The sequence below is a fragment of the Pelophylax lessonae genome (genome assembly GCF_965119305.1).
Source record: "Pelophylax lessonae genome assembly, chromosome: 2".
Classification (NCBI taxonomy): domain Eukaryota; kingdom Metazoa; phylum Chordata; class Amphibia; order Anura; family Ranidae; genus Pelophylax; species Pelophylax lessonae.
This window is the reverse complement of record NC_138769.1, coordinates 260969487-261257844: the sequence shown is the minus strand read 5'-3', so window position 1 is coordinate 261257844 and position 288358 is coordinate 260969487. Positions and strand designations below refer to the sequence as shown.

The following is a 288358-nucleotide window of genomic DNA, read 5'->3' as shown; positions in this document are numbered from 1 at the left end:
TATGTAAATACACTATATATACTCATGGTAAGGAAAATCATATTATATAGTGACCATGTTAGCAATTATAATTTTTTTAAATTCTTTTTTCCCTTTTCTCTTTTGTACCTGACTTTCACTTAGCCACAGAGGAACCTTTAGTGAAATCACACACTCTAGTTTTAGAAAATCTAACAATGACATAAAATTAAAATTGATATAGAGGTACAGCATGCCTTAGTATTTAAAAATGAAGAGTTAAAAGATTTATTGGAACAAGAAACCAGACAGGTATTTAACAGAGCAGCCAAAGATAGATATAAATGGGGAAATCAGCCAGGAAAATACTTAGCAAGAATATTTTAAAAAAGAAAAGCTACAAATGTTATTGGGAAAGTCAAAAATGAAAAAGGGGAGTTAGTTCACACAACTGAAATAGCTAAGGTTTTTCATGGTTACTATTGTACAATACATGCAGTAAGACAAAAAGGTATGCAGGAAGAGGAGCTATGCAGAATACAAAAAATACGAGAGTTTTTTAAAAGAAGCAAACTTGCCCAAAATATCAGGAGACAGACTACAATTTCTAGCAGAACCAATAACAGATAAAGAGATTATTGCAGCACTTAAAAATACAGCTATATGTAAGAGTCCAGGACCAGATGGGTTCACAACATATTGTTATAAAAGATTTAAATAACAACTAGTACCAAAATTATGTAAATATTTAAATAGTCTTGGAGAGGGAAAATAAATGAGGAAGGAATCTTTGCAGGCACATGTTTCAATAATACCCAAAGTAGGAAAGGATGCAACATTGTACTCCAACTACAGACCAATTGAACTACTGAATGCAGATACAAAACTATACGTGAAAATACTAGTGACGAGACTAAAAGAACTGATGCCTGAATGGATCCATGCAAACCGGATGGGATTTATCCCTGGGAGGGAAGGTAAAGACATAGGGACAAGAACTATTTTGCTGCTGAATAAATTGAGAGATAGAGGGTCCCCAGTGCTACTTCTATCAATAGATGCTGAAAAAGCATTTGATAGAGTAGACTGGGGTTTTATGATGAGTACAATAGAGAATATGGGAGTTGGACCCAAGATGTTGAGTTGGATTAAAGTACTTTACAACCAGTGGCAGCTGGTGCTCCATGGGCCAAGGGGGGGGGGGGGGGGCGGCAGACGGACTGCACCATAAAACCCCCCCCCCCCGGCCCCCACCAGGTTGCACACCAGGACCACGGACCCCCCTACAGCCCACTCACCATTAGCAGCAGCTGCGGCAGAAGCAGCTTCGGCTTCTTCCCCCTCAGTAGAAGTGTCTCCTCTCCCATGCCCAATGACATGGCTTCTACTTTCGGCCAATCAGGAAACAAGTCTCAGGACCTGCTTCCTGATTGGCCAGGAGGAGGATCCTTGTGACAATAGCGAATATTCATTCGCTATCGTCACACAAATGGGTGGGCTCGGGGCGCACTGCTCTGCGCCCCGAGCCCACCCGTTTTTTTAGCCTGTGAGAGCCTCTGGCTCTAGTCACATGGCTAAAAAAAATAGCCTCATTGAGCTCCATGTGTCCGGTGCCCCGCATGTAGATTAGGGGGCCGGATGCATGGATGGGGGGCGGCGCCCCTGCTCCCCCAATACACCAGCCGCCACTGTTTACAATCTTCCAACTGTGTCAGTGAAAGTTAATGGAAGCCTATCGCCTTCATTTGAAATGTTGAATTGGACAAGAAAAGGGTGCCTACTCTCTCCCCTACTGTTTGTACTGTCACTGGAACCATTGTTGACAAAGGTGCAAAACAGTCCAGACATAGGAGGGGTGAAGATTGGAGAGGAGGATCATAAAATAGCGGCATAACAAACTACAGAATAACTTTACCTAACTTGATAAGAGAGTTAAAAAGAAATAGAAAGTTATCTAACTTGAAGATCAACCCAATAAAGTCTGAAATTTTGAATATTAGTCTGAATACAAAAAGAAGAACAACATTTGCAGAGAGAGTTTCCTTTCTCATGGGCAAAATCGTAGTTAAATTACTTGGGGATAAAATTAACACCCTCTGTAGGGAGGTTGTACCAATCTAACTATATCCCATTATTAAACAAAATTAAGTCCGAATCTAAAAAATATAGCAACAAGGCCACTCTCTTGGCTAGGTTGGCTAAATAGAGTAAAGATGGCAATTTTACCGAAAATTATATATAAATTCCAAATATTGCCAATAGAACTACCTCAATCATACCTTAATACATTAAAAACAATGATTTCAAAGTTCATTTGGCAGAATAGGAAACCAAGAATATAGCTCTCAGTATTGTGTAAAGACAACGTACATGGGGGGTTAGGTATGCCAGACATTAAAAGATATTACGATGCCGTAGTCTTAGCATGAATGATAGACTAATAGAAAGAGTGAAAAAAGATAGGTCGGGATTAAAAATATTTTGAGTAAAACACAATTAAATAAGATTATTTGGATTCCACTGAGGCTACATTCACACCTGAGCGTAGCGTTTTTCGCGCGTTTTTTACCGCGATTTTTGCGGCATTTTTTACCGCGATTTTAACCGCGATTTTTGTGCAGGCGTTTTTAGATTGAATAGAGATCAATGGAAAACGCCTGTAATCTGCCCAAAAAGAAGCTCATGTACTTTTTTGAGCGTTGGGCGTTTTGTATACAGCGTCAAAACGCTCAGATGTGAACAGGGGCCATTGAAATGAATAGGATTTGTGTTGTTGGGCGTTTTGAGAGCTGATCCTAGAGCAGAAAAACGCCCCAAAAACGCCCCAAAACGCCTAGATGTGAACGGAGCCTGAAGTACAGAATGTTGGGTATAAATAAACATGAAATACCTAGAAATGCACTAAGGGATGGAATAAAACACATAGGCTAGCAAAGTGGTAATATAACTTACCTTTAATTTCATTATCGGACACAATTTTTTTTTTACCGGGCAAGGGAGCACCATTTGGCGACTGGATTAAAATTTTCCACTAAAAAATATTATAAAGAACGGAAAGATACGTTCATTTCAAGAATTAACCACTTGACGACCGCTCACATTGAGGGTACTGAGGCAAAGTGGTTTGATATCGTCCAGCGGCGTAGACCTACGTCGCTGGACAACGCCCCCTCTTGGCAGCGCGCGCGCGCGCCGCCAGGAGGCTCGCTCCCGCGTGCCGCCGGAGGCTCACTCCCGCTGTGTCTGAATAGTCGGGTCAGGGGAGGAGAGGCGGTGATCACCGCCGCTCTTCTCCGATCGTCTGGGATCGAGTGTGGAAATCCGCCCACTTTGTTTACAAAAGTGACGAAGTCGGAAATGACGAAGCGCGTCGGGCGTGGCTATACGGCGTCCACTTTCTGTAATACAAGCAAGGGAGAGGATTATCTGGAGACCGCTCGGTCCAGCGTTCAGCATTGATCGTGTATACAGGTTACCAGCACCTTCACCCTTATGCTTTGAGCAATGCTATGTACTTTATGTGAAAATGTGAGTGTGATACTTTATGTTTCTTTAATAAATGTTGATTTCTAAACGGTATCACGCTATGGAGGTTTCTCTGCTTTTGTCTTCCACACACAATATCTAAGAGGAGTCTTTGCAGCACAAATCAGAGATCTGTAGGAAACTTGATTTATTATATGCTGTTGTTGCCTAGTCCATGAGAGTGGTTAGGCATGGGCGTCTGGTGAGTCTGAATTTCAGTTACTTCTCCCGGCACTTTGTGGTGGTGGCAAACAAGGGTGGTCCCCATAAGTCGCACCTGTGATCCTTCATTAATGCACTTCATATTGCTCTATGCACTTTATACCAATGGACTTTTATGGACTCCTATTGATGTGATTTTATGCCTTTATGATTTTATGCATATATTTATTATATCTGATTCATTTATTTGTTATATTTGTATCATTTTATTTATATGGTAAGATGTTATCATCATCCCTGCGCTACTAAAATTCTAGGGAAGCAGTAAAGACAGAAAATTTCTTTAAAACTTGGAACAGGGGGCGTGGTCTGGACATGGCCGACTGAAGTTGTGTTCTCCCCGAGCTCCGTGCCTGTCCGCCCTTTACCCAGCCAAGGATCGCTGCAGAAGCCTGGAATGAGGTCAGCGAAATGCAGGAAGACAAGGGGAGCAGCTGGAACCTCGACTACCCCCCGTCGGACTCCGGTATGTGGCGAGATTCAACAGTTCTTCTCGCCCTCCTCGGCTCCCGCCACTGCAGCCAAGATGACGGCCGTATGTCCTCCCTCGCTTCAGGGAGCGAGCCCTCACCCGGCATCTCCGGTCTCCTCTGCAGCTTCGGAGTCGTTGTCGGACACACCTGCTGCTTTCTGTGTGCCCGGACCTAGCCCTTCCCTGCTTCTCACTAGGGTGGAGGTGGATGCCAAGCTCCGCGCCCTGCTGTGTGCCCTGCCGACCAAAGCCAACATCAAGGCGATTGTGGGCCGCCTAGAGGAGACTCACCGCCGTGAGGTTACTGAGGTTCAGGCGGAGGTGCAGCGGGTGGCTGACCGAGTGTCGGCGGGGGAGGGAGCGGTGCAAAATATGGACAGACGCCTGGCGGCGGTGGAGGCCGCACAGAAATCCCAGGAGGAGGTGACTGTGGCCATGCAGATCCACATGGAGGACCTTGAAGACCGCAGCAGACGAAGCAATGTCCGGATCAAGGGGCTGCCTGAGGCCAGGGGTGCTGAGGACCTCCCGGCAACGGTGTCTGCTATTTTCGCCCAACTCCTGGGGGACGCCCTGCCCCGCACCTTGAATTTGACCGTCTACATAGGGCCTTGGGCCCCCGCTCCCCGGATCCAGGCAGACCGAGAGACGTGCTCTGCCGCTTACACAGATTCGCCCACCGTGAACTCATCATTCGGAAGGCATGGGATGTGGGCACGCTGGACTTTGACGGGGCTACCCTTAAAATTCTTCTGGACCTATCCAGGGCCACACTGTACCGTCGGGCTCTGCTCCGACCCCTCCTGGATTTGGCTCGCCGCAGCGGAGTTACCTATAGGTGGGGATACCCACTCTCCCTCACCTTCCGCAAACCAAACTCGTCCTTTACACTTCGATCCCAAGCTGAGTTGCCTGCCCTCTTCGCCTTTTTGGATGTAGAGCCCGTTCAAGTACCGAACTGGCTCCTTTTGCTGCCGAGACCATCGGACCGCAGGATGCCCACGTTGGGGGGCTTTGTCGGATCTCCTCGCCCGCAGCGGGCCCGACGCGGTTCCAGACCCCGGGCGCCGGAAGCACACAGGGGACTCTAACTGTCTACTCCTGTTTTTGTTTTTTGCTCTCTGCAGCTCAAGGAATGCACCCACCTGGACTGACGGGCCCCCAGTGTCTTCACTGCTCCCCTTGGACAACCCCGCGGATCAGGTTTGCATATTGGGTACCCCCCCCTCCCCCCTACTGACCGGGCCGCAGACTTGAATACATACACTCGTGTGTTGAGCCGCTAGACTGCTCCAGAGTGGCCGGGTGTCCCTATTGTCCCCAGTGTGCAGTCCATACTATCGGTTGCCTAGCCTTCACTGCCTATTAATACAGCATCTGCTGTACACCCGCTCGGGATTGTAACCGGAATATGACTGCAGGCATGCGAGGTGACCGATCCCCCCCCACCCCTTCAGACATTGAGGACCTTTGTACTTCTGAGCTCCTGCTTCACTGGGTGGCGCTGGGAGGGGTGCTCTTGGGCTTACTACCTGTCTACCTGGTGGGGGGGAGGTGTGGGAGGGTCCAGTGTGGGTGATGCTGGGATGTGTCTAACGGGGTGCAGTTTAATTCACCATTGTTTATTTCTGAGTGACCCAAACTACCTGGAGCCGGGATGTTATTTCCCTTTGCGGTGGGAAGAGGCTTCCTCCTCATCCCCCCTACCCCCCTTTTTTGTTGTTGGGGGGGTTTTTCTGTGCCTCACCACAGTTGATTCCCCGGTGCTCCGGGTGGTCCGGCCTCACTGGACCGTGCCTATACTTTTGAGTGGGGTGGTGCTCCCCTGTGGGCTGCTAGACGCCCATGGGTGAGCTGGGGCTGGGGGGAGGCTACTCCGGACTCACCTGAACTCTCATTGGTTGCTTGCGAGGTGACCAGAAAGGTTTATTTGCACTAACTATGTTTTTTATTGAGGTTATTGCCTGTTGAATGTTTGCCTTAGGAGGTTTTTGGCTGTTCTCTTTATGCCCCTGTACTCTCTCCATGTACCCCTCTACCAGTTCCCTTTCCCGCTTTGTTACTGTTGATATCATGTTGTAAGGTTCTGGCACTCTCAGTGCCTCCTATCACATCATTTCCGGGTGCTTTCCATCTACCTAGATAGATGAAGCACATATAGGTGTGTTTCCCTTTAAGAGTGCTGACATCATCACTGAGCGCCGGACTGAACAGCTATTTAAATCACCAGCTCTCACTCACATGTGTTCGTTCAACCTGCTGTGTGCCTGCTTTGTGCCTTGATGCTAACCTGTCTTGAAGCTCTCATGCTTGCAAGCATACCTCGCTGTCGGAACCACGCTGCGCTGATCCCTGTATCCCGCTACCGGATCATCGCTCTTGCCGAACCTCTCCTCTGCTACATTGCTACTAGTGATAAGTACCCCACAGGGGAAACCTCTATAACCTTCATACTAAAGCTTACACTATCTAGCTCTGCATACTAAGGACTATTATTATATCTGCATTATCTATGATTGCTAACCTATCTGCATCCCATCTGCTACTATCTTACTTTCAAGAACATTTCCTTTCAAGTGTCTGTCATCTACCATCTCTACCCAACCTGTCTCTTCAGCCTATCATCACTGTGTTACTATATACATAAGTCACTCTAGGAACATCTTATTGAGTGTATGTATTTACTTGCTGAATTGAGATCATCCACACATGATGAGTCTTTGGGAGTTGGGATTGGTGTCTCAGCGTTTCTCTACATGACTACTGAAGTGGAATATTTCTGCAGCTGTAAATCCACATCATACATAAAACGCAGGAGCGTTACAGATTGAACGAACCAGATAAAATGGATTCAGCAGAAATGACCACTCAGGTGACACAGTTAACACAACAAGTAACTGCGTTAATACACGCACTTACTGAATTAAAAGAAGACAATCAGGCTCTGACGCAGCAGGTGGCCAGACTGACACAGCCTACTGCTGCTCAACCCCCAGAACCTCTTGTCCTTCTACCAGACAGGTTTGATGGTTCCCGTTCCTCTTTTCTTTTTTTTCGTATGGATTGTGAGCTCCTATTTATCCTTAAGCCTAGGACCTATCATAATGACTTTATTAAAGTGCATGCTGCCATTAATTTGCTTTCTGGCAAAATTAAAACGTGGGCATACGAGAAACTGCAAGAAAAAAGTCCGATCCTAGACAATTGGGAATCATTTGCAATTGCGATGCACTCCCAGTGTCTCCCCTCCCAAAAATCTATTCCTAAACCTGCTCCAGGTAACCGCAGACCCCGGCTACCTAGGGAAAAAAGGAAACCAAATGAATATGGTGATCCTGCCTGGTCATGGTCCAAGCCTGCCTTAAACAGTCAGCCTTGTCACTCTGACACATCTCATTTGAACCCTGATCCTACAGAGATGGATGAGGAGCCTATGGAGATTGGTGCCGTACATACTAAGTTGTCCTTACAAAAAAAAAAAGATCACAGGAGAATCTGTGGCCTTTGTTTTTATTGTGGAGAAGGGGGACATTTCATTACATCCTGCCCAACCAGACCCCATAGGCCTAAGGCTCTCCCAATGGAGGCCAGGCGAATCCGAACTGTCTTCCCTGAAAAACAGCCTGGAAATTACCAAGGCTGTTGCCAGCCCTGTCACCGTCCTATATCAAAAAAGGGCACCCAGACTTTAACAAATATTGGAATAGACATTCCTTCAACTCCAGTGAACTCGATACCACGTTCTAAAAAACCTCCTGTACCACCTCCTGAGGATACTCTTATTTTTGCAAGCACATTTTTAGCTTCCAATGAAAACATTGAGATTCTTGCACCTGACTGCGTACGCGCTTCTAATGGCACGGTGGTATGTAGGAAGGATCTGAGGATGTTTGAAGAAGCATTGGTTGCTAGGACTACTAGGATTACTTCGGATGGTTATGCGTCCGATTCTAGTGAGGGGTTCATGTAGCAGATACCCTAACAACAAGTCCGATCCGATTCTCACATCGGTTACCAACCTGACCCGATTCTCGTATCGGCAACAAGTGATCCGATTCTCACATTGGTTACCAACCTGACCCGATTCTCGTATCGGCAACAAGTGATCCGATTCTCACATCTGTTACCAACCTGATCCGATTCTCGTATCGGCAACAAGTGATCCGATTCTCACATCGGTTACCAACCTGATCCGATTCTCATATCGGCAACAAGTGATCCGATTCTCACATCGGTTACCAACCTGATCCGATTCTCGTATCAGCAACAAGTGATCCGATTCTCACATCGGTTACCAACCTGATCCGATTTTCATATCGGCAACAAGTGATCCGATTCTCACATCGGTTACCAACCTGATCCGATTCTCATATCGGCAACAAGTGATCCGATTCTCACATCGGTTACCAACCTGATCCGATTCTCACATCGGCAACAAGTTTTTTTTTTTTTTTCCGATTTTCACATCGGCAACCAGTCTTATCCGATTCTCGTATCGGCAACCAGTCTTATCCGATTCTCGTATCGGCAACCAGTCTTATCCGATTCTCGTATCGGCAACCAGTCTTATCCGATTCTCGTATCGGCAACCAGCCTTATCCGATTCTCGTATCGGCAACCAGCCTTATCCGATTCTCGTATCGGCAACCAGTCTTATCCGATTCTCGTATCGGCAACCAGTATTATCCGATTCTCGTATCGGCAACCAGTGTTATCCGATTCTCGTATCGGCAACCAGTCTTTTCCGATTCTTATATCGACAACCAGCCTTAGAGGCCTTCCGGAGCCGGCCTTACGGGGGGGGGGGGGGTACTGTAAGGTTCTGGCACTCTCAGTGCCTCCTATCACATCATTTCCGGGTGCTTTCCATCTACCTAGATAGATGAAGCACATATAGGTGTGTTTCCCTTTAAGAGTGCTGACATCATCACTGAGCGCCGGACTGAACAGCTATTTAAATCACCAGCTCTCACTCACATGTGTTCGTTCAACCTGCTGTGTGCCTGCTTTGTGCCTTGATGCTAACCTGTCTTGAAGCTCTCATGCTTGCAAGCATACCTCGCTGTCGGAACCACGCTGCGCTGATCCCTGTATCCCGCTACCGGATCATCGCTCTTGCCGAACCTCTCCTCTGCTACATTGCTACTAGTGATAAGTACCCCACAGGGGAAACCTCTATAACCTTCATACTAAAGCTTACACTATCTAGCTCTGCATACTAAGGACTATTATTATATCTGCATTATCTATGATTGCTAACCTATCTGCATCCCATCTGCTACTATCTTACTTTCAAGAACATTTCCTTTCAAGTGTCTGTCATCTACCATCTCTACCCAACCTGTCTCTTCAGCCTATCATCACTGTGTTACTATATACATAAGTCACTCTAGGAACATCTTATTGAGTGTATGTATTTACTTGCTGAATTGAGATCATCCACACATGATGAGTCTTTGGGAGTTGGGATTGGTGTCTCAGCGTTTCTCTACATGACTACTGAAGTGGAATATTTCTGCAGCTGTAAATCCACATCATACATAAAACGCAGGAGCGTTACACATGTCTGGTCCCTTGTCTTCCAGCTATACTCTAAGATATGTACACTACTCTCATGTGCTCCTCTATCTCCCCCCTTTTTTTACACAACATGCTGGGCGGGTCGGACAGCCAGACTCGGGCTTTCTCTTATTGCTTGGGCTGTACCATTCCAACTCTCGACCCCCAATAGGTTGACGTGCGGTGGACTCATTGTCTACCGGCGTTTGTGCAGTTTTTTCTGCTCTTTAGGTCTCTTACATCTTTAATTCCTCCTCACATCCTCTCTTCCCCCCCTCGCTTTTCACTCTACCGTCCTTCTTTGTCCCTTCTTCCTTACCGCCCTCTCCCCACTGTCCTCTCCACCCATCTACCCTTCTTCCCTCCCCCTCCCCTGTGTGTCTTACGCTCCGTGCTGGGCCATGGACACTATTCGCGTGGTTTCTCTGAACGCCAAGGGGCTCAATGTCCCCGAAAAGCGGAAGGTCCTCCTCAATGAGTTACACCGCAACAGACATGACGTGGCATTCATTCAGGAGACCCACTTTCGAGGCGATCGCCTTCCACTCCTCAAAAACCGTTTCTATCCATTCACGTATCATGCTACCAATGCTGTAGCGAAATCTAAGGGAGTAAAAACAAAAACAAAAAAAAACTTGGAACAGCTGGACGGTTTTTGAAAAAAACAAGTACAGTAAATATGCAGAGATCTGTAAGGTATAGGCAACCAGGTGGGAGAGGTGGAGTAGAGAGAGGGGAGTTCTAGGCAAAGGAGAGGGGGGTGGGAGGGAGAGAGGGGAAGAAATGGAAATATATTCATTTTGGACGAGGTGGGAAATGTTTGTGTGTTATTGGTTTCTTTTTCTGATTTTATAAATTTGTATATGGAAATTTAATAAAATATAAATAAAAAAATAAATAAAAAAAGACATACCAGATATCACAACACAATAAAAAATGGTTATTAGGTTAAAAAAAAAAATAAAAAAAATAAAGGAACTTCATAATGACATAGGGCATACACACTGTCACTTGCAGGCATATGCATTACACATTTTCCCCAAATACAAAGAAAATGTGTTCACACTTTATTCATTAATACACATTCGACAAAAAACTTTAAAGCGCCAAGCTCTGCAGTGGAGGCTCTTAGTTAAACATCTGTTTCTCATTTGTTATCCAGTCCATTATGTGTGTCTCTTCTTCCTGCTGGGAGAAGTGAGAAAGAATACAGAAAATACATAGGCTCTAGCAGATGGACAAGGGCCAAACAGTGCATATGATAGCAAGGAATACAGTGACATCCAGGTGACAAGCTGAGGTAAGGGTGGGTAGCAAAAAAAGCATAGACGGTAAAAGAAGCCGGGATTGGTACATGGGCAGTTTAAACAGGATACACAAGAGACAAGCAAACAGGAGTTCACAGAACTGTGAAGTTGCTCAGGCAAGGAGCATTGCACTGCGCATGTGTATATATAGGAAAGCAAAAAAGAAGGTGACCCAGGAAGTAATAGAAGGGAAAAGGATAAAAACCCACAGTGGAGCAGGCGACGACTATAGGTGAACAGGGAAGCCAAACACCACATGCAAAATGGAGTCACAGATCTGCAGCAGAGAGGTAAGAATTTCACAACAGAAATCTGCAGGCTAGACCATGACACTAGGCCTATGGGACAAATTCTGCAAATTGTACAGTGATAGGGTGATGAAGAAGAAGCTGTGGACAGAGGCAAACTAGGCAACCTCTACTAAAAGACAGCAGGAGAATCATGGTAAATTTGCTACATTTGCACTTATGTTTCTTGTGCTTATTATGTTATCTGTATTCTTGTACGTTGCAAGGAAAAACAGCAAGCTAAGATCTGGTTGGTTGCATTTGGCTACTGGGACAGTTCAGTTGTAAATGCTAATACTTAAATATTCCCAGTTACTGGTGGAGGTCTCTACTCTTGCCCCTTTCCCAAGAGCATGGAGTTTTTTGGCAGGTGACTGCAAACATGATTTTTCTAAAACTCTATAATCTATCACTGTTCAATCAATATATACTGTATATACATTGTGTGAGAACTAGCATCAAATGGTAGAGCTTTACAGGACACCGCCACTCACTCTGGCCTAACTTTTAGGCCCTCTTACAGTCTTCCTCCAAAACTCTATGCACAAGACATGCAGCTCTGGCTCCCACCTCTCTCCTAGGTGGAGTTCTCCTGACTTGTGGAAAATGACCTGTCTGCTGGGGTGAAGCTCATAACCATGGTCAGGTCTCTGCAAAAAGACCTGCACACACCTGTGCAATCAGTGTGCTGGCTGTACACAAACTCTGGACCCAGGACTGGAGATTTCTTCCCACCCGGATCTCTTAGAAATCTCCACGCTCCAGGTCCCAAAACGGATTTTAAAAAACAATGAGGAAACTGAAAAGCCAGTTTCCTCTGCATTAGGCAAACCCCCTGGAGCCTCTCAACCTGTCTGGTTGAGAATTCTGAGTCATAACCTCTATTCACACCATGGGAGGGTACAGAACTGCCACAATTGTTATAAAGAAATATGAGAGAATGGCCCTAAAACTGTTGTCATGATATTGGTAATATACAGCTTGATTTACTAAAACCGGAGAGTGCAAAATCTGGTGCAGCTCTACATAGAAAGCAAACAGCTTCCAGGTTTTTATGTCCAAGCTTAATTGAACAGGCTGAAGTAAGAAGCTGATTGGCTACTATGTAAAGCTGCACCAGATTTTGCACTCTCCAGTTTTAGTAAATCAACTACATACTGTCTATATAGACAGAATATTGATTGCGAATTGTGTTGCAAATGTTTGGTACAATATGAATGTTGTATTTGTAATATTAAAAGATATGACCACGTATATGGTGTGCATTTTACAACATATTTGAAAATTCAGCTTTGGTGCTCCTTGATGTCAAGACCTAAAGGGCAGAAAGTCCCTATGAGCATACTATGTACATATAGAAACGATCTGATTCAAATATTGCCTCTGTTGTGCACTGTGCTACTCGCTATTTTAGATCAGTCCATGCCCTTTTAAGGGCAAGGCTTCTAAGCTTGCAGTCTAATGTTCCTAACTTGCAGACTTAGGGCTTACTTACGCAAGCACTATTCAAATTTTTTTTAACATTATTGGAATGTCACAAAATGTCATTCCATTCATGCCTATTTACCGCGGTGTGTTGCAATGCAATGTGGTGCATCATGATATGCTAAGGTAAAAAAAAAAAAGTAGTGCATGTCCTATTTTTTCAGCACACGCCACTGCAGCACAGTGATGTGTTCTAAACAAATAGGACATAAGACTATATGCCTTGTTTATGCATAGGGACTAAGTCTAAGGGCCCGTTCACACCAGATACATTGGACTGCACTGGGTAGCCTTTGGGGCCATAAGACTTATAAGCACCAACACATAGAAATTCATGACACACCATTCTGAAGTGCTAATCACTGAGCATGGTTCACAAATGTAGGATTTTGATACTGCAGAATGTCCCAATTATTAATTCATAATTTTTCTTCCATAGGTTCAAAGACCGATGCTTTCTTCTCCAAGTATGACACAAACAAAGGAGGAGAGGACAAAGAAACATGGAAATGTGGTCCTTCAAGACAGACATGCAGACATTTGAGAGAGAATTTCTTATGGGTGATCCACCTCATCAGGGGTCTTTAAACTTTCAAAACAAAGGGCCAGCTTACTGCCCTTCTAACTTTAGGGGTGGCCAGTGGGAGTAGAAAATGCCCTAACATCGGTAGGAGTAAACAATGCCATAAACTTGGTGGTCAGTGAAAGTAACAAATTCCATAACTGGTGTCAGTGGGAAGAATAGTGCCCCATCATTGGTGTCAGTGGGAGGAATAGTGCCCCATCATTGGTGTCAGTGGGAGGAATAGTGCCCCATAATTGGTGTCAGTGGGACGAATAGTGCCCCATCATTGGTGTCAGTGGGAGGAATAGTGCTCCATCATTGGTGTCAGTGGTAGGAATAGTACCCCATCATTGGTGTCAGTGGGAGGAATATTATTCCATCATTGGTGTCAGTGGGAAGAAAATTGCCCCATCATTGGTACCAGTGGGAGGAATAGTACCCCTTTCTTGATGTCAGTGGGTGGAATAGTACTCTGTCTTTGGTGTCAGGGAAAGGAATAGTGCCTCATATCAGTGTAAGAAATAGTGCCCCAAGGGCCCAATAAAGGCAAGATAAGGGCCACATCTGGCCAGCAGGACGCAGTTTGGAGACCCCTGCTCTACATGAACCTTCTGCTCATTTTACCCCTGAGCCTCCTATTACTTCCTTTTTTCCACATCCCTATGCCCAGCACCAGTATCCTCCTCAAGGTCCCTACCATGCAAACTCCTTCATATACTTCCCAGTCCTACTATTCCAGTTCCTCTCAACTTTCTTCCAAATACACATCCTGCTCTATTACTCCTCCTTTTTTATCAAAATGCATAAATCAAAAATGATTTTATTTTGGCTTACAAAGTTCATTTTGTGATTTCTTGACTGAAACAAAATACAGTATACTACACATTGTCTTTGTAGAACTATAACTTTATAAAAAAACAAAGTATATTTATAGCTAAATTTAAAAATATAAAATAATAATCATTTCCATATTGTATTTCAATTATTTTTAGCTTACTTTATTAATATGAATGATCTTGAAGTTTGTAAGTTTACCTTGTGAAGATAGTATAACAAAATAACACACAAATCTGATTTTACAGATGGTCATACTGCCACTACAAATCTCCTACTGGTGACTTAATTAGTAAACAAATCATGTATTCTGTCTGGAAATGGTTGAGCTGACGCCGGGAAAAAGCAGCTGTCAAACGTGCTTTCAGTAGCTTTTTCCATTGGCGTTATTGCACGTTTGGCCACGTTGCTTTTAGCAGCGTTTTTTCTGCCTCCATTCAAAATCAATGGTTCCCTATGGGAGCCTATTGATTTGAATGGAAGTCGCACCGCAAGTCGGATCAGGATGATCCGACTTGCGGCGCGACTTGCGCTGTGAGAATCTTAAGGGGGAACTCCACGCCAAAAATGGGAAAAAAACGGGGGGGGGGCCCCCCCCCCAGGTTCCAAACCAGGCCCTTCGAGTCCGGAATGGAATTTGAGGATAGCCCCACGTGAAAAAATGGTGTGGGGTCCCCCCCAAAATCCATACCAGACCCTTATCCGAGCATGCAGCCCGGTAGTGCAGGAAGGGAGAGGGGACGAGCGAGCGCCCCCACCCCCCCCTGGACCATACCAGGCCACATGCCCTCAACATGGGGGGGTGTTGGTGCTTTGGGGCAGGGGGAGCTCTGCACCCCCCACCTCAAAGCACCTTGCCCCCATGTTGATGAGGACAAGGGCCTCTTCCCCACAACCCTGGCCGGTGGTTGTGGGGGTCTGCGGGCAGGGGGCTCATTGGAATCTGGAAGCCCCCTTTAACAAGGGGGCCCCCCAGATCCCGGACCCCCTCCCTATGTGAATGGGTATGGGGTACACTGTACCCCTACCCATTCACCCCATAAAAGGCAGTGTGTGTAAATAACGACAGGAGACGTTTTGGAAAGTTTATAAAAAATCTTCATCTGGTCTTCTCCGCTCCGGTCTTCTCCTCTCTTCTGGTCTTCTCCTCTCTTCTGGTCTTCTGCTCTTTTGCTGTCCGCTCTTCTGCTGTCCAATCTTCGGCTCTTTTGCCTCCTCTGGTCTTCTTCTTCTTCCTCCGGTTCTCCTCCGACGATGTCTCCGGTGATTATGCCGGTCTCCGGTCTCTGCAGCTTGTTATATAGCCATTGTGGGCGTGGCCTCCCGGTGACGTCACCGGGAGGCCCCGCCCCCTTATGTCACAGATGACGTCATCTGTGACATAAGGGGGCGGGGTCCGTTTTTTTCCCCATTTTTGGCGTGGAGTTCCCCCTTAAGATTCTCACAGCGCAAGTAACGCCGCAAGTCGGATCATCCTGATCTGACTTGCGGTGCGACTTCCATTCAAATCAATAGGCTCCCATAGGGAACCATTGATTTTGAATGGAGGCAGAAAAAACGTATAACGTGGCTGAACGTATGTTCATCACGTTTGGTCACGTTTGGTCATGTTCAGCCGCGTTTCTGCGTTTGAAACGCCGGGAAACACACGTACGAACGCAAATAATTGCGTTCCAAAAAACTTCCCTGAACTCAACTGCCTGCAAATGACTGTAAACGACCCTGTGTACATGGACAGATAAGATAAAATGTAGATGGGTTCAGAGGCTTCTAAAAAAAACGCCCAACTGCTCCTAAACGGCCATTTACAACGTCCCGTGTACATGGAGCCTAAGCTGCATGAAATCAAAGAAAGCTAGATTATGATTGGAACAGTTTAGTTTAATCACTTCAATACTGGATACTTTCTCCCTTCCTGGTCAGGCCAATTTTCAGCTTTCAACAGTCATGTCATGATTACTCATTAATGCAATTTTTATCATTTTGTTCACACAAATAGAGCTCAGTGTTAAATCACCACTGGGATTTTTCATTTTTGGCTAAAAAACAAAATGAAAAAAGTTATTTTAGAAAAATTTAAAAAAAAATTGTTTTTCTTTGTTTCTGTTATACAATTTTGCAAATAAATAATACTTCATACATTTAGCTTAAAATGTATACCGCTACATTTCTTTCTGATTTACAAATCAGTGTAGGAAAGTTATAGAGTCCACAATCTATGGTATATATATATATATATATATATATTTAAAAATCTCAAAAATGCCAAGACAGTACAAATATCCCACAGATGACCCCTTTGTTGAAAGCGGACAGTACAAGGTATCTAGTGATTGACCACAGCTATCACATGGTGCACTGTGATTGGCCCTGTCTGTGCCATGTGATTATTGTGACCAATCACAGAGATAAATACAATAGTACTCAATGAATCGCTAAGAATGGAAGCTATTGATTGTGTACAATTTCCATGTGATCTGCTGTGATTGGTCACAGCATTTACATGGTTCCGGCAGATGTCTGGTATACTGATCTGTCATTTGGGTGACAGATAGTGCTGCAGCGTGGTCAGATCCAGGGAGGAGTTTATATAATGTCCACCCAGGATAGCAGTGCTCCGGCTCAGCTGTCATATTAATATAGGTTGGGCACCAAGCAGTTAAAGTATTCCCCACCAAAACACAGTAGAGTCATTCTAAGATCAGCTACATTTCCAATGTACCACTAGGTGCACAGGCTGTAAGCCATTACAACTTCATGTAATGTCTATGCCCTCAAAATCTTTATTAGAAATAGGGAAGAGCTCAGGTGTAGTGGATACTAGTCCAAAGCCATCCAAGAGGCATTTCCCACCAGCCACACATATACAGGGGACATGTAACCCATCTTCCTACCTGATAATCCTGACTTAACTGTCAGAACTATTGGGGCTAAAAGGAATCATATGAGGCCCATACATATTATTTTATACATATTGTTATATTGGGCAGCCTGGCAGCCATTTTGTCATGAGGTGAATGTAAGTTCATTGTCCTTGGTTAAAGATTCTTACAGAAAATCTCAGCAAAGACCTTCTCAAGCCAATAAATTAAAGGGGCCCAGACAACACGCCAAGATAAGGACTAGCCATGGTGCCGGGCTGGGTTATAATGAGAGTGATGTCATTCTTGTTTGGATTTCAGCAATGAACAAGAGATTAGAATGTTTCATATTTTTTTAAGGGCTCATTTAAAAATCTGCTTGAGGAAACATTATTATTATTTGTAGTAATTGTATTAGCAACAATATTATTATGTCATTGTATTATATGAAGCATATATATATATAGGCCTACTTAATTGAATAAATTCTAGGAACGTTTTTATATATTTACTTTTATAATATTCAACCGATATTCATCATATATTGGGGAGGAGGTACTCCTTGAATTATATGTGTATTATCATTGATATAGTAGGTATACGTTTTAAATATATAGAATAGGGTGATATGTATACCATTGTTTTTTTTTTGTGTGTAAAGTTTGAGTGGTATATGGATTTTTTTTTTTTTAAGTTGCTTCACTTACAAGGAATTTTAATTGCAGTGGTTGCAAATCCTATACAGGTAATATATATCTTGGGAGAGTCTGTATTCTTGACAGTAAAGTGACATGGGGGGTAAACATCCCTAAGATTTACATTTTTCTCCAAGGCTTAGGTCATAAGGTTATCATTGAGAAAATAGTTGAATTAAACCATTTTCCCCAAATTGTTATACAGACGAACAGTGCCCCTTATTGATAATGGCAAGGTAGAGCCATATAGAGGATGAGCCCCTATCTGATGTATTTTCATGTGGAAAACAAAATCCATGCCCACATTCCCAAAGGATAAAAGTTTAAAATAAGGTTATCATTGAGAAAATAGTTGAATTAAACCATTTTCCCCAAATTGTTATACAGACGAACAGTGCCCCTTATTGATAATGGCAAGGTAGAGCCATATAGAGGATGAGCCCCTATCTGATGTATTTTCATGTGGAAAACAAAATCCATGCCCACATTCCCAAAGGATAAAAGTTTAAAATAAGAGAGAGAGAGGGAGAACTTAAAGCGGTTGTATCCCGCTTTTTGACACTTTTACCTACAGGTAAGCCTATAATAAGGCTTACCTGTAGGTACAAATAATATCTCCTAAACCGGCATGGTTTAGGAGATATTTACAGTGCATGCAGCCGCTCGCGCGAGCGGCGCATGCGCTCTGAAGGTCCGGGGGGACCTTCAATTAACTTGCCGGGAGCTTGCCGAAAAAATCACTCCCGCGCGCATGCGCGGGAGTGACGTCATCGCGGCTCCGGCCAATCAGCGCGCTGGAGCCGTCTCTTCCGGCCAATCAGCGCGCCGGAGCCGCCGAACCCGGAACAGACGACGAGGGATCATGGCAGCGCCCGCATCGATGTCCGGGGGTCCGTGTCGGGGCTTCGTTTTAAGGTAAGTTAAACATAATGGGCTAGTATGCGATGCATACTAGCTCATTATGCCTTTGTCTTGCAGGTTTTTATTTTTTATTTTTTTTTTTATAGGGGTTTACAACCGCTTTAAAAAAGATCAGGTAGGAAGTAGGATGGTCGGATGAGGACACACTGATGGGAGACATTTGAAGCTGAGGCAGGCTATTCAATAGTGAAATCCCAGACAGCAGACATAGAAGTCTTTGGTAAAGTATACGATTCTATATTTTCTATAGACAATTTGCTTGCCATATACATCTGACTGAACCATTATTATCCTTATAGCATCAAGATTTGAATTTAAATCATTCTAACTGCGGTATGACTGGTCTATTTTTTTTTTAATCTTGGAAATTTATACATATGTGTGTATTATATCCCCCTTGAGGCTGATTTCAGTCCATAGTAAATGGTGCAGTTGTGATGCATTATTAAAATAAGTGAATTAAATAGAAGTTTATTTTACCAAAGACAATTTTGACTTCTAGCAAGTCTTGGTGCATGGTGTAACCGTTTTTGTCCATACGTTTTTTTTAAACATTGAGGTGTGAACATCTGTTGGCTGAGAGAGGTCACGTTATAAATCTGTCAAATTTTGTTTCCATATTTTGTGAGCTCATGAGAAGCTATTGATCTCATTCCAGAAGTTATGGGTTTTGGTTATTTTGATATTCTGTAATAATAATATCCTTTGATTGCATTTCTCACATTGCCTGTGTGATACATATCACACAGGTAATATTAATATTTAATATATTAAAATTGAATTTTGTTCTGCATTTTGTGTTTATTATTAGTTATTTTTGACATTATTCTGCACTGATTTTATTTAATATATATATATATATATATATATATATATATATATATATATATATATATATATATATGTATATATAAAACTATCACGAGTTTTTATTGATTTATGGAAATAAGTTGAGAATCTCCTTACTTATAGATCCTTGCTTATTTGCATAAATAGACACTGTTTATCAGAGCAGTATAAACCTTCTGACATAACCCTCCACCCTCCCCATTACCCCACTAGCCACCTGCTCAGCGGGCAGAGAACCCGTTTCAAGGTTGTCAGTTCTGCCCAGTTTTGCAATTTGCTCCTCTAGATCTCTAATATGAGCTTCTAGAAGGGCAAACCGCTCAGATCTGTCGCAGCGGTATTCATCCTGCAGTTGTTGCTCTGTTATTGTATACATGCAGCACACTGTGCACTGCACAAAACCTGCAATCTTGCACATATTTTCCCAGTTACAACAATAATAGAACTAATAAAAATTTTGGATGTTACTTACTGGTCTGAAGACTCCTGTTATAAACTCTGGTTTTTACTTGAAAAGAGCTCCAATAAATATTTTACACGTAAATCAATCAAGAAACAATACCAGTTCCGGTAACAATGAAATGGACAGGAAAGAGATGCCAGAAACAACCGTGTCTTTCAGGATACTAACTAAATTCTCATGTACCATACTCCATGTAATTTTTCTCTTTGCCTGAGCCAGAGATATGGTAGATTGTTTCCAGGATTTAGCTACAGTCATCCTAGCCCCCAGGAAGATAAAGAAAATCAAGTGCTGTAAGTATTTAGGTAGACCAGGAACCTGGGCATTAAGGAAAGCTATTTGCGGAGTCCAGGGCACCGATTGCCCCGTCACTCTATCGATCAGAGTGAAAATGCCATTCCAAAAGCTACGGATCCTAGGGCACTCCCACCAAATATGGAATATCGTCCCCATCATCTGGCAACCTCGAAAACACAAAGGCGACACCGAAGGGTACATTTTAGCTAGCTGAGTTGGCACCAAGTACCAACGGGTGAGCACCTTTAAATTTGCCACTATCAGCGCTACATTTATTATGCCCCTATATGATCTCAAGAAACATGTGTGCCATGATTCAGTGGCCCTATCCTCACCCAGGTGCGCATCCCAGTCCATCATATAGGGGAACTTAGGAGGGGGACCCGGTAGCAGCCCATAAATGAGAGAGAACCCCCCCCGCCGATCTGCATCCTGCGTAAACCACTTTTTGTAAGGGGTCACTTGATAGTATACCGTTTTAACCGGCCAAAGAGAATGAAGGAAATGTGAAATTTGTAAAAAAGTCGGGCATTTCAAGAACTTCCCTACAATGAGTGAGGTTAAAGGATCCTCTATGGGTAAAGAACTGTCCAATTCTGTATAGTCCCTTGTCTAACCACCACTTAAATGCAACAATATCTAACCCTAGAGAAAAATCCAGGTTATTAAACAGATGAGCTAGCGGTTTAAATGGGGAGACAAGGTGACTGTTAGAGCGTAATTTGTCCCACAGCCCCACTGATAAAGACAAAGTGGGTGCCAAGATAGGAGGTCTAAGTTTTGGATGGCACCACAAAAGGTAGTCCAAGGTATAGCCCGGGTTCGCCAGTCTCTCCATGTGCACCCAGTCTGACTTAACATATTGTGAATAAACTACTGATAATTGATATGGGCCGATTGATAGTATCTGAATAGGTCAGGCAACCCCAAACCCCCTTGAGTCTTTGGGTAGAGTAAAATTTTCATTGGGAACCGGTGTCCCCTATTGCCCAAACATATTTTATTATCTTTGCCTGAAATCGGTGAAGCACTGAACGGGGTACTGGGAAAGGCAGGGACCAAAAAAAATAGAGAATTCTTGGTAGAAGCGTCATTTTAACTGTGTGAAGTCTGCCCAGCCAAGACAAATTATGAAGGGACCACCGTTGAAGGTCTGCTTGCAACTTTTGGAGGAGGGGGGGATAATTATGTTTGTATATTGAGTCACAATGGGCCGTCAACTGAATCCCCAGATACGGGATACATGTAGGGTGCCAAGAAAAAGAAAAGTGGTCTCTAAGGTGCTCAATCACATCCTCAGGCACTGAAATATTCAGTGCCACAGATTTTCCACATTAACCTCCAGCCCTGAAATGATACTAAAGTCCTTTTGCAATCTGAACACCTTAGGGGTTGTAGTTGTAGGGCAGGTTAAGAATAACAAAAGATCATCCGCAAACAAAGCAAATTTAAGTTCTTGGTCCCCAGAACACACCCTCCGGATGTCTGGGTCAGATCTAATAGCTAGAGTTTTGATGGGGATCGCAAAAATTAAAGGGGATAATGGGCAACCCCGCCTTGTACACCGCAAAATGGAGATAGGGGTAGAAAATTGGCCCTACAGATGAACCTGGGCCTGTGGAGAGTATAAAGCCCTTAGGATAGTAAGAAACCGTGGTCCAAACCCCCAAACCTCCAAGACCCGGCACATGTAGGACCAGGAAACCGTGTCGAAGGCCTTCTGTAAATCTATGGACAACAGGAACCCCTATAGAGTCGGTCCCGTTTGGATCTCAGCAGGGATATGACGTTGATGGCCTGATGAATCTGGTGAGGTCCCTGTTGCCCTGGGATGAACCCCACCTGATCCTTATGTACATATGATACAATAAAAGACGACAAACGGTTAGCCAAAATTTTAGTCAGAAGCTTTAGGGCTCTTTCACACGGCCGCTCCGCTTGTCCGCAAATCATCCTATTTTTTTGCGGATGATTTGCGGACATAATGTAAGTCAATGGCACTGCGGATGTCAGCGGAATACCATCCGCTGACATCCGATTTTCCTCCTTTCAGTTCTGTTCGTTTTTTGGAATGGAACAGAACCCTATTTTTTCATCCGTTAAAAAAACGGAAAGGAAGGAAAATCGGATGTCAGCGGTGTCATCCGCTGACATCCGCAATGCCATAGACTTACATTATGTCCGCATATCATCCGCTAACGGATGGGATGATATGCGGGCATACGGAGCGGATGACACAAATGTCATCCGCTCCGTGAAAAAAAAAAAAAAAGTCCCGCAGCGGAGAAGAAATGCGGAGCGGACGTGTGAAAGAAGCCTTAGGTCATTATTATTTAGGGAGATGGGCCCAAAATTGCCAACCTCACCACAGTCCCTACTGGGCTTGGGGATAACAGTAATATAAGCTGTATTCAAATCCGAATCCAGGGAGCTCCCTTTTCGTAAAAAAATAAAAAAGCGTGTTAGTTACGGGTAGGCTTGTGACGGTATCAGATTTTCATGCTGCGATTAATTGATTAAGGTTTTGCCACGGTATACGGTATTATCACGGTATTCTATTATTAAATTTAAATTATTAAATTTCCACCTCACTTCAATTTCATTGCTGAATTTAGGGGCTTTGGTTCACTTATGCACATTATTATATAGTCAGTCAGTACAGACTCTGTGAACCAGGCCTAAAATAGGTCATCAAGCAGTGTCTGGCCTAACTGGTGATAACTGGTCCTGGCGCTCGGCTCCGATCCGATGGCCTGGTCATTAAGAGGGCAAATCCTTGTGGTCAAGAAGTGGTTAAACCTGAAGGAGGTGTTGTTTATAAATTACTATCGCTTTAGGCCTGGTTCACATGTATGCGGGTTGGCGGTTCACATGTATGCGGGTTGGCGGCCCACATTTGCACAGGCATAGCAGCCCATTGATTTGAACGGGCTGCTATGCCCTCATTTTCCGCAGAAAAAAGGTGCATGCAGCATTTTTTTAAAATTCAGTGGTCTTGAAATCCATCCTGCTTTTGCACCATGCGACTAACCTGCAGTTCCTGCTCTGGCAAGCTTTCTGCATTTTTTGTATACGTGGGCACGGCATTTAAAAACAGTTTGCGTGTGCAGCAACGGCAGGTAAGTCGCATGGTGCAAAAGAAGGATGGATTTCATGGCCACTGCATTTTTTTAAATTCTGCATGCACCTTTTTTCAGCTGAAAACGCAGGCATAGCAGCTCAAGCCCATTCACATCAATGGGCTGCTATGCCTGTGCAAATGTGGGCCCCCAACCCGCATACATGTGAACCAGGCCTAAAGCAATAGTAAAGTCATTAATTGGTTAAACCTGCAGGAGGACCGGTGTTTTTATCTATTAATGACTTGTTCATTCCCTCTCCCCCTTTCCCGACCTGCTGGGCTGCATGCTTGGATAAGGGTCTGGTATGTATTTGGCGAGGGCTTTCCCCTTTAGGGATTCATACCAGACCCAAAAAGCCTGGTATTTACGGATCAAAGTCAGATCCAGTTCATTGAAGTCGCATAGAAGTCGGACATGAAGTCGCAGGGCAAAGTCGGATCGGAAGTCCTACGACTTTTGTGTCGGATCAGTGTAAACAAAGTCTTATCGCTATGGAATCGCTCTGAGGCAGCAATTTGTCACTCCCATTGTAGCAATAGAGATTCAGCAGCGTTTGGCCGGTGATGGAGCAAGAGGCAACCTCTTAGCGGTCCCAACACTGGCAATTTTGTAGCTTTTGGCAGAATCACTTGCGCATCATTAGCCTACAGACAACCACACACTATACAATCTGATTGTACAGTTTGCTTTATGGTGGCCATGCATGCTTTCATAAATTATCGCTTTCTTTTCCAATTGATCTCACACAGTAGTCGACAACCCATTCAATTGATTTGACACATGGAATAGTAGATTTAGAGCAACAGTTGGAAGATACAATCATAAGTTATCAATCATATATCTGTCTTTACCATATCATCTCCTAAATTGGTCGATCACATTCATGCACCATGTATCAAAGGACTGCTGACCAATGTGATGCGATTGATAATTTTCTGCACTGGTCAATCAACCCAGTTTAATAGATTGGAATGAAAATTAAGGCTATTTGATTGCTGTTTCGATAATTTTGACCAAATAACATATCGATCGGATAATAAAATCGAAGCATGTATTGTCTCCATTAGATCCACCAGCAACTAGGCCTGCCTAAATTGATACTAATTAAATTGATTGTTTACATTTTTTTCTCATATTGCAAAGTTTTGGAAAAGGTAATGGTGGCCTTACACACTTCAATAAAAAAAATGTATTTTTTGATTGATCTCTTCCAATAGAAATAATTGATCTATAGTTGATCTACAGACAACCTATATGATCAATATTCCACAAAGGGCGAAGTGTATTTCAATTTATGGTTAAAGTGGAATCAAACCTCCCCTATCCTTTACAGCCAAGGAGGCTGCCATCTTATCCTATGTTTAATCTGCAGTTGCCATGGTGCTGTACATGTGATGACACCAGCCATCTGTTGGCTGGAGAGTTTGGTTAAGTGCTAACATGAGCAAACTAGCAACTGTGACCTTTATCATTCAAGGAATGCCTTGCATGTACAGTATCTCACAAAAGTGAGTACACCCCTTACATTTTTGTAAATATCTTATTACTGTATATCTTTTCATGTGACAACACTGAAGAAATTACACTTTGCTACAATGTAAAGTAGTGAGTGTACAGCTTGTATAACAGTGTAAATTTACTGCCCCCTAAAAATAACTCAACACACAGCCATTAATGTCTAAACCGCTGGCAACAAAAGTGAGTACACCCCTAAGTGAAAATGTCCAAATTGGGCCCAAAGTGTCAATAGTTTGTGTGGCGACCATTATTTTCCAGCACTGCCTTAACCCTCTTGGGCATGGAGTTCACCAGAGTTTCACAGGTTGCCACTGGAGTCCTCTTCCACTTCTCTATGATGACATCACGGAGATGGTGGATGTTAGAAACCTTGTGCTCCTCCACTTTCTGTTTAAGGATGCCCCACCGATGCTCAATAGGGTTTAGGTCAGGAGACATGCTTGGCCAGTCCATCACCTTTACCCTCAGCTTCTTTAGCAAGGCAGTGGTCGTCTTGGAGGTGTGTTTGGGGTCGTTATCATATTGAAATCCTGCCCTGTGGCCCAATCTCCAAAGGGAGGGGATCATGCTCTGCTTCAGTATGTCACAGTACATGTTGGCATTCATGGTTCCCTCAATTACCTGTAGCTCCTCAATGACGGCTGCACTCATGCAGCCCCAGACCATGACACTCCCACCACCATGCTTGACTGTAGGCAAGACACACTTGTCTTTGTACTCCTCACCTGGTTGCCACCACACGTTTGGCACCATCTGAACCAAATATGTTTATCTTGGTCCCATCAGACCACAGGACCTGGTTCCAGTTATCCTTTCTCTTAGTCTGCCTGTCTTCAGCAAACTGTTTGCGGGCTTTATTGTGCATCATCTTTAGAAGAGGCTTCCTTCTGGGAAGACAGCCATGTAGACCAATTTAATGCAGTGTGCGGCGTATGGTCTGAGTACTGACAGGCTGACCCCCCACCCCTTCAACCTCTGCAGCAGTGATGGTAGCACTCATACGTCTATTTCCCAAAGACAACCCCTGGATAGGCACTCAACTTCTTTGGTCGACCATGGCGAGGCCTGTTCTGAGTGGAACCTGTCCCGTTAAACCGCTGTATGGTTTTGGCCACCGTGCTGCAGCTCAGTTTCAGGGTCTTGGCAATCTACTTATAGCCTAGGCCATTTTATGTAGAGCAACAATTCTTTTTCTCAGATCCTCAGAGAGTTCTTTGCCATGAGGTGCCATGTTGAACTTCCAGTGACCAGTATGAGAGAGTGAGAGCGATAACACCAAATTTTCCACACCTGCTCCCCATTCACACCTAAAACCTTGTAACACTAACGAGTCACATGACACCGGGGAGGGTAAATGGCTAATTGGGCCCAATTTGGACATTTTTGTTTAGGGGTGTCCTCATTTTTGTTGCCAGCGGTTTAGACATTAATGGCTGTGTGTGGAGTTATTTAAGGGGACAGCATTTGCAGAAAAAGCGCTGCGTACAGCAGATAGTTCTGTATGCATCTAAATGCAGCGCTATGGTATTTAACAAGCCCATACACACAGCTGTGTCTACATATGAAAATTTGCACTGCGTTTATTCACGCACAAAAAAGTAGGACACAGCTGTAGATTTTATGTGTGTAGATCAAAGCAGTGCAGGAACCTTTTCAAAGTTGCTGTGACTTTAAATTGCATAGATTGGAATGGGTGCCATTGAAATCTATAGGCTGTGATTTGTCAACTTTATGTGTCCAAAGTCGTATGACAAGTCGCACTAGTGTGAACAGAGCCTCGGGTTTCAGAATTTAACGACCCTGCACACCTATGTACTCAGACAGGCTGCAGGCACCTGGTAAAAGCCGGACACAGGATTGAAGGTTCCAATCCAAAGCTACAGAATCCAGAGAAAAATAAAAACACAGCTTTCTCGGCTCAGAAACAATAGTCTGCAACCTTGCATTATCCCTTCAAGCAGTAGTAAACCATCATAAACATAAAAAACAATGTACCCCCCCTGCAGGTTTAAGTCGTATTGTACTAGTGTACACCTCATACTATCACATTATGACAGACTTACCTGTACACAAAGTCCTCCATTGGTATGCTGTCCCTTCAGAGTGCATGCCCTGGTGACGTCACTGGCTGCATGCTGTGTGAATATCTCCTAAACAGTCCAAGTTTAGGAGATATTCCTTGTATCTTACAGGTAAGCACTAGCACTGCAGCTACAAGTTCAAAAGTGGAGTTTACACTTTAATGCAAATTCTGTGTCATATTCCCCTCCATTTTCACAGTGACAGGGTCTCACTCTGTCACAATGTGTACAAAAATGGGGGCGTGGTTTGTCTATGGAGCAGTGAGGACGTGCCTGGTGTGACCCTATTATTCAACATTAGCAGCCCGCAATACATTTCCACTCACCCCACCGAAGATGGATAAGTGCTCAGGCAGATCTCTGTCCTCAAAAAATGCGGCCTTGGGCACAATTAAGAAGTTCCTGGCCGCGGAGATGGATGGCCTCATGGAGGAGGAAGGCCTGGCTTGCTCTCTGCATGGAGGTGGCTCCTCCCAACACAGGCCTGTATGCCGCCGCAGCTCTCCAGCTTCATCAGGCGGCTCGGAGTGAGACAGATCACCCCCTCGCAGATCCGAGGTAGCGGCCCTAATCAGCGGATTACCAACAAAGATCGAACTGGCATCGATGCTGCACAGTCTGGAAAAGGTAATAAAGAAAGAGGTCTCTATGGTCCGTTCAGATTTAGCACAGGTCCTGGTACGTGTGGAGGAGTCGGAGCAGAGGCTAGACATCCGCGCTGCAGTCATTAAAAACATGCAAGACAGAACAAGAAGCCTGATCATAGCCCACAGAATAGCTTTATATAAAACTGAGGTCCAGGAAAATCGGAACCGGAGGAATGATATCTGGATCCGAGGCCTCCATGAAGCAACCAGGGATTCTTCCCGCCACTATCAGGAGGATCTTAAATGGCCTCCTTGGTAATTCTGCAGACTTCCCATTAAAGCCGGACCATGTACATAAAGCACTGCGCCCACGCAATCTCTCTGCTGAGACACCGAGAGATGTCATCTGTCACCTGCATTATTTTGAGGAGAAAGAAGCGATCATGAAGAGAGCAAGAGATGTCGGCAATATTGACTTTGACGGTGCCTCCATATCCCTCTTCCCGGACCTGGCCAAAGAGACACTGGATAGGCGCCGGGCTCTGAGGCCTCTCACTGAAAAACTCCACTCCAACGCAATCACCTACAGATGGGGCTTCCCGTCTTGCTTAATTGCAAACAGGGATGGCAAGGTTGCTACGCTACGTTTTCCTGAAGATCTGGAAAAGTTCTGTCTAGACCTGAACATCACCCCGCCTGAGCTACCCGGATGGCAGGAAGACATACCTTCTCTGGCCCCTCCACCTGATGTTCAATGGCAGAAAGTTACCAAAAAGTTCTGCCACGCTAGGATCCTCCCCTACCTATGGATGACTGTGCATCATTTCCAGGTGCCTAGGTTACAGCTTTGGATAATGTTTTTGATACATCTATCGTTCCAGTGCCCAGACTGGAAACTTTCTTGTCCTACGAATTACAGTTAGATGCATTGTTTTGTTCTGTTACCCACTGCGCACTTTTATCGAATATGTTAGCAGACCTACTGTCCTACTGCCGACTGTGGAGCAACCGGATGGCCTTCACCTCTTGTTATGGTGGTCATTCTTGCTCTCTTGCTGCTTCGCCCCCCCCCCTTTTGGGACCCAGTCCTGCTTTTCCTGCAGGGGTCTACCTTGTTGATGGAGGTTCCCCCCCTGCGGGATCCGGGTAGGACCGCCTCCCTACTCTTGCACCGGAGAATTTTGCGTGCACATTACAAGTTTTTGTACAAATGGCTTTCTCCCTACTATTCTGTACTTCCTTTTCACTTCTTTTTTCTTCCCAGGTCTTCTTTCTCCTCCTTCCCCTCTTTCTCCCCCCCCTAGTGGGGAGTTTGTGGATAAGTTTGAATGTTGATGTGCTCCTGTGTAAGGTCAATGGCGACCATTAATTTAGGGTCCCTGAATGTCAGGGGTCTTCACGCGCCCGAGAAATGCCACCATTTATTCCGAGAGCTTAAACGGCTTAGTGGTGATATCATTTTCCTGCAGGAAACCCACCTTATTCACACTACCAAAGTCAAATTATTCTCCCCACTTTTCCGACCTGGAACTATGGTCTCTCAGATGTCCGCAAAGGGAGTCGCCATTGGCTTTCACAGAGATACGGCCTATAAATTGGATTTTTCTATGGTAAATAAATATGGCAGGTTTCTCTTCTTGAAGGGCGCTCTAGGTAATTTTCCATGCACACTTGCTAATATCTATGCACCCAACAATGACCAGGCTGGCTTTCTTACTTCGGCCCTGTCCAGGCTAAGGGAGTATGCGGTGGGCTGCGTTATTTTAGCGGGGAACCTGAACGCCCCTTTGGAACCTAAAATAGACACATCCAGGGGCACATCTCATATTCCCATCAAACGCCTAACATATATACGTAAATGCCTCTTAGACACTCAGCTTATGGAAACATGGCGAATTGTACACCCGGGGGAACGGGACTACTCTCACTTCTCTCATGTTCATAATTCCTACTCTAGAATTGATTACATATTTCTAGATCACCACCACCTAGATTTGATTCAACACTCCAAAATTGATGTAGCCACTTTTTCAGACCACGCCCAGTCTGCTTAATGGGCCATACTCACAATAGGATTTTCTGAAGACTTTTTCCTTTAGACTTACCAAAACCATATAATATGAGGTCAAACCTAAACATTTTCAATTTGTATGCAATCTGACAGGCCCTTGCACTACATAGAAAAGGTAAATCTGAAGAAAAAAGTATTCAGAAAATCTTATAGTGTGTATGGCCCTTAAGTCTTAATATCCCTTCGCTCCCTCTCAAAGCCACTAACTGGAAGCTTAATGACATTCTTCTAGCAGACCGTGTCGACAGGGATCAAATTGGTGAAGAGTTGTCTTTCTTTTTTGCTTCCAACGAGGATCCAGATATATCTCCAGGTGTTATCTGGGAAGGCCATAAGGCTCATATTCGAGGTAAATTGATAGAGTTGGGCACTAGAAGGAAAAGGGAACGGTGTAAGTGTCAGGCCTCCCTGGTCAGGGCTATCTCCGCCTTTGAGACGAGTCACAAGGCTTTAGGCTCCCTTCCTCTTCTCCACTCCCTTACACAAAAACGGGAAGAATTAAAGTCTCCCCTTCTTGCGGATCAAAAACAGAAGTTTTGTTTGATCACCCATCGCATTTACAAATACGGTGATAAGCCCAGTCGCCTCTTAGCAAGATCACTGCAAAAAAAAAAGAATGCGGCATTTATCTCTAGAATAGAAACGATGACTGATTTGCTTATGTAAGTCGATTGCAAAAGAATTCCGCTTATTCTACCAGCAACTCTACCATGTACATACAACAATGACCGACATAAATTGCAGGCGCCGTAAAATACAGGAAAACTTAGAACAAGTCCACTTGCCCACTCTTCCTCGCTCATCCCTTGATGCTTCCAAAGGGGAGATCACAGACTTCGAACTCCATCTGGCCCTCACATCCATGGCTAGTGGCAAAGCACCAGGGCCGGATGGTTTTACGATGAAATATTATTGCTTATTTCAGGATCAGTTGTTACCTATAGCACTACTCCCTTGGGAGCTGCTGGTTATTGGTTCCCCTGGGTTACCATTAGCAACAACATGACAGTTTAACATTTTCCCAAGTGTTTTTAGCTTAGTCAGGAAACAATCCAGTAGCTTTGGTCTTTTGTGCTTTTATTGAGAACTTGGATGGGAGAAGGGAATGAGTGGGAAACTCCAACTTGTATAACTATGCACAATTAGCTGGGACGACTGATTAATGCTGATTAACGCTGAGTAGCACTGTATAACGCTAGTCACGGCTAGGCCGCTGCTTCACCTTGTCATAAGTAGTGAAATAGAATTGAGTGAACTTTCTGAGGTAAACTATACTGTACTGCAGAAAAAAACTTCAGGGCCCTTCCTGGCACCCCCTTTGTTCCTATTCTTCAGGGTCAACTACACGGCACCTCCTTTACTGTCAAACTTCCTGTGTGAGCTAGCCCCTTGATCCCCTGACTTTTCTGGAGTGGGCCCCTCTCCTAGGCAGACCCTGTGGCAAATCCCTGAGTACTCATGACACTGTTTTTCCTGAGAGACTCTGCCACCAGCTCCACTGTCAGCACTCTGGATCCTCTGCAGCTCAGCTCCACACCCGTTTCACTAGGACGACTGCCTGAACCACTTTTCTCACACCAGCAGGAGACGAGACCAGTCGTCTGCCTCCTCCTGGGACTCTGCTTCCCGCCAAAGATGCCCTGTCACATGCCCCCTCCACTTTTGTGAGCAATCCCAGGATGCATTGCAAGAATGCCCTCCCGCTGGGACTCTCACAAAAGCTGATGCGTCACTGGCTGGGTTTCCTCCACTGTCCAACAAGCTCCCTCATTGGATACAGTAGGGACACTCCCTCAGACCCAGTGAATCACACCTGGAAATATGTGATAGGCAAACTAATAGATCAGGTTCCACTGTTAAGCAGCAGGAGCAATAGATGCTTTTACCTAGCACCTACCTAACTAGGAGGGTGCTACACCTAAGCTGTTGACTTATGCGAATACGCCCTCAAAAGGTGGCTCCCTGAGACCTGAAACTCTACATGCTCATATTACGGTCCTCCCTAAACCTGGGAAGGACCCTAGCGTGTGTGGTAGCTACAGACCAGTCTCTCTCCTAAATATCGATGCCAAATTGTATGCCAAGGCCCTGGCGAACAGACTTTTGCCACTAATCCCAAAATGGATATCGTGGGATCAAACGGGTTTTATCCCAGGCAGGGAGGCTCGTGATTATGCCTTCTGCACCCTATCCCTTTTATCTCACGTACGAGGAGTTTCCCAGCCCACCCTGTATACTCTCTACGGATGTTGAAAAAGCCTCTGACCGGGTGGACTGGGTATACTTAATGGAGACCCTGTCCTCTTTTGGTCTGGGACCACAAATGTTGGATAGAATTAACGCGCTTTACACCTCCCCGACGGCACAGCTTCGGATAAATGGGACTTTAAGCGAGCCATTCACCCTTTATAACGGAACCAGGCAGGGCTGTCCCCTTTCACCGATCTTGTTCGCCCTTTCTTTAGAGCCTTTTTAGCCACCATTAGACACAACCCAAACATACACAGCATCAAGGTAGGGTCACACGAGCACAAATACGCAGCCTACGCAGACGACATATTGTTCTATGTCCAACAGCCTAATATCACCTTACCCAACCTCATGTCGGCCTTTGAATCTTTTAGTGTCATATCTAACTTTAAAACAAATCTCTCGACATCGGAAATTTTGAATATAACCGTCCCACCTAAAATATTTGCATTATTAAAACCAGCCTTCCCCTTTTCATGGCAAAAACACCACCTGGAATACTTGGGCATTTACCTCACCGCAAACTCCACGCAATTATTTCGGGAAAATTTCATACCCTTGCTGAATTCGATTCATGGTTGGGTAGGATTAATGTCATTAAGATTAATATTTTACCTAGAATTCTGTTCTTGTTTCAAATGATTCCCTTCACCGTTCCCCCAGGATTTTTTTACAATTTTTGCCTCTTTGATAAGCAAATGCGTCTGGCACCACAAACACCCACGGATCTCCAGATCACAACTCAGTAAACCTAAATCTGAAGGTGGGCTTGCTGTCCCGGATTTTAAAAAGTACTACACAGCCTCCATCTTGCAGAGGATCCTGGACTGGAAACACCATGGGGATTCCAAACTGTGGGTCCAACTAGAATCTGAACTCAGCCATACGGACTTGTACTCTCAAATCTGGATACCCAGGTGGTATCGTTCTATATCAGCCACCTCTTCCCCTTTGACGATATCTACTTTTTCTGTGTGGGACTTATTGCATAAATCCAACCATTGGAGTTATAACTCTCCTCTGATGCAGCTAACTGGCCACTCCTTTTTCCCCACGGGGGAACTGACCCCTCCTTTGATAAATGGCTTCCTTTCTCACCTGCATTGCTCCACCAGGTTACATCATCAACTGGACTTCTACCTCTGAACCTCATCTGCCACACCTCTAGTCCAATGGAAGTACCAACAGCTTGCCATGTTAATTAAATCTCTGCCTAAACCTCTGCGCTCCGTGTCCGGTCTCACTCCAGTGGAAACTATATTATCTACAGCACAACCTCCTCAAGCTGGAATGTCCCTTTTCTATAAAGCTTTAGCCTCACTAGGAACCAACTCTAGTTCCGCTTTCATATCACAATGGGAAAAGACTTGGGCATATCCTAAGGGACCACCAACGCACAATGGTTATTGAGCTGACCCACACATCGTCCATTTCATCAAGGATCTCTGAAACCAACTACAAACTGCTATCCAGATGGCACTACTCCCCAGTAGTACTCCATTCCATTTTTCCAAACTACTCAGACTGCTGTTGGAGAGGTTGCGGTGAGCTTGCCTCACAAGCACATCTTTGGTGGTTCTGTCCGTTAATTTGCCCGTACTGGACTTCAGTCTTATACTGGATTAATATCGTACAAGGTTTTGTGGTCCCAAATGACCCCTGGGCTGTATTATTCCATTGTACGGGCGAGCCAGTAGGCCAATATTAGAAATTAATTACTGCACATTTACTAAATGTAGCAAAATCCCGAATTTCTGAATTCTGGAAGCAAACTATCGTCCCCACTGTGTGCCTTTGGTTGCAAACGGTTGAGCATATAGCCCGTATGGAAGATCTCACGTATGATCTCAGGGTTCAAGCCCACAGTTTTCTGGGCCTGCTGGCTCGCCTTTACCCTTTCCCCAGAGTATGTGGAGGTTGTGGCTCTTCCCACCTAATATCTCTAGTATAAGGGTCATTTAACCACTTTACGACCGCCCGCTGCAGGTATGAAAAATATTGGTTTTTTTTTCAGAATTGTCACTCTTTTTTTTGTTTATATTGCAAAAAAATAAAAATCGCACAGGTGATCAAATACCGCCAAAAGAAAGCTCTATTTGTGGGAAAAAAAGACATCAATTTTATTTAGGTACAGCGTCGCACTACCATACAATTTTCCGTTAAAGTAACGCAGTGCTGAATCGCAAAATATGACCTGGTCATTAAGGGGGCAAATCCTTCTGGTCTAGAAGTGGTTAAGTCACTGATGAATTATCTTGACTCTTACTCACTACCTTGAGGCAGGTCCCCCCCTCCTTTTTTTCCTCTCTCTCTTTTCTTTACTTTGATTTCTCTCTCCTTTTGGAAATATGGGACATACGACTATGATGTAGTATACCCAAAGGTCATATATGGTTATTTGGTACAGTCTATGCTAATTTACTGCTTTATTGGTTAGCCTTAAATATTTGTTCAATTTGCTAAACTATTTCTTATTCTTGAATTTTGCTGATGCCTGTACTGACATATGTTCTCAATAAACATTTATTAAACAAAAAAAAAAAACAATGTGTACAAAAATAACTTGATTGGTGTGGCTAGTACTTTTATATTTTAGTATTTTACAGCTTTTCTGTAATATACCATGCCTTGAAAAAGTATTCACACCCCTTGAAATTTCCCACATTTTGTCATGTTATAACCAAAAACGAAAATGTATTTTATTAAGATTTTATATGATAGACCAACACAAAGTGCCACATAATTGTGGAGTGGGAGAAAATTATATATACAAATATTTTACAAATAAATACTGTATCTGAAAAGCGTGGTGTGCATTTGTTTTCAGCCCCCTTTACTCTGATACCCCTAACTAAAATTTAGTGGAACCAATTGCCTTCAGAAGTCACCTAATTAATAAACAGAGTCCACCTGTGTGTAATTTAATCTAAGTATAAATACAGCTGTTCTGTGAAGTCCTTTTGTTAGAAAACCTTAGTGAACAAACAGCATCGTGAAGGCCAAGGAACACACCATACAGGTCAAGGACACATTTGTGGAGACGGTTAATGCAAGCTTAGGTTATATAAAAATATCCCAAGCTTTGAACATCTCATGGAGCACTGTTCAATTCATCATCCGAAAATAGAAAGAGTATGGCACAACTGCAAACCTGTCAAGACATGGCCGTTCACCTAAACTGGCACCCGGGCAAGAAAGAAAGAAAGAAAGAAAGAAAGAAAGAAAGAAAGAAAGAAAGAAAGAAAGAAAGAAAGAAAGAAAGAAAGAAAGAAAGAAAGCCATTGTTGAAAATAAGCCATAAGAAGTCCTGTTTGCAGTTTGTGAGAAGCCATGTGGGGGACACAGCAAATACTATATATGGAAGAAGGTGTTCTGGTCAAATAAGAACAAAATTGATCTTTTTGGCCTAAAAGTAAAATGCTATGCGTGGTGGAAAACGAACACTGCACATCATCCTGAACACACCATCCCCACCATGAAACATGGTGGTGGCAGCATCATGTTGTGGGGATGCTTTTCTTCAGCAGGGACAGGGAAGCTGGTCAGAGATGATGGGAAGATGGATGGAGCCAAATACAGGAAAATCTTGTTAGAGTCTGCAAAACCTGTTAGAGTATGCAAAAGACTTGAGACTGGATCGGAGGTTCACCTTTCAGCAGGACAACGACCCTAAACATATAGCCAGAGCTACAATGGAATGTTTTTTATGAAGCATATTTATGTGTTAGAATGGCCCAGTCAAAGTCCAGACCTAAATTCAATTGAGAATCTGTGGCAAGATTTGAAATCTGCTGTTCACAGACGCTCTCCATCCAATCTGGCAGAGCTTGAGCCATTTTGCAAAGAAGAATGGGCAAAAATTTCACTCTCTAGATGTGCAAAGCTGGAAGAGACATACCCAAAAAGACTTGCAGCTGTAATTGCAGCAAAAGGTGGTTCTACAAAGTATTGACTCAGGGAGGCTGAATACAAATGCACGCCACACTTTTAACATATTCATTTGTAAAAAATTTGGAAAACCATTTATCATTTTCCTTTCACTTCACAATTATGTGCAATTTTGTACAAAAATGTGGAAAATTTCAAGGGGTATGAATACTTTTTCAAGGTACTGTACATACCTTTTCCTGTTTATTTTTTTCTCTCCTTAGTTAGCAATGTTCATATTTGAATTTTTCTTCAAAATATGACTGCTGGCTATTTGTATACGTTAAACATTACAACAACACTGTATACTGAAAATTCTTTATTGTCATCCAATAAAGCTACATTGTGTGGATTCTGTATGTCAGCAAGTTGACTGTGCTTATTACAATCAATACCAACTAAAAAATAAAAACTATTGAAATATACAAAAAAAACCCCATACATACTCCTCTTTATGAGAAAAAAGCTAAAAGAATCCGCGCTTAGGATAAAAAGCTAAAAGTACCAACTATGGCTGCAGCCCACTTCAAAAATGCAACCCTAAAAGGGATGCATTAAATATGTATAAAAAAGGGGAAGTGATTGGCGCTGCCAAAAATAAAATATAGGAAAGGATTTTGTAAATGTACCTCCTAGTGGTGATAGGTCACTCTTCTGATGTGGGACACGTATTAGATTTGAAAATATAAAATGTACAGAATAAAAAAATTATATATGAATAATAATATAAAACATACGTGCTACCAATGTACACGCTATATATTTGGGTGCATCTGCCTCTGTGTGGCAAAAAGGTGTAGCCAAAATACAAAAAGTGCTAGGTGTCGCAAGTATGAACGCTCTCAATGGATAGGTAAAATATTAAACCTAAAAGATTTATTATATGTGCATCCGTGTTGTGTATAAAAATTGATAAAACTAAAAATTGTTAATCAGTGGTAAGTATATATTGCACTAATATATACTGTGCAGTAATAAATAATTAGTGGGATGTGAATGTGTGCATATGAATCCCAAGTCTCAAATAATATATAGAGATATAGAGATAAAGGCGTCATCTGGAGTAGGCTACTCCAGATGACGTCAGTGTGACGAAACGCGTAGAGAGCGTAACCACATCACTTCCGTCTATCTACCTGAAGGCTTGGAACGCTGTTGATGTCAGTGTCAGTTCCCCCCCCAGTGTCAGTTAGTGTCAGATTGTCCGCCGCACAGTCCCACTATAAGTCATTGATCACCACCATTACTAGTATAAAAAATAAACAAATAAAAATTCCAGTATATATACCATAGTTTGTAGATGCTATAACTTTCACACAAACCAATCACTGTACACTTATTGAGATTTTCTTTTTTTTTAACCAGACGCATAGCAAAATACATTTTGGCTAAAATTTATGAAGAAATGTCTTTATTGGATATGTTTTATAGCAGAAAGTAAAATTTTTTTTTTTTTTATTGTAAACTTTTGGTCCATTTTAATTTATATAATAAAACATAAAAAAAAACAGTGGTGATCAACTACCACCAAAAGAAAGCTCTATTTGTGTGAAAAAAATTATATAAAATTAATTTGCATACAGTGTTGCATGACCACGCAATTACCAGTTAAAGTAGAGCATTACCGAATAACAAAAAATGCCCTGGTCATGAAAGGGGTAAAACCTTCTGGAGCGTAAGTGGTTAAGGCTTCATTCAAATACCGCATTGCGAGAATGATCGTTCTTGGTTGAGATTTAAAAAGCGTGATTTACATGGTTTTCTACGTGTCGCACATAGGGCACAGTCCATTCACTTCAATAGCCTGCCCTATGCAATCTTGTCGCCCAAAAGAAGCTTGTGCTCCATTTTGGGTGACAAGCTTACCAAGATTTTTAAACCCGTGTTTCACTGTAGGAATCTGTTGCAGGACAATTGTGTCAGAATCGCAGCGCATTTAGGGGGGTGTTGTTAAGAATAATGGCAGCCAAACATGTGCTGTGCGTTTTACCTCAACTTCGAATCACAGGCAGAATTTGGGCAATTCTGCCCGCATTCTCAAATTGCCTACTGTGGATGATGCCTAAGGCTGCATTCACATCAGTGTGTTCTAGGAATTAATTGTTAACGGCCCTCCAAAGACCCAAAAAGAGAAGCTCTGCCTGTTTGCAACCGGGTACTCGCTCCTGGGGGGAGCAGGTACCTGGTTTTGACAGGTAATCGCTCCCACTTCTGGGTAAGATCGCTGCTCGGCGATCTACAACATTTCTAGCCCCTCCTCCTTCTCCTTGCTGCCTTCTGGGACACACAAAGGTCCCAGAAGACAGCGGGACCATTCAGAAAGCGCAGCACAACTTGCGCACGTGCAGTAGGAAACAGGCTATTAAGCCACAAGGCTTCACTTCTGGTTTCTCTTACTACAGAGGTGCCGGCGCCTGCACCAAACCCGATTGAGAAATTGGCTAGGGATGCCGACATCGCAGGATCCCTGGACAGGTAAGTGTTCTTATATTAAAAGTCAGCAGCTACTGTATTTGTAGCTGCTGACTTTTAATTTTTTATTTTTTTTTTACAGACTGGAACTTCGCTTTTTTTTTTTACCACTATTTCTTTAGCCCTCATTCACATTGGAGCGACTTGTCAGGTTTCATCCTATTATCAGCAATGGCATTGTTCAAATCAGCGCAACGCAGACTTTGCGCTGCCGCATCGATTTGAAAAAGTAGTTCCTGCATTACTTTTGGTGATTTTGGGTGTGACTTGCATAGACACCTGTGCATGAACCTGTACGGATGTCTTCCAAGTTGTACTGACATGCGGCTTTGAAATCGTGTGTTTTCAGATGAAGTTGCGCCATTTCAAAGCCACATATAAGTGGTAGTAAACTTTGTTACACCACTTGTACCTATATTAAGGCTTACCTGAAGGTACTGTGAATATCTCCTAAACTATTCAGATTGCATGCAGCCGGGGACATCACCAGCGCATGCGTCTGAAGGCCTGGACCTTCAGAGCCCGTGACATAAATGGCGGCTCCCCCGTGCATGCGCAGGAGTGACATCATCGCACCCCTGGCCACTTATGTAGCCGAACCCTGCAAACCCGCAGGGAAGACTGGGGGAAGCTGTCAGCGGTGACATCATGGTGCTGGAGGGCTTCATTCTAAGGTAAATTTCTCAATGTGCTAGTATGCGATGCAATTTTTTTTCCCCAGCAGCGGAGGATTTACTACTGCTTTAAATGTGAATGCAGGTTTTAGAAATATACAAATGCAGCAATTTAGAAATTGTATGAAAGGTTTAGCACTGGGAAACACTTTTTGAAAGATAAATAGTGCATTTTATATACAGCTATATAGATCAGACCAAAATGAGGGACAAATGAGGAGGAAAGAGGGACTTTGTTACAAATCAGGGAAAGTCCCTCGAAATCAGGGACCGTTGGAAGCTATTATATTGGTATAACTTATAGCGGTTGTAATCTGCTGCCATTTTTTTTTTTTACCTGCAAGGCAAAGACATAGTGTGCTAGTATGCTTCCCATACTAGCACATTATGTGTAACTTACCTCAAAAGAAGCATTGCAGCAATGCGATGTCATCGCTGGAGACAGCATCCATCTTCACCTAGTCATCCTTTCGGGTTCACGGACTCCGGCTCTGTTACTGGCCTGGAGCTGCGATTAAGCCACCTCAGGTCACAGCACAGGGCTTTGAAGAAACAGCATGGGCGGCCGTTCCTTTAGACCACATGCTGTCACTGGCTGTATGTACAGTAAAGATCTCCTAAACAGTGCATGTTTAGGAGATATTTACGCTACCGATAGGTAGCCTTATTATTGGCTTACCTAAAACTTAACCACTTAAGCCCCGGAATATTTTACCCCCTTCCTGACCAGGGCCTATTTTGCGATTAGGCACTGCGTGACTTTAACGGACAATTGCGCAGTTGTGCGACGCTGTACCCAAATGAAATTGACGTCCTTTTTTTCCCACAAACAGAGCTTTCTTTTGGTGGTACTTGATCACCTGTGCGATTTTTTGATCATGCGCTATAAACAAAAAAAGAGCGACAATTTTGCAAAAATAACAATATTTTTCACAATTTTTATATGAAATTCCCCCCAAAAAATGTAAAAATCAAATTTTTTAACATTTCAGGCCAATTTGTTTTCTGCTACATATGTTTGGTAAAAAAAATCGCAAAAATCGCCAATATTTTGATTGGTTTGCGCAAAAGTTATTGCGTTTACTAACTAAGGGAAAGATTTCTTTCATTTTTATTGTTTTTTTTTTTTAACGAGTAATGGCGGCGATCTGCGTTTTTTTTTTGCTGAACTGCGACATTGCGGCAGACAGATCGGACCCTTGACTGACATTTTTGACACTTTTGGGGTTACCAGTGACATTACTACAGTAATCAGTGCTATACATACAGTGGCGTAGCGTGGGGGCTGCAGGGGGGGGCGGCCGCACCGGGCGCAACATCTGGGGGGGGGGGGGTGCATCTGCAGTGTCACTCTGTCTGTCTGACTCTGACATACACAGTTCACACACTGTCTGCGGCTGCCTCCATCTTTAGGCTGGGAGATGTCCAGCGCGGCCGCCCTATGGCTGAAAATGTCGGGTCGGTGGCGGGGCTGGACTGTGCCTCACCTGTCCATTGGTGTAGAGTGGGGTGGCGTTGCAAGCCAAGCCCCGCCTATGCTGCCTCTCCTCACTGCTCGGTCAATTTCGCAGCAAGTAAGTCAGCAGCCTGGCGCTGTCACAGAGTGGGTTTTTTTTTTTTTAATCACCTGATTAGAGCCAGAGGCTCTAATAGGCTTCAAAAAAGGGTGGACCCATTGTGTGACAATAGCGAATTAAAATTTGCTATTGTCACACGGATCCTCCTGGCCAATCAGGAAGCGGGTCCCAGACCCGCTGCCTGATTGGTCAAAAGGCGAACGCATGCCATTGGCCGAGGAGGAGGCGGGAGGACTCGAGGAGACACGGGGAACTGAGGAGAAGCCGCCGCTGCAGGTAAGTCTCTCTGCATTGAAGGGGGAACGCTGGTCTGTCTGCATTGAAGGGGGGCACGCTGGTCATTCTGCATTTAAAGGGGGCACGCTGGTCTCTCTGCATTGAAAGGGGGCACGCTGGTCATTCTGCATTGAAAGGGGGCACTCTGGTCATTCTGCATTGAAAGGGGGCACGCTGGTCTGTCTGCATTGAAAGGGGGCATGCTGATCTCTCTGCATTGAAAGGGGGCACGCTGGTCATTCTTCATTTAAAAGGGGGCACACTGGTCTCTCTGCAATGAAAGGGGGCACGCTGGTCATTCTGCATTGAAAGGGGGCACGCTGGTCATTCTGCATTGAAAGGGGGCACGTTGGTCTCTCTGCAATGAAAGGGGGCAAGCTGGTCATTCTGCATTGAAAGGGGGAATGCTGGTCTCTCTGCAATGAAAGGGGGCATGCTGGTCATTCTGCATTGAAAGGGGGCACGCTGGTCATTCTGCATTGAAAGGGGGCATGCTGGTCTCTCTGCAATGAAAGGGGGCATGCTGGTCATTCTGCATTGAAAGGGGGCACGCTGGTCATTCTGCATTGAAAGGGGGCATGCTGGTCTCTCTGCAATGAAAGGGGGCATGCTGGTCTCTCTGCATTGAAAGGGGGCACGCTGGTCATTCTGCATGGAAAGGGGGCATGCTGGTCATTCTGTATTGAATGGGGGCACGCTGATCTTTCTGCATTGAATGGGGGCACACTGGTCATTCTGCATTGAATGGGGGCACGCTGGTCATTCTGCATTGAAAGGGGGCACGCTGGTCTCTCTGTATTGAAAGGGGGCACGCTGGTCATTCTGTATTGAAAGGGGGCACGCTGGTCATTCTGCATTGAAAGGGGGCATGCTGGTCACTCTGCATTGAAAGGGGGCACGCTGGTCTCTCTGCATTGAATGGGGGCACGCTGGTCTCTCTGCATTGAATGGGGGCACGCTGGTCTCTCTGCATTGAAAGGGGGCACGCTGGTCATTCTGCATTGAAAGGGGGCATGCTGGTCTCTCTGCATTGAAAGGGGGCACGCTGGTCTTTTTGCATTGAAAGGGGGCACGCTGGTCATTCTGCATTGAAAGGGGGCACGCTGGTCTCTCTGCATTGAAAGGGGGCGCGCTGGTCATTCAAACTTGTATTTAGATGCATTTTACTTTAATTAGTAATTACATCAGTATTTTCATAACAAACAATACATGTGCTTAGGGGGTAAGGGTTTCTTTAACTAATCTAGTGGAAGAAACTCGAGTGCTAAAATTCTGCGGGTTAGGGGGCGCAAATTACTTGCCTTGCCCCGGGTGCTGACAACCCACGCTACGCCACTGTATACATATGCACTGTTACTGTAAAAATGACACTGGCAGTGAAGGGGATAACTTTATTTGAGAGGTAGGGGTTATGTGTGTCCCTAGGGGCATGTTTCTTACTGTGATTGGATGTGGCTAGTGGTGTAACAGCACAGATCAACGGTCCTACATAGCAGGACCGTATGATCTGTGCTGTTACACAGGGGAGAATGACAGGCGGCTTTGTTTACATTAGCCGCCTGCCTTTCTCCCTCTGTAACCGACGATCGCGAGTGACCGGCGGACATCGGGTCCACCGGTCACTCGAGCGGGGGGGTCCGTGACCGAGCGGGAGCGCGCCTCCAGCGGCGCACGCTCGCTCCCTAGACCCTCACAGGCTAGCGACGTAGACCTACATTGCTTTGCCTGTGAGGGGCTGACTGCCGACGTAAATCGTCCTTAGGCAGTCGGCAAGTGGTTAAAGAGGAAGTAAACTCCCCTTGTTTGTTTGTACCTATAGGTAAGCTTATAACAAAAAAAAAATGATATGTATAATGACAATATGTGTAAATAATAAGCAAACTCAATGACCTTAAATCATAAGTGCTTCCCGATATCACACAAAAAAATCTGAAAATAAATAAGTGTCAATAAATCAATATGTGCATACACTCAAAATCATGAAATTAAATGTCCATAAATAGGTGCATTCCAATCCTCAAAGTAATGGCCACCACAGACGTGATTAATATATGATATTGTGCTTCACTCCACCGCCACCAGAGATCAAAGCCTCTCACCTTAAGATTTGACCCAGAACACTGAGTCAAAAACAGCTTTTTTACCCCTCTGGGGTCACAGGCAGATGTCACCAAATGGTAAGGAGGTCTCAGACGGATGCACAGGGACAAGGTTACAGCGATGGTGCCTCTTTCACACAGGGCACATAGAGATCACCACATAAGCAAAGAAGCAAAAAGAAATCTAACGCTCTCCGTGCGGATAAGCTGGTAACAGCCGTTTATTAAAATCAATATACTCACAAACAGTCATGCTTGTAAAAATTAGATCGCACAGCTGAGAGGATACACCGAGCAGCAGGGAAGGCTCCGCCCCTTATACGCGTTACGTCTGATGCCTCGTACACACGCATCGATAGTTGGCCGTGAATTTTCAGCCAACGTCCGATCGGCCGATTTTCGGCTTGTTAGTATGATGCTTTCGACAACCGACTCCGACTTTTCGGCCGAATAAAATCTGGTGTGCAGGCTATAAAATTTTTGTTGGCCGTCAACACAACGGCCGATTTTCCGTCAGTCAGTACAGATTTCGGCAGACAAAAATCTACTAATCGGAACACGCATGATCGGAACCAAATAACGACCCGGAAGAATATTCTCAAGGAAACTAGCCATTTTATCAAGAAAGAACTTTCGTCTTGCGGCAGTCAAAAAAAGATATGAAATGCGGAGCACATGCTCAGCTTGGTTAATGTGAGAAGAAGGAAGATGCTGCTCATAATTCTATACTTTACAATTAAAAGGCATGTGTTCTGTTATGATGATGATAATGATTTGGCTATTCTATATGGTGCATGTATTTTTAAAATTAAATATTTTAAACTCTTCACCATTCTCTTTGTATTTTGACTGCAAAGATCTAACTATTGATGTGTCCCTTTATTTATTTTGGAATTAATGTATACAACATATATTGCTGGTTACTCCCAATATCCTACATTTTAAAAAGTAAAGATAGGCAAGTAGTTTTTTTATATCATCATATTTATTTGATAAAAGAAGAAAATCCAACATAAATATATAAATACTCCGTATTTAAACTATTAAAATAAAAAAGGACATTTCCGCCTCATATAAACCATAAATAAATAAAAAGGGGTAACACAAATAACAGGTTCAAAATTAGGGGTAATTACAATTGGGTATACCGGTAATCATGGGGCCATGAGGGGATGTGGGGATCAGGAGGGGCATATTGCCACTGACTGTCATGTGGCAGTTGTGGCTGTGTTGGAGGTGGTGGCTGGGGTTGCTGTGGTGGAGGTGGAGTGGATGGGTGTGAATTGGAGAGGTGGGTGTGAATTGGAGAGGTGGGTGTGTTCCTCTAGTTCCTCCAATTCAGCTCTATGCAGCACCTGCATGATGAGGAGCTCTGCCCTTTGGCGCTGCGGCACCTTAAATTTTCTAAGCTTATTTGCCGTCAGAAGGCCAAATGCTTCCTGGTCGTCCGGCTTTCTCTTCAGGACTATGGAGGCCTAGCTGAGAAACTCAGTTGTTATCTGGTCCACATTTTTAACCTTCTGGCGCCGTTTTGCCGGAGGTTGGGTGGATCCAGATGCCTCCACAGCCTCCTGGCTGACACCTGCCTCTTCCTCAGTGACACTTTCCTGTTGATGAAATGAACAATTTATTAGAATGTTATAGTGTATATAAAAAGTCATGTTTGTTGTATTTTTTTAACCAAATAGCAGACTTTACATAAAGGGTCAATTATTGTCTTGCAAATTATTTTTTTTCCATCATTATGTTTATTGCAGACAATATATTGTGAAATGCCATACCTGTGTCAAGTTGGGCTCCAGGATATCTTCCTCCTGGCTGGCATCACATGACGCCTCTGCCGATGTGGAAGGGAGTGTGGAGAGGGATGGCCTGAATTCCTCATGTTCCGTCAGGAACCGCAGGCTCTCAAAGTACCATAGCCTGGGTACATAGATCTCCTCGGCAGCAGCTCCAGACCTCTCAGTTGTTTTTATTTTATTTAGCTCCCTTTTATAAGCTGTGCGGATGTTGGCAATTTTTTGTTTGACATAGGTTATGTCGGCCTTTGGATAAATTGTTTGGCACATCTCCACTAATTTCAAATAGGCATCGTTTTTTTCTTGTCTATTCTTTGCTTTTAACCCTCCACAAACAGGGCAGTTTCCTGTACTCATCTATAAAAGATTGTAAAAATTCAGGAGTGGTGAATTTATCCACCATGATGCTGATGTACAGTATATGCCTGCAAGACACAACACAACACAAAACATAGTAAAAGAGCATGTATTTTGTCACATAATAAAGATAGGCCCAATATAAGCTGTATAGGGCCAAAAACACCCGCTTTTGAATCAAAAGTCGTACCTTTGTTTGTGGTGAAGAATCGTGGTTCGCCGATCGATCGTGCTCCTCCAAACGATTTGTCCGATAGGGAATCATCGACCAAAAGATCTGGCGTCCTTTAAAGACAGCGCATGCGTCAACTCCGCCTCCAGTGGCGCGCTGACGCAGGGGCGTGTACGTGCCGAATATTAGGTTGCATGCGACACACACACACGTGAGTTCGGCGGAAGAATCGTTGCGAAGATGGCAGAATCTCAGAGTTCTACAAGTGAAGGCTGAAGTGGTTGGGTCAAAAAAAATCTAAAGCAACACCTATGAGCAAGGGTGAAATGGTGGAGATGGTTGCCATAATGTAGAAACATGACTATGATGGCAGGTTAGATAACTATGAAAGGCCCAACTCAAGAAAAGACCGGATTCTGGACAAGGTGGTGGCATGTTTAAATAAAATGTATGGTGTTGAGCGTTCAAAAGACCAAATCCAAAAAAGATGGTCTGATTTGAAGCATCGGGAGCAAGAACTGCTTGGTCACATACATCATATTCTTAAAAAAAGTAAGTTTATTTATTTTATCAAGCAATATGTTTTGGGTCGATTTGGTGTATGTTGTATAGAAATGTATAGATTATAATGTATATGAAAACTTTCCATTTTGTTATTTTATTGGTCATGTCTTGATTTGATAGATCTATTGATGATTTATTTGTATTTTACATTAAAAGACAGGAATCCACAGTAAACTATATATGCATTTGATTGCAACAAATTTTCTATACAAAAAATCATATTATTCCCATATTCTTTTTGTAACCTTTAAATAGGGCAAAAACGAAAATTAAAACAAAAAGAATTGGAAAAGAGGAGGAGAGGTGCATCGACTGTGTCAGCTCCTTCCACATTGGATGAAGAACCAGAGAACATGGGCCCAGATGCTGTCACACATTCCTAAAAAGGTAATTGTTTCCTATGCTGAGTCAAACATTAATGTCCCAACTTTTTAGGAGATAACCATGTACATGTCTGAATATTTTATAAGAAAATAGCTGTCAAGCAGTGCACCATGTCCTATCAAATTTACCTCCTGTGAATTTTATTACATGCCACATTTTTATTATTATGTAGATAAAGACAGTAGTCCAGAGTGCAGCATGGTGGAGCCAACAAGTGTGCAGCCACCACAGCAACAGGAAGGTTGGTAGGCACAGATTTTTTTGTAGTGGGATACTAAAAATATTTGTATTTGCGTTGATTGTTTAACCTTATATTATTGTATTTCATAAAAAATGTACATTGCAGAGGTTCCCTCATTTGATCTAGGGGATGTGTCACCTCCAGCTGTATCGGATGTTGAAATTTCTGATGCAAGATCTCCTGCCAGCATTCCCACCAGACTTGCAAGCTCTTCTGCAAATGATGCCGATCAGGAAACAAGTGTTGGGGAGCCAGTTTTGTGCCCAAGTAAGTATTTTTTTTAATGTGTTTTCAAGTGTATTTCTCATTTGGTGTATTTGATATAATGCTTCAAAGGAACTACCTGTTTGTTAAATAATGTGAATCAGGTGCGCAAAACTTATAAATTATGTGTCAATTATATAATCATATAGTGTCAAATCTTCTCAAGTTTTCTCCATTTGTGTAGATTTGTCACTATATTATTATATATTTGACACATGATTTCATTTATTGGCGCACCTGATTCACATTTTTGACCTAACATATGTTTTCGACGTTTGCAGGTTTTTAGGCCCCATGCACAAGGGGCATTAGAAAAAACGTGCATCAAAGCTAGTTCTGACACCGGAAAAAGCAGCTGTAAAAACGTGCTTTCAGTAGTTTTTTCCATTTGCGTTATTGCACGTTTTGCCACGTTGCTTTTAGCAGCGTTTTTTCAGCCTCCATTCAAAATCAATTGTTCCCTATGGGAGCCTATTGATTTGAATGGAAGTCGCACCGCAAGTCGGATCAGGATGTTCCGACTTGCGGGGCCACTTGCGCTGTGAGAATCTTGAGGGGGAACTCCACGCCAAAATGGGAAAAACCGACGTGGGGGTCCCCCCCCCCCCCCCCCCAGGTTCCAAAGCAGGCCCTTTGGGTCTTGTATGGAATTTGAGGGTAGCCCCACACCAAAAAACCGGCCTGGGGTCCCCCACAAAATCCATACCAGACCCTTATCCATGCATGCAGCCCGGCAGGCCAGGAAAGGGGACGAGCGAGCGGCCCCACCCCCCTTGGACCACACCAGGCCACACGCCCTCAACATGGGGGGGTGTTGGTGCTTTGGGGCAGGGGGGGCTCTGGACCCCCCACCCCAAAGCACCTTGCCCCCATGTTGATGAGGACAAGGGCCTCATCCCCACAACCCTGGCCGGTGGTTGTGGTTGTCTGCGGGCAGGGGGCTCATAGGAAACTGGAAGCCCCCTTTAACAAGGGGTGTCCCCCAGATCCCCCTCCCTATGTGAATGGGTATGGGGTACATAGTACCCCTACCCATTCACCCCATAAAAGGAAGTGTATGTGAATAATGACAGGAGACGTTTATGAAATTTTATTAAAATTCTTCATCCGGTCTTCTCCACTCTGCTCTTCGGATCTTCTCCTCTACGCTCTTCTGCTGTCCAATCTTCTGCTCCCTGCTCTTCTGCCCTAGGCTCTTCTTCTTCCTCCTGTCCTCCTTCGATGCTGTTCCCGATGATTATGCCGGTCTCTGCAGCTTAATATATATCCATTAGGGGCGTGGCCTCTCCATGACATCATCGGGCGGTCACGCCCCTAATGGATATATAATAAGCTGCAGAGACTGGAGACCGGCATAATCAATGGGGACAACATCGGAGGAGGACAGGAGGAAGAAGAAGAGCCTAGGGCAAAAGAGCAGAAGAGCGGACAACAGAAGAGCGGAGAGGAGAAGATCCGAAGAGCAGGGTAGGTATTAACTCTTCATTAGTTTAAGATTAACTTGACCCCAAATGTTTAGATATTATGACCTCATCTAGTTGCTTGGCATGTACTTAATATATGATTTTTTATTAACAGGTCATGTTATTCCTAGTTGCACTATAGCCAGGATGACAGCCTTACAAAAAAAAAATGCGTGACTTTGTTGACATGCTTGCCAAATTTTAAGCTTCTTTTTTTATATATTTTATTGGTTTTAATTGGGATGTTTTTTTTTTCCCGATGTTCGTTTTAAATTTTATGGCCTATTTTTTGGCCAATACATGCATCGTCATCTGTAAAAGGTGTCCCCAAGTTTGTTACAGTTTTAGACAGGGCTCCTATGCATATGAAGCACTTTACAACACCCTAACCCTAAGAATGTGTTTTAATAAAAAAAAAAATTACATTCAACAATGTGTGTTCGATTCTTTCTTTGACTTTTGGTGGGGGGGGGGGGGGGGGCAGGTCTAAAGCTGGGTAAAGTAGCACAAAATGTATGATGGCTGTCCTATTCACATATTTGCATGTTAATTAAAGCAGTTTTGATTGTGTGTATAATTATCAGCCGGCCAGAATGTTTGTGCCTTCAGGACCAGTGGACATCTAATAAGTGATATTCACTAGTACACTGAATGCACAATGATATCTGTGAACTGAGTGGCAATCAGTCTACCAAAATACAGAATCTATTTAGTGCCGGTTCACACTATAGCGTGTGGGGCGATCGCATGTAATATCGGAGCGCACTGCTCCTTCATCACATGCGAGCGGATGTGCAGTGCGAATTCAGCCATACACTTTGTATGGCTAAAATCGCACTGAACCCGCACAAAAGTCACACATGACCCTTTTTTCAGCCGCATCAGGGTCGGATCGCACAGTGGTTCACACTTGTGCGATCAGATCCTGTGCGAACTGTCAGATCGCACTGCGATATGCGATCAAACTGGGGGTGTCGTTAACATTTCATTGACACCCCCTGCGTATTGCATATGGCAGTGTGAACTGCCAGATGTGCGTTTGCCATGCAAGAACAGGCTGTATTAGAATACAAAATACAGAATCATTGCAATTTTTTTTTATTGCAGAAATATTATTAGATCTCTCAAAATTATCTTGTGTCTGGCAGTAATTCCTGCCATGAAACAGCTCCTCTCCCCACAAAATATTCTAGATATTGCTGACTGATCTCACGGGCTCTTTGGGATGCCAATCCAGAACGGCCAACTTCCATTGAGGTCATGGACTCCACTTGCTCACGTGGTTGTGCCTCTCCACTTGGCTCTGGCATGGCAGGGTCAGTATCCAGTTGCTGCAAAGTTAGATAGTTCTCAGCATTCCTGCGTAAAAAGTTGTGTAAAATGCAGCAACAGAGGACCACGTGATCTATTTTGTAGAGTGCCAGGTGTATGGAAGTCAGGAATATATGGAAACGGTTGGCCATTATCCCGAAGGCATTCTCCACCACTCTGCGAGCTCTGGACAACCGGTAATTGAAGATCCTTTGCCCGGGGTGAGGTTCCTCTGAGGGAAGGGCTTCATTAGATGCTCCCCAAGCGCAAAAGCATCATCTGCCACAAATACAAAGCTCAGCCCCTCAATGGTTTGATCCCTGGATGGCATGTTCAGAGTGCCGTTATGAAGGCGACGAGCGAACTCCATCTGCTCAATAACTCCCCCATCCGAATTGCGGCTATTTTTGCCAATATCCAAAAACAGGAACTCATAGTTAGCATTAACTATGGCTAGCATTACTATACTAAAAAAAAAACTTTATAATTATATAAAAATGAGCCGGAATTCGGAGGGGGGGACAATGTGGACGTGCTTCCCATCTATAGCACCCCCACAATTGGGAAAATTCCACTTTTCCTGAAATTGAGCAGCAATCTCCAGCCATTGCTCTGCGTTTGAAGGAAATTGTGGGGAAAAAAAGAAAATACAATAAGTGCTTGAGCACATCACATTATTACACACACAGTTGTCTGTTAAATGCTTATGCAACTTTAAGATAAAAACAACAGGAAGACAATCGTTAGCATTTTGGGAACTAACATCTACATACATTTATTTTGCACCTCCTAATGTGATTATATTGTAATTCACCTAGAATTCAGCTAGAGCTTTGGTATATGCTGACTTTTACATTTAGCATGGGTGGGTGGGTGGGTGGGTAAGTTAAACAATGCATTTGTACATCAATAAGGGCTTGTGGCAACTGAACGTTTTTACATCATTATTTAAACATACACAATCATAGGTTGGAATGGATGGACTGATGTCTTTAAGAAAAATCATAAACTAGGTACTAAAACATTTGCAAAGGAATAATTGGTTCAGGGAAAGTCAGAAAATGACACAGATTCAATATACTGTTAACAGGCAATGCGTTTAGGGCACATAGGAGAGAATGCTGGGGTGGTTACTGGGTAATTTTACAAATGGTTAAGATAATATAAAGCTTTACTACTATGTGCATGCGGACAGAGGGTAGTTACAAAATAATGACATCTGTAAATTGATGTACATCCAAAAACAGCAAAATTCAAGTGAGATGACTAATACATGTAATGTAATGTAAAAAATAAAACATACCTTGATATAGTCCTTCTGCAAGACTTTGATGATAGCAGAGCAGGTCTCAGGGATGATGACTCCAAGAGCTTGGGGGGGAGATGCCTGTGGTGAACTTGAGATCCTGCAGGCTTCTCCCTGTTACAAGATATCTCAAAATTGCAATTAACCTTTGCTCAGGAGCAATTGCAACCCGCATACATGTATCCTGCTTGATAATATAGGGGGACACCAGGGCAAGAAGACGGTGAAAGATGGGATCCGTCATCCTCAAATAATTCCTGAAGTCATCAGGATTATTTTCCTGGAGCTCCCTCAGCAAGGACATGTGGGAAAATTGATCACGGTTAAGCAACCAATTTTTCGTCCAGGAGGTCCACTTCTTCTTCCTCTTGCCCATAACTCGCCTCAGAGCCATAACTCCAAGCCCAACTACAGCAAGAGTCGAATCCTCGGTCTCCATAATAAATTCTCGAACGATGTCTCGGAAAATAGCGAAATGTCGTCAACCAAACAAATGCTACCGAAATCAGCGCGAGATGCCCAGAAGGGTCACGCCCAAAAACTCACTTCCTCTTTTGTAGCGTCGGACGTGCGTCGAACGTAGTGAAGTCATTTTCTGTCGGCCAACAAAAGTCCAGTGCAAGTCTAGAGCACATTTCAACCAACACAACAACACTGGACAAAAGTCGACTGATCGGTCGGCCGATAATCGCTGCGTGTGTACGAGGCATAAGCCTATTGGGCGCTGACTTCAACAGTAGAGGTGGAGCCCACACACTAACAGCAGTCTTTTAAAGCTGGCCCGATGGACAGCTGGTATTCATCATTGGAGGAAAGATGAGTATCCCCGCCTATCCAGGAAGTATCAAAGAGCAGTGTCTGCATTAAGTAAACATCATTAGAGGAAAGACGACTCGTACAGGAAGCAGCGGCTCTGCTCTCTACTGCAGCTGCATGCTTTCTCCAGCAGTACCTGACGTCATGGCCAGCATTACCCACCAGCAGTACCCACCAGCATTACTTGCCAGCAGTAACCACCAGCATTACCCGCCAGCAGTAACTGCCAGCATTACTCGCCAGCAGAAACCGCCAGCATTACCCACCAGCAGTATCCACCAGCATTACCCGCCAGCATTACCCGCCAGCATTACTTGCCAGCATTACCCGCCAGCAGTAACCGCCAGCATTACTCGCCAGCAGTAACCGTCAGCATTACTCGCCAGCAGAAACCGCCAGCATTACCCGCCAGCAGTAACCACCAGCATTACCCACCAGCAGTAACCGCCAGCATTACTCGCCAGCAGAAACCGCCAGCATTACTCGCCAGCAGAAACCGCCAGCAGTAACCACCAGCATTACCCGCCAGCAGTAACCACTAGCACTATCCGCCAGAATAACCCACCAACACTACCGGCCAGCAGTAACTGCCAGCATTACTCGCCAGCAGTAATTGCCAGCATTACCCACCAACACTACCTGCCAGCATTACCCACCAACACTACCCGCCAGCATTACCCACCAACACTACCTGCCAGCATTACCCACCAACACTACCTGCCAGCATTACCCACCAACACAACCTGCCAGCATTACCCACCAACACTACCCGCCAGCATTACCCACCAACACTACCCGCCAGCATTACCCACCAACACTACCCGCCAGCATTACCCACCAGCACTACCCGCCAGCATTACCCACCACTACCTGCCAGCATTACCCACCAACACTACCCGCCAGCATTACCTACCAACACTACCCGCCAGCATTACCCCCCAACACTACCCGCCAGCATTACCCACCAGCAGTATCCGCCAGCATTACCTACCAACACTACCCGCCAGCAGTAACTGCCAGCATTACCCACCAACACTACCCGCCAGCATTACCTACCAACACTACCTGCCAGCATTACCCACCAGCAGTAACCGCCAGCATTACCTACCAACACTACCCGCCAGCAGTAACTGCCAGCATTACCCACCAACACTACCCGCCAGCAGTAACTGATAGCATTACCCACTAACACTACCCGCCAGCAGTAACTGCCAGCATTACCAACCAACACTACCAGTAACCGCCAGCATTACCCACCAGCACTACCCGCCAGCAGTACCCAGGGGGGGTGCGGAGTGCCACCTCCCTGAAACGAGTTTTGCAGGTTGGGATGCCTGTCACTATCCCCCAATCTGTGCAAGTTTAGGAGACATTCCCATTATCTACAGGTAAGCTTTATTATAGGCTCACCTGTAGGTACAATTACTTCCTATTTAATGCTGGAAGTTTACTTCCTCTTGCAGTGAGCCCAGCCGCAGGTGGGGCCCACCTTCTCCCCCGTGTCTTTGTTGAGCGCCTTAAGAAGGCATTGGCCCTTTTAAGAGCGGCGGCTGGACTCCAGTACGAGGCTGTGACGTCAATGGTGGAAGTGATCCGGCCGGCGCTGGAACATTTTGTAGTCCTCGCCGTTCTACTGTGGAAGGTCGGCCTGGACCCGAACGGGGACCCGGCGGCTCGTCAATCCATTTCTACTCCCCCCGAAGCCGCCAACTTGTTGTTCGGAGTTATCGATTACTTTCGTCTTCCACAGCCAAGCCGGAGGTTCAGGGGCCCCTCCCCCCCACACTTCCCTATAGGATCCCAGGAATCGGTGAGCTCAGGGGCCCTTCGAGCTGTGGACCCCGGACTGTTTATTGTGGTAGATTCCGAGGATAGGGGTGAACGGAGCAGATACCCCCTCCCCTCCCTCCACCTGCTGACTTGTGGTCACCATGATGAACCCTGGGCTGCCTTTCCTTAACCCTCCGGCAATAAGCCAACCCCCCGGCCAACAGCAGCCCCCCCCACAGCAGGTACAGTTCAAATCTATAGTGCCCGTCAAGAAGAACGCCATCACAGATGACTACAAGGTGACCAACCAGGTCCTGGGGCTGGGCATCAATGGCAAGGTGCTGGAGATCTTCAGCAAGAAGACCGGCGACAAGTTTGCCTTGAAGGTAAGAGGGAAGTGGGGGGATGGGACTGGACAGATGTCATCAGATCACCCTTCACATACATGGACTCATCTTATTAACCCATCTCTAGCTAAAACTTTGATTTTTTATAAAAAGGTTTGGAACCACCGTCAGTTTTATATTAGGGATCGTTCACACAGGCGGTGCTAGGAATAGATCCTATCAACCTATCGGTGCACTGTCCCTTTAACCACTTCAATACTGCCACTCTTACCCCCTTCCTGCCAGGCCAGCTTTCAGCGCTTTTACGCTTTGACAATTGCGCGGTCATGCAGCACTGTACACATGTTTTATCTTTTTTTGTTTTCCTTGACAAAGCTTTCTTTTGGTGATCTTCCCAAATGCTAAACACAAAAACATTTGAAAAAAAGCACATTTTTGTTTTGCCTCTGTTTACAAAATTACGCAAATAAGTAATCTTTTTCAGGGATAGGCTGCACTGATGATCTGTGTTAGGCCTATTAAACCCGGGTGTTGGGCGACAGTTAAATAAAAACCGTCTGACATTTCAGCCCATCTGACATTTCGGCCCATCTGACATTTCGGCCCGTGTGTATGGCAGCCGGGACGGCAGAAGCCGGTGTTCTATCAGAATGCCGCTACCCATCAGATTGTGCAACGGAAGTGGACATTCGGATGGGCAGGGATAGGCTGCACTGATGATCTGTGTTAGGCCTATTAAACCCGGGTGTTGGGCGATAGTTCAATAAAAACTATCTGACATTTCGGCCCCTCTGACACTCGGCCCGTGTGTATGGCAGCCGGGACGACAGAAGCCGGTGTTCTATCAGAATGCCGCTACCCATCAGATTGTGCAACAGAAGTGGACATTCAGACCAAAAAAACCCCTTAAACCCGGTTCACATATATGCGATGTGGGAACCCTGCGCATCCACTGCAGGTTACCGCATTGCATTCAACTTGCAGGCAGTTTACACTGCCATATGCGAATCGCTTGGGGCGTCAATACAAAGTTAACAACACCCCCAGATAAGTCGCAGTGCGAACTGTCAGTTCAGACAGGAATCAGATCGCATGGGTGTGGTCCCAAAAAGGGGTTACATAGTTACATAGTTAGTGAGACTGAAAAAAGACACAAGTCCATCCATTTCAACCTATGATGTGTGTGTGTGTTTGCTTTTAACCGTACATTGTATACCCCTGTATGTTGTGGTCTTTAAGGTGTCCATCCAATAGTTTTTTGAAACTATCAATGCTCCCTGCTGATACGACTGCTTGTGGAAGAGAATTCCACATCCTTACCGCTCTTACAGTGAAGAACCCCTTAAGCACTTTAAGGTTAAACCGCCTTTCCTCAAGTTTTTTAGTGAGTGGCCACGTGTCTTATTGTATTTCCTTACTCTGAATAGTTTGTTCCTTATGCTAGGGTCACTAGTACAGTATTTGTACATTGATATCATATCCCCCCTCAATCGTCTTTTCTCCAGAGAGAATAGGTTCAGTGCTTGTAGTCTTTCCTCATAGCTGATGTCCTCCATTCCCCTAATTATTTTTGTTGCCCTTCTCTGGACTTTCTCCAGTTCCAGCACATCCTTCCTGAGGACCGGTGCCCAGAACTGGACAGCATACTCCAGATGTGGCCGGACCAGAGTCTTGTAGAGAGGGAGAATAATCTCTTTATTTCTGGAGTGAATCCCCTTTTTTATACATCCCAGTATTCAGTTGGCTTTGCTTGCGACGGCTTGGCATTGCATGCCACTGACAAGCCTGTTGTCTACCAGTACCCCCAAGTCCTTTTCCATCCTAGACTCACCCAGAGGTTCCCCCCCCTAGTGAGTAGCTTGCTTTCTGGTTTCTGGCCCCCAAGTGCATTACTTTACATTTTTCTACATTAAATCTCATCTGCCATGTAGTTGCCCACCCTGTTATTTTGTTCAGGTCTGCTTGCAAGGTTTCCACATCCTGCATAGAAGATATTGGCATGCCTAGTTTAGTATCATCTGCAAATACTGAGATTGTACTCGATATCCCCTCCTCTAGATCAGTGGTTCTCAAATCCGGTCCTCGGGACCCACTAACAGGCCAGATTTTAAGTATTACCTTGGGGGATGCAGACTAGAATACTGCAATCACTGAGAAGCAAATGAGATCACCTGTGATGTAATTTGGTTATCTTGCAAACCTGGCCTGTTGGTGGGTCCCGAGGACCGGATTTGAGAACCACTGCTCTAGATCATTTATGAATAAATTAAACAGGATTGGTCCCAGGACAGAACCCTGGTGGACCCCACTTTCCACACCCGCCCAATCCGAGTACTCCCCATTAATCACCACCCTCTGGACTCTCCCCTGGAGCCCGTTCTCTATCCAGGTACTCACCTTATGGTCCATACCTATCTTCCTTAGTTTGTACAGTAAGTGTTTGTGGGGAACAGTGTCAAAGGCCTTTGCAAAGTCCAGATACACCACATCCACAGGCTTACCTTTATCTAGGTGGCAGCTCACTTCATCGTAGAAGGTTAATAGATTGGTTTGGCATGAACGATTTTTCATGAATCCATGCTGATTACTACTTATAATACCGTTTTCATTACTAAAGTCTTGTATGTGGTCCCTTATCATCCCCTCCAAAATTTTGCAGACTACTGATGTTAGGCTGACCGGCCTATAGTTACCGGGGATATATCTTGGCCCCTTTTTAAATATTGGTACCACGTTGGCTTTTTTCCAATCAGCTGGCACCATACCCGCCTGTAAACTATCCTTAAAGATCAAGAATAATGGTCTATCAATCACCTGGCTGAGCTCATTAAGAACCCTTGGGTGCAAGCCATCCGGTCCCGGGGATTTATTTATGTTAAGTTTCTCTAGTTTAGCTCTAAGTCTGTCTTCTGTTAGCCATGGCGGCACTTCCTGAGGTGTATTATTTAGTTCGGCCTAACAAGCGGGGTTCGTGTAGCCCCCCGATTCCTTTGTGAAGACTGAAGAAAAGAAATTATTTAACACTTCCGCCTTTTCTCTGTCCTCTGTGGCCATTTTTCCTTTATCATCTTTTATGGGGCCAATGTGTTCTGGCCTCGCTTTCCTACTGTTTATATACTTAAAGAACTTCTTGGGGTTCTTTTTACTCTCCTCCGCTATATGTCTCTCGTGTTCTATTTTAGCCGCCCTGATTTCGTCTTTACATTTCTTATTACACTCTTTGTAGTGCTTAAATGCTGCCAATGACCCCTCAGTCTTGTATTTTTTGAAGGCCTTTTCTTTAGCTCTAATATACATTTTTATGTTGGAGTTTAGCCACCCAGGGTTTAGTTTTGCTCTTTTAAATTTATTTCCCTGTGGAATGCACTGGCCCACCCCCTTGTTAAGTATGCTCTTGAAGCACTCCCATTTTTCCTACGTGTTCTTTGTTCCCAGGGTTCTATCCCATTTGATATTTTCTAGCAGTGAGCACAGTTTAGGGAAATTGGCTCTTTTGAAATTCAGTGTCCTTATATTACCCTTGTGTTTCCTATAACTGTAATTAATACTGAAACCAATTGACCTATGGTCACTGTTCCCTAAGTTGTCCCGTATTTCTATATCCGTGAGCAGGTCTGTATTGTTGGTAATCAGTAGGTCAAGTACCGCATTGTTTCTTGTCGGTGCATTCACCATCTGACCCATGAAATTGTCCTGCAAAACATTTAGGAACTGCCGAGCCTTGGCTGAGTGCGCGGTTCCTTCTGCCCAGTCTATATCAGGATAATTAAAGTCCCCCATTATAATGACATTTCCCATCCTTGCTGCCAATCCTATCTGTAACATGAGGTCCTTATTAATATCATCCCTCATATTTACCTGTATACTGTTCTTAATACTGTTCTTAATATACAAACATACCCCTCCCCCTGTGCAAGTTGTGTCCGAATGCGATGCAAATTCAGCCATACAATCTGTATGGCTGAATTCGCATCGCACAGACATGGCATGTGATTTGCAGAGAAGCGTGCTCCGAATCGCATGCAATGTCTGTCATCGCACATATGTGAACCGGCGCTTACTGTGCATGCGCAATGACGGGTAGTGGTAATTTTGATAGAACAACCATGCTGACCTCTTACTACATCCAGCTATGTCTTTCATTTCAGAGTATTTTTATCAATAAAGTGAGCGGATGTAAATATATATTGAGATCTGTGATTCTGTTTGGATGTTTCGTCTTGAAAGCATAAAGTGTTAGCGCTGAGCAGTGTGGGGTGTACCAACATGGCCTCCGCCACCTTCCTACTGCTGCCCTCCAGCTTCTTTAAAAAAATAAACATCAAAACCGCATCACAGACATCAACATTCTATTTTATTTATATACACTCACTTTATTGCTAAAATTACTCTGGAATTCAAGACGTAGCTGAGTGTAGTAAGATGTCCGCATGAGTGTTCTCACATTACTGCTACATATCAGATCATGAAGTGTTTGAAACTATCGGGCCATGGAACGCATTGCACATGTGCAGGAAGTGTTTTTGGTCCGTTCCCTTCCGTTGCACAATCTGATGGGTAGCGGCATTCTGACAGAACACCGGCTGAGCATGCTGGAAAACTAGCAGCCGACCAGCTCCCAATCAGCGATGTCAGCCAATGGCTGAGAGCGCTGACCGGAGGGGGGCCACCCCCCTGTCAGAACACAATAGAACAGCAGGGGAGATCACTGTGCTAACATTGGATTGTTAGTACAGTGGCTCTGACCAAAGCTGTCAGTTTTTTTTTTTTTTTTTGTATGAATAAAAAAACTAGCGGTGTGTACAAGGCTTAAATGTCGCCTGTCACACTCGCCGATTACCGGCTCATCTCCCCCCACATTGAGACAGCGTCTGAGGAAAGAAATGCTGATAACTGCCAAGTTTGTTTACATGTGAGAAACTATGACTGGACACTCTGATCACATGGTAAAGGACTGTTGTGATTGGCCCTTTACCCCGATCTGTGATCAATCAGACTCCGCCGGATGCACAACCTGGGGTAGCATTGGGTTCTGAGAGAACGTCCATAGAAGCCCTCCCAGAATGAGAGCCACGCTGTAGTTGTCCTTCATCTATAATGCAGGCGTGAAGTGGTTCAATCAGGGCTTGACAAAACCCAGGCGCCAGGTCCCAATGGCGACTGGAAATCGCGTCCTGGCACCTGGTTTATACCACAGCAAAGGTCGGGATCCTCCCATGTGGCCTCCCCGCTCGGGCTAGCGTCGGGCTGGCTAATAATTGAGGTTGCAGGTTTGTGGCCTTCTGGTGTGGGATACAAGCTCCTATGTGTGAACTGGCACCTTCTGGTGAAGAGCGCTGAGATGAGCGCAGCTTGCTGCCACTGCCCGCCCACCTCCGACATCTTCCCAGGTTTGACAGCTAGGCTTGATCGGTCGCCTTTTCCTTACTGCCGCTGAGTGGACAGGGAGTGCCGTCTATCAGTGCCCATCAGTACCACTTTTTTTTTTTTTCAGTCTTTTTTAACTTGGCATCGGGCATGAACAATTCTTATTACCTGACACCCCGGACAAGCAGTTCGGGGAGCTGTGCAGCAAATTTAACCACTTAACGACCAGAAGGTTTTACCCCTTTAATGCCCAGGTCATTCTTTGCAATGCGGCACTGCGTTGCTTTACTTGACAATTGCGCGGTCATGTGACGCTGTACCCAAATAAAATTGATGCCCCCCCCCCCCACAAATGGCTTTCTTTTGGTGACCTCTGCAGTTTTTATTTTTTGTGCTATAAACAAAAAAAAAAGCGACAATTCTGAAAAAAAAAAAAACACAATATTTTTAACTTCCTGCTATAAAACAAGAATCCGTAGGATTCTTGCAGCTGGAATGACAGGTGCATGCGCGTAGCGGTGGCCGCTCAGTATTGGCAGGTTGAAATTAGCCATTGTTGTTCACAAGTAGCCACACCCCAATCGGTTACCTGCAGATAGGGATAGGTGTCCAAGCCTGGACACATCTGACTCAGACACCCATCCCTAGCTGCAGGTGACCATTTGGTGTGCGGCTGTATGAGAACAGTGACTGCTGCTTGCTATCGGACTCTTAGTACTTTGTACAGCCTGAGTGGTCGCCACTATTCACGTGCATCTTTCATTGCAGCTGCAAGAGTCCGCTGATTCTTGCAGCTGGAATTCAGCTTATGCAGCTAAATGGCCAAGTAAAGAAGGCCTAACGCATATCTGTTAAAAAAAAAAAAAAACCTGCATACGAGAATATTGGGTCCAGTACTCTTTCTTGAAGCAGAAGTTCTTCTTTGCCTGTCTTCTCTAGTGCTGCCATCTTTAATGAAGACTTGTGCATAATACATGCTGTGAGTCCCTTCCAGGACCTGGCAAAGACTCCTGTGGCATGTCTCTTAATGCTCCATATTCCCCATGCATGGGCATACATGGGGTCTCTGCAAGTTCCCAGGTAGAGACCCCACAGAGGATCGGTGTATGCATGACATCTTGCAAATGGCTGCTGGGATGGCTATGTCACACGTACCAGGAGGCAGCTTACCAGATGTTGCGCATGCACAAAAAGGCTCTACCAGAATGCCAACGTTTTTGCACATGCAGGATGAGGGGAGTCAAGTGATGTCTGGCCTATGAAGGAACTTGGCAATAAAAATAAAACATTTTTTTAACATATATATATATATATATATATATATATATATATATATATATATATATATATATATATATATATATATATATATATATATATATATATATATAAATATACATTTTTTTTTTTTTTTTTTGTTGCTAACATGTAAGGCTCCGTTCACATCCTGGCGTCCCCTGGGCAGAATCACGACAAATCGTGGGACGCCTGTGCGATCTCTGTTACTTCCATTGACTTTGGGCAACAGGCGCCCCACAATTTCTGTTTGTGCAATTTTTCTGTGATTCGTTGGGTGACAATGGAACCCCAAACTTGGAGCATTGTGGTGCCATTGGAATTGACGAGGATCGCACAGGCGTCCCGAGATTTGCCATGATTCAGGATTGTGTCCAGAATCACGGCATCTCTGCCCGCGATCCCAGATGCCAAGATGTGATCCGTGCCAAAGAGGGAGGAAGAGAAGGTAAGGGCTTTAACTTCCGAGTCTGGCCAGGTCTGGGGAAAAAATGGGAAAAAGTTTGTGTCCTTTTTTTTTTTTTTTTGTTTTTTTTTTTCTCTGAGCTAATCAGGACCAATCTGGTGAAGCCTAGAGGAAGTGGACGCAAGCTTGGCTCGCGTTCCTAGTGACATATTCCCATTAAAAAAAAGGGCATTTCAGGAAGCAGCAGTTACTCCTGCAATGCTGTGAACATGGGTCATGTCCAATGCGATCTGCAGGAGAACTGAGAGCAGAACAGGTGTCATTTTTGTGATATCCATGTCTGTTAGTTTTTTGCTGCAGGAGCTTTCTGGACCCATATTGGATCTTTGGGCAGCTGGATGTAAACGGATTTGCTTCTATTTACAGCAATTACCTCTGATTCATCACATTTAACACTGAAAAAAATGCAATACCTTTTTCAATTCTTTATTTATTTTTCCTCCCTGACCGGAACTGACTTGGAGGTAATTGGATGTAAACAGAGGCAAGTCTGTGTACATCCTCCTGCCATAGACTTGCAGAGAGCTTCCAACAGGTCTGCCTGAAAAACTGACATGGTGACTTGTTTGGGATCGCTGTGAAAAAGGGGTCTTATTGTTGTCATTAAATCAGGTGGCAGGAGGGAACCCCTCAATGGGGACTTTTTTTTTTTTTTTTTCTGATGACCACTAAGAGGGGATTTCTTCACTTCTCAATCGGTCTCTGGAAAAGCCAAGTGAAGGGAAATCTCCTCCTTTTTAAAACAAAGAGTGTGTGTGTGTGTGTGTAATCTAGTCTAGTGGAATGAAAATATATTTCACAAAAAGCGAGTAAAATAAGTATTGAACATGTCACCATTTTTCTAGGTAAATATATTTATAAAGGTGCTATTGACATTATTTCACCACATTTCTGTAACAACCCATGCAATTCATACATACAAAGAAACCAAAACACATAAGTTCAGAAATTTAAGTTATGTGCAATAAATAGGATAATACTGGGAAAAAGTATTAAACACTCGGGAGGTGCAAAAAGGCATGGAACGCAAAGACACCAGCTGAAATCGTTCAGTAATTGGTAAGCAATCCTGTCTCTTTTCAGTGCGAATAAATATCAGCTGGTTCAGTCTCAACTGATGTCCTATAAAAAGGTGTCTCATTACTAAGGTGTCAAACAAGAAACATCTCATGATGGGTAAAAGCAAAGAGCTCTCAAAACCTTCACAACCTTATTGTTGCAAAACATACTGATTGCATTGGTTACAGAAGGCTTTCTAAACTTCTGAATGTTCCAGTGAGCACTGTTGGGGCCATAATCCAGGAAAGTGGGAAGAACATCATTTCACCATCAACCAGCCAATAGGTGCTCCTCGCAAGATTTCTTACAGAGGAGTGAAAAGAATTATCACAAGAGTTGTCCAAGAACCAAGGACCGCTTGTGGATAGCTTCAGAAAGACCTGGAATTAGCAGGTACATTTTTTTTTTAAAGAAAACCATAAGTAATGCACTCAACACCATGGCCTGTATGCACACTCGCCACGCAAGAATCCATTGCTGAAGAAAAATCATGTTGAAGCTTGTTTAAAGTCTGCTGCACAACATTAAGATGCCTGTGAAATACTGGGAGAATATAGTCTAGTCGGATGAGACTAAAACGGAACTCTTTGGATGCCATAATACACACCATGTTTGGAGGTCAAATGGCACTGCACATCACCCCAAAACACCATATCAACAGTAAAGTTTGGAAGTGGGAACGTTGTGGTGTTGGGCTGTTTTTCGGCATAAGGTACTGGCAAATTTCTTATTCCCAAAGGAAGGATGAATGGAAAAATGTTTTAGAACATTCTTGAAAAAATCTGCTGCTGTCTACCAGGATGATGAGGATGAAACGAGGGTGGACCTTTCAGCAAGACATTGATCCCAAATGCAAAGCCAAGGAAACTCTCAATTGGTTTCAAAGAAAGAAAATAAAGCTGCTAGAATGGCCCAACCAATCACCTGACTTGAATCCAATAAAAAAATCTATGGAAAGAAATACAGATAAGAATTCATATAAGAGGTCCACGGAATCTTCAAGATTTGAAGACTGTGTGGGGCGAATGGGCCAAAATCGAAATAACCAGCTATATGGTTACAGAACAAAATATCGAATCCACTCTGAGAATAATGGAATATATATATATATATAATATATATATGTGTATGTATGTGTATATAAATATATACATACACACGCAAATAATTATTTGATCCCCTGCAAATTTTGGAAGTTTGCCCACTTACAAGGAAATCTTTGTGTATAGTTTTTATCATTTTAAATGATCGAGACAGAATATCAACTCTTTTCCCCTTTCCCCCTATCCTCCTCCCTTTTTTTTTTTTTTTTTTTTTTTTTTTTTTTTTCCTTTCGTTCGTTTTGGTCAAACTGATGTTTGTTTTTCCACCACAGTCATGGGAAAATTTGAAGAGGCAGAATAGAACTTTTGATCAAATGAAGTTTCGAAGTAGATGTGGTTTTCATTCAGAACTTACATTCAGTTTAAAATTGAATGTTAAAACATTACTAAACCCACAACAGTAAAACCAGTCTGTATTTGCAGTAAAGCAGGGGTCTCAAACTGGCGGCCCTCCAGCTGTTGTGGAACTACAAGGCCCATCATGCCTATGGGAGTCATGCTTGTAACGGTCAGTCTTGCAATGCCTCATGGGAATTGTAGTTCTGCAACAGCCAGAGGGCCACCAGTTTGAGACCCCTGCAGTAAGGTGTTAATCCTTTGCATTGTGTATAAAGGCTGATTGATCTGTCTGATCCTCCTTCTTTTACTGTCTCTAAAAAATAACAAGTGTTGGGGTACCACTCATCCACGTATGTTTCTTGGATATTCCACTTTTCGCTCTACATGTTTCACGACCATAAAGTAGCTTCTTCAGGAGCTTTAACAGATCTGTTCAAATAAAATTTATTAAGGTACATAAAAGGTAAAAAAGACAAAACTTTTGCTAATACATTGCCGTACACAGGTTGAACACTCACTCGCACTGTGGATGGGGCAAGTACAGCACTCACCCCCCTGGCCGGATGGGGATCCCTTGAAGTGGCCGCAGTTGGCTCATATGTCAGAGTGTAAGGGGACACAGAATTGCTAAGGGAATTTTAAAAGTAGATCTTGGTAAATGTTTTATTAAGTGTATGAAAACATAGTCTTCGCTGTATGATACTTACATATTTGATATTGGAACCCTATGTCTCTGCCTGTATTGAGACTTGTGCTTCCCTGGAATCTAAAGGACCCTAGTGCAAGATAGGTGTACAGGTGTTGAGAAGCTTTGGAAAGGATAAAGTCCAAGGACAAATTGTTCCTCTACAAATTGGTACCTGACACACTGATCTGTATGATAGAACCCTAAGATTTTAATAGTGGTATTGGCTTTCTAGCACTAAAGGCCGGGAGCATGTATAAGGGTAAAAGGATGGAGAAAGCAGGAGAAGACTCGGGGGGGGGGGGGGGGGGGAGTATACATGCTGGCAGAGAGGAGACTCAGGGGAAAAAAGTATACATGCTGGCAGAGAGGAGACTCAGGGGAAAAAAAGTATACATGCTGGCAGAGAGGAGACTCAGGGGAAAAAAGTATACATGCTGGCAGAGAGGAGACTCAGGGGAAAAAAGTATACATGCTGGCAGAGAGGAGACTCAGGGGAAAAAAGTATACATGCTGGCAGAGAGGAGACTCAGGGGAAAAAAGTATACATGCTGGCAGAGAGGAGACTCAGGGGAAAAAAAGTATACATGCTGGCAGAGAGGAGACTCAGGGGAAAAAAGTATACATGCTGGCAGAGAGGAGACTCAGGGGATAAAAGTATACATGCTGGCAGAGAGGAGACTCAGGGGAAAAAAGTATACATGCTGGCAGAGAGGAGACTCAGGGGAAAAAAGTATACATGCTGGCAGAGAGGAGACTCAGGGGGAAAAAAAGTATACATGCTGGCAGAGAGGAGACTCAGGGGAAAAAAAGTATACATGCTGGCAGAGAGGAGACTCAGGGGAAAAAAGTATACATGCTGGCAGAGAGGAAGAGGCCTAAGATAAGGCAATATGTAGGTTCCCAAGTGGTTACACTAACCTGTGCTCTGTGTGTCAGCAGACACATTCCTTGGTATCTGATGTTGTGGAAGGTGAGAGAAATTGGAGGGGACAGCCATCTTCCTTAAAGCACCTGTGGATGTGGCGCTTCTCTCTCCTCTATTTGTGTATCCCGACTGGAGATCATGCGCCAGACGAGCGTCCGACGCCGCCTGGCCACTATCTCACTGCACGTGCGCCTCAGGGCTTGAGACCGGCTGGGCCCGCTGGGTGAGGGCGGTTGCGAAGAGATACAGGGACAAAGGGGGACCCCAAATGTCCCTGCGCTTGCCATGGACAGTCGTGCACCCCCCCCCCCCCCGAGGATGGGAGTAAACCCCAGCCATGGTGGGGGCGACATGCGGCCTGGGCGGCTGCACTTGGTGACTGAGCCCAGCATAGCCACATAAAGAAAATAGCCCCAACAGCCAGGGGAGGTGCTGCAGCAGTACCCCAACATATAGGTGTGTCCCGTGAGTGCAAGTGAATTTATGGAGCAATATAAAATAAAACTATAGATACAGTCATAAGATGTTGCACTAGGATCCTTTAGACTCCTGGGAAGCACAAATCTCAAAACAGGCAGAGACCTATAGTTCCTATATCAAATATACTGTATGTAAGTATCATACAGCTAAGATTTTGCTTCAAAACACTTTAATGGAACATCTACCAATATCTACTTTAAAAATTTATTAGCAATTCTGTGTGTCCCCACATTCTGACATATGAGCCAACTGTGGCAGCTTCAGAGGATCCCCATCTGGTCACCGGGGTGAGCGCTGTACTTGCGGCATCCACAGTGCGAGTGAGTGTTCGATCTGTGTAGGGAAATGTATGTGCAAATATTTTGTCTTCTAATCGTTTTTGACCTTTTTTTATGTACCTTTTTTTTTTTTTTAATGTATGTTCTTGAATGATCTGTTTAGAAGAAGAAACCTAATGGTTGCAAAACATGTAGAGTGAAGTATGAGTGGAATATCCAAGAAACATATGAGGACCTTTATCCTCCAGGGGATCCATATGTAGTCCAAAAACAATTTTGGGCTTATTTTTTATTTTTTTACTATTGTTTGTACCGTGTATTAAATCTTTTAATGTAGATCAATAAATTGTTACATTTTATGTTGCGTGCCTTTTTAAAGTCCATCGCTCTCCTTGAATTTCAACACGTTTAGTTAAATGCCAACTTAAAGCATTTTGGGTTTGGGGGATGGGCCTGCCAGTAAAGCATACCTTAAATTTTTAGAAGGTCGCTTGTAGCTCAGGAATATGATCAGCCGCTTGAAGCCTATGCAGTTGATTAGTGTAGTTGCAGCACTGCACTTAACTGCCTGATACAGAAGTGACCTATTTATAGCAGAAAGCTGATATCACTATCTGCTCTCCCCTGGACAATGCTATGTTTACTTCACACCATGCCTGCCATTTATAAAACTCAAACCAACACTACATGCTTAAGGCTGAATCTCCGCCAGTTCAGCAGACAATTGCTCGCCAGAAGGGGTTCCCCTGTCAGTACTATCTCTGATGGGGGGAATCGTGCAAATTTCTTTCCTGCAACTCATGGTTGCAGGAAAGAACTTTTGCACCGTTTTGGGCCTACCTAAGGCCCCTTTCACACGGCTCCGTTCCATCGACTGAGCTGTGCTGCTCAGCGGGGGATCGATCTGCCGATCCTTCGCTGAGCAGGCAGATGACAGCTCCGTCTCTGCTCTGTGTGCGGAGACTGAGGTGTCAGATCCCTGCCGCTCTCCTCTATGGGGGAATTGAATGAGAATTGACTGCCTGTCCGTTCTCGTCCGATCCGCCAGATGGATAGAAAATAGGGTTTCCATCCGGTCCGGATTTGACGGACAGGATCAGATGTCAGTGGACATGTCTCCGCTGACATCCGATGCCCCATAGGGATGCATGGGGTATCCGTTCAGATCCGCCTGAAAACTGAACGGTCCGCAAGTGTAAAAAGGGCCTAACACTGCTAAGAGCACTCTAAGGCTAAGTTCACATCTATGCGTTTTGGGGCGTTTTTCTGCTCTAGGATCAGCTCAAAAAACGCCCAACAAGACAAATCCTATTCATTTCAATGGCCCCTGTTCACAACTGAGTGTTTTGACATTTTAAGCAAAACGGCCAATGCTCAAAAAAGTACATGAGCTTCTTTTTGGGCAGATTACAGGCATTTTTATTTTTTCCCATTGGTCACTAGTCAACCTAAAAATGCCTGTAAATAGCAACGCCATGATGTGAACGTAGCCTAAATGGAGGAGAGGTTGGTCACATGAGCAGGCTCTCCTCCTTTTTTTTGTTTTCTTTATTTGACTTTAGCTTCAAGTCCAAAAGCAAGTAAAGTGCTAAACCCGTTATGTAAATCTGTATTTGAACATCACTTTGCTTCAAAAATGTGTGTTTTTGACAGTTGTAAGGATCTGCTGCGGCTTAATAAATGGGACCCCCTATTGTTGGGGAGGGCTTTAAAATGTATGCCAAGCAAAAACTTTTTTTGTTTTGGATAAAGTGCGATTTAGAGCTCCTGTTTTTTTTCTGCTTCATGGAGTTTTGCTATAAAGATTTACCCTGAATTCCTGTCCTGTTCTCAATGGTTTCATCAGAGAGGAAGTGAGGGAATATCTCCAACAGGGACACAAATTAACCACTTGCCGACTGCCGCACGACTATTTTACGTCGGCAGTCTGCCCCTCACAGGCTAGCAACGTAGTACTACGTCGCTAGCCTGTGAGGGTCTAGGGAGTGAGCGCGCGTGTGACCGGCGGACCCGATGTCCGTCGGTGCAGAGGGAGAAAGGCAGGCGGCTGATGTGAACAAGCAGCCTGTCATTCTCCCCTATGTAGAAACAATGATCATATGGTTCTACTATGTAGGACCGTTGATCACTGTTCCTGCACCTCAAGCCACAGCCAATCACAGTTAGAATCCTGCCCCTAGGGACACACATAACCCCTCCCTCTCAAAGTTAACCCCTTCACTGCCAGTGTAATTTTACAGTAACAGTGCATATGTATAGCACTGATTACTGTAGAAATGTCACTGGTAACCCCAAAAGTGTCAAAAATGTCAGTCAAGGGTCTGATCTGTCCGCCGCAATGTCGCAGTACCGCAAAAAAAATTGCAGATCGCCGCCATTACGCGTTAAAAAAAAAGCAACAAAAATGACAAATCTTTCCCTTTGTTAGTAAACGCGATAACTTTTGCGCAAAGCAATCAAAATACGCTTTTTGCGATTTTACCAAGCATATGTAGCATAAAACAAATTGGCCGAAAATGTTAAATTTTGATTTTCACATTTTTTGGGGGGGGAATTTCATATATAAAAAATGTAAAAAATATTATTTTTGCAAAATTGTCCCAGTTTTTTGTTTATAGCACATGAACAAAAAATCGCACAGGTGATCAAATACCGCCGAAAGAAAGGTCTGTTTGTGGGGAAAAAAAGGAATTCAATTTCGTTTGGGTACAGTGTCGCATGACCGCGCATATGTCCGTTAAAGTCACGCAGTGCCGAATCGCAAAATAGGCCCTGGTCAGGAAGGGGGTAAAATCTTCCGGGGCTTAAGTGGTTAAACAAAAAAAAAAATCTGACAGGGTTTATGCCATCCCCTGTTCTGCTACAAAAAAAAAAAATAAATTACACTTTTTTTTTTTTTCTATTAAACGGTTGTCACTTGGCAAGAGTTGTAATCCCTCCCTAAAACTAAAAGTAATCTTAGCTGGACACTTTTTAAAGTTTTTTTTTTTTTTTTTTAAAGGATAAGTTAACCTCTTGGAAAAAAAAAAAAATTGCACTTCTTCTTTTTTTTTTTTTTTTTTTTTTGCAGGTAAAGTTAATTTGTGTGTGTGTATGTATATATAATCTCATGGTAGACAAGTGGGGTAAATCAAGCTCATGGCTGCCAAGCTTTTTATTGGCTTTAAGAGCCGACAAAGGGCTTTTCAAAAAAGCAAAGCTTAGGGCAAGCACGTACATGTACAGTAATTTCTAGCACAAAATACAGATATTAACTTATGCAAACAAAGCTCCCCCCCCCCCCCCACTTGTTATTGGGGTGTAATGCAGAAGGCAATACAAATCGGTGGCCAGGCACCGCCTGAACAGTGCTTTGGAAATTCTGTCAGACCGTGTCATTGGTGGCATTAGTTGAATGGTCATCGCATGCCTTCAAGATTCTGAACATTTGTTTTTTGTTTTGTGAAAATTTATGCAGCATTTTTTATTTTTATTGAAATTCATTATTTTCGTGTATTACCTAAGAGGATTTCACTTCCTATCCTTACTTGGCAAAGGCTACAAGTATGCTTGATTGTCAGCTGTGTAAGCAAATCATTGCTGTGTATACATGGAAGCACTGCGATAGACATCTGTCACAAATATCAGAGCTGTTGAATTCTACAGCAGCTGGTTAATGGCTTCCTTTTATAGATTGTATAGATATTTTATAGAAAATATATAGAAAATATAGATTTTATAGAAGGAAATGATCTTTAAATATTCCACTGAGGACATTCTATAAAGCACTGTTATCTATCTTTTTTAAATTTCTGTGACCGCTTGCTTGATTTATCTTCTTCCCTTCTAATGCGTTAGACTTGTGAGATCGCCTTATGACTTGTCTTCCTAATAACGTAGTTAAGGCAAATACAAGTAGCATAAAGGATTCAAAATGTGGTAATAACCATGGTTAAGCTGGCCATAGATGGATAAAAATTTGTCTGGTTCAGCATGGATCCGATGAATTTCAGTCCATGTATGGCTGTTCTCACTCAACAGAAGTCAATCGTTATGGGTATGTTGGAAAACTTTTGTCCATCGGCTTCAGTTAATCTGCGGCAGCCACTGATCAGTGTAGTCTGGCAGCAGGAGTATGGACCTTTTTTAAAAAAAACTACTTGTCCAAGGGACTAAATTGGGGTCCCAATCTACTTGTACTGATTTAAAAATAAAAATTACCAGGATGGAGAATATTAAGGGCGTGTGTGTGTGTGTGTGTGTGTGTGTGTGTGTGTGTGTGTGTGTGTGTGTTTGTGTTTTTTTTTTTTCTTCAATTACTTACCTTGTTATTGATAAAAATATACTTACCTTTCTTCCACTTCCTCCCTCTGTGGCTGCGGCCCGCGTTGTTTCTTCCTGCTTGCATTGACTCCTGAACGTCAATGCGCCTACACTGGCCCCGCTCGCCACTTCCGCTGCAGATGCGTCATTCCCTGCGAAGCTTCTGGGCATGCCCAGAAGCTGTGCAGAGCATTCTGGGACCGAAGAGGACGCCCTGGCTTCAGCTGCCCACACCTGAGATGGCAGCGCTGGACAAACATTTTTCAAGGTAAGTATTTCTTCTAAAATCAAGGGGGGAATCCTGCGCTTAATGGTAGATGAGTTCAATATAGTGAAATGACATAAGCAAATAGCAGCTAGAACACTGGAATCATAGCAATCCCATTCAGTATATATATCTAGTGCAGCGCTATGAACAACAAAATAAATTGTGCTTAAAAAAAAGATAAACAAATGCAATATGGTGACATAATATGCATCAAAAACGTGAGTCCATTCAGCACATGGAGATATAAAGAGTCCACTTAAAGAATGAAGATCCCAAGATGTGGAAAACAGAATGGAAAACAGGCACCCGTGCAGATAGACAAGGTGGCAGCTTACCACAATGCGTGGGCCTCCAAATTAATGGAAAGGCCACTGAAAGTATAAGATGTTAGCTCTTATGGGCTGGACTCTCTCCTCTGCACGAACAGACCAGGTTTGCACTTCAGTTATCCTCTGCCTATTCATAGATCCAGGAATGACTCCGGAGTATATGGCAATTTTAAATATTTTGCATATTCAGGATCCTTCCAAGAGAGCAGGTATTAGTGCCGGTTCACACTTATGCGCTTGCGCTTGCAATGCGAATTTGCAGTGCGAGTTTCCCTTGTGTTTTTCAATAGTACCAGCGCGATTGTAATGAAAATTTTATTGCGTTGATTATGTTAATTAAGCTCAGGAGGGGTGGAGCTGAGGGGAAAATCAAACAAAAAATAAAAATTTGCACATAAGAATTCGCACATATCTGAACTGATAATGCGAGTCCAGACCGATTTACATTGATGTCTATGGAGACTAAATTCGCAACGCAACTCTGTAAACTCGCACAAGACCCTTTTTATCATCGCATCACATTCGCATCTGGATCGCAACGCATAGATGTGAACGAGTGTCACGAATTCAATGAATTTTGTAAATGCATGCGATTGGAGACTATTTAGAACGCATAGCATTCGCAGTACAAGCGCATAAGTGTGAACCGGCACTTACAGATAATTAACAAATGACTTGTCCTTGAACAATCCCCTTTGTGCTAGAAAGTTAAGGTAATTAGGATTTGCCAGGCACTAAACAAACTCCAATTCCAACTGGAACCGATATCAGGCTTGTTCATCTTCCTGAACTCTTCTGCACATGCGCACCGGGGAAATCGGAAGTGGTGTATGGTGCTCATCACTTCCGGTTTCCTATATCAAAGAGGTGGACAAAGCGATTCCTGTATGGTTGATCAGGTGTGTCGGTAGGACGGGACAGCCCGTGGAAGGCAGTGGCTAGTTAGCTGCTCGGGTTGCTTTTACAAGAGACTATCGTCGGCTCTAAACCCTGCTGCTTGCCCACAGCAGGACTTTATGTTAAAAAAAAAAATCCCTTTCATGAGTAAAAACAAAACCATAAAGTCAGCCAAGTTTTTTTTTTTTTTTTTTTTTTTATGTGAAAGATGTTACACCGAGTTAATACCTAACATGTCATGCAGTGCCAGCAAACGGTGCTTAAAATTCTGCATAGGCACCTCTTTAATCGCCGTTACAGGTTACCAGAGTTGCACAGGAGGTCTGGTGCTAGAATTATTGCTCTCACCCTGACATTCATGACAATATCTAACGTATATGGTGCGATTACCATTTACATATGCATGTGGGAGTGATGTATGCGTTTGCATTTGGGATGAGGGCGCTTATTTTGTAAAAAAAAAAAAAAAAAAAAAAAAGTTTTTATTTTTGTAATAACTATTGCTATCACAAGGGATTAACAACATCCCTTGTGACCACATAGGCAGTGGCAGGTCCTCTTTATGGAGAGATTTGGGGTCTATTAGTCCTCTGGCCCCTTATGCAGCCGATCAGATAGAGATCGGTCCGATCGGCTGCTTCTCTGACCGCTGGTGGCCAGGTAAAAGGTGTGGAACCAGAAGTGACGAATACTTGTCGCTCCCGATTTCCAGGGTTACAGAGAGGGGAATGATGTCCGTTCCTCTCTCTCTGTACTAGGCAGCTATCGCCGCCAGACGCATCGATCCTGGCCTCTGCAATGGTATCGGAGAGGCGGCATGAGGGGGATGGGACCCCCTTCCGCCTTCTGCAATTAGCCACTCAGCTCACTTCTGCCTTGAACGGAATCGCTGGCTCCAAAAAAATACCAGGATGATGCCTGTAGGTGCAGGAATCATCCTGGTATTGCCACTGAACCCCAGGGACGTACGGGTATGTCCATTTGGGCAAAGTGGTTAAAGAGATTGTAAAGGTAAAAATGGGGGGGGGGGGGGACATATATACAAAACAAGCATGGTGTGCTTACCTGCTTTGTACAGGGGAATTGGAATCGCACAGGGTGGCCGTGATTAGGGAAGCTTTGAAAACTGCCAGGCCCCTCCTCTCTGTCCAGTGTGCGTGCTTGCACCCGAACCCCCCCCCCCCCCCCACTCCCTCATCGCTGGCTTTGATTGACAGCACTGGTAGTTAGTGGCTCCCAGTGCCCCAGCAAAGCAGTAGGCCACGGAAGTAAGAGAAGAGTTGCAGTCGTGCACAGTGCTGGATCGAATGATGACTCGGGTAAGTAAAAGGGGGGGGGCGGAAGGGGCATGCTAATGCTTAAACATTTTTTTTCCCTTAATGCAAGGAGTGCATGAAGGTAAAAAATGTTTAGGCTTTAGAACCACTTTATTTGTGGTCATTGCCATTTGGTGAAGTGCATGGAATACCTGGTGCACAAGTAGAGGGGAGAGTAATAAATAAGCCCTTGTCATGCGATTTGACAGGTCAAAATCGCATTATAGGTAGAACCCTATTTGTGCCTATGGAACTGTTCAAGTCGGGGAGCCTCCAACTTGCGCCAATTTGAAAAATGTTCCTGCATTTTTTTTTTTTGGAGATTTTCATTTGCGTCTTGCATTGACATCAGTGTATGAAATCGCACAGATGTCAGCAAGCCGCACATGGAATTGCACTGACCAGCGGATTTAAAATCGCGCTAAAGTAGCCCGATTTTCACAGCTGCGTTCAGTGTGTACGGGAACTTAAGAGACATGGCTGTCGCAATGATCCTTTTTGCTGTAATTTATCTATGTACTTATACATATGCCCGTAATTCGTACCAAAATTCTTCAAGTAACTTGCCTCTCCATTCTCATCCTAAATTGAAACTAGCCACTCTACAAAGATCTACAGAAGAAGCCAGTATGTCCCTGCCGGATATGTTTTCTATTATTTGGCAGGACAACTAAACCCCTTAAACCCCGTACACATGTATCGATCGTCGGCCGAACGATCGGCCGTCTTTTGTCCAGGGCTGTCGTGTCTGTTGAAAACTGCAAAAGACTGCACACGAATTTTGTCGGCCAACAACAGCCGACTGCAGAAGTGATGTCATGTGATGGTTAACTTTCCTTGTCTTTTTTTTTCTTTTCTGAGCATGCCCAGTCTTGCTAATCTGCTGTCTGTCGGCCGAAATCTGTACTGACTGGCGAACAATCGGCCGTTCTGGTGACGGCCAACAAATATTTTAAAGTCTGCACGACAGATTCTGTTCGGCCGAAAATGCGCTGTCGGAAGCATCATACTAACAAGCATACAATCGGCCGATCGGTCAGTGGCCGAATATTTACGGCCGACAATCGGTACGTGTGTACGGGGCTTTAGTCGCATAGATCGTCCCTGTGGTACCCCATTACTCTGAAGCACACCCTTCGAACTAAACAGTTGAAATTGTTGGAGGCTGCTAAGTTATCCCCCCTGCAAACCCCACTTAACCATCCTGAAACTGGTCAGATCGTTATGGGTTCAGGTTAAAGTCCTAATTTCATATCAAAACCTCTCAGATAACTTCTGTAGAGGAACACCCTACTTTTGCACAACTTGGCGTGATTCTTTATAATGCATTATGGAAAATCCATGGTATTGTAACATTTACCAGGCAGGAACAATGTACTCATTCCATTACTCATTACAGGAGAGACCATTTACCCCATGGTTTAATAGTAAGTTCACCTATTAGTTACATGTTACACCCATATTTAAGCACTCTGTGCTTTAAAAAACATCAGTTCTTATGGCAGAAAAAAATGCTCGTATAGAGTGTTTGTTTTTTTTTGTATGTGCTTTTAGGAGCATTTAGCTTTTTTTTTTTTTTTTTTTTTTTTTCTGCCAGAAAACTTCCTCCTGGTTTGCGTTTTTTAGGGAAGTTTTCTGGCAGAAAAAAAAAACCCTCCTGGTTTGTTTTTTTAGGGTTTTATTTTTATTTTTTTCTGCCTCTACTAAATGATGAGCCTTAACCACTTCCATACAGGGCCATTTCCTGGCACTCTGCTCCTACATGTAAAAATCTATTTTTCTCTTACGTCCTCCGACAGTCGCCGCCTCTTCATATTCGTCACAATGGGGTAATTGACCTTTCTCCGTAGGAGTAGCTAGGCAACAGAATATGTCAATATTAAAGCTTTTTGACATATCCCACCCCCAGGGGGTGGTCCCCTCAGTCAATACCCTCCTACTTCCTGTATCCATACCTCAGTTTCATTGACTAGCTGTTAGGAGTTAGCTGGCTGTTTCTGTGCTGGGGCATTTTTGTCTCAGCCTTTATCTTCTTTTTGATTTTATTTGAGTGTTTTTCTCTCTCTTTACTTAGCTGTTACTTTTGTCAGCATTAGTTAGTTCTTCTGATGAAGAGGATCGTGCGGGCTGGGTCTCGGGCTGGCCCCCCTGGTCGCAGGTTGTGGGCCAGTGGCTTCCCAGCCTGCCATCGAGCGTTCAGTCAGGTATTTTTCCTGGCATATGTGAACGACCCATCCCTGTTCGCTGCAGGGAGGCTGTGGTGAGGTGGCTACCTCACTGGACGCCATGCGGTTTCGCACCGCAGTTCTACTGCGTCCTGGCTGCGACTCTCCCTGTCCCATGTGCAGTGGCTTGATCGCTTGTGCGGGTTCCCCACGCCATTTAGAAGGTAAGTGTACTGTGTGGGGACCTGTCTGTTTAGTGGGTGTCAGTCTGGGACTGTGTAACCCTGCATGTCTGTTTCACACTGTTGGGCTCCCTGTCTGTTTTCATGCTGCTGTGGGCTGCAAGGAGGGGGGCTGTTGTACACTGTTCAGTGTTAAAACTGTGTGATTATCTGTGTGACATGCTGTATGCTTGTAGGGCATGATTTTATACATGTTGGTGCATACATGCGGCCGCTGCTGCGGTCCGCCATTTTATTAATAGCTGCAGGCATATGCTGGCCATTTCTGTGCTAGGAGCGGCGTTTTTGGCGCCAAGCGCCGCCATTTTGGCGGCGATCGCTCGGGCCACATGTCAGCGCTGCATGCTCTGCCTTTGCTAGTCCCTCACCGGCGGCCATGTTTGTGGAGCCTTCCATAGGCTTTATAGGAGCGGTCTGTGTTACATCACTTCCTTTACCCTGAGAACAGCGATCGGTGCAGCAGCCTGAGTGGTCTCTCCAGGTTTATCTTCCTTATTCCTGTATTCCTTGCCTAAGTTTTGTGTTTCTCCCTGTGGGGGTCGGTGTGTGCTGTGTGTGCGGTGGGCTGCGCTCGCCGCGATATTAAAGGGACAGTACTCCTTTTTTTCCTACACACTTTTGGGGGCATGGATTCTCAGGAAAGCAAATTTCCTCCCACCTTAGTGGGGGGCCAGGGGACTGCTGCTGCTTCCCCCGCGGGGGGTGATTTGGCTACTGTCGTGGCTAACCTTGCTGCTCAGGTGCAGATGCTTGTGGCTGCTCAATCCACAAAACGGCCCAGGGTTTCAATTTCCTCTGCTTCAGAGGGCGATGGTGATGGGGCTGCTATGGCTGGGGTCACCTTATCGGGGTCCCGCTCGTCCCTGGACCTTGTGGGGTCTGAAGGGGAGGCAGAAGTTGAAGGGGTTAATTCCCCCCCTGGCTCGTCTGAAGAGCTTGCACTCATGGATGAATTGGTTGCTTCTCTCAAACAAACACTGCATTTGCAGGATGAACCATGTCCTCCTGCCGTCCTGGCCTCTTATGGGACGCAGCGAAGACTCAAATCATCGCAGATTTTTCCTTGCACTGAGGATTTTCAGCGCGCTGTTAGTGAACAATGGCGCAATATACGGAAGCCTTCTGCTGTGCCGAGTAGGTTCAAGCTGCGTTTATCCTTTCACGACCGCTACTGATGAACGTTGGTGTGTGCCACCTCCGGTGGATCACGCGGTGGCAGTTTTGAATAAATCCACTGTGATTCCTGCTGAGGATACCCCGGTGTTCCGGGATGTCACGGACAGGAGGCTGGAGTCTCTTGCCCGCCATACTTACTCGGTTACCGGTTCCATGCTGAAAGCTATTTTTGCTTCACTTATGGCAGCTCAGGCTGTCGCGGATTGGACGCAGGTGCTCAGGTGCGTCCTGGTGGCTGACTCTGCCCCTCCGGCGACGTTGGCTATGGTGGATCAAATCCATCAGGGTGTCATGTATTTGTGTGATGCGGACTTGGATATAGTCCCGTTGGCTGCACGTGTGCACAGCGTGGCGGTGTTGTCGCGCCGCCTGATTTGACCAGTGTTGGTCTGTGGACCAATCTTCTTGCAAAACCTTGGCTAATCTACCCTATACGGGATCTCGCTTTTTTGGCGAACCCTTGGATACGCTGATGAAAGGGATCACGGGTGGTAAGAGCACGCTCTTGCCCCAATCCCACAAGGCTAAGGTTGCTCATGGTAAGAAGCATGCTTCTTTTAGACCCTCTCAGGGGTCCTTTCGTGCCTTTCGGTCGCACTATAAGGGCAAACCATTCAGAGGTCAAGGCTCCCAAAAGAAGCCGTGGACAGGTAAGCAGAAGTCCGGCCAGTCCGGGTCCACTGCCCATAACAATGCGGCCTGAAGGGGCGCCCTCACCCAGTTCTGGGGTGGGGGGACGTTTGCTCGGTTTTCTTCAACCCTGGCTGGCCCGCGTTCGGGACAGGTGGGTTCAGGAAATCGTTCGATCTGGCTACAAGATCGAGTTTCTCTCTTGGCCGGCGAGCAGATTTTTTCCCTCAAATCTTCAGGGGGTTCTATTCCAATCTGTTCACTGTGCCCAGGAAGGAGGGCAAGGTACGTCCAATTCTGGACTTAAAAGCTCTGAACCGCTTTGTGCGGGTTCGCAAGTTCCGCATGGAATCCCTGCAGTCGGTGGTGGCTGCCCTGGTTCCGGGGGAATTCATGGCCTCCATCAACTTGAAGGATGCGTACCTTCACATTCCGATGTTCGAGGGTCATCAGAGGTACCTTCGATTCGCCATTGCGGAGGTTCATTACCAATTCGTGGCGCTACCCTTTGGTCTCGCTTCGGCTCCACGGGTGTTCACCAAGGTGCTTGCACCGGTTCTAGCTTTGTTGAGAGCCCAGGGCATCTCTGTCCTGGGGTATCTGGACGACATTCTGGTTCGGTCTGCGACCAGCCAGGGTCTGGTGAACGACCTGTCCATCACGATGCAAACTCTACAGGAGTTTGGTTGGACGATGAACTTTCCAAAATCGACGCTGTGCCCGTCGGTTCGTCTTCCCTACCTGGGAATGATCCTGGACTCGGTCGAGGCGAAGGTCTTCCTTCCGGACGACCAGCTCAGGACACTTCAGGAAGAAGTCACGTCCCTCAGGGACGTTCCGTGCTCGTCACTCCGGACGTGCATGCGATGTTTGGGATTGATGGTCTCGGCTTTCGAGGCGATTCCCTTCGCCCAGTTTCACATGCGGGGTCTCCAAGCGGAGATCCTGTCCAGGTGGGACGGGCAACCGCAATCTCTGGATCTTCAGATTTCATTGCGTCTTCGTACCAGAAGGGATCTTCTGTGGTGGCTACAGTCCCCGGCGGTGTCCGGGGGCAAGTCTTTTCGTCCTTTCTCATGGACGGTGATCACCACGGATGCCAGCCTGTCGTGCTGGGGTGGTGTTCTGGGCGTTCTGTCCGCCCAGGGCACTTGGTCGGAGGAGGAATCCTCCCTTCCGATCAACATTCTGGAATTGCGAGCGATAAATCTCTGCCTTCGACGTTGGATGGACAGGCTGCAGGGCTGTCCGGTTCGGGTGCAGACGGACAATGCCACGGCGGTGGCCTACATCAACCACCAAGGGGGCACCAGGAGTGCCTGAGCGGCTCGGGAAATGGCCGACATTCTGTCTTGGGCCGAGACACACATCCCGGCGATAACAGCGGTTCACACTCCGGGGGTGGAGAACGGGCAGGCGGATTATCTGAGTCGCCAGACCCTGGACCAGGGAGACTGGTCCCTCCACCCGGATGTCTTCCAGATGTTGTGCGCGAGGTGGGGTCTTCCGGAGGTAGACCTGTTCGCGTCTCGTCTGAACAACGAGGTGGAAAGGTTCGTGGCAAGGACGCGCGATCCTCGGGCAGACGCGTCGGTAGCTCCGTGGCATCAGTATCGACTGATGTATGCATTTCCACCGATTCAACTGCTGTCCAGGTTCCTTCGCAGGTTGACCTCGGAAGCGCACACGGTGATTCTAATGGCACCGGACTGGCCTCGCCGGTCTTGGTACGCAGACCTCGTGAATCTGGCGGTCGACGCTCCGTGGCGTCTGCCACTCCGAGAAGATCTCCTGTCTCAAGGACCGATATTCCATCCTGCTTTACAGTCGCTGGCTTTGACGGCCTGGCTGTTGAAACCGAGGTCCTGAAGGATAGGGGTCTCTCCCCTGAGGTCATTCACACTTTGGTCAACGCGAGGAAGTCTTCCTCGGGGAAAGTCTACTACCGTACTTGGAAGGCCTATTTTGCCTGGTGTGAGTCCAGGGGGTATCCCCCTCGCTCATACTCGGTGTCTAGGGTGTTGTCTTTCCTTCAAACGGGTGTGGACCAGCGTTTGGCGTTGGCTACGATCAAGGGCCAGGTTTCTGCGCTGGCCGTTCTTTTTCAACGCCCTGTGGCGTCTAACCCCTTGGTTGGCACTTTTGTTCAAGGGGTGCGACATCTGGCCCCTCCTAGGAGGGAACCTTTGCCTCCATGGGACTTGAACCTTGTTCTGTCCGTATTGCAACACGCTCCTTTTGAACAGATCAGGAAGATCTCGTTGTCTATGTTGTCCAAGAAGGTCGCGTTTTTGGTGGCAATCACTTCAGCTCGCAGGGTGTCGGAGCTGGCAGCTTTGTCCTGCAGATCTCCGTATTTGGTCATTCACTTGGATAAGGTGGTCTTGCGACCTAACCCTTCTTTTCTTCCGAAGAGGATCTCGGAATTTCACCTCGATGAGGACATTGTCTTGCCTTCGCTCTGCGCGAAGCCTAAACATCCGAAGGAGGTGGATTTGCACTCCCTGGATGTTGTTCGGGCGATCGGGGTTTACCTGAAATCGACGGAATCTTTTTGCAAGTCGGATTCTTTATTTGTCCTTCCAGAGGGACCTCGGAAGGGCATGGCGGCGTCGGCTTCTACCATCGCCAAATGGATCAGACAGACCATTGAACAGGCCTATGCTCTGAAGGGGAAAGTTTCCCCTATGCCTGTGAAGGCGCACTCTACCAGATCTCTGAGTACGTTTTGGGCCTGTCATCATTGGGCTTCTGTGGCCCAGGTGTAAGGCGGCGACTTGGTCGTCCGTTCACACCTTCTCAAAATTCTACAAAGTGGATGTTCAGGCATCGGCAGATGCTTTCTTTGGCCGCAAGGTTCCTAGTGCGGCAGTACCTTAGGGTCCCTTGTTTTTGGGCCCTTGGCTGTTTGGGATGTCGTTTATCCCTAGGTTATTTGTTTTTTCCTGGGTTGTTGCTCCTGTTGAGCAAGGTTTTTTTTTTTTTTTTTTCATGCTACCCAGCTGGTTTCTTTCCTTTGGTAAGGTTCCTTTGTTTCTGCTGGGGAGACTGCGTGCCTTAGGCGCGGCTGCGTTTTCCCACCCCTCATGTTTGCACTGCTTTGGGACGTCCCCATTGTGACGAATATGAAGAGGCGGCGACTGTCGGAGGACGTAAGAGAAAACGGAATTTTTGTAAAATCTTACCTGTAAAATTCCTTTCTCTGAGTCCTCCGACAGTCGCTGCCCCTGCCCCTCTTTTGGGGTTTGGTTATATACTCTACTGCTATTCTACTGAAACTGAGGTATGGATACAGGAAGTAGGAGGGTATTGACTGAGGGGACCACCCCCTGGGGGTTGGATATGTTAAAGGCTTTAATATTGACATATTCTGTTGCCTAGCTACTCCTATGGAGAAAGGTCAATTACCCCATTGTGACGAATATGAAGAGGCGGCGACTGTCGGAGGACTCAGAGAAAGGAATTTTACAGGTAAGATTTTACAAAAATTCCGTTTTCTCTTACGTCCTCCGACAGTCGCCGCCTCTTCATATTCGTCACAATGGGGACGTCCCAAAGCAGTGCAAACATGAGGGGTGGGAAAACGCAGCCGCGCCTAAGGCACGCAGTCTCCCCAGCAGAAACAAAGGAACCTTACCAAAGGAAGGAAACCAGCTGGGTTCTCCTATGGAGAAAGGTCAATTACCCCATTGTGACGAATATGAAGAGGCGGCGACTGTCGGAGGACTCAGAGAAAGGAATTTTACAGGTAAGATTTTACAAAAATTCAGTTTTTTTTTTGCTAGAGAATTACTCTGAACCTCCAAATATATAAATATATATATATATATATATATATAAATAAATTTATTTTCAGCAGATACCCAAGGGAATAAAGTGGAAGTCATTGCAACTTTTAATGTCACATGGTATTTGCGCAGACATTTTTCAAACTCGTTTTCTTTAGGGGGGAAAAAACCTGTTTTATGAATTAAAAAAGAAACAAAACGCTGAAGTTAGCCCAATTTTTGTAAAATGTGAAAGATAATGTTACGCCAAGAAAATGGATACCTAACATGTCATGCTTTAAAATTGTGCACACTTGTGGAATGTCGCCAAACTTCGGTACTTAAAAATCTCTACAGGCGACGCTTTAAATTTTTTTTACAGGTAACCTGTTTAGAGTTACAGTGGAGGTCTTGCGTTTGCTTCTGCGTGCGAGCACGCGGGGACGCTTTACATTGTATTTTATTTTTGCACTTTTCCTTTAAAAAAAACAAAAAGCAATCTCCGCTATTCAGCCGAGATTAGGGAAGTATTGAAAACTACCAGGCCTCCGAGAGTCATAGACTGCCGGGGACCATCTGGTCATTGGCAGTCTTTATGGTGTACTTCTGCCGGCAGCCGATCGCACGGGCAAGCCGGTAGAAGCAACGGAGGGCAGCGGAGGGGGGAGGAGGGGTATGTCCCCTCTCGCTGCCTGCAAGAACAATTAAGTGACTGAACAGCCGCAATGATTGTTCTTATGGCAAATGGAATAGCTGGCTGAAGAAAATGATATCTGAATGATGCCTTCAGCTGCAGGCATCATTCAGATATCCCCATTAAAAGCCCAGGATGTCATATGATGTCCAGCAGTAAGGAAGTGGTTAAACAGTTAATCCCCGGAAGATTTTACCCCCTTCCTGACCAGGGCCTATTTTGCGATTCGGCACTGCGTGACTTCAACGGACAATTGCACGGTCGTGCAACGCTGGTGATATTTAATCACCTTTGCGTTTTTTTTTTTTTTTTTTTTTTTTTTTTTTTTTTTTTTTTTTTTTTTTACTCTATAAACAAAAAGACCGACAATTTTGAAAAAATAATATATTTTTCACATTTTTATATGAAATTCCCCCCCAAAAAAATGTAAAAATCAAAGTTTCTTAACATTTTAGGCCAATTTGTTTTCTGTTACATATGTTTGGTAAAAAAAATCGCAATAAGCGTATTTCGATTGGTTTGAGCAAAAGTTATTGCGTTTACTAACTAAGGGAAAGATTTCTGTAATTTTTGGTGTTTTTTTTTCTTTAAAGAGTAATGGGGGCGATCTGCGTTTTTTTTTTTTTTTCTTTTTTTTTTTTTGTGGGACTGCGACATTGCGGCGGACAGATCGGACCCCTGACTGACATTTTTGACACTTGTGGGGGTACCAGTGACATTACTACAGTAATCAGTGCTATACATATGCACTGTTACTGTAAAAATTACACTGGCAGGGATGGGGTTAAGTGTGTCCCTAGGGGCGTGCTTCTAACTGTAAAGGGGTGTGGCTAGTGATGTAATCACAGAGACCTACGATCCTACATAGGATCGTATGATCTCTGAAGTTAGATCAGGGAGAATGACAGGCGGCTTTGTTTAAATCAGCCGCCTGCCTTTCTCCCCCTCCACGGGGAGATTGCGAGTGACCGGCAGACATGGGGTCTGCCGGTCACACGCGCGGACTTGTTAGGGAACAAGCGGGGGCGGGAGTGCGACTCCGGCGGGCCACGCTCTCCCCCTAGAGGCTCTCAGGCTAGCGACGTAGTACTACGTCACTTTGCCTGTACGGGGCTGACCGCCGCACTAAATAGTCGTGCGGCGCTCGTCAAGTGGTTAAAATGATACTAAAGTCTTGTGTTTTTAAAAAAATAAATAACAAAACAGATTATACTTGCTTGAGACAGAGCAGCTCGATCCTCCTCGGGTCCCTTTTCGGCTCTCCTGGCCCCTCCCTCCTGTTGAGTGCCCCCACAGCAAGCAGCTTGCTATGGGGGCACCTGAGCCAAGCCACAGCTCCCTGTATCCATCCAGATTCTGTGCCGTGGCCCGGCCCTGCCTTTTTTCTCTCCTCATTGGCTGACTGACTTTGACAACAGCGGAAGCCAATGGTGCCACAGCCAATGAGGAGGGGAGCCGAGACACTCCTGCAACATCGCTACATCTAGATGGACCTCAGGTAAGTATGAGGGGGGCTGCTGCACACAGAAGGCTTTTATCTTCATGTATAGAAAAAAAAAAAAAAAATAACCTTCTGCCTTTATAACCAGAAGGTGATTTAGTAAAACCGGAGAGTGCAAGATCTGGTGCAGCTCTGCATAGAAAACAATCCGCTTCCAGGTTTTATTGTCAAAGCTTAATTCAACAAGCTGAAGATAGAAAGTTAGAAGCTGATTTTCTACCACGCACAGCTGCACCAGATATAGCACTCTCCCGCTTTAGTAAATCAACCCCTTAAAGCGGTAGTATCCCGCTTTTTGACACTTTTACCTACAGGTAAGCCTATAATAAGGCTTACCTGTAGGTACAAATAATATCTCCTAAACCGGCACGGTTTAGGAGATATTTACAGTGCATGCAGCCGCTCGCGCGAGCGCTCTGAAGGTCCGGGGGACCTTCAATTAAGTTGCCGGGAGCTTGCCGGAAAAATCACTCCCGCGCGCATGCGCGGGAGTGACATCAACGTGGCTCCGGCCAATCATCGCGCCGGAGCCGTCTCTTCCGGCCAATCAGCGCGCCAGAGCCGCCGAACCCGGAAGAGACGACGAGGGACCATGGCAGCGCCCGCAGCGATGTCCGGGGGTTCGTGTCGGGGCTTCGTTTTAAGGTAAGTTACACATAATGGGCTTTAACATCCTAATGTTGCTGTAGAAGCAGCGTTTTTTTTTTTTTTTTTTTTATTAAGCCCATTGTGCATGGACCCTTGGGTGTAACCGGTTACTATGCAGCACTCCCTTCTCACCCCCACACCCTCCCTATGTGAAAGCAAGCAGGAATTCTTCTCCCCTAAAGCCAATGTCACATTTTGAAATTGCCTTGGCTGTGCATGTCTCTGCCCGCACAGTCACCTCATTCATTCACAGGAAGCTGTGAATGAATAAACTACAAGACCCTTCATTCACTGTGGCAGACTGCTTTTAGTTCTCAATGAATTAGGAAGGTATTGATGAGCACGCTTTGATCAGCACAGGACCAATCAGCACTATCCGTACAGAAGGTCAGAGGTCATGCTGCCTCATAGGACAGTCAGAGGATAATGAAAACCCCTCCTACAAGCTTTAACCACACACTGATAGAAGTCACTACTATATACAGGCGGTCCTTGGGTTACAAACATCCGACTTACTAACGACTCCCAACAGGAAGTGAGGTGAAATCTAGCCTTGGGAAGGTAAATTTACTCCTGTAAGAGTTGTCATGGGAAAAATGTGTCTCCACTGGTGCTTTATCACCAATCCTTGTCTCCACAACAACCCAAAATTTTCAAAATCAAGTTGTCATAGGGACAGAAAGTGAGGTGACATTTTCTGAATAGGGGCACAGACAGCAAAACAAATGGTACAGGGGTGTTAACCCTTCCCTATGCTATCCAAAAAATGTAGAAATTATTATTTTGGCTGGAGCTAAACTTAAAGTCCCCCGACTTTTGAGAAGATTTTCCTGGCTTAAAAAGTCGTCTTATACGCCGGAAAATACGGTAAGAACAAACCTACAGTCCCTATCTTGTTTGTAACCCGGGGACTGCCTGTATTGATGATGAGAAAAGGTACTTGGAAGTTTATATTTACTAAAATATTTGCGTTTCCATGTTCTGAATGTTGTGGAAGACCAGATATAGTGAATGCAGGCTCCTGTGTTTTAGTAACACTCATTTCTAGATTCCTGCAACTCTACCACTGCTTGAATGCACAACTCGGGAACCACGATAACACCACTTCTGAATACCCAATAATCCTAAGGTCCTCAGTAGGTTAATCACTCTTTTCCCACTTGCTACAGACTAAACTGGGCAAACTCTCTAGGCTAATAAGAGCTCATCCATACATTTTGTGACTTAAGTTTTTCTGCACTGGATAAATGTCAGGGCACACAGAAAACAATTGCTGAACTGGTAAGGGTGACCTTTGTAGTGGGGCTTTTTCTGCATTGCATGGGCTAAATGCTTGTTTTTGTTTAGGGAGAACAGAAAAAAATGTATACTTATTTCTTGCTCAACTCCACCCACCCCCCACCAGCTGGCAATCCTCTCCACTCTTGGACGCTTCGGGTTGTGGGCGGTGGGCGGACACCCTGCATCCTTATTTTACATTGCATCTGGAAAGTATTCACAGCACTTCACTTTTTCCACATTTTGCTATGTTGGAGCCTTATTCCAAAATAGATTAAATTCATTATTTTCTTCAAAATTCTACAAACAATACCCCATAATTAACAACGTGAAAGAAGTTTTTGTTTGAAATCTTTGCAAATCTATTAAAAATAAAAAAATCAAAAAAAAAATCACATGTACATAAGTATTCACAGCCGTTGCTCAATACTTTTGTTGTTGAAGCTCCTTTGGGGCCAATTACAGCTTTGTCTTTTGAGTATGATGCTACAAGCTTGGCAGACCTATTTTTGGGCAGTTTCACCCATTCTTCTTTGCAGGACCTCTCAAGCTGCATTAGATTGGATGGTGAACGTCGGTGCACAGGCATTTTCAGATTTCTCCAGAGATGTTCAATCAGGTTCAAGTCTGGGCTTTGGCTGGGCCACTTAAGGATAGTCACATTCCTTTGTTATCTTGGCTGTGTGCTTAGGGTTGTTGGCCTGTTAGAAGATGAACCTTCACCCCAGTCTGAGGTCCAGAGCGCTCTGGAGCAGGTTTTCATCAAGGATGTCTCTGTACATTGCTGCATTCATCTTTCCCTCAATCCTGACTAGTCTCCCAGTTTCTGCTGCTGAAAAACATCCCCACAGCATGATGCTGCCACAACCATGCTTCACTTTAGGTATAGTATTGGCTATGTGATGAGCAGTGCCTGGTTTCCCCCAGACACGATGCTTGCCATTCAGGCCAGAGAGTTCAATCTTTGTTTCATCAGACCAGAGAATTTTGTTTCTCAGAGTCTGAGTCCTTCAGGTGCCTTTTGTGAAACTCCAGGTGGGCTGTCGTGCTTTTTACTGGGGAGTGGCTTCCGTCTGGCCACTCTACACAGGCCTGATTGGTGGAGTGCTGCAGACATGTTTTGTTTTTTTTTTTTCTGGAAGGTTCTGCGCTTTCCACAGACAAATGCTGGAGCTCTGCCAGAGTGACCATCGGGTTCTTGGTCACCTCCTCGACTAAGGCGTCTCTTCCCGATCGCTCAGTTTGGCCGGGCAGCCCGGTCTAGGAAGAGTCCTGGTGGTTCCAAACTTTTTCCATTTACGGATGATGGAGTCCACTGTGCTCATTGAGATCTTCAATGCTGCAGACATTTTTCTGTACCTTTCCCCAGATCTGTGCCCTGATATGATCCTGTCTCTGAGGTCTACAGACAATTCCTTGGACTTCATGGCTTTGTTTGTGCTCTGACATGCACTGTAAACTCTTGGACCTTATAAACAGGTGTGTGCCTTTCCAAATCATGTCCTATCAACTGAATTGACCACAGGTGGACTCCAATCAGGTTGTAGAAACAGGATGCACCTGAGTTTAATTTTGAGTGTCATGGCAAAGGCTGTGAATACTTATGTACATGTGATTTTTTTTTTTTTTTTTTTTATTTTATTTTTTTTTTTTCATTGTTTTGCAAATTTTATTAAAAATAAAACCAAGATTTCAAACAAACTTCTTTCACGTTGTGATTATGGGGTATTGTTTGTAGAATTTTTAGAGGAAACCAATGATTTTAGTCCATTTTTGGAATAAGGCTGTAACATAACAAAATTGTGGAAAAAGTGAAGCGCTGTGAATACTTTCCAGATGCACTGTACAATGGAGGACTGTTGGTCCTGTGTTGTAGATGTCAGTTGTGGCTGCAAGGGACCCATTGTACAGCTGAAAGAAGGCCTGCGCAAGCGAGGAATAAGGCCCCTTTCACACTTGCCGCTACGTCTGCGGACTCCGTTTTTCTCAGCGGGGGCTCAATCTGCTGATCCTACGCTGAGCAGGCGGATGGCAGCTCTGTCTCCACGCTGTGTGCGGAGACAGAGCTGTCAGGTCCCCGCTCTTCTCTATGTGGGATTTGGATAAGAACGGACCACCTGTCTGTTCTCATTTGATCCGATCTGCCAGACGGATGGAAAATAGGGTTTCCATCCGTTTGGATTTGAAGGGACAGGATTGGATCGCATGTCAGCGGACATGTCTCCGCTAACATCCGATGCCCCATAGAGATGCATGTGGCATCTGTCCAGATCCGCCTGAAAAACTGACAGGCGGATCTGAACGGTCCAAATGTGAAAGGGGCCTTAGGCCCTTTTCAGACAGTGGACTAAGTCAAGAAGATCCACCTGCTCAGTGGGGATTCTGCAACCGGATGGAAATGGATCGCCTGTCCATTTCAGATGGATGCCGGTGGAACGTTAAAAAAACCCTACCTCGTGAAAATTCCCTACCCTCGTCACTTCCTGTTCACATGCGTCATGGAACAGCTGAGCAGCTTACCACTGCACATGCTCACAGCTCCGGAGGGTAGGGAATTTTCACGGGGTAGTGTTTTGTAACGTTACACCGCATTAGCTGTTGCCACTGGTACATTAAATCATCTCCGCGGCAACAGCTAATGCGGTGTAACGTTACAAAACACTACCCCGTGTAAATTCCCCACCCTCCGGAGCTGTGAGCATGCGCAGTGGTAAGCTCCTCAGCTGTTCCATGATGTAGGTGCACCGGAAGTGACGAGGGTAGGGAATTTTCATGGAACACCGGCAGATGTCAGCGGACGCATGTCGCTGACATTGGCCTCTCCATACAGAGCTATGGATGGTCCGATCTGGTCCCCTGAAAAACTGACAGGTGGACCCGATCGATCCTTCAGTGTGAAAGGGGACTAAGGGTAAGTATAATTATAACTGCTATTTTTAGTTCCCCATTTGAATGAGTACAAGGCTTCCTCTGATTGGCTTAGGCAGGTGGATGACATCATGATTCATTCAGAAAATAAAAAGCTCTCTGTGAATGGCTAAGCATTGCTCAGCCTGATTTGATATTGTGGGAAGTTCCTGTCCCACTGCTGAAGCACAGTGCTGCTAATTGTGTGTAGCTGAAGTTGGAGACAGTTTATACAGCGCTGACAGCTGCTGTATGTGATCGTGAAGGAAAATACCTTGTAAAGTACACTGGAGTTAGGCTTTATTTTACTTCTAAGAAACTTCTCTAAAAGTGCATCATCATTGTGCATAATGAGTTTGTTTAGAAATATATGAAACTTGCTTTTCTAAGCTTTCAGTTTTGCTAATCTCATGGAAAACCCATCAGTCATATTTTGATATTTTTGCTTGTTGTAGCCACATCTTTAACACTTCCTTGACTTGGAATGGTGAGCAGCTCCCTAAGCTACATGTGAAATTTGTACTATGTTGCTGCCTCCCCTACTAATGTCCTTTATGGATCTCGGCACCTGTTGTCAAGACACCATTGCTGACATCACCTTCTAAAAATACTAGATGCCTGGTTTTCATGTTATCTATTGGCTGCATTTTTGCCTAAATACAGAACACTTTCTCCTCTCTTCATCTTCATATTTAAAGGTGTTCTGCGGTCTTTAATACACTCCCTGATAATAGTACATAAAATAACAATAGAAAGCACTGGCTTTCAAGCAGAATAAAAAGGGTTTTTTTTTTTTTCTTTTGTCCGAACAGACATAGCAAAAGGGTGTACTATAACTCAAATAAAAACTTTTTTGTTAGTTTTGAATCGAGTGGAGAGGGATTAGAACACGTCAGTTTTTATTGCTGTCTTTGCCCCTATTGAGGAGATTCACTCTTTTTGTCCTGTAAAAAAATGAATGAAGAATAGAATACAAGGCTATTTATTTATGTATGGGTTATTTTTGAGAAATAAGGAAATTGCTCAGTGACTTTGTCTCTTATAATCCATCTTGTATAATTCCATGTTCATGTTTTGTTCTCGGTGTTTACTTACACCTGCTTAGTGCCCATGGTGTCCATTCTTTGATTCTGCTGGTTCAACAGCGAGGTGCTGAATTCTTTCCACATCAGCTCATAGACAGTAAAGATGTTTGCATGTAATTTCTCAATGTAAGGAGAATCTTGATATACTTGTTACTCAATTTTTCACTTTGGTAGGATCTGAGAAAATGGCAAGAAATCTGGCAAAGCTTCAGGACAGTTTTAAAATGTTATGCATAATTGTAATACCTGTAATAACACAGACGTAGCAACCGTAATCTCCATAGAAAAAACTGATGATTATAACCAGAAATAAAAAACAAAAACTATGCTTTATATTAAAAACTAAAAAATGAAACCTCAAAACCTAGTTTCTTGAAAGACCAAAATTTTACCTCCTCTAGTTTAATGGCTGGATATGGCTATTCTAGTAAAAGCTATTGATTTTAGGTGGCACAACCTCCAACCCTTTCCTTCCTCCAAGGATCAAAGCAATTGTCCTCTTACAAAAGAAAGTGAATATTTAAGTGCAAAAACAAAGAAGAAAACTGAAAAAATTGATACGTTTTTAACGGCCATTTTAAATGTCCCCAGGGCTGTCCCATTGTCCTGTTACAAAGTCTACACTTCCCTTTGAATGGTTTAGGAGCATTGAATTTGTTTATTAATGTGTGCAAATACTTAAGTGTGACACTGTCAATTTGGAAACTGTGCAATATACACAGGTATGCACATGAATTAATGGGTCGTAAACAACACAAAGATGGTGTCTCCCACCTAGACGGTACTTAATGCGGACCTTCAATGAAACAGGATCTCTGAATTGAGGACAGGGGAATGACTGATAATGCCACCCCCTCCATTAATAGATTCTGTTCCATTAATCAAATCTGTAGTATGGTTGCTATGAATGGCACCACGTAGGCAGAAAGATCTTTAGTTTGGACTTTTTTTTTTTTTTTTTTTTTTTTTTTCCTTTTTGTCTGGCACTTACATTGGTGCATTATTTATTTAATTTTAAGTTTACTGCAAAATAGGGCTGAGCGATAGTCGATGTGATATCGACTATTGTTCTGCGGGCGTGGGCAATATTCATATTGCCGAAGACACGATATTTACCATTAGGCAGGGAGAAGTCGGGACTGGGGGGGGGGGGGAGTTGGAGGACTTACAGTGCTGGCAGCCGTCCCACACGTTCAGCGGTGAACAGCGCGCCGTGAGCAGCTGCACAGCTAACCAATCACGCGTGCCTGCACACCTGATTGGTTCCCTGTGCCGCTACTCACGTGATTGGTTCGCTGTGCTGCGCTCACCGCTCGGTCAAGAGAACTAGCTCCAGGGCGGCAGAGGGAACGTGTGGGACAGATGTCATGTCGGGCTGTGTTCTTCTACCTCCTACCACAACTGTGAGTCCCGACTCTGCCTAATCCGTCTTCTGCATTCCACCCAGAGAAATATTGCGATATATATCGTTGAAAACGAAATATCGCAATGTTCTTTTTTTCCCCAATATCGTGCAGCCCTAGTTACATAGTTACATAGTAGGTGAGGTTGAATAAAGACAATAGTCCATCCAGTTCAACCTGTGTAGGTGTGTGTGGCTGTAATCATCTCACATACCCCTGAATGTTCTGTTCTTTGAGATGTACGTCTAATAGTCTTTTGAAAGCCACCATACTTCCCGCAGAAACCACTTCTTGTGCAAAATGAGTAGTTTGAAAATAATGAAGAAGTTGGTGAAACTGAAAAAAATGTGCAGCAGACTAGTTCATTTTGCTGAAATTTAATTTTGAGCAACTCGGAATGGTCCTCAGTAGTTTGCATGCCTCCCACGTGCTTGTTTGCATGCCTGACGACATCAGGGCATGTTCCTAATGAGATGATGGATGGCGTCCCTGGGTTATTTCCTCCCAGATCTGGACCCGGAGATAACTGAGCTCCTAAAGAGACTAAGGTGCAACCTGGCAGCGTCAGATGGACCGAAACATAATGTCCCAGAAGTGTTCTATTGGATTTTCAATTGGTCCAAGGATTTCATCCCGATTCCTAATGGCCGTCTTGGTGCCATTGTTTAGCCTGTAGAGGTCTGTGCGTCCCTCCATGGATATGCCTTCGCAGACCATCACTGACCCACTAACAAACTGGTCGTGTTGAGCAATTTTTACAGGCAGCAGAACGATCTGTGCGGCTTCCTTAGACCCTTTCAAATCTGTCACATGTGCTCAGGATGAACCTGCTCTGATCTATGAAAACACAGGCCTCCAGTGGCGGACCTGCGAATTCTGGTATTCAATGGCAAATGCCAATCAAGCTCCACGGTACCAGGCATTGAGCACAGGACTCACTAGAGGACGTTGGGCCCTCAGGCCACCCTCATGAAGTCTGTTTCCGATTGTTTGATCAGAGACATTCACACCAGTGGCCTGCTGGAGGTCATTTTGTAGGGCTCTGGCAGTGCTCATCCTGTTCCTCTGTGCACAAAGGAACAAATACCAGTCCTGCTGATTGGGTTAAGGACCTTCTACGGCCCCGCCCAGCTCTACTAGAGTACCTGCTTGACTCCTGGAATCTCCTCCATGCTCTTGAGACTGTGCTGGGAGACAGAGCAAGCCTTCTGGCAATGGCAAGTATTGATGTGCCATCCTGGAGCAGTTCAACAGCCTGTGCAACCTCTATAGGGTCCAGTTAGCGCCTCATGCTATCAGTAGTGACACTGACCCTAGCCAATTGCAAAACTAGTGAAAAAAGTAAGAAGAGTAGGTGAAAAAATTTCAGTGGCCTCCCACCTGTAAAACCATTCCTGTTTTAGGGGTTGTCTCATTGTTGCCCATCTAGTGCACCTGGTAATTTTAACACCAAAGTAGCTGAAACTGATTAACAACCTGCTTTGCTACTTAACTGACCAGATCAATATCCCAGGAGTTTGGCTTGATGCTGTACTCTGATTAAAAAAGTGTGTTCATTTAATATTTTTTTTTTTTTTTTTGAGGTGTGTGTGTGTGTGTGTGTGTGTGTGTGTGTGTGTGTGTGTGTGTGTGTACACGCTCTTTTAGTTTGGGGAAAAGACTTGCTTGTAGGGGCTGGGAGAGATGGAAAGTACACTTTACAGAAACCTGTTGGTACAGTCATCCACATGTGATTGAATGTTTATTAAAAAGTTCTGTGTTAACGTAGTTTATGATTTAAGGCCTTGTAGGCTGAAACGAGTCAACTCGTTTTTATCTGTGTTTTGTACACTTTTTTTCAATAAACCTGAAGATTTTTAAGATCAACAACTGGTTGTGCTTATCATCCTATTAGATTACTTTTTACAAACAACTGTGGATCAACCACCCGTGAGCTCTGCTGACATTTTTGTGTATGGGTAGTAGCGCTGCTTCTCTTGTGTGTTACTGGCAGCAGGCTGGTACTGCAGAAATGGGGGGGGGGGGGGGGATCCAACGTAAGGTCACCTTACAGATGTTATATGGCTATGGGCAGTCCCAGGTGGTATAACCCCCCCCCCTCAACCCCCCCTGGAGGTGTCGCGGGCTGGCTTTCCACATGCCCTGTGTCCCCCATGGCCTGTGTATCTAGCGGGCCCTCGAGATTTGGTTGTGCTGGGGGGGGGGGGGGTCTCCCCTCGGGCTCATCTATTCTGCTGTTATGTCTGGGGAGCAGGTGACCGGGCTTCCTGCTTTTCTGTTTCAGACATATGTCCTCCCCTCCGCTCCCTTGATCGGTCCAGGACCCCTCAGTTTCACGCACTTGCGGCCGGGCGCCCAGAAATTTAGGCCATGGCCTACTAGGCTGTTCCCCCTCCTAGAGGGGTGGGGCTGTGGGGATGGTCCGGGTCACTGTTGACTGTAGCCGCTATTATGCTGTAGGGTGCCCTTGCCTGTAAGTGTTATGGGGCTCTAGGGGAGATTCTACCTGCAGGACTACCCGCATCAGAGAGGCACTGGCGGCAGGCGGCCCCCCTTTGGGGAGGGGGGGCTCTTCTTTTTGCGGACTCCACTGTGGACGATGGTGAGGATGATTCCCTTTGGAAGGGCGTTGGCGATCGGCGCCCCTTGTACGGGGTCTCAGTCGGCAGCCCCCTCTGAGTTTTTGTTTATTTTCTGGCGTGCCCTCCCCTGCCTCATCTGTCGCCAGATGCTGAATCTGGCTCTGTTGCTGCAGATGTGCCCACCCTGCATGGTTGGTGGCCATGTTCCCTGACCTGTCTTATAGTGAGGATGACTCCTCCACAGCTGTAGCTGCGCCCAGGAGGCGCTGGTTAACACACTGATTGCATCCATGTGGGAGACTTTGTAGATAGAGGGTACAGCTGAGGTGGCTGTGTAGGTGACCACCCCCCCCCCCTTTTTTTTTTTTTTTTTGGCACTTACTAGCCGTCTTGCACAGCAAAAAGTGTCTACTTATCCTTCCTATTTTGACATACTATATTACATGGGAGCATCCAGAATGCCCCCTTGTGGTTCCTACACACCTTGCTGTGAGGTGCCCTTTTGCAGAGTCACTACTCCAGAAGAGGACTGTTCCGCCAGTGGTGGACCCACCCCCCTGTCTGCAGGTTGAACAGGCAACCATGATTCCGGTAGAGGAATCTTTGGTTTTTAACGATCCGGCTGACAGGAAGGTGAAGGCTGTGGCTGCAATATGTTCTCTATTGCCGTCTCTGCATTTAGGCCAGTCCTGGCCATTTCCCTAGTGTCACAAACACTGAGTGGGCTGTGCTTTTGCGCTGTGACCTAAAGGGTGAGCAGGTTCCTCCTGCCCTGGCTGAGTTGGGGACCAGTTGGTCCAGGGGCTGCAGTTTGGTCTGCGATGCTTCTTTGGACAAGGCCCCCCCTGATTTCTAAGGGATTTCTTTTGGCAATGGGCTAAGGCATGTATTGTAGCTTGTGTTGGTCTGTGGACCAGACCTCTAAAGAATCTGACTGCCTTATCCCTTCAAGGCGATTGCTTGTTTGGGACTACCCTGGATGACATTGTTTAGAGTTTCAGAGGAAGAATACCTTTTTTCCACAGTCCTGGGAAGGAAAGAGAACCTAGTCGCAGACATGGCCTGTCTTTCTCAGCCCACAAGAGGTTTTAAATCCTTCTCAAGAGGTTCTAAGCGGCCCTAGCCTAGCAGACCGAGAGCAGGATTTTTTTCTAGACCCATAGACAAGGTTCCTTCAGCTTGAAGATGTGCCCATACCTAGGGGTGGGGCGTGTTTTTTTTCTGGTTTCCAGGCCAGTGGACCTCCTTGGTAAATAAACCTATGGGTCCACGAAGTGATACTGTTCAGTTACAAGTTTCAGTTTCCTTCTTGCCCTCCGGAAAGGTTCTTCCTTTCGATGTGTGTCCCAGACCGTTTGCAAGGTCTCCTTGGGGCGATGCATGACCTGTTGTTGCTTCAGGCATCTGAATGGTTTCTGTTTTTTTTTTTTTTTTATTCAAGCCTGCTCGCGGTCCCAAAGAAAGGAGGGCTAGGTTCGTCCAATTCTGGCCTTTAGGGCACTGATCGGCTTGTGCAGGTACAGATGTTCAGAATGGAGTCCGTTCGCACGGTGCTGGCATCCCTTCATCAGGGACTTTCTGCCTCTATCGGCATTGAGGATGCTTCCCTGCACATTCTAATGTGTCCCCGATACTAGCTCTTCCTGTTTTTTGCTATGGGAGAGGAACATTGCCAGTTTATGGCGTTACCCTTGGGTTGCGCCTCCGCTCCTCGGGTCTTCACAAAGTGTTGGCCACGTCTCTGACGTTGCTACGTCTCTGACGTTGCTACGTCAGTAGGGGATTGCAGTACTGGGCTTCCTGGACGACCTCTTGTGAGCGGAGCCCTCTGCTGTCCTCATAGGTGATGGTAGGGATCACTATACAGACCCTGAAAGGGTTCGGTTGGCCTTTAAATTTACTGACGTCTGCTCCTGATTCCATCCAGAAAATTGGATTATTTAGGTATGATTGGATTCAGCTCTAGCCAGAGAGTTTCTTCCTCTGGACAATCTCCAGAAGCTGCATTCTGTGATTCGTCTACTGCTGTCCAGTTGGTGGTCCTCCCTCCAAACTTGCATGTAGGTGCTGGGCCTGATGATATCTACCTTCCAGGTGCTTCCATTTTGCACCGTTCATACTATTTCCCTTCCAAGGGAGATCTTGGTTAAAATGGGATGGGTGTCCGCGGTCCTTGGACATTCGGCTGCGCTGGGAAACCAGGTGGTCCCTGGTTACATAGTTACATAGTTACATAGTAGGTGAGGTTGAATAAAGACAATAGTCCATCTAGTTCAACCTGTGTAGGTGTGTGTGGCTGTAATCATCTCACATACCCCTGAATGTTCTGATCCTTGAGATGGTTGGTGGATTAGTTCCCCAGCTCTTCGGCAGGGTAAGTCCTTTCTCCCCTTGTATTAGACAGTGGTCACCACAGATGCCAGTCTGTCTGGGTGGGGAAGTTTGGATTGAGCTCTGCTCAGGGTTGTTGGACGCTGGAAGAGTCCAGATTACTGGTCAATGTCTTGGAACTTCGTGCGATCAGGCTGGGCCTGGATCACTGGACGAATCGTCTCCAGGGGCCACTGATACGGTTCCAGTTGAACAATCCCACGTTGGTTGCGCGCTCTGTTCTAGCCCTCCCCGCTGTACATATGCCAGGAGTGGAAAACTGGCAGGTGGACTATCTCAATCGGCAGGCTTTGGACCAAGGGGTGTGGTCCCTTCATCCGGACGTGTTTCTTCAGATATGTCTTCCGTGGATCACCCCCAAGATGGATCTGTTGGCATCCTGGCTCAACAGAAGGGTACCGAGATTTGTGGCAAGGTCACAGGATCCTCTGGTGGCCACATGGGGCCAGTATCATCTGATCTACGCTTTTCCTCCTCTCAAGCTTCTTCCGCTGCTTTTACACAGGATTGAGGCCAAAGGGATTCGCTGGTCTTGGTTTGCCAACCTGGTGTGATGGGTCGTAAACATCCCTTGCAGGCTGCCTTTCGGAGAGGATCTGCTATCCCAAGGGCCGATCTTCCATCCTACTTTGCAGTCACTGGCTTTGACGGCCTGGCCATTGAAAGCCAGGTGCTGAGGGATAGAGGTTTGCCTGGGTCGGTGTTTCCGACACTACTGAAGGATAGGAAGTATACCTCTAGGAAGATCTACCATCTTACGTGGAAAGTGTATATTTTGTGGTGAGTCAATTGGAGTTCACCCTCGCTCTTTCAGTGACTCTGATTTTGACCTTTATTCGACGAGGTGTTGGGCAGAAATTGGCTTTAATTACCATGAGCCTATAGCAGAGAGGGGGAGTAAACCATCTGGGGCTGCCCATAGGCGTAGCAAAGTCATTTTCTGCCCAGTGTCCTACTCCTCTAGGGAGCAATATAACCCTATGGTTCTGAATAATAGAGAGCTGTGTCCGTCAATGAACAAGAAATGGATTTGACGTAAGTACAAAAATTCCATTTTTTTTTTTCCGCCAAAAACTCTTTTCTATGGTCTTTTTTTAACTTCTTAAAGTGGAAGTCCAGCCTAACCCTAAAATCGCTACATCTATAGACATCCACAATCTAACACTAACCTATCTAGCCCTGTAGAGAAGAAAAATAAATCAGTGTACATACCTTTTTACTGAAGCCGCTCTGGTCCCATGCTGAGCTGTCAGCGGAGGCTTCACTGTGGAGGCGGGTGCAGAGGAGGAAGCCGACAACAGAAGCCCCATAGTAACTCTGAGTGACATCACTTCCCGCTCATTTCACAGCCGTTGTCGGCTGTGTCCTCTGCAGAGCTTCCACCGATGGAGACTGGACCATACCGGAGCAGCTTCAAAAAAGGTATGTATACTGATTTCTACTTTACAGGGCTAAATAGGTTAGTGTGAGATTGTGGATGTCTATTTAGGGGTGTTGAAAATAATCGGCGCATCGCGATGCAGCCTTTTCTGATTCGGTTTACGATGTGGGAACCCAGAATAATCGATTCCCCCCTTCCTCCACAGAAGTGTCATTGCTAGATTAACATGCACCGGTGGTCTGGCTACATCCGGCACTGTTCCCTGTCATTGGATGGTATGGCCTCAGGAGGCGAGCACTGCAGCACATCAACGTGCCACCCCCACCCATGCTCTTCCCCCCTTCCTCGGGATTTGTAGCTGTCACCTTCCCCATGGGCGGGTGTAGTGCTGCTCAGTGCTGACAGACATCGCTGCAGCTATCATCACATCCCTCGGATGACACAGTCTGCTTCAGAAAATAAGCTGATAGGTGAGGAGGTGGGGTGCTAGGAGTCCTCGGAAGATGAGACCAGCCTGTCATGCTTAATGTAAGTGAGGAGTGAATGAGTGCATAGAAGTGGCACATCCCCCCCACCTCTGCTGTACCTCCAGTCTGTGTACTGGTGTGCCACTGTGCCTATCACATTGGGGCTTTTTTCTGTCTAGTTCTTCCTGAGATTTCCCTATAAACTTTCCCATCTGGAAACATCCCTATCCGCACTTAGTAATACTTGTTGATGGAATGCCTTCCTTTTTTTTTTTTTCTTCTTTTTTTCTCATTGATGTTGACCTACTATCTATCTATCTACCAAAAGACTCACCAATGGTTTGTTAAAGTAATACGAAGGGGTATTATTATTTTTTTTCTATAAAATAAAAGATATCATGCTTACCTGCTGGCCGTCTCCTGTACCGCGTCTGCAGTCTCTGACCGTCTCCTGTACCGCGTCTGCAATTTCTGACCGTCTCCTGTACCACGTCTGCAATTTCTGACCGTCTCCTGTACCGCGTCTGCAATTTCTGACCGTCTCCTGTACCGCGTCTGCAATTTCTGACCGTCTCCTGTACCGCGTCTGCAATTTCTGACCGTCTCCTGTACCACGTCTGCAATTTCTGACCGTCTCCTGTAGTGTGTCTGCGGTCTCTGACCCTCTCCTTTTTAAAGTTGTTGTCTGCTGTGTTTAGACTTTGCTACAGATAAAATAAAAAAAATGGAGTTCTTATGGCTGCTTGAATTTTTTTAAATAAAACCATGGGCGGTAATCGTGATGCACCGCGGAATCGAATTGTTGATGTAATCGAATCGTGAGGCCAGTAAAGATGCGCACCTCTAATGTCTATAGATGTAGCTATTTTTTTTTTTTTTTGGTTAGGCTGGTCTTCCACTTTAGTTTTAAATTCTTTAGCCAGGGAAATACTTATACTTAACCAACTTCTAGCTACTTCTTAAGAATTTGGTATTTCAGCTGTCTAAAATTCAGCCACTGTTCATAATTTGGAGTCGAATTGCCAAAATTCAGTGTATGTTCCTGCTGGCACCACTCCTCCACATTTGACAACAATCACCTATTTTTGAAATCACTTTTAGGGCCCTTTTCACACCGAACACAGTTGCCTGCAGTTGGATGCATTTTAAACTGAACTCCAACTGCATAGACAGCCCAAAATCAAGGTAAACCTATGCGCATATTTCACATCATTGCAGTGCAGTTCAGCATAGCTAAAAATAAAGAGCATGCTGCATTTTTATGCACAGCAAATGTAGGGAACGTGCTACAAACAAGTTTCATACGCACCCCATCCGCACTGCGCTCCTTTTTAACCAAAGAAAACCAAGCCTAAAAACGTGGTAGGGGGACTCCATTATTAGAAGGGCAGATAAGGAAATCTGTCACACAGACTGTGATCGCCGAACAGTAGATTTATTGGCCAATCAGATGGACAGATTATTGGGTGGGGCTGGGAAGGACCCAGCTGTCATGTTACACAATGGTACCAGCGACAAAGAGGAAGGTGGAGCGTCCTAAAAAATTATATCAGGGACTTAAGGTATAGATTTAAGAAAAGGACCACCAAGGTGCTTTTATCAGAAATACTACCTGTGCCTCGAGCCACACCAGAGAGGCAGCACAAGCTTAGGGAACTGAACAAGTGGCTGAGGAACTGGTGTAGGAAGGAGGGTTTTTGGGTTTCTGGAGAACTGGGCTGACTTCTCAGTCGGTTATTGGCTCTTTAGTAGGGATGGGCTGCACTTTAATGGTGAGGGTACAAGCTGTGTTGGAAAAAAAGATGGCCAGGAAGTTGGAGGGACTTTTAAACTAGGTGTTGGGGGGGAGGGCACCTGAGAAAATGATAGCTGGTAGTAAGCAGAGGGTACTAGCGGAGGCAATACTGATAATCTACAGTATCCATAACATCTAATCCAGGGGGTAAATGATTACAAATCAAAAACTAGGCCTGGAAAAAGAGAAAATATACACTCCTACAAAACTGAGAGGTGTATACACAAATGCCAGGGCCCAACAAAATGGAGGAACTGCAGTTGCTGTTATACTAGGATGACTTAGACTTTGTGGGAATAACAGAAACTTGGTTTGACAGCTCGCACGAATGGCTGGCAAGGGGTATTAGTTGTATCTGAAGACGGAGGGTAGGAGAGGGGGAGGGGTGTGTCTGTATATCAATATATAATATAATGATTTACGAGTGAGAGAGAGGAGTGACATTGTAAACGGGGCAAGGGGGAGTTGGAATCCATGTGGGTGGAACTTCAAAGTGAAGAAGCAAGTGGGAAATTAAAAATGGGGGGGGGGGGATGTTACAGGCCCGCTAACCTGAAGGAGGAGTTGAACCTCTTATCACAGTTAGAAATAGTAGCGGGGTGGGGAAATGTCATCATGATGGGGGACTTCAACTATCCCGATTATTGACTGGGCAGAGTGGACAGTGCATTCATTAATGGCCCCTAATTTCTTAAATGTCTTACAGGACAACTTCATGTCACAATTGGTGGATTCCCCAACTAGGAAGAATGGATTACTAGACCTATTTAATTATGAATGATCCAAATCTTATCACAGATGTGGAAATATGGGACAAGTTGGGATCTAGTGATCACAGGATGATCACATTTAGAGTACACCATTGAAAATGGAGGCATGTGGCACGCGATCAGGGAGGTTAAAAAAAACGGAGACCTAGCAAAGGAGAGTTGGATAAAAAAAAAAAATTTTTTTTTTATTAACAGTAAAAAAGAGGGGTCATAGCACATTGGCCACATAAAACAATGAAGGGAGGATGGTTACAGATGACACAAAGGCAATTATACTAAAGGTATTCTTCTTGGTTTTTACACAAGAAAAGGAGGGGTATACTGACCACAACTGTATTGTTGGGAACATGTTGCAGGATGTACCCTTGTGGCTAACAGAAGTGGTTGTCCTGAAAAGGTTAGAAAAGCTTAACACAAATCACTAGGACCAGATTGCTTACACCCGAGAGTCCTCAAAACACTCAGGTTATAGCCAGGCCATTGTTTCTAATATTTTTGGACAGCATTATAACAGAAATGGTACCAGCTGATTAGAGAAAAGCCCACAGGGTACCAATATTCAAAAAAGGGCAGAGACCTATACCGGAAAACTACAGGCCAGCCTAACCTCAATAGCATGTAAACTGTTGGAGGGGATAAGGAACTATATCCAATAATTTGTTGATGAAAACAGCATAATCAGCATGGATTTACGAAGGGTCGTTCCTGCCAGACCAATCTGTTTACAGCTCACTTTGTCAAAGAAATGTTATCTAGATAAGGGAAGGCCGGTGGATGTGGCGTATCTGGATTTTGCAAAAACATTCAATACAGTTCCCTATAAACTCTTTATCTACAAACTGAGGTCTGTAGGCATAGGCCATAGTTTTTTCATGGATAGAAAATGGGTTACAGGGATGTGTCCAGATTGTAGTGATAAAAAAAGCGCATACTCAGACTGGTCTGGAGTCCTAAGTGGGATACACCAAGGTTCCTTCCTTGGACCAATTCTGTTTATAAATGATATAGAGGTCTGTATAGATAGCTCAATCTCAGTTTTAGTGGATGACACGAAAAAGGCCCGGCAATGACGTCACACCAGGATATAGAAGTTTCACAGAAAGACCTAAATAAAATGGCAAATGACGTTTAATGTTGAAAAATGTAAAGTGATGCGCTTGGGGTCTAAGAATATAAATGCAAACTATTCACTAGGAGGAGAATCAAGGATGGAGAATGATCTGGGGGTCCTGGTAGAACTTGGCAATAGCAGGCAATGTCAAGCTGTAGCAGACTATTCGCTTTATACAAAAAGGGAATTTACTCCAGGGATAAAACGATTAACCTGCCACATCTGGATTGTTCCTTCCAGTTCTGGTCACCAGTCCTCAGGAGGGAAGTAGTGGAGCTGGAGAGAGACCAGAGAAGGGCAACTAAATTTAATAGGCGGATTAGAGGACCTCAATTATGAGGAATGACTGCAAGCGCTGAATTTGTTCTCCCTGGTGAAGATGCTTGAGAGATATGGCAGTATACAAATGCCTCTGTAGGTCAAGACTGGAACTGGGAGGCGCCAGACTAAGTGCAGCATTAAAATCAGTAATTGAATGTAATAGGCAGTCACAAGTGGCAACTCACAAATAGCTGGTTGATACAGGCAACGTGTATGTAAAAGCGCCCTTCTCCAAGCATCCTGATGCTGTGACAGCAGTAAAGGCAGGCCGTATTTCCTGTATGGAAGCTGAAAGTGGGCAAACGTCACAGGAACCAGCGTGGAATGCAAATAGCGCCGGGCCTAATATGATGTCACACAGAGGGCATGGTGGACGTGCTGACAGTGTGGGCAGTAATGCGTTTCAAAGCGAAAGCTTCTTCAGACCGGATTGGTGAGCAAGCCTGTCGGCCTTTTATATAGGAAGGAAAATACAAGGAAACAGATGCTATTGGCTGGTGGAACATATTGCTTAAAGGGAAGTAGATGGAGGGATAAGCTAAAAAAACATGGAAATCTATCTAATGGAACAAAACCCTCATGTTAATATGGGGCTATATTTAAAGCACGAGCAATGACTAATTTGTTAGCTAGGATATATACATCTATACACCTTTCTGCATTTTCTTTTCACCCTCCGCACAGACACACCCATATCTGCGTGCACGTATGTGCGTGCATGATAATAAAAGATAAAATAAGATAAAAATGCAGAACGTACAGTTTGTGTATTGTCTGGATAAATGATTTATATAGATGTATAGAAATTAGAAAAAGCTAATATAAGCACACATGCAGCGCCCACAGAGAAGACACACCGAAAACAGAAGGAAGAGACCGGAATAAATGCATCCTCTGTGAACAACTGGAAAATCACTCCGTCTAGGTGAGACAAATCTTTTGAGCATGTCACGTGGTCCCTACCTTTTTTATAGTTATGGTTGGAATTATTCTCTTTATTTTTATCAAATGGCACATAGGCCAAAAGAGAATTCAACTATGTACCAATAAATAAAATAAAAGGAATAAAAATAATTGTTTAATAATGCCCGCATGAACTGTTAGTCATGTGGCATGTTTAATAACACTATACTATAGTACACAGTAACCCTAATCGGGGAACTCTAAATCGGGAAGGAGTTGACCGATTTTAATATTTTTAATGAGGGTCATGAGCGATTTTTATGACCATGACCAATTATTGGGATGATAATGGAAAAAATTAAATACAAAAAAATTAGATGACAGTACTGACTTCTATTTCTTCGTTAATACCCTTAAGTGCCAGGGTACGAGGGTAAAAATCCATTACGTTTCCTGCCAGAACAACCATTGAAACCGTTCTGCTGGGGGAAAATGTATCTGGAATTGACTCAAACCTACACTTTTTGAGCTCCTTAGAAGATTTTTTGTAGTACACTAGGAAATGGCGGGGAACGCTATAATTGGGGAGAACCGCCTCTCTAAATCTACGGTGCTTTCCAAACCTAGCACGCAGGGTTCTAATTGTGTGGCCCACATAGAACATACCACATGGGCAAGATAGGAAATAGACCACAAACCTAGAAGAACAACTGTAAAAAGAGTTAAAGTGGAAAAATCTACCTCCTGTGGCTTAATGATTTTGGTCCCTCCTTGACATGCACATGTCAAACACACATTTTTTTCACATTTTAAACATACCAGGTATAGGGATCTGTGTCAACCACAATTTTCAATAGATCTAGTGGGCTTAATCTTACTCGGAGCAACTTTCCCTTTTAGGTTTGGTGCCTTCTGTATGCAAATTGAGGAATCGCTGAAATAGTAGTTTTGCGGTGAGGGTCCTGCTGTAATCTGGACCAGTGTTTTTTGAGCACCTTCCGTTGTTTGGTATGATACTGTGTAATTAACCCAAGGCCTACATTTTCTTGCACTCCTGGTTTTGGATTCGGGAGGTCTTCAGGGTTTTAAAAGAGGTAACCCTGATCAATCAGGTCTGGGGGATAACATTTTTTGTCTGCAAAATGATAATGATATCATCTATATAAGCGCCCATAGAAGACCAGGTGCGCCACAAACAGGATGTGATTCCAGATGCACCTGGTCTCCCATAGACCCATAGTCAAGTTTGTATAACTGGGGGCAACATTTTCCCCCATTACCGTGCCAGTTTTATGGAGGTAATCCTCATCCTTAAATTTTGAAATGATTGATCCACACAAAATCTGGTTGCAGCCATAATCAATTGAGGCTGTCTGGAGTTGATGTCAAGAAATGTAAAACTGTTTATAGATCTACTTGAGGTATAGACGTATATAGAAAGCATACATCTAGGGATACCCACAGGTAGGTGGGCTCCCAGGTGTATGGACGCAACAGTTCCAACAGATGAGTGCCATCTCGAATGTAGGAAGGGAAGGCTTGAGCTAAGGGTTGAAGGAAATAATCAACATATAGAGAATAACTTGAAGCAATACTTTCCATTGTCGCCATTATGGGACGCCCTGGAGTATTGTCTAGGCTCTTGTGTACCTTTTTGGGAGATGAAAAAAGGTACATTTCCTTCAACCCTCGATTTTTACCCTGGCACCTAAGGGTATGAATAAAGAAATAGAAGTCAGTACTGTCATCTAATCATTTTTTTGTATTTCATTTTTTGCATTATCATCCCAATAAGACTTCCGTATATTAATTGGTCACTGTTCTAAAATCACTCATGACCCTCATTAAAAATATTAATCGGCCATTTCCTTCCCGATTTAGAGTGCCCCGATTAGGGTTACTGTGTACTGTCGTTTTACTAAAACACGCCACATGACTAACAGTTCATGTGGGCATTAATAATAATAATTTTTATTTTATTTATTTTTCCTTATTATTGGCACTTAGATTAATTCTCTTTAGGCCTTTGTGCCATTTGATAAAAATAAAGATAATAATTCCAACCATATCTATAAAGGTAGGGACCACGTGACTTAGTGCCATTAGGTACTCCTTTACATACTTGAAAGATTTGTCTCCTCTAGACTCATTTGACTCAAATGACTAGTCATTTTCCAGTTGTTCAGAGGATATATTTTTTTTCTGTCTCTTCCTTCAGTGTTTTGTGTGTGTAATTTTAGTTATTATGTAAAGTTTAAAAAAAACAATTTTATTCTTAAATATCTCTATGCAGTGGTAAATGCAAAAAAAAACCCCAGCTTTATGAGGAGAAAAGATATACCTGTGCTCAAATCCCAGTAGCTTGTACATGTATTTAAATATCAGGTGCTAAATGGGTGTGACCACATATTACCACTACAAATTCTGGATGGGCCCTCTGCACACTGCTATACACCCTTTCCAGGAAACTATGCAATGAAAAACAAGGATTTCTAGTTCACACATCTTGTAATACATGTTTAGGCTGGCCAACTGTGTCAAAGTAATCCCTCTTATGTCCAGTCCTACACTGCTTTGCCACTGCAAATGCTAAGGTGGACATCATGTCAACCTGGGGTATAAAGACACAAGGTGTGGGAGAGCTACTATGTTCAGGTCTGGTCACTGACCTGCGTTACAACAGAGAAAAGATATACCTGTGCTCAAATCCCTATAGCTTGTACATGTATTTAAACTATAAGATGCTAAAGGGGTATGATCACATATTAACATTACAAATTCTGGATGGACTATATGTGAACTAAATATCCCTGTTTTTTATTGCATAGTTTGCTGGAAAGGGTGTAGCAGTGTGCAGAGGGTCCAGAATTTGATAGATATAATATACACGTGCAAATGCTCTGATACTCAAACTGATACCTGTCACAACATTAAAAATGGGTATCTGTAATTGATATCGGGGAGTACTTTGGGAAAAAGTACCAGTACTTGTACTTCCTCTTCTTGGGTGCCGTCAGTGTTTCTTGCTCCTCTTGTTTTAGGAGTGCCCCTATAGCAATCTGTGAAGTATGATATAGAGTTCCCCTATACAGCAAGGTAAAGGAAAAAAAAACCTGCCTTCCTTTTTCTTTGCCAGGACTACATGTCCCATGAGACACTGCTCCTCACACATTCACAAGCTTACTGACATATATGGAGGGTGTACTGAGCTGTATGTGTGCTGCACTGTGTATAATGACATGTATGGACGGTAGGAATGGGATCAGGCGTGTTAAGGATCACTGAGATAGATCTGATCCGCGCCTGCACAGATCAGAAAATGTCCCACTGCCTGTGATTAGCCATGTGCAGTGTCAACTTCCTGGCTGCATCGTGCAGCTGGGATCCCGAACACGCCCAAACCCATCTCTAATGGAGGGTCTACTGACCTGTATGTGTGCTGCACTGTGTATATTGACATGTATGGAGGGTGCACTGAGCTGTATGTGTGCTGCACTGTAGTGTATGTATGTATGTATGTATGTATGTATGTATGTATGTATGTGTGTGTATGTATGTATGTATGTATGTATATATATATATATATATATATATATATATATATATATATATATATATATATATATATATATATATATTAGTGGTGCACCGAAATTTTCGGCCGAAAATGGGCTTATTCCATTTTGGCCGAAAATGGGTTAAAAATGCCGATACTAAAGATGGCCACCGCGGGCGCAGCGAAGGTTTCAAAAGACCCGCCTCCCGGTGATGTCACTACTACTATGATCTGTGCATGAATGAACTAACAGACCCGGCGGGCGGGCGAGCGGCCGCTAATAGCTGTAACTAAGTGAGCGCTTCACTTCCCTATCAGGCGGGTATCTCCGCTGACAGGGAAGTGAAGCGCTCACTCAATTATAGCTATTAGCAGCCGCTCACCCGCCCGCCGGGTCTGTTAGTTCATTCATGCACAGATCGTAGTAGTAGTGACATCACCGGGAGGTGGGCCGCCGGCCAGAGGCGCGTCTTTTGAAAGGAAGAACACAGGAAAGCAGAGAGTAAGGAGACTGCATCATTGGGATGGGGAGGGACGCTGAGGCGGGGGGGGGGGCTGAGGCAGGGGGGAGGGACGCTGAGGTGAGGTTACCAATGGTATTAGTATTATGCAGCATGAGGGGGTTAATGTATTGCCACTGCTGGTCATTGATGCATTAGTGACCGACTAGTGGCAGTTAATTAACCCTTTGTGCTGCATTAGTGCAACCAGTATCAGTGCAACCAGTGTTAATTAACACTGATACTGGTTGCACTAATGCAGCACAAAGGGGTTAATTAACTGCCACTGGTCAGTCACTAATGCATCAGTGACCAGCAATGGTAATTAAATTAACCACTTAAAATTATAAATAGAACCGGCGATCAATCACCCCCCAATATGTTATAAAAATCACAGGAATAAATAAGAACATCTAAAAACAAGCAAATCAATGTAAATAAGTGAACAGTAATGTGCACAGTGACAATAAGTGCAAGTATACCATAATAAAAATAAGCAGCAATATTCGTACTCTACCTTACATAGTTAGTGAGGTTGAAAAAAGACATCAGTCCATCCAGTTCAACCTATGATGTGTGTGTGTGTTTGCTTTTAACCGTACATTGTATACTCCTGTATGTTGTGGTCTTTAAGGTGCCCATCTAATCGTTTTTTGAAACTATCAATGCTCCCTGCTGATACGACTGCTTGCGGAAGAGAATTCCACATCCTTACCGTTCTTACAGTGAAGAACCCCCTACGCACTTTAAGGTTGAACCGCCTTTCCTCTAGTTTTAGTGAGTGGCCACGTGTCTTATTGTATCTCCTCTCTCTGAATAGTTTGTTCCTTATGCTAGGGTCGCCAGTACAGTATTTGAACATTGATATATCATATCCCCCCTCAATCGTCTCTTCTCCAGAGAGAATAGGTTCAGTGCTTGTAGTCTTTCCTCATAGCTGATGTCCTTCATTCCCCTAATTATTTTTGTTGCCCTTCTCTGGACTTTATCCAGTTCCAGCACATCCTTCCTGAGGACCGGTGCCCAGAACTGGACAGCATACTCCAGATGTGGCCGGACCAGAGTCTTGTAGAGTGGGAGAATAATCTCTTTATTTCTGGAGTGAATCCCCTTTTTTATACAACCCAGTATTCTGTTGGCTTTGCTTGCAGCGGCTTGGCATTGCATGCCACTGCCAAGCCTGTTGTCTACCAGTACCCCCAAGTCCTTTTCCATCCTAGACTCCCCCAGAGGTTCCCCCCCTAGTGAGTAGCTTGCTTTCTGGTTTCTGGCCCCCAAGTGCATTACTTTACATTTTTCAACATTAAACCTCATCTGCCATGTAGTTGCCCACCCAATTTCTTTTATCCTTTTACTACATCTGGTTGATGGTCAGCGCATAGGCTTATCCTACCTTTTTAAATTAACCACTTGCCAACCTGTGTATGCCCCTGTTCTATCTATTTTAAAATCATTTGGGGGGGAAAAAGTCGTTTTCGGCCCAGAGTTTTCATTTCGGTGCATCCCTAATGTGTGTGTGTGTGTGTGTGTGTGTGTGTGTGTGTGTGTGTGTATATAAAGTGGGTACGGAAAGTATTAAGACCCCCTTAAATTTTTCACTCTTTGTTATATTGCAGCCATTTGCTAAAATCATTTCAGTTCGTTCTTCTTCCTCATGAATGTACACATAGCACCCCATACTGACAGAAAAACACAGAATTGTTGACATTGTTGCAGATTTATTAAAAAAGAAAAACTGAAATATCACATGGTCCTCAGTATTTAGTAGAAGCCCACTTTTGATCTAATACAGCCAGGAGTCTTTTTGGGAAAGATGCAACAAGTCTTTCACACCTGGATTTGGGGATCCTCTGCCATTCCTCCTTGCAGATCCTCTCCAGTTCTGTCAGGTTGGATGGTAAACATTGGTGGACAGCCATTTTTTAGGTCTCTCCAGAGATGCTCAATTGGGTTTAAGTCAGGGCTCTGGCTGGGCCATTCAAGAACAGTCACGGAGTTGTTGTGAAGCCACTCCTTCGTTATTTTAGCTGTGTGCTTAGGGTCATTGTCTTGTTGAAAGGTAAACCTTCGGCCCAGTCTGAGGTCCAGAGCACTCTGGAGAAGGTTTTTGTCCAAGATATCCCTGTACTTGGCCGCATTCATCTTTCCCTCGATTACAACCAGTCGTCCTGTCCCTGCAGCTGAAAAACACCCCCACAGCATGATGCTGCCACCACCATGCTTCACTGTTGGGACTGTATTGGACAGGTGATGAGCAGTGCCTGGTTTTCTCCACACATACCGCTTAGAATTAAGGCCAAAAAGTTTGGTCTCATCAGACCAGAGAATCTTATTTCTCACCATCTTGGAGTCCTTCAGGTGTTTTTTTAGCAAACTCCATGCGGGCTTTCATGTGTCTTACACTGAGGAGAGGCTTCCGTCGGGCCACTCTGCCATAAAGCCCCGACTGTTGGAGGGCTGCAGTGATGGTTGACTTTCTACAACTTTCTTCCATCTCCTGACTGCATCTCTGGAGCTCAGCCACAGTGATCTTTGGGTTCTTCTTTACCTCTCTCACCAAGGCTCTTCTCCCCCGATAGCTCAGTTTGGCCGGACAGCCAGCTCTAGGAAGGGTTCTGGTCATCCCAAACGTCTTCCATTTGAGGATTATGGAGGCCACTGTGCTCTTAGGAACCTTAAGTGCAGCAGAAATCTTTTTGTAACCTTGGCCAAATCTGTGCCTTGCCACAATTCTGTCTCTGAGCTCTTCAGGCAGTTCCTTTGACCTCATGATTCTCATTTGCTCTGACATGCATTGTGATCTGGAAGGTCTTATATAGACAGGTGTGTGGCTTTCCTAATCAAGTCCAATCAGTATAATCAAACACAGCTGGACTCAAATGAAGGTGTAGAACCATCTCAAGGATGATCAGAAGAAATGGAAAGCACCCGAGTTAAATATGAGTATCACAGCAAAGGGTCTGAATACTTAGGACCATGTGATATTTCAGTTTTTCTTTTTTAATAAATCTGCAACAATGTCAACAATTCTGTGTTTTTCTGTCAGTATGGGGTGCTATGTGTACATTCATGAGGAAGAAGAATGAACTTAAATGATTTTAGCAAATGGCTGCAATATAACGAGAGTAATATAACTATATATATATATATATATATATATATATATATATATATATATATATATATATATATATATATATATATATATATATATATATATATATAATAAAGAGTGAAAAATCTAAGGGGGTCTGAATGTGTGTGTGTGTATATGTGTGTGTATATATATATATATATATATATATATATATATATATATATATATATATATATATATATATATATATATATATATATATATATATATATATATATATATATATAAATATAAATTTTTTTTTTTTTTTTTTTATCCAGACGTATTTTTTTATCTTTTAGCATACACGCACACACGTGTATTCTATCTATTCTTAATCTATTCTTATTCTAATCTATCCATCTATAAAATTTTATAACCGAAACAAAGAAAGATGTGTTAAAAACCAACAAAAGTCTATTTGTGTGAAAAAAATGATACAAATTTAATTTGGGTGTTGCATGATTGAAAATGTTTTCCTTTTGCTTAAGCTGGCCATAGATTGTTATTTTTTATTATTCTTTCAGCCAAAGGAGGAGAGCAAAAAAGTGGATCCACGATATGTGGATGAAGAAATATTACCTCCCCCCCCCCCCCCCCCCAACCTTTTGAGTTGCCTGTCTCATGTCACCACTTCTTCCCCCTCCCCCTATCTGTGTATGTCTTGTATAACATAGGTGAAGAACAAAGGGTTTTATCTATACCAAGATGTATTTGATGCTATGCCAGGAGAATTTCATCATCTTTATTGGAATTCTGCAGGTTATGTTAGTGTTTTTTTTTTTTTTTTTGTATTTCACTTAGTGCTTGTATTGAGATGGTATTTTCTGCACTTTATTTACTCAGATGAAGGGCACTGGAAGCATTTGAAGGCTAGCTGAGCTGGTCTTTTCAAACTGATTCTGCCACCATCCAAAACTGTGTGTAGACCTTTTTGCTTAAAGCCCTTTTCACACAGGCGATCCAACCTGCATGTCAGTTTTTCAGGCGGACCTGATCGGATGCTCCATGCATCCCTATGGGGCAGCGGATGTCAGCGGAGAAATCTCCGCTGACACCCGCTGCTATGCGTTCCGGTCCGTGAAATCTGGACAGATGGAAATCCTAATTTCCATCTGTCTGGAGGATCGGATGAGAATGGATAGACGGTCTGTTGTCATCCGATCTCCCCATAGAGGACAGCGGGGATTGGACAGCTCCATTTCGGCACACAAAGCGGAGACGGAGCTTTCATCCGCCTGCTCAGCGGTGATCAGTGGATTGATCCCCCGCTGAGCAGAACGGACTCCGTCAGGCGCACCGCCCGTGTGAAAGGAGCCTAAAGGTGTATTTTAAAATAAAAATGAAATGCTTTTCTAGCAAACTAATATTTTATTTTTTTTCCTTTTATACTAGATGCTGCAGGACTGTGCAAAAGCACGTAGGGAGGTCGAGTTGCATTGGAGAGCGTCGCAATGCTCACACATTGTAAAGATAATTGATGTTTATGAAAATCTCTACCAGTCTCGAAAGTGCCTGCTTATTATTATGGAGTGGTGAGTCTGCTTTTATCAAAGTACAAATAATGCTAACCTATTTAGAAAACCCTATGACCTTGCTTAATATTTGGTCTGAAGATTAAAAGGTGCTTCCTGCGTATTTAAGCAATCTTACTTGTCCTATTACATTTGCTTCTGATTTGCACTTTTCCTAACTAGCTCAGCTTGAAGAATCTGCAGCATCTGACACACTTCTGGGTGTGTCATATGATTGGTTCAGTGCTGCATGCTGTGTTTCCTTTCACTGGCTTCTATTTCCCTACATTGTCCTTTAGTAATGTTGGGCCCAGCAGAAGTCTCAAATGTTGACATGTTATGTGTTTATACTTCTTTGTCAAGTTGCCTTTGGTGGGTGGAATGAGCTCCTGAGTTGGACTGCGTCCCTCTAAGAGCCGGTTCACATTAGAGCGATCCGACTTGCCGGGGCGACCTCACAAGTCGCGGTGCGCTGCTCGCACCGCGACCTCGGAGCGGCCAGCATGGACTTCATAACATTGAAGTCAATGCAGGTCACTCCGGGTCGCCCCAAAGAAGCTCCGGACCCTTTTTCTAAGTCGGAGCGACTTGTGTCGCTCCTATTAGAACGGATCCACAGCTTCTCTATGGCAGGCGACCTGTCAGGTGACCAGTGTGAACGGGGTCTTAGAGTGTGGAGCAATTTGCCGGCATGGAGCGTTATGCTTTGTTGTTTTGGCAAGTCTGGGCACCATGAAGATATTAAAAGATATGTTACCCCAACATTACGTATTACTGATGTGCCATTTGTACCATGTACTTGTGTTAAAAGGTATCCTGGTGATCTTGCTTGTCCCCCTGCATTCCTATAACTGACCACAAAGCATGAGAGCTCATCCATTCCAGCGTGGTCCATTTTCTGGTTGTGCTGAGAGAACAGCCTGCCTGTCCTCCAATGGGCAAGACTTCACATTCACTGGGAAGAGCAGTGTACTGCCCCTCCCGCTAAGCCCCTTATGCAGCTAGGAACAGAGGTTATGTGATCACTCTTAAAAAGAAAAAAGTATTTATTATGAGAGGTACGTATACACTGAAAAAAATGATAAAACGCAACACTTTTTTTTGTTTTTGCCCCGATTTTTCATGAGCTGAACTCAAAGATCTAAGAATTTTTGTATGTACACAAAAGGCCTATTTCTCTCAAATATTCACAAATCTGACTTAATCTGTGTTAGTGAGCACTTGTCCTTTGCCGAGATAATTCATCCACCTCACAGGTGTGGCATATCAAGATGCTGACGCATGCATGAATATTGCACAGGTGTGCCTTAAGCTGGATACACACAATCCAACTTTTGTGGTTAGATTTCCTTCAGATTTACCTTTTTCTATGTAGTGCAAGGGCCTGCCAGATTGCAGACAAATTGAAAGGGTTTAGGTTTGACCTCATATTATGTGGTTTTGGTAAGTCTAAAGGAAAAAGTCTTCAGAAAATCTTATAGTGCGAATGGCCCATTAGGCTGGCCACAATAAAAGGCCTCTCCAAAATGTGCAGTTTTATCACACAGCACAATTCCACAGATGTCGCAAGTTTTGAGGGAGCGTGCAATTGGCATGCTGACTGCAGGAATGTCCACCAGAGCTGTTGCCCGTGAATTGAATGTTCATTTCTCTACCATAAGCCGTCTCCAAAGGCGTTTCAGATAATTTGGCAGTACATCCAACCGGTCTCACAACCGCAGACCACGTGTAACCACACCAGCCCAGGACTTCCACATGCAGCATCTTTACCTCCAAGATCGTCTGAGACCAGCCACATGAACAGCTGCTGCAACAATCGGTTTGCATAACCAAAGAATTTCTTCACAAACTGTCAAACAGTTTTAGGGAAGTTCCTCTGCACGCTCGTCGTCCTCATCTGGGCCCCGACCTGACTGCAGTTCGTTGTCGTAACCGACTTGAGTTGGGCAAAAGCTCTCATTCGATGGCGAATGGCACTTTGGAGAGGTGTTCTCTACACCAGATGAATTCCGGTTTTCACTGTACAGGACAGATGGCAAAAAGCGTGTATGGTGTTGTGTTGGTGAGCGGTTTGCTGATGTCAACGTTGGGGATCGAGTGGCCATGGTGACGCTGGGGTTATGGTATGGGCAGGCGTATGTTATGGACAATGAGGACAAAATGCATTTTATTGATGGCTTTTTGAATGCACAGAAATGTGACGATATCCTGAGGCCCATTGTTGTGCCATTCGTCCACGACTATTACCTCATATTGCTGCATGATCATGCACGGCCCCATGTTGCAAGGATCTGTACACAATTCCTGAAAGCTGAAAACCTCCCACTTCTTGCATGGCCAGCATACTTACCGGACATGTCACCTATTGAGCATAGTTAGTCAGGTTGAAAAAAGACACAAGTCCATCTGGCTCAACCAATAAACAAAAAACAGTAAAGAAAACTCAACCATACAATCCCATGTACACAATCCTATACCCGCAGTTGATCCAGAGGAAGGCGAAAAACCCCAGCAAATCATGATCGGATTGGCTACAGCAGGGGAAAAAAATTCCTGTAAACCCAGGAAAGAATCCAGGTCTTTGCTTTAAAAAAAAAAAAAAAAAAATCTAGTAAGGTAGCCAGAACCTCCTCTGGAGGGAGTCCATTCCACATTTTTACAGCTCATACGGTGAATAAACCTTTCCGTATTTGGAGACGAAATCTGTTTTCCTCTAGACGTAAAGAGTGCCCCCTTGTCCTCTGTTAACCTTAAAGTGAATAACTCCCAAGTTCACTATATGGACCCCTTTATGTATTTATACATGTTGATCATATCATGTTGATCATATCCCCTCTTAATCTCCTCTTCCCAAGAGAGAATAAATTCAGTTCCTCTAATCTTTTCTCATAGCTGAGCTCCTCCATGCCTCTTATCAGTTTGGTTTACCTTCTCTGCACTTTCTCCAGTTCCCTGATATCCTTTTTAAGAACTGGTGCCCAAAACTAAACTGCATATTCCAGATGAAGTCTTACTAATGATTTGTTCAGGGGCAAAATAATATCTCGCTCTCTGGAGTTCATGCTTCTGTTAATGCAAGAAAGGACTTTGCTTGCTTTGGAAACCGCAGCTTGGCATTGCATGCTATCATATCATTAAGCTTAGGATCTACCAGAACACCCAGATCCTTCTCCGCTATGGATTCCTCAAGTATGTATGATGCATGCATATTCTTAGTCCCCAAGTGCATAACTTTACATTTATCAACATTAAACCTCATTTGCCACATAGTTGACAAATGAAACGGAGCATTGAGGTCATTTTGTAAGTTGGAGACATCCTGTTAGGAAGTTATTCAACTGCAAAGTTTTTAGTGTCATCTGAAATGCTACTTTTAATCCCAGACCCTATATCCTTTATAAGGATATTAAAAAGTAAGGGTCCCAACACTGAACCTTGGGGTACACCACTGATATCCTTAGACCATTCAGAGTAAGAATCATTAACCACTACTCTCTGAATTCTATTGTTTTAGCCAATTTTCTATGCATTTACAAACTGATCTTTCCAACCCCGTAGACTTTACCTTACACATTAGCCGTGTGTGGGGAACGGTGTCAAGTGCTTTTGCAAAATCCAAGTATACTACATCCACAGCCATCCCTCTGTCCAAGGTTTTACTTACCACCTCATAAAAAGAAATCTGGTTTGTTTGTCAACTTCTCTTTCATGAATTCATGCTGTCTGTTGCTTAAAATATTTTTTCTCTATCGCTCATTGACAGACGTAGTCCTCGGTGATACAGCACCTTCGGGTTATGTTGCCTCCACAGGAGCAGGACTAGACAGGAAATTAAAATGCTCTGGCCACACCCTAGGGGCAGTCCCAGAGGGTATATCCTCTCTCTCTCTGCCTCAGCAAATCAGTTATTTTCTGTCTAGTTAGGAGTAAGGACCTAGATACCTTGCTGGGATCTTCGGTCCTGGCAAGATTTTTTTCTTAAAAAGATTTTTTTAGACAGCTTTTTTCTCCAGTGTTCCCGTGAGATCTTCAAGCAAGAAAGCTGAACTGGGCGACGGGCTGGATGTTGAGATCCGGTGGTCACCCCAGTTCAGCCTACGAGCGCGTGCAGGCCATAGCTCCGCGCTGGGTCGGCCGCGACAAAGTCCCATTAAGGGACTGACCCCGCGAGTTAAACGTCTCGCTGAAACGCCAAAGACCATGAGTCACGGCGTCCGTATTGGTCGACAGCCCTCCCGCCCCGGTGGAGAGGGGTACTGTCAGGAGTTGGTGCCCGCCTGGTTCCGGTATGGTGAGTAGTATGTTCCCCCTTTTCCCCCTGACGGGTCTTGTGGTGAACGCGTATGTATGGTAAGATAGAGTCCCCCTCTATCCTATAACATGGCACACATCCCCCTACTTTGAGTGTGATTTTATGTGCAAAAAGCCAGGAGGCTTGGTTTGGGAGCTAACAATCTAATTGTATACATGTTTAAAAGATTGTAATCAGTGGCAGTCTGGGAATCTTACTGTGATAAGAATAAGGTACCTACCAGTCAGAAGCCACGGACATGTAGACTGCCTTCCTAGTCAAATCTCCAGCTATAGCAGGCCTTCCGAACGGCCATGAGGTCCGCCAGGGCCGGTACCGCCAACCACGCCAAAAATCCCCATGCAGAGATAGTGTTGTGTGCCCTGCAGCACACCGCTATTCGGTACAGGCCGCCGCCATTTTTTTTGCTGGATTGCACGAGCCGCCATTTTGGCATAGCCTCGTGTCTCCAGCATGGGGGCGGCCATGTTTGAGGTGATCCAAACACCTCGTGGAGCTAGGGGAGGCGCCGGAAGGCGTGCAGAGGGGCGGAGCCGCCTCCTTTCTTCCTGGGCAGCCAGCCAAAAGACTTCCTGTTTTGTCAAGACAGCGCTGTAACCTGTTGCAGTTAAACTCTGAGCATCAAGTGGTGAGCCTGGGGGTCTACTCTCTCTCTCTCTCTCTCTCTCTCTCTCTCTCTCTCTCGATCAATAGGGATCCCTAGCAGGTAACACTAAGGGGTTTTTGTGGCGCTGGGGGTCTGTGAAAAAAAAAAAAAAAAAGTTTTTTATTTTTGAATTATATTATCCGGGAAGTTACTGGAATAATCATGGACCCTGCCACACAAATTCCCCCACCTGTTTCCCTCGAGGGGGCCACGGGACATGGGCATTTACAGCAATTTTGGAGTCTATGGTGGCTCGGGTGGAGGCGGCCTGTCAGGGACGAGGGTCAAGGAAGCGACCCCCGCCTACCCCTATATTATCTGACACCTCTGACTCAGATTCAGAGATGGTCACTGCAGTTGCAGGTCCCTCTGCAAGGGCTGTTACCTCAGGTAAAGCTCCCTCAGACAGTGAGGAGGACGTTTCTTCTCCCGCTATAATTCAGGAAGAAGCATTGGTGGACGCACTAGTTGTGGCAGTGCAGGAAACCTTAAAACTTGAGGTTTTACCGGCAGAAGCAACTGATGCAGAGATTCCTTTTGGTACTAACAAGCCCATCAAAACGGTGAAGGTTTTTCCTGTACCCAAGTGTTTTGGTAATAAGATTAAAGGAGAATGGGAGCATTCTAAACGTACCTTTACTATTTCCAAGCGTATTGCTAGACGCTATCCGTTTGAGGAATCCATCATTAAGAAATGGACGGTACCACCAGTGGTGGATCCACCTATTTCCAGGCTGAATAAAGCCACGGTTATCCCAGTGGAGGACACTTCGTCCTTTAAGGATCCGGTGGATCGAAAGATGGAAGCAGAGTCCCGCACCATCTTCTCTCTGATAGGGTCAGCATTTAGACCAGTAATTGTTATTGGTCTAGTTTCCCAGACACTTACGGAATGGGCGAGATTGGTACGCCAAGACCTTAGGGGAAAAGATATTCCCCAGGAAACATCTGATTTGATGGAACAGATTATACAAGGGCTACAGTTTATCTGTGACGCAGCCTTCGACACTACTCCCCTATTAGGGCATGCATCTATGTCAGCGGTAATCCTCAGACGTGTGCTGTGGTTAAAATGCTGGTCAGCTGACCTAGGTTCCAAAAAGACCTTGACGAATCTCCCCTTTCAGGGGAATCGTCTATTTGGGGCCACCCTAGATGAAATCATTAAGGATGCCACTGGGGGCAAGAGCACTTTTTTGCCACAGGCTGCTAAAGCTAAGGGACCTCGCAACAAGCGAGGACCTTTCTTTACCGCCCATAAAGGGTTCGCACGCCCGGCTGGAACAAGCGGGAAAGGCAAGACTCCTCCAGGAGGGTTCAAGAAAGGCTGGTCGGACAAACAGAGGACCAACTCAGCCAAACCCGAAGCAAAGGAGTACACAGCCTGAAGGTGCGCCCCCACCCGGTTTGAGGGTGGGGGGACGTTTTCACCGGTATTCAGGACATTAGATCGAGCATCAACTACTACTACCGGTGCGATTCTTCCCTTCCAACATTTAAGTACTACAGGGAGCGGTAGTCACCGTTCCCTGAATAGATCTTTTCCTTTACCTTTTCCTAAGATTAGTCTCTATTCTCCACAGGAATCGGATCTGGTTGACCAGACAGGCCAAGAAGCCTCTAGCCGGGTGACTTTGGTCCCTGAGGTTCAACCAGAAAAGATCACCCTTCCTGATAGCAATCAGGTATCGGATAAATGTGTGGGAACAGAAAACGACCAGACTTTCTCGGATGGCCGGGGCCAGATAGCTCTAGGGACGCCTGGTTCAGATCCAGTCAGCACCAGTGGTCCTAGAAATTCTAGGCTGGCCTCGTCAAGCCGGCCTGGCCGACTTGGACAGGCTAGTCGCAGACGTTCCGTGGGAACTTCGTCTCAGGGAGTGTCTGTGGTCTCAAGGACCAATTTACCATCGTGCTTTACAGTCGCTGGTTTTAATGGCCTGGCCATTGAGACCCAAGTACTGAAGGACAGAGGTTTGTCAGCTTCAGTCATTCCTACCCTTATTAAAGCAAGGAAAGCGACTTCCAGCAAGGTCTATTATCACACATGGAAGACTTATATTGCGTGGTGCGAATCTTTAGGATTTCCTCCACGTACCTATTCGGTGACTCGAATATTGGCTTTTTTGCAACAAGGGGTTGAGCAGAAGCTAGCCTTGAGCACCATCAAGGGTCAAGTTTCAGCATTAGCAATCTTCTTTCAGAAACCTTTAGCTACCAAGTCCTTGGTGCGGAATTTCATCCAGGGGGTGCGGCACCTGGCTCCACCAGTCCGCGCGCCCTTACCGCCCTGGGATCTTAATTTAGTTTTGTCGGTTCTACAGAAACCTCCCTTTGAAAACATCAGGGAGATTCCCTTGTTTACTTTATACCAGAAGGTGGCCTTCTTGGTGGCTATCACTTCTGCTCGCAGGGTGTCAGAACTGGCTGCATTATCATGCCAGTCCCCATACCTAGTGATTCATAGGGATAAGGTAGTACTTCATCCTAAGCCATCCTTTCTTCCTAAGGTGGTTTCAGATTTTCATCTGAATGAAGATATTGTACTACCTTCCTTGTGTCCTCAGCCCAAGCATCATCGGGAACATGCGTTGCATTCCTTGGATGTGGTTCGGGCAATCAGAGTATACCTGAAAGCTACGGAATCATTCCGTAAGACGGATTCACTTTTTGTGATCACGGATGGCCCCAGAAAGGGTTTGCCTGCATCTGCCGCGACCATTGCCAAATGGATTAGACAGACGGTGGTACAGGCTTATTCTATTAAGGGTCAGAGTCCTCCATTCCCTGTTAGGGCGCACTCCACTCGAGCGCTCAGTACTTCCTGGGCCTTTCGCCATCAGGCGTCAGTAGTCCAGGTATGTAAGGCGGCCACCTGGTCGTCGGTACATACCTTTACAAAATTCTATAAAATTGATGTGACGGCATCGGCGGATGCCTCATTTGGCCGCAAGGTTTTGCAGGCCGCAATTTGAGGAGACTGGTGGTCCACCTCGAGAGTTTTTTTCTGTTTGAAAAATGTATTTTTTGTTGAGTCTCATCATTAAGGATGAGCATTGTAAACTTCTAGTTGGCACCGGTTGGGCCTTCTAGATTGGGATTTGATTTCCATTTTCCCACCCCTCATTTGTGATACTGCTCTGGGACGTCCCGAAGGTGCTGTATCACCGAGGACTACGTCTGTCAATGAGCGATAGAGAAAAATGGATTTTTGTAAAATCTTACCGTAAAATCCTTTTCTCTTAGCTCATTGACAGACGTAGTCCCCGCCCCTCTGTTTTGGAGTTGGGTTGGGTTAAAATTTCTAAAGACTGCTTTTTGACATAACTGATTTGCTGAGGCAGAGAGAGAGAGGATATACCCTCTGGGACTGCCCCTAGGGTGTGGCCAGAGCATTTTAATTTCCTGTCTAGTCCTGCTCCTGTGGAGGCAACATAACCCGAAGGTGCTGTATCACCGAGGACTACGTCTGTCAATGAGCTAAGAGAAAAGGATTTTACGGTAAGATTTTACAAAAATCCATTTTTTTTTCCAGCAAGAACTCATCTATGTGGTCTTTTATTAAACTCTCCAGTATCTTCCCGACTTTAGAAGTTAAACTAACAGGTCTATAGTTACTTGGCAAAGAATTTGATCCATTTTTAAATATAGTCACGAAATTGGCCCTACGCCAATCCAGTGGTACTATTCCAGTCCTTAACGAGTCCCTAAAAATTAGAAAAAGACATTGAAATTGCAGCGCTCAGTTCTTTTAGGATGCGTGGGTGGATGCCATCTGGTCCAGGTGCTTTATCCACCCTTATTCTGTCTAAATATTTCTGGACCATATTACTTTTGAGCCATTGTGGATCATTTGGGGCTGTGTCAATACCATCCTCATGATGGTCATGGGCCCCCCTTGCTACGTTGTATACACAGAGCTGAAGAAAGTATTTTATAAATTTGCCTTCTCTTTGTCCCCAGTCACCCACTCCTGAATACTTTGTAAAGGGCCTACATGCTCAGGGGCTACAACCTTTTTACTGTTAATATATATAAATCATTTTTTAGAAATCATTTTTTAGGGTTTGTTCTATCTTTTGCAATCTGTCCATTTTGAATTGTTGCATCCTGATCTCCTTTTTACGCATTCTGTTATATTCTTTATAACAATTCAACAATGATAGTGCACCTTCATTTTTATATTTTTTAAAAGCGTTTTTCTTATTTATAGCTTTTTTAACTTTGGTCGTAACCCACATAGGTTTTATTTTTAGCCTTTTAAACTTATTGCCCATGGGAAAATACTTTGCAGTGAGTTTGCATACAGTCTTTTTAAAAAATTCCCATTTCTGTTCTCATCAATGCCAAAATTCCCTCCCAGTCTAAATCCTGGAGAGCAGCCCTCACCCTTGGAAAATTTGCTCTCTTAAAATGAAGTGTTTTTAATATATTTCCTGTGTGCGTTTTTTTTTTACTTTCAGCCAACATTACAGCAGTAGTATACTCTGCTTTTTAACTTTTTTTCCTACAGGTAAGCCTATAATAAGGCTTACCTGGAGGTACAAAAATTATCGCCTAAACCTTGCATTGTTTAGGAGATATTCGCCCTGCATGCAGCCGCTGACACCTGCGGCGCATGTACTCTGAAGGTCCGGCGGACCTTTATAGCTCCCTGCCAGAAAGTGAACTCCCGCGCGCATGCGCGGGATTGACGTCATCGTGGCTCTGGCCACTCACGGCGCCAGAGAGTCACCGAACCCGGAAGAGACACAGAGGGAAGATACCAGCTGCCTCAGCAGTGTCTGGCGACCATGTCGGGGCGTCGTTCTAAGGTAAGTATTTCATAATGAGCTAGTATGTGATTCATACTAGCTCATTATGCCTTTGTCCTGCAGGGTTGTTTTTTTTTTTTTTTTTTTTTTTTTTTTTTTAATTATTCAACCGCTTTAAATGAAATATTATGGTCCCTGCTACCCAGATGTTCTTTTATATGAACAATAATAATAAGCTGTGCATGGTTTGAGATTACCAGGTCCAACAGAACATAATTTCTAGTGGAGGCCTCAATAAACTGTACCATAAAATTGTCTTGGAATAGGTTTATAAATGTGTGCCCTTTAACTGTTTCAGCAGTGCCATTACTCCAGTCAATGTCTGGGTAGTTAAAATCCCCCATTATCACTGTCACAGTCCTTTCTATCTGTGCCAGGAGCCGAGTCTCCACCTCCTCATTAATACTAGGAGGTCTATAACAAACTCCAATGATAATCTTTGTATTATACACACCCATGTCCATTTCCACCCATACTGCTTCAGACTTATCACACTCTCCATCAACTAGGTCCTCTTTCACACTCACTTTGAGATGACTTCTCACATAAAGACAGACACCACCACCCCTCCGTTTTAACCCTGTCTTTCCGAAAGAGAGCATAGCCAGGAATATTAATAGCCCAGTCATGTGAAGAATGAAGCCAAGATTCAGCAATACCAATTAAATCACTGTTCTCCTTGTGCACCAGAGCTTCCAACTCCCCTATTTTGCTTGGCAGACTTCTGGCATTGGTGAACAAACACTTTAATTCATTGTCACATTTTGCACACCTATTTTGCATTTTTTTTTTATTTTGCTACAAATAGTACAATTTCCAATGGTTGTTTGTAACATGGGAACCTTCTTATCCTTCTTCTTGCCATAACTCTCCCCCCATCTTTCCCCATTCCACCCACCAATAGAAGCTGACCCTTTTCTGACCTGTCTGCCCCATTATAATTTAATTCACCCTCCCCACTCAATCCTAGTTTAAAAACTCCTCCAGCCTTCCCATAAACTTCTCACCCAGCACAACAGACCCCCTTCCATTTAGGTTCAAACCATCTTTAGCATATAGGTTGCACCCCAATCAAAAGTGAGCCCAGTGCTCTAAAAATCCAAATCCTTCCTTCTTACGCTAGGTCTTTAGCCATGCATTCAGCTCTCTATCTCCCCCTATCTTTCCTGTGTTGCACATGCACAGGCAATATTTCAGAGAATATCATCACCTTGAAGGTCCTTCCCTTCAACTTGCAGCCCAGTTCATTAAATTGGTTCTTAAGGAGCCTCCACCTTCCATATATTCTGTCATTTGTTCCAATGTGAACCAAGACAGCTGGGTCATGCCCAGCCCCTCCCAGTAATTTATCAACCCGGTCCACCACATGCTGAACCCTGGCACCAGGGAGACAGCAAACCATTTGCTTGAGGTGGTCCTGGTGAAAAATCATTAGATCAGTCCTTCTGATTATAGAATCTCCAATTACCACCAACTGTCTAGGCCTACCTACAGTCACCTCACCATCTCTACTAGCCTGACTGTTCTCTCGGCTGTTAGGGATAGCAATGACATCTAGGGCTGCCACCTCTGAGCTTGCCACCCCCACATCTTCACCCAACATGGCAAATCTGTTAGGGTGCTCAAACCCAGGGCTCGCCTTCCTTTTCTGTGTGCCCAGGGCTTGCCTTCCTTTTCTGTGTGCCCCTACCACTCCCTCTGACTGTATTACCCATCTTTCTACCTGATAATCTCCTGACTTACCCCTCCACCCTCCCCATTAACCCCACTAGCGGACCTCTTTCAAGGCTGTCAGTTCTGCCTAGTGTTGCAATTTGCTCCTCCAGATCTCTAATGTGAGCTTCCAGAAGGGCAACCCGCTCTGTCGCAGCGGTTTCCATCCTGGAGCGGTTGCTCCGTTATTGTATACATGCGGCACACTGTGCACTGCACAAAACCTTCAAGCTTGCTAGCACACATTTTCCTGGTTACAACAATAATACAACTAATAGAACATTTCAGATGTTACTTTCAGGTCAGAAGACTCCTGTTTTTATAATGTCCTGTTTTCAACTCTGGTTTTTAACTCACCACTTAGTCAAGGTCCACGTGGTCGGAGAACCAGCAAGCAAAAAGGTGGCAAGCTCAAGAAAGAGCAAGCTCAGAAAAGAGTCCTGCAGAAATTTAAATAGGACCTGAAGCACCTGTGACCAATTATCCACTCCCCATAGTAGTCTGAAGGAAAGAAAGAAAAGAAAAAAAAAGGCTATTTAAAAAGTGACAGAAAAAAAGAGTAAAAAAAGGAACAAAGAAACTGCAATGAAAGAGCCCCTAAAGATGCAAACAGTCACCATCAGTCAAAAGCAAAACTGTTTATCACTCTCCACTCAAATTTCCCACTCTTCAGCCTCCAAATAGCAAATCTGGCAAACAAGCAACTTTGGGATGCTCTGGATCGGCGTATATGACGGCGTGTTCCAGGTCCTGCCATTATCCAGTAACTTCGCACAGCCATTGAAGAGGAGTAGACCAACATTCCACAGGCCACAATCAACAACCTGCGAAGGAGATGGGTTGCACTGCGTGAGGCAAATAGTGGTCACACCAGATACTGACTGGTTTTCAGACCCCCCCCCCCCAATACAGTAAGGGTCCTGTCACATGGTGTGCCGTCTGACGAGGTCCGTTCTGCTCAGTAGGGGGCCGATCCCCGATGAGCAGGCGAAGGACGGCTCCAGCTCCGCTCTGTGTGCGGAGACGGAGCTGTCAGATCCCCGCTGTCCTCTATGGGGAGATCGGATGAGAATGGACTGCCTGTCCGTTCACATCCGATCTGATCCACCAGATGGATGGAAAATAGGGTTTCCATCCGTCTGGATTTCACGGACAGGATCAGGGAGCAGCGGGTGTCAGCGGACATGTCACCGCTGACATCCGCTGCCCCATAGGGATGCATGGAGCATCCGATCAGGTCCGCCTGAAAAACTGACAGGCGGATCAGATCGGATTGCCCGTGTGAAAGGACCCAAAAACTGCACATTTTAGAGTGGCCTTTATTGTGGCCAGCCTAGGGTACACCTGTGCAATAATCATGCTGTCTAATCAGCATCTTGATATGCCACACCTTTGAGATGGATGGATTATCTCAGCAAAGGAGAAGTGATCACTAACACAGATTTAGACAGATTTGTGAACAATATTTGAGAGAGAAAGTCTTGGATCTTTGAGTTCAGTTCATGAAAAATGGGGGCAAAAACAAAAGTGGTGTGTGTGTGTGTGTGTGTGTGTGTGTGTGTGTGTGTGTGTGTGTGTGTGTGTGTGTGTGTATGTGTGTATATATATATATATATATTTTAATAGATAGATTTTTTTTTTTTTTTATATATCTTTCTCTTGGACTGCAAGTGGTCAAAACAAGCTCATGACCCCAAATTCACAGTTAAAAAAATGGTCAGGATGGAGAGCAGATGAAGATTGGGAAACCTCTTTTTACTTGATTGTGCTCTGTGATCACTGAACCCAAAAGTGCTAATATCTGAACGACACTGGTTTAAGTCCTGGCTGAAGTTTTGGAAGCAATGGGGATCAGCAACCGTTCTGTGCTTGATTGGCTGCATTGGGTAAAACATGGGAGACATTAGGGGTCTAATAAACCTCTGATGTCTCCATAAAGTGAACCTGTCATCTGCCAATGCTGTCATGGTGAGTTGTTAGCCTGCTTGTGATAACAATAAAGATAAATGGGGGAAGGAAAAATCGTTGCATTTAATTATAACCACTTGCTGACCGCCCAATATCAGATTTACTACTACTGTACTGTGCAGAATCACTTATATATACATGATTCTGCACTTTAGGTAGGGTTGTGAGTTCCACTTCTGTTGTGATTTATCACAGCAGAAGCTGATCAGCGGTCGCGGTACCCGCTGATTGCTGAGGAGAGACACAGGATGGAGCTTTGCCTATGTAAACAAGGCAGAGCTACGTTTTGACGGGGGGGGGGGGGTGATAGATTTTTCAGGGAAAGAAAATCCATCACTTCCCTTAGTAAAAGCAGCACACCTAGTACATACACACGCACGCACGCACTAGGCACACAGTTGACCCTTTGATTTCCCTAGTGACAGTGCAAATTTTTAGCACTGATCACTGTATTCGTGTCACTGGTTCCCACAAAGTGTCAATGTCTGCCACAATGTCGCAGTTCCGCTATAAGTCACTGATCGCCGCAATTACTAGTATAAAAATAAACAAAAATTCCAGTAACAGTCGGGTCCATAAATATTGGGACATTGACACAATTCGAAAATTTTGGGCTCTCTATACCACCACAATGGATTTGAAATGAAACAAACAAGTTGTGCTTTAACCGCAGACTTTAAGCTTTAATTTGAGGGTATTTACATCCAAATCAGGTGAACGGTGTAGGAATTACAACCGTTAGTATATGTGCCTCCCTCTTTTTAAGGGACCAAAAGTAATGGGACAGATTAACAATCATAAATCAAAACTTTCACTTTTTAATACTTGGTTGCAAATCCTATGCAGTCAATTACAGTCTGAAGTCTGGAACGCATAGACATCACCAGATGCTGGGTTTCATCCCTGGTAATGCTCTGCCAGGTCTCTACTGCAACTGTCTTCAGTTCCTGCTTGTTCTTGGGCCATTTTCCCTTCAGTTTTGTCTTCAGGAAGTGAAATGCATGCTCAATCGGATTCAGGTCAGGTGATTGACTTGGCCATTGCATAACATTCCACTTCTTTCCTTTAAACTCTTTGGTTGCTCTCGCAGTATGCTTCAGGGCATTGTACATCTGCACTGTGAAGCGCCGTCCAATGAGTTCTGAAGCATTTGGCTGAATATGAGCAGATAATATTGCCCGAAAGACTTCAGAATTCATATTTCTGCTTTTATCAGCAGTCACATCATCAATGAATACAAGAGAACCAGTTCCATTGGCAGCCATACATGCCCACGCCATGACACTACCACCACCATGCTTCACTGATGAGGTGGTATGCTTTGGATCATGAGCAGTTCCTTTCCTTCTCCATACTCTTCTCTTCCCATCACTCTGGTACAAGTTGATCTTGGTCTCATCTGTCCATAGGATGTTGTTCCAAAACTGTGAATGCTTTTTAAGGTGTTGTTTGGCAAACTCTAATCTGGCCTTCCTGTTTTTGAGGCTCATCAATGGTTTACATCTTGTGGTGAACACTCTGTATTCACTCTGGTGAAGTCTTCTCTTGATTGTTGACTTTGACACACATACACCTACCTCCTGGAGAGTGTTCTTGATCTGGCCAACTGTTGTTCACCAGGGAAAGAATTCTTTGGTTATCCACCACAGTTGTTTTCCATGGTCTTCCGATTCTTTTGGTGTTGCTGAGCTCACCGGTGCGTTCTTTCTTTTTAAGGATGTTCCAAACAGTTGATTTGGCCACACCTAATGTTTTTGCTATCTCTCTGTTGGGTTTGTTTTTCTTTTTTCAGCCTAACGATGGCTTGCTTCACTGATAGTGACAGCTCTTTTGATCTCATATTGAGAGTTGACAGCAACAGATTCCAAATGCAAATAGCACACTTGAAATGAACTCTGGACCTTTTATCTGCTCCTTGTAAATGGGATAATGAGGGAATTACAGGAACACACACCTGGCCATGCAACAGCTGAGCAGCCAATTGTCCCATTACTTTTGGTCCCTTAAAAGTGGGAGGCACATATACAAACTGTTGTAATTCCTACCTACAACTTTCACCTGATTTGGATGTAAATACACAAAAATTAAAGCTGAAAGTCTGCAGTTAAAGCACATCTTGTTTGTTTCATTTCAAATCCATTGTGGTGTATAGAGCCAAAAAGATTAGCATTGTATCGATGTCCCAATATTTATAGACCTGACTGTATATATCCCATAGTTTGTAGACTAACTTTTGCACAAACTAATCAATATACGCTTTTTTTTTTTTTTTTTTTTTTACCAAAAATATGTAGCAGAATACTTACTGGCCTAATTTTTGAAGAAATTTGTTTTTTCTCTTTCTTTCACTGACGGACACTGCTCCATGTCTTCTAGACCATGGGCTTATGCTACGCTCTTTTCAGGAGTAGGAGTAGGCGGAAACCTTTTTGGTTGCGCCCCTGAGGCAGTTCCAGAGGGTCCCATTCTTTTCATCCATCCTTTAAGGATCACTTTGACAAGAGAACTGAGGCTCTTGTCCGGTATCTTTTCACCGTGGCTGGTTCAATGTTGAGGCCGGTGTTTACAATCACCTTGGTATACCAGACCTTAACGGAATGGACAAAAGTTTTATGCCAGGATCTAGAAGAGAGTCAACACCCTCTGGAGCTGGTGGATCAGTTTATCCAGGGTTACAGTACATCTTTGGATGCGGCCCCCTTGGCCAGCAGGGTATTGGTGACGGCGGTGATTCTTTGCAGCATGATATGGTTGAAGTACTGGTCGGCCCAGGCTTCTAAAAAGGTGCTGAGTGATCTACCTTTTGTAGGTGACTGTTTGTTTGGTGCAAGAGATCATTAAGGGCCTTACAGCGGTAAGAGTACATTACTTCCGCAGGTTGCTAAGGGCAAAGAACCTCGTCGTAAACGTGGTCCTTTCTTCTCGGCGCACAAGTGGCCCTTTTTTCTCCATCTGGATTGCAGGAAAAGGGTATGAGATCCACTATGCGGGAGGCTCCAAGAGACCCTGGAATGGTAAGTCAAAAGTGGGCACTTCTGGTTCCGCAGACAAGCCTTCCCCAGTATGAAGGGGCGCCCTCATCCGCATCTGGGGTGGGGGGCGTCTTCGCCTTTTCCGGATCCCTGGACCTTGCTCATTCAGGACAGATGGGGCCACGATTTGGTTCGGTTTCAAGATCGAGGCTTCGGTCCTTGCCTGAGGCAAGGTTCTTTCCTTCCAACTTGCGCCTGTCTCACGATACGGGGCAGTGCAGGACTTGTTAGCACAAGGAGTCATTGTGTCAATTCCAGGGTCGGAGAGGTTTTCAAGGTTTTTATTCAAATCTGTTTACAGTTCCCGGGAATGAAGGCCAGGTTCATCTGATCTTGGATCTCAAGGCTATGAACCACCTTGTGCGGGTTCAGAAACTTTGGATGGAGTCCATCTGCACAGTAAGTTGCTTTACTTCATCAAGGGGATCTTCTGGCTTCTATCAATCTCAAGGATGCCTACCTTTCATATTCTAAAATATGTCGGGTATCAGCGTTTTTTTAGTTTTGCCGTGGGCGAGGAGCACTATCAATTTGTTACCTTTTGGTCTCGTCTCAGCTCCCTGGTGTTCACAAGGGTTTTGGCCCCAAGTTCTGGCCTTGCTACGGCAGAAAGGGATTGCGGTACTGGGTTACCTGGACGATCTGCTTCTGCATGCAGAGTCTCTCTTGGCTCTAGAAGCCGACTTGGACATTACTGTGCGATCTCTACGGGAGTTCGGATGGACACTAAATTTGTCATAAATCTGCGTTGGCTCCATCCATCAAGCTGGACTACTTGGGTCTGATGCTGGACACCGTGTTGGCCCAGTAGTTTCTTCCTCGGGTAATACTTTTGAAGCCACGGGATGCGGTTCGGCTCCTGTTGTCCATCCATCGGTCTTCGCTCAGGACTTGCGCGCAAGTGCTTGGCCTGATGGTTTCCACCTTCAAGGCCGTTCCGTTTGCTCAGTTCCATATCAGACCTCTACAAAGAGAGTCTGTCCAAATGAAACAAGGATCCCCTGTCACTGGACAATCTGATCCTATTGAGTCGGGGTTCGAGAGAGTCTGTTAATGGTGGCTCCGCTCCCCGGCGCTTCGTCTGGAAATTTTTTTTTCTTCCCATGTATTGGACTGTAATCACCACGGATGCCAGTCTGTCTGGGTGGGGAGGTGTCTTGGGAGTGTACTCAGCTCAAGGTGTTTGGACTCGAGAGGAGTCCAGTCTGTTGATCAACATCCTGAAGATTCAGGCGATCAGGCTTTGTCTGTCCCTATGGACGGATTATCTACGGGTTGCCCTGTGAGGATACAATCGGACAATGCTACGGCTGTGGCATATGTCAATCATCAAGGGGACACAAGGAGTGCCCTGGAAGCCTGGGAAGTGGCCAGTATCTTGAGGTGGGCAGACCGGTATGTTCCAGCCCTCCCTGCTGTGCACATTCCGGGGGGTAGAGATTGGCAAGCGGACTATCTCAGTTGGCAGATGTTGGATCCGGGAGAACAGTCTCTTCACCCGGAGGCCGGAGGTTTTTCATCAACTGTGCCTTCGGTGGGGGTCCCCGGATGTGGACCTCTTGTCTCAATAGGAAGGTGCAGAGGTTCGTGTCAAGGTCTCAGGATCTTCTGGTTGACGCCGCAGATGCCCTGGTGGCCCTTTGGGGTCAGTATTGTCTGATTTACGCCCCTCCTTCTATACAAATTCTGTCGAAGTTGCCTTTCCTCCACTAAAACCTCTCCCGGGCTTCTGCGCAGAATCGAGGTAGAAGGGATTCCAGTCATTCTGGTGGCACCAGACTGACCTTGCCGGTTTTGGTACACAGGCTTGGAAAGGCTGGTAGCCGACGTCCTTTGGAAACTTCCCTTTTCAGGGAAAATCTTCTGTCTCTGGGACCAATCTTCTATCCTGCTTTATAGTCACTGGCTTTAACAGCTTGGCTATTGAAAGCTAGGTGCCTTTAGGACAGTCTGTGATCCCTATGCTGTTTAAAAGCAAGGAAATCAGAGTTTGGAAGGCGTACATAACTTGGTGTGAGTCTCGCGGGGGGGGGGGGGGGGGGTTAGAGAAACGCAGTGCCATATCACAAAAAAGGGGGACAAATCTCCCGGAGGTTAATAACATACATGTGTATGGGTATGAGCACCAAGAGTGATTTTTCTCTGCTGTCTCGTTCCTCTGATATCAGTAGGAGTCGCTTCTAGCAAGTTTTCCTGACACCAAGAAGTAAAAAAGATGGCAGGGGAGGGAGCTCCAGCACACAACCTATAATTGATAGCCTCAGCTCTGTTCCTGTGTGCTGTGTGAAGGGGGCTGTGTCCCTTCCCTCCAATCAGCTCTTTGAGCTCTACAAAGGAGCTTCAGCTCCCTCTCCCCTGCTTTCTGAAAGCACATACAAGCTGTATAAATTCTGGACTTTGAACGGCTGTAGAGAAAAGAAGACTGCAGATAAACGGGTACAACTTATGTAGGAGGATTGATTTTACGTCATTGTTTTACCTGTCACAAAAAATGGCGATTTGAGAAGGGTTAAAGGGTGTTTTTGTACAAATTGATTTAATTGTAGGAAATTTTTAGCCACTAGCATATTTTGTTTCTTATAAAAATTTAGAGAAGTTTTGGTCTCAATGTGAGAGGATAAATAGAGTATTTGGATCAGGTTAGCTGGTTAGCACCATTTAAAGCATTGTGGAGATTATCAGCTGAGGTTGAACATTGGGTTACCTGAAACGTAGATGGGATGCGTGCGGGGGAGAGGAATGTTTCTAATTGGGTTGGGGATATTTTTCTATACTTTTTAGGGGAGTAGGATACTAATGTTGGTTAGTGATGGCACCCATGGTTCGAGACTTGCACATAATGGTATGTCGAATTGACCTTGGAGGAGTGTTAGGGTGATTTAAATGGTGTAGTAATAGCTGGAGAGGTGATGGGACGGCCAGTCCTCCCTGTCTCTCTGTTTAATATTCCTCTGTATAGGTCTTCATTCAGATTGATCTTAAATCAACTGGTACTCCCTTTCATGGAATGAAGAGTATTGTTACTTAGTTCTGTACCATTCACCATTACCCTTAATTTAGATTGTTTATTCTACGCAGTGCTTTGGTGTTGGGACACTTCCTTGGGCGTGAACAATTTTTAGTTATTATATGTGCAGCTTGTGATTACATCTGTGGGTAGAGCTGAGGTCATTTAGCTTGTCATTATTTCTAGTGTAAAATTACTTACAGTCAACCTTTTTAGCTCCTGTCCTGGGCTGTATGGGGTGATTTAAAAAAGATACACATACACACACACACACACACAAACACACACACACACACACACTGCTCAGTATAATTGAAAAGTAAGATTTTAATCAATAAAAACCAGAACCATTTCCAAAATTTTGAAAAAACGTAGTTTTATAGAACATTTTGTTTAGCTCATTACATGAAAGTAAGGTTTATATAACTTGGATTACAAAATCTTCAGTTTTACTCAAATTAGTTAATGCAAAAATGAATACACCCCACAATAAAAACTACTACATCTCATATTTTGTATGACCTCCATGATTTGTAGGGACAGCACCAAGTTAGCGACATAGTGCAACATCTATATTTTACCAATTTTCAAACACAACCTCTTTTAGAGCCTGGATAATGGATGGAGAGTGATGCTCAATTTGTCGCTTCAGAATTCCCTGTTGGGGTTTGATTCCTTTAAGATCAGTAGACATACTTGGCCAGTAAATCACTTTTGCACTGTTCTTCAGAAATGCAACAGTGGCCTTAGATGTGTGTTTTGGATCATTGTCATGTTGAAAAAGTGCATGACGTCCAAGGGCACAGAGTAATAGTAGCATGTACTCTTTCAATATAGAGCAGTACATCTGTGAATTCATGATGCCATCAAAGACCTAGGCTCCTTGCTGGGATCTTTTGGTCCTAGCAATTTTTTTTTTTATCCTTCCTTGTATCTTTTTGCTTTTTCTCCTGGGATATCTACAATCAACTGCCGTGCTGGGCGACGGGCCGGAAAATCTAGATCCAGTTATCTCCCCAGCCAGGCCAGAGAGCGTGTGCAGCCTGCAGCTATGTGCTAGGTTGGCCGGGAAATTGCCTCAACAGACGGAGACTGGCCCACGATTTAAATGTCTCGCAGGGTCGCATATGCCTGGACTATGGTCTGAGTGGCAGCATGTCCCTGGCCGAGAGCCCCCCACTTCGGTGGCGAGAGGCGCTGTCTAGAGCGATACCTGCATCCACGGAGAGGTAGGTACTTCCCCCCCCTCTCCTCCTTTTGGGTGGGGTGGACACGGGTAACCTCAAGGGATGGTCAGGCCTGCCTGCAGATTACATCTGTGGAATACAGGAGGGGGGCAGAGGATAACCAACTGCAGCACCAGGGACACTTCATATTAAATGTAGGTAACCTAGTTTGTGCTGATTTAAAAAACAGGGGTCCCAGTGCAGAGGGTGCAGCAGAAACTCCTGTGTGGTTTTCCAGCCAGCATTTAGAAGCGTTCAGAGGTTCGGCCTTATTTGTGTGGTCCGAGATGTCACAGCAGCCATTTTCCTTCGGCTTTGTTAGTCCTCGGCCGGCGGCCATGTTTGTGTGGTCTGTGATGTCACTGTTGCCATTTTCCCTTGGTCCGTCGTGACGTCACGATGGCCATTTTCCTTTGGTCCGTCGTGACGTCACAACGGCCATTTTCCTTTGGTCCGTCCGTGACGTCACTACGGCCATTTTCCCTTGGTCCGTCCGTGTTAAATTACCTTTTCAGTTCTTACATTTAGGAATTTGTGGTGTATTTTGTAAACCCTTTTAGCTGCTCCTTAAGAAAATCTCCTACGATATAGTAACTTTTTTTTCTTAATACATTTAGTAACTTTTTTTAATTTATTATTTGATATTTTTTTACTGACAATCTGTATGTTGCTAATTATTTACTCATTTTTGTTCAGTCTTGATGGTGGAGAGCTTTTCAGTCGTATTCAAGACAGAGGAGACCAGGCATTTACAGAAAGGGGTATGTATACTTTTTGATAGTGATCTTTATGTGCAGTTAGTGAATATTTGTTGTACTACAATTTAACTTTTTGAAGTGCTAAAGTGTATGTCTAAGGTCTAGATAAAACCTATTTTTGTTTTTTGTTTTTTTTTTTTTTTTTCTTTGTTTTGGATAGAGTGGGGAAGCATTGAGAACCTTGTTGGGATTTTACTACTCCCTTGATTTCCCTTCAATTACTGTCACAGTGACAGCAGTTTCACTATACAGTGAGTAAAAAAAAAAAAAAAAAAAAAAAGAAAACCCAACAGAATATATACAGAATAGGGGGAGCTGTGAATTCCTGACGGCTTATTGCAGCCTGTATCTCTGTTTTTTATATTTTTCACTTAATGTCACAGTGACATCAGTTTTACCAGACAGGAAGTGAATGGAAAGGTCTATAATGGAGCCTCAGATAGCAGTAAAAATCCAACACAGGTTCAAATCCTACACCAATTCTATACAGTGCTTTAAAGGTTTTGGCTGGACATACACTTTAAATCTTGCAGAGTCATTGGGGGCTGGGGAGGTCAGGCTACCCATTTGAGGTATGAAGTGATTGTGAAAAACATCTGCAGTTCGTGTTATTAACCAGTTGCCGACCGCCCGCCGCAGACATACTGCGGCAAGGTGGCTTGGCTACGCGAATCGCTGTACCCATACGTTGGTCCCGCGCACCCCCGCAATGTTCTGATTTGGTTCAGAACCGGTCAGTCATCAGGTCCAGGCGGAGAAGAACGTCCTGTGCCCATGTAATGTAAACGCAGGCACAGGAAATTATGCAATCTTCTCTCCTGGAGTCCTTTTTCGATTCCAGCGTGAGAAGAGAGAACATCTACTGTGAGTACAGAAGCACTTCACTGACACCAGTACACACAGGCACACATTTAACCCCCTAATCACCCACCAGTTAACTCTTACACTCCCTGTCGCAGTGCAGACTATATACAGTATGCAGATAAATTTTACTGATCACTGTATTATTGTCACTTGTGATTCAGTTAGTGTAAGAGACAGTTAGTGATAGTCCCAGATAGGTTTAGGGTACCCACCATATATCCCCTAATAAAGACTTAACCACCTGATCACCCCCAGTTAACCCCTTCATTGCCCTGTCAGTGTCACTATTTTATAGTGTACAGATCTTTTTTCTGATCACCGTTTGTGTCTCAGGTGACAGCATCAGATTGCCCGCCACATTTTTAGTAATACATTTTAACCCTTTGATTGCCAGTGACACACAAACACACCCTAAACACCTCCATTACTAGTATAGTGTCTGAACAGATCAGTATGTTCTGATCAGAATTATACTAGCATCCCCAATAATTGAGTGTTCCCAAAACACAGCATTAGCAGGATCAGCCCCAGCACCTGCGTTTAGCCCCTCGGCCCCCTTCCAAGAAGTGCAGAATCAGCAGATTACTGTCACTTAGAATACACATCACACTAAACTGCATGGGGTTTAGGTACATGGGGAGCAGTGGCAAGTTTGTTTGGGACTTGGTGTCACCCTTATTCGGAAAGGGGTACCATTTATACGTGGACACTTATTACACAAGCGTGACACTTTTTGATTTTGGAATTGTGCATGTGGCACTGTGCGACCTAATCGTCGGGGCTTCCCCCAATGGCGTGTAGATTCCCAATTTAGACGGAGGGGGGGGGGGGGAGGAGAGAGCCTGCTTGAAGTGTAATAAATTGCTTGCAGTGAAGTGGAGGGACACACAGAATGTTTTTGTTCTGTACTCCATTCACGCAGATAGGGTGACTGGTGTTGTTGAGAAGCCCCTTGCGGATATTGGCGTGACACCTGCTATTTTTGTCCCTCCTGGCCAACCTTGTCTCTGCATCGGGGACTGTTTCCGTCGCTACCACACACTAGTAGAGTATTAGTATAGGGTACAGCACGGCACAGTCTAGGGCACGCTTTTTCACACAGGGTCTCAAAAGATGTTGGCTGTCGTGTTTTGACAGACCCCAGCCTGGAACAGTTTTTTTTTTCAGTTACAAAAAAGTGTAAAAAAAGTTGGAAACAAAATAATAAAAAAAAAAAATTTGAAATAAGAGAGCCAAAAACGGTTATCTTTTTATTGAGTTAATTTTCTGTTCTTACTCTTTCTACTTTTACTGTACTTTACTGAATATTATAATGTTTTATTGTTAACCATTGTTTGCTTTGCAGGTACACCCATCAGCTGCATCACTGATTTGTTGTTTCTGAAAGGGACAGCGTTTTCTCTCACCATATATGTAATAAATTATTGCAGTGCTGTAGGAGGTAATTTCACCACTGCAGTTAAAAAAAGAACTTATAGGGCGAAGCATAGGGGATGGGGTGGACACAGAGGGTGGATCTCCCCTATGCTTCACCATATATTTTTTTATACTTTTCTTGGCAGAGATGTATTCATCCATATCGATCGATGCAAATGGAGGGATCTGCTATGTTCTTTTTTTTGTTTTCTTCAGCCCATGGACTGAACGAAAAAAAGGGACATTAAATGTATGCCCATCTTTAGAAGTGGGTGGATGCTTAGAGGTCTAATGGTGGGCATACCACACACTTTCTGGTATCGTTGTTTTTTTACAGCCAGCGGTCAGCATTCATGTAAAAGGAATCCCAAGTCACTAAGGCGGGGAGTGATTCTTGGTGCGTTACCGCAAGTGCTCAGAGTGGGGGCATGCCTGTGCTCGGAAGTTATCCTATGTGTCTCTAGCCCCAGCCCTATTCAGCTCCCAGCTGGGACATGCCTCAACCTAAAACTGAATTGAATCAAACATGGCGAAGATACTAGTGATGTCAGTACCCAAGTATGGAAATGCTAATGTCTGGGAATATGACAAGTTCATAGCGTTTTGCATTTGATTGACAGTGGATGGCAGTGTTTACAAAAGTCGCAATTGGGCTGAATAGTACTTATGACCCTTAAGGCCATCTAAATCTAGCCTTTCGGCTGCAGGTTCACCCAGTCAGGAGGATGTGGCTAGGTGGTGCTGATGAGTGGTGACTTTTGGAATCTCTGATGTGGAAGAAAAAGCAGCCCAAAAGTTAGCGGCTTGCATGGCCAAACCATGCCCCAAAAAATAAATAGTAAACCCTGTTGCTTTCCTGTAGCAGGGCTAGATGTAAGAAACCCCATCTGCCCAGCACCTGAAACTGCATGTCCTGGGCAATGGGCGATAGGATTTGCGCATCCCTGTTGCTATTTTATTTTCTATTTTTATATCGATTTCAGAGGCTTCCGACATCATGAAAAGCATCGGAGAGGCCATACAATATTTACATGCAATCAATATTGCCCACAGAGATGTAAAGGTATGTTGGTACTTGGGTCGCTTTTGTATCTTACTAAAAATGTAAGGGATATGTTGAAATTTTGTCTTTTTAATCTTGGGGTTTTAAAATTAACTTTATGTCCTAAATTTGAACTTTTTAGATAGAATTGTATTTGTCAATGCACCATACTTTGGTAACTTTTTTTTTTTTTTAAATGATATTGCCTTTTAGCCTAGTGTGGGGTAGGGGAGTTCCTGTCATGTGCAAATGTATGCAAATTCAGTAAGCATGAAAATATTTGTATTCTCAATGGCTCCTGCTGCTGGAGTCCTGTGTGAAGAGGAAGAAAGGGGAGAAGAGATGCAGCAGTGCACAGCTAAAGCCTAATCCTACTTCTGGAGGGGGCAAAATAACCCCCTAGTTCTGATTTATGGAGCATTGTTTCTGTCGATGAACAAAAGAAAAATGGATTTTACGGCAAGTACAAAAATCCCATTTTCTCTTTCGTTCATTGACGGGCACAGCTCCATATCTTATTTGACCCTTGGGTTATGCTGCCCCCTACAGGAGTAGACACTAGGCGGAAAATAATTGACTACGCCTAAAGGGCAGTCTTGGGGCAGTATACTCCCACTTCCTGCTATAGGACTTCAGTTTTTTTCTGCCTAGTCAGGAGTAAGGACCTAGTTCCTGGATGGGGTCTGGGGTCCTAGCATTTTTTTTTCTTTTTTAAACAGAATTGTTTTCTCTTAATACTTTCTGTTACTGTGTGAACTGCAATCAAGTCGGTTAGTGAGAACTACAATCAACTGCTGGACTGGGCGACGCACTGGGAATCCTAGATCCTTATGGTCTTCCCAGTATGGCCAGCGAGTTTATCGTCTCATGAGGATGCATAGCCCTGGTCATGACCCTGATCTCAACCTGAGTCGCAGCGTACCTCTGGCCCCCAGCACCCCCGTTCCAAGATGGTGCGGTGGTCTGCTTGCAGTGGTGCCCGCTCAGTTCCAAGGTGTGGTGAATAGTGTCCCTTCCCTCTGGTGATTTCTCGGGGTGGATGTGGGCCCCTCCCTGGGTTGGTAGGTCCCCCATGTGTCCTTCCTTCCTGAATAGCGACCCCCCTCACTATTGGGGTTCTTCTGCAAAATACCTCCCATTCACCCCTCACCTAGCCCCCCCTCAGTCCCCCCCCCCCCCCCTGTAGGGGTCCCTGGCGCTCTGTGTCCCTCCACAGTTGGTGCTGGTGAGTTCCCTCTGGGTGTACAAAGCTCCCTCTATCTGAATTAGCAGTGTGTTTGGTGTGCTGGGACCTGTGGTGCCACTGATACCAGCGGTGGGGGAATTTTCACAGCGATTTTATTTATTTTTTTTTATTTCTTTCTTTCTCTACATTTTGCTGGCGGTTTTTAGGTTTACCATGACGTCCCTGCAGCACGCGTCACCACCTGACCCACTCTCAAAGGCTGCGGGAGCCTCTGGGTCTCAGTCTGCCTTGGTGGCCCTTCAGTCCCTGGTGTCCAAAGTTGATATGGCCCTTCAAAATAGGCCTTGCAAAAAGCGTCCCCCGCCTTCACCTGCATCCTCTGTCTCTTCAGATTCTGAGGATGATTTGGCCGCTGCGGACGTGAGTCACCCTACTGGGTCTGTATCCACGCACCCTGAGTGTTTTGATAGTAAAGATGATTCCTCTTCCACTATGGCCGCGCATGAAAATGCGCTAGTGGATGCACTGATTGTATCATTGCGGGAAACTTTCAAATTGGAGGACACCGGTACAGTTTGGTACCCGCAGACCAGCCAAGGCAACTAAGGTATTCCCCTTTCCCGCCTATTTTGACTATATTGTCGCTAGTCAGTGGGGTTCCCTAAAACGCATGGTCGGGGTACCTAAGTGTTTCCCTAGGAGGTATTCTTTTGAAAAGTCCATTGTAAAGAAACTGACCGTGCCGCCGGTGGTGTATTTACAGGTTAAATAAAGCCACATTGCTACCGGTGAAGGACTCTCTGTCCTTTTAAGGACCCTGTTGATAAGAGAGCGGATTCCCTTGTCCGATACCTTTTTTACCGTGGCTGGTTCAATTATGAGGCCAGTGTTTGCCATAACCTTGGTCTCTCAGACCTTAACGGAATGGGCAAAGATTCTGCTCCAGGATTTGGAAGGGGTCAGCATCCTCCTGAGCTGTCAGAACTGGCGGACCAGTTAGTACAGGGCTTGCAGTATAATTGTGATGCCTCTCTGGACGCTGCCCCCTTAGCCTGCAGGGTGTCTATGACGGCAGTGACTCTTCGCTGCATGATTTGGCTGAAATGCTTGTCTGCGGTCCAGGCTTTCAAAAGGGTGTGGACCGATCTCCCCTTTTGTAGGAAAACTCCTGTTCAGAGCTTCCATGGAAGAGATCATTAAAAGTCTTACAGGGGAGGTAAGAGTAGTCTGCTTTCATAGGTTACCAAGGGCAAACCGCCTCATTGCATGCGTGGTCCTTTCTTCTTGGCCCACAAACGGCCCTTTCTGCTGGTAACTTTGTGGGAGGTTCCAAGAGACCCAGTCTTAATAAGCCAAAAGTGGGTTCCGCTGGTCCCACAGACAAGTCCACTTCTGCATGAAGGGGTGCCCTCACCTGTCCCTGGGGTGGGGGGGATGTCTTTGCTTCTTTCCCCCACCCGTGGACCTCCTTGATTCAAGACAAGTGGGTCCACAAGTTGATTCGGTCAGGTTACAAGATCGAGTTTCGGTCCTTGCCTCCAGCAAGGTTCTTCCCTTCCAACTTGCTTCTGTCTGCAAGGCCTTCTCAAGGCAGTACAGGATCTGCCCTCACAAGGAATCATTTTAACCAGTTCCAGAGTCAGAACGTTTTCAGGGGTTTTATTCAAACCTATTTACTAGGGCTGCACGATATTGGAAAAAAAGTACATTGCAATATTTTTTTTCCCAAAGATATATATTGCGATATTGAGAGAGCCATCAATCCAGGCTAAATACAGGGTTAATGTTACTGTAGGGATTCAGTGCAGCAGCCTTCTTCTGATTGTACTACAGGGCCAGCCAGGGTTGATGTTACTGTAGTAGGATTTGGGAAGTAGTGCAGCAGCAGCCTTCTTCTAAATGTCATTGCAGTTGCACCATACAGGGCAGGCCAGGGTTAATGGTAATGTAGGGAACTGCAGGTTAATAAGATGATCACGATGATCTAAAATTGTGTAGTTTTGGTGAAGCCAGCAAAATCCAGTATGTAGACACACATGCCCGTATATTTCAAAACGGTATTGGAGATATATATAATCATATGACTTCCTGCAGTTGTCAGGTTGAATCAAGGAGAAGTCTCTAATTGAGGAGCGAGACACCAGTACCGCCTTGTTAAGTAGTTTTAAAAGCTATTGGATCACGGGAATTAGATGTTGTTCCAACAAATATGAATATTAATCTATATGGATCCCCACAGATCATTTCATGGCAGCATAGAATAGGACAACGAAGTCTCAGGACAGTCTATAGTTTTGAATAGGTCACCGAGACCAATGAATATAGGAGTAAAATTTCATCAGTAATTTCTGACAGGATGCCTGATGATCCGGGGTGGACGGTGGGGGAGGGAGAGAACCAGCAGGGAAGAGGATTTGACAGGGAGGTACACCCTAGAATCCACAGTGCTATGATGGGGAGAGACGCTGTGAATTATAACAGCGAGGGCTCACATCAAGTAAGTCTCTATAATGTAAGAAATCCAGGCAGCGGTCAGGTAGTGATGGTGGATGTGTCTTAACATGTAGACTTAAGCAGATTGCTTACCGCATCATAGATACCTTATGGTCATGGCCCTTTCTCCATTCCTTCACTAATTCAGAGTTTCCTCTCCCGGCAGTCTAACTTTTGGGTCTGTTTCCGAGTAGGTATTCATCCGTTCCCGCGGTCTCCAAATCTCCCCTATTGGTGCCGTGAGTCCGGTTCGTCACTTCCTGACCGAGCGGTGAGTAGCGGCACAGCGAACCAATCACGTCGTGAGTAGCGGCACAGCGAACCAATCACGTCGTGAGTAGCGGCACAGCGAACCAATCAGGTGTGCAGGCACGCGTGATTGGTTCCCTGTGCCGCTGCTCACCGCTCAGTCAGGAGAGCTGCAGGACGGACTTAACTGTGCGGGACGGTCGGGCTGTATTCTTCTCTCTCTACCTTCCTTCACTGTGAGTCCCCAATATCGGCTGATCCGGCGATGTAACTATCGCCCACTCCCGCAGCACGATATTCGATGTTACATCGAATATCGTTCAGCCCTACTATTTACTGTTCCCAGGAAGGAAGGAAGGCAGGCAAGGTCTGGTCAATCCTGGATCCTCAAGGCCTTGAACAGCTTTGTACGGGTTCAGAAATTTCGGATGAAGTTTATTTGCACGGTGGTAGCATATCTTCATCAAGGGGATTTTCTGGCCTCTATCGATATCAAGGATGCTTACCTTCATATCCCAATATATGTCGAGCATCAGCGTTTTCTTCGCTTTGCCATGGGCGAGGAGCACTATCAATTCGTGGCGTTTCCCTTTGGTCTCGCCTCAGCTCCTCAGGTCTTGACAAAATTGTTGGCCCCGGTGTTAGCGTTACTAAGGCAGCGGGGGACTTGCACTACTGGGGTACCTCGACGACCTTCTTCTATGAGCAGAATCTCCGACTGCCTTTAAAAGACAATCTGGATATCACTGTGCAAACTTTGTAAGAGTTCGGCAGGAAATTTAATTTTCAAAAATCGGCTCTGATTCCGTCCAACAAACTGGACTATCTCGGTCTGACTCTAGCTTCAGCCTTAGCCCGGGTGAAAATCTCCAGAAGTTGCAGAATGCAATTCGGCTCCTGTTATCCAATCGGCGGTCCTCTCTCAGGACCTCCATGCAAGTGCTGGGCTTGATGGTCTCCACCTTTTTAAGGCGGTTCTGTTTTTTCATTTCCTTACCAGACCTCTGCAAAAGGAGATTCTTGCCAAATGGAACAAGAATCCACAGTCCCTAGACAATCTGATCCTTTTGAGCCGTGGTACGAGGTGATCCTTGTTATGGTGGCTCCGCTCCCCAGCGCTTCAACAGGCAAAATCCCCTCTCCCCTTGTACTGGACGGTGGTCACCACGGATGCCAGCCTGTCTGGGTGGGGAGGTGCCTTGGGCACAGTTCCAGTTTAGGGGGTTTGGGCTCTGAAGGAGTCCAGTCTGCTAATCAATATTCTGAAGATTCACGCGATCAGGCTCTGCCTGTCCCTGTGAATGGATCGTCTGCAGAGGCGCCCAGTAAGGATTCAATTGGACAAGGCCACGGCTGTGGCGTATGTGTCAATCTTCAAGGGGGCACCAAAAGTGCCCTAGTGGCCAGAGAAGTGGCCGGCATTCTAAGGTGTGCAGTTCCATCCCTCTCTGCTCTGCATATTCCAGGAGTGGAAAATTGGCAGGCAGTCTACCTCAGTTGGCAGGCGCTGGATCAGGGAGAATGGTCTCCTCACCCGGAGGTGTTTCAACAACTGTGTCTCCTGTGGGGGACTTCTGTTGTGCAATTGTTGGCCTAATTGTTGGCCTCTTGTCTCAACCGTTCATAGGTTTGTGGCAAGGTCTGGGGATCCTCTTGCCAATGCCACAAAGTCTCTGGTTGCCCCTTGGGGCCAGTATTGTCTAATGTATGCCTTTCCTCCACTAAAACCTCTGCCTGGCTTCTGCGCAGAATCGAGGCAGAAGGGATTCCAGTCATTCTGGTGACTCCAGGATGGCTTCACCGGTCTTGGTACGCAGATCTAGTAAAACTGGTTGCCGATGTCTCTGGAGACTCTCTCAGAGATGATCTTTTGGCTCAAAGACCGATCTTCCATTCTGCTTTACGGTCGCTGACTTTAACAGCTTGGCTATTGAAAGTCAGGTGCTGAAGGACAGAGGGTTGTCCGAATCGGTAATTCCTATACTGTTAAAAAATAGAAAAATCTACTTCTAGGAAGATTTATTATCGAGTCTGGCGGGCGTACATTACTTGGTGTGTGTGTCTCGAGGGGTTTTCCCATTACTTTTTGGTGTCTTGTCTTTTGGCATTTCTCCAAAGAGGTGTAGATCAGCGTTTTGGCCCTGGGCACCATCAGGGGCCAGATTTCCACCTTTGGCTATTTTCTTCCAACACCCGTTGGCCACAAATTCTTTGGTTCACACTTTTTTCGTTCAGGGGGTACGCCACTTGGCTCCCCAGGTAAGGTCTCTGTTGCCTCCATGGGACCTTAATCTGGTACTGTCGGCCATTCAAAAACAACCTTTTGAAAATATTTGTGAACTTCCTCTGCTTACTTTGGCACAGAAGGTGGCCTTGGTGGCTATTGCTTCTGCATGCAGGGTGTCGTATTTTCCTGCGTTGTCCTGTCTGTCACCTTACCTGGTGGTTCACGGACAAATTGGTGCTGTGTCCCTGCCAGTCATTCCTTCATAAGGTAATTTCTGGTTTGCACTTGAATGAAGACATTGGGTTGCCTTTGTTGTGTCCTAAGCATCCTAAAGAATGCCTTGCATTCCTTGGATGTGGTTCAGGCAATCAGGGTGTACCTGGTGGCGACTGAGTCGTTTCGGAAATTGGATTCCTTGTTTGTGCTTACGGATGGTTCTCGTAAGGGGGCAGGCCGCATCTTCTGCGACCATTTCCAGGGAGATCAGGCAGATGGTGGTGCAGGCATATTCCATTAAGGGCAAGGTTCCTCCTTTCCTGTTTAAAGCACATTCTACGAAGGCGCTTCGTGCCTCCTGAGCCTTCTGTCGTCAGGCATAAGTAGTCCAGGTTTGCAAGGCGAGCACTTGGTTGTCTGTGCAAACTTTCACAAAATTTTTCAAGGTGGATGTATTTGCATCTGCTGAAGCTGCTTTTGGCCACAAGGTTTTGCAGGCCGCTGTTGGAGAGGCATAAGCCTCTTGAGGGTGAATTTTTTGCCAGGGGAGCTCCAGTTGTTCCTGGTTGAGCTCCTGTGTTACCTGGTTGGCTATGTTTAGCTTTTTTGGGGAAGCATGTTTATTGCTGTGTTTTGTTCCCACCCCTCATGTTGACACTGCTTTTTGACATCCCCAAAGGTCAAATGGAGCGGTGTCCGTCAACGAAAGAGAAAACTGGATGTTTGTCTTACCGTAAAATCCTTTTCTCTGATGTTCATTGACACACAGCACCCACCCCTCTGAGTTGGGTTATGTATTCTACTGACACTGCTTGTTAAAAAACTGAAGTCCTATAGCAAGAAGTGGGAGTATACCCCCTAGGACTACCCTATAGGCGTAGTCATTTTTTTTTTCGCTTAGTGTCCTACTCCTGTAGGGGGCAGCACAACGCAAGGGTCAAAGAAGATAAGGAGCTGTGTCCGTCAATGAACATCGGAGAAAAGAATTTTACGGTAAGACAAAAATCCATTTTTTTCCCCCCAAAGAATTGTGTTTGTAATACTGCTGCGCAAATACGGTGTGACAAAGTATTGCAACGATCTCCATTGTATTCTCTAGTGCCTCTGCTAAAAAAAAATAAAAAACAATGTTTGGGGGTTCTAAATAATTTACTAGCAAAAAATACTAATTTTTAAGTGTCAGACATATGCCTGGTCCTTAAGTGGTTAAGGAAGGTTTCCTTTTTTTTTTTTTTTTTTTTTTTCTTTTTAGATTACTAGTATTAAGATTGATTTATTTATTTTTTTTAAGGAGAACTTTATTTACATTTTTTGTTTCCTTTTCTAAAATCCATTTTTTTTTTTTTTTTTTTTACAGGATGTGTGCTAATGGATGATTATATCTTTGTAACTACCAAACTACAATTGTGCTGCGCTTCAACCAAAACGTAAAATTAAACTAATAATGAAAAATAAAAGTGTAATATAAAGTTAGGCTTTTGCATAAAGGTTGACCTCAATCCCAATTGTTATACATCCTAAAAACATCATGCTTAAGGCTGGCCATACACTATACAATTTTCTTGTTCAACTTTCCTTTAGATTTACCAAAACCATGTAATATAGGGTCAAACCTAAACACTTTCAATTTGTATGCAGTCAGGCAGGCCCTTGCACTACATAGTTTAAGGTAAATCTAAAGGAAATGGAATAAGAAAATTGTATAGTGTATGGCCAGCCTTAGAATAAAAATAAAAAATATATATATAAAAATAGTCCACAACCAGTGTAGTTTTTATAATAACTGTGAAAAATATCCCAGTCACCAGTCTAATCAAAAATACTCAATCCTTCTCCCCTTTTGTGGGTGTTCCAATATAACAAATCCGTGTTTCACCACAAACATACTCTCCCCCACCCTTTCAGTTTAACTCATCTTCAGCAATGCAACCTTGAAATTAAGCTTGGTCAGAATACACCTTTTAGCCTCTCCTGGGCTTGAGTAGAAGTTGCCAATAAGCTGTCAATGATTTCTCTTTTTGTCACCCCACTCTGCTTGTTGATATCCAGGTACCATAAGGCCCTGTTCACACCTGAGCTTATTTCAGCTCATAAAACGCTCATCTCTGAAGTCTCAAAACTCCCAACAAGCAAAATCCTATTCATTTCAATGACCCCTGTTCACATCTGAGCATTTTGTCACGTGAAGCAAAACACCTGAAGCTCAAAAAAGTAGCTTCTTTTTTGGCAGATTACAAGCGTTTTTGTTAGATGTTAATGCCTGCCTCCAAACACCTGCAAAAAAGCCTGAACAAAGTCCGAAAAAATGCCTTAAAGCCCAACAAAACGCCTGAAAATGATATGCTCATGTGTGAATGGAGCCGAAGTAAAAAAATCGCAATAGTGCTTATACCTTTGTTTAAAAAAAAAAAAACAAAAAACAAATTCTAGGTACTCACAATATACTGATGCTTCCTTCCTATTGGAACACTCACAAGGGCAGGAGGATTGAGTATTTTTGATTAAAGAAGACTGCTGACTGGGATATTTTTCACAGTTATTATAAACTATACTGTTGTGGACAATTTTCATTTTTTTTTTTTTTATTTGAATCTTATTTTGATTTTAATTGATCACCGCATGTATTTATTTAGCACTGGTTAAGCATGGTGTTTTTATGATTTATAACAATTGGGATTGCAGTCAACCTTGCAAAAGTCTAAATTAAATTACACACTTTCTTTTTTTCTTCTTTTTTATTAGTTTGTTTCAGTTTTGCCAGTTTTGGTTGTAGTTTTGTATTTGCACAGCACTTCTATATGAGATGGTGATTAGTGCCTGCAGCTTTATATCGTTACTTTTACTTTTCATAGTAGCTCGCATGACCCTTTTGCTATTTATTATCTTTGTAACTGTTTTTCATTGCAGCCAGAAAATCTTTTATACACATCCAAAAGACCAAATGCTGTGTTAAAGCTCACAGATTTCGGCTTTGCTAAAGAAACAACAACACATAACTCTTTGGCAACACCATGTTACACACCATATTATGTGGGTAAGTATTTCAGTTAAATCATTAAAACCTGTTGCTTTCCTTTTATTTCCAGAATTCCTCCATAATTTATAACGGAAACATTTTGTTAAGCCCATTTCTCCCATAAGACTCAGAAGTCTATATTTCTCTGTCGCTCATTGACAGACGCAGTCCTCTTGATTAATAACACATTGGGTTATACTGCACTCTACAGGAGTAGGACACTAGACGGAAGGAAAACGTTCTGGCCGCACCTTAGGGGCAGTCCCAGAGGGTATATCCTCTCTCTCTCTCTCTGCTACAGGAAGTCAGTTTTTTCTGTCTAGTTAGGAGTAAGGACCTAAGTTCCTTGCTGGGATCTTTGGTCCTGGCAGGATTTTTTAGAAAAACTTTTTATTAGGCAGCTTTTTTTTCTCCAGTTGTTCCTGTGAGATCTTCAAGCAAGTACGCTGAAACTGGGCGACGGGCTGGATTTTGAGATCCAGTGGTCACCCCAGTCAGCCTGCGAGCGCGTGCAGGCCCTAGCTCCGCGCTGGGTCGGCCGCGACATAGTCCCACTGGACGGAGACTGACCCTGCGAGTTAAACGTCTCGCCTGGACGCCGACGACCAGTTGGAAACTGAGTCACGGCGTCCGTATTGGTCGACAGCCCCCCCACCTCGGTGGAGAGGGGTTCTGTCAGGAGTTGGCGCCCGCCTGGTTCCGGTATGGTGAGTAATATGTTCCCCCCTCTCCCCCTGTCGGGTTTGTTGGTGGACGCGGGCCCCTCCCTGGGATGGTCGGACGCTCATGTTTCTGGGTCCCCCCTCTATCCTATAACAGGTGTCACAGATCCCCCAATTGAGTGTGATTTTGTGAATAAGAAACCAGGAGGCTTGGCTTGGGAGCTGACTATCTAAAGTCACTGTATGAGTGAGCACTGTTAAGGGACCATGACTGAAGTCAGTGGGGCATTACTGTGATGATGGCCATGTATGAGGGTGATAGCATCCTACCTGATAAGGTTGCAATACAGGCTGATGCCTGTGCCTGGATTACCGTCATCCGCAGGCCGCCATCCTCCCGCAGGCCGCACAGGCCGATAGCTACCTTCCGCAGGCCGCAGCAGGCCGCTGCCATCTCTCCACAGGCCGCCGCCATTCCCCCGCAGGGCCTCGTGTCTCCAGCATGGGGGCGGCCATTTTGGAGATGACCAGCACCTCGTGGAGAAGCATGGGAGGCGCCGGAAGGCGTGTAAAGGGGCGGAGCCGCCTCCTTTACCCGGGAAAAAGTGCCAAAGACTTCCTGTCTGTAAGAAGACAGCGCTGTGAGCAGATTGATAGAAACTTCTGTGCATCAGGTGGTGAGCCTTGGGGTCTCTCTCTCTCTGTGGGGTCCAAGCAGGTAACACTGAGGGACGCTATTGCGCTGGGGGATTACAAAAAAAAAAAAAGTTTTTTTCTTTGCAATTATTTTTTTGTTTGCTGGCAAAGTGTCTTGGACCCTGCCACACATGTATCCCCACCTGATCCCCTCGAGGTGGCCGCAGGACCCTCCAGTACCCCACTTGGATTGATGCATTATCAGCAGTTTTGGAGTCTTTGGTATCCCGGGTGGAGGTGGCCTGTCAGGGACGGTGGTCAAGAAAGCGACCCCCGCCTACCCCTATTTCATCTGATACTTCAGATACGGATTCTGAGCTGGTCACTGCAGCTGCAGGTCCCTCTTCTGGGGCTGCTGTCTCAGGTACGGTCTCCTCAGACAGTGAGGAGGACGTTTTTGCCTCCGCCATAGCACAAGAAGAAGCGTTGGTGGATGCACTAGTTGTGTCTGTCCGGGAAACCTTAAGTCTTGAGGTTACACCGGCAGAGGTAGCTGAGACTGAAATTCCTTTTTGGTACTAGTTAGCCTACCAAAATGGCGAAGGATTTTCCATTGCCCAAATGGGGTCGTCTGAAACGTACCCCTGCTATTTCCAAATGCATGGCTAGGCGCTATCCGTTTGAGGAATTCCTCCTTAAAAGATGGACGGAACCACCAGTGGTGGACTCACCGATTTCCAGATAAAGCCACTGTTATCCCGTTGGAGGACGCTCCGTCCTTTAGGGATCCGGTGGATCGAAGAGTGAAAGCGGAATCCCGCTTCATTTTTTTCCCTGATAGGGTCAACCTTTAGGCCAGTGGTTGCCATTGGTTTAGTTTCAAGAATGGGTTGGCTAATCTCCCCTTTCAAGGGGATCGCCTGTTTGGGCATACGGTCGGGATACAAGATCGAGTATTCGATCACTTCTACTGGTGCGATTCTTCCCTCCCAACATTCGTATGCTACAGGGAGCGGTAGTTCCCGTTCCTTGGATAGAACGTTTTCAGGGGTTCTATTCGAACCTGTTCACAATGCCCAGGAAAGAAGGCAAGGTGCGTCCAAATTCTGGACTTGGGAAAGATGGAGTCCATCCGAACAGTGGTGGCCTCCCTGCATCAGGGGGATTTCCTGGCATCCATAGACATTTAGGATGCCTATCTTCATATCCCCATCTTCGCAGGACATCATCAGCGTTTTTCTTCGCTTTTCCCAAAGATCATTCCTGGTTCCCACCAGGAGACTGAACTATCTGGGCCTAATTTTGGATAGATCCTTGGCAAGAGTGTTTCTCCTTGCGGAGAAACTCCAGAAGGTTCAGTCAATGATTCGGATGTTGCTGTCCGTCAACTGGCTGGGACTGATGGTGGCCTCCTTAGAGGCAGTACCGTTTGCCCAGTCTCATACCCGAATTCTCCAAGAGGAGATTCTTCTCAAATGGAATCGGAATCCCGATTCCCTGTACATTCGGCCGGTTGAGCGAGCGGACCAGGGAGTCTCTGGTCTGGTGGCTTCGGTCTCCGATGCTCAGCCAGGGGAAGTCATTTCTTCTGATAAACTCCAGGTTACCGATAAATGTGTTGGAACTGAGAGCGATCAGACTTTGTCTGATTTACTGGACCGAGCAGCTCCAGGGCAGCCCGGTTCGGATCCAATCGGACAATGCCACGGTCGCGGCTTATGTCAATCACCAAAGGGGCACCTAGAGTGTCCTGGTGGTCATCGAAATGACCAGCATCTTTCGTTGGACGGAACGGTTTGTTCCGGCTCTCTCCGCAGTATTCACTTCAGGGGGTGGGAAATCGGCAGGCAGATTATCTCAGCCGTCAGATTCTGGATCAAGGGGTATGGCCTCTTCATCCAGAGGTAGTTCACTAGCTGTCCCTTCATTGGGGCAACCCAGATGTGGATCTGTTGGCGTCTCGGCTCAACAGGAAAGTGCGGAGGTTTGTAGCTCGCGCCCGCGATCCTCTAGCGGACGCAGCAGACGCGCTGATCGCCCCGTGGGGGCAGTATCAGCTACGGTATGCCTTCCGTCCTCTCAAGTTACTGCGGGAACTTCTTCGCAGGATAGAGGTGGAGGGAATTCCAGTTATCCTGGTAATTCCAGACTGGCCTCGTCGAGCCTGGTACGCCGACTTGGTGAGGCTAGTCGCGGACGCTCCTTGGAGACCTTCCTCTCAGGGAGGATCTGCGGTCTCGGGGACCGATCTCCCATCTTGCTTTACAATCGCTGGCTTAATGGCCTGGCCATTGAGACCCAGGTACTGAAGGACAAGGGATTGTCAGCTTCAGTTATCCCTACTCTAATTAAAGCAAGGAAAGCGACTTCCAGCACATGGAAGTCTTATATTGCGTGGTGTGAATCTCTTGGATTTCCTCCACGTACTTATTCGGTGACTCGAATCTTGGCCTTTCGGCAACAGGGGGTTGAGCAGAAACTGTCCTTGAGCACTATCAAGGGTCAGGTTTCAGCGTTGGCAATCTTCTTTCAGAAACCTTTGGCTACTCATTCCTTGGTACGGAATTTCATCCAGGGAGTGCGGCACCTGGCTCCGCCAGTACGCGCGCCCTTACCGCCCTGGGATCTTAATTTAGTGTTGTTGGTTCTTCAGAAACCTCCCTTTGAAGATATTAGGGAGATTCCCTTGCTTACTTTATCCCAGAAGGTGGCCTTCTTGGTGGCTATCACTTCTGCATGCAGGGTGTCAGAACTGGCTGCATTATCTTGTCGCTCCCCATATCTGGTGGTTCATAGGGATAAGGTGGTTCTGCGTCCGAATCCATCCTTCCTAAAGTGGTTTCAGAGTTTCATCTGAATAAGAATATTGTGTACCTTCCCTGTGTCCTAAGCCTAGCCATCCTTGGGAGTTTGCATTACACTCCTTGGATGGGGTTCTGACAATCAGGGTACACTTGACTACTACGAACTCGTTTCGTAAAACGGATTCACTTTTTGTGATCACGGATGGCCCTAGAAAGGGGTTGCCTGTTTCTGCCGCGACCATCTCTAGATGGATCAGACAGACGGTGGTACAGGCTTATTCTATTAAGGGGCGGGATCCCCCGTTCCTGTTAAGGCGCACTCTACTCGGGCGCTTAGTATTTCCTGGGCCTTCCGCCATCAGGCGTCAGTGGTCCAGGTTTTCAAAGCGACTACTTGATCGTCGGTTCATACCTTTACAAAATTTTATAAAGTTGATGATGTGATGGCATCGTCGCATGCCTCTTTTGGCCGCAAGGTTCTGCAGGCCGCAATTTGAGGAGACCGTTGGTCTACCTCGAGGGTTTGTTGGGTTTTTTCACTTAGGTCTCATCTTTTTGCTCGATGAGTCCTTGATGCTTCTGGTTGGCTCCGGTTGGGCCTTCTGGATTTTGATTTCTGTTATCCCACCCCTCATTTGTGGCACTGCTTTGGGACGTCCCAATGTGTTATTAATCAAGAAAACTGCGTCTGTCAATGAGCGACAGAGAAAATGGATTTTTGTAAAATCTTACCGTAAAATCCTTTTCTCTTAAGCTCATTGACAGACGCAGTACCGCCCCTCTGTTTTTGAGTTGGGTTGGGTTAAATTCTCTAACACTGCTTTGCGACATAACTGACTGTCTGTAGCAGAGAGAGAGAGGATATACCCTCTGGGACTGCTCCTAAGGTGTGGCCAGAATGTTTTCCTTCCATCTAGTGTCCTACTCCTGTAGAGGGCAGTATAACCCAATGTGTTATTAATCAAGAGGACTGCGTCTGTCAATGAGCTTAAGAGAAAAGGATTTTACGGTAAGATTTTACAAAAATCCATTTTTATTGAGGACTAAACATCTTTTTCTTATATCATTTTGCCTCAAAGTTTAATGCCCATGCTCTTTAAGGTATGAGGCACACTTCACTGCTGACGTGTAAGAGCTTCACGACCTTACTGCAGTGGTCCCCAACTTTTTTAGCACCAGGGACTGGTTTAATAGCAGACAATTTCCCCAGGGACCAGGTGGGGTTGTTTGATATTCACGGCGTCTGTCCTTGGCCCCCCTTAACACATAGCCCCCCCTTAACACATAGCCCCCCCTTAACACATAGCCCCCCCTTAACACATAGCCCCCCTTAACACATAGCCCCCCTTAACAGCACAGTCCCCCCCCCCCCTTTTATATCCGTGACCTCAGTTCCCCTTCACATCACAGCCCTCCTTTACATTAGTGACTCCTTTACAGTGCATTCTCCTTTACATAAAAGTGCCCCTTTACATTATTGTAACAGGGACTGCACTGTAAAGGGGCACTGTGATGTAAAGGAGACTGTACTGTAATGATTACAATGTCCCTGTTACAGTGTAGCCCCCTTTATATTACTGTGTCCCCTTTACAGTGCAGTCTCCTTTAAATTACAGTGCTGCCTTTACAGTGCAGTTCTCTTTACATAATAGTGCCGCTTTACATTAATGTAATGGGAACTGCTCTGTAAAGGAGCATTGTAAAGTAAAAGGGACTGGGCTGTGATGTAAAGGGGGCACTGTGATATAAAGGGGACTGCACTGTAATAATTACAGTGCAGGCCCTTTTATATTACAGTGCCTTCTTTACATTGCCCCTGCAGCCTGGCCCCCTTTCCTCTCTCCCTATTGTAATCTATGCCTACCTTGCTTAGGAGTTCTCACTTTGGCAGGGCACAGGCTGTGCCCAGTCCATGTGTCCTCTTCCGGCTCCTCCCTGAGTTCTAACTTGAGGCCCCATAAAGACTCTGTGTTTTGTTGCCTTTGAGTACCTGTTTTCCCTGCCTGAGATGTGCTACCTGCGTAGACTCTAAGCTGGGCTAGGCCACACAAGACCTTCCCTCCTGCAATGTGCTACCTGCCACACAAATACCCTGTTATCTGCTGCCCTTTAATTACCTTCATGCTGTGTTTGTCCTATGATGTGCTACCTGTGTAGACCACGAGTTGAGGTCAAGCCACACAAGACCTTCCTGTTGTGTTTCCACTCCTGCAGTTTGCAGTCTGGCCCCTCTTTCCTCACTCCCCATTCTAGTCTATGCCTCTCCTGCTTAGGACTCCTACCTTTGGCAGGGCAGAGGCTGTGCTCAGTCAATTTGTCCTCTCCCAGCTCCCCCCACCTGCCCTACAATGTCATCCTATCAGCAGGGCAGGGGGCAGGAGGAGCCCAATGTGCGGCCCGCACAGCAACAGGCCAGCACCGGCCCCATGGTTGGGGACCCCTGCCTGCCTGCACCAGTTGCTGAAGAACTCCTGTACCCTGCATTTCATATTCCTGTACCCTTTAACTTCCAGTCACTTTGACAGACTAGCAGTACAGGTCAAAGGAACTAGAGTGAACTTAGAATGTGTATGTGTAATGGGCCCAAAGGTAGTGTGGTTAGTTAGGCTAATTGTAGCATGCAGGGATCTGAAATAGGAAGGACATCAGGCTAGTATGAAGTACATCCTTCAAAGGAGTTATTGTAGACTAAAGGAAAAGTGATAGATACAGTGGAAAAACTTGCCAGTGTTGCCAATTGGCAAGTATCATAGAGGCTGAGGGCAGGGGTTGCATTTAATGGTAGGAGATGCCTAATACTGGCACGTGAACCATGTATGACCTGCCTAAATCATTCATACTTTTTTTTTTTCTTTTTTTTTTTTTGCTCATGTATTTTTTGTGTTAAAAACTGAAATGCATTTTATCCTGTCTTTTTATGTTGTGGTATGTATATGTAATGTGTGGCGTTGGTTAGAATTTAAAGTTGGCTCTTTCAGAGTTGCTTATTTGGGTATATTTGTATTATTTGGATATTTAAAAAAAAAAAAAAAAAAAAGTATAGTTGCTTTTTTAGTTTAAATACTTGTCCGAGGGCTTTACAGTATTTCAGGGTTGGCTGAACTTCTGGTGGTATAAACTATATTTCTTGCAGCTTTCCTCAAATGGAAGCAAGCAAGGTTTCTACATAGGCAATCCAAGTACATGTAGTACATGGACAATTTTGCTAGGTGTTTTCTAACCCAAGAGGTCCAACCTGTACTTCCTCTTTTGTTCTCTGCTGTTAATGATCTGACAAGAGCTAGAAAGGACTTTTCTTCATGTTCTACAGACCACTCTATCCTTTGCTGCACAAAGCTTTAATAAGGATCACGACTGCCCCACTTATCTTCTCTCCCTTGCAAGGCGGTTGAACAGAGTTGTAGGTCTGACTAAGTACAGGGAATGTTTGACCTCTTTAATGAGACCACTGCTTCCCCACAGAAAGCAAGGGTCACATTCTACAGCTGCTGGCAGGGGCTGGCTTTCCTACTAACTGTGGCTGCTTTAAAAAGAATACCAACTACAAGACACTGCACACCTTTTTGTCTGATCCACCTGGAATATATTTAGCTGCTCTTCCAAATTGTGAGAGGACAGTGGATATCTTCTCTTTTTCTTAGGGATCCAGCACCAGGGTTCTGGTTTAATAATGATGATAATTTGATCATTTAGGTACCTGTAAAAGTACACTTCTTTGCAATGAATGCAAACTGCAATAAAATAATTAGTTCTAATTACAATTGTGTGTGTGCGTGTTAACATCACATGCTTCGTTGACATTGTGTGTTGCTATTTTCTATTTTACAGCACCTGAAGTTTTAGGCCCTGAAAAATATGACAAGTCATGTGATATGTGGTCACTTGGTGTCATCATGTATATTTTGTAAGTATTACCAGTGCTATTACTGCTACATGCTTACCACATTTGTTTTATTTGTGATTTTGTAAGATTGTTTTGACAGTCATTTTAAAACGACCTATGCTGGTTACAATATGTACATACATACAGCATAGCTGGTTTAACTACAGACAAGGGGCCTATTCTTTTTGATGCACCCAGCTTATCTATTATATTGCTTTCTTTTGTGCAAGGTGCATAATTTAGTTTTCTTAGTTTTCACATTATCAGATTTATATTGCATTATGGAATACATGGAAAAAGATAGGAAAATCCAAGAGTTGAAGACAAAACTCAGATCGGTTTTAAAAAAGCATTTCAACCAGTAATATATTTTGACTCATGTTATGACAATTGGGAAGTGTTCTAATAGCAGTTTTATTTTACTGTCTTCATCTGTCTCTTTAAGAAGTCATTATGCCTAAGACTAAAGCTCACCATTAATTGTTTTTTTTTCCATAATCCGCAGGCTACAATACACTGATCAGCATCTGCAGCTGCTGATCGAGAAAACTTTGATAGCATCGACTTTTGTGACACACAGATCAAAATTCGGCTGGTCGCGGCTAAACTGGCCAAATTTTGATCAGTGAAAAGTAACAAAGGAACCAAGCTCTTACATCATAAAATGCATATCACCGTAGTGAATAAACAATAGTGAATAGACCAATAAATCTTCATTTAAATTATAGAAAATATATAAAAATTGTGAAGTCCATATATAATCCCACACGTGAAAAACGTCCTCAGTGAGTATAGGAAAGGTTCCTTTCCACCAACATGCAGACACACTATATACTCACCAGACTTAATTGACCCCTATTACAGGGAGTCAAAGTGCGCATATGGGAAGATCCAGGATTTCCTACATGAGGTCACAGGAATTAATTCAAGCCGCTGCGGTCATCCATTCAGTATGCATATAAATGGGGTATTCAAAGCTTCACTGTTCCCATATAGAGAGGGAGAAGAAGAAACACTCTCATGGTGCAGTATTTCAAATCATTTATTTAATAAAGAAGGTTGTATTGCACTTACATCAAAGAAGACCAGGATCCTCATTTTTCTCTTACGTCCTCCGAAAGTCGCCGCCACTTCATAATCTTCACTAATGGGGTAATTGACCTTTGCTCCGCAGGAGTAGCTAGGCAACAAGATTTGTTAATATCAATGCTTTAAGCATATCACACCCCAAGGGGGTGGTCCCCTCAGTCAATACCTCCCTACTTCCAGCATTCTCAACTCAGTTTTCAATTGCCTAGCTTAGGAGTAGCTGGCTGTTCCTGTGCTGGGGCTTTCAGTCTCAGCCTTCTATCCTCTTTTTGATTTTATTTCAAGTGTTTTTCTCTTTCTTTTACTTAGCTGTTTTTTTCTCAGCATTCGTTTACTTTTCTTCGGATGAAGATGATCACGCGGAGCTGGGTCTCTGTCTGGCCACCCTGGATCCCAGGGCTGAGAGCCAGGGGTTTCCCCAGCCTGCCATCGAGCGTTCAGCTCAGGTTTCCCTGACATATTGAACGACCCATCCCTGTTCGCTGCAGGGATGCTGCCTGTGAGGTGGCTACCTCACCGGACGCCATTTGCGGTTTCGCACCGCAGTCCACTGCGTCCTGGCTGCGACACTCCCTGTCCTCAGTACAGCGGTTTGGTCGCTAGAGAAGGCTCCCCACGCCATACGGACTGGTAAGTAAATTTCTATGTGGGGACCTGTCTGTTTGGGTGTCAGTCTGACTGTGTGACCCTGCATGTCTGTGTAAGTGCTGAGCTCCCTGTCAGATTCCTGTGTGGAATAGCTGCCTTTCTGTGGGCTGCGGGGGGGGGGGGGGGCTCTCCCGCTCTGCTGTGTGAGATGTATGGGGCAGACTGGGCTCAGACATGCTATGCGGCGACCGCTGATGCGGCCCGCCATTTTTCTCGGCAAACTGTGGTCACCGGCCCTGTGTGTTACAGCGCGGTGTTTTGGCGCCAAACGCTGCCATTTTGGTGGCGATCGCTCCTGCAAGCACATGTCGGCGCCATTTTCTTATTGCCTTGATTCCCTCAGCCGAGCGGCCATGTTTGTGAAGCCTTCATAGGCTATATAGGGCGGTCAGTCATTGCATCACTTCCTTTTTCACTGGAACAGCGATCGGTGGCAGCAGCTGTGTGCTCTCTCCAGGTTTTTGCCTTCCTTATCCTGTATTTCCTTGCTCAGTGCTCCTTATCCCTGCGGGGGTCGGTACATACAGTAGTGTGCGGTGGGCTGCGCTCGCCGCGGTCTTAAAGGGGCAGTACTTTATTTTCAGTTGATACTGGGGCATGGATTCTCAGGATTGCAAGTTTCCTCCCACCTTGGTGGGGGGCCAAGGGGCTGCTGCATCCTCCGAGGGGGCTGATCTGGCTGCTGTTGTAGCGAACTTGGCTTCTCAGGTGCAGATGCTAATGGCTGATCGATCCGCAAAACGGCCCAGGTTATCTATTTCCTCTGATTCAGAGGGCGATGGGGCTGCTATGGCTGGAGTGCCCTTCTCAGGGTCTCGTTCATCTCTGGACCTTGTGGGGTCTGAGGGGGAGGCTGAGGTAGGAGTTGATACTTCTCCCCCCGGCTCGCCTGAAGAGCTTGCACTCATGGATGAGTTGATTACTTCTATCAAGGAAACACTGCATCTGCAGGATGAACCGTGTCCTCCTGCTTTGATGTCCTCTTATGGGGCGAAAAGGAAACGCAAATCAGCGCAGGTTTTTCCCTGCCCTGCGGAATGTCAGCGCGCTGTTGATGAGCAATGGCGCAATTTAAAGAAGCCTTTTACTGTGCCAAGTAAGTTCAAGCTGCGTTATCCATTTACACCCACCACTGATGAGCGTTGGTGTGTGCCGCCTCAGGTGGATCATGCGGTGGCAGTTTTGAATAAATCTACTGCGATTCCTGCTGAGGATACCCCGGTGTTCCGGGACCCTACGGACAGGAGATTGGAGTCTCTGGCCCGTCATACTTATACGGTTGCTGGTTCTATGCTGAAGCCTATTTTTGCTTCCATTATGGCAGCCCAAGCTATTGCAGATTGGACGCAGGTGCTCAGGCGCACCCTGGTGGCTGACTCTGCTCCGCCGACAACGTTGGCTATGGTAGATCAAATTCATCAGGGTGTCATGTATTTGTGCGATGCGGACTTGGATTTAGTCCCTTTGGCTGCGCGCCTCTCCAGTGTAGCGGTGTTGAACCGTCGCCTGATATGGCTGAAATGTTGGTCGGTTGACCAATCTTCTCGCAAGACTCTAGCTAATCTTCCCTACGCGGGATCTCGCCTTTTTGGCGAGTCTTTGGATTCTCTGATAAAGGGAATTTCCGGGGGTAAGAGCACTCTCTTACCCCAAACTCACAAGAATAAGTTTGTTCGCGGTAAGAAGAATACCTCGTTTAGGCCCTCTCAGGGGTCCTTTCGTGCCTTTCGGTCGCAATACAAGGGCCAAGGCTCCCAGAAGAAGCCGTGGGCAGGTAAGTAGAAGTCCGGCCAGTCCGGGTCCGCTGCCCATACCAATTCGGCCTGAAGGGGCGCCCTCACCCGGTTCTGGGGTGGGGGGACGTTCGCTCGGTTTTCTTCAACCCTGGCTGGCCCACATTCGGGACAGGTGGGTTCAGGAAATCGTTCGATCTGGATACAAGATCGAGTTTCTCTTTCGGCCGGCGAGCAGATTTTTTTCCCTCAAATCTTCAGCTATCTCCGGAGCGTTTGCAGGATCTGCACCTGGCGGTGCGGGATCTGCGGGCCCAGGGAGTGGTGGTTCCAGTGCCTCATCGGGACAGGTTTCAGGGGTTCCTGGGGTTCTACTCCAATCTGTTCACTGTGCCCAGAAAGGAGGGCAAAGTGCGTCTGATTCTGGACTTGAAAGCTCTGAACCGCTTTGTGCGGGTTTGCAAGTTCCGCATGGAATCCCTGCGCTCAGTGGTGGCTGCCCTGAGTCCGGGGGAATTCATGGCCTCCATTGATCTGAAGGATGTACCTTCACATCCCCATTTTCGAGGGTCACCAGAGGTACCTTCGATTCGCCATTGCGGAGGATCATTACCAATTTGTGGCGTTACCCTTCGGTCTCGCTTCGGCTCCGCGGGTTTTCACCAAGGTGCTTGCGCCGGTCCTGGCTTTATTGAGAGCCCAGGGCGTCTCTGTCTTGGGATATCTGGACGATATCTTGCTTCGGTCTGCGACCAGTCTGGTGAACGATGTGTCCACCACGATGCAGACTCTGCGGGAGTTTGGTTGGACGATAAATTTTCCAAAATCGACGTTGTGTCTGTCGGTTCGTCTTCCCTACCTGGGGATGATCCTGGACTCTGCTCAAGCGAAGGTCTTCTTGCCGGAAGACAAGCTCCGGACACTTCAGGACGAGGTCAGGTCCCTCAGGGACACTCGGTGCTCGTCCCTCCGGACATGTATGAGATGTCTAGGTCTAATGGTCTCGACTTTCGAGGCGATTCCCTTCGCCCAGTTTCACACGCGGGGTCTTCAGGCGGAGATCTTGGCCAAGTGGGACGGGCGTCCACAATCTCTGGATCGGCAGCTTTCGTTGAGCCGCCACACCCGAAGGGGTCTTTTGTGGTGGCTCCAGTCCCCGGCGGTGTCGGGGGGCAAGTCCTTTCGTCCCTTGTCGTGGACGGTGATCACCACGGATGCCAGCCTGTCGGGCTGGGGTGGTGTTCTGGGCGTTCTCTCCGCCCAGGGAACTTGGTCGGAGGAGGAATCCTCCCTTCCGATCAACATTCTGGAATTGCGAGTGATAAAACTTTGCCTTCTGCATTGGTCGGAACGGCTTCAGGGCCGTCCGGTTCGGGTTCAGACGGACAATGCCACAGCGGTGGCCTACATCAACCATCAAGGGGGCACCAGGAGTGCCGTGCTGCTCGGGAAGTAAACGGCATTCTGTCGTGGGCCGAGACGCACGTCCCGGCGATAACGGCTGTACACATTCCAGGGGTGGAGAACTAGCAGGCAGACTATCTGAGTCACCAGACCCTGGACCAGGGGGAATGGTCCCTTCACCCGGATGTCTTCCAGATGTTGTGCGAGAAGTGGGGTCTTCCGGATGTGGACCTGTTCGCGTCTCGTCTGAACAACAAGGTGGAAAGGTTCGTGGCAAGGACGCGCGATCCTCAGGCAGACGCCTCAGACGCGTTAGTGGCACCCTGGCATCAGTATCGTCTGATGTATGCCTTTCCACCGATTCAGCTGCTGTCCAGGCTGCTTCGCAGATTGGCCTCGGAACCGCACGCAGTGATTCTGGTGGCACCGGACTGGCCTCGCCGGTCTTGGTACGCAGACCTCGTAAATCTGGCAGTCGATGCTCCGTGGCGTCTGCCGCTTCGGGACAACCTTCTGTCTCAAGGGCCGATATTCCATCCTGCTTTACAGTCGCTGGCTTTAACGGCCTGGCTGTTGAAAGCCAGGTCCTGAAGGATAGGGGTCTCTCCCCTGAGGTCATTCCCACTTTGATCAAGGCTAGAAAAGCCTCTTCGGGAAAAATTTACTTCCGTACTTGGAAAGCGTACTTTGCCTGGTGTGAGTCCAGGGGGTATTCCCCTCGCTCATACTCGGTGTCGAGAGTATTGGCTTTCCTCTAAATTGGAGTGGACCAGCGTTTGGCGCTGGCCACAATTAAGGGTCAGATTTCTGCGCTGGCCGTTCTTTTTCAGCGCCCAGTGGCGTCTAATTCATTGATTAGCACCTTTGTTCAGGGGGTGCGACATTTGGCCCCTCCTAGGAGGGAACCTTTTGCCTCCATGGGACTTGAACTTGGTTCTGTCCGTGTTACAACGGGCTCCCTTTGGAAAGATCAGGGAGATCTCGTTGTCTCTGTTGTCCAAAAAGGTTGCCTTTTTGGTGGCGATCACTTCGGCTCGCAGGGTGTCGGAGCTGGCGGCTTTGTCCTGCAGCTCTCCCTACTTGGTGATTCACTTGGATAAGGTGGTCTTGCGACCTAACCCATCTTTTCTTCCGAAACGGATCTCTGAGTTTCACCTGAATGAGGACATTGTCTTGCCTTCGCTTTGCCCGAAGCCTAAGCATCCGAAGGAGGTGGCTTTGCATGCCTTGGATGTTGTTCGGGCGATCAGGGTTTACCTGTCATCGACTAAGTCCTTTCGCAAGTCGGATTCCCTATTCGTCCTTCCAGAGGGACCTCTGAAGGGCATGGCGGCGTCGGCTGCTACCATCGCCAAATGGATCAGACAGACGATTGTGCAAGCCTATGCTTTGAGGGGGAAGGTTCCTCCTTTCCCTGTGAAGGCGCACTCTACCAGATCTCTGAGTACGTCTTGGGCCTATCGTGATCAGGCTTCTGTGGCCCAGGTGTGTAAGGCGGCGACTTGGTCGTCCGTTCACACCTTCTCAAAATTTTACAAAGTGGATATTCAGGCATCGGCAGATGCTTCCTTTGGCCGTAAAGTTCTTCGTGCGGCAGTGCCTTAGGGTCCCTTGTTTGGGCCCTTGGCTGTTGGGGTGTTTTTACCCCTGGGTTACTTGTTCTTCCTGGGTTGTTGCTCCTGTTGAGCACGTTTTCCTGTTGCCAGGTTGGTTCTCTTACTTTGGTAAGGTTCCTTTCTCTGATGTGGGTACTGCATTGCTTTATGCGCGGCTGCGTTTTTTCCCACCCCTCATGTCTACACTGCTTTGGGACGTCCCCATTAGTGAAGATTATGAAGTGGCGGCGACTGTCGGAGGACGTAAGAGAAAACAGAATTTTTGTAAAATCTTACCTGTAAAATTCCTTTCTCTGAGTCCTCCGACAGTCGCCGCCCCCGCCCCTCTTTTGGGGTTTGTTTATGTACTCTACTGCTATGCTACTGAAACTGAATTGAGAATGCTGGAAGCAGGGAGGTATTGACTGAGGGGACCACCCCCTAGGGGTGTGATATGCTAAAAGCTTTGATATTAACAAATCTTGTTGTCTAGCTACTCCTGCGGAGCAAAGGTCAATTACCCCATTAGTGAAGATTATGAAGTGGCGGCGACTGTCGGAGGACTCCGAGAAAGGAATTTTACGGTAAGATTTTACAAAAATTCCGTTATTGTATAGGAATCGCCGGTTTGCGTTACACCAGCATTCCAGCTCACCAGACGTATCTCAAACACCACCCGACGCCATTTCGTTAATCTATATCTGACGTCCTCAGGGGTTCTGAGGACGTCAGACATAGACTGACAAAACAGCGTTGGGTAGTGTTTGAAATACATAATTTCTGGTCAGCTGGAACGCAGGTGGAACACAAAATTCCTATACAATACATGCTGATCCCTGTCTTATTTGATGTAAGTGCAATACAACCTTCTTTATTAAATAAATTTATTTGAAATACTGCACCATGAGAGTGTTTCTTCCTCTCCCTCCCTATATGGCAATATTGGAGCTTTAAATACGCTATTTATATACATATTGAATGGATAACAGCAGCGGTTTGAATTCATTCCTGTGACTTCATGTATAACATCTTGGATTTTCCCATATGCGCAATTTGGCTCCCTGTATTAGGGGTCAATTAATTCTGGTGAGTGTATAGTGTCTGCATGCTGGTGGAGAGGAACCTTTCCTATACTCACTGAGGACGTTATCCATGTGTGGAATTGTATATAGCCTTCACAATTTTTATGTATTTTCTAACACGCAGCTCTTTATTGTAGTTTTTTTTTTGGTTTTGATTTGTGCAGGTTTAGAACCTATTGGGTTACTATATATTCTTTTAAATTTTGATCAGTGTTAAACAGCTTTAAAGTAAGGAGGGTCCTCAATCTGAACCTGGCAGATAACTTTCTATGCTGGCTGCAACCACGCAACTCCAGCTTTGTTAGTGATCAGCCCAACCGACTCTGTGACAGTTTCCAGACACCCTCTAAGTGCCCACCTTAGAACCCTTTTAGGAACCTTTGGTGTGGCAAGAGAGAATGTGTTGGGTTTCAGCAGCTACTCCTTATGCTGGATGGTTTGTGACTAAATTGGCTAAAATACATGACCACTCCACAGATACCTGTGGCACTTCTCCCTGTGATTCTTAATGTGAGCTTTCCTGGCACACATAAAATCATCGGTTATACATAGAGAACTTACTGACTGGTTGTTTTTCCTTGCAATATTTAACTCTCATAGTGCCAATCCTCATGGCCTGTGGAGACTAGCTACAGCATGATCAGAACAGTGCTTGAGACTCCTGACTTTGAGAAGTCAGTAGCTACTTGAAATAACATATCTAACGAGATCAATTTTAGGAAACAAGCTCAAAGCGAAGATGATTCTGTAGCAACTGGAATTTAAAGCTAAATCTAAGGAGTTGTTACATTTTGACAAGGTCTTTTCTGCTCCAAGCTGATTTGACACTTCATGTTCCTTCTCTTTGGCCTTAATCTCCTGTAGTAGACCCATTGGAGTACTAGTCTTCCCCCACCATACAAGGAAGCCATAACTCCATTCTGAGAAAGCATCTCCCTCCTGTTGCAGTTTTTTATTGTTCAGATGGATCAGTATGTTAAACACCACATTCTGAGTATATGAAGAAAAACAAAATGGGCACTGTGCAGTTTAGGCTCTATTCAGCTTTGGATACAACTTTGATAAGACATTTGCACTCTCTGGCATTGAAGCGGTGTCAAAGCCTGATCAAAGTAGTGCAGGAACCTTTTTCTGAAGTTGCAGCAACTTCAGTAGTGTCCATTGAAACGGCTCTCCGAGATACATGGCATTTGACATGTCCTGCGACTTTGGGTCGCAAAGTCAGATCCTACATTTCAGGAGTGTGAACCCATCCTTAAAGATGCTAGAAGGACCAACAAACAATAACATTTTCCATAATCCGAGCTTTATTCAACAGCATAATACGCAATAAAATACACATGTACACATAAAATGGGAGTTTGCCCTGTAACTTACACTGAACAAAATTATTAATGCAACATTTTTCTTTATTGGTTGAGCCACATGGACTTGTGTCTTTTTTCAACCTGACTAACTATAACTTTTTTGTTTTTCTCCCCCTTTTTTTCATGAGCTGAACTCAAAAAGATCCAAGACTTTTTCTATGTACACATAGGGCCTATTTCTCTCAAATAATAATCGCAAATCTGTCTAAATCTGTGTTTGTGAGCACTTCTCCTTTGCCGAGATAATCCACCCACCTCACAGTTGTGGCATATCAAGATGCTGATTAGACGGCATGATTATTGCACAGGTGTGTCTTAGGCTGGCCACAATAAAAGGCCTCTCTAAAATGTGCAGTTTTATCACACAGCACAATTCCACAGATGTCACAAGTTTTGAGGGAGCATGCATTTGGCATGCTGACCGCAGGAATGTCCGCCAGAGCTGTTGCCCGTCTCCAAATGCATTTCAGAGAATTTGACAGTACATCCAACCGGCCTCCCAACCACAGACCACATGTAACCACACCAGCCCAGGACCTCCACATCCAGCATCTTCACCTCCAAGATTGTCTGAGACCAGCCACCCAGACAGCTGCTGCAACAATCAGTTTGCATAACCAAAGATTTTCTGCACAAAATGTCAGAAACCGTCTCAGGGAAGCTCGTCTGCATGCTTATCCGTCCTCATTGGGGTCTCGACCTGGCTGCAGTTCGTCGTCGTAACAGATTTGAATGGGCAAATGCTCACATTTGATGGCGTCTGGCACTTTGGGGAGGTGTTCTCTTCACGGATGAATCCCGGTTTTTACTGTAAAGGGCAGATGGCAGACAGCATGTATGGCGTCATGTGGGTGAGCAGTTTGCTGATGTCAACATTGTGGATCAAGTGGCCCATGGGGGTGGTGTGGTTATGGTATGGGCAGACGTATATGTTATGGACAACAAACACAGGCGCATTTTATTGATGGCATTTTGAATGCACAGAGATACCGTGACGAGAACCCATTGTTGTGCTATTCATCCATGACCATCACCTCATGTTGCAGCATAATGCACGGCCCCGTGTTGCAAGGATCTGTACACAATTCCTGGAAGCTGAAAAAATCCCAGTTCTTGCATGGCCAGCATACTCACCGGATATGTTACCCATTGAGCATGTTTGGCATGCTCTAGATTGGTGAATATGACAGCGTGTTTCACAGTGGCGTAGCGTAGGTTTTCAGCGCCCGGGGCAAGGTAAGTAATTTGCGCCCCCTACACCAATCTACTTGACCACTACACTGACACCTACACTGACCTAGCTGATCACTAAACAGACAGACCTTATTCCCACACTGACCTACCTGATTACTATACTGACACCTACACAAACCTACCTGGCCACTACACAAACCTACCTGGTCACTACACAGACACCTACACAGACCTACCTTATTCCTGCACTAACCAACCTGATCACTACACTGACCTACCAAATTTCTATACTGACACCCACACTGACCTACCTGACCACTACACAGACTTACCTAAGCACTACACAGACCTACCTGATTCCTACACTGACCTACCTGACCACTACACAAACCTACCTGACAATTACACTGACCACTACAGAGACCTACCTGATTCCTACACGAAGGATGGCTGAGCAGGCTCCTAAATGGCAGCATGACACTGCGCCCCTGCCCCCAGATTTTGCGCCCGGTGCGGCTGGCCCCCCCCAGCACCCCCCACGCTACGCCACTGGTGTTCCAGGTCCTGCCAATATCCAGCAAATTCACACAGCCATTGAAGTGGAGTGGACCAACATTTCACAGGCCAAAATCAACAACCTGATCAACTCTATGCAAAGGAGATTCATTGCAATGCATGAGGCAAATGGTGGTCACACCAGATACTGACAGGTTTTCGGACCCCCCCCCCCCCCAATACAGTAAAACTGCACATTTTAGAGTGACCTTTATTGTGGCCAGCCTGGGGCACACCTGTGCAATAATCATGCTGTCTAATCGGCATCTTGATTTGCCACACCTATGAGGTGGATGGATTATCTAGGCAAAGGAGAAGTGCTCACGAACACAGATTTGTGAACAATATTTGAGAGCAATAGGCCCTTTGTGTACATAGAAAAAGTCTTAGATCTTTGAGTTCAGCTCATGAAAAATTGGGGCAAAAATAAGTGTTTTATAATTTTGTTCAGTGTATATTAGACCCTATTGGGGGGGTTACCTTTTATCATAAAGGTGTGGACTTGTGTGAGATTAAAGCTGAGGGATTAAGCACTGACATTGTCCCCTAAGTGGAGCAGCACACATACCCACCCATGCACTTTTACCCACCATTTAGCCTGAAGGAAGCATCATCCCTCTGCTGTTCCTGCTTTTGAATCTCCAGTCGGTTTCCATTGCCTGGCTGCCTTAAACTTGCATTCGCACTAACTGCTGGGTTTGTGAGTCGCAAGTTGCATTACTGCTATGCAGATTCAACATGTCCTTGCTTAGAGGACACTACTGCTGCCACAGACAACCTCAGCCCATATACTCTCTAGTGATACTGGGGGCATGTACGGAGTATCCTCTGAGTGAAGACGCAAATCTAAACTAAGGACCCGATTGTTTGGTCATCATCATTGAAGTCTTCATTGGCTCTCTGACAAGACTAAATTCTTTCCCATGTCCACAGGGACCTCCTTGCCCACTCTTTTTCACAATCTGTGCTCAGTTACTGGGGCGCTCTGCCTACAGAGGTTCCGAAAAAGCTCCTGTGACATTCCCGGCACAATCTCTCTGTATTCACCCTGAACCGTTAAATCAAGCTAGGCTAGTGGTCCTTGTCACCATTCCTGACTCGGATTCAGAGTCCCAGCAGTCTCCCTCTGAAAAGGAGCCTTTGTTTTGACGACACCAGTGTCCTAAGGTAGTTTCAAACCTTACTGATGCAGCACATACGACCCTGCATTTGGAGGATTAGCCTGCTCCTCCAGACCTTGAGTTTTTAAGAGCTCCTACAGTTGCTATTTGATTCCCATATGCAGACTGGAAACACCCTGAAGGGTCCTAGGCCCCATTGGAGTGTCAGAACAGTTCCCTTTTAAAAGAACATTAGTAAATTGGTGGTCTTTTCCCACCATTGATCCACCTGTGACCCATCTCAAAAGAAACAGGAATACCAGTGAACTGATTAAGGTCATTCTTACAGTGCATCCAGAAAGTATTCACGGTGCTTCACGTTTTCACATTTTATGTTACAGCCTTATTCCAAAATGGATTCAATGCATTATTTTCCTCAAAATTCTACAAACCATACCACATAATGACAACATGAAAGAAGTTTGTTTTGAAATCTTTGCAAATTTATTAAGAACAAAAAAAGAAATCACATGTACATATTTTTACTTCCTTTGCTCAATACTTTGTTGAAGAACCCTTGGCATCAATTACAGCCTCAAGTAATTTTGAGTATGATGCTACAAGCTTGGCACACCTATTTTTGGGCAGTTTCAGATCTCTCCTGAGATGTTCCATCGGGTTCAAGTCTGGGCTCTGGCTGGGCCATTTAAGGACATTCACAGAGTTGTCCTGCAGCCACTTCTTTGTTATCTTGGCTGTGTGGTTAGGATAGTTGTGCTGTTGGAAGATGAACCTTCGCCCCAGTCTGAGGTCCAGAGCACTCTGGAGCAGGTTTTCATCTCTGTACATTGCTGCATTCATCTTTCCCTCTATCCTGACTAATCTCTCAGTTCCTGCCGCTGAAAAACATTCCCACAGCATGATGCTGCCACCATATGCTTCACTGAAGGGATGGCATTGGCCAGGTAATGAGCGGTGCCTGGGTTCCTCCAGACAAGACGCTTGCTATTCAGGCCAAAGAGTTCAGTCTCTGTTTTATCAGACCAGAGAATTTTGTTTCTCATGGTCTGAGAGTCCTTCAGGTGCCTGTTTGCAAACTCCATGCGGGTTGTCATCTGCCTTTTTACTGAGGAGTGGCTTCCGTTTGGCCACTCTACCATATAGGCCTGATTGGTGAACTGCTGCAGAAATGGTTGTTCTTCTGGAAGGTTCTCCTCTTTCCACCGAGAAACGCTGGCTTTGTCAGAGTGACCATCAAGTTCTTGATCACCTCCCTGACTAAGGCCCTTCTCGCCCGATTGCTTAAGGAAGAGGCCTGGTGGTTCCAAGCTTCCATTTACAGATGATGGAGGCCACTGTGCTCATTGGGACATTCAATGCTGCAGACTTTTTCTGTACCCTTCCCCAGATCTGTGCCTCGATAGAATCCTGTTTCTGAGGTCTACAGACCATTCCTTGGACTTCATGGCTTGTTTTGTGCGCTGACATGCACTGTTAACTGTGGGACCTTATATAAACAGGTTTGTGCCTTTCCAAATCCTGTCCGTCAACTGAATTTACCACATTCGCACTCCAAATTTGCAAAGATTTCAAACATACTTCTTTCACATTGTCATTATGGGGAATTGTTTGTAGCATTTTGAGGAATATAATGAAATGAATCTATTTTGGAATAAGGCTGTAACATAACCTAATTTAAAAAAAGGGGAAGCTCTGTGAATACTGTCCAGGTGCACTGTACCTTTTTAAGATTCCACTGATGAGCAACCAGAGTCCAACCCAAAATCCCAGTTTGTATTGACTAGTCTTTCCCTCCTTCCTGTATTGACAGTGATAATAATCTGTCAAACCATGTCTGAAGAAGTGGATTCTCTCAAAAAAAGACCCTTCCACTTGCCAAGGTTAGGTCCTTTGTTTTATAGAGTGGCTGAAGCAAACATCTGAAGCCTTGAGTTTTAGTTGTGATGGCTTGCAAGCATCTAAACCATTGGTTCTCAACATCTGTGCTCAAGACCTATTAACAGGCCAGGTTTGCAAGAGAACTGAAATACATCACAGGTGATATCATTTGCTGCTCAGTAATTGCAGTATTCTAGTCTGCATCTCCCCAAGGTAATACCTAAAATCTGGCCTGTTAGTGGATCCTGAGGACAGGAGTTGAGAACAACTGATCTAAGCAGTCAGCATTGGGACTCATGCCTGTACAAACGTGCAGATCATTTTTGCATGGTTGGGGCATTGATGCTACATCTAAGGAGTATCCGCTGAGGTAGAGCTCCGGCACCATCTTGGGTGGAACACTTGGCGATTGCACCTTGTCTTTTTTTCTTTATGATTATTGTGCTAGAAAAACTGGTAAGAGCCATGCAGAGAAGGGGCTTTTCAATATGTGAAAAATGGAAAAGAATCTGCGCTCGGACAGCAAAAAATTATGATATTAATGAGGATCACTGAAGATATATGTGAAGGCAGCCAACTAAATGATAGATTACAAATCACATAAGTATAGATAAAAAGGTGTAGTAGCGCCAAACACTAAACTGATAAAACTAGATTTGTCAATGTGGAGTGTCCACAGAATGTCCCAACAGTCCAAAAAAGATGAAAGTAGTGGAGACCAATTCCCAGTTTCAGAGCCGTGCGGATGAAAAGAAGCCAACACCCAAGCGTGGAGATATGCCAACTGCTTACCAGATGTTAAGTGGATATAGGCGATGAACTGAACTCAAATTGGGCCATCAATCACAGACAGTGCCAACGGATCAATATCATCAATTCCCAATGCCTCAGCAGATCATGGTAACAGGGCAATGAAGGCTCAAAATGTACCACCAGACTGAATATATGGTCCCAGCAATAATCAATTCACCTCAAAAGAAAGGGGCAGGACATAGTGTAGACTGTACAGACTCTAGTTTTAATGGATGTATAAAACCATACTCCCACAACAGTGGATGTGTACAAGCATAATACAATAAAACCGCGGTATTGGTGGCGTGCTGCTCGATCCGGATCACCTGACGCGTGTCGTCAAGGAAGTGACATCATCAGAGGTGGACCGGATACAAACGGCAGCACGCATATAAAGGAACAGACCGGAAATGACATGGGCGGATGTGAACCGCAAGTGCGTTCCACTTGATCATCAGCCGGAACCGGAAATGACGCACGCGGAAGACGTCCGTCAATGCGTTCCATCAGGTCCTGGACACCGGCCGGAAATAGCCTTTGAAAGCTACAGTAAGCCTCGATGGCCAAAAATAAGGAAGCGATTGTATGCTCCTCCACCAAGACATGAGTAATCCGAACAACCGGTGCTGATAAGTTAAAAAAGAAGGAAAAAAACTACCAGCATAAATAAAAAAGATCAAGTGGGAGGCACATTACAAAATAGAACCATTACACACTATGCAATATCCTATATGTAATGCAACAAAAATATAGAAAAGAACATCAATACCTCTCTACTTACAAGAGATATATGACATAGTACATAAATAACACTGGGTATAAAATTAACCTGCTCAAGGTCACATAAATAACCCATGGATGGTAAAACTTTATAAGATGGGGCGGAGGACAACGATGCTACCATAGACGGATATATAGTAACAGCATCGCATATCCACACCTTCCTGAACTTCATAAAACATATCATATATATATATATATATATATATATAATACTGATACCTGTGAAATAAAAACTAATAAAATAAAATGGGATAAAATACATCACTACAAGATCCTCAAAATGATATCCAAAATAATTAACTGTTACTGATGTAACAATTCACATCCCACTCGACGTTCAGCCCCCATGGAGAGTAAGTTCTCATATTGAAAATCCACCGAGTTTCAAGTCTGGAAATTTCCCGGTGGACATGGCTCCCTCTCCAATGGGGGGTGAATTTATCGATCCCCCAGATCTTAGTACCCACAGGGTTTTTATCGTGGCAATTGGCATAATGCCTCGAAACGCTGTGGTTGGGAAAACCCTTTCTGATATTTTTGATATGTTCCCTCACCCTCACCGTCAATGTCCTTTTAGTGCGGCCTATATATTGCAGGCCGCACGGACATTGCAGCAGATAGACCACATTGTTGGAGGAACAGCCAATAAAGGGTTTGATGGGGTGTGTCTTAGAGGTAGCCGTAGATGTAACCTCGCAAAATTTTCTACCGGTAAGAGAGTTTACTTTACATACCGAGCACTTCCTGCATGGATAATAGCCAGTCAAGGTATGAAAAAATCTATCATTTAGTTGGCTGCCTTCACGTATATCTTCAGTGATCCTCATTAATATCATAATTTTTTGCTGTCCGAGCGCAGATTCTTTTCCATTTTTTACCTATTGTTGCTAGATTATTTATTATCTGCTGCTGGACGTTGCTATGGATATTTTTTCCTACAGAAGCAATAGCATTATCAATGTAAGTGATGTCTTCAATGATTTGGAGGAACCCTCTGTGACGGACTTGGGGGGGTCCTTCCTTAGATTGAAGAACATCATGATTTCCGAAATACATACTAAATGGGACATTGCCCTTCTGGATAAATATTTGGAACTGGGCATGGTCCCGCGTAGCCTCCGGTGGGAGATTAGCCCCCAGGAGGATGAGAAGGACCTAATAGTCTGGGCAAAATATTTCAATGATGCCGGGCTAAATATGTTAAGGTTTCTGGTCAGCAGGAAAAGAGTTAAACTGACCAGATTGGATGAGGAAATTCTGTCTTTGAAAACGTCTATGGCTTCCTCTACTGAGAGTTTGGAATATATTAATAGATCCAACGCCCTTAAAAAGGTTCTCGAGAAGGAGGAATTGGACCAAAAAATAAAGAAAAAGAAGTATCTTAGGGATTTGGGCGATTACAAGTCCAACCTCATTTTCAAATGGCAGAAAAAGCAAGAATCATTACAAGCTGAGGTAGCAGGTCAATCCACTGCATCAGCTCCTGTCTCCCTCTCACAACCCGTTTTTCCCACGATTTCATCACCCCGCACTCCACGGACACCCGTTCAGCGTGAATGGGTACAGATACCGGGGAGAGGCAGGGGGCGTGGCAAAAACAAAAGGGGCAAGGGTAGTAGACCCCCCAATAATCCCCAATTTGTAGAGTATCAACATGACGGCTATTATCAGGAGCGGAATAATTACCGTCACGGCCATAACAGCTATGGCACACCACGTAGGGATGACTGGTCATCACAAAATCGCTTTGCTCCTTTAGATCGAGATGATGACTATTACGACGATAGATACATCACTAATCACCCGCAGTACACCAACCAGTGGAACGGAGGTGGACGAGGGGTGCAACAACAAGGATTTCAGGGGGATTTTCACAACCCCAATCTAAACAGGAAACAGGATGCAAAACAAAAAGAGGGACCAGAGGGGGGAGGCGGACCAGACAAAAAAAGAAAAAGGCATTGAGAGATGCTGGTATTTTTAATCTGAGTTCTGCCACCCTTACCGATAACGAGAAATTGGTCCTTGGACATGGTTTGAAATATGCCCCCACCAAACCCCTTGATAGGTTTGGACTTTTTATGGATGTACAGAAGTACATCCGTAAAATTAATGTCAAAAGATATGTCATGTCCAAACCTATTAGAGACAATAGGCTTGTCAATGGGGGCATCAGACATTCAGGACTTGCTAACGCCTCACTTTTCAACCCTCCTGGGTTTGTAGCACCATCTATTAGTGTCTTTAAGGACTTGGTCCTTAAAGATGTTGAGGCCTTACAAGTCAGGAATGATAGAAATGAGTTCCGGTTTAATGAGGGCCTCAAATCCCTCAAAAAAAGGAATGACATAGTTGTCAGGCCCGCTGATAAGGGGGGGGGGGGATAGTTGTCCTTGACAAGTCCTCTTATTATGCGGAAATGAATAGATTGCTTTCCGACATGGATACTTACAGTCCATTCCTTTATGACCCTACGAATAGGTTCAAGAAAGATCTATCTGCCCTAATCTCAGGGATTTCAGGACAAAATTTTGAATAAGGAGAGGTCTTTTTTGGTTCCGGTTGCTCCGAGAGTGCCCGTTCTATATTACCTCCCTAAGAACTCCCTTAATCCACCTGGGCGCCCCATAGTGAGCGGAATAGATTCCGTCACTAGCAGGATTGGGAGGTATATAGACGGGTACTTACAACCGATCGTCACCAATACCCCCTCTTATTTAAGAGATTCCACACAAGTTCTGAATCTATTGGAGCATATAGAGTGGAAGGAGGGATATCTGCTGGCTACAGCAGATGTCACCTCCTTGTATACTATAATTTCCCATGAACATGGGCAGCAAGCCGTCCAGACCTTCTTGGAGAGGGATGACTCTCTAGTTTCAGTACAGAGAGAGTTCATTTTGTCTTTACTCACATTCGCCATGCAACATAATTACTTTTGGTTTGGCGGCTCCTTTTTTCTGCAAAAGAGAGGAGTCGCCATGGGTGCCAAATACGCACCGAGCATGGCCAATCTGTTTATGGCCAAGTGGGAGGAGGACGTCATCTATGGCCGACCTAGACCTGAACTGGTTCTTTTGGAGGCGCTACATTGATGACGTCCTCCTCCTATGGGATGGCGACAGATTATCTTTGGACGGCTTTATCAATGACCTTAATTCCAACAATCTTGGGATCGTCCTTCAGCATGAGATCAGTGATAATAAGATCAATTTCCTTGACTTATCAATAGAGATTAAGGATGGTACGATTGTGACAAGCACTTTCTTCAAACCGACCGATCGTAACGGATATATCGAACAGGGGAGTTGTCACCATCCCTCCTGGTTGCGATCGGTCCCTCGAAGTCAGTTTTTACGACTTCGTCGCAATTGTACCAGTAAAGAAAGTTATCACAGTCAGGCTCTACTGTTGAGGGACAAGTTTCTCGATAAAGGTTATGACGAGAGCAATTTGGATAAGGTGCTGTATGATGTTGAGAATGTTGACAGGTCCACCTTATTACATAAGCAGCCTAAGCAACAAGCCGATTCTAATCGTTTTGCTTTTTCCTTCATCACCACCTATTCAAAGCAGTTTGGAGACGTGAAACGTATTTTTAAAAAACATTGGAGGGTTCTCCAAAATGACAAAGTGCTGGGCCCCCAATTACCTGAAGTTCCACCAGTAGTGTTCAGGGGTGTAGAGCCGTTGCGCCTCCAGATTGCTCCGAATGTCCTCGATAAACCTGAGCGGTTACCTTTTTTCATACCTTGACTGGCTATTATCCATGCAGGAAGTGCTCGGTATGTAAAGTAAACTCTCTTACCGGTAGAAAATTTTGCGAGGTTACATCTACGGCTACCTCTAAGACACACCCCATCAAACCCTTTATTGGCTGTTCCTCCAACAATGTGGTCTATCTGCTGCAATGTCCGTGCGGCCTGCAATATATAGGCTGCACTAAAAGGACATTGACGGTGAGGGTGAGGGAACATATCAAAAATATCAGAAAGGGTTTTCCCAACCACAGCGTTTCGAGGCATTATGCCAATTGCCACGATAAAAACCCTGTGGGTACTAAGATCTGGGGGATCGATAAATTCACCCCCCATTGGAGAGGGAGCCATGTCCACCGGGAAATTTCCCGACTTGAAACTCGGTGGATTTTCAATATGAGAACTTACTCTCCATGGGGGCTGAACGTCGAGTGGGATGTGAATTGTTACATCAGTAACAGTTAATTATTTTGGATATCATTTTGAGGATCTTGTAGTGATGCATTTTATCCCATTTTATTTTATTAGTTTTTATTTCACAGGTATCAGTATTATATATATATATATATATATATATATATATATATATATATATATATATATATATATATATATATATATATATATATGTTTTATGAAGTTCAGGAAGGTGTGGATATGCGATGCTGTTACTATATATCAGTCTATGGTAGCATTGTTGTCCTCCGCCCCATCTTATAAAGTTTTACCATCCATGGGTTATTTATGTGACCTTGAGCAGGTTAATTTTATACCCAGTGTTATTTATGTACTATGTCATATATCTCTTGTAAGTAGAGAGGTATTGATGTTCTTTTCTTTATTTTTGTTGCATTACATATAGGATATTGCATAGTGTGTAATGGTTCTATTTTGTAATGTGCCTCCCACTTGATCTTTTTTATTTATGCTGGTAGTTTTTTCCTTCTTTTTTAACTTATCAGTACCGGTTGATCGGATTACTCATGTCTTGGTGGAGGAGCATACAATCGCTTCCTTATTTTTGGCCATCGAGGCTTACTGTAGCTTTCAAAGGCTATTTCCGGCCGGTGTCCAGGACCTGATGGAACGCATTGACGGACGTCTTCCGCGTGCGTCATTTCCGGTTCCGGCTGATGATCAAGTGGAACGCACTTGCGGTTCACATCCGCCCATGTCATTTCCGGTCTGTTCCTTTATATGCGTGCTGCCGTTTGTATCCGGTCCACCTCTGATGATGTCACTCCCTTGACGACACGCGTCAGGTGATCCGGATCGAGCAGCACGCCTCCAATACCGCGGTTTTATTGTATTATGCTTGTACACATCCACCGTTGTGTGAGTATGTTTTTATATATCCATTAAAACTAGAGTCTGTACAGTCTACACTATGTCCTGCCCCTTTCTTTTGAGGTGAATTGATTATTGCTGGGACCATATATTCAGTCTGGTGGTACGTTTTGAGCCTTATTGCCCTGTTACCATGATCTGCTGAGGCATTGGGAATTGATGATATTGATCCGTTGGCACTGTCTGTGATTGATGGCCCAATTTGAGTTCAGTTCATCGCCTATATCCACTTAACATCTGGTAAGCAGTTGGCATATCTCCATGCTTGGGTGTTGGCTTCTTTTCATCCGCACGGCTCTGAAACTGGGAATTGGTCTCCACTACTTTCATCTTTTTTGGACTGTTGGGACTTTCTGTGGACACTCCACATTGACAAATCTAGTTTTATCAGTTTAGTGTTTGGCGCTACTACACCTTTTTTCAATATGTGAGTCCCAGGCTGTGATGTACTATTGCAAGAAGGGAATATCTGGATATTAAGAAGAACATCAGGCATAGACATTGAAATCAAGCAGCAACAGAGCCAGAAGCATGCATGCAGGTATTCACTTTAGATCAGAACAGACTTGTATAGTAAAGCACTATTTCCAGCTGCCATAGTAATTCCACTGCATCAGGCTGCACTGCTGAATGAGGAGGAAAGTTCAGGTGAACTTCTCAGGTGGAAAAAAAGGGGGAAGGGGGTTAATTATCCCTGGGTAAACACATCCTGCCCCATAAGAATTAAGGCAGGAATGTAACACCTATAATAATTTCATACATGACGGTAGTGTTACCAGTGCTCCGTCAGCAAGCATAGGTAGCTTTCTCATCCAGGACCCTGTAGTAGTCTAGGTGAGTGCCAAATTGGCACCCCTCTCTTATACCTGGTTAATGCATATATCGCCAACACATCAAAGACAAATTGGAATAGCATCCAAAAGCAATCACATCGCAGCATAAAATTGTGATGTTTTGGGCCATGCAGGACCCCTTCATCAGATAAGTAACCTCAAGACCAAGATCGTTGGTGTGCTGCCGATTTATGCCTTAACTTTGTGTTGATACAGGTTCCCAGCCAGCAATTTCTGCAGCACCCACTTATTACAAATCCATTTCCAGGAGCCTATGTGATGGGAATATTTTACTGGACCTTTAATACATCCGGTAAACCTCAACCTGTTTTTCCCACATTGGCATGGACTTTATCAAGATGTGACTTGTAAGAGTCAAAGGGAAAGGGGACATATAATGCAAAGGCCACCTATAAATGTGCTTCCACTACATACCACTATAAGAATACCAGGTAAGGATCAATAGTAGAACACGGTTCATATAAAAGTGAATCCTAGGACTGTTAAAGTGGTTGTAAACCTCCGAAATTAAATATAAACAAAGCATATCCCTCTATAGTGTGTACTTGTCTCCAATAAAATCACTCACTAAATGCAGTTTCTGTCTGCTGCTAGTTCCTCTATCAGCAACAATCACTTCTGACAATTTTTCCTGACACCAAGAGAAAAAAGGGTACAGGGGAGGGTTCCCCTGCAGATTGACGGCCTCAGCTCTGTTCCTATGGGCTGTGTGGGAGACGCAGGTGTGTCCCTTCTAACCAATCAGCTCTCAGAGCTCTCCTAACTGAACTCTGCAAAGTGTAACTTAAGCTTTCCACCCCATTTTTTTCTTAACGCCCAGATAAGCTTATAAATTTGCACTTTGAACAGATGTTGAGAAGAGAATACTGCAAATAGACAGATACAACTTATGTGGGAGGATTTGTTTCATCTGTGTATAACCTGAGCATAGTCTCTTCACTGGGTATATGTAAGGGTTTACAACCACTTTATTATACCTGGAAGTTCATTTCATTATTAAAGCGGAGTTCCGGGCACAAAATCGACCTAATCGATTTTGTGGCCATCCGCTTGCTCTTCTTCACCTGAAAAGGAATTGGATAGTTAGGATTATTTTTTTTTTTTTTTTTTTTTTTACTCACCTTGTATTTGTAGAAAGAAATACTCACCTATTTTCCACTTCCTCCCACTGTGGCCGCGGCCCGTGCCGTCCCTTCCGGTTTGCAATGACTCCTGGGAGCTGAACGTCATCGCTCCCAGGAATGAATGCGATGGCACCGGCCCCGCTCGTCACTTCCGGTGCGATGCCGCATTCCCTGCTAAACAGCTTCTGGGCATGCCCAGAAGCTGTGTAGGAATGCGGCGCCGCACCGGAAGTGACAAGAGGGGCCGGTGCAGGCGCATTCTGGGAGAAGAAGACACGGAAGAGGATGCAGAAGAGGATCGCGCTGGCTTCAGCTGCCCACAACAGAGATGGCAACTCTGTAGAAGAAATTTTATAAGTGAGTATTTCTTCTTGCAGGTAAGTGCGAACCGGGACAGATCAGAGGCTAGCCATTGTGGAATGTACTAGCCCTGACTGTCCCGGGGGGTATGTTCATTGAAAAAATGTTTTTGTGCCCGGAACTCCGCTTTAAGCCTTGCAGGAGCCAGGGACCCAATAAATCAATTCACATGGTCTCCTTTTCTGAGCAGTTCTGCATTTAAAGTTCCCTCTACACTGCAACCGTAGTAGGTGATAGATTCCCTTCACAGCGAGCCCCTGAGGGCTGAGGCTATGAAATTTCTCAATGTTTGGTCATTGGGCTATTCTGTTTTTATTTGCAATGTCCCTAAATGCGCTCCATTACAAACATGTACCAGTCCATAGCCTGAAACAAACTTTTTCCCAACCTCACGTAATGCTGTGATGGAGTATACTCCGATATGGACAAGGTATTTTAAGTTCCTAACTTGTTTTTGCCATTACAAGGGGTTTAGGCCCTACTAGTTTACCACCTGGGGTGGTAGTTAGAATGTGGCAGTGCCTTTGCAATACAGCATAACGTTTACCCCAGTGAGAACCAAAAGGTGTTACCAATTGTGTAAATGGGGGATCCGTTGTACGCCTCACCCTTTTTCTTTTTTTTTTTTTTGAATAAATACACTTTCATTCTTATCCAGTGCCCTGAGTCCTGCTCCTTGCAACTCATAGAGGTAACCTCTTTGTCTAAACCTTGAAAGTATGTCTGCAGATTCAGTAAGGAAGTCTTCCTGCCGTCTGCAGATTTGATGAAACTGTCCCTCCCATGGGACGCCTGACAAATGATGGTTTCTCCTAAGCTCTATGACGCTATTATTTTACATGGAACTGATATTTTCAGCTCATAGTTTGCAGCCTATTATAGTGATTATATACCAATGTAGCCAATGGCTGCCTTTATTTTCATGTCCTGATTTTTTTGGTAGAGGGCTCTAATTTATAAACAAAAGGCAACGCCAATCATTGTTAATCACAGTCCATAGAAGTCTCTGGTCTGAGGCTGAGTGGCAGGGAAGCCCACAAGAGAGCCGAGGTGTGCAACAGTCCCTGCTCCAATCATGAGTGTTGTCATTCCGGGAGAGAAGAGAGATGCCTATTAGTACCACCATATCTACATCAACTGTTTGCATCTGATTGAATTCTGCCATTTTTGACTGTTCTATAACTTCAGTCGATTTTATCTGGTAAGTAGTTTTCATATACCACGTGGTGATTGATGAAGCATTTTCCACCTATTCATTGGTGTTGGATGACCTTGTTGGATGACCTTCCCTACGTAACCTTTACCAGAGACTTTTATGGACTGTGATTAACAATTATTGGCGCTGCCTTCTGTTTATATATTTATGTATGGTGTGTAATCTTACCTCTAGTGCTGGCTGCCTCTCTTTTTGGGTTTATGTATTGTGTTTTCTAAGCGTAGATATTTTCTTTTATTTAAAAGAGGGCTCTAATTTGCCAAGAATACATCTTCCGCTACCATTTGCTACTTACGTATACATGTGAAATATATACCGTATTTATCGGCGTATAACATGCGCCGGTGTATAACACGCACAGGCGTAAAACGCACCTAAATTATAGGGCAGAAATTTCAGGAAAAAGCTGAAATTTAAAATAAACTCAGAACATTTTTTTTTAATTAAATGTAGTCTTACCAGTGCAGTGTCCTTAAATGCAGCCTCGCCAGTGCAGTGCCCATACATGCAGCCTCGCCAGTGCAGTGCCCATACATGCAGCCTTGCCAGTGCCCATACATGCAGCCTCACCAGTGCCCATACATACAGCCTCACTAGCGCCCATAATTGCAGCCTTGCCATCGTTAGTGCCCATGCATGCAGCCTTCGCCAATGCCCATGCATGCAGCCTTCGCCAGTGCCCATGCATGCAGCCTTCGCCAGTGCCCATGCATGCAGCCTTCCCAAGCGCCACTATACACATCACTTTTAAGATCTCCAGAAAGCAGTGCCGAGAGGTAGAAGGAGGCGGGTGGTGCCGAGGAGAAGGAAGGATGCGCTCTCATCGGAAGTCCCGCCGCCTATGATTGACGTCGGCATAGGAGGCGGAACTTCCGATGACAGCGCGTCCTTCCTTCCTTCTCGGCGCCGCCCGCCCCCTTCTACCTCTCGGCGCCGCCCGCCCCCTTCTACCTCTCGGCGCTGCTTTCTGGACATTTTTTTTTTTATATCAGCGTATAACACGCACAGCTACTTTTTCCTCCATTTTTACGCCGATAAATACGGTAAATGCATTGTGTTTGCTTATTCATGCTCAACCTCCATACATCTGCCTTTTGTAGTATTTTTTGTATGATGTCATACTTGCATATTTACATACTTACATATTTACTACTACATTTTGAGTTCTTTCATATTGGAATTGTGTGCACTTATACTTTTATTTAATATATAAAAAAAAAAAAATTGTAGGTATATACATTTGGGTGTGTATAATGTTCTAGGGGGATATAAAAATTGTAAATAAGCCAGAGTTCTTTTAACATAGGATGTCCAATTAAAGCAGAGTTCCAGCCTTTTCTGTGTTTATTAAAAGTCAGCAGCTACAAAAAAGTGAAGCTGCTGACTTTTAATAAACACTCACCTGTCCCAGGATCCAGCGATGCGGCTGCCCGAGCCTCGATTCTCTCCCTCTCCTCTTGGTGATGCTGGAATCACTAGTGTGGGCACCCAGCTGTGACAGCTTGTGGCTTCACAACTGGGTACGCACTGCGCATGCTCGAGTTGTGCTGCACGTACTTATAATTGAGGAGGCCAAATGTAAAAAGGAAGAACTACAGAAAGGACGTTTTTGTCTTCCTTAAAATGGATGCATGCACATGTTACAGAGTCAATTATTTTGCTATTAATGTTAGATTTGTGGATGAAAATAACAACAATAACACGGACCCTCGGATTAAAGGACACTCAGGCACATCACACCAGTGATTACCTTCAGAAGTTAGTGGAGGGTGTTCTAGAAGATTTTGAAATTACAAAGGAACAGATTTTATGTGTTGTGACAGATAACGCTTCTAACATGTTGAGCACAATTGAGAAGATGCACGCAAATGAAGAAGGTAACAAACCTATATTAGAGTCAGAGGAAGACAGCTCTGCAAGTATTGGAGAAAGTTTAGAAACTGAAGAGAATGCTGACTTTTTTTAGACAACTTTGTTGAGGAAGCATTGAAGCTTTCTACTATTCATCATATGCGATGTGCTGTTCATAATCTGCAACTTGCCATAAGAGATGGATTAAAAGATCGCCATGCAGCTACACTAATTGGCAAATTACGACAATGTGCTGTTCATACACTGCAACTTGCCATAAGAAATGGATTAAAAGATCGCCATGCAGCTACACTAATTGGCAAATTACGGCAAGTAACTGTTGCAGCCAGGGCCCCCGAAAACAGATGCAATTTTGAAGACGTGCAGGAAAAGGAGCCATTTTGGATCAAACAACTCGCTGGGGAAGCAATTATTTGATGGTGAAGCATTTGCTTGAACTTAAAGACTTCATAGAAGAAATGGACAATGAAAATCTTGCATGAACTGAAAGCCAGTGGACACAAACAAGAGTCGGAGAACCTTCTTTCTCATCCCTTCACTGTCACCAAGAGGTTGCAATGTGACGATCTAACCCCGGGTAAATTCCTCTTGGAATGGAAGAGCCTGTTATATCGCCTGAACAAAAATGGAGGGTTAATTGCTGAGGGCATTGCATCTTCAATGATGAAAAGAGAGCGTCTTTTGCTGGAAAATGAAATCTTGTTAGCGGCTATTTTTCTCTTACGTCCTCCGACAGTCGCCGCCCCTCACATGTCACCAATGGGTATTGACTTCCGCTCCGCAGGAGTAGCTAGGCATAAGACTTGTTAGAAACAAAAGCTTTTAGCATAAACACACCCATGGGGGCTTTCCCACTGGTCAATACCCCCCTGCAATAAGCCATCCCAACTTAGTTTGTCTCTGCCTAGCATTAGGAGTAGATAGGCTTCCCTGTGCTGGGGCTACAGTCTCAGCCTTCTGATCTTTTCTTACGTTTTTTATTTTACTTTACTAGCTGTTTATTTTATCAGCTTAGTTTAGTCGGATCTTCGGATGAAGATGGATCATGCGGAGCTGGGAATCGGACTGGCCGCCCTGGCTCTCCAGGGCAGAGGGTCAGATGGATCCCCAGCCTGCCATCGAGCGTTCGGCTATGGTTCGCCGTGGTGCTATGAACGACACATCCCTGCTCGCTGTGTCCCCTCACGTCTGTGCGTTTGTGAGGCTCCCTGATGCGATCCCTGCGGGGGTCTTTAATGCACTGCTGGTGCTGTGTGGTGTGGGGGCCCCTCTCCTGTGTCACTTTGTGTGTGGGAGGCGCAGACTGTGTGTGAGGCGACCGCTGCGGCCAAAAAAAACGCGCAATCCGCCATGTTGGATGTGGGCAGCATGTCTGGCTTCACTATGGGCTTTTACATTCGCTTGCTATGTAGTGGTTTTGGCGACATCTTGTGTGTGGCAGAACGATCGTTCCGAGCACATGTCGGCGGCCATCTTGCCGAAGCCTCCTATTCATTCCTATGGGCAGCCATTTTCCCTTAGCCTTGCAGCATATAGTTCAGCCTCTGGTGACCTCACTTCCTTTTCCTCTGGAGCAGCGATCGGTGTGGTAACACTCTGTGGGGCTCTGCAGACTGTCTCTTCTATATCTCTCTGTTTTATCCTTCCTGGCTCAGTTTTGTCCCTTTTTGGAGGGTGTACACAGTGCTTATAGCGGTGGGCTGCGCTATGCGCAGCGCTTTTAAAGGGCCAGTACTTTTACTCATTGTTTTTTGCAATGGATTCTCAGGACAGCAAATTCCCCTCAGTCTTGGTGGGGGACCCCAGTTCTGCGGAACCCCCCGTTATACCTAATTTGGCCGCTGTGGTGGCGACTTTGGTGTCAAAAATGGAGGTGCTGATGGCTGAACGAGCTGCTAGAAAAAGGCCTAGACTATCTTTCTCCTCTGATTCAGATGGTGATGTGGCTGCTGTGGCTGGCGTGCCCTTTTCAGGGTCTCGCTCGTCCCTGGACCCTCTGGGGTCTGAGGGGGATGCGGAGGTGGAGGGGGTTGATGAATGTTCCCCGGGGTCGCCTGAACGCGCAAATATGGATGCGTTTATTTCTAATAACAGAAACGCTACATTTGGAGGATGAGCCCACTCCTCCGGGCATTGTGTCCTCATTTGGTTCACATAGGACCCGCAAGTCGGCGCAGGTTTTTCCCTGCCCCGCTGAGTTTCATCACACGGTGAATGAACAATGGCGCAGTTTAAAACGCCCTTTCACGGTGCCTAGTCGGGTTTAAACTGCTTTACCCCTTTGCGCCTTCTATGGATGCGCGCTGGTGTGTGGCTCCCCAGGTGGATCACGCTGTGGCCGTGTTAAACAAGGCTACTTTGGTTCCCACTGAAGATACCCCGGTGTTCCGGGATCCTACGGACAGGAGGTTTGAGTCTCTGGCCCGCCATGCTTACACGGTGGCGGGTTCCATGCTCAAACCCATTTTCGCTTCTGTCATGGTGGCTCAGGCGGTGGCGGACTAAGGTGCTTAGACGCACACTAGTGTCTGATTCTGCCCCACCTGCTACGCTAGCAATGGTGGACCAAATTCATCAAGGGGTCATGTTTTTGTGCGATGCGGCCTTAAATGAGGCCCCTTTTTAGCAGCACGCCTGTCTAGTGTCGCGGTGCTTAACCGTCGACTGGTCTGGCTGAAGAGCTGGTCGGCTGACCAGACGTCGCGGAAAACTGTGGCTGACTTTGCTTATGCTGGGTCTCGCCTTTTTGGCGAAGCTTTGGATACTTTGGTGAAAGGAGTCACTGGGGGCAAGAGCACTCTGCTGCCCCAGAATCCGAAGAACAAGTCTTTTCGCGGCAAGCGGGGTCCCGCCTTTAGACCCTCTCAGGGGCCCTTTCGTGCCTTTAAGCCTCAAATCAAGGGCAAACCTTTCAAGGGCCAAGGTGGCCAGAAGAAGCCCTGGGCGGGCAAGCAAAAATCCGGCCATGCCGGTACGTCGGCTCACTCCGCCTCTGCCTGAAGGGGCGCCCTCACCCGTTTCAGGGGTAGGGGGGACGTTTGCGCGGTTTCCTCCAACCTTGGCTGTTCCGTATTCCGGACAGGTGGGTTCAGGAAATCATTCGATCAGGATACAAGATCCAATTCCTTTCACGGCCGGTGTGTTCTTTTTTTAACGCCCTGTGGCGTCTCATTCCTTAATTCGCACCTTCATTCAAGGTGTGTGACATTTGGCCCCTCCCCAGAGGGAGCCTTTACCTCCATGGGATTTGAACTTTGTTCTATCCGCGTTACAGCGTTCTCCCTTTGAAAACATCCGGGAGATATCGTTGCCTCTGCTGTCTAAGAAGGTTGCCTTTTCTAGTGGTGATCACTTCGGCTCGCAGGGTGTCGGAGTTGGCGGCGTTGTCTTGCCGCTCTCCTTACCTGGTGGTTCATAAAGATAAGGTGGTCTTGCGTCCTCATTCGTCATTTCTCCCTAAGGTGGTGTTTGACTTTCACCTTAATGAGGACATTGTTTTGCCTTCGCTCTGTGGGAAGCCTAAGCATCCGAAGGAGGTTGCATTGCATTCCTTGGATGTTGTCAGGGCGATCAGTTTACCTGTCGTCCACTGAATCCTTTCGGAAATCGCATTCCTTCTTTGTCCTTCCTGAGGGACCTCGGAAGGGCATGACTGCGTCTGCGGCGACCATTGCCAAATGGATCAGACAGACGATTGTCCAGGCCTATGCTTTGAAGGAGCGGGTTCCGCCCTTTCCTGTTAAGGCGCACTCTACCAGATCCCTGAGTACGTCCTGGGCCTATCGGCATCAAGCCTCGGTGACCCAGGTGTGCAAGGCTGCGACTTGGTCGTCGGTGCACACCTTTTCCAAATTCTATAAGGTGGATGTTCTGGCATCAGCTGATGCCTCCTTTGGCCGCACAGTTCTCAGTGCGGCAGTGCCATAGGGGACCCTTGGTTTTTTTTTGGGTCCCTGGCTGTTGGGCTTGTTTATCCCCTGGGTTATTTGCTTTCCTGGGCTGTTGCTCCTGTTAAGCCTGTTCTGTTGCCCAGAAGATTCTCTTACTGTGCGTGTAAGGTTCCTTTCTCTGATGTGGGTACTGCGTTGCCTTTTCTATGGTTGCGTCTCCCACCCCTCATGTCTACACTGCTTTGGGACATCCCATTGGTGAAGACTGTGAGGGGCTGCGACTGTCGGAGGACATAAGAGAAAACGGAATTTTTGTAAAATCTTACCGTAAAATTCCTTTCTCTGAGTCCTCCGACAGTCGCCGCCCCTGCCCCTCTTTTGGGGTTTTTTCTTGTACACTTACTGCTATGCTACCAAACTGAGTTGGGATGGCTTATTGCAGGGGGGTATTGACCAGTGGAACAGCCCCCATGAGTGTGTTTATGCTAAAAGCTTTTGTTTCTAACAAGTCTTATGCCTAGCTACTCCTGCGGAGCGGAAGTCAATACCCATTGGTGAAGACTGTGAGGGGCGACGACTGTCGGAGGACTCAGAGAAAGGAATTTTACCATAAGATTTTACAAAAATTCAGTTTGTCGACCCAATGAGCCGACTTTTGTTGAACAGTGAACAGACTGCTACTGGGAAAAAGGCCCTCTATGATGTAGCAGTTCGCATGAAGGGATTACGACCTGAAATATCTCCACAGGATGAAGTTCTTTTAAGCAATAGTGGTAACTCAGGATCATCTTCTTCAAACGAAGAATTAGACTTTGATTCCTTCTCAGACAAAATGGAAGTTGCTAAAGGAAAGCAACGTCGCATAAGCGTTACAGAACCAGTAAATGCCCAAACAAAAAAATTCCAACAGGAGTTTTATAAATCACTAAAAGAATTTGAAAAGTATGATCGCTCATCAAGCCATCCTTGTTTATCCAGAGATCAATAGTGATGTGGCCAGAATAGTTACTGCAATGCCACCCACCCAAGTCAGTGTCGAAAGATTAATACATATTATTAATACGTCGGAGTCGGAAGTACAAAAAACTTCGGAGTCGAACATTTATCTACCGACTCCACAGCCCTGATTAGGGATGTTAACTAATTTTGTGCAACAACTAAAGCTGGCCATAGATGGATAAAAACTATCTGCACAATTGAGATATAAGAGGGAATCCTTCCCCCTGCGCTATTGTATTCTGACAACACTGTCCAAATGGCTGCAGTGGATCATTGGGTTGACTTCTCTCTTGCGGGAGTGGCTTGAAATGGATGGAAATGCAACTTGTCCTTGCTGAACTGGCCGAATTTCAATCATTTGGCTAACTTAAGTAATTAATTTTTGTATGAAAACTTAGTTGTAAGCTTTTTAAAGTTAATTAATAAAGTGAGCTGCCACCTAGATAAAGGTAAGCCTGTGTATGTGGTGTATCTGGACTTTGCAAAGGCATTTGACACCGTTCCCCACAAACGCTTACTGTACAAACTAGGGAATGTAGGTATGGACCATAGGGTGAGTACCTGGATAGAGAACTGGCTCCAGGGGAGAGTCCAGAGGGTGGTGATTAATGGGGAGTACTCGGATTGGGAGGGTGTGGAAAGTGGGGTCCCCCAAGGTTCTGTCCTGGGGCTAATCCTGTTTAATTTATTCATAAACGATCTAGAGGAGGGGATATCTAGCACAATGTCGGTATTTGCGAATGATACTAAACTAAGCATGCCAATATCTTGGGCGTCAAACACAAAAGCAAGCTACTCACTAGGGGGGAAACCTCTGGGTGAAACTAAGATGGAAAAGGACCTGGGAGGACTAGTGGACAACAGGCTTGGCAGTGGCATGCAATGCCAAGCCGCTGCAACCAAAGCCAACAGAATACTGGCATGTATAAAAAAGGGGGTTCACTCCAGAAATAAAGAGATTATTCTCCCACTCTACAATACTCTGGTCCGGCCACATCTGGAGTATGCTGTCCAGTTCTGGGCACCGGTCCTCAGGAAGGATGTGCTAGAACTGGAGAGAGTCCAGAGAAGGGCAACAAAAATAATTAGGGGAATGGAGGACATCAGCTATGAGGAAAGACTACAAGCACTGAACTTATTCTCTCTGGAGAAGAGACGCTTGAGGGGGGATATGAGATCAATGTACAAATACTGTACTGGCGACCCTAGCATAAGGAACAAACTTTTTAGAGAAAGGGAATACAATAAGACACGTGGCCCCTAAAACTAGAGGAAAAACGGTTTAACCTTAAAATACGTAAGGGGTTCTTCACTGTCAGAGCAGTAAGGATGTGGAATTCGCTTCCACAAGCAGTCGTATCAGCAGGGAGCATCGATAGTTTCAAAAAACTATTAGATGGGTACCTAAAGACCTCAACATACAGGGGTATACAATGTACGGTTAACAGCAAACACAAACACACATCATAGGTTGAACTGGATGGACTAATGTCTTTTTTTTCAACCTCACAAACTATGTAACTATGTCATTTCTATCCTCCTTTTGGCACAGACTCTGTGGATATCCACCATTTTATTCCAACCATGGACTGGCTATATCTCCAGGAATGAAGAAGAGAATCCGCATGGGACAGTATGAGTTTCCTAACCCAGAGTGGTCTGAAGTGTCTGATGAAGGTGAGGGATATTTAACAATGTTTTTTTTGTGGTGTGTTTCTGCTAAATATGCTATGGTTTTTGTCTTTTTTTTTTTTTTTTAACAAATTTTTATTGGTTTTCAAAAACAAACAAAAAGGAAAAACACCAATGCAACAGGCTCTGAGCAAATTCACAGGTATACAAACACATGCCATAGCATGTAAGGAAGGAAGACAGTCCCGTTTTTATATTGTCTCTGTATAACATGGGATTCATAACTGTAGAGAGGTGTACCGGTAGGGTCCACGCCATTAACCCCCCCATACCCCATCTGGGTGCAAACAGTGCGGGAGATGGGAGGGCGCACACCCCTGCCGATATCCATGAAGGCGTGATAAAGATACATTCAACACATTTTAGCAATGTTATTAAGGGTTAGCCGCTTATTCCAGCGATCGTCAAAGGATTTGCATGTCCCTTGATTAATAGCTAGTAGACGCTCCGATATAATTGCGGTTCACTAGGACCTTGACATCGGATACATTAAGAGAGTTTTGGGAACCCCAGTTTTTGAGAATGTTGTTGCGGGCTGCCAGCAGTATATGGCGTACCACCTGTCTCACTTGCGATGGGAATTGGTTTAGGCCCAGAATGAGTAGCGCTAATCCCATGTCAGGTGACTTGATTATTCCCGTGAGGGAGGATATTGTTTGGAAAATCTTATTCCAGTAGCTAGACAGGTTGGGACACCCCCACATCATATGTGGGAGAGTACCATCCTGCCCGCATTGACGCCTACAAAGCGCAGAGTTTTGAGGTGAGAATTTCGACAGTTTGTCCGGTGTATAATGCCATGCACTTGGAAAGCGATAGTGAGACCGGATCGCCAGTTGCCATTCTGTCCATGTGTAAGTGGTGCTAAGGTCTACTTCCCATTTATGTATCGGTACGGACTTAAGAGGCTTAGATTTGTACTGCAATACGTTATAAAAAAGGGAGATGCCCCCTTTGGTCTGAGTCCCCCTAGTGAAGAATGTCCATGCTGCCGACGGAATGTGTAAGGGGGTATAGGGTTTGTGGAAAGGAAATGTGAAATCCGGTAACAGAAGAATAGGGATGGTGGATATATATATATATATATATATATATATATATATATATATATATATATATATATATATATATATATATATATATATATATATATATATATATATATATATATATATATATATATATATATATATATATATATATAGGAATGCAGTTTTAAAATTCACCACTAGGTGTCTTTAGACTTTTATACATAATTTTCAATATGCAAAGATTCGATTTTTGATTTGTTATTTTTTTTACAGCAATGCCACAAGTACAGATATATCGGATATGGATGACATTTTTCTTTCCAGTAGATTTATATTCAATTTTTTATAAATTGAAGGCATTCCAGTTGTTTATATTTCATCATACAAAAAACATTCTCCATTAGTTTACATTGGCATTAACCACACAAAGTGCATATTTGCTGTAGTCATTTAACACCACAAAGAAATGAGCAATAAACAATATCTATACTAGTTTGTCATACTGTTGTAGATGGTGGTGAATGGGGGGAGTAATGAGGCTGTGCAGTTATGTGACAGAAAAACAAGAGTTTAAAAAAGGGGAAAAAATGTTTTTGGCCAAAATAAATGTGTTTTTGACCAAAGTATTTTTTTTTTTTTTATTCTTATTATTGTATAACAATGGGGTTTTAATTCCCTTAAATTTACAAATATTTTTAGACTTTTACCAGGTGGGTGTTCATATTAATTTAAATTGTATCCATTCACTTTTGAAACTTTATACTGTATATATTTGGCCTGCAACTATATGTAAAATTTGCAATGTGAACTTCTTACTGAAAAGTTTGGAGACCCCTGCTTTATGGCCATGCATTGAGCATGCCTGCCTACTTCACAGGCAGCTGTACCCAGTGAAAAGAGCTGATAAACTTGGTAGTGGACTACTTGCATCTATGGTTCTTATTGCAAAGACTGATTAGGTGAATAAGGGAAGGTCGCATACAACATTTCTAATAAGAGAACCATTTTACTTTGACTCAACTCTTTGCTTCGCTAGTTATCTGACCAAAATGTATTATTATTTTTTTTTTTTTTTTTTAACCTTTAACTAAACTTGAGCACAAAAAATGCATATATTGCAGCTTACCAGTACTTTGATGTGCAAGTTTAAAAAAAAAAAAAAAAAAAAGGTTTGTTAGAAATGCATTGTCCTTGGCACTTCTGTGTGCTGACTAGGAAGCTTAAAACAATATTATCATTCTTACGTGAACTAATAACTCCCTCCTCCAATTCCCCAGTCAATTCAAATGAGCATAGGCTAAAATGTTTATAATCCAGCCTGGGGGGCAATCCTGGCCTCCATTGATACAGTGAAGGAGTGACCGTAGGGACAGGAAGTGTTTTGTTAGCAGAATAATCGGGTGAAAATAAAGGAAAAGAGGCTGAAAAATACATATACCTTGTCTAGGATTGGTAAGCTGACGTATAACATTTCTGTTTTAGGGTTGATAGGCACATTAAGCTTTGTTTCACAATCATCAATTGGTGAGAATTGTCTTTTTTTTTTTCCCCCTTTTAGTGAAACAGTTGATTAGAAACCTTTTAAAGACTGATCCAACACAAAGAATGTCTATCACAGAATTCATGAACCACCCGTGGATAATGGTATGTAGGCACAATGTATGGCTACTGAGCAGGAATTGGTAGTAAACATTTTAAGAATTCCAATAAACAAACATGAAGGTTAAAAAACAACAGAACCGAAACAAAGGGGCACAAAGGCCTAGCGCATTAGCTAATATAACATTTATTGGATACAAGACGATGCCAAATGCATGCTCTTAATGTGCCACGCATATTTTGAGAGATGGACCCTCTTTCTCAAAACATAGTTTGTATGTCACATCCCCTTTTATATAAGAACTCTACACCCACTACAAAACAAGCCCTTCCTATAAATGGGGTAGGCACCATACGTCAGTGCAAACAAAAGGGTTTATTCAGGGGCGTAACTACAGGGGTTGCAATTGCAACTGGGCCCCATGCTCCAGGGGAGCTGTATCCCCTGTATTTCCCCCCCCCCCCCACTGTGCTCCCTTCCCTCTCCTGCCGGCTGCTGCAGAGGATGTGTCCCAATAGAGAACCAGGGGAAGGGGTCGGTAAATATGCAATTTACCAGCTCCTTCCTTTTCTCAATGGACAGAGTCCTAGTCAGTGACATTGTAAAAAAATAAATGAAAATGCTAAAAAATAATACAATTAAAATACCAAAAAACTACTGACACCAGTGGGTGAACTTCCAGGATTGCAAAGGTCAAACTTGCAACCGGGCTCTGGCATTTCACCAACGTGGGGAGGCCCCAAGATGGCAGGAAGGGGGTCCACTGAAGAACTTATGAAAGGGTACTGCTGCAGGACCATAATAAATGGGCCCCGCAAAGAGAGTAAATGGTCCCAGGATCAGTGGGTAGAGCCCCAGGCTTGAAGGGTCCGGGGGGCCCTTCATGGTTTCTTGCATCGGGGCCCTGAAGGTTCTAGTTACGCCTCTGGGTTTATTGTACGTTGACTTTGCAGTTTGCCTTACAATTGCCTTACAGTTGTCCATTGCAGCTATGTCCATTTGTCAAACTTGCTAACTGGACTCTGCAAATGAATAGACAACATGATCCTGTCTGAGGACTGTGTATCTCTTGGATGACACTGCTCTCTGTGCATATGTGCAGATTTTTATTGTTAAAGGCTTGGTCTACTGAACCGGAATACAAAAGGGTATCTTTGACCCATGCCTTTCAATAGCAAATACCTGTTAGATTAATCCCTTGATACGTTTTTCAAAGAAGTTACGGGGGGGGGGGGGGGGGAGGTACTTTTACCCCAAATAAAACAGTCCAACCCAACTACTACCATGGATGCTATCTCTCCTTTCACACCACCCTGGGGCCTTTTTCTAAGTCAAAGACAGGTCTTTTTGTCACAAGCTTTGGACCCCAAAACCTCCAAACTTATTTAAAATCCTTCCTCACAATGAAGGGGCAACCTCACTCTCTGGAGTTTGGGGGGGGGGGGGTCCGGTTGCATCTGTTAGCTTCTGCATCAGAGAAGTCTTGGCCCTCTGGGTCCAAATGCAACTGTTTGAATGAGGCCTGATAGTACTGTAACTGGTATTGTTAATAAATATATTCCATATAGGGAGTATGAATATAATCTCATGACAGATAACCAACATGGGTAAAAAAAGTCATACCATGACACATGTTTATGTAAGGCTATTATACATGATTGTATGTGACATGATGATTTGAACATATGATTTGCCTTTTAAGTGGAGTTCCATTCATGCACTTCAGTAATGGTCAGATAATATGGAGGGGGGACTTCTGAATGGCTGTGTTCCAAACTTGTGTTTGCAACATTGGGAGGCTGTGTTCTACCTTGTGCCTATTACCTTCTGTTGCTTTCAATTTTTTCACCCCCCTCCCACTGGTCATGCTCATTCGCAAGTTTTGGAACATGACCATGTGGAAGACCTCTGCCCACAGATATCCATACCGATCGGGCCTGAGTTGTGAAATATAGGCACATGTCCTTATCAACATAAGTACAGGGTAAACTCCCCTCTTTCTTGCTTGTCAGGCTGAAGGCGTGGGTAAGGGCCTGGTAAGGATTTCTGGGAGGGACCTCCTTTTTTTTTTTTTTTTTTTTTATTGACATTACCTTGCCTATAAGACTAGAAAATGTCCATTTACTGTTTTTAACATAGATTTGTCAACTGAACTTTAGTCGTATTCTGCTTCAAACCATGCCCAGGTTCATATTCAGTGAATGGGTTCCTTGGGTTCTGTTCCATTCACCATCACCGGAGCGAACTCTAAGTTATGAATGAAACGGAACCCTTCAGACAGAACTGTTTCTTTAATTTTTTTAATAATTTTTAATTAGGCTTTTACATTTTAAACTTTTTAATGTTGAGATGTTGGGAGTATAGATCATTGTCATATCATATACTTACATTATAAAACACAATTTTTCTTTCCTTTTGTCTTTTTCATTGTAAATACAACAGCAATCAATGCAAGTGCCACCTACTCCACTACACACCAGCCGGGTTTTAAAAGAAGAGAAGGATTTGTGGGAAGATGTTAAGGTAAGAATTTTCTTGAACAATCATCTGTCTGTTTCCCTGTCAAGATGATTTTTTTGAAGGGATAAAAAAAAATAAAGCATATATATAAAATATACACGCACTGGGGAAAATAATTAATCCCTTGCAGTTTTTTTTACTGTATATCATCTGCAGTAAATAATATCAAAAAAAAAATTGAGAATCTGCAGAAATTTCTGTGTGCAAGGGCTAAGGCAGATATGCAATTTTAGATGCCTATGATCTTTGGGCTCTTAGATGGCAGTGCATTAAAAAAGGCATGATTCTGTGATTGGTTGCATGGGTTCAGGAATACTTCCAAAAACCACTGTCTATACACAGTTTGCTGTGCTATTCAAAAATGCAAGATAAAGCTTGATCATGCAAGGGAGAAGCCGTATCTGAAACATGATCCAGAAATACCGCTGTCTTATCGGGGCCAAAGCTAATTTAAAATGGTCTGTTGAAAAGTGGAAAACTATTTTGTGGTCAGACGAAACAAAACATAACCTTCTTTTTGGAAACAATGGGCACTGCACCCTCCAAACTAAAGAGGGGAGGAACCTTTCCAGCTTGTTATCAGCACTTGGTTCAAAAGCCTGCATCTCTGATGTTACAATATAAAAGCGGTTTCACTCAAATAAAAAAAATCGCACACAGCACTCTTAACAACCGCTTGAGCAAATAGATCCACCGTTTTTTGGAAGCAGTGGACGCATTCAATCAAATACTGACTTGTTTAATAACAGAGCTGTATTTACACCATACTTGTATTTATTTCCTCCTGTTCAAACTTCTCCCTCAAGTATGTTGTCTCTTCAAAATAGTAAAAGGCCAGTACCCTGGGACCAAACCCTGGGATCACTGACCACAGAGGAAAAATGGGAATGCTTTAGGAACATATTAAGCAAAGGCATCTTGCAGTGCATTCCTATGGGAAATAAATTTAGAAGGGACAAAGCCAAACCTGGCTGGCTAAACCGGAGCGTTAAAAAACTTATTAGGGGAAAAAAATTGGCCTTCAGGAAATATAAATCAGAGGGCACAGTATTGGCTTTCGACCAATACAAGGAGGCAAATAGGAAGTGTAAACACAAAATCAAGATGGCTAAAATAGACTTTGAGAGACAAATAGCGGAGGATAGCAAAAAAAAACCAAAGAAATTCTTTAAGTATATCAACAGCAAAAAAACTAGGGCAGAGCATATTGCACACATAATTAACAATGATGGGAGGATGGTTACAGAGGACACTGAAAAAGCAACCGTACTGAATGCCTTTTTCTCATCAGTCTTTACACAGGAATCGGAGGGGTACACTGACCATGACTGTATAGTTAGTAGTAATACACAGGACTTGCCACTATGGCTAACAGAGGGGGAAATCAGGGAAAGGCTGGATAAACTCAACACAAACAAATCACCAGGCCCGGATGGCGTACATCCGAGAGTACTCAAGGAACTCAGTAAGGTTATATCCAGACCACTGTTCCTGATCTTTGCGGACAGTATTAGGACAGGAGATGTACCAGGGGAGTGGAGGAAAGCTAACGTGATTCCGATATTCAAAAAGGGTCAGAGGCATATACCGGGAAACTATAGGCCTGTCAGTCTGACATCAGTAGTATGTAAACTTCTGGAGGGGATGATAAGGGACTATATCGTAGAGTTTGCTAAGAACAACAGCATCATCAGTAGTAACCAGCACGGGTTTACAAATGGGCGTTCTTGTCAAACCAATCTCTTAACATTCTACGAGGAGGTGAGCTGTGAGCTAGATAGGGGCAGACCAGTGGATGTGGTGTACCTAGATTTTGCTAAGGCGTTTGATACAGTTCCCCATAAGCGCTTAATTTATAAAATAAGGTCTGCAGGTATCGACAGCAGGGTTTGCTCTTGGATACGGAACTGGCTAAAAGGGCGTATCCAAAGGGTGGTAATAAACAGCACATACTCAGACTGGTCTGAGGTAGTAAGCGGGGTCCCCCAAGGCTCAGTCCTAGGACCAACCTTGTTCAATTTATTCATAAACAGCATTGAGGACGGGATCAGTAGTTCAATATCAGTTTTTGCAGATGACACAAAATTAGGCAGGACAATAACAGCACAGCATGAAGCAGATATCCTACAGAATGACCTGGACAAAATAACGGAGTGGGCAAAGACATGGCAAATGAGGTTTAACGTGGAGAAATGTAAGGTTTTACACTTGGGGACTAGAAACATAAAAGCACAATACACGTTAGGAGGGGAACCCTTGGGAGAATCAAAAATGGAGAAGGATCTGGGAGTCTTGGTTGATGATAGACTAGGCAACAGCATGCAATGTCAAGCGGCAGCTGCCAAGGCTAGCAGAATATTAGCATGCATAAAGAAAGGGATGTATTCCAGAGATAAAACTATAATCCTTCCACTTTATAAAACTCTGGTCCGACCTCATCTGGAGTATTCGGTCCAGTTCTGGTCACCAGTCCTCAGAAGGGATGTGTTGGAGCTGGAGAGAGTCCAGAGAAGGGCAACTAAACTAATTAGGGGATTGGAGGACCTTGATTATGAGGAGCGTCTGCAATCGCTTGATTTATTCTCCCTGGAGAAGAGACACCTGAGGGGGGACATGATAAAACCTTATAGGATATGATGTTCTATGGTCAGCCAAAACCAGGAAGTAGCTTACTGCTGGTCTCCTCACACTCATGATGGGATGTGTCCAATTGCATGATCCACCAAACAGGAAATATTGAGCAGCGGGGAAGGGTGTGGACAGAGTTTTACCTTGCTTTGGGTGGCAGAGGGGTAATGTTCTTAGGCTTCTAAACACAGCCTAGAGGCAAGTAACAGGGACGTTCCCATCCCCTAATTGACCAGGAATGTTTATCACAATTTATTTTAACTACCGTATATTTTTTTCTCACAATATAATCTTTCCAATTGCAGGAAGAAATGACCAGTGCTCTGGCTACAATGAGGGTTGACTATGAACAAATTAAAATAAAGAAAATAGAAGATGCCTCCAATCCTCTGCTCCAGAAGAGGCGGAAGAAGATCACACCTCATGTTGCCACCCACTGAGCTTATGCCTGTTCTCACTTTGCCCTAGAACTGTTAAAGTCTCACCAGCCACTGTTAGCTGTAACTGTGGTATCTTAAGTGCCACTGTATTATTTAGGGGGAATGGCTGTGCATCTTGGGACTCTCATTATGTACTCCACAGTCTGGAAGTTTTATTTCATTTTTTTTTTTGTTTCTGTTTTTAGAGACTATCCATGGTGTGTGTCTGTATGAGTGTGTACATGATGAACATTTTTAGGCAAAATTTTAATCATCGATTCCACCCAATACAGATATTTCAGTTGCATGGTTAATGGTAAACAGAATTACACAGTGGCTACCTATGTTTCCCAAAGGACTCCAATACAGAGCTGGCACCAGACAATGCCTAGAGGGACTGGTAAGCACTGTAACTTTAATGGGTAGGCAACCTTACTGTGGAAGAAATAATAGGACATTTTTATAAGGACATATGTGGGGTGGATTTAATTGTTTTTTTGGAAAGTGTTAACACCCCATAGCTTTGGCAATGCGCCGTTGGCTAAATATTTCCATCAAAATTCCCAGTTCCACAGCCAGCCTGTGATTTAGTCCTTTGGTGCTGACCTCTGCTGTTTGTCCAAAGTGTATCTAATGGCAGTTGTACTATGACTGTAGCTCTGCAGAGGATTACACCCAGGTTTGTTTCAAAAGTTTAGTACTCTTGCATACCCCTGTTTGTAGGGTTAGTGTAACTCGGGATTCAGCAGTTGCTCTGTGAATTCATCGCTGGTTGCCAACCCCTTTAGCAAATAGGCCTCCTGAAAGATGTGATTTCTACTAAGGCTTGCATAAAGTGGTTACTACTCTCAAGGTCTACATTAGAGAAATTTGTCCTCACTTCCTGTTTTCCTGATGTTTTACCACACAGGAACTGAAGAACTCTGCAACAGTAATACATTATTTACTTTAGTAGAGTAGGGAAGGCTAAGAACCACTGTCCATGTCCCTGTTGCAGACTTTCTTTCACAGGTAAAACTATTTTCAGCAGGACAGGAAGTTGGGTGAAACTTTCCAACAAAGCCCCAGATAGTAGTAAAAATCAGGAGTTCTAATAGTTCCCAATCTATACAAAACCAGAAAACAATTGTTGGACATACACTTTACCTATTTAAAATAGAATTCCAGCCAAACTAGTTTTTTAATTTTTATTATTATTTTATTTTTTTCATTGCTATCTGACCCGTTTGGGGAGATTCCTCCATACTGTTCCAGCGACTATGCAGGAAGTGAGAGCAGGAAAAGCATGTTTACTTCCTGTCCTGGTGACCTGCCTTGAAGTCAGCCAAAGTTTCCCCAGTAGGGACACCGCAATAAAACCTTAAAAATTTTATTGAAATTCTTTCTCTTTCCCACTCCACTAAACAGTTTACCTGGAAGTTCTCTATTAAAATGTATTAGCTGCTACTGTTAATAGTGAGCTATGCTATCTGCTAAATGCACATGAAGCAGGAAATCCCTGCCATTTGCATTGATACCAGCTCTCACTTTTAACGTTTTGCAAACAGATTTTACATAAGGTTCCTGTATTCATTCTACTATTTGTTACATGACACAAAAAGTGCCGTTTGTGCCTTTCTCTCTTTTCTTCTCTGTGCAGGACTGTTCTTTTGCATATCCTATGGGTTCAAATAGCTGTCTTATTTTGCATTAAAATAGCTTGTATTAATATATCTTACAGTTTGCTATGTCTTGTTAAAATAGCATTTTATTGTCTCCGTAGTGTTTTTATGTCTTTATTTTATTTTTTCTTCTGTTTGTTTGTCACGTACATTTAAAGTATAATTCAAGCCAAACTTTTATTTTTCAATTAGTCATTGATTAGGTTGGCAAGGTTTAGAACCTCTGTCAAGTTTTTATAGTGCAATCCCAACCCAAATTCTATTTATTTTGGATATGGTGGGAAAGATTAGAACTGTTGAGTTTTTTTTTTTTTTGCTGTCTTTGTCCCTATTGGGGGGGGGGGGGATTTCTCTCCATTGCCATCTGTGATGGTGGTCACCAAAACACAAATCGAGAGAAAATGTAAAATCCTCTGTGAGGGTTAGACAGTAACAATGGATCCCAATATGGATCCAGACAAAGAAAATAAGATCAGCTCGAATTCCCCCCCCCCCTCCCTCCCAAAATTTGTCTTGGCTTATGTTACATTTTATATCACATTTTAAATGTAACCATATATTTAACCTAAAAATGGTGAATGTTTTGCACACAGGTATTTAGTGTGTCATGACTGTCAAAAAGGGACAGCATTATTATTTAGTGCATAAATCACAGAAGGACTTTATAAATATCAGCACATATTTTAGTTTCCCAGTTGTCATGCTGATCTTCTGGCTTCAATGCGTTGACCCAGAACAACTGTAGATAAGGAACTTTGATTTTATGGGCAAACTGCATACTTGTTTCTGTGGTAAGTAACTTGGAAAATATTGAAGCCAGAGACAGCCAGGTAACGTCAATGATCATCATGTGGCCATGTAGCCTCCACATTTCCCTTTTTATTATGGATTCCTATTGAAAACAAAAAACATTCTAGCTGCAAATCTTCAAAGTTGTCATGAAACGGGTACATGTTTCATAGCAACTTGAGGGGTATCTCCTCTTACTGTATTGTGACTGGCTATTTCCAGGGGACCTTTTTCAACAGCTGCATGAACAGCTATTATTAAATGGTAAACTACAAATTCTTAAAGGAACCCTGAAGTGTAAGGGAAGCCATTTTAGAACTCTTTGAAAATACTAGCTCCCTGGCTGTTATGCTACATCTGACTTTCCTCCTGACTTCTTGATTTGCATGCTTGTTCAGGGTCAGAAAGTATTGAAGCCAGAGACAGTCAATCCGCTAACTTTTTTTGAGCAAGAAGTCAACAATAGCAACCTCCTTATTTCTCTCAGAGCACGTTTCTTTTATGTTTTGCTGGATAGAAAAAGACAATGTATTTACCGCCATATTTTTTGCTAGTATGCTTATGTTCTACAAACTTTCAAGAAAAAAGTGGAAGGATAATGAACTATTTCTAGCCTTTCTGCTTGCTTCAGCCTCAAACCTATCAGCCTTATTTTCACTTTGCCAAGTTATGATTGATGACTTTACGGTTATTGAAGTAGCTCTAAAAGAGAGCCTGCAAGAATAGTAGTATGGGTGACTGCCAATGCTGTCTTTTTAAAGATGATTGTTTTAGGGTGCTTCCTTGAATACATTATTACAGGTTATTTACTAAGTAACGGCAAACTAATACATTTCCCAGCAGACTTTCCAGTTAGCACAAAAAGCACACTACAACTTTTTCATATATAGTTTACATTTTTAATAGGTTTTTGTTTATACAATTGCAAATGCATATAAAGTCCCACTGCTTCTAACAGCATTTCTGTAAATTGTGGTCCCTACTTCTAAACTATGTGAGCACCTAACCTGAGACACATACACACACACACACATACACACACATACACACACACACACACACACACACACATACACACACACACATACACACACACACATACATACACACATACATACACACACACACACATACACACACACACACACACATACACACACCCACATACACACACCCACATACACACACCCACATACACACACCCACATACACACACCCACATACACACACCCACATACACACATACACACACACACATACACACACCTACACACACCTACACACACCTACACACACCTACATACACCTACACACACCTACATACACCTACACACACCTACATACACCTACATACACCTACATACACCTACATACACCTACATACACCTACATACACACACATACACACACCTACATACACACACCCACATACACACACCCACATACACACACCCACATACACACACCCACATACACACACCCACATATACACATACACACATACACACACACACACATACACACATACACACATACACACACCTACACACACCTACACACACACACACATACACACTACTTAATTGACTGTAGAAATGCCATGGAGGTAATTTCATCTTCCTCAAAGGTACCACAACACACCAGAAGCCCAGATTCAGTTAGGACACCTGAAGACCTTTAATGTATTTCATCACCAAATCCAACAAACCAAAAAAATTATATCCGCTCAGGTCCATTTTAGAATTGGCAAAAAAGAAGCCTTCTGGGACACGTCTGTTTTTAGTTAATTCATTATACTAAGTTGGGTCCTCAAAGAGTCCTCAACCACACTTCGCAGAGGTACCTTGACTCGGCAGTGTGGTTTATATGTATTTGCAGATGTATGCAAGAAAAACATCTGTTTTTTTTTTTTTTTTTTTTTTTTTTAACTAAAATTTTGTAACGGTTGAAATAGTTTGTGCTGACTAACTGGAGAATACAAATTTAGTAGTATCCTTTGTATTTCTCAGCCCATGTGCACATTTCTGTTTGCTAGTTAAAGATGGATCTGGGTGGCTGACACTTTTGCTTTGATGGATGAGAATGACAGCCCTTAATCATTTACCTTTTAAACAATCAGCAGGTGTGGTTCCCATACTGATCTTCTGCCAAGTTTAATAATGCACAATGTTTATACTATACCAAGCACTGGTCGATTGCCATAATTAAAGTGAGAAGTTTTGAAAGCATTTTTCTTCTGGCCAGTTATACAGTACAGTGTTGAAGTAATAGAACTGTTTAGACATTGTTTAATTGTACTTGTTTGGGAAATTATCTTGGTGGAAAGGGAGGAATATGGTCAGGCTTTGTTATATTTTTATAATTCCATCTGCGTTCTATAGTTTTCTGCAAAGCAAATTTTCATTCTCTGCTCCTGTGTGAGCTCAACAAATTCCAAATTCTGTTGAAAGCAATATTTTTTTTTTTCTTTGGAATTCTTGTAAAAATATAATTTTGTATGATCAAATTGTTCTACTAAACAGTTTTAGTATTTGGAAAAACTGACTTTGCATGTCTTTATTTATTGTGCATCTATGGTCAACATTTTAAATTCTATATTCATTTCCACTTTAAATTTCAATTATTTATAGCCTGCTCCTAATGATGTGAAAAAGGTTCAGCCAAGGAGAGGAGTTTTCAGGAGGCACAGTCAGTACCAGAACCAATTTAATGAACTGGGCTGCAAGTTGAAGGGAAGGACCTCCAAGGTGATGTTCTCTGAAATATTGCCTGTGCTATGTGCAACACAGGAAAGACTTGTTGTAAGAAGGAAGGATTTGGGTTTTCTCTTTCGTCCACCAACAGAAAAGCTGCTGCTTTAAATCATAGACGGATGGGTAATAAGGCCCTCCCACTAGGAGTGACCAGGTAGAGCAAAAGTCTTTGACACACCCAGGGGGGCAGGGTCCCTGGGTTATTACCCATGGCCTCACTGTTGCAACTTCAGTTTTTGCTGCCTGGTCTTAGGAGAAGCTTCTGGCTCTTGTGGGCGGGGGCGTTTCCTTCTACCTTCTCTTCTCCATGCTGCTGATGGACCTTGCTGTCTTCTCCATGTGGAAACTATTCTAGAGGAGTTTAATTACCCCGGCCTTCACCTTTTCATCTTCAGAAGGGCTTCAGGCCTTTAGGGGGCTTAGGATTATCCCCGGAGTAGCGCTGCGTGCATCGCGATCGCCTCTTAAAGGCCCAGTGCACACCAGTAGCGGCGGACTTGCTGGAACTTGTGGTGCTTTTGTAACCTCACTTAGCCTCAGGGGTGTTAATCTTTGGCGATTGGGCGTAGCGGTGCAGATTCTGGTGTTTCCCTGTTTCCCTGTCTGCTCTTTACATTCTTACTGCGCAATCTGTTTGGCCATATGTCTAACATGGATTCCCCAAGTATGTCTGCGACCCCCCCCCCCCCCCCCCCGATTTATCGTTGGTGCCCGCTTCTAATGCTCATGATGTGACTTTGTCTGTGATGCAAGAAATGTCCAGAAAAATGGACAACGTTTTTGCGGCAGTCTCATCTCAGACCTCAGATTCTGAGGACGATATGGTCGCCGGCGACGCAGACCCCCTTTTGGAGGATGCGTCCCCGCATTCAGACTTTTCTGACGCGGAAGAGGATGTTTCCACACCCGCCTTGGCATAGGAAAAGGCGCTGGTAGATGCTTTGATATCCTCAGCGAGGGACACCCTAAAAATCATGGATGCGATTTCTAAATCACAAGGAGACTCCGTATCCTTTTGGATCCCTCAGGGCAAAGAAATCGGCCAAGGATTTCCCTTGTCCCGAAGTCTTGTCCGCCTTAGTGGAGGAACAATGGCGGTGACCTAATCGCACGCTTGCAGTTCCCGAACGTTTGGCTAGACGCTACCCGTTTGAGAGAGATCTTGCGCAAATGGACGGTCCCTCTTGGGTGGACCCCCGGATATGCTGTATTCACAAGGCCACGGTTTTACCGGTGGCAGAATTGTGCGTCTGACCGGGCTGTGCGACTCGGTGTTGTGCGTCTGACCGGGCTGTGCGACTCAGTGTTGTGCGTCTGACCGGGCTGTGCGACTCAGTGTTGTGAGTCTGACCGGGCTGTGCGACTGAGTGTTGAGCGTCTGACCGGGCTGTGCGACTCGGTGTTGTGTGTCTGACCGGGCTGTGCGACTCGGTGTTGTGCGCCTGACCGGGCTGTGCGACTCGGTGTTGTGCGTCTGACCGGGCTGTGCGACTCGGTGTTGTGCGTCTGACCGGGCTGTGCGACTGAATGTTGTGCGTCCGACCGGGCTGTGCGACTCGGTGTTGTGCGTCTGACCGGGCTGTGCGACTCGGTGTTGTGCGTCTGACCGGGCTGTGCGACTCGGTGTTGTGCGTCTGACCGGGCTGTGCGACTCGGTGTTGTGCGTCTGACCGGGCTGTGCGACTCGGTGTTGTGCATCTGACCGGGCTGTGCGACTCGGTGTTGTGCGTCTGACCGGGCTGTGCGACTGAATGTTGTGCGTCTGAGCGGGCTGTGCGACTGAATGTTGTGCGTCTGACCGGGCTGTGCGACTTAGTGTTGTGCGTCTGACCGGGCTGTGCGACTTAGTGTTGTGCGTCTGACCGGGCTGTGCGACTCAGCGTTGTGCGTCTGACCGGGCTGTGAGATTGTGAGTGTTGGGTGACTGACCGGTGTCAAGTGAGTGGAGCGGAATACCAGAGGGTGAGAAGGTAGCGTTAGGAAGCCAGGAAATAGCCACATAGGATAGACTTAAATCGCTGAATCCCCATTAGATTAGATAGTAGGTACAATGCCCGGCGGGTGTGGAGATGCGACTCGGTGTACATCTTGTGATATGTATGCGTTCCTCGGTCATGCGATCGAGGGCGAATACAAATGTGCAAAATGTGAGCACGTTGCTTCCCTGGAAGCTCAGGTCCTGAATCTAGGGAAGCAGCTGGCAACACTGAGACGAATGTCCATACCGGAGGAGAGCCAGGATTGTACCAATCAGGTGCAGGCAGGGGTCTGCACAGAGGTGGGCGGAGTATCGGAGGTGCAGGCATCAGAGCAGAGCAGAGGGGTGACAGTTAGGAGGGGTAGAAGGGGACAAGTCAAGGAGGCTGATCCTGGGCTGGAGCACCCCAATAGATACGCCCCGTTGTGTGATGTTGGGGAAACCAGTCAGGGACCAGCATTGCTGGAGCAGAGCGACACCCCTAGCTGCCAGGGGAAGAACTCCTCCAGTGAGGCCGGGAGAAAGGGAAAGGAAAGACAGGTGCTGGTGGTAGGGGACTCAATTATTAGAAGGGCAGACAGTGTAATCTGTGACAAAGACCGTGTGCGCCGAACAGTCTGTTGTTTGCCGGGCGCTCGGGTTCGGCACATCGCGGATCGGGTGAACAGATTATTGGGTGGGGCTGGGGAAGACCCAGCTGTCATGGTACACGTGGGTACCAATGACATAGGCAGAGGAAGACGGAGAGTCCTAAACGATTTCAGGGACTTAGGCGCTAAGTTGAGGACTAGGACCTCCAAGGTAGTATTTTCCGAAATACTACCTGTACCTCGAGCCACACCAGAGAGGCAGCGGGAGATTAGGGAAGTTAACGAGTGGCTGAGGAGCTGGTGTAGTAAGGAGGGTTTCGGGTTCCTGGAGAACTGGGCCGTCTTCTCAGTCGGTCACCGGCTCTTTGGTAGGGACGGATTGCACCTAAATGGGGTGGGTGCAGCCGTACTGGGTGCGAGGATGGCCAAAAAGTTAGAGGGGCTTTTAAACTAGGGAATGGGGGGGAGGGTACAGATGTAGAATTAGCCAGTGGAAAGCAAGCTTCAGAGGGCAGAAATGGGGGCATTAGCGGTAGGGTGTTCGGAGCTCCTATACCCAGGGTGGGTACGGGGAAAAATCAAGAGAGCAGCCTAAAAACATCAAAATTACGAGGCTTATATACCAATGCCAGAAGCCTGGCCAACAAGATGGGAGAGCTGGAGCTGCTGATGTTTGAGGAGGACTTAGATTTTGTGGGGATAACTGAGACTTGGTTTGACAGCTCTCATGACTGGATGGCGACCATTCAGGGGTATTCCCTTTATCGTAGAGATAGAGAGGGTAAAAAAGGGGGAGGGGTATGTTTGTATATTAAGAACAGTATACAGGTAAATATGAGGGATGATATTAATAATGGAGCTATGGACGAAGCAGAATCCCTATGGGTAGAGCTTCAAAGGGAAGGCACGGTGGGGAAGGTAATATTGGGCGTATGCTATAGGCCCCCCAACCAGAGGGAGGAGGGTGAGGCGGACCTCATGTTACAGATAGGATTGGCAGCAAGGATGGGAAATGTCATTATAATGGGGGACTTTAATTATCCTGATATAGACTGGGCAGAAGGAACCGCGCATTCAGCCAAGGCTCGGCAGTTCCTAAATGTTTTGCAGGACAATTTCATGGGTCAGATGGTGAATGCACCGACAAGAAACAATGCGGTACTTGACCTACTGATTACCAACGATACAGACCTGATCACGGATATAGAAATACGGGACAACTTGGGAAACAGTGACCATAGGTCAATAAGTTTCAGTATTAATTACAGTAATAGGAAGCAGAGGGGTAATATAAGGACACTGAATTTCAAAAGAGCCAATTTCCCTAAACTGCGCTCACTGCTAGAAAATATCAAATGGGATAGAACCCTGGGAACAAAGAACACGGAGGAAAAATGGGAGTGCTTCAAGAGCATACTTAACAAGGGGGTGGGCCAGTGCATTCCACAGGGAAATAAATTTAAAAGAGCAAAACTAAACCCTGGGTGGCTAAACTCCAACATAAAAATGTATATTAGAGCTAAAGAAAAGGCCTTCAAAAAATACAAGACTGAGGGGTCATTGGCAGCATTTAAGCACTACAAAGAGTGTAATAAGAAATGTAAAGATGAAATCAGGGCGGCTAAAATAGAACACGAGAGACATATAGCGGAGGAGAGTAAAAAGAACCCCAAGATGTTCTTTAAGTATATAAACAGTAAGAAAGCGAGGCCAGAACACATTGGCCCCATAAAAGATGATAAAGGAAAAATGGCCACTGAGGACAGAGAAAAGGCGGAAGTGTTAAATAATTTCTTTTCTTCAGTCTTCACAAAGGAATCGGGGGGCTACACTAACCCAGCTTGTAAGGCCGAACTAAATAATACACCTCAGGAAGTGCCGCCATGGCTAACAGAGGATAGACTTAGAGCTAAACTAGAGAAACTTAACATAAATAAATCCCCGGGACCGGATGGCTTGCACCCAAGGGTTCTTAATGAGCTCAGCCAGGTGATTGCCAGACCATTATTCTTGATCTTTAAGGATAGTTTACAGACAGGTATGGTGCCAGCTGATTGGAAAAAAGCCAACGTGGTACCAATATTTAAAAAGGGGCCGAGATATATCCCGGGTAACTATAGGCCGGTCAGCCTAACATCAGTAGTCTGCAAAATTTTGGAGGGGATGATAAGGGACCACATACAAGACTTTAGTAATGAAAACGGTATTATAAGTAGTAATCAGCATGGATTCATGAAAAATCGTTCATGCCAAACCAATCTATTAACCTTCTACGATGAAGTGAGCTGCCACTTAGATAAAGGTAAGCCTGTGGATGTGGTGTATCTGGACTTTGCAAAGGCCTTTGACACCGTTCCCCACAAACGCTTACTGTACAAACTAAGGAAGGTAGGTATGGATCATAAGGTGAGTACCTGGATAGAGAACTGGCTCCAGGGGAGAGTCCAGAGGGTGGTGATTAATGGGGAGTACTCTGAGTGGGCGGGTGTGGAAAGTGGGGTCCCCCAGGGTTCTGTCCTGGGACCAATCCTGTTTAATTTATTCATAAATGATCTAGAGGAGGGGATATCTAGTACAATCTCAGTATTTGCAGATGATACTAAATTAGGCATGCCAATATCTTCTATGCAGGATGTGGAAATCTTGCAAGCAGACCTGAACAAAATAACGGGGTGGGCAACTACATGGCAGATGAGATTTAATGTAGAAAAATGTAAAGTAATGCACTTGGGGGCCAGTAACCAGAAAGCAAGCTACTCACTAGGGGGGGAACCTCTGGGTGAGTCTAGGATGGAAAGGGACCTGGGGGTACTGGTAGACAACAGGCTTGGAAGTGGCATGCAATGCCAAGCCGCTGCAAGCAAAGCCAACAGAATACTGGGTTGTATAAAAAAGGGGATTCACTCCAGAAATAAAGAGATTATTCTTCCACTCTACAAAACTCTGGTCCGGCCACATCTGGAGTATGCTGTCCAGTTCTGGGCACCGGTCCTCAGGAAGGATGTGCTGGAACTGGAGAAAGTCCAGAGAAGGGCAACAAAAATAATTAGGGGAATGGAGGACATCAGCTATGAGGAAAGACTACAAGCACTGAACTTATTCTCTCTGGAGAAGACGATTGAGGGGGGATATGATATCAATGTACAAATACTGTACTGGCGACCCTAGCATAAGGAACAAACTATTCAGAGTAAGGGAATACAATAAGACACGTGGCCACTCACTAAAACTTGAGGAAAGGCGGTTTAACCTTAAAGTGCGTAAGGGGTTCTTCACTGTAAGAGTGGTAAGGATGTGGAATTCTCTTCCGCAAGCAGTCGTATCAGCGGGGAGCATTGATAGTTTCAAAAAACTATTGGATGGACACCTTAAAGACCACAACATACAGGGGTATACAATGTACGGTTAAAAGCAAACACACACACACATCATAGGTTGAACTGGATGGACTTGTGTCTTTTTTCAGCCTCACTAACTATGTAACTATGTAACTATGTAAGAATCCTCATCTCTCACTGATCTGGTTGACAGACGTATTGAGGTCTTATCCCGACACCTGTGTACGGTAGTGGGATCTATTCTCAGGCCTGCCCTGACTACCATTTTAGTCTCTCAGACTATGTTTGAATGCGTAAAGGCTCTGAGAGAAGCACTGACGCTAACCCCGTTACCGTCATCTGCCCTGGAACTTGCTGACCATTTATCGCAGACTCTGCTATTTGCTAACCTGGACGTTCCTCCGCTCGCGGCCAGAGTGTCAGTGGTAAGTGTGCTCTGGCTAAAGTCCTGGTCGGCCAACCAGGCTTCTAAGAAGCTTTTGGCAGTTCTTCCCTTTCAGGGTTATCGCCTTTTTGGTTCCTCCTTGGATGACTTGATCAAGACGGTCACTGGAGGAAAAAGCACACTTCTTCCTCACTCAGCTAAGGGGAATTCTCCCTCGCGTAAGCAAGGTCCTTCCTTTACAGCCCAGAAGTGTCTTTTTCATGTGACCGTGTCGCAGAAAACCAAACAGACTTCGGGCGGAAAAGGATCTGGGAAACGGTTCTCTGGAAAGCTGAAATCCTCTGCCCCCAGCACCTCCAAGCAGACCCCTTCTGCATGAAGCGGTGCCCCCACCCACTTCAGGGGCGGGGGTACAGCTCCGTTTCTTCCCGGGTTCCTTGGACCTCACTGTAGCACGACGGGTGGGTCCATGAGGTAATTCAGTTCGGGTACAAGGTAGAGTTTCGTTCCCGTCCGCCAGACATTTTTTTTCCCCTCCAATCTTCAGCTGTCCCCAGACCGCCTTGCGGGGCTGCAGGAAGTGATTCGGGATATGCTGTCACAAGGTGTGATTGTACCAGTTCCTCATCAGGAACGCTTTTGAGGGTTCTATTCGAATCTGTTTACCGTTCCACGGAAGGAGGGAAAAATTGCGTCCAATCTTGGAGTCCCTGCAGTGAGTGGTGGCGTTCTTGCATCAGGGGGACCTGCTGGCCTCGATCGATATCAAAGATGCCTATCTCCATGTCCCTGTTTGCCAAGGTCATCAACGATTCCTCCTCTTCGCGGTTGGCAATGACCATTTTCAATTTGGGGGGTTACCATTTGGTCTCGCTTCTGCTCCTAGGGTCTTCGCTAAGGTGTTAGCCCCTATCCTGGCTCTGCTACGACAGAGAGGAATAGCGATTCTGGGGTACCTGGACGATCTTCTCCGAGCGGACTCGTCTGTGACATTGGAACGGAATTTGGAGGTGACCATTCACACTCTGAAGCAGTTCGGTTAGAATCTCAACCTTCAGAAATCTGCCCTGGTTCCAACAACCAGACTGGAGTATGTAGGGATGATCCTAGATTCAGCTTTGACAAAAGGTATTTCTCCCTCCTGTGAAATTACAGAAGTTAAGGGAAGCGATTCTGTCACTCCTGGCTTGTGACCTGGTGTCTCTCAGGTCATCTATGCAGGTGCTGGGCCTGATGGTGTCCTCTTTCGAGGCTGTACCATATGCTCAGGCCCACACAAGACATTTGCAACAGGAGATTCTAGTCAAATGGGACAAAGATCCTCTATCCCTGGACAGTCTGATTCGTTTTAAGTTGGAGATCCAAGGACTCCCTGAATTGGTGGCTCAGCTCTCCGAAACTTCTCCATGGGAAATTCTTCCTTCCAGTATTCTGGATGGTGGTGATGACAGATGCCTGTCTGACTGACTGGTTGGTTGAGGGGGGGGGGGGAATGTTGGGCACCCTGAATGTTCAAGGGACCTGGACGGTGGAACTGTCCAAGCTCCCGATTAACGTTCTGGAACTGAGAGCAATCAAGTTGAGCCTGTTCCACTGGATGGACAATCTCAAGGGGTGTTCTGTCCTAGACCAGTCCGACAATGTCACGACCGTGGAATATGCCAATCATCAAGGGGGCACCAGGAGTGCCCTGGCAGCTCTGGAGGTAGCCGAAATCCTGCGCTGGGCAAAGGACTACGTCCCAGCCCTATCCACCGTGTACATTCCCGGCGTAGACAATTGGCAGGCGGACTACCTGAGTCGCCAAACCCTGGATCAGGGAGAGTGGTACCTGCATCCACAAGTATTCCACCAGCTGTGTCTCCAGTGGTGGACCCTGGATGTGGACCTGTTCTCCTCCAGACAAAATAGGAAAGTTTCAAAGTTTGTGGCTCGGTCCAGAGATCCTCTGGCCGATGCAGTAGATGCTAGGGCTGCGCATCTTCACTTACCTCACGATTCGATGCGATTACGATTATAAGGGTCACAATTTGATTCCGCGATGCATCACGATTACTATGGGGACCCTTTTTCTAAAGGGGGATCTATGGGGACCTTTTTCTAAAGGGGGATCTATGGGGACCCTTCTCTAAAGGGGGATCTATGGGGACCCTTCTCTAAAGGGGGATCTATGGGGACCCTTCTCTAAAGGGGGATCTATGGGGACCCTTCTCTAAAGGGGGATCTATGGGGACCCTTCTCTAAAGGGGGATCTATGGGGACCCTTCTCTAAATGGGGATCTATGGGGAGCCTGGGCCTGCCCTAAAGGGGATCCAGGGGAACTGAGCTCTAAAGGGGGATCTATGGGGACCCTGCTCTAAAGGGGTATCTATGGAATAGATCCCCTTTAGTGCAGGGTCGCCATAGGTCCCCCTTTAGAGCAGGCCAGCATCCCCAGAGATCCCCCTTTAGTAGAGCAGGTCCCCTCATAGATCCCCCTTTAGAGCAGGCCACATCAGGTTAGAGTTACCTGATGCTAGTTGTAGTACCGTAGGCCCTGGTAAGGAGGAATGCTGGGCTCTGTAGTCCCCCTAGTTGTAGTATAGCAGGCTCTGGTAAGGAGGAATGCTGGGCTCTGTACAGAGCTACAGAGCCCAGCATTCCTCCTTACCAGGGCCTACTGGTTACTGCACAACATTATTGGTAACTGGTTGCCAGATGTTACTGCACATAACTGTTCACTGCTTGGTTGCTAAAGGTTACTGCACATCCTTAATGCAAAGAAGTCCTCTTGCTAGATTAAAAGTGTTATCTTGCATTGCATTTGCAGCAGAATTTGGGCAGAAAAGATGGGGTTAATAAAGTCGTTCACCCCTCAGACCCCGGCCACTGCTCATTGGTGTGTCTCTCCATTTGGCCAGTTCTGCTTTCAGGCAAGGACACTCCTGGTTAGTGCTTCCTTTTCCCTGCAGCTGCATGTGACGGGGAGCGATTGTGAGGATGCGTGTGTATCCCGGGGCCAGAGAGCACTGATAGCTCCGCTCTCCTCCTCTCCTCTCCTGCACCGCGCGGAGGAGCTCCGTGTTCCACAAGCCCGGCCGCCGCCAACAACTCATTAAGCGCCAGCGCCACCATGTCACTTCTGTCCCTGCCCCGGAACTGACGTCATTGGGTAATCGATTTTTCAATCACCCTGAATCGATGCAGAATCGCGAAGGGTCGCATCGCGATGCATCGATTCGGCAGGCCTAGTAGATGCCCTGGGGGCTCCCTGGAGTCAGAACGGGCTAATTTATGCGTTTCCTCCGCTAAAACTTTTATCTCGCCTGCTACGCAGGGTCGAGTTGGAGAGGATTCTGGATATTCTGGTGGCTCCAGATTGGCCCTGGAGATCCTGGTACGCCGACGTGATTCGACTGAAGGTCGCAGGTCCATGGACACTTCCTCTGCGGGAAGATCTTCTATCTCAGGGTCCGATCTTCCATCCTGCTTTACAGTCCCGGGCTTTAACGGCTTGGCTGTTGAGAACAAGGTGTTTAAAGGACAGGGGTCTGTCCGATTGTGTGATTCCCTACCTTACTCAAGGCTAGGAAGTCCACTTCTCGGAAGATTTATCATCGTACGTGTAAAGCGTACATTGCTTGGTGCAAATTGCTGAAGCTGCATCCTAGATCCTTTCCTATCAGCAGGATCCTGACCTTTCTACAGAAAGGGGTTGAGGGGTTGACCAATGTTTGGCATTGGGCACTCTTAAGTGTCAGATCTCGGCCTTGGCTATGTACTTCCAATGCCCTTTGGCTACGCACTCTTTGATTCGTACGTTTCATCAGGGGGTTCGCCATTTGGCTCCTCCCAGGAGGTCTACGTTACCTCCTTGGGACCTTAATTTGATTCGATCAGTTCTTCAGAAATCTCCTTGCGAGAACAAGGCATTTCCTTGCTCGCCTTGTCGCAGAAAGTTGCCTTTTTGGTGGCTATGACCTCTGCATGCAGGGTTTCTGAACGAACGGCGCTATCTTGCCGCTCTCCTTATCTGGTAAAACACAGGGATAAGGGGGTGTTACGGCCTAATCCGTTGTTTCTTCCTAAGGTGGTTTCAGACTTCCATCTGAACGAAGACATAGTGCTTCCGTCGCTCTGTCCAAACCTTCACATCCTAAGGAAATTGCCTTGCATTGCTTGGATGTGGTTCGGGCAATACGGGTGTATCTGGAGTCCTTTCGTAAGTCGGACTCTGTGGATACGGATGGACTCTGTAAGTGTCAGGCTGCGTCTGTGGCGACCATCTCTCGATGGCTCAGGCGATGGTAAAGGCGTATTCTCTTAAGGGCAAGGTTCCTCCTTTCCCTGTCACGGCTCCCTCTATGCGGGGGTTGAGTGCCTTTTGGGCTTTCCGCCATCAGGCGTCAGTGATGCAGGTTTGCAAGGCGGCCACTTGGTCGTCTGTACATACGTTCACCAAGTTTTAGAGTGGGTGTGTTAGCATCCTCAGATGCGTCCTTTGGCCGCAAGGTTTTGCAGGCCGTCATTTAAGGGGCAGTCTACTTTTCCTTCTCCTTTGTGGTTTTGTTACAATTGAGCCCCAGTTTTTGCTTGTTGGGCTCCATGTTGTATAGTTAGCTATGTTAGCTGTGGGAATTGCATTCTTTTAAGTTTTTGTCTTTTCCCCACCCCTCAGTGGTTACTGCTTTTGGACGTCCCATCAGTCTATGATTTAAAACAGCAGCTTCATCTGTCAGACTAAAGAGAAAATTGTATTTTTTACTTACCGTAATATCAATTTCTCTGAGTCCACTGACAGACGTAGCTCCCACCCCTCTTTTCTCTGAAGAGTTGGGTTTTGGTTATTATTCACTGCTTGCAACTAAACTGAAGATGCAACGGTGAGGCCAGGGGTAATAACCCAGGGACCCCGCCCTCCTGAGCATGTCAAAGCCTTTGGCTCTACCTGGTTGCGCCTAGTGAGAGGGCTTATTACCCATCCCTCTATGATTTAAAGCAGCAGCTACGTCCGTCGTCGGACTAAGAGAAATTGATTTTACGGTAAGTAAAAAAATCCTATTTTTTGAGCACTGGGCTCACTTTTCATTGGGGTGCAAACTATATGCTAAAGATGGTTTGCACCTAAATGGAAGGTGGTTATTTGTGCTAGGGGAGAGGTTTATGGGAAGGCTGGAGGAGTTTTTAAACTAGGATTGAGGGGGGAGGGTGAATTGGATTATAATGAGGCAGACAGGGGTCAGCCCTTATTGGTGGGTGGAATGGGGGCAGAGTTATGCCAGAGGATAAGAAGGTTCCCATGTTATAAACAACCATTGGAAATGGTACTATTTGTACCAAAATTAAAAATATGAAAAATAAGTGTGCAAAATGTGACTATGAATTAAAGTGTTTGTTCACCAATGGCAGAAGTCTGCCAAGCAAAATAGGTGAGTTGGTGCACATGGAGAACTATGATTTAATTGGTATTGCTGAATCTTGCTTCATTCTTCACATGACTGGGCTATTAATATTCCTGACTATGCTCTCTTTCGGAAAGACAGGGTAAAAAGGAGGGGTGGTGGTGGTGTCTGTGTCTATGTGAAAAGTGATCTCAAAGTGAGTGTGATAGAGGACCTAGTTGATGGAGAGTGTGCTGAGGTTGAAGCAGTATGGGTTGAAATGTACATGGGTGTGTGCAATACAAGGATTATCATTGGAATTTGTTATAGACCTCCCAGTATTAATGAGGAGGTGGAGACTCCTGGCACAGATAGAAAGGGCTGGGACAGTGTTAACCACTTTACCTCCGCTCACATGGAGGCTACTGCAGCACTTTGCCACGATCCCGTCCAGCGACGTAGACCTACGTCGGGCGGGTTCACGGCTCCCAGAGCGCGCTCCCGCGTGCCGCGGGAGCCGATTCCGATCGGATTCGTTTGGGAACCGATCAGTCACCAGATACTGACCAATGATTTTTGGTCAGTGTCTGGCGATCGGTACCAGCCAATGGAAATCTGTCCCCTGTCTGTGTAATGTAAACACAGGCAGGGGAAGTGATGTCACTGTCCCTTCTGGAGCCCTTTCGGTTCCAGGAGAAGACAGACACAGCAAAAACGTGAGTTTCCACCAACACTACACTGACACACCTCACATAGGCACATTTAACCCCTTCATCACCTCTGATCACCCCCAAAACCCCTCACAGTGAACACTATATACAGTGGTATACAGATATTTTACTGATCACTGTATAAGTGTCACTTGTGAGCGTAGTTTGCGCTTGCGCTAGGCCCAAATAGGGTTAGGGCACCCGCCACCTATCCCCTAATAAAGTTTTAACCCCTTGATCACCCACAGTTAACCCTTTTACACCCTATTACTCTGTGCACTAAATACAGTATATAGGTAAATACTGATCACTGTATTTAGTGTCACTAGTGACCCTAATTTGCGCTAAGCCCAGATAGGGTTAGGGCACCCGCCACCTATCCCGTAATTAACTTTTCTCTAGCGCTCATCGACAGACGTAGTCCTCGGTGATACACCACCTTCGGGTTATGTTACCTCCGCAGGAGCAGGACTAGACAGGAAATTAAAAAGCTCTGGCCACACCCTAGGGGCAGTCCCAGAGGGTATATCCTCTCTCTCTCTGCCTCAGCAAATCAGTTATTTTCTGTCTAGTTAGGAGTAAGGACCTAGATACCTTGCTGGGATCTTAGGTCCTGGCAAGAATTTTTTTCTAAAAGGATTTTTGGACAGCTTTTTTTCTCCAGTGTTCCTGTGAGATCTTCAAGCAAGAAAGCTGAACTGGGCGACGGGCTGGATGTTGAGATCCGGTGGTCACCCCAGTTCAGCCTACGAGCACGTGCAGGCCATAGCTCCGCGCTGGGTCGGCCGCGACAAAGTCCCGTTAAAAGGACTGAACCCGCGAGTTAAACGTCTCGCTGAAACGCCAAAGACCATGAGTCACGGCGTCCGTATCGGTCGACAGCCCTCCCGCCCCGGTGGAGAGGGGTACTGTCAGGAGTTGGTGCCCGCCTGGTTCCGGTATGGTGAGTAGTATGTTCCCCCTTTTTCCCTGACGGGTTTTGTGGTGAACGCGGGCCCCTTCTCTGTATGGTAAGAAAGAGTTCTTTCTATCCTATAACATGTCACAAATCCTCCTACTTTGAGTGTGATTTTATGTGTGCAAAAAGCCAGGAGGCTTGGTTTGGGAGCTAACAATCTATTGTATACATGTTTTTAAAAGATGTAATCTGTGGCATTCTGGGAATCTTATGGGTTAAGTATAAGCTACCTACCAGTCAGAAGCCATGGACATGTAGACTGCCTTCCAAGTCAGATCTCCAGCTAATAGCAGGCCTCCCGAATGGCCATGCGGTCCGCCAGGGCCGGTACCGCCAAACACGCCATATCCCCATGCAGAGAGAGTGTTGTGTGCCTGCAGCACACCGCTAGTCAGCACAGGCCGCCGCCATTTTTTTTGCTGGATCGCACGAGCCGCCATTTTGGCGTAGCCTCGTGTCTCCAGCATGGGGGCGGCCATGTTTTAGGTGATTCTACACCTCGTGGAGCTTGGGGGAGGCGCCGGAAGGCGTACAGAGGGGCGGAGCCGCCTCCTTTCTTCCTGGGCAGCCAGCCAAAAGACTTCCTGTTTGTCTAAGACAGCGCTGTAAGCTGTTGCAGTTCAACTCTGAACATCAAGTGGTGAGCCTGGGGGTCTATCTCTCTCTCTCTCGATCGATAGGGATCCCTAGCAGGTAACACTAAGGGGTTTTTTGTGGCGCTGAGGGTCAAAAAAAAAAAAAAAAGTTTTTTCTTTACTTTGAATTATATCATCCAGGAAGTAACTGGAGTTATTATGGACCCTGCCACACAGATTCCCCCACCTGTTTCCCTCGAGGGGGCCTCGGGACCCGCCGGTGTACAGAGTATAGAGTCATTTACAGCAATTTTGGAGTCTATGGTGGCTCGGGTGGAGGCGGCCTGTCAGGGACAGGGGTCAAGGAAGCGACCCCCGCCTACCCCTATACTATCTGACACCTCTGACTCTGATTCAGAGATGGTCACTGCAGTTGCAGGTTCCTCTGCAAGGGCTGCTATCCCAGGTAAAGCCCCCTCAGACAGTGAGGAGGACGCTTCTTCTCCTGCTATAATTCAGGAAGAAGCATTGGTGGACGCACTAGTTGTGGCAGTGCAAGAAACCTTAAAACTTGAGGCTTTACCGGTAGAGGCAACTGAAACAGAGAGGCCTTTTGGGACTAATAAGCCCATCAAGACGGCGAAGGCTTTTCCTGTACCTAAATGTTTTGGAAATCAGATTAAAGGAGAATGGGAACATTCTAAACGTACCTTTACTATTTCCAAGCGTATTGCTAGACGCTATCCGTTTGAGGAATCCATCATTAAGAAATGGACGGTACCACCAGTCGTGGATCCGCCTATTTCCAGGCTGAATAAAGCCACGGTTATTCCAGTGGAGGACACTTCGTCCTTTAAGGATCCGGTGGATCGAAAGATAGAAGCGGAGTCCCGCACTATCTTTTCTCTGATAGGGTCAGCATTTAGACCAGTAATTGTTATTGGTCTAGTTTCCCAGACACTTACAGAATGGGCGAAGATGGTACGCCAAGATCTTAGGGGAAAAGATATTCCCCAGGAGACATCTGATTTGATAGAACAGATCATACAAGGGCTACGGTTTATCTGTGACGCAGCCTTGGACACTACTCCCTTGTTAGGGCATGCATCTAAGTTAGCAGTGATCCTCAGACGTGTGCTGTGGTTAAAATGCTGGTCAGCTGACCTAGGTTCCAAAAAGACTTTGACCAATCTCCCTTTCCAGGGGAATCGTCTATTTGGAGCCAACCTAGATGAAATCATTAAGGATGCCACCGGGGGCAAGAGTACTTTTTTGCCACAGGCTGCAAAAGCTAAGGAACCTCGCAACAAGCGAGGACCTTTCTTTACCGCCCATAAAGGACGCCCGGCTGGTACTTCCGGGAAAGGCAAGACTCCTCCAGGAGGGTTCAAGAAGGGCTGGTCGGACAAGCAGAGGACCAACCCAGCCAAACCCGAAGTAAAGGAGTACACAGCCTGAAGGTGCGCCCCCACCCAATTTCAGGGTGGGGGGACGTTTTCACCGGTATTCAGGACATTAGATCGAGCATCAACCACTACTACCGGTGCGATTCTTCCCTTCCAACATTTAAGTACAGGAAGCGGTAGTTACCGTTCCCTGTATAGATCTTTTCCTTTACCTTTTCCTAAGATTAGTCCCGATACCTCACAGGAATCGGATCTGATTGACCAGATAGGCCAAGTAGCCTCTAGTCGGGTGACTTCGGTCCCTGAGGTTCAACCAGGAAAGATCACCTTGCCTGATAACTATCAGGTATCTGATAAATGTGTGGGAACAGAAAACGACCAGACTTTCTCGGATGGTCGGGGCCAGATAGCTCTAGGGACGCCTGGTTCAGATCCAATCAGCGGCAGTGGTCCTAGAAATTCTAGGCTGGCCTCTTCAAGCCGGCCTGGCCGACTTGGACAGGTTAGTCGCAGACGTTCCGTGGGAACTTCGTCTCAGGGAGTGTCTGTAGTCTCAAGGACCTATTTACCTTCGTGCTTTACAGTCGCTGGTTTTAATGGCCTGGCCATTGAGACCCAAGTACTGAAGGACAGAGGTTTGTCTACTTCAGTCATTCCTACCCTTATTAAAGCAAGGAAAGCGACTTCCAGCAAAGTCTATTATCACACATGGAAGACTTATATTGCGTGGTGCGAATCTTTAGGATTTCCTCCACGTACCTATACGGTGTCTCGAATATTGGCCTTTTTGCAACAAGGGGTTGAGCAGAAGCTAGCCTTGAGCACCATCAAGGGTCAAGTTTCAGCATTAGCAATCTTCTTTCAGAAACCTTTAGCTACCAAATCCTTGGTGCGGAATTTCATCCAGGGGGTGCGGCACCTGGCTCCTCCAGTCCGCGCGCCCTTACCGCCCTGGGATCTTAATTTGGTTTTGTCGGTTCTACAGAAACCTCCCTTTGAAAACATCAGGGAGATTCCCTTGCTTACTTTATCCCAGAAGGTGGCCTTCTTGGTGGCTATTACTTCTGCTCGCAGGGTGTCAGAACTGGCTGCATTATCATGCCAGTCCCCATACCTAGTGATTCATAGGGATAAGGTAGTACTTCATCCTAAGCCATCTTTTTTTCCTAAGGTGGTTTCAGATTTTCATCTGAATGAAGATATTGTACTACCTTCCTTGTGTCCTCAGCCCAAGCATCATCGGGAACATGCGTTGCATTCCTTGGATGTGGTTCGGGCAATCAGGGTATACCTGAAAGCTACGGAAGCATTCCGTAAGACGGATTCACTTTTTGTGATCACGGATGGCCCCAGAAAGGGTTTGCCTGCATCTGCCGCGACCATTGCCAAATGGATTAGACAAACGGTGGTACAGGCTTATTCTATTAAGGGTCAGAGTCCTCCGTTCCCTGTTAGGGCGCACTCCACTCGAGCGCTCAGTACTTCCTGGGCCTTTCGCCATCAGGCGTCAGTGGTCCAGGTATGTAAGGCGGCCACTTGGTCGTCGGTACATACCTTTACTAAATTCTATAAAATTGATGTGACGGCATCGGCGGATGCCTCATTTGGCCGCAAGGTTTTGCAGGCCGCAATTTGAGGAGACCGGTGGTCGACCTCGAGGGTTTTTTTCTGTTTGAAAATTTTTTTGTTGAGTCTCATCATTAAGGATGAGCATTGTAAACTTCTAGTTGGCACCGGTTGGGCCTTCTAGATTGGGATTTGATTTCCATTTTCCCACCCCTCAGTTGTGATACTGCTCTGGGACGTCCCGAAGGTGGTGTATCACCGAGGACTACGTCTGTCGATGAGCGCTAGAGAAAAATGGATTTTTGTAAAATCTTACCGTAAAATCCTTTTCTCTTAGCTCATCGACAGACGTAGTCCCCGCCCCTCTGTTTTGGAGTTGGGTTGGGTTAAATTCTCTAAGCACTGCTTTTTCACATAACTGATTTGCTGAGGCAGAGAGAGAGAGGATATACCCTCTGGGACTGCCCCTAGGGTGTGGCCAGAGCTTTTTAATTTCCTGTCTAGTCCTGCTCCTGCGGAGGTAACATAACCCGAAGGTGGTGTATCACCGAGGACTACGTCTGTCGATGAGCTAAGAGAAAAGGATTTTACGGTAAGATTTTACAAAAATCCATTTTTAACCCCTTGATCTTCCCCAGTTAACCCCTTCACTCTCTATAACACAGTGCACTAATATATACAGTATATCAGATAACTACTGATCACTGTATTTAGTGTCACTTGTGACCCTAATTTGCGCTTGCGCTAGGCCCGAATAGGTTTAGGCCACCCACCATCTATCCTCTATAAAGGTTTAACCCCTTGATCTCCCCCAGTTTAACCCCTTCACTTCCCTGTCACAGTGTTCACTATATACAGTGATTACCGATCACTGTATTAGCGTCACGGGTAACACAACTTAGGCTAGCTAGTTAGCGTCAGGGTCCCACTACACCACCGTTATTTAGCGTCAGTTAGAGTCAAGTACACAAACACACACACACACACCTCCATTACTAGTATAGTGTTTGAACAGATCAATATCTGATCTGATCAGAACTATACTAGCGTCCTCATAATTTAGTGTTCCCAAAACGCAGTGTTTGCACAATCAGCACTGATTCCTGCTAGCACCTGCGTTTAGCCCCCCTGCCCAGCCCACCTTACCCAGGCAAGTGTAGTAATCAATAGATTACTGACACTTCCAAATTACACAAAACCGCTGCGTTAGCCGAGTCAGGCCTGATCTCTGTTAGCACTAGCAGTTTTTTTTTGCGACCAAATAGTCCTTGACAACCAGGTGCTTTTATTACCTAGTAGTCACACTACTGTACCAGTAAATTTAGTTACTAAAATGACAAAACGTGTGTACAGTGGTGAAGAGTTATATAGTATAATGACCATGTCAAGTGAGAGCGATGGGGAAGCCTCACTGGCAGAATCAGGGTCAATATACGAACCAGATGACAGCAGCGGCTCCCTGACAGATAGCTCCGACAGTGGGGTCCCTGCTAAGGTCAGGCGTACCCGACCCCATTCTGGAGTTGCTGACTTGCAAGAACCGGGAGTTTCTCGTATGCAGCAGAGTGCCAATACTAGTGTCGCTCACACTTCTCGTGATCTGGCAAGCACGAGCGGCCTAGTACACCCTGGACCTTCAACCAGCACTGCAGTATCACCTGGTGACGTGGTGAGTCACCTAAGTGCAGTTGAAGCTGGTGCGGTGGCTAGCATGAGTCGTGGCCCGCAGCCACCGCGTATCCGAAGACAGGCCCGTAGAGCCCATAGTGTCCTCCCTGAAGCGCTGGCATATCCGAATTGGCAGCCCACAGATTCCACAGCGCCAGTACTTCCCCCATTCACCGCCCAACCCGGAATCCAAGTGGAAACAGGTGGTTTTAATCCCATAAACTTTTTTGAGCTGTTTTTCACTGAAGATCTTTACAGATCTATTGTGGACCAATCAAATTTGTATGCTCAACAATTTATCGCCGCCAACCCAAATTCACCCCTTGCCAGACCATTTGCCTGGAATCCTATTACGATTCAGGAGTTTAAAACCTATCTGGGCCTTTTCTTCAACACGGGCATTACAAGAAAGAATGAATTGCGGTTATATTGGTCCACTGACCCAATTCATCAAATGCACGTGTTCTCTGCTGCTATGTCCAGGGCTCGATACGAACAAATATTTCGGTTCATGCATTTCAATGACAATGAACTGTCGTCCTCGGGGAGACCCTGAATATGATCGGCTCCACAAAATTCGGCCCCTCGTAGACCACTTCAATCAGCGGTTCGCAGCCTTGTTTACCCCCTAATAAGATGTCTGCGTTGACGAGTCCCTGATTAAGTTTACTGGCCGCCTTGCTATCAAACAGTACCTCCCCAGCAAGCGTGCCAGATACGGGGTCAAGTTGTATAAGCTTTGTGACAGGGCCACAGGCTATACAGTTAATTTCCGTGTCTACGAGGGAAAAGACAGCACTGTGGAGCCCCCCGACTGCCCAGGCTACATAGGGAGCAGCGGCAAGATAGTTTGGGACTTGGTGTCACCCTTATTCGGAAAGGGGTACCACTTGTACGTGGACAATTTCTATTCAAGCGTGCCACTTTTTAGACACCTCTTTCAATTGCAAATTGGCGCTTGTAGCACCGTGCGATCTAATCGCCGGGGCTTCCACCAACGGCTAGTAAATGCCCCACTGAGCTCGGGGGAGAGAGCCTGCTTGAGGTGCGAGGAATTGCTTGCAGTGAAGTGGAGGGACAAACGAAACGTTTACGTGCTGTCCTCCATTCACTCAGACACGGCAGTCCAAATTTCTACGGTCACTGGTGTTGTTGAGAAGCCCCTCTGTGTCCACGACTATAACCGTAAAATGGGAGAGGTGGACTTCAACGACCAGATGATGGGACCGTACTTAATTGCCCGTAAGGCCAGACGCTGGTACAAAAAAAGTGTCTGTATACCTATTTCAGTTGGCTGTTTGCAACGCTTTTGTCTTATACAAAGCGTCTGCCGGAACATTATCCTTCTTTCAATTCCAAGAAGAGATAATCAGCGCCCTTCTGTATCCAGATGGTGCTCCTGCCCCAATTCACCAACCAGATGCAGTGAGCTGGCTGCATGAGAGGCATTTTCCGGAATTCCTCCCGAGTACCCGTACCCAACGATACCCCCAAAAAAGATGCCGTGTCTGCAGGAAGCGCGGATTTAGGCGTGACACCCGGAATTATTGTCCTGACTGTCCTGACCAACCTGGTCTTTGCCACGGTGACTGTGCACACACTACTGGATTATTAGCGTAGGGTACAGCACGGCACAGTTTAGGGCACATTTACACAGGGTCTCAAAAGATGTTCGATTGCTATCGTCATTTTGAAAGACCCGAACCTGGAACTCGACGTTTGAAAAAAAAAAAAATACATAAAAGGTAAAAATGGTGTCGTCTCGTAATTTTTTTATGTTCTTCTACACTTCCTATGTACTTTTAATGTCCTTTGTATGTTTTTCATTCTTTTGTGACCTGTTTCTCTTGCAGGTACTCGTCGGCTACCACGCATTGATTTTATATATTCTGACACAAACAGTGTTTGCGCTCAGCATATATGGATACCTTTTGCTGATAGTAGCTGTGGTGATTTTCTGATTTCAGCACTGCAGTTAAAATCCTATTTTGGTATACGTGGATAGTGTCGTGTATACCCATCATTAAATTCAGTGGGTGGTTGTTTGGGCGGTTAATGATGAGTAATACTACGCATTATTCCTGTGCTGATTTCTGATAGGTTCTCTTTTTTTTCGTTCAGCCCACAGGCTGCATGAAAAAAAAAAAAAAAAAACCCTATATGCCAAACAAGGACCAGCAATATACTGGTACGTTGCTGGAATTTGAGTGGTTATACCAGGATGATGCAGCTGGGTGACTGTTAGGAAGGGTAGAGGGAGGAGTGCCAGGGAGGCCAATCCTGAGTTGGTACACCCTAACAAATTTGCCGAGTTGCAGGTTGAGGGGGATATCAACTCAGGGGTGGCAGAGCTGGAGAACGCGCCCTCCCCCAGCTGCCAGGGGAGGGACGGCTCCAGGAAGAAGGGGGGCTGTAACTCAGGAAAGGTTAGAAAGGTTGTGGTAGTTGGGGACTCAATTATCAAGAGGACAGAGAGGGCAATCTGTAAAAAAGATCTCGTGAACCGAACAGTTTGTTGTTTACCGGGCGCCCGAGTTCGGCACATCGCAGATCTGGCAGACAGAATGATGTGGGGGGCTGGGGATGACCCAGCGGTCATGGTGCATGTGGGCACTAATGACAAAGTTAAAGGTAGGTGGAGGATCCTTAAGAACGATTTCAGGGACTTAGGTACTAGATTGAGGAAAAGGACCTCCAAGGTGGTTTTCTCTGAAATACTGCCTGTACCTCGAGCCACACAGGAGAGGCAGAAGGAGATTAGGGAACTTAACAAGTGGCTGAGGAACTGGTGTAGGAAGGAGGGGTTTGGGTTCCTGGAGAACTGGGCTGACTTCTCAGTCGGCTACCGGCTCTTTAGTAAGGATGGGCTGCACCTTAATGGGGACGGTACAGCTCTTTTGGGGAGAAAGATGGCCACCAAGTTGGAGGGGCTTTTAAACTAGGAGACGGGGGGGAGGGCTCAGAAGTAGAGTCAGTCAGGAGGGAGCAGAGGACTGAAGGCAGCTGTAGGGTCAGAAGCGACAGTAGGTCCACAATGTCAATTGGCAGGTTTGTGCGGGAAAATCTCAGACCAAACAGGAATAAACATAACCGCTAATTGCGCTTAACTTCCGTAAAACTAAGAGGGGTATATGCTAATGCCAGGAGCCTAGCTAATAAAATGGATGAGTTGGAAATATTGGTACATGAGGAGGACATAGACCTTGTGGGAATAACAGAGACCCCCTCACATGACTGGCTGGCCAATATCCAAGGGTATTCGGTGTACCGGAAGGACAGGGTAGGAAAAAGAGGGGGAGGGGTATGTCTCTATGTCAAGAACAATATAAAGGTGATAGAAAGGAGTGACATTACGGATGGGATGAGCATGGATTTAGAATCTGTGTGGGTTGAACTCCATAGGGAAGGAGAAAAGGGGAAAGTAATTGTGGGGGTTTGCTATAGGCCACCTAACCAAGGGGAGGAGGTAGAGCTGGAATTCTTAGCACTAATGAGTAAAGTGGCAAAATTGGGATCAGTCGTCATATTGGGGGACTTCAATTATCCCGACATTGACTGGGACGAGGGGACTACACACTCACAGAAGGCCCGCCTATTCACGGAAACCTTACTGGATAATTACATGTCACAGTTGGTGGATTCTCAGACTAGAGAAAATGCAGTCCTGGATCTATTGATCACTAATGACCCAGACCTAATCTCGCAGGTAGGAGTCCAGGACAACCTGGGCTCTAGCGATCACAGGATGATCACATTTAGTATAAATAACAATATAACAAGGCAAGTGGGGAACATAAGAACCCTAAACTTCAGAAGGGCAAACTTTCCAAAATTGTACTCATTGATGGAAAGGGTAAACTGGGACCAAACCCTGGGATCCCTGACCACAGAGGAAAAATGGGAGTGCTTTAGGAACATATTGGGCAAAGGCATCTTGCAGTGCATTCCTATGGAAAATAAATTTAGAAGAGACAAAGCCAAACCTGGCTGGTTAAACCGTAGCGTCAAAAAACTTATTAGGGGAAAAAAATTGGCCTTCAAGAAGTATAAATCAGAGGGCACAGTATCGACTTTCGAGCAATACAAGGAGGCAAATAAGAAAAGTAAACAAGAAATCAAGATGGCTAAAATCAACTTTGAGAGACAAATAGCGGAGGATAGTAAAAAAAACCCAAAGAAATTCTTTAAATATATCAACAGCAAAAAAACTAGGGCAGAGCATATTGCACACATAATTAACAATGATGGGAGGATGGTTACAGAGGACACTGAAAAAGCAACCGTGCTGAATGCTTTTTTCTCGTCAGTCTTTACACAGGAAACGGAGGGGTACACTGACCATGACTGTATGGTTAGTAGTAATACACAGGACTTGCCACTATGGCTAACAGAGGGTGAAATCAGGGAAAGGCTGGATAAACTCAACACAAACAAATCACCAGGCCCGGATGGCGTACATCCGAGAGTACTCAAGGAACTCAGTAAGGTTATATCCAGACCACTGTTCCTGATCTTTGCTGACAGTATTAGGACAGGAGATGTACCAGGGGATTGGAAGAAAGCTAACGTGATTCCGATATTCAAAAAGGGCCAGAGACATATCCCGGGAAACTTCTGGAGGGGATGATAAGGGAGGGGATGATAAGGGACTATATCGTAGAGTTTTCTAAAGACAACAACATCATCAGCAGTAATCAGCACGGGTTTACAAATGGGCGTTCTTGTCAAACCAATCTATTAACATTCTACGAGGAGGTGAGCTGTGAGCTAGATAGGGGGAGACCAGTGGATGTGGTGTACTTGGATTTCGCTAAGGCGTTTGATACAGTTCCCCACAAGCGCTTAATTTATAAAATAAGGTCTGCAGGTATCGACAGCAGGGTTTGCTCTTGGATACGGAATTGGCTTAAAGGGCGTGTCCAAAGAGTGGTAATAAACAGCGCATACTCAGACTGGTCTGAGGTAGTAAGCGGGGTGCCCCAGGGCTCAGTCCTGGGACCAACCTTGTTCAATTTATTCATAAACAACATTGAGGTAGGGATCAGTAGTTCGATATCAGTTTTTGCAGATGACACAAAATTGGCCCGAGCAATAACTGCACAGCATGAAGCAGATATCATACAGAATGACCTGGACAAAATTACAGAGTGGGCAACGACATGGCAAATGAGGTTTAACGTGGAGAAGTGTAAGGTTTTGCACTTGGGGACTAAAAACATAAAAGCACAATACACATTAGGAGGGGAACCCTTGGGGGAATCAAAAATGGAGAAGGATCTGGGAGTCTTGTTTGATGATAGATTAGGCAACAGCATGCAATGTCAAGTGGCAGCTGCCAAAGCTAGCAGAATATTAGCATGCATAAAGAAAGGGATGTATTCCAGAGATAAGACTATAATCCTTCCACTTTATAAAACTCTGGTCCGACCGCATCTGGAGTATTCTGTCCAGTTCTGGTCGCCAGTCCTCAGGAGGGATGTGTTGGAGCTGGAGAGAGTCCAGAGAAGGGCAACTAAACTAATTAGGGGATTGGAGGACCTTGACTATGAGGAGCGTCTACAATCGCTCGATTTATTCTCCCTGGAGAAGAGACGTCTGAGGGGGGACATGATAGCAATTTATAAATATCTTAATGGGGATCCCAGCTTAGAAAAAAAGCTGTTCATTCGAAGGGATTGCATGAGGACTCGAGGGCATACAATGCGATTAGAGGAGAAGCGTTTTAACCTCAGGCAACGTGGGGGGTTCTTTACTGTTAGGGCTACAAGATTGTGGAATTCTCTACCACAAGAAGTGGTTTCTGCGGGTAGTATGGTGGCTTTCAAAAGACTCTTAGACTTGCATCTCAAGGATCAGAACATTCAGGGGTATGTGAGATGATTACAGCCACACACACCTACACAGGTTGAACTGGATGGACTATTGTCTTTATTCAACCTCACCTACTATGTAACTATGTAACTATGATGCCTGCAGATTTAGGCATCATCTTGGTATCGTTTTTTACAGCCAGCGGTCGGCTTACATGTAAAAGCAATCCTAGCGGATAATTGGCCGCTAGACTGCTTTTACATGCAGTGGGAGGGGACTCCTGCCGCCTTCCGCTGCCTTCCACGGTTTTTCTCGGGCTCTCCTGTCCCACCGGTTAACCCGAGAGTGCAGCCGGTGGTTCAATCATCTAACCATAGAGCTGATTGGAGATGAGAATGGCTCCAATCATGTCTATGGCCTAAGATGCCGGAGGCTACGAGCATTTCATGACTTCTGTTTCGCCAGAAATAAACAGCGCCATTGGGAAATTGGGAAAGTATTTTATCACACCAATTTTGGTATGGTCAGATGCGTTAAGGTCTGAGGAAAGATGTAGAGTCTAAAAGACCCCAATTTTTTTTAAAAAGAGTACCTGTCACTACAGATTGCTATCATAGGGGAAATTTAAATTCACCGTGAGAACAATAAAAATGATTAAAGAAAAAAAAAAATGAAAGAAAAGGTGTCAAAATAACATAAGAAAGCAAATTAAAAAAAAAATCAAGCCCCCCTGTCCCCCCGTGCTTGCGCGCAAATGCGCACACAAGCGTTGGTCTAGTGTCATATGTAAACCGCAATTGCAGCATGCATGTGAGGTATCGCCGCGAACGCCAGGTCGAGGGCAGTAATTCTTGCGGTAGACCTCCTCTAAGTCCAAAGTGGTAACCTGTAAAGACTTTTAAAGGCTTTTAAAACCGTACGTAGTTTGTTGCCGCGGCACGGGCGTGTGCAATTTTTAAAGTATGCCATGTTGGGTGTCTATGAACTCGGCATAAGATCATCTTTTAAATTTTACCAAACAATTTGGAATTATATAGTGTATTTCTGCATTAAATATAAAAAAAAAAGTTTTTTTTTTACGCAAAAATTGCGTTTGGAAAATGTGTGCGCAAATACCGTGTGACAAATAAAATTGCAACATCCACCATTTTGTTCTGTAGGGCCTCTGCTTTAAAAAAAATATATAATGTTTGGGAGTTCAAACTAATTTTCTTGTGAAAAAAAAATATTTTTTCATGTACACAAAAACTCACAGAAAAGGCTTGGTTTTCAAGTGGTTAGAAGAGTGGGTGATGTGTTGCTAAAATTGAGCATAAAATGCCAGGACTGTTCAAACACCCCCCAAATGACCCATTTTTGGAAAGTAGACACCCAAAGCTATTTGCTGAGAGGCATATTGAGTCCATGGAGTATTTTATACTTTGCCCTAAGTTTCAGGAAAATGAAAATTTGGTTTTTTTTTTGTTTTTTTTTTGTTTTTTTTTTTTTACACAAAGTTGTCACTAAATAATATATTGCTCACGCATGCCATGGGTATATGTGAAATGACACCCCAAAATACTTTCTGCTGCTTCTCCTGAGTACAGGGATACCCCATGTGTGAGACTTTTTGGCAGTCTAGCCGCATACAGGACCCAGAAATCCAATCCGCACCTTCTGGCTTTCTAAGGGCGTAAATTGTTGATCTCACTCCTTACTACCTATCACACTTTTGAAGGCCATGAAATGCCAAGATGGCACAACCCCCCCCCCCCCCCCCCAAATGACCCCATTTTGCAAAGTAGACACTCCAATCTATTTGCTAAGAGGCATGGTGAGTATTTTATTGGGACTGAGGGACCCTGCGCTTATGGATTAAGTGCTAAAAGTGCTTATTTTGTACTAATACATGAATATGTGTTAAAAGCTGCTAGCTGCAGTGAAAAGTGCTGGTGCTCTTTTAGAAATGTGAATGCAGCGCTGCTTTAAAATAAAAGATGATTCTTAAATATAAATGATTAATTCTTCAAAAAATCATAAACTTCCTCCAATAAAATAATCAAACATATGGTGCTTCAAATAAATGTCCATTAGTGCATCCTTCCGGGATGGTGTATCCTTCCCCAATGTTCATAAAGTGCTTGAGTGCTTGATCTGTGCTGTGTGCGGGGTTTCCCCCTTTGGTTGTCTACTTACCACCAAGTAGTTATTAGCAGGCATGAAAGAAAGGCTTTACACACAGCTTCTCCAATTGATAAAGAAAGATCGTTGCTGGAAGGTCAAGATTCATCCCCAGTGTCCTCAGAAAAGAAAGCTATTCATAGTGAAGATCGTTTGGACATCACATTTATTAGGTGTACAACGGGGTTTATACTCACAAACATCACAACAAAGCATGCAAAAGTACAAGGACGGCTCGGCGGTGTGCTGCTCCCGCAGCGTACGATCCTCCGGCCAAAGATCACGTGGTACTCGCTCTACCTATCGCTAGACGCGTTTCGCTGTGAAACACAGCTTCATCTGTAGCTGACATGTGAGGCGTACCACTCGATTAAGTATGTTGCATTGCCACTCCTACTTTGTTACCAGTCCGCAGACTGATACATTTGATTCTAGGTGTTACAACTATTCACAATTCATGTAATTGATACATCGGAGTGGATGCTTTCTTTTGCAAACAATATGTTAATAGTAATGTAATTTAAAAACAATGATTGACTTTTTTAAAAACAATGGCTCGATTTCGGTGTTTTAATTTAGTGCTCAGGGCGCTCCTTATTGCCCTCTCCTGGTGAATGCTATGAATTTTTCCAATAATGGTTGGTTATGGCCCACACATCTTTCGATTGGTCATGAGCGATTCCATGAATATAATTATAAATTTCATTATAAATCTTAATATGCATAAATATACTGTTTACAAGGCTGGGAAAAAAATTATGTTAAAGGCTAAATAGATTATAAATACAGGCTTAAAAAAGGTATATTCTTAAAATTAATATTAAAATTGATAAAATGGTTACCAATAAATATTACAATAAAAAGATTAAAACTCATTGATAAAACAATTTATATCAATTTCAACATTCAATCCTTTAGGTGTCATGCTATCTAATTTGTGAATTTACCATGTTTCATTTTGTGAGATGGCTCTTCTCATGTTAGTGCCTCTCCAATGTTTTTCTATCGTGTCTATTGCACAAAATTTCAATTTGCTCGGATCTTTATTGTGGACAATTCTAAAATGGTTGGATAGACTGTGCTTTTTGAAGCCTTTTTTGATATTTGCAATGTGTTCTCTGAGTCTAATCCTTAATTCCCTGGTGGTGCGTCCTATATATTGGAGTCCACATTCACACTCCAATAGATAGGTGACGTGGGTGGTCCTGCAGGTTATGAATTTTTCTATTTTGTATTGACGCTTTGTGACATTCGATTTAAAATGCGTTTCTATTTTTGATTTATTATTCTTTTTACATGTGCGGCATATCACACAATTGCCGCATCTGTAGTATCCTTTTTGGTCTAGAAACGTCACCGTTTTTTTCGGAGGGTCAGGTATATTTTTAGCGATTTTATCTTTGAGGATGGGTGGTCTTCTATAGATGAATTGTGTTTTTTTTCGGTAAAATATTCTTAAAAATCGGATCTCTCATTAAAATGGGCCAGTGGGTTTTAAAAATGCGTACAAAAGGCGGTTTGATGGGTTTTCTTTATTTTATTACTGGGTTTTAATAGTTCTTTTCTGTCCATATTGATGACTTTTTGTTGGATCTGATTGAGGTTTGTAGGTTTATATCCTTTGTCTTTGAATCTTTGCAGCAACATATTAGATCGCTGCAAATAATCGTTTTGGGACTGACAGTTTCTCCTGAGTCTTAACAGTTGTCCTTTTGGGATTGCTGACAACCACTTGGGATGGTGATTGCTACTAGTTGGTATGTAACTGTTTCTGTCCGTACTTTTAAAGTACGTTTTGGTAGACATATGATCATTAGATTTGAAAATGGTGAGATCTAGATAATTAATTTCTTGTTCATTTATGGTCGCTGTAAAGGTAATTTGATATTTGTTTATGTTCAAAGACTCTTATGTATTTCGACAAGGATTCTTGCGACCCCTCCCATATAATTTCTATTTTTAATCTTTTTATTGTAATATTTATTGGTAACCATTTTATCAATTTTAATATTAATTTTAAGAATATACCTTTCTCTATCGCTCATTGACAGACGTAGTCCTCGGTGATTCAACACCCTCGGGTTATGCTGCCCTCTACAGGAGTAGGACTAGACAGGAAAGAAAACGTTCTGGCCACAGCCTAGGGGCAGTCCCAGAGGGTATATCCTCTCACTTCCTGCTCTAGCAAATCAGTTTTTTTCTGTCTAGTTAGGAGTAAGGACCTAGATACCTTGCTGGGATCTTCGGTCCTGGCAGGATTTTTTTCTTAGAAAAGATTTTTTAGACAGCTTTTTTACTCCAGTGTTCCTGTGAGATCTTCAAGCAAAAAAGCTGAACTGGGCGACGGGCTGGATGTTGAGATCCAGTGGTCACCCCAGTTCAGCCTACGAGCGCGTGCAGGCCATAGCTCCGTGCTGGGTCGGCCGCGACATAGTCCCACTGGACGGGGACTGACCCTGCGAGTTAAACGTCTCGCTGAAACGCCAAAGACCATGAGTCACGGCGTCCGTATTGGTCGACAGCCCTCCTACCTCGGTGGAGAGGGGTACTGTCAGGAGTTGGCGCCCGACTGGTTCCGGTATGGTGAGTAGTATGTTCCCCCTTTCCCCCTGACGGGTCTTGTGGTGAACGCGGGCCCCTCTCTGTAATGGTAAGGATGGGTTCCCCTCTATCCTATAACATGTCACAGATCCCCCTAATTGAGGCTTGGTTTGGGAGCTGACAATCTAATTGTAAAAATGTGAAAATGATTGTAGTCAGTGGCAGTACTAGAACTTTACTGTGATAGTATTAGGTATCCTACCTGTCAGAAGCCACAGGGCGATGTCTATACATGTATACTGCATTCCAGATCATTCCTCCAGCTAAGCAGATGCCTCCCGACGGCCACGGACTGCATACGGCCCGCCAGGGTCCGGTACCGCCGACCACGCTGACCACCATGAGGGTGAAGGGTTGTGAGGCCGAGATCCTTCTGCAGACATGCAGCTATTCTGTGCAGGCCGCCGCCATTGTCTGGTAGTTCGCACGAGGCCGCCATTTTGGTGTAGCCTCGTGTCTCCAGCATGGGGGCGGCCATGTTTGAGGTGACTCAAACACCTCATGGAGCCAGGGGGAGGCGCCGGCAGGCGTGTTAAGGGGCGGAGCCGCCTCCTTTACCCAGGAAATGGGGCCAAAGACTTCCTGTCTGTAACAAGACAAGCACTGAGCAAGCTGATGAAAACTTCTGTGCATCAGGGATGAGCCTTTGGGTCTCTCTCTCTCTGTGGGGTCCAAAAAGGCAGGTAACACTGAGGGGCGCTGTTGCGACTGGGGGACAAAAAAAGTTTTTTACTTTGTCATTTTTTGTCGCTGGCAAGTGTCTTGTATAATCATTGACCCTGCCGCATAGGTATCCACACCTGATCCCATCAAGGTGGCCGCAGGACCCTCCAGTACCCCACTTGTTTTTAATGCATTATCGGCAGTTTTGGAGTCTTTGGTATCCCGGGTGGAGGTGGCCTGTCAGGGACGGGGGTCAAGAAGCGACCCCCGCCTACCCCTATTGTTTATCAGATACTTCAGGGGCTGTTGTCTCAGGTAATATCTCCTCAGCAGTGAGGAGCACATTTCTGCCTCCGCCATAGCACAAGAGTGGTGGATGCACTAGTTGTGTCCGTCCGGGAAACCTTTAGTCTTGAGGTTACACCGGCAGAGGTAGCTGAGACTGGGATTCCTTTTTGGTACTTGTTAGCCTACCAAAAGGGCGAAGGATTTTCCTTCACCCAAATGGGGTCGTTTTGAAATGAACCCCTGTTATTTCCAAACGCATGGCTAGGTGCTATCCGTTTGAGGAATTCCTCTTTATAGGATAGACGGTACCACCTGCTGTCTTGCCACAGACTGTTAGGCTGGCCATACACTATACAATTTTCTTGTTCAACTTTCCTTTAGATTTACCAAAACCATGTAATATAGGGGCAAACCTAAACACTTTCAATTTGTATGCAGTCAGGCAGGCCCTTGCATTACATAGTTTAAGGTAAATCTAAAGGAAATTGAATAAGAAAATTGTATAGTGTATGGCCAGCCTTAGGATAAAAGGACCTCGTAACTAACGAGGACCTTCCTTTTCTGCTCATAAAGAGTTGTTCGTTCCGCGAGGGCGGGCGATAAGGCGAAACCCTCCAAAGCCCCTTTAGAGGGGTTTCAAAGGGCGCTGGTCGGCTAAACAAAAAGTCCGGCTCAGCCAAGCCTGAAGATACAGCCTGATGCGCCCCTACCCATCTCTGGGGTGGGGGGGATGTCTTCACCGGTTTCTGGAGGACACAGGATCGAGTTTCGATCACTTCCACCGGTGCGATTCTTCCCTTCTAACATTGAACGGTTTCAGGGGTTCTATTCAAACCTATTCACAATGCCCAGGAAAGAGGGCAAGGTGCGTTCAAATCTGGACTTGGGAAGAAATAGAGTCCATCCGTACAGTGGTGGCCTCCCTGCATCAGGGGGATTTCCTGGCGTCCATAGACATTTAGGAGGCCTATCTTTATATCCCCATCATCGCAGGACATCAGCGTTTTTTCGCTTTCCCAAAGATCATCCCTGGTTCCCACCAGGAGACTGAACTATCTGGGCCTAAGGTTGGATACATCCTGGGCAAGAGAGTTTCTCCTTGCGGAGAAACTCCAGAAGGTTCAGTCAACGATTCGGATGTTGCTGTCCGTCAATTGGCTGGGACTGATGGTGGCCTTCTTAGAGGCAGTACCGTATACCCAGTCTCATACCCGAATTCTCCTGAAGGAGATTCTTTTTTAATGGAATCAGAATTCCGATTCCCTGGACAATCGGATCCGGTTGAGCGAGCGGACCATGAAGTCTCCGATGCTCAACCAGGGGAAGTCATTTCTTCCGATAGTATCCAGATTACCAATAAGGGTATCGGAACTGAGAGCGATCAGATTTTGTCTGATTTACTGGATCGAGCAGCTCTAGAGCAGCCCGATTCGGATCCAATCGCATATGGCCTCTTCATCCAGAGGTTTTTCACTAGCTGTCCCTTCATTGGGACATCCCGGATGTGGATCTGTTGGCACCTTGGCTTAACAGGAAGGTGCGGAGGTTTGTAGCTCGCGCCGCGATCCTCCTACGGACGCAGCAGAAACGCTGATCGCCCCGTGGGGGCAGTATCAGCTACGGCATGCCTTCCATCCTCTCAAGTTGCTGCGGGAACTTCTTCGCAGGATAGAGGTGGAGGGAATTCCAGTTATTCTGGAAATTCCGGACTGACCTCGTCGAGCCTGGTACGCCGACTTGGTGAGGCTAGTCGCGGACGCTCCTTGGAAACTTCCTCTCAGGGAGGATTTGCGGTCTCAGGGAGCGATCTTCCATCTTGCTTTACAGTCCCTGGCTTAATGGCCTGGCCATTGAGACCCAGGTACTGAAGGACAAGGGAGTGTCAGCACATGGAAGTCTTATATTGCATGGTGTGAATCTATTGGATTTCCCCCACATACCTATTCGGTGACCCGAATTTTGGTCTGTCTGCAACAAGGGGTTGAGCAGAAACTATCCTGGAGCACGATCAAGGGTCAGGTTTTCGGCGTTAGCAATCTTCTTTCAAGAAACCTTTGCCTAATCATTCCTTGGTGCGGAATTTCATCCAGGGGGTGCGACATCTGGCTCCGCCAGTTCGCGCACCCTTACCGCCTGGGATCTTAATTTAGTGTGGTCGGTTCTTCAGAAAATTCTCTTTGAAGATATTAGGGAGATTCCCTTGCTTACATTATCCCAGAAGGTGGCCTTCTTGGTGGCCATTACTTCTGCACGCAGGGTGGCAGAACTGGCCGCATTATCTTGTTGTTCCCCATATCTGGTGGTTCATAGGGATAAGGTGGTTCTTCTTCCGAATCCATCCTTCCTTCCTAAAGTGGTTTTCAGAGTTTTTCATCTGAATAAAAGTATTGTGTTACCTTCCCCGTGTCCTAAGACTAGCCATCCTTGGGAGTTTGCATTACACTCCTTGGATGGGGTTCAGAAGGATACACTTGACTACTACGAACTTGTTTTCGTAAGACGGACTCACTTTTTGTGATCACGGATAGCCCTTGAAGGGGGTTGCCTGTGTCTGCCGCGACCATATCTACATGGATCAGTCAGACGGTGGTACAGGCTTATTCTATTAAGGGTCGGAATCCTCCGTTCCCTGTTAGGGCGCACTTCACTCGAGCGCTCAGTACTTCCTGGGCCTATCGCCATCAGGCGTCAGTGGTCCAGGTATGTAAGGCGGCCACCTGGTCGTCGGTACATACCTTTACAAAATTTTATAAGATTGATGTGATGGCATCGGCGGATGCCTCATTTGGCCGCAAGGTTTTGCAGGCCGCAATTTGAGGAGACCGGTGGTCTACCTCGGGGGTTTTTTTCTGTTGGAAAAATTTCTGTTGAGTCTCATCATTGAGGATGAGCATTGTAAACTTCTAGTTGGCACCGGTTGGGCCTTCTAGATTGGATTTGATTTCCATTTTCCCACCCCTCATTTGTGGTACTGCTTTGGGACGTCCCGAGGGTGTTGAATCACTGAGGACTACGTCTGTCAATGAGCGATAGAGAAAAATGGATTTTTGTAAAATCTTACCGTAAAATCCTTTTCTCTTAGCTCATTTGACAGATGTAGTACCCGCCCCTCTGTTTTTGAGTTGGGTTGGGTTAAATTCTCTAAACACTGCTTTGTGACATAACTGATTTGCTAGAGCAGGAAGTGAGAGGATATACCCTCTGGGACTGCCCCTAGGGTGTGGCCAGAACATTTTCTTTCCTGTCTAGTCCTACTCCTGTAGAGGGCAGCATAACCCGAGGGTGTTGAATCACTGAGGACTACGTCTGTCAATGAGCTAAGAGAAAAGGATTTTACGGTAAGATTTTACAAAAATCCATTTTTTTTAAGCCTGTATTTATGATCTATTTAGCCTTTAACATAATTTTTTTCCCAGCCTTGTAAAGAGTATATTTATGCATATTAAGATTTATAATGAAATTTATAATTATATTCATGGATTCGCTCATGACCAATCGAAAGATGTGTGGGCCATAACCAACCATTATTGGAAAAATTCATAGCATTCACCAGGAGAGGGCAATAAGGAGCGCCCTGAGCACTAAATTAAAACACCGAAATCGAGCCATTGTTTTTAAAAAAGTAAATCGTTGTTTTTAAATTACATTACTATTAACATATTGTTTGCAAAAGAAAGCATCCACTCCGATGTATCAATTACATGAATTGTGAATAGTTGTAACACCTAGAATCAAATGTATCAGTCTGCGGACTGGTAACAAAGTAGGAGTGGCAATGCAACATACTTAATCGAGTGGTACGCCTCACATGTCAGCTACAGATGAAGCTGTGTTTCACAGCGAAACGCGTCTAGCGATAGGTAGAGCGAGTACCACGTGATCTTTGGCCGGAGGATCGTACGCTGCGGGAGCAGCACACCGCCGAGCCGTCCTTGTACTTTTGCATGCTTTGTTGTGATGTTTGTGAGTATAAACCCCGTTGTACACCTAATAAATGTGATGTCCAAACGATCTTCACTATGAATAGCTTTCTTTTCTGAGGACACTGGGGATGAATCTTGACCTTCCAGCAACGATCTTTCTTTTTTTTTTTCTTTTTTTTTTCCAATATGAATTTTATTCAGGATTTTCAAAAAAAAAATACATACATTTATCATTTTACATACATTTATCATTTTAACATAATAGCTATCTCAATTACAATAATTATCATTACACCTTTTTTATGTCTTATTTATCCTATAATCCTGTATTTTTTCCCACTTTTTTCCATTTCCCTCCCCTACCCACCCTAAAACGAGAAGAAAAAAAAAAAAAAAAAAAACGATCTTTCTTTATCAATTGGAGAAGCTGTGTGTAAAGCCTTTCTTTCATGCCTGCTAATAACTACTTGGTGGTAAGTAGACAACCAAAGGGGGAAACCCCGCACACAGCACAGATCGAGCACTCAAGCACTTTATGAACATTGGGGAAGGATACACCATCCCGGAAGGATGCACTAATGGACATTTATTTGAAGCACCATATGTTTGATTATTTTATTGGAGGAAGTTTATGATTTTTTGAAGAATTAATCATTTATATTTAAGAATCATCTTTAATTTTAAAGCAGCGCTGCATTCACATTTCACATGGTGAGTATTTTGCATCTCTTTTTTGGAAAATGAAGAAAAAACAGGAAAATGCATTTTTTTTTCCCTCTTTTTTCAATTTCCAGAACTTTGTGACAAAAAGTGAGATCTGCAAAACACTCAACATGCCTCTCTGCAAATAGCTTAGGGTGTCTACTTTCCGAAAAGGGGTCATTTGGGGGGAGGGCGGGGATGTTGTGCTGTCTTGGCATTTCATGGCCTCCGAAACTGTGATAGGTAGTCAGGAGTGAAATCAACAATTTACGCCCTTGGAAAGCCTGAAAGTGGTGATTGATTTTCGGGGGCCTGTACTCGGCTAGACTGCAAAAAAGTCTCACATATGTGGTATCCCTGTACTCAGGAGAAGCAGCAGAATGTATTTTGGGGTGTCATTTCACATCTTACCCATGGCATGTGTGAGCAATATATCATTTAGTGACAACTTTGTGTAAAAAAACAAACAAAAAAAAAAATAATAATAATATATTTCCCGGAACTTGTGGCAAAATATAAAATATTCCATGGACTCACCATGCCTCTCAGCAAATAGCTTGGGGTGTCTACTTTGCAAAATGGGGTCATTTGGGGGGGGGGGGGTTGTGCTATCTTGAAATTTCAGGGCCTCTGAAACTGTGATGGGTAGTCAGGAGTGAAATCTACAATTTACTCCATTAGAAAACCTAAAGATGGAGATTGATTTTTGGGGTCCTGTACACAGCTAGGCTCCCAAAAAGTCTCACACATGGGGTATCCCCATACTCAGGAGAAGCGGCAGAATGTATTTTGGGGTGTAATTACACATATACCCATGGCATGTGTGAGAAATTTATCTTTGAGTGACAACTTTGTGTTAAAAAAAAACTAAAAAAAAAATTGTAATTTTCCCAAAACTTGTGGCAACATATAAAATATCCCATGGACTCACCATGCCTCTCAGCAAATAGCTTGGGGTGTCTACTTTGCAAAATGGGGTCATTTGGGGGGGTTTTGTGCTATCTTGAAATTTCAGGGCCTCCGAAACTGTGATGGGTAGTGAGGAGTAAAATTAAAAATTTACGCCATTAGAAAACCTAAAGATGGAGATTGATTTTTGGGGTCCCGTACACAGCTAGGCTCCCAAAAAGTCTCACATATGTGGTATCCCTGTACTCAGGAGAAGCAGCAGAATATATTTTGGGGTGTAATTACACATATACCCATGGCATGTGTGAGAAATTTATCTTTTAGTGACAACTTTGTGTTAAAAAAAAAAAATTTTTTTTTTTAGTCATTTTTCAAACACCTGTGACAAAAAAATTAAATATTCAATGAGCTCAGCATGCCTCTCAGAACATTCCTTAGGATGTCTACTTTCCAAAAAGTGGTAATTTGGGGGGGTCTTGTACTGCCCTGCCATTTTAGCACTTCATGAATTGAGATAGGCAGTCAGAAATTAAAACTGCGTAAAATTTCAGTATTTACACCATAGTTTGTAGACGCTATAACTTTTGCGCAAACCAATAAAAATAATGTCATTCTTTTGCAAAATTTTCGCTCTTTTTTTTATTAATATCGCAAAAAATAAAAAGCGCAGAGGTGATCAAATACCACCAAAAGAAAGCTCCGTTTGTGGGAAAAAAAGGAAGGAAATTTCGTTTGGGTACCACATTGCATGACCGCACAATTGTCAGTTAAAGTCGCACAGTGCCGAAGCACAAAAAGTGGCCTGGAAGTAAGACAGCAAAATCCTCCGGTGCTAAAGTGGTTAATAATGGGGGATTTTAACTACCCAGACATTGACTGGAGTAATGGCACTGCTGGAACAGTTCTAGAAATGATGCTCTGTTGGACCCTGTAATCTCAAATTATGCAGAGCTTATTAACGTTTATATAAAAGAACATCTTGGTAGCAGTGACCATAATATGATTTAATTTAATGTTAGCTGTAAGCAAAAAAATGCATACAGGAAATACAAAAAAAACACACTTAACTTTTTTATTTACAATTCAAACGGTTCCTTTATTGAAAAAAGTGGAATGGCACATTGCATACAATTGAGAATATACAGAAGGGTGAAAGAAACATAAATCAAGTACAGTGGAAATCAAACATTCTAACAAAACAGGCCATACAGCAAATAAACCCTATGCCCCCCATCCCCGGGAGCACCAAGAGTGACGCCAGCGAGGCATCCGAGGCTAGCCAGAAGGCGCCAGCCAAGGCTGCCACACCCTGTCAAACCTCTTAGGACAGTTCCGCAACAAGTAAGTCAACTTATATAATGGTAGAACTGCATCAATAGAGTGCTCCCAGGAAACTACCGAGGGGGGGGGGGGGAAGGGGCAATCCATTTCAGAATAATTTCCTTCTTAGCATAGTATAGCAGATAATCAATCAACAGTTTAGTGGTTCTAGGTCTCTGATAATCATCCATGAGGCCCAACAGGGCCAATGCTGGTGGGATCAGGAGAGCCAGCCCCAACCTGTGGTTGATGACATCAAAAACCAGAAATGGGCCACTCTAGGGCAGTTCTAAAACATATGGAGGTACGTCCCCACTGCCGCAAAACAGCGAGGGCAGTCCGGAGATCTCTGGAGGAAGATTCTATGTAACCGCTGAAGGGTATAGTACACTATGTAAAAAATGTTGTCTGAATCAGACGGTCTTTGGCGGAGATCATCAGTTTGGTGCTATTCTCAAAGCAGTCCTCTCAATCATCTCGGTCAAGATCGGGCAAGTCCCCTTTCCACATGTCCCAAAGTTTGTCCATTCTTGGGGAGTGGGAACATTGTAGGGTGAGGTATAGAGAAGAAAGTGGCTTAGCCAGAATCTCGTGGGCCAGTAGCTCCTTCACTGGGTCCATCTCTAGGGTCAAGCCTTTGGGGAACTGGGCTCGGAGCCTGTGCTGCAACTGGAGGTACCGAAAGTACATCCACCCAGGCAGGCCCCGCACCCTTCGAAGGTCAGGGAAAGGGAGGACGGAACCCCCGGGACATACATCCCGAAGAGTCCGTACCCCAAAACATGCCCAGAGCTGAGGGTCCTGCAGGGTCGACAGATGCACCAAGTTGGGGTTCCCCCACAAAGGGCACACCGGCGACCACCGGGTGGGCTGCAAAAAACCGCCTTCTTGCCGCCACCCACACTCCCAACATCACTCTAGTAGGGTGGAGAGCCAGAGGACAGGCCCGAAGCCCCCTGTACAATAGATTACTAAGTCCCTGAAGAGACCCCACCAGAGCAGCCTCAAGACACACTGCCGCATTTCCTCGTGATTGGGCGTACCACCAGCCAACAGTGACCAGCACCGCTGCCCAATAGTAGGTCCTGTAGTCAGGCATAGCAAGTCCTCCACAGCTTGTCGGTAGACACAGAGTAGATTTAGCTAATCGGGGACACTTCTCTGCCCAAATAAAGGAGCTCATACAGCCATCTATGGCTCTAAAAATGGATACAGGCAGTCAGACAGGACAGTTTCTAAAGAAATACAGAAATTTCGGTAAGAACACCATCTTGAGGAGATTGATTCTACCCATCAAATTCAGTGGTAGAGAGGCCCAGAGGGCACATCTATCCCAGAGGTGGGCCAGGAGGGGGTCCAGGTTCAAGGTGCGGAAGGAGGCAGGGTCCCGTCGCACCTCTATACCCAGATAGCGGAATTGGTCCACCCACCGCAACGGCGTCAGGGCTGCACCAGCGTCCAAGGGAAACAAAACAGATTTGGACCAATTTATTCTAATGCCAGAGAATCGACCAAACTCATCGAAGATCTCGAGGGCAGCCCCCAGGGAAGCATTAGCATCATGCAGGTATAAAAGAGTGTCATCCGCATACAGAGAAATCTTCTCCTCCAGGGGGCCCACCCTCAGACCCACAACGGATGGCGATCCGCGATTTAGAATAGCCAAAGGCTCGAGTGCCAATGCAAATAGGGAGGACGATAGTGGGCAGCCCTGATGAGTGCCCCTCTGTAGTGGAAGGAGTCAGACACCCCTCCAGAAGTACGAACCCGGGCGGTGGGTGAGCGGTAAAGCATAGTCAGCCAAGTCAGAAAGTTGGGGCCAAACCATCGCAGAACCTCCCAGAAGAAGCCCCACTCGACAGAATCGAAAGCCTTGAAAGGTTCAGCAAAACACGACGCAAATTAATGTCAGTCCACTTTCCTGGCAAAAAACCCGTCTGGTCCGCCTGCACGAGCGCATCAAGAACCCCAGCGATCCTTTGAGCCAAGATCTTGGCATTAACATTGATCAGAGAAATCCTAGAGGTGGGGAGAAAGCCCTGGGAGAAACAGTGCTCGAACAGGGAGACCAGACGTGGGGCCAGCAGCTCCCGGTATACAGTGTATACCTCAGTGGGAATGCCATCCGCACCAGGGGTCTTACCAGACTGCAGGAGGCCAAGAGCCTCCTGCACTTCTTCCAGAGTGAAGGCAATCTCCAAAGCGTCCCTAACGTCAGCGTCCAACACGGGGAAGTCAACTCGGTCCAAATACGTCTCCAGTTCTGCAGCCGTGTAATCTACCCTGGAGGAATATAGGGTCTCATAGAATGAAAGAAAACAGGCAGTCATGTCCCCAGGGGAGCGCAGGACCGTCCCATCTGCCACCCGAATCCCACTGATATGAACGGGTGGAATGAACCCCTGCGCTAACCATGCCAGGAGCGTACCATTTTTATTGCCATATTCATATAAACGCTGGGCCGAATTCAGCATGGACTTGCGAGTCATGTCGACTCGTAACAGGTGGACCTCCCTGAGAGCACACCGCCAAAGACCGTAAGTAGTCAAGGAGGGGTCAGCCACATAGGCCTCCTCCCTCACCCACACCTCCACTTCCCGTTCCCCCAGAGATCTCTCGGAGGCCCTCCGCACCGTGGCTATATGAGCCCCATATTCTTCCCGAAGCCATGCCTTAAAGGAGTCCAAAAGGATGATCGGATCAGCGGAGGCTTCATTAATCATCCAGTAATGACCAATCTCCCCCAGGACTGGCTCATGAACTGCCTCATGCATAGCCCAAAATCTGGAGAGTCTCTATAGACCCCAGCCCGAGGTACCCCCCGTAGTGACACCAGCAGCGACGCATGATCGGAAATACCCCTGGCCAGGACAGACACCTCCGACACCCTGCGTAGGGCAGTGTGCGATGCAAATGCAAGGTCTATCCAGGAAAGGGATCGATGTGACACCAAGTGACAGGTGAACTCACGGGACGTAGGATGGAAATGTCGCCAGACATCCGTCAGTGCAAAAGCATCCGCCCACTGAGCAAGTGGGGAGGTCCCCGAAGCAGAGCAATGGAGCCTGTCCCACTCCGGGCGCATAACCAAGTTGAAATCCCCCAACAAAAGAACATCGTCCACCCCATACCGCAGGGCCACCTCCATGATGTGTGTCAGGAGGGGGACCTCAGCAGGAGGCAGAAGATAAAGCCCCACCAGAACCAAAGACACACCCGCAATAAGTGCATTAATGATCACATAACGGCCCTCAGGGTCAGTGCTTAGGTCCAGTAGAGTAAAGGGTAACGACCTATGAATCAAAACACTGACCCCCCTAGCATAGCTGGAATACACTGAATGATAATGGGTCCCAAACAAGTCCCAGAATCCTAGATCCCAAAAGGTGTGTTTCTTGCAAAATACAGATTGGGGGTGAGATCTTACGCAAGTAATTGAAAACAAGGGATCTTTTCACAGCCGTGCCAAGACCCCGGACATTCCAAGAGAGTATAGATATGTCAGGCAACAGAAAGTGGGAAAGATGAGAGCAGGGTAGAAAATCTAGAGAAAGCTGACAGGGAGACGAAAAAGGCAATGCCGTAGAGAGGCGATAGGAGAGGCATAAATAACATTCCCCCAGAACCATAAAGAGCCACCAGCGTCATCAACCGGTGAAAATATGTCAAGTCCATATCATTAAGGAACCTGCAAAAGGAACAAAAAAGGTTAACATGAAAACAAAGAACCATTAGGAGGCCCAATGGGGCCCTAACCCAGATAGCAACATCCAACAACCCCTTCCCCCCACCCTGCGGACCCTGCAGAACACAGGGCTACTTAAGTCCCAAACCAAAAGCCCGAGGGCAAAAACAAACAAGTAGGAGGCACATGGCTAACCAGACCGTCATATAGAGTCCCGGAGCCCCGGGACCCGAGGTGGAGTAGACGGTCCGGAGTTCCTGGGGCAGTCATTCCCACACGGAGATGCCGGCCCGGCAATGGATACCAGAGTTCAAAAATTCACCTGGGCAAGCCAGGGGCACACACTTGGATTAAAAGAAAATGTTGGAAAAAGAAAAGAAAAATCCCTTATCCGGATAATAAAAAATGTTTTCCCCAGTCATTGCTTACTGGTCCCCCTTCCCGCCGAACCACAGAAAGGAGGATAGGATACAGTCCTCACAACAGGTGAGTAGCAGCAACAGTCTCAGAACCAAAAAACACAGCAAATAGTTACCATCCCACGGTAGGGAGGGCATCAGGGACCCGCAGCAGCACAGGTGGTAGATGAAAGAAAAAAGGGGGACATCCTAAGCATACAGGGTGACCATCAGCCTCCGTCCTGTGGGGGGAGAGTGTCCATACAAGCATCGTTGGGAGAGTTGAAGAAGCGCACAGTCTCGCCGTCCACCACCCGCAACTTAGCTGGGAAAAGCACACTGTACTTAATCCCCTGAGATCGCAGGGAAGCCTTCACCGCGTCATAGGATTTGCGTATCTTCTGTGTTTTCACCGAATAATCCGGGAAAGAGCTTTAGGAGGTTGTTCTGGTACCGGAGATCACCCAGGGCCCTCGCAGCACGGAGGATTTCATCTCTGCCCCGGAAATTAAGCAGACGCAGGATAAGAGTACGAGGGGGGGGGTCCCAGGTGGGCCGGGCTGGGGTGGGACACAATGCGCCCTCTCGACCGTGAAGTGAGGGGACAACCGGGCCGCAGGGAGTAGGCCACGGAAGAGTTCCTCCATGAATGTAGTAGCATCCTTGCCCTCCACCCCCTTTGCCAGACCTATGATACAAATGTTGTTCCGCCTGCACCGATTTTCAGCATCCTCAGCCCTTTACTCCAAAGTCCTTACTTTTGTCTGAAGGGTACGGATGGCCGTGGAGTGCTCCGCCACTGTGTCTTCCACCTGCCCCACTCGGACCTCCGCCGTGGCGAGTCGGGTCCTAATTTTGTCCAGATCTTGTTGGATGAGACCAACATCCAGCTGCACAGCCTTCGATTTTATTAGTGAGGGCCGCTTGGTAGGCTGTAATCACCGGCATTACTTCTGGGATACCAGGCGGCTGGGTAGGCAGGGTCTCCCGCTCGTCCGTCTGGGACGCTATGTTCGCACGCAGGCGCGGGCTCACCTCTGCCAGAGGCTGTAGGAGGGGAAAGGGCCGGGATCCCTGGAGGAAAACGGAGTTTCTTTCCCCCCTTCGCCCTCCCCGATGATCTTGTCGGCATCCGCTAAATTTTCCAAGGAAAAGGAAATCAAGGACACAAAAATTCAAAATGAACGACAGATTGCAAAAGATAGTAGGACAAACCCCCAAAAATTCTTCAAATATATTATTAGTAAAAAGGTTAGGCCCTTTACAAAATAATCAGGAGTGGGTGACGGGACAAAGAGAAGGCAAATGTATTTAATACTTTCTTCAGCTCTGTGTATACAAATGAGCATGGGGGAGCCCATGACCATAATGAGGATGGTATTGACATATCCTCAAATGATCCACAATGGCTCAAAAGTGATATGGTCCAGAAATATTTAGACAGAATAAAGGCCTGGACCAGATGGCATCCACCCCCGCGTCCTAAAAGAATTGAGTGCTGTAATTTCAAAGCCTTTGTTTCTAATTTTTAGGGAATCGTTAAGGACTGGAAAAGTACCACTGGAATGGCATAGGGCCAATGTGTGCCTACATTTAAAAGGGGATCAAAGTCTTTGCCAAGTAACTATAGACCTGTTAGATTAACTTCTATAGTTGGGAAGATACTGGAGAGTTTAATAAAAGACCACATGCTGGAAAAAAATATTTTAAAACAACAGACGGCATGGATTCATGAAAGACAGAAGTTGTCATACAAACCTGATTTCTTTTTATGAGGAGGTAAGTAAAACCTTGGACAGAGGGGTGGATGTGGACATAGTATACTTGGATTTTGAAAAAGCGTTGAAAAGGTCTACAGGCTTTGAAAGATCAGTTTGCAAATGGATAGAAAACTACTTTGGCTAAAAGATAGAACTCAAAGTAGTGGTTAATGATTCTTACTCTGAATGGTCTAAGGTTATCAGTGGGGTACCCCAATGATCAGTGTTGGGACCCTTACTTTAACTTTATAAATGATATTGGGTCTGGGATTAAAAGTACCATTCAGTCTTTGCAGAGAACACCAAGCTTTGCAGTGGAATAACTTCTTTACAGGATGTCTCCAACTTACAAGCTGACCTCAATGCACTGTTTCATTGGGCAACTATGTGGCAAATGAGGTTTAATGTTGATAAATGTAAAGTTATGTACTTGGGGGCTAAGAATATGCATACATCATACATACTTGGCAGAGTAGAACTGGGTTAATCTATAGAAGAGAAAGATCTGGGTGTTCTGGTGTATCATAAGCTTAATAATTGCTTGCTTTGGAAACTGCAGCTTGGCATTGCATTTTAAGTCCTTTCTTGTATTAACAGAGGCATGGACTCAAGAGAGAGAGAAGTAATTTTTCCCCTGTACAAATCATTAGTAAGACCTCATCTGGAATATGCAGTTCAGTTTTGGGCACCAGTTCTTAAAAAGGATATCGGGAAACTGAAGAAAGTGCAGAAAAGGGCAACCAAACTGATAAGAGGCATGGAGGGGCTCAGCTATGAGGAAAAGATCAGAGGAACTGAATTTATTCTCTCTTGAGAAGAGGAGATTAAGGGGGGATATGATCAACATGTATAAATACATAAGGGGTCCATATAATGAACTTTGTGTTGAGTTGTCCACGTTAAGGCCAACACAGAGGACAAGGGGGCACTCTTTATGTCTAGAGGAAAACAGATTTCGTCTCCAAATACGGAAACGTTTCTTCACCGTAAGCACTGTGAAAATGTGGAATAGACACCTTCCAGAGGTGGTTCTGGCTAGCTCACTAGATTGCTTAAAAAAAGGCCTGGATTCTTTCCTGGGTGGACTTAATATAAGTGGGTACTAGAATTTATAGGTAAAGTTAATCCAGGGAATATCAGATTGCCTCTCGGGGGATCAGGAAGGAATTTTTTTTCCCTGCTGTAGCAAATTGGATCATGCTTTGCTGGGGGGTTTTTTTGCCTTCCTCTGGATCAACTGCGGGTATAGGATTGTGTTTATGGGATTGTATGGCTGTTTTCATTACTGTTTTTGTTTTTTGTTTTTTTATTGGATGAGCCAGATGGTCTTTTTTCAACCTGACTAACTATGTAAGCACAGGAGAAACCTATTGCATCATCATGGCAGAATGGTACCATAGGATATGTAGTCTTTGAAAACTTAAAGTAAACCAAAGGAATGCACAGATGAGAAGTCACAATGCATGCAGCAAATCCAGAAAATTTGTTGAAAGAAATGACCAGCAGATAGGCAACACTGTTGAATAGGTTAGGTGTATATGTTAATATATTCAAATTACTATATAAGTATTTGCATACAGCCATTTAGATCTGAGGATTTTTCAACATAAGAAGTAGTTCAGTTAACAAGAATACATTTATTGGCAGGGTTACAAGACCATGTAGGTATGTAACTTTGTTGCCCATCTAGTGCTACTTGTAATTTCATAAACACCAAAGCAGCTGAAACAGATTAACAACCCCCTCTTCTACTTAATTGACCTGCTCAATATCCCAGGATTTTTTTTGCCTGATGCTATACTCTGTTCCTTTCATTTTTGTGAGCAGTGTGTGAGTATACACACACTTTTTTTTTCACAGCACTGTGTGTGTGTATTTGCGCCCTTCCTGATCTTTTTCATATATGTTACACTTAAATGATTCAGATCATTAAACAAATTTTAATATTACATATGTAATCCACCACATTTCCAGGCCTGTTAAATCAAGAAATCACTTAGATTGAAGCAGTCTGACAAAGTAAAGCATGCTAAAAGATCTTAAAAAGGGAGAGTTCCAAGGCAAAAGCCACTGCCGACCAAAAAGAACACAAAGGCTCTTCTCACGTTTTCGAAAATACATTTTGATTATCCCTAGGACTTTTGGGCAAATATTCAGTGAACTGATGAGACAAAAGTTTAATTTTTTTGGAAGGTGTGCGTCCCATTATAACGCAGCATTTCATAAAAAGAACCTCATGCCAACAGTCAAACGTGGTGGTGGTGTTGGTAGTGTGATGGTCTAGGGCTGCTTGTCAGTTTTGGGACCTGGACGACTTGCCATAATTGATGTATACATGAATTCTGTGCTCTACCAGAAAATCCTGAAGGAGAATGTCTGGCCATCAGTTTGTGACCTCAAGCACACTTGGGTTATGCAGCAGGACAATGATCTGAAACACACCAGCATTTCTACCTCTGAATGGCTCAAAATCAAATCTAAATTAAGGTTTTGGAGTGGCCTAGTCAAAGTCCAGACTGAAATCCAATTGAGATACTGTGGTATGACCTTAACCACTTAAGCCCCGGAGGATTTTCCTGCTAAACGACCAGGGGGTATTTTGCGATTCGGCACTGCGTGAATTTAACGGACAATTGCGCGGTCGTGCGACGCTGTACCTAAACGAATTTGACGTCCTTTTTTTCCCACAAACAGAGCTTTCTTTTGGTGGTATTTGATCACCCGTGAGATTTTTACTTTTTGCGCTATAAACAAAAAAAGAGCGTACATTTTGCAAAAATAACAATATTTTTCACATTTTTTTATATGAAATTCCCCCAAAAAAAAATGTAAAAATCAAAATTTTTTAACATTTTCGGCCAATTTGTTTTATGCTACTTATGTTTGGTAAAAAAAATCGCAAAAAGCGTATTTTGATTGGTTTGCGCAAAAGTTATCGCGTTTACTAACAAAGGGAAAGATTTTTGTCATTTTTGTTGTTTTTTTTTTAACGTGTAATGGCGGCGATCTGCGATTTTTTTTGCGGTACTGCGACATTGCGGCGGACAGATCGGACCCTTGACTGACATTTTTGACACTTTTGGGGTTACCAGTGACATTTCTACAGTAATCAGTGCTATACATATGCACTGTTACTGTAAAAATACACTGGTAGTGAAGGGGTTAACTTTATTTGGGAGGGAGGGGCTGTGTGTATCCCTAGGGGCGTGCTTTCTACTGTGATTGGCTGTGGCTTGAGCTGTAAGGACACTGATCAATGGATCTACATACTAGATCCGTGTGATCAGTGTCTTTACAGCGAGGAGAATGACAGGTGGCTTGTTTACACAAGCTGCCTGACATTCTCCCTCTCCCCCGCCGATCGCCGAGTGACCGGCGGACATCGGGTCCGCTGGTCACACGCGCGGGGGGGTCCGTGACCGCGCCTCCGCGGGCGCGCGCTCGCTCCCCAGAGCCTCACAGGCGAGCGACGTAGACCTACGTCACTCTGCCTGTGAGGGGCTGACTGCCGCAGTAAATATACTGTGAGCAGTCGGCAAGCGGTTAAACAGACTGTTTATGCTCAAACCCTCCAATGTGGCTTAGGCAAAACCATTCTGAAAAGAAGAGTGGGCCAAAATTCCTCCCCAAGCAATATGAAAGACTTGTTGATAGATATTGCAAATGCTTGATTGCAGTTGTTGCCACCAAGGATGAAACAACCAGTTATTAGGTTTAGGAGGCAATTACGTCCCGATGAAGCTAACAGTAGTGTGAGTGAAACGTGTTAACGCAAGCTGCGTCAACAAACCACGGCTTCCATCCATGTTCATGGCTCTTGGAGCGCGGCCCTACTGAACACCATTGGCATAGTAAATGGGTTCAGCTCGAGCCATGTGATGAACTCATCACAGCAGTACATTGCTAGCTTTGGAGCACAGCAAGACTATACTGGAGAAAGTAAGGACTACCATAAGGGGTGACAGGATGCCTAGAGCTGTAGTGGTGAGAGCCACCGGGCAGATCATTAGCCATCACACAGTGCTATATATTAGCTGCTCTTGATAGCCCATTAGGGCTGGATGGATTGCTCACTGTGCAGCTAATTTCAGCTATGCTTTACTTGCTGCTTTGTGTCCTGCTATTAACCCTTTTCTCTGCCTAAAATGACCATCCATATGGTGCAATTTGAACGGCTGCCTGGTTCAGTAATGGTGCTTCTAAAACTTGAAGGCCAAAGCACCTGATTGACTGCAGGATACTGCTATGCCAGTATGATGATGTATTGGTAATACTACAGGACAACATGGATGCTTTATGCTCATCTTACAGCAGGATTATGGATCCCTACAAGTGCCATATAGGTCTCCAATAATATACACAGACTGCTCACAGCCGGTGTCCATTATTCTGTGGACATCCTATGAGCAAACTCATGTGCCCCTCTGAAGAACTCTAGTGACATTATGCACCTGGTTCAAAGTAAGATATCTATTGTACAGTGCCTTGCGAAAGTATTCGGCCCCCTTGAACTCTGAGACTAAAACTGCCTAGATACAGGTTTTCAGGGAAAGATGGATTTCCTGGATCAGGTCTTTATAGGATAAACCAAGTTCATAATATAAAGATTTAACTATGTTATTCTATTTAGAGGGTATATACAGTGCCTTGTGAAAGTATTCGGCCCCCTTGAACTTTTCTACCTTTTTCCACATTTCAAGCTTCAAACATAAAGATATAAAACTGTAATTTTTTGTGGAGAATCAACAAGTGGGACACAATCATGAAGTGGAACGAAATTTATTGGATATTTAAAACTTTTTTAACAAATAAAAAACTGAAAAATTGGGCGTGCAAAATTATTCAGCCCCCTTAATACTTTGTAGCGCCACCTTTTGCTGCGATTACAGCTGTAAGTCGCTTGGGGTATGTCTCTATTAGTTTTGCGCATCGAGAGACTGAAATTTTTGCCCATTCCTCCTTGCAAAACAGCTCGAGCTCAGTGAGGTTGGATGTAGAGCGTTTGTGAACAGCAGTTTTCAGTTCTTTCCACAGATTCTCGATTGGATTCAGGTCTGGACTTTGACTTGCCCATTCTAACATCTGGATATGTTTATTTGTGAACCATTCCATTGTAGATTTTGCTTTATGTTTTGGATCATTGTCTTGTTGGAAGACAAATCTCTGTCCAAGTCTCAGGTCTTTTGCAGACTCCATCAGGTTTTCTTCCAGAATGGTCCTGTATTTGGCTCCATCCATCTTCCCATCCATTTTAACCACTTCAATACAGGGCACTTTCCTCCCTTCCTGCCCAGGCCAATTTCCCCCTTTTAGCGCTGTTGCATTTTGAATGACAATTGCGCGGTCATGCAACACTGTACCTACACCAAATTTATGTCATTTTCCCCCCACAAATAGAGCTTTCTTTTGGTGGTATTTGATCACCGCAAGGTTTTTTCCTTTTTGCTAAACAAATAAAAAAAGACCGAAAAGTTTGAAAAAAAAAAAAGTTTTTTTGTTTATGTTATACAATTTTGTAAATAAATACGTTTTTTCCTGCACTGATGAACACTGATGAGACTGCACTGACAGGCACTGATGGAGTGGCACTGATGGGGTGGCACTGATAGGCGGCACTGATATGTGGCACTGATAGGTAGCACAGATATTCAGCATTGGTGGGCACTGATAGGCGACACTGCTGGGCACTGATAGGCGACATTGATGGGCACTGATAGGTGGCACTGACGGGCACTGATAGGTGGCACTGACGGGCACTAATGGGCACTGATAGGCGGCACTGGTGGGCACTGATGGGCACTGACAGGCGGCACTGATGGGCGGCACTGATGGGCACTAACAGGCGGCACTGGTGGGCAATAATGGGCACTGGTGGGCGACACTAAAAGATGGCAATGATGGGCACTTGTGGGCAGCACTGATAGGGGGGGCACTGGCGGGTAGCACTGATGGGGAGGGCAATGAGGGGCTCCCTGAGCCCTGATTGCCATCCCTGGTGGCCGTAGTGGGCATCCCTGGGGTCATAGTGGGCATCCCTGGGGTCATAGTGGGCATCCCTGGTGGTTCTAGTGGCATCCCCCCCCCCCCGAGGCTCTACACTGGTAATCAATGATCTGATTACCAGTGCCGACCCCCCCCCCCCCCTGTCAGGCACGAACTAAGGAAAGCCGATCAACGGCTGTTCCTGTTTACTATGTGACCAGCCGTGATTGGACATGGCTGATCACATGGTAAAGAGCTACATCAGTAGTCTCTTTACAGAGATCGGAGATGCAGGGTGTCAGGCTGACACTTCGCATCACCGATCGCCGCTCTGCGCGCCTCCGGGGGGCGCCCAGAGCTGTATTATCCTGCCGCCGTCATATGACGTCCGGTCAGGATAATACAACCACATTCCCGCCGTCAATTGCCTATAGGGCGGGCGGGAAGTGGTTAACCATCTTCCCTGTCCCTGCTGAAGAAAAGCAGGAACAAACCATGATGCTGCCACCACCATGTTTGACAGTGGGGATGGTGTGTTCAGGGGGATGAGCTGTGTTGCTTTTACGCCAAACATAACGTTTTGCATTGTTGCCAAAAAGTTAGATTTTGGTTTCATCTGACCAGAGCACCTTCTTCCACATGTTTGGTGTGTCTCCCAGGTGGCTTGCGGCAGACTTTAAACGACACTTTTTATGGATATCTTTAAGAAATGGCTTTCTTCTTGCCACTCTTCCATAAAGGCCAGATTTGTGTAGTATACAATTGATTGTTGTCCTATGGACAGAGTCTCCCACCTCAGCTGTAGATCTCTGCAGTTCATCCAGAGTGATCATGGGCCTCTTGGCTGCATCTCTGATCAGTCTTCTCCTTGTATGAGCTGAAAGTTTAGAGGGATGGCCAGGTCTTCGTAGACTTGCAGTGGTCTGATACTCCTTCCATTTCAATATTATCGCTTGCACAGTGCTCCTTGGGATGTTTAAAGTTTGGGAAATCTTTTTGTATCCTAATCCGGCTTTAAACTTCTCCACAACAGTATCTCGGACCTGCCTGGTGTGTTCCTTGTTCTTCATGATGCTCTCTGCGCTTTAAACGGACCTCTGAGACTATCACAGTGCAGGTGCATTTATACGGAGACTTGATTACTCACAGGTGGATTCTATTTATCATCATTAGTCATTTAGGTCAACATTGGATCATTCAGAGATCCTCACTGAACTTCTGGAGAGAGTTTGCTGCACTGAAAGTAAAGGGGCTGAATAATTTTGCACGCAAGTAATTTAGAACACAAGTAATGATATTAACAAGTATCACATAAAAAGAGAACAAGGAGTAGCACAAGAATAGATAGGCAAAAAACATTTTCCTACATAAAGGGGTGGTTGCTCAAACCCCCACAGAACCTATGCTGACCAGAGATAATACAACTGGTAGGTTTTGATGTAGTAGACGTTGATGCCCATGAACTAGCCCGACATGTTTCGCAGAAGACCGCTTCCTCAGGGGCATTTAAAGAGGTATAAGAACATCACAAATTGTACTAAGAGATAAAGAAAAAGGAATAAATATATTCATATACGAGATACAAAGTATATTTGACATAATATAATCATTAAGATGTGGAGGTCACGAGGGAGAGCGTAGGCCAAAACCAAAAGAACCTCCCTGCAACTTGACCACTCCTAAATCCCATGGGACGGACCAGGGATTATAAGGTAGGGATATTCCCCGAGGGCGAGCACGGGAGCAGCCCAAACCATAAAAGGTTAGATGGTTGATGAGAACAAAATAATCCCGTGGGATTTGGTCTAAAGGGGTGAAACATGTAATGGAACTGTAATTGAATGTATGGAGTGAATAAAGACTTCTATGTATAAAAAGAAATCAATTCTCCACATATATAAATGACATATTGGTAATAATGTCAATATGTATTTTTAGTGTAGAAGAAATACAATGATTACATATTATATATCTTACCCACAAAGAATCCAGTTCGTCCAAAGGACGAGGCAAACTGGTGGCTGTTGGTTTACCCTAAGCTAATGGATAGTAGAAGAAGCGCATCCAAGTATAGTCAGGTGATCCTAGAATAGGTATGTGATTGTGAGAAATAATCATTGGGTGAATAAAGTGAGGGAAAAGAGATGAAAAAGGGGCGTAAAAGGTATATATAATGAATATATATGTATATGCTTTTAAATAATATGCCAGTGTATCGATAGGAAAATATGAAAATATATAAAATATATTTAAAAAACCATAAAAAAAATCAATGGGTGTGATGAAATATAAATAATAAATATAGATAAAAAATAATATATATTTTGTGTACAGAAAAACAAACAAAAATAGAAAAATATGGTGTGGAAAGAGCATATAAAAAAATAAATAGCATGCGCATGTAGAGGTGACATGTCATATGTGTAAGGTGCAACCTTAACCCACATGTCATCACAATAGTGATTAAGTAAGTGGACAGGAAGTAAAATATGAATAGTGCAGAGTAGAGATGGATAAACATCGGCCGGGGCGGTTCGCGAACGTCAGCCGCTAATTTTCTCAAAAGTCCGCAAACCGCAAGTTTGCGGTGGGCCCCATTGACTTTAATGGGAGGCGAACTTTAAAAACCTTTAGGTCATATTTGCAGCCACAAAAGACATACTAGCTGTGCACAAGTAGTCCCATCACATGTACAATGCAATAACAGAAGTATTGCAATTAGAAAAGTTGCCCTAATTTTTTTTTTTTTTTACAGCAAAAAATTATTTTTTTCATAAATCAGCCAGAACTGACAGCAGCCGGTAAATACATGTCTAATACATATAGAGTCAATTCACAAATCTGTAAAATGGGTCCGTATCCATTCCACAATTTGACGGAACCTGTACAGACCCATTGATTTTCAATTCCAGTCTGAAAAATTAGGCATTCACAGGATACAGAAGTAAGTGTCGGCCAGTATTGGCCCCACAAATTAGCCCGCATGGGTTTACCTGACAGCTAAGAACGTAGTATTCTGTGGCTGATGGTACATTAGGCATTCAAAGGATACAGAAGTGTCAGCCAATATAGGCCCCAAAAAATAGCCCACATGGGTTTACCTGACAGCTAAGAACGTTGTATTCTATGGCTGAAGGTACATTAGGCATACACAGGATAAAGAAGTAATTGTCGGCCAGTATAGGCCCCAAAAATTAGCCCACATGGGTTTAACTGACAGCAAATAACGTAGTATTTGATGGCTGGAGGTACATTAGGCATTTACACAGGATACAGAAGTAAGTGTCGGCCTGTATAGGCCCCAAAAATTAGCTCACATGGGTTTAACTGACAGCAAAGAACGTAGTGTATTTCAGAGGCGTAACTAGAACCTTCAGGGCCCTGATGCAAGAAACCATGAAGGGCCCCCCAGACCCCTGGCCGGGGGCCCTTACCTTCAAGCCCAGGGCTCTTCCCACTAATCCTGGGGCTCTTTACACGCATTGCATGGCCTTTTATTACGGTCCCGCAGCAGGATTCTTTCACAAGTTCTGCAGTGGGCCCCCTTCCTGCAATCTTGTGGGCCCCCTTCCTGCAATCTTGGGGCCTCCCCACAGTGGTGCAATGCCAGGGTCCGGTCGCAAGTGTGACCTTTGCGATCCTGGAAGTTCACCCACTGGTTTGCTACCGGGCCCCCTGGAGCATGGGGCCCGGTAGCGATTGCAACCCCTGCAACCCCTGTAGTTACGCCCCTGGTGTATTTGATGGCTGGAGGTACATTAGGCATTCACAGTATACAGAAGTAGGTGTCAGCCTGCATAGGCCCCAAAAATTAGCCCACATGGGTTTACCTGACAGGTAAGAATGTAGTATTTGGTGGCTGGAGAAACATTCACAGAAACAATAATTGTCGGCCCTGAAAGATCCCAAAAATTTGCCATTCAATGGACATGAAATGCCTTTTATGCCGCTGTATGTATCGAGCCAAGGACCAGGAATTGCTGTGGGGGGATGGCGGTCTTTCGGATATTTGTGGCCTGGCATGAGGAATTTCAATGAAACATGGTCTACTGGTCACATGTGTTGAATTCCTCAGAGATCCATGCCTCATTCATTTTCATAAATGTGAGGTAGTCTACACTGTCATGAGCTAGGCGAGTGCGCTTATCGGTCACGATCCCCACTGCTGCACTGAACGTCCTTTCGGACAGGACACTGGATGGGGGGCAAGCCAACATTTCCATTGCAAATTGTGCAAGCTCTGGCCAGAGGTCAAGCCTGCCTACCCAGTAGTCCAGGGGTTCATCACTCCTCAGAGCGTCCACAATGGCCGTTAACCCAATGTAGTCGTACACCTGTTGGTCTAGGCGTTCCCTCATGCTGGATCCGGAGTACAGCTGTCGATGGTTCGGCTGAAAGAAGGATCTCATATCTGAAGTGACCAAGACATCTTCAAACAGCCCTCTTCTTGCAGGCGCTGTTGGATTGCTACCCGCAACTGTCTCTCTGTGACTGAAAATTCCTCTGCCATCGCACGGAAAAGCAGAATGCAGCATTTCCCGCAGCAAGGCCTGGAAGCCCTGCATTCTGACCACCCTCTGTGATTGTGGTAACATTTCCGCCATTTTGTGTTTGTACCGGGGGTGTAAGTACTTTGCCACCCAGTACTGCTCCTTGGCCTTTATGCGTTTTATACGGGGGTCCCCCTGAAAACACTGGAGCATGAAGGCCCCCATTCGCACTAAACTGGAAGCGGTGTAATGGCCTGCTTCCAGCTCATCATCAAGGATAATGTTGTCCTCGTTCTCCCCCCTTACACGTGTTAACCGAAAGATAAGAGATTTAATTTACCTCAGACAATATTTGGGTTAAAAATGAGAGTTCTTTGACTATGAATGAAAGCTTTAACACAGCAATTATTTATTGGTATATAGTTTGAAAGCCTAACTTAATTTACAACAATCTAACTATTGTACATACTACAAAATGTAAAATATTCCTAGTTTAACTTAACAAATACAGTGTATAGAGTATATACTCATATACAAACACACTACGACCGACACAAAGAGGACAAACAATGTAAACCTTAAACCTTCATAATTACCCTTAGTGTTTCCTCCTGCTCTGCCATGCCAAACAGGAAGTCCCTCTATTTCCACCTTGGCTAATATAGACCCATATCCCATAGCCTTGTATAGGGCTATTCTCATTGGTTCAGCTATCTTGCCCTGTTCCTTCCTCAGGGCGTATCTCGTTCAGGACAGGACAACTACCCCCTCTTGCTAAGCCCTCCTCTCTGTTGGAGGGAGAACCTGTTAATTTACTTTGAATTAAGATGCAGGGTTCATCTCCCGGGCCTATTGTCCAACCCTTCAACCGATAGTCAATCTTCATTGCATATCTTAATGAGAGTTCTTTGATATGGAGACTTAACTAAGGGCGGACATGACATGATCTATTCATCCTATAGCCTAGGCCCCAGAATGTCTGGCTCTCCGTAAATTAAGTTACAGGGTGATACTATCAGTATGTGTTTACATGTAAATAGCAGTTGCCCCCTGGTTGCTCAGGCATGCATTTTAAATGGACTTGTTAATCAGGTTCCTAGGACTGACTGCAGACTGAAAGTCACACAACTTCATATAATTGATAATCCTATCTCAACTAAATGTAAAATCAAAACTCAATATCTAGTATATATATATATATATATATATATATATATATATATATATATATATATATATATTTACATTAATATTACAATTACTGATGGAGATTTATACATAACTCCTCATCATCACAACAGGGTAAGGGAGATTACGCCTAAACTCATAAGGCAACAGATGCCCGCTTGGGGCCTGCAGAAAGCAAAGGCCCCACATAACATAATGGTTTAGGTGTAATCTCCTTTTGAGCTTTTGTCACTCTATCTGAAATAAAACTAGTTGAAAAAAAAAAACTCTATAAACTCTCCGTCTCTACAGACCCACATTCCTGGATCTCAGTGTCAGCAGTTCATTACTTGTTCTGGATGTAATAACTCCCTAATGATGAAAAAAAAAAAAAATACTAAGAGACCAAACTACAGAGAGGAAAAAAAAATAAGGATTTTGGTTCTCAATAGTCCAATAATAATAGTATGAAAGTCCATAATGCAAGACACGGAACTAGATAAAATTGCTGTGGCCTTCAGACTACCGGAAAACTGACTCAGTTTAAACCCCGCCCAATAACCTTACACAAATCTCGGTATTGCTGTATTAAATACTCTCAGACTGGTCAATGCTTCATGGTTGCCAATTATGTTACCCGAAAGATATGAGATTTAATTTATCTCAGACAATATTTGGGTTAAAAATGAGAGTTCTTTGACTATTCGGTCATGACAACACGGTAAGGGAGATTACGCCTAAACTCATAAGGCAACACACGGATAACACCAGGGATCCCAGAAAGGTTTAAAGCATGCTCTTCTTGCTCCTCCTCATCCCCCCACCCAGCACCATCCTCCTCTGCCTCCTCTTCAAACTCCTGCTGTTGATTTGTCTCAGAAGGAGTAGCACCCACTGGGAATTTATCCAACATTGCAACTTCTTCATCTTCCTGCTCCTCGATGGCTTGATCAATGACACAACGCAATGCACGCTCCAGAAAGAAGGCGTAAGGTATGATGTCACTTATGGCGCCCTGGCTGTGACTGAACAGTTTGGTGATCTCATCGAATGGCCGCAGAAGTCTGCATGCTTCCCGCATGAGCAGCCACTGGCGAGGTAAAAAAGACCCAAGCTCCCCAGAACCTGTCCTGCCGCAGAGTTCGAACAGGTAGTCGTTAGGCTGCTCGAGCAGAAACGTGCAGTTATCAAGCATATGCAACGTTGAGTTCCATCGCGTGGGGCAGTCACAAATAGGACACCTGACGGGCAGGTTGTGTTGCCGCTGAATCTCAGCAAGGCGAGCCATGGCTGTGTAAGATCTTCGGAAATGGCCAGAGATTTTCCTGGCCTGCCGCAAGTTGTCCTGGACCCCAGGGTATTTGCCAACAAATCTCTGCACCACCATGCATGGCACGTGTGTTATTTTGCCCTGTTTCAGCGTGCTCAGCAGATTGGCACCGTTGTCTCACACCGCGTTACCAACTGTCAAATTCAGCGGTGTCAGCCACTGATCTGCCTGTGAATGCTAACCTGAAAGGAGTGCAGGACCAGTGTGGCTCTTGGCTTCCAGGCACAACAGACGCAGCACAGCATGGCAACGTCTCACCTGGCATGTGGAATAGGTTCTGGGGATCTTGGGCGGCGCAGTGGAAGAGACGGTAGCAGCGGAAGAGGAGGAGTCAGCCGAGGAGGAGAGGGAGGCCTGCTTGCAATCCGTGGCAGTACAACTAAATCTACACGGCTGCCACGTTTTACATGCTTGATGGCCGTCAGAAGGTTCACCCAGTGGGCAGTAAAAGTGATATACCTTCCCTGCCCGTGTTTGCTAGACCATGTGTCTGTGGTCAGATGTATCTTGGCATCAACACTGTGTGCCAGAAATATATTCACTTGCCGCTGAACATGGCCATACAGCTCTGGAATGCCCTTCTGCAAGAAATATTTCCTGCCTGGAACCTTCCATTGTGGTGTTCCAATGGCCACAAATTTACGAAAGGCCTCTGAGTCCACCAGTTGGCGGGCTATCAGTTCCAACAAGCCAGCAGTCAAACGTTGGGCAAGAGGGTTATCCGGCGTCATCATTTTTTTCCGCTCCAACATTTGGACCACAGAAGCCTGCCTTTTTCCAGAACTACGTGACGACGGCATCATGGCAGGTGGAGTGGAGGACAAATGTGAGGAGAGAGGAGAAGGGGCAGGGGCTGGACGGTGAGAGCCTGGAGTGTGGCTTTGTGGGTTCTGACGGTGTTGCTCCCACTGGGCTTGGTGATGAGAGTTCAGGTGCCTTCTTAAGACAGTTGTCCCTAGATGAGTGTTGGGCTTACCGCGACTTATGCGTTGACTGCAAAGGCTGCAGGTGGCAACACTTGTCAGCAACGGACACATTAAAAAAAGCCCACACTGCTGAGCCATGTGCCGATGTCCTGGGAGCGCCAGATGTGACTGTACATGGATGATGGCTCGCTCCTGATACATTTGCAGTCTGCTTTGTACCTCTTGTGCAATGCAAGTTCTGCCTGCTTCTCCTCCCTATCTGCCGGTCCGTCTCTCCCTCTGAACTCCCTTCCTCTTACTCTCTTGTGGCCACCCACGTGACGTCCATAGACTCGTCATCATCCACGTCACCTTCCCCACCACTAACATTCGAGATCTCGGACTAGGCAACAACAGCGGGGACCAACCTCCTTGGGCTGATCTGGGTACTGTCGTCAGACTGCTGAGTGGCGGCTGTTGCTACCTCCTCTTCCTGATCTGATTCCAACAATGGCTGCACATCGCAAACGTCTTGTGATGGATCGGTAAATACTCAAGCGGAGGGTATGTGGTGGTGTCTTTGGGGGTGCACACAGCAGAGAGTGAAGAGGGTGCAGATAGAGAGAATGAGGAGGGTGCAGAAGAGGAAGGCTGAGTGAGCCACTCAACCAAGTCTGGTGCGTCCTTTGACGTAATTGCATACGGCTTTTGAAACTTCACAGTTTGGCTACGGCCTACTGCTCCTGCCCTCCCCCTACCACCCCTGCGTACGTGTCTGCCTCTTCCTTTGCCTGTCATGTTTTTTAATCACCCTGTGACAAAAGTCTCTAAAGAATTGCAGTATATCTGGAAAAAGGTAGATAACACCCCGCTTCAATCTGTGGTATTGGGGGGCCACAGGTTTATCACACCAGTTCTACAAATAATTGGCCAGTAACTGTTGTCACTGTGTGTAGCACAGTCAACACAGCAAGAGAGGCCACATTTTTGCAGAACTAAAATACACTCTTAGAAAAGAATACTGTTAAATAACACCCCACTTCAATATGTGGTATTGGGGGGCCACTGGTTTATCACACCAGTTCTTGAAAAAATTGGCCAGGGAGTTTGGCACTGTGTGTATCAGACTTAACTCGGCAAAAGAGGCAATATTGTTGCAGGACACAAATACACTTGTAAAAGTATACTCAGATAACACCCCACTTCAATATGTGGTATTGGGGGCCACTGGTCTATAACACCAGTTGTTGAAAAAATTGGCCAGGGAGTTTGGCACTGTGTGTATCAGACTTAACTCAGCAAAAGAGCCAATATTGTTGCAGGACACAAATACACTTGTAAAAGTATACTCAGATAACACCCCACTTCAATATGTGGTATTGGGGGGCCACTGGTCTATTACACCAGTTGTTGAAAAATTGGCCAGGGACTTTGGCACTGTGTGTATCAGACTTAACTCAGCAAAAGAGGCAATATTGTTGCAGGACACAAATACACTTGTAAAAGTATACGCAGATAACACCCCACTTCAATATGTGGTATTGGGGGGCTACTGGTCTATCACACCAGTTGTTGAAAAAAATGGCCAGGGAGTTTGGCACTGTTTGTAGTATTGCTGCAGCAATGCTCAGTTACCACACCTGTCACAATGCTGCACAGTGCACAATAATACTACTAATCCACTATAATATGCTTTCTAAGTATATTATACTGTGGATTACCCCCCTCCCCCCCCCTTTTTAGTGCACTGCACAGCAATACCAAAAAATTTGCAGCCCTTTAAATGACTTTTGTGGACATTAACAGAGCGATTTGTGTGACTGCTGCCGATCTCTAACTGCCCCTAAAGCACAGACTGGATACCTGCCCCTAACCTGAAAAGAGACTGGACCTATACCAAAAATTGCAGCCCTTTAAATGCTTTTGTGGACATTAACAGAGCGATTTGTGTGACTGCAGTCAATCTCTCTAACTGCCCCTAAAGCACAGACTGGATACCTGTCCCTATACTGAAGAGACTGTAATAGACCTATACCGAAATTGCAGCCCTTTAAATTACTTTTGTGGACATTAACAGAGCGATTTGTGTCACTGCAGATGCCGATTTCTAACTGCCCCTAAAGCACAGACTGGATACCTGTCCCTATACTAAAGAGAGACTGGACCTATACCTAAATACCAGCCCTGAAAAGGACTTTTGTGGATATTAACAGAGCGATTTTTGTGACTGCTGCCGATCTCTAACTGCCCCTAAAGCACCGACTGGATACCTGCCCCTAACCTGAAAAGATACTAGTAGACCTATACCAAAATACCAGCCCTGAAAAGGACTTTTGTGGATCTTCACAGAGCTATTTGTGTCTGGCAATCTCTCACTCATGAGCACAGACAACCTCTCCCTACGCTGGCAAAAAGTAGAATGTGAAATGGCCGACAGCTCAGGTCTATTTATAGGGTAGGGGGCATATCCATGTGCTGAAATGTTTTAATTGGCTGTCCCGTTCCACCTGACGGCTGTGTCATGGGTCAAAGTTCTCCCCAATGTAAACTAATATGGCCGTCGCGAACAACGCCATGTGTTCGCAAATTTGGCGGGTAGTGAATAAGCAAAATTTGCCGCAAACCGACCGCCGGGCGAACCGCAAGGCCATCTCTAGTGCAGAGTATAGAGGGATGGAAGTTTGTTTCAGAGAGGCATAGGAAGGGGAATGGAAACATACTTCCATCCCTCTATACTCTGCACTATACATTTTTTACTTCCTGTCCACTTACTTACTTAATCACTATTGTGATGACATGTGGGTTAAGGTTGCACCTTACACATGTCACCTCTACATGCGCATGCTATTTATTTATTTTTTATATGCTCTTTCCACACCATATTTTTCTATTTTTGTTTGTTTTTCTTTACACAAAATATATATTTTTTATCTATATTTATTATTATTTTTTTTTTTCACAAAAAAGTGCTTTATTAAGGTAATTAGAGCATATGACAAAAGAGTAACAGTCAAACAACAATAGATTACAAAAATTGTTAATAGAAACAACAGTATCTTGTTTTCATGTAAACAGTGAGTAACATCTCCTTAGAGATTAAGGCATTTCAAGGCAAGAGAAGATAACAAAATCTTTCCAGCTGGAGAGCCACTGAGAAAAGTGAATAACACATCAAGTATGATAGATAACCAAAATATAAACTTGTACATTACATAGATGTGGGTGTTAAGAACACTGTTGTACCTTACTGTCAGTATTGATCGCCATACGGCATTTGGCATCATATACAAGCTAATATATAAAAAGACCTCCCCTCCCAGGCGGGACCAGAACATCCAGCCAGGGAAAGGGGGTAGATAGAATATGAAAAGAAGATAGATATAATAGAAAGGAGGAGAGAAATGAGAGGTTAAAGGAGACAAACAAGAGAAAGAGGAATTATGAAGGGAGAGGTATGGGGGAAGGGGAGGTGGATGAGGGTAAGTGAAGGAGGTAAGGGGCTATGTGTTATGTGACAACGGTAAAGGGGAATTTCAGTCGTTTTCAGTTCAGACCCAGTGTTAAGGAGCAATTTTATATTCAAGAGAGGGGGCCAATCGTAATCAACTCATTGTTTTCAGATCAAGATATTCTTGGGTTGTAGAGAAAAAAGACCAAGTGGACCACATTCTATGAAATTTATCATTCCTCTCGTATCTCATGGCTGCAGTCTTTTCCATCTCATAGACCTGATCAACTTTAACTATCCAGTCTCTAAGACTTAGGATGTTTGCTGAGTTCCAGTGAATGGGAATCAAACATTTAGCTGCATTAAGCAAGTGCCTCACCAATGAAAATTTATATCTCCTCCACCGTGCCTTTGTAAAACTTTCCCCAAGGTCTCTCTCCCAAACAATCTTGAAGGGATCAGGCGAATCCGGGGGTATAGCATTCAGCCATTTGTAAGCTAGTGAGGTAACCTTCCTCATAGGGGCACCTAATGAGCAACAGCGCTCAAACTCCGTGAGTTCCCTTGTCAAGAGAGGAGTTTTTTTACAATTGCGGAGGAAATCGTGTATCTGAACATAATTCCAGTAAGTTAAATGTGGTGTGGTGCTGCATTTACTCCTCAGTTCTCTGAATGGTAGAAAACTAGAATTCGAAAAGCAATGTGAAGCGGTCAGAGGCCTTGGATTACCATTCTGATTAGGGATTTATTTAGTACTCCTGGGGGGAAATCTGGGTTGTTGTATAAGGAGGTAAGTGGACTGGAACATGTGGAGAGACCGTGTTTTAGCATCAGCTTTTGAAAGATGGAGAGTGTGGTGTTAATCAAGGGGTGACATTTTATCGAGGTAGGATAGGAACGTTGGTTTGACCATAGTAAGTAGTGTGTGTCATAGATTGACCACTTTCTCTCCATGGTAACCCATTCCTTGGATTAGCCGTGGCAGTGCCAATCTATAATCCTCGTGAGGTGAGTGGCAGCATAATATTTGTAAAAATTTGGTAACCCCATGCCCCCATCTTCTCTATTCCTTTGGAGATACTGGAGATTAATCCTAGGGTGTTTGTTGGCCCAAACAAATTTTCTTTGCAGGGAAGAGAGTTTACGGAAGTACGTTGTAGGGATATGGATAGGGAGTGCATGAAATAGGTACAATAATCTAGGCAGCACTGCCATTTTAACTATCGCAGCCCTTCCAAACCAAGAGAATCTCCCTTTATCCCAACGATCGAGGTCACAAGATAGTTTTTTAAGTAAGGGTAGAAAGTTGGCCTCAAACGGTTTATCCGCTTTGGGAGTAAGATTAATGCCTAAGTATTTCAGTGAGGTTGTTTCCCAACGGTATGGACAATTTTGTCTAGTAAGAGCAACCATATTGGGAGGGAGAGACAAGTTCATGGCTTCAGATTTTGAATTGTTCACTTTGAAATTTGATAGATATCTATAAATCTTAAATTGTTGGTTTAAATGGAAATGTGGGGCTGTGAAATATAAAAAAGCAGGTCGTCTGCATATGCCGCAATTTTAAATTCTTTATGCTGAAATTAAATACCTTTAATTGACGGGTCTAAATTTATGGTCCTAATGAGTGGTTCTAATGACAAAATGAACAATAAGGGTGAAAGAGGGCAACCCTGCCTTGTGCCATTTCTCAATTCTAGTGGGTCCGAGAAGACCCCGTTTACTTTCACCTTCGCTTGCGGCGAGGAGTACAATGCACGTATCCATGCCATCATGTTAGGGCCGAGACCAATGTGAGCACACGCCTCAAAGAGAAAGTCCCAGGCAACACGGTCAAAGGCCTTCTCTGCGTCCGTGGACAGCAGGAGACCTTCGAAGCTGGCTCTGGGGGCACCGTGGATCAGATTGATTGATTTGATCACATTATCACGCGCTTCCCTTCCCGGCATGAAGCCCACCTGGTCCGGCCCTATTATCTTTTCTAGTAAAGGTCTGATTCTATCGGCCATAATTTTTGATAACATTTTTAACTCCGTGTTGAGCAAAGAGATCGGCCTATAGTTGGAGCAGCATGTCGGGTCTTTGCCGGGCTTCGGAATCACCTCAATATGGGCCAGGAGAAAGTCAGTGGATGGTTTGTGTCCAGATTTGATTACATTGAGAGCATCAGAGAGATGTTTAGATAAAGTTTCTGAGTAAGTCTTGTAATACTGTGACGTGAATCCGTCTGGGCCCGGGCTTTTCCCTGGTTTAAGTGATTTAATGGCCCATTTGACCTTGTCTGGGGTAATCTCCAACTCCAGGGGCATCAAGTCATCTGGTTCTAGAACAGGCAGACCACTGTTTATTAGATATTCTCTAATGGCTACTGGTCTCGAAACAGTACTGCCCTCAGTCCTATTTTGTGGGGGGATATTATATAGTTTTGAGTAGAACTCTTTAAACGTGTTGGCTATATCCTTAGAATCCTGCATAATCTGTCCGTTGGTATTTTTAATGCCCAATACATTATTAGAACATTGAGACTCTTTCAGGGCTCTAGCCAAAAATTTCCCCGCCTTGTCTCCATGTTCATAATATATAGCCTTTTTAAAGAAAAGGATACGCTTCGCATTCGAGTCAAGAAGTTCTCTAAGGTCTTTCCTAGCTTGATTTAAGTCTTTTTCTACGTGTTCGGCTAAGGAGCGTTTATGTTGAGTTTCAAGTTCCCTTATTTTGGCTATTAAATTGGCTCTGAGGTTTTCTTTTTCTCGTTTCTTCCATGCCCCAATGCGGATCAACTCCCCCCTGCAAACTGCCTTATGAGCCTCCCAAACTGTAAGTGGAGAGATTTCTTGGAATGAATTTTCTGTGAAATAATTATGTAAGACAGTCTGAACATGCGTTTGGGTAGGGAGGTCCAGCAATAGTGCAGGGTTCAGTCTCCAGGACTTGTCACATCTGCGCACGAGAGAAAGATTCAGATGTAAAGAGATTGGTGCATGATCAACCAAGGTGATTAACCCAATTTCCGCCCCCGACACCTCCCCTAGGTCCCTTTGTGATATGAAAATATTATCAATCCTAGCATATCTGTTATGCGGGGTCGAAAAATGCGTAAAGTCCCTACCAGAGGGATGCATTGTTCTCCATGCATCGATTAGTGTCAGTGAATGCAAGGAGGCCTTTATTTTCTTTAGAATCGAGAATTTTATGCTAGAGTTACCTGTAGAGGTGTCATAAAGGGGATTTAGGGGTACATTAAAGTCCCCACCCAATATTATACAGCCTTTTGCAAAGCTTTTCAGTTCTGCTATCATTTTATTGCAGAATGTCAGATGGGCATGGTTGGGAAAGTATACATTTGCTAGAGTTATAGGTTTACCGGCTAAGGTGCCTGATAGAAAAATATACCTCCCCTCTGGGTCATTCAGTTATTTATCTAAGTTAAATGGTGTATCTTTATGGAGCAGTATGGCAACTCCTTTCATTTTTGTTTGATTGTTAGAAGCATAGTAGGCAATCTGAAAAAATTTGTTTGTCATAGAGGGGTGAATTGGTCCTTTAAAATGGGTTTCTTGTAAGAAAACCACCTGAGGTTTGCACTTTTTGAGTTCATATAAAATCTTGTTTCTTTTTTCAGCAATATTCAGCCCATTTGTGTTGTGTGAAATTATGAAAGGGTTCTTACCCAGTTTGGAGTAAACCATGTCGTATTTGTGGTATCTCACCTCAGCCGAGGTCTTCACCTAGGAAAACTGGATAAGTAGGAATTAATACGTGCCCTAATTGAGGTGATGAAGGAGGGGGGAGGGAAGGGGTAGGAAAGGTGGGCGGAGACACAATAGGAGTGGAGGAAAAGAGGATATAGAGCAGAGAGAAAAGAAAGGTAAAAAAGAAAAAAGTAAAGAAGTAGACTTCAAGTGGAGCAAGGTCGAAAGAGCCAAGAAAAAATAAGGCTCCCCGAGATTGCTTAAAACGAGGATATAAATGCACAAAAAGTATTATATTTAAGCAAAGGTGATCCTTTGGGATAATGGATGACTTGCAAGAGGACGGCCTCTTGTACTGAATTACACTTAATCAAAACGATGTGGATTCCAACCACATCGGGTCTCTTAAAATGAAGTGATTAGGTAACCGACTGGTATTATCAACTGTAACTATAATTGTGAACCCTTATTATTATTATTATTTATATTTCATCACATCCATTGATTTTTTTTTATGTTTTTTTTTTTAAATATATTTTATATATTTTCATATTTTTCTATCGATACACTGCCATATTATTTAACAGCATATACATATATATTCATTATAAATACCTTTTATGCCCCTCTTTCATCTCTTTCCCCTCACTTTATTCACCCAATGATTATTTCTCACAATCACATACCTAGGATCACCTGACTATACTTGGATCCCCTATCCATCAGCTTAGGGTACACCAACAGCCACCAGTTTGCCTCGTCCTTTGGACGGACTGGATTCTTTGTGGGTAAGATATATAATATGTAATCATTGTATTTCTTCTACACTAAAAGTACATATTGACATTATTACCAATATGTAATTTATATATGTGGAGAATTGATTTCTTTTTATACATAGAAGTCTTTATTCACTCCATACATTCAATTAAAGTTCCATTACATGTTTCACCCCTTTAGACCAAATCCCATGGGATTATTTTGTTCTCATCAACCATCTGGCCTTTTATGGTTTGGGTTGCTCCCATGCTGGCCCTGGGGGAATATCCCTACCTTATGATCCCTGGTCCGTCCCATGTGATTTAGGATTGGTCTAGTTGCAGGTAGGTTCTTTTGGATTTGGCCTACGCTCTCCCTCGTGACCTTCACATCTTAATGATTATATTATGTCAAATATACTTTGTATCTCATTGTATATCAATATATTTACTCCTTTTTCTTTATCTCTTAGTAGCATTTGTGATGTTCTTATACCGCTTTAAATGCCCCTGAGGAAGCGGTGTTCCACGAAACATGTCGGGCTAGTTCATGGGCATCAACGTCTACTACATCAAAACCTACCAGTTGTATTATCTCTGGTCAGCATAGGTTCTGTGGGGGTTTGATCAACCACCCCTTTATGTAGGAAACGTTTTTTTTTTTTGCCTATCTATTCTTGTGCTACTCCTTGTTCTCTTTTTTTGTGATACTTGTTAATATCATTACTTGGGTTCTTAGCAATACAGTAATTTTAATGTATGTTGTCTATTCTAATAAAAATATTTTTTTACATATACACTTACATAGATCTCTTAGTCTGATGATAGTACCCCTATAAAAGTCCCCCCACCCCCTCCTTTTTCTTTCCACTTATCCACAAAGTATGAAAGACCCAAAATGCCATCCCACCCTCCCATTGTCCTACCCTCACTTTCCCCCTTCTATGTGAGCCAGGGATCACTGCAGAGGGAGTCAGGATGGAGAGTTGCAGAGGTTTGAAATTTCATTCACCGATCTCCTCTAAGATTAATGAAATGAGTGTTTAAAGGTGTAAAAAAGAAAAAATATTTAGAAGACCCATACACTCCCATACAATTATTTGGGTTACACATATATACCTAAATGCCTGTTACATGACCGTATCCCCACACATGCCCAGAAGTAGAAGAATACCAGAAGTAGAGGAATACTTTTAGGGGCATCATTTGGGGTCTTTTGTGAATTTTCAAGTGTGAAACATTTTGGCATGTGTGTTTAAAAAAATGTAAAGAAACATTAGTCTGTCAGCAAAAGGGGTTAAAATGAAAACTGAAATTAATGTTTTAATCTGTTTGGGATTTCATTTTCAGTTTACTGAGGAGACTAAACCCGCATGGTTAGTTATTTTTTGCCTACATGCCTTGTGTGATACAAAAAACTCTTGTCTCCTGGCAGTGCAAATGGTGTCCACATCCTTCCTCTGGTCTTTACAATCCTAGCAACATGTTACAGAAAAGATGACCACGAGTAGCTACGATCAACGAGTACATACCAGGTTTCAGAAAACTGAAACTAGACATCCTACGCAGAGGTTTCTTTGGTTATAAAGTGTTCAGCAAGATCGAGAATTGCAGCACTGTTTTCAGAGCACTCAACCGCCTAATTTTTTATACCTCAGCAAAATACAACCGTGAAAATGAAATTAGGGCCTGCTCTATTTACATTTAACTTGTGCAATAACCATTTGCATATTTTAAGCAAGTACAAAGCATTTTTAAAAACGAACTTGCCCTGTATTTATTACAATATGTGTTACCTCAACTTTCTGTCGGTAAGTATGTGAAATGTGTTTAGTGATCATTTGTGCAATGCTTGTAATTTGTGTTTTCTACAAAGTAAATCAAAATCTCAGGACGGAATGTATGGCAACTTGGACATGGAGAAAAAAATATATACTCCATTTACTATTAATATGCAGTTATTTTAAAAGCTGAACTTGAGAATTTTCCTTTTTTTTTTATTTGCTTTCATTCAGTTTGATTGCATTTATTTTTTGTATCTCACATCTGAGGAGAAGGGACCTTGGGGATGTAGAACTTAAATGTAGTAGCCTGTGCTACATACATTTTTATCTGGTCTCTTCAAGGTTCTGGTCTCTTGCAGGTGCTGCTCGATTGCTTTGACTTACAGTCTGTATACTGGACACGGGGATACTCGCTAGGCACCTCCACCATTCAGGTAACAAAAAGAAATACAGCGCATTCTCTGATTGGACAAGCAGAGGGGAGGGCAAATAGCGTAATGCAGTGTTCAATGACAGGATGCCTTTTAAAAGGGAGGTTGGGCTGGTATCCGCTAAGGAGGAGGCCTTCTGCTATGGGGATTAGAGATGGCTAAATCACAGGTTTAACCAGTTACCAACCACCTGCCGCAAGGTGGCTCGGCTGCGCGAATCAACATAACTGTACGTTGGTTTGCACGTGGGACTAGGAGGTGCACGCCCACCGTCCCCGTAATGTGCTGATTTGGTTCAGAACCGATCAGTCATCAGGTCTAGGCCAATGATTTTTGGCCTGGACCTGGTGATCAGTTTTGACCAATTGCAGAAAGTCCTGTGCCTGTGTAATGTAAACACAGGCCCAGGAAATGATACAATCTTCTCTCCTGGAGCCCTTTTTGGTTCCAGTGTGAGAGGAGAGAGCATCAGACAGTGAGTACAGTAGCAATACTGTGAGTGTTGTGCGAATGTGAGTGTTGTGCGACTGTGAGTGCTGTGCGACTGTGAGTGTTGTGCCACTGTGAGTGTTGTGCGACCGTGAGTGTTGTGCGACTGAGTGTCAAGTGAGTTTAGCGGAGTGCCAGAGGGGGTGAAGGTAGAGTTAGGAAACCAGGAAACAGCCACACAGGATAGACTTAAATTACCCTTCATGGTTGAGATCTGTGCCAAAGAGTCAGTTTATCAGGGTACGGAGGAACTGTACCTGCGTGGAGGACTATCTGATTCAATCTCAGACGTTGAAGGATACATTTCTGGATAAGGGGTACTCCGGTTCTGATTTGGACCGGGTGATCAATGAAGTGGCTAACATTGATAGATTGGATATGCTGCAGGAGAGACCAAGGGATAGTGGTGTTAACGGGGGTTTCACCACTTCCTTTGTGACCTCATACACTCAGCAGTTTCGAAATATCAAAATAATATTTTCCCGACACTGGAAGGTGCTGAGGAACGATAGAATCTTAGCCCCAGTGGTTGGTGAGCATCCCACTGTGGTCTACAGGGGGGCTCCACCTCTTAGACTGAGAGTAGCACCGAACATCGTAGGTCCACCCATGAGAAACACCCACCTTTTTCCAGAAATCAAAGGTTTCTTTCCCTGTAGGAGATGTGTAGTCTGTAGAGCTAATGCCATTAAGGACAGAAAGATTACCTCTTTTTGTTCCAAGACAACACATAAGACTTATTCCATTGATAAGTTTATCACTTGTTCCACACGCAATGTGGTTTACCTGTTGGAATGCCCATGTGGGTATCAGTATGTGGGCAGGACCACCAGGGAGATGCGGATTAGGGTCAATGAGCATCTTGGCAACATTCGCCGTGGCTTCCCACAAGAAATCAGCTGGCACCAAGATCATTGGCATCGACAGATTTACTGCCCATTGGAGGAGCAGTAACGTGAGGAGGGTGATTTCCCAGCGTGAAACTCGCTGGATTTTTTACCTCAAGTGCTACACCCTCATGGCCTTAATGTGGACTGGGACGTCAACTGTTTCATTAACAACAGTTGATGGACATGTTGGCGTCCCAGTCCAATATGTCTTTTAATCTCCATGATCATTTTTATCTGAAGAGGTATTTTTTTTTTTAAATCAAGAAAAAGCTTTATTGAGAAAAAATTCACACCATTACATCCAATAAGAGAAACGTTGTCGGATGACAACAGCAAACCATAAACATTGCATAGTCCATACCATGCCACATACCCCCCAAGTTTATCGTATATAAATACATTTCAATCCACATAAAAAGTGAACAGAGTATATGGAAATGCAAGAAACTCCCCCATCCCCATCAATTGAACCAAAAATTAACAATTAACAAGAGTGCCACCTCCAGGAATTATAATAACAAACGATCCAGAATTAGATCATCAGGGGCCATGCCAGGACTGTTTAACCATGCACCCCATACCTTAGAGAATTTCTGAGGTTGATATACAACCTTCTCCATACGTAAAGTGGAAGCCATCTGTTCCAGCCACATCCTATACGTAGGTGCTTCTTGTGCTATCCAGTGTCTTAGAATAAGTAAACGGGCCTGAAAGAGCGCCCGAGTGGCGGCCTCTCTCAGAAACCTATCCTCCACTATCGACTCCAGTATCCCAAGAATACAGTGTCTGGGATCCCTAGGGATATCCACCCCCAGAGCCCCATTAATGGCAGATATCACCATGGACCAGTACCTGTGCAACTTTGGACATCTCCACACCAAGTGAATCAAGTCCCCCGTTTCTCTCCGGCATCGTACACAGAGATTATTGTCGCGAAGACCCATGGCATGTAGCTTCAGGGGGGTGTGATGCACTCTTAGTAGGATGTAAAGCTGCGACACCTGATGGGAGACATTGAGAGAGCAGCTACGAACTACCTCCAAGGCTTCCTCCCACAGCTCTCCCGGGATCTCTCCCACATCCTCGCTCCAACGGTCACAAGCCGGACTCGGGTATTTTTCCAAGAACAACCCCAGAAGAGAGGCGTAGCAGCCAGAAATGAAACCCCTGGTGTCTGTATACTGTTGCATAAGGAAGAAAACAGGGGTCGGGGATAGGAAGAGCTGTCCCTGGGCTGCCTGCACCCGCAGCGCGTGCCGCAATTGAAAATAATAAAACCGCATACTGTCCGGCAGCGAGAAGCGCTCCTTAAGCTGCTCAAAAGTCAGTAGGGACCCCTCCCGCAAAACATGCGTAAGGTGAGTCACCCCATATGCCCGCCATCTGTCCACCTGGTCCAACTTACACAATTCAGGATAAGTCTTATTGTCCCAGATCGGGCTAAAGTTAGTGTAACCCAAGGCTCGCTGAAGTTGTTTAGCTTTGTCCCAAATTTTTTGTAGTAATCTATATGTCGGGAAACGCTTGTTAGGTTTGGAAAAAAGCTGCGCCTCAAGACCCTCTGGCACCCCCCGCGCGCCCGCGAACCACTGCATAACCCCCAGAGCCGTGCCAGTACGCGTCCCGGACACCGCCCCCACCAGATGCTGCAACTGGGAGGACAAATAGTACAACCACGGATTGTGGAGAGCGAGGCCCCCCCTTCTCGAGGTTTCTGCAGTTGCTCCATATGCACTCTAACCGCCTTACCTTTCCACATAAGAGTGCGGAATAGGGTATTAACTACGCAAAAGGTCTGCAGTGGAATGACAATAGGAGAATTATGGAGGAAATATAATAATTGTGGAATCAATACCATCTTCATAAGGTTCACCCTACCGGCTAATGAAAGCCAGAGTTTGTTCCAAGTCCTGATTTTATCGCGGAATCTGGTGAGAAGGGGACTAATATTAAGTAAGCTGTACTGGGTCGGATCCGCTGAAATCACGACCCCCAGATATTTAAACTGCTGTACCACGGGGACCGGACAGTGAAGGCCCGGGGAGGGGGCGACGTCCCTGTCTAACTGCAGAAGGGCCGATTTGGACCAGTTTATAGTGTTACATAGTTACATAGTTACATAGTTAGTGAGGTTGAAAAAAGACATCAGTCCATCCAGTTCAACCTATGATGTGTGTGTGTGTTTGCTATTAACCGTACATTGTATACCCCTGTATGTTGTGGTCTTTAAGGTGTCCATCTAATAGTTTTTTGAAACTATCAATGCTCCCTGCTGATACGACTGCTTGTGGAAGAGAATTCCACATCCTTACCGCTCTTACAGTGAAGAACCCCTTACGCACTTTAAGGTTAAACCGCGTTTCCTCAAGTTTTAGTGAGTGGCCACGTGTCTTATTGTATCTCCTCTCTCTGAATAGTTTGTTCCTTATGCTCGGGTCGCCAGTACAGTATTTGTACATTGATATCATATCCCCCCTCAATCTTCTCTTCTCCAGAGAGAATAGGTTCAGTGCTTGTAGTCTTTCCTCATAGCTGATGTCCTCCATTCCCCTAATTATTTTTGTTGCCCTTCTCTGGACTTTCTCCAGTTCCAGCACATCCTTCCTGAGGACCGGTGCCCAGAACTGGACAGCATACTCCAGATGTGGCCGGACCAGAGTCTTGTAGAGTGGGAGAATAATCTCTTTATTTCTGGAGTGAATCCCCTTTTTTATACAACCCAGTATTCTGTTGGCTTTGCTTGCGGCGGCTTGGCATTGCATGCCACTGCCAAGCCTGTTGTCTACCAGTACCCCCAAGTCCTTTTCCATCCTAGACTCACCCAGAGGTTCCCCCCCCTAGTGAGTAGCTTGCTTTCTGGTTTCTGGCCCCCAAGTGCATTACTTTACATTTTTCAACATTAAATCTCATCTGCCATGTAGTTGCCCACCCCGTTATTTTGTTCAGGTCCTCTTGCAAGGTTTCCACATCCTGCATAGAAGATATTGGCATGCTTAGAAAACTGACCGAACTCAGTAATAACTGCCATAACTGTTCTCAGGGAAGCATCAGTATCTCCCAACGTCAAGAGCATATCGTCCGCATAGAGCAGGACTTTATCCTTATAGGGACCATAGCGGAACCCCACGATGGACTGCCGAGCCCTAATGCGCGCTGCAAGTGGCTCGATCGCTATGGCAAACAGTAGGGGGGACAGCGGACACCCCTGTCTTGTCCCCCTTCCCAGAGAAAAGCATGTGGAGACCCTACACCCCTCCCTGATGGAAGCCGTCGGTTGATAATACAATAACCTCACCCAGGACAGAAAGATAGGGCCAAAACCAAAGGATTCCATTGTCGCCCAGAGGTATCCCCACTCAACGCTGCCAAATGCCTTGTTGGCATCCAGTGACAGCAGCTCTCTCTCCCCCGCGTTATCCGCCGGCGTCTGAAGCGCAACAAATAGGCGACGCAGGTTAAGGGCCGTAGATCTATTAGGCATAAATCCCACCTGGTCTTCATGTATAATGTGCGTTATAACCTTGTTAACTCTGCGCGCCAAAACTTTAGCCAGCAACTTGACATCCGCCTGGAGCAAGGAGATGGGTCTGTAGGATCCCGGGTCCGTGGGAGGTTTACCAGGTTTAAGCAGTAGTATGATGCTCACCCTAGTCATAGATTCCGGAAGGGTCCCCACCTCCCTGGCCCTCTGAAACACCTCTAACAATTTCGGCATCAACAACCCAGAGTAGGTTTAAAAGATTTCAGCAGGAAGGCCATCATCCCCAGGAGCCTTAGTGGACAGAGGGCCACCGCTTCTAGCAACTCCTGTTCCGTTGCAGCCGCTGTTTTTCCGTCAACTGCGGTAGAGAAGTGGCACCTAAATATTCCTGCAGTTGATCCGGGCTGTAATGAGCCCGCGAGACGTACAGGTCTTTGTAAAATCTTACCAGTTCAGTCATAATCACTTCCTGCGAATTAACCAAAGCCCCCCCAGGCAGCCGGAGAGCCCCTATGGAAGGAACCGAGGGGCGTGCCCCCACCATGCGCGACAGCATGCGGCCCGTCCTTTCCCCTCTTCATAAAATGCTGCTTTGGCAAAAAAACGCTTTTTGTCCGCTTTAGAGTGAACCTCCCCAACCCACACCGACTGAGCCAAGAGCCATGCCGCCCTCGTATCATCAGTGGGGTTGTGCAAGTATTCCTGCTCCAACCACTGTGCACACTGGGAGAGTTGGTCCTCAAAACATTTAGACCTGCTCTGGACCTTCTTAACATTAGCTATGAGAACCCCTCGGAGAAAGCACTTAAAAGCCTCCCACCTTAGGAGCACATCCCCGAGGTGGTCATGCTCCTCAAAAAAGCTGGCAATGGCAGCTGGAATGTCATTATCCGGCGGAAACAGTTTCAGCCAGAAGGCATTCAAACGCCATGGCACTCTACGCAGGTCCACCCGAGGGCGAACCTGTAATCTGACCACCAACGGGGAGTGGTCCGAGATTCCCCTGCGGGCATACTCAATATCCCCCACCATTGCAAGAGCCTCCCTGTTTCCCACACATAAATCGATACGAGACAATGCAGAGTGTGTTTTGGAGAAACAGGAAAATTGAACCGTGTCAGGGTTTTTAAGGCGCCACACCTCAGACCAATCCACATCTGCCAGAAAGCGGGAAAGAGCAGTCCCTATTGCCGTACCCACGGGGGAAGGTGGAGGGTGTCTGTCCCTGGCGGGGTCTAGCACCCCATTGAAGTCCCCTATAATGAACAGTGGCAGACCAACTTTGTCCATAGTAAATTGGAGGAGCTCCCTGAGTACCCCAGAAGAAAAAGGAGGCGGTATATACACTATTGCTAAAACACACATAACTTGAAAAAGCGTACAATGAATGAACACATACCTCCCCTCTGAGTCCACCCAGACCCCCAGTTCCCAAAAGGCCAGCGACCTATGAATCAGCACACTGACCCCCCGGGAATATGTGGAGTGGGTGGAGTGATATCCCCAACCCACCCAAGCATACCAAATACACCCAACAGAGTCCCCCACCAAATGAGTCTCTTGTACTGCAATAATAGCTGGGTGGTACTTTTTTAACTGATGGGCCACCATAGCCCACTTGAGCGGGCATCCCAGCCCACGGACATTTCAAGAGACTACCGGTACCTCCGCCATAGGAAAAAATCATAAAAAGACATGGGCGGAGACCGGAGGCCCCCTTTTAAAGTGGCCAAGGCCCAAACAGAAAAAAGCTCCAGAGGGCTGCCGGCGTGGAGACGTGGCATCCTGACAATGTCCAGAAAAAACGGTGGTGTGAATCTTCCCAAAAACAAAACAAATGTCCTATAAACTAGAACTCAGTAAGTCAAGGCACAACAGCACCCCGACAACGAACTGTCTGCCAATGGGCAGGCCACCCCAGACAGACCCATCTACGGCCCATCTGTCCGGCGGGGCCCCACCTGGCCCATATGCACAACGGTGCAAACACAAAAATAGGCCCCAGAACAGAGCCGTGTAGAAATTCTTCATAGGTCGTCAACACTTGCCACATTTGGAGCTGTAGATTCCAAGCCAGATACAGTAATCGACCCGGCCGGGTCAAAAAAGCAAACAGAGTGCTCGCACACTTGCAGAATGTAGAACAGATCCCGTTCAGAAAAATCCGGTCACTGAAGAAATCTCGGTCACTCTCCATGCTCATCCCTGTTCCTATGGCCGAGAGCCGGCTCGTGAACATCCAGCCAGTTCGCCGCGTCCGCAGCAGTCTCAAAGAAATGCGCCCTGCCCTCCGCCGTTACTCTCAAACGGGCAGGGTACAGCATGGCATACACCAGGCCAACTCGACGGAGTCTCTTCTTCACATCAATAAATTTATCTCTTTGTTTTTGTACATCCGCCGAAAAGTCTGGGTAGTAGGACACTCTGGCTCCATTGTATCTGATGTCGGCTTTATCATGGGCAAGGCGGAGCACCTTCTCCCTGTCCCTGTAGTGTAAAATCTTGGCGAGCATGGGCCTGGGGGCATTACCAGGCAGCGCCCTATCGGGAACACGGTGAGCACGTTCCACCGCGTACAGCGGAGAGAAGGACTCACGCCTGAAGACCTCACAGAGCCAGTTTTCTACAAAGTCCGTGGGGTCCCTTCCCTCCACCTTCTCTGGGAGCCCCACTATACGGACATTATTTCTGCGCAGGCGGTTCTCAATATCGTCCGTCTTATTCCTGTTAGCTTGAGCCTGCCTGGCCGTTTCCCTGGATTCCGAGATTAATGTGGGCATCTGGTCCTCTAGGTCGCAGATGCGACTTTCAGCAGCAGTGGTGCGTTCCCGCATTTTTTGTAAATCCTGACGCAAAAGGGCCACCTCCTCTGTGAGACCCCCCAATCTGTCCTTGACAATGTTCACGGAAGCCGTGCATTTCTGTACAGCCATTAGGATTTGTCCCAAGGTGGGCTGAGTCCCCTCCAGCATGTCTCCCTCCAGCTCAGCACCAAACTCAAGCTGCTCAGGCGGTTCCAAAGCCCCCAGTCCCTGCTGCATGTCCCCAAGTGCCTGTGCTCCTGTCAGGGGTGCAGCCTCCACATCACTGGGGCCCGGGATATCACACAGCTTCTTAGCATACAGGAGGATATCGCCAGCACTGTCCTTTCCCCCTGTGCGCCCTGTTTTGGGCTTAGTGCCAGTGTCCTTCTGCCTGTCAGGGCCCCGGGATGAGTGCTGTGGTGTCCCCATGCCGGTGCCATCTTGGCTGGCCGAGCCAGGGACAGAGCCGTCTTTTAGCTTGCTCCCACGGGTCATAGCAGCACCCGATCTGGACATACAGGGCACAGACAGGGAAAGCCCAAGATGAGAAACAGTCCCAGGTGAGCAGCGGGCCTAGGAAGGGGAGCAGCCGCTTACTGGTTCCGCGCCACCCAGGCGCCGCCGTGATCGGTCGTCCGCCTCAGGAAAGGCCGCGGCTTCGGCCAGTGACTAGGCCGCGGTGCGGATCTCCGCGGAAATCGGTCCGCCACGAAAGATACCGGCAGGCTGGCGTGGCAGGGAGGAATTGAAGCCCCTGGGAGGTGAGCCAGGTCCCAAGTACGTGAGGAGAAGGCAGGATGGTGAGGGATGGTGATCCAGCGGTGCGGCTCTCTCCCTACGGTCCGGAGCAGCTGGCGATCAGGAACCCATCCGGGAGCAAGAGGTAGCAGAAGACTCAGGGAGACCCCCTGAGAAGGATTAATGCCTTAAATATAGTATGCCGGCCGGGGAAAGGATCGTTATTCAGGGTTAACGGCGGGAGCTCCGTGAGCTGCTTCTGCTCACATGCCAGGTTGGGCCACGCCCCACCCTGAAGAGGTATTTTAATTAGTGTGTATGGTTTATACCTTTTTATATTTTTTACATTTATGTATCAGATTTGGAGGTGTGAATGCATTTATCATTTTGACCATGACCATTATGATTTTTTGGTTTACACACTACTAATCAATGATGCTCTGTGTCATTTATTGTAGGTGGTGTATCATTCGCCATATAATATGTGACATTTTATTTATCTTATGAGATGTATTATTTATTATATCTTATATGATTTTTTCAAGTTCATTTAGTGTTTTGTCTTACATGCCACCTAGGGGGTATTTTTATGTGTTTTACACCTTCCTTGTGGGCTTGTCGATTGCATATTAATTCATTTGTTTGCATATGAATTTTTTTACTAAACGGGTTAGTTTTGCCCTTGCTAATTCTTATGGTATAGCTTTCAGTGAAATCAGTGACAATGTGCTTGACGATCTTGGTGGTGCACCGCTTAGCCTGCGTCATTTCTCTCTGACTTGTTGCTCCGGAAGTGATGTGCAGGTCAGGTGGATTATGGCCTGCGGTTGTGCCTCATCTGATCGTTTCTGGTCACTGCAAGGTCGGGCGGAAGTGCTTCATTGCGCCTTTTGCCGGAACCGGAAGTGCGTCGTCACGCACGCCGCGACCGGAAGTGCATCATCACATACCAGAAGCGGAAGTGCGTTACCGCATTTCCAATGAGGGGAAACTACAAATAGCGTGCTGCATGTGGAGGGCTTTGCCTTTGAAAACGTCTGACGAAGACGAAACGCGTCAGACATGCCAGCCCTCATACAGACACGCCTCCAGCCGCGGCGACTACACCTGGGATTACATGCTGTTTTCATTTGATGCCATGTGAGTTTTATTCCCTATTTTTACCTTTCAATAAATGTACATCACCATTGGAGCCTCATTTGTTTTTTGGCGGGACTACACCATCCATTATCCAAGGCCATTAAACCTTTGAGGATACCATATGTTTGATGAAGTTTACTGGTGGATCTGGTGCAGGATTCTGAGTGGACCTATCCTGGTGGTTATTTCTACGTTTCTGGCTTGGTTGACCTTCCTTAACAGGGGGTCTACAGTTCTGGTAAGAGCAATACCTCATTTGTGCACGTGGTGACCGTCAGGATTGTGTTCCTGTCTATGGTGTTGGACTTTCCTACATTCTTTTCTGCATCTCAGCAACTGGTCTCACATGATTATTCGGACTTTGCAAAACCTACAATCTGTGTTTTTTCAGTATTTGCTATTTTGGGGCTGTACCTTATTATTTACTGTTCTTTGGTCTGATATCACCTTTGTACTGGCAGCCTAAATTATTTATTTGTGTATTGTAGCGCAACTATCTTCCTTCTTTTTTTAAATTACTGAATACACATTAGATTACATTAGTAGGTACAATGCCCGGCGGGTGTGGAGATGCGATTTGGTGTACATCTTGTGATATGTATGCTTTCCTCGATCATGCGATCGAGGGCAAATACAAATGCGCAAAATGTAAGCACGTTGCTTCCCTGGAAGCTCAGGTCCTGAATCTAGGGAAGCAGCTGACAACACTGAGCCAAATGTCCATACCGAGGGAGAGCTGGGATCATACCCGTCAGGCGCAGGCAGGGTCCTGCACAGAGGTGGGCGGAGTAATGGAGGTGCAGGCATCAGAGTAGATGGGTGACAGTTAGGATGGGTAGAAGGGGACAAGGCAAGGAGGCCGGTGCTGGGCTGGAGCACCCGAATAGATACGCCCCGTTGCGTGATGTTGGGGAAACCAGTCAGGGACCAGCATTGCTGGAGCAGAGCGATGCCCCTAGCTGCCAGGGGAAGAACTCCTCCAGTGAGGCCGGGAGAAAGGAAAAGGAAAGACAGGTGCTGATGGTAGGGGACTCAATCATTAGAAGGACAGATAGTGCAACCTGTCACAAAGACCGTGGGTGCCGAACAGTCTGTTGTTTACTGGGCGCTTGGGTTTGGCACATCGCTGATCGGGTGTACAGATTATTATGTGGGGCTCGGGAAGACCCAGCTGTCATAGTTCATGTGGGTACCAATGGCATAGGTAGAGGAAGATGGAGAGTCCTAAACGATTTCAGGGACTTAGGCGCTAAGTTGAGGAGTAGGACCTCCAAGGTAGTATTTTCAGAAATACTACCTGTACCTCGAGCCACACCAAAGAGGCAGCGGGAGATTAGGGAAGTTAACAAGTGGCTGAGGAGCTGGTGTAGTAAGAAGGGTTTTGGGTTCCTGGAGAACTGGGCCGACTTCTCAGTTGGCCACCAGCTCTATAGTAGGGACGGATTGCACCTAAATGGGGAGGGTGCAGCCGTACTGGGTGAGATGATGGCCGAAAAGTTAGAGGGGCTTTTAAACTAGGTGATGGGGGGGAGGGTACAGATGTAGAATTAGCCAGTGGAAAGCAAGATTCAGAGGGCACAAATGGGGAACATTAGCGGTAGGATGTTCGGAGCTCCTAAACCCAGGGTGGGTGTGGGTAAAAATCACAAGAGCAGCCTAAAAACATCTTATGAGGATATATGTAAACGGACAAAATTATGAGGGTTGTATACCAATGCCAGAAGCCTGGCCAACAAGATGGGAGAGCTGGAGCTGCTGATGTTTGAGGAGGACTTAGATTTTGTGGGAATAATTGAGACTTGGTTCGACAGCTCTCATGACTGGATGGCGACCATTCAGGGGTATTCCCTTTATAGATAGAGAAGGTAAAAAAGGGGGAGGGGTATGTCTGTATATTAAGAACAGTGTACAGGTAAATATGAGGGATGATATTAATAATGGAGCTATGGACGAGGCAGAATCCCTATGGGTAGAACTTCAAAGGGAAGGCACTATGGGGAAGGTAATATTGGGCGTATGCTATAGGCCCCCAACCTGAGGGAGGAGGGGGAGGCGGACCTCCTTTTACAGATAGGATTGGCAGCAAGGATGGGAAATGTCATTATAATGGGGGACTTTAATTATCCAGATATAGACTGGGCAGAAGGAACCGCGCATTCAGCCAAGGCTCGGCAGTTCCTAAATATTTTGCAGGACAATTTCATGGGTCAGATGGTGAATGCACCTACAAGAAATAATGCGGTACTTGACCTACTTATTACCAACAATACAGACCTGCTCACGGATATAGAAATACGGGGCAACTTAGGAAACAGTGACCATAGGTCAATTAGTTTCAGTATTAATCATAGTAATAGGAAACATAAGTATAATATTTCAATTTCAAAAGAGCCAATTTCCCAAAACTGCGCTCTCTGCTAGAAAATATCAAATGGGATAGAACCCTGGGAACAAAGAACACAGAGGAAAAATGGGAGTGCTTCAAGAGCATACTAAACAAAGGGATTGACCAGTGCATTCCAAAGGGAAATACATTTAAAAGAGCAAAACGAAACCCTGGGTGTCTAAACTTCAACTTAAAAATGCATATTAATGCTAAAGAAAAGGCCTTCAAAAATACAAGACTGAGGGGTCATTGGCAGCATTCAAACATTACAAAGAGTGTAATAAGAACTGTAAAGATGAAATCAGGGCGGCTAAAATAGAACACGAGAGACATATAGCGGAAGAGAGTAAAAAGAACCCCAAGGAATTCTTTAAGTATATAAATAGTGAGAAAGCAAGGCCAGAACACATTGGCCCCATAAAAGACGACAAGGGAGATTTGGCCTCAGAGAACAGGGAAAAGGCGGTAGTGTTAAATAATTTCTTCTCTTCAGTCTTCACAAAAGAATTGGGGGACTACACTAACCCAGCTTGTAGGGCCAAACTAAACAACACACCTCAGGAAGTACCGCCATGGCTAACAGAAGATAGACTTAGAACTACACTAGAGAAACTAAACATAAATAAATCACCGGGACCGGATGGCTTGCACCCGAGGGTTTTTAACCACTTGCCGACTGCTCACTAGAGCTCTACTGCAGCAAAGTGGTTCGTTATCGTTTGGCGACATAGACCTACGTCGCCAGACACTCCCCTTTCTTGGCGGCAAGCGCGCGCCGCCGAAGGCTCGCTCCCGCTGTATTCAGTCACAGCGGGAGTCGCTGCTCTTCCCCGATCGTCCGGGAATCGAGTGTGGAAATCCGCCTGCTTGTGTAAACACAAGCGGGCGGATCTCCTAAGTGACAGATAGGGTCAGATTACAGGATTCAGCATAGCTGAACCTGCGATCTGTCCTTGTGTCACATAGTCCCCTCCCCCCACACACGTTAGTAAGCACCAGGCATACATTAACCCCTCCCTCTCCAATAAAATTAACCCTTTCCCTGCCAGTGTCATTTTTACAGTAACAGTGCATATATATAGCACTGATTACTGCAGTAATGTCACCGGTACCCCCAAAAGTGTCAAAAATGTCAGTCAAGGGTCCAATCTGTCCGCCGCAATGTTGCAGTCCCGCCAATAAAATTGCCGATCGCTGCCATTACTCGTTAAAAAAAAAAAACACCAAAAATGACAGAAATATTTCCTTTAGTTAGTAAACGCAATAACTTTTGCGCAAACCAATCAAAATACGCTTATTGTGATTTTTTTTATAAAACATAGGTAGCAGAAAACAAATTGGCCAAAAATTTATAAAAATTATGATTTTTAAATTTTTTTGGGAGGGAATTTCAAATAAAAAAATGTGAAAAATATAATTTTTTCAACATTTATGCTATTTTTTGTTTATAGCACAAAAAGTAAAAATCGCACAGGTGATCAAATACCAACAAAAGAAAGCTCTGTTTGTGGGAAAAAAAGGACGTAAATTTCGTTTGGGCACGGCGTCACACGACCGCGCAATTGTCAGTTAAAGTCGCACAGTGCCGAATCGCAAAAAGTGGCCTTGACGTAAGACAGCAAAATCCTCTGGTGGTAAAGTGGATAAAGAGCTCAGCCAGGTGATTGCCAGACCATTATTCATGATTTTTAAGGATAGTTTACAGACAGGTATGGTGCCAGCTGATTGGAAAAAAGCCAACGTGGTACCAATATTTAAAAAAGGGCCGAGATATATCCCGGGTAACTATAGGCCGGTCAGTCTAACATCAGTAGTCTGGAAGATTTTGAGGGGTTGTTAAGGGACCATATACAAGACTTTAGTAATGAAAACGGTATTATTAGTAGTAATCAGCATGGATTCATGAAAAATCATTCTTGCCAAACCAATCTATTAACCTTCTATGATGAAGTGAGCTGCCACCTAGATAAACGTAAGCCTGTGGATGTGGTGTATCTGGACTTTGCAAAGGCCTTTGACACAGTTCCCCACAAACGCTTACTGTTCAAACTAAGGAAGGTAGGTATGGACCATAAGGTGAGTACCTGGAGAGAGAACTGACTGCAGGGGAGAGTGCAAAGGGTGGTGATTAATGGGGAGTACTCGGATTGGGCGGGTGTGGAAAGTGGGGTCCCCCAGGGTTCTGTCCTGGGACCAATCCTGTTTAATTTATTCATAAATGATCTAGAGGAGGGTATATCTAGTACAATCTCCGTATTTGCAGATGATACTAAACCAAGCATGCCAATATCTTCTATGCAGGATGTGGAAACCTTACAAGCGGACCTGAACAAAATAATGGGGTGGGCAACTACATGGCAGATGAGGTTTAATGTTGAAAAATGTAAAGTAATGCACTTGGGTGCCAGAAACCAGAAAGCAAGCTACTCACTAGGGAGGGGGGGGGGGACCTGTGGGTGAATCTAAGATGGAAAAGGACCTGGGGGTACTGGTAGACAACAGGCTTGGCAATGGCATGCAATGCCAAGCCGCTGCAAGCAAAGCCAACAGAATACTGGGATGTATAAAAAAGGGCATTCACTCCATAAATAAAGAGATTATTCTCCCTCTCTACAAGACTCTGGTCTGGCCCTATCTGGAGTATGCTGTCCATTTCTGGGCACCGGTCCTCAGGAAGGATGTGATGGAACTGGAAAGAGTCCAGAGAAGGGCAACAAAAATAATTAGGGGAATGGAGGACATCAGCTATGAGGAAAGACTACAAGCACTGAACTTATTCTCTCTGGAGAAGAGATGATTAAGGCGGGATATGATATCAATGTACAAATACTATACTGGCGACCCTAGCATAAGGAACAAACTATTCAGAGAAAGGGAATACAATAAGACACGTGGCCACTCACTAAAACTGGTGAAGATAAAAATCAGGTGCGCTACCCAAATTATGTGTATTAAACCATACAGAAATGTACGTGAATAAGAGAATCAACAATTAATGAACATAAACTAATAATTCATATAAATAATGACAAGTGCAAGTAAATCCGGTGAAACACCAGTGAACATCAAACAATAGTGTCCATAATATTGAAAAAGTCCAATAGGTGATTCCAAAATTCTGTGTTGCAAACGTGGAAAATCTGGAAAGTGCAAATCTTGTGATAGGATAGTTCAGCTTCCCACCACCGGCTAAGCCTCTTACCAGAGAAAAGAAGTTATAAGGGCTGGTAAAGATATCACTGCTTCAGAGATCATATAGCTGCAGAAAGATTCCAAGACCACTCAGATGAAACTCAGACAACGCAAAGATGTGAGCCCGGAACTATCATGTACGGTGGTCCTGCAAAGAATCGCTGGGTGCTTGCTGGCTGATGTGACCTCAGGTGTCTAGTTTACCTCAATGGTAGGGGACACAACAAAGGGGACCGCCATAGTGCGTTATCAACAGTGTATTTATTCAGGTATAGATATATTGCACTTACAGTTAAGTAGAAAAAATGCACGGATTCCCTCAATGTAGAGCAGAGTAGCGGTGACCGCCTGCAGTGCGGACCGCTGTCTTGGTCTAGTAGTGATGACGCGGCGCCTCCTCTCTGACGCGTTTCCCCCGATTGGGCATCCACTGAGATAGGAGGTGGAACCAAGACAGTGGTCCGCACTGCAGGCGATCACCGAGCTTTACATTGAGGGAATCCGTGCATTTTTTCTTCTTAACTGTAAGTGCAATATATCTAATCTGAATAAATACACTGTTGATAATGCACTATGGCGGTCCCCTTTGTTGTGTCCCCTACCATTGAGGTAAACTAGACACCTGAGGTCACATCAGCCAGCAAGCACCCAGCGATTCTTTGCAGGACCACCGTACATGATAGTTCCGGGCTCACATCTTTGCGTTGTCTGGTAAGAGTCCAGGTACTACCTTTGTATAAGAGTGTCATCTGAGTGGTCCTGGAATCTTTCTGCAGCTATATGATCTCTGAAGCAGTGATATCTTTACCAGCCCTTATAACTTCTTTTCTCTGGTAAGAGGCTTAGCCGGTGGTGGGAAGCTGAACTATCCTATCACAAGATTTGCACTTTCCAGATTTTCCACGTTTGCAACACAGAATTTTGGAATCACCTATTGGACTTTTTCAATATTATGGACACTATTGTTTGATGTTCACTGGTGTTTCACCGGATTTACTTGCACTTGTCATTATTTATATGAATTATTAATTTATGTTCATTAATTGTTGATTCTCTTATTCACGTACATTTCTGTATGGTTTAATACACATAATTTGGGTAGCGCACCTGATTTTTATCTTCACCTTTCATCCTACTCACTCTAAGGTAGCAGCACACCCATTTTTTTGAATCAGCGCACTTTCCTACATATCCTATCCTTCACTTATTTTTTTCGAAGTGCAGCACATTCTCCACCATGGATATTTTTGAATATCACAGCACGAGGAAATTAACTGTAGAGGATGTGTTTGTGAAAACCATTTCTGATCCTACAGACCTCAGAGGCATCTTTATGCGCCTTAAGAATATTATGGTGTCTGAACTTCATGCCTCCTGGGACATCGTTTTCCTGGAAAAATATATCCAGGAGAAGATGGTCCCAAGGAGCCTGAGGTGGAATATTAGTCCCGATCAGGGAGAACCCGAGCTCCAAGAATGGTTTCAATTTTTCAATGGAGCCGGGATGAGTCTTTTAAATTTTTTAATTGACAAAAGGAGAAAGAAAGTCATTAGGCTTAATAAAGAAATCTTAGAGATTAAAGAAAAATTAACTCATTTGATGCAGGAGGAAGCATACAAAGTCTATAATCAGGAGTTAAGAGAAATATTGGCTATGGAAGAAGAGGAGCAGAAAATAAAAAAGAGGAAGAAATATTTCCGTGACCTGGAAGACTTTAAGACGTCCAAGGTTTTTAAATGGGAGTTGAACCTAGTTTCCGAAACTCCGGTGGATGCGGCTGTGACCAATCCCTCAGAAATGGAAGTAGCAGAGGAGAGATCTAGGCAGATTAGTTTTATAGAACCGGTCGCAGGCCCAAGCGGGGATGCGGTAACAGGGACTTCGCTCAAAAGGGACTTGGAGCGATCAGGTCCTAGCAACAGCATCAAGAAATTTAAACCGCTGAGGGAACAGCAACCGCACCATCAACCTAAAAGGAAATTTAAAAATGAGGATAAAAGAAACAGGAATGAGAATGGCACTTATGTATATCCCAGGGGCGAAGGGAGGAGGAGGGAATCAGACTATGAGGGATATTATAGACGATCCAGGTCTAGATCTCCGAGAAGAGGCCCTCGGGATTACACTGAATATTACCCAGGAATGCCTCCGACCCAGAGGAATTTTTACCCGCCCGTGGACAATAGGTACTAGCCTCTTCGGGATGAACAGGATGATGAGGAGGAATGGGATAACAGAAACCCAGAACAACCACAAACTCCGATCAGCGCCAAGCCACTGGGTTTTTTAGGCCGGGTCCCAGCCAAAGGAAAGAGAAAAAAACAACAAGGGGCGGCAGGGGAGGAACGTCCAAGAAAAAAGAACAAGTAAAGACCACCGGCATCTTTAATCTGAGTGGGATTGATCTCACTGACTCAGAAAAACAAACATTAGGGAAAGGGTTGAAATACGCCCCTAAAAGATCACTAAACAAGTTTGAGACGTTTGTGGACGTACAGAAATATATTAGAAAACTTAATATTAAACGTCATTTCCTGGATAAGGCTAATGAAAGGAACTATGTGTCCTACAACCAATCTGCATGCATCCCCACTAATTTGAGGAATGCTTCCCTCTTCAACCCTTCTGGGAAGTCCAGCCATCACATTAAAATCTTTAGAGATGTTATTCTCAAGGAGCTGGAACAAAAGGATACCTCCATTAAACCACAAAAAGACCTGTGGAATGGTATTAAATCCTTATGTGAGAAGATGGATTTAGTGATTCGTCCAGCCGACAAGGGAGGGAGCACCGTCTTATTAAAAAAAGAGGATTACATGGAGGAAATGGGGAATCTCCTGTCTGACAGGAATACTTATGAAATTCTAAGAAGAGACCCTACCCATGTTTATAAGAAGAAGCTGGAACGTATTATATCAAAAGGCTATGAGGATGGTATCCTTAAGAAAAAAGAAAAGGAATATTTAGTACCCCTTGCGCCCCGGATCCCCACTATATACTATTTACCGAAAGTCCATAAAAGTTTGAGTAAACCACCTGGGAGACCTATAGTTAGTGGCATAGACTCTGTCACATCGCGAATAGGGAAGTATGTTGACCACTTCTTTCAGTCGCTGGTTCAGGACACTCCTGCGTTCCTGAAGGATACCACGTAATGCATCAACGAGATCACTGAACTAAAGGTCCCAGGCAATGTAATAATGGTCACAGCTGACGTAGCCTCGTTGTATACTGTAATCCCACACGAGTTAGGCTACGAGGCTGTCAGTACTTTTTTAGACCAAGATTACTGTATTCCGCTCAAACAGAAGAAGTTCATTCTTGAGCTCCTTCAATTCGGTATGGAACACAATTATTTTTACCATAATCAGCAATACTATTTACAACGGACTGGCGTAGCTATGGGGGCCAAATTTGCCCCCAGCCTCGCCAACTTATTTATGGCACTTTGGGAAAAAAGAAATATTTTCACGGAAAAAACTCATGAGCTGGTAATGTGGAGGCGGTAAATTGATGACGCCTTAATTATCTGGAAAGGAGAGGAGGAGAGCCTACATCAATTCATGTGTAAACTGAATTGCAACAATTGGGGTATCCGTTTCTCCTATCAGTGGAGCAAAACCTCCGTCAACTACCTTGACCTAGTGATCTGGAGGAAAGGACAAGGATTCATCACCAGCTCTTATCAAAAACCAACGGATCGAAACGGCTTCATCTCAACCGACATTTGCCACCACCCATTGTGGTTAAAATCTGTGCCTAAAGGGCAATTTAGGAGAATTAGGCGCAACTGCACGGAGGATGAAGATTTTAAGACGCAAGCTCAATTTTTGAAGAAACGGTTCATTGAAAAGGGATATAACCAGGATGAGTTGAACGGAGAAATACAAGAAGTAGCAACTCTCAAACAAGTGGAATTATCTGCTCCAAAACAAAAAGAGAAGCGAAGAGAGGGTGTGGGGAATTTTGATTTTGCCTTCACCACCCAGTTATAAATGGTTGAACTTTCTGTTCCGTAAACACTGGGGGATTTTACAGCAGGACCCTTTGTTAGGCCCCTCTCTACCATCCAAACCTCAGATGATTTACCGGAAGGCTATAAACCTGAAAGAAATCATAGCACGAAATCCGGTGGAGAAACCTTCATTCCCTAAGTTTTTCCCAGACCTTAAAGGGTATTTCCCATGCAGAATGTGTAACATTTGCAATAATGCCACCACCATTAGAACCAACCAGTTCACATCCACCACCACAGGCAAAAGCTACCCTATCAGGGATTTTATCACCTGTCACACCAAGGGGGTAGTTTATCTGGTCACCTGTGAGTGCGGGAAACAGTATGTGGGAAGGACGATCAGTACCGCCAATATCCGAATTGGTGAACATCTGGCCAATATTCGGAAGGGATTCCCTGGCCACAGCTTATCTAAGCACTTTTCTGCACATCACCATAAAAACCCCGGCAAACTAGAAATCATTGTTATTGAGAAATAGCATCCTCACTGGCGGGGGAGTAATATGAAGAGAGCGATTTCTAGAAGGGAAACCTTCTGGATCTACGAACTCAAAAGTTATAGGCCCTCAGGACACAATATTGAATGTTATATCAACGCATTCATTAACAATAGTTGATACCCAGTATAAGATGGTCACCATCTTGTTTCTGCTGACCTGCATTCCTTATTCCTCCTTTATTATAGGAATGTGAGTCCTTCTTTCTAGCCAATTCCAATTTTTTACTCCACCAAGTCCTTTTTTAATCTTTTAACCTTTTTAACATTTTATTGTTTTTGCTGTTAGCTCAACCCGTAGGTTGTTTTTAACATATATAATGTTTATGAGATATATTGTGTATTAACTCCCGGAGTGAGCATTTCCCGTTGATCACATTACATAATGTCAATGTTAATGTTTCCATTTTAAATTTAAAGATACTGGGCAATGTTTAATTTTTTTACTAATTTATTAGTCTGATTGGTCCCAATATCGTATATGGCACAAATGGGAAGGTTTTTTACCCATTCAGTATACTGAAACTGTCCTCTTCTCCCAATTGGTCAATGCGCCTATTGTTGAATAGGACATACTCTGGAGACACCGGAAATGCTCCCGCTGTTTGTTCATTTGCATATCCCCATACATTATTGTTATGGGACATAGGAAACGAAAGAGGCAGGTACTTCCGGTTAAAAGCCCGACCTCCGGCACTGGACTTATTTGTAATTATACCTCGGAATAGCAAAAACGAGGGTTAGAACATTTAACGTCCCTTTGAGGACAATTTGGCCACCTGAAAACACTAAAAGTTCCATAGCCTAAAGACCGTAGGGCTATGTGAAGGTGTCGCTGATACTGGAAGTGCTCGTCCAACACTACACTTAAGGGCGGAAGTGATGACGCGGGCTCCAACTCCTATCTCAGTGGATGCCCAATCGGGGGAAACGCGTCAGAGAGGAGGCTCCGCGTCATCACTACTAGACCAAGACAGCGGTCCGCACTGCAGGCGGTCACCGCTACTCTGCTTTACATTGAGGGAATCCGTGCATTTTTTCTTCTTAACTGTAAGTGCAATATATCTATACCTGAATAAATACACTGTTGATAATGCACTATGGCGGTCCCCTTTGTTGTGTCCCCTACCATTGAGGTAAACTAGACACCTGAGGTCACATCAGCCAGCAAGCACCCAGCGATTCTTTGCAGGACCACCGTACATGATAGTTCCGGGCTCACATCTTTGCGTTGTCTGGTAAGAGTCCAGGTACTACCTTTGTATATGAGTGTCATCTGAGTGGTCTTGGAATCTTTCTGCAGCTATATGATCTCTGAAGCAGTGATATCTTTACCAGCCCTTATAACTTCTTTTCTCTGGTAAGAGGCTTAGCCGGTGGTAAGAAGCTGAACTATCCTATCACAAGATTTGCACTTTCCAGATTTTCCACGTTTGCAACACAGAAGTTTGGAATCACCTATTGGACTTTTTCAATATTATGGACACTATTGTTTGATGTTCACTGGTGTTTCACCGGATTCACTTGCACTTGTCATTATTTATATGAATTATTAATTTATGTTCATTAATTGTTGATTCTCTTATTCACGTACATTTCTGTATGGTTTAATACACATAATTTGGGTAGCGCACCTGATTTTTATCTTCACCTTTCATCCTACTCACTCTAAGGTAGCAGCACACCCGTTTTTTTGAATCAGCGCACTTTCCTACATATCCTATCACTCACTAAAACTAGAGGAAAGGCGGTTTAACCTTAAAGTACGTAGGGGGTTCTTTACTGTCAGAGCAGTAAGGATGTGGAAATCTCTTCCGCAAACAGTTGTATCAGCAGGGATCATCAATAGTTTCAAAAAACTATTAGATGGGCACCTTAAAGACCACAACATACAGGGGTATACAATGTACGGCTAACATCATAGGTTGAACTGGATGGACTGATGTCTTTTTTCAACTTCACTAACTATGTAACTATGTAATACACTGACACTAATACACATAGGCACATTTGTCACCCCCTGATCACTCCCCAGTTAACCCTTTCACTTCCTGTCAGTGTCACTATATACAGTATGCAGATGATTTATTGATCACTGTGTTAGTGTCACGTGTGATGCAAGTTAGTGTGAAAGGCAGTTAGTGGTAGTTAGCGGCAGTCTCAGATAGGTTTAGGGTACCAGCTATATATCCCCTAATAAAGATTTAACCACCTGATCACCCCCAGTTAATCCCTTCATTTACCTGTCACAGTGTCACTATTACAGTGTACAGATCTTTTTTCTGATCACTGTATTAGTGTCACAGGAGACGTCAGTTAGCTTTACGTTAGTTAGTGTCATAGTTACATAGTTAGTGAGGTTGAAAAAAGACATCAGTCCATCCAGTTCAACCTATAATGTGTGTGTGTTTGCTGTTAACCGTACATTGTATACCTCTGTATGTTGTGGTCTTTAAGGTGCCTATCTAATAGTTTTTTGAAACTATCGATGCTCTCTGCTGATACGACTGTTTGCGAAAGAGAATTCCACATCCTTACTGCTCTGACAGTAAAGAACCCCCTATGTACTTTAAGATTAAACCGCCTTTCTATCCAATCAGCTGGCACCATACCCGTCTGTAAACTATCCTTAAAAATCATTAAATAATGGTCTGGCACTCACCTGGCTGAGCTCTTTAAGAACCCTCGGGTGCAAGCCATCCGGTCCCGGTGATTTATTTATGTTAAGTTTCTCTAGTTTAGTTCTAAGTCTATCTTCTGTTAGCCATGGCGGTACTTCCTGAGGTGTGTTATTTAGCTTGGCCTTACAAGCTGGGTTAGTGTAGCCCCCCAATTCTTTTGTGAAGACTTAAGAGAAGAAATTATTTAACACTACCGCCTTTTCCCTGTCCTCTGTGGCCAAATCTCCCTTGTCGTCCGATTGCCCGCTGCATATTTAGTAATGTAGTGCTATTTTGATCACTCTTGGCAGCTACTGGGGTATGATGGCGCCACCTGTGTAGTATTTAGGAGCAGAGTCTATATAATCTGTGTAATCAGGACAGGATTTATAGTAAGCGCCAGTGCCTCCACTCAATCAGGGCTTGTGATTAGCAAGCGAAATCCCAATTGAGAAAACATATCCATATAGACAATAATCCACACAGCAGAGTGTTTAAATGTCCATGTATTGAAGAAATAACATTCAGTGAACTATACAACATAAGAAATTCTCCTCATAGGAACATGAAATCATTAGCAGTGTCTCTGTGTGTCTCAGTGAGGGGATGTTGCAGC

The 288358-nt window shown here is 45.0% G+C and overlaps 1 protein-coding gene across 1 annotated transcript; it reads left to right on the top strand.

Moving 5' to 3' along the window:
- The first annotated feature begins 53554 nt into the window (after window positions 1-53554).
- On the top strand, window positions 53555-193681 carry MAPKAPK2 (MAPK activated protein kinase 2). Its single transcript, XM_082246274.1, has 10 exons — window positions 53555-53787; window positions 110666-110805; window positions 132199-132263; window positions 135524-135603; window positions 144861-144987; window positions 152900-152975; window positions 185168-185292; window positions 187897-187982; window positions 190381-190461; window positions 193392-193681. Exons 1-10 carry the CDS (start codon window positions 53563-53565, stop codon window positions 193524-193526), a joined length of 1140 nt encoding a protein of 379 aa, XP_082102400.1. The 5' UTR covers window positions 53555-53562; the 3' UTR covers window positions 193527-193681.
- The last annotated feature ends 94677 nt before the right edge of the window (window positions 193682-288358 follow it).

What these genes read in the sequence shown, in the direction of transcription:
- MAPKAPK2 (XM_082246274.1), top strand. Translation starts at nt 53,563, where the DNA reads ATGATGAACCCTGGGCTGCCTTTCCTTAACCCTCCGGCAATAAGCCAA. An exon ending in GCGACAAGTTTGCCTTGAAG is followed by an intron (nt 53,788 to 110,665) that starts GTAAGAGGGAAG and finishes CTTTTATACTAG; the next exon opens with ATGCTGCAGGACTGTGCAAA. An exon ending in CTGCTTATTATTATGGAGTG is followed by an intron (nt 110,806 to 132,198) that starts GTGAGTCTGCTT and finishes ATTTTTGTTCAG; the next exon opens with TCTTGATGGTGGAGAGCTTT.